At 33.8% G+C, this 280227-nt stretch overlaps 18 protein-coding genes, 5 long non-coding RNA genes and 1 other non-coding gene across 33 annotated transcripts; 11 read left to right on the plus strand and 13 right to left on the minus strand.

Annotated features, from left to right (window-relative positions):
* Nucleotides 1–8729: 8729 nt before the first annotated feature.
* On the minus strand, nucleotides 8730–19467 carry LOC111418120 (uncharacterized). Of its 2 annotated transcripts, XR_011641798.1 has the most exons (4): nucleotides 19237–19467; nucleotides 12423–19173; nucleotides 12011–12371; nucleotides 8730–8867 (listed from the first exon to the last, which is right to left on the minus strand). It is a non-coding gene; the product is annotated as an uncharacterized lncRNA (long non-coding RNA). The 2 variants fall into 2 exon arrangements; XR_011641799.1 differs by lacking the exons at nucleotides 12011–12371; nucleotides 12423–19173; nucleotides 19237–19467 and adding an exon at nucleotides 8957–9883.
* LOC139431723 (uncharacterized) lies at nucleotides 13696–18942 on the plus strand. Its single transcript, XR_011641800.1, has 5 exons — nucleotides 13696–14172; nucleotides 14229–14781; nucleotides 14998–16608; nucleotides 16749–16983; nucleotides 17115–18942. It is a non-coding gene; the product is annotated as an uncharacterized lncRNA (long non-coding RNA).
* A 4189-nt stretch (nucleotides 19468–23656) lies between the features above and the next one.
* LOC111418125 (uncharacterized) lies at nucleotides 23657–24744 on the minus strand. Its single transcript, XR_002706773.2, has 3 exons — nucleotides 24493–24744; nucleotides 23888–24433; nucleotides 23657–23829 (listed from the first exon to the last, which is right to left on the minus strand). It is a non-coding gene; the product is annotated as an uncharacterized lncRNA (long non-coding RNA).
* A 3231-nt stretch (nucleotides 24745–27975) lies between these two features.
* On the minus strand, nucleotides 27976–29762 carry LOC111418111 (probable serine/threonine-protein kinase DDB_G0283337). Its single transcript, XM_023050565.2, has 2 exons — nucleotides 29554–29762; nucleotides 27976–29504 (listed from the first exon to the last, which is right to left on the minus strand). The coding sequence occupies exon 2, from the start codon at nucleotides 29168–29170 to the stop codon at nucleotides 28394–28396; it is 777 nt and encodes a 258-aa protein (XP_022906333.1). The 5' UTR covers nucleotides 29171–29504; nucleotides 29554–29762; the 3' UTR covers nucleotides 27976–28393.
* A 7-nt stretch (nucleotides 29763–29769) lies between these two features.
* On the plus strand, nucleotides 29770–30585 carry LOC111418112 (uncharacterized). 2 transcript variants are annotated; one of them, XR_002706768.2, is made up of 4 exons: nucleotides 29770–29996; nucleotides 30099–30199; nucleotides 30261–30378; nucleotides 30435–30585. It is a non-coding gene; the product is annotated as an uncharacterized lncRNA (long non-coding RNA). The 2 variants fall into 2 exon arrangements; XR_002706769.2 differs by having other exon boundaries at nucleotides 29828–29996; nucleotides 30099–30203.
* Nucleotides 30586–33796: 3211 nt separating this feature from the next.
* On the minus strand, nucleotides 33797–36945 carry LOC111418059 (target of brain insulin). The gene is made up of 10 exons (XM_023050490.2): nucleotides 36773–36945; nucleotides 36605–36718; nucleotides 36001–36549; nucleotides 35642–35950; nucleotides 35287–35590; nucleotides 35116–35235; nucleotides 34921–35059; nucleotides 34709–34871; nucleotides 34054–34647; nucleotides 33797–34004 (listed from the first exon to the last, which is right to left on the minus strand). The coding sequence occupies exons 1-9, from the start codon at nucleotides 36786–36788 to the stop codon at nucleotides 34415–34417; spliced, it is 1947 nt and encodes a 648-aa protein (XP_022906258.2). The 5' UTR covers nucleotides 36789–36945; the 3' UTR covers nucleotides 33797–34004; nucleotides 34054–34414.
* Nucleotides 36946–39826: 2881 nt separating this feature from the next.
* LOC111418099 (uncharacterized) lies at nucleotides 39827–40405 on the minus strand. Its single transcript, XR_011641960.1, has 2 exons — nucleotides 40056–40405; nucleotides 39827–39997 (listed from the first exon to the last, which is right to left on the minus strand). It is a non-coding gene; the product is annotated as an uncharacterized lncRNA (long non-coding RNA).
* A 3004-nt stretch (nucleotides 40406–43409) lies between these two features.
* On the minus strand, nucleotides 43410–46556 carry LOC111418110 (carboxypeptidase N subunit 2-like). The gene is made up of 2 exons (XM_023050564.2): nucleotides 46326–46556; nucleotides 43410–44594 (listed from the first exon to the last, which is right to left on the minus strand). Exon 2 carries the CDS (start codon nucleotides 44586–44588, stop codon nucleotides 43491–43493), a length of 1098 nt encoding a protein of 365 aa, XP_022906332.2. The 5' UTR covers nucleotides 44589–44594; nucleotides 46326–46556; the 3' UTR covers nucleotides 43410–43490.
* Nucleotides 46557–47774: 1218 nt separating this feature from the next.
* LOC111418094 (Ribose-5-phosphate isomerase) lies at nucleotides 47775–48825 on the plus strand. Its single transcript, XM_023050542.2, has 2 exons — nucleotides 47775–47860; nucleotides 47916–48825. The coding sequence occupies exon 2, from the start codon at nucleotides 47962–47964 to the stop codon at nucleotides 48763–48765; it is 804 nt and encodes a 267-aa protein (XP_022906310.1). The 5' UTR covers nucleotides 47775–47860; nucleotides 47916–47961; the 3' UTR covers nucleotides 48766–48825.
* LOC111418093 (N-acetylglucosamine-6-phosphate deacetylase) lies at nucleotides 48762–54765 on the minus strand. Of its 3 annotated transcripts, none has more exons than XM_023050539.2 (8): nucleotides 54521–54765; nucleotides 54193–54427; nucleotides 53869–54140; nucleotides 53687–53816; nucleotides 53501–53589; nucleotides 49354–49498; nucleotides 49119–49295; nucleotides 48762–49066 (listed from the first exon to the last, which is right to left on the minus strand). In XM_023050539.2, exons 2-8 carry the CDS (start codon nucleotides 54389–54391, stop codon nucleotides 48894–48896), a joined length of 1185 nt encoding a protein of 394 aa, XP_022906307.2. In that variant the 5' UTR covers nucleotides 54392–54427; nucleotides 54521–54765; the 3' UTR covers nucleotides 48762–48893. The 3 variants fall into 3 exon arrangements, with proteins under 3 accessions (XP_022906307.2, XP_022906309.2, XP_022906308.2); XM_023050541.2 differs by having other exon boundaries at nucleotides 54482–54719; XM_023050540.2 differs by having other exon boundaries at nucleotides 54193–54421; nucleotides 54521–54693.
* Nucleotides 54766–55198: 433 nt separating this feature from the next.
* Nucleotides 55199–56081, plus strand: LOC111418085 (uncharacterized). The gene is made up of 2 exons (XM_023050531.2): nucleotides 55199–55426; nucleotides 55483–56081. Exons 1-2 carry the CDS (start codon nucleotides 55424–55426, stop codon nucleotides 55993–55995), a joined length of 516 nt encoding a protein of 171 aa, XP_022906299.2. The 5' UTR covers nucleotides 55199–55423; the 3' UTR covers nucleotides 55996–56081.
* A 3992-nt stretch (nucleotides 56082–60073) lies between these two features.
* LOC139432140 (uncharacterized) lies at nucleotides 60074–63895 on the plus strand. The gene is made up of 3 exons (XM_071200497.1): nucleotides 60074–60131; nucleotides 62949–63074; nucleotides 63126–63895. Exons 1-3 carry the CDS (start codon nucleotides 60074–60076, stop codon nucleotides 63893–63895), a joined length of 954 nt encoding a protein of 317 aa, XP_071056598.1.
* A 5528-nt stretch (nucleotides 63896–69423) lies between these two features.
* On the plus strand, nucleotides 69424–152780 carry LOC111418118 (chondroadherin). 2 transcript variants are annotated; one of them, XM_023050576.2, is made up of 5 exons: nucleotides 69424–69567; nucleotides 99226–99356; nucleotides 107202–107273; nucleotides 140113–140226; nucleotides 150979–152780. In XM_023050576.2, exons 4-5 carry the CDS (start codon nucleotides 140113–140115, stop codon nucleotides 152056–152058), a joined length of 1194 nt encoding a protein of 397 aa, XP_022906344.1. In that variant the 5' UTR covers nucleotides 69424–69567; nucleotides 99226–99356; nucleotides 107202–107273; the 3' UTR covers nucleotides 152059–152780. The 2 variants fall into 2 exon arrangements, with proteins under 2 accessions (XP_022906344.1, XP_022906343.1); XM_023050575.2 differs by lacking the exon at nucleotides 99226–99356.
* Nucleotides 152781–176428: 23648 nt separating this feature from the next.
* LOC139432141 (uncharacterized) lies at nucleotides 176429–178523 on the plus strand. Its single transcript, XM_071200498.1, has 3 exons — nucleotides 176429–176947; nucleotides 177117–177675; nucleotides 177991–178523. The coding sequence occupies exons 1-3, from the start codon at nucleotides 176429–176431 to the stop codon at nucleotides 178521–178523; spliced, it is 1611 nt and encodes a 536-aa protein (XP_071056599.1).
* Nucleotides 178524–196966: 18443 nt separating this feature from the next.
* On the plus strand, nucleotides 196967–207526 carry LOC111418117 (UDP-glycosyltransferase family 50 member B3). The gene is made up of 4 exons (XM_023050574.2): nucleotides 196967–197238; nucleotides 201696–202032; nucleotides 202318–202815; nucleotides 206713–207526. Exons 2-4 carry the CDS (start codon nucleotides 201706–201708, stop codon nucleotides 207442–207444), a joined length of 1557 nt encoding a protein of 518 aa, XP_022906342.2. The 5' UTR covers nucleotides 196967–197238; nucleotides 201696–201705; the 3' UTR covers nucleotides 207445–207526.
* Nucleotides 207527–207566: 40 nt separating this feature from the next.
* On the minus strand, nucleotides 207567–207648 carry TRNAS-AGA (transfer RNA serine (anticodon AGA)). The gene has a single exon. It is a non-coding gene; the product is annotated as a tRNA-Ser (tRNA).
* Nucleotides 207649–211636: 3988 nt separating this feature from the next.
* Nucleotides 211637–220527, minus strand: LOC111418116 (sensory neuron membrane protein 1-like). Of its 2 annotated transcripts, none has more exons than XM_071200277.1 (8): nucleotides 220423–220527; nucleotides 213398–213555; nucleotides 213188–213335; nucleotides 212853–213107; nucleotides 212583–212794; nucleotides 212238–212520; nucleotides 212060–212185; nucleotides 211637–212006 (listed from the first exon to the last, which is right to left on the minus strand). In XM_071200277.1, the coding sequence occupies exons 1-8, from the start codon at nucleotides 220474–220476 to the stop codon at nucleotides 211731–211733; spliced, it is 1512 nt and encodes a 503-aa protein (XP_071056378.1). In that variant the 5' UTR covers nucleotides 220477–220527; the 3' UTR covers nucleotides 211637–211730. The 2 variants fall into 2 exon arrangements, with proteins under 2 accessions (XP_071056378.1, XP_022906339.2); XM_023050571.2 differs by lacking the exon at nucleotides 220423–220527 and adding an exon at nucleotides 219366–219677.
* Nucleotides 220528–221095: 568 nt separating this feature from the next.
* Nucleotides 221096–229229, plus strand: LOC111418106 (uncharacterized). Its single transcript, XM_023050559.2, has 5 exons — nucleotides 221096–221432; nucleotides 228012–228196; nucleotides 228250–228338; nucleotides 228394–228547; nucleotides 229000–229229. The coding sequence occupies exons 2-5, from the start codon at nucleotides 228022–228024 to the stop codon at nucleotides 229065–229067; spliced, it is 486 nt and encodes a 161-aa protein (XP_022906327.1). The 5' UTR covers nucleotides 221096–221432; nucleotides 228012–228021; the 3' UTR covers nucleotides 229068–229229.
* A 101-nt stretch (nucleotides 229230–229330) lies between these two features.
* On the minus strand, nucleotides 229331–230275 carry LOC111418115 (uncharacterized). The gene is made up of 5 exons (XM_023050569.2): nucleotides 230132–230275; nucleotides 229988–230072; nucleotides 229847–229932; nucleotides 229643–229796; nucleotides 229331–229541 (listed from the first exon to the last, which is right to left on the minus strand). Exons 1-5 carry the CDS (start codon nucleotides 230198–230200, stop codon nucleotides 229423–229425), a joined length of 513 nt encoding a protein of 170 aa, XP_022906337.1. The 5' UTR covers nucleotides 230201–230275; the 3' UTR covers nucleotides 229331–229422.
* Nucleotides 230276–234358: 4083 nt separating this feature from the next.
* Nucleotides 234359–240562, minus strand: LOC111418128 (ectonucleoside triphosphate diphosphohydrolase NTPase). 2 transcript variants are annotated; one of them, XM_023050588.2, is made up of 5 exons: nucleotides 240441–240562; nucleotides 240069–240189; nucleotides 239760–239998; nucleotides 234851–235783; nucleotides 234359–234790 (listed from the first exon to the last, which is right to left on the minus strand). In XM_023050588.2, exons 1-5 carry the CDS (start codon nucleotides 240471–240473, stop codon nucleotides 234722–234724), a joined length of 1395 nt encoding a protein of 464 aa, XP_022906356.2. In that variant the 5' UTR covers nucleotides 240474–240562; the 3' UTR covers nucleotides 234359–234721. The 2 variants fall into 2 exon arrangements, with proteins under 2 accessions (XP_022906356.2, XP_022906357.2); XM_023050589.2 differs by lacking the exon at nucleotides 240441–240562 and adding an exon at nucleotides 240292–240389.
* A 353-nt stretch (nucleotides 240563–240915) lies between these two features.
* On the plus strand, nucleotides 240916–248192 carry LOC111418127 (sorting nexin snazarus). Of its 2 annotated transcripts, none has more exons than XM_071200275.1 (8): nucleotides 240916–241007; nucleotides 241076–241329; nucleotides 241378–241550; nucleotides 241608–241742; nucleotides 241795–243361; nucleotides 247248–247381; nucleotides 247437–247989; nucleotides 248053–248192. In XM_071200275.1, exons 2-8 carry the CDS (start codon nucleotides 241099–241101, stop codon nucleotides 248110–248112), a joined length of 2853 nt encoding a protein of 950 aa, XP_071056376.1. In that variant the 5' UTR covers nucleotides 240916–241007; nucleotides 241076–241098; the 3' UTR covers nucleotides 248113–248192. The 2 variants fall into 2 exon arrangements, with proteins under 2 accessions (XP_071056376.1, XP_071056377.1); XM_071200276.1 differs by having other exon boundaries at nucleotides 241804–243361.
* Nucleotides 248193–248619: 427 nt separating this feature from the next.
* On the minus strand, nucleotides 248620–250026 carry LOC111418095 (zinc finger protein 136-like). Its single transcript, XM_023050544.2, has one exon. The coding sequence runs from the start codon at nucleotides 249951–249953 to the stop codon at nucleotides 248757–248759; it is 1197 nt and encodes a 398-aa protein (XP_022906312.2). The 5' UTR covers nucleotides 249954–250026; the 3' UTR covers nucleotides 248620–248756.
* A 2217-nt stretch (nucleotides 250027–252243) lies between these two features.
* Nucleotides 252244–252962, plus strand: LOC111418083 (mitochondrial single stranded DNA-binding protein). Its single transcript, XM_023050529.2, has 3 exons — nucleotides 252244–252332; nucleotides 252391–252502; nucleotides 252556–252962. Exons 1-3 carry the CDS (start codon nucleotides 252318–252320, stop codon nucleotides 252885–252887), a joined length of 459 nt encoding a protein of 152 aa, XP_022906297.1. The 5' UTR covers nucleotides 252244–252317; the 3' UTR covers nucleotides 252888–252962.
* A 332-nt stretch (nucleotides 252963–253294) lies between these two features.
* Nucleotides 253295–258318, minus strand: LOC111418082 (anterior open). 2 transcript variants are annotated; one of them, XM_023050527.2, is made up of 4 exons: nucleotides 257967–258318; nucleotides 255791–256704; nucleotides 255482–255731; nucleotides 253295–254307 (listed from the first exon to the last, which is right to left on the minus strand). In XM_023050527.2, exons 2-4 carry the CDS (start codon nucleotides 256680–256682, stop codon nucleotides 253995–253997), a joined length of 1455 nt encoding a protein of 484 aa, XP_022906295.1. In that variant the 5' UTR covers nucleotides 256683–256704; nucleotides 257967–258318; the 3' UTR covers nucleotides 253295–253994. The 2 variants fall into 2 exon arrangements, with proteins under 2 accessions (XP_022906295.1, XP_022906296.1); XM_023050528.2 differs by lacking the exon at nucleotides 257967–258318 and adding an exon at nucleotides 256801–257552.
* Nucleotides 258319–280227: the final 21909 nt, after the last annotated feature.

Raw genomic sequence — 280227 nt, forward strand, 5'->3', positions numbered from 1 at the left:
AAAATTTTCTTAAAATGAAATATTTGTAGTTGTTTAAATAAACTTTCATCCGTTAGATATATAGGATTAGGAATCGTTTCTGCCAACACTAATAAATCCCACTTACAATTCTGCCGATTTTGTTAAGTGCTTTGCAAACTGTTCTGCCTTCGCGGTGAGCACACAACATTAACTTAATATTTGTAGAACGGTTCTCGATTCAAGTGGTGCCGAAGGTCCTTCCGATCTTGCTGAGCTGTTATTATGGCCGTAACGGCAATAATCGGTTCGCGGAAGGAAACCGCCTCGGGCAATAGGGGACCAATACACTAGTAACTAATGCATTCGCCCCCGGATTTATCGAATATTGATATGACTCGGTAGTACGGTGGTACGCAGTTCCGCATCCTACCGGAAACTAATTCCGACCTCAGACCAACGTTTAATTAATTTTCGTTTCCGTTCTAACCGAATTGGCTAAGCTACTTCAGCACAAACAGAACTTCATTATTACATTATAACATTTTAGTATAACCATAAAGAAAATTATTCTTGAGAGGAAATAATTTTTCTTCAAAAAACTCTTTTGTACCCGCACCGGATGAGGAAGTCCCATAAATCGTTGGATATGCAAAAAAGAAGTCCTAGGTCGGAGGTCGACGACGACGACGACGACAAACACGGCCGACAATGGTGGACGCAATTCCGGAAATATCCAAGGTAAGGTGCCTACGGGACGCTCCTACCGGATGTAAGTCGACGTTAAGCGTGAATTATGTCCCCGGGAATCGCCGAGACAGCGCAGCTTTGTCAGGATGTATAACAACTCCGTCTTTCCTGCCGACGACGCCGGTAATGAGAATTAGCGCTGCAAATGCGAATACGTCTTGATGTCGTTAAAGTTAGTTGTTCTCACCTTCGTTCGTCTCCAAATTTCTGTTTGACAACGGGAAATCCCGCGGGAAACGTAAAGGGTAGATTTTGTAATGGAGAGGAAGGGTTAAGCTTTAATTGCGACCGTCAAGTCGAAAAGCCGTTTCCCTCAAGTATCCCGTTTTCAAACCCACCGGAAGTGTTTATTACAATGCTTTAGCAAAGAACTTTCTTTAATTGCAAATAATCTTATCCTTTATTTCTTGTATCTAAAAACAAATACATATAGTAAGGCCTCAACATTCGCGAGGGTTAGGTTCTGAAAATACGTGGCGAATGTTGAATCCGCGAATATTGAAGCACTCTATGTTATGAGGGATAAACTACTTCTGTGTTATTAAAAAATGTGAATATAGCAACAACATTAAAAATTTCAATTAGGCCATTTTTAAATTTTGTACTTCGTTCCGTTAATGGATCATGTTCTACTATCTTTTCAGCAAGATTATTTGTTTCTTGTATAAATAAATTAAGTTCCTTCAACGTTAATTTGTTACATGTGGAATTAATATCTTCTTCATCTGTTCCTGATTCATTTTCTATAGTAGCGCTTCTAAGTCCGCACTGGAGAACTCTTCCTCTTGGTCATTGACGAGAGATTCGATATCAGCTGCTACAATGGTTTGATAATCATCTCCCGGTAGCAACCGTGCAGAGAGGACAGCTCTGTCTATTGCCTAATCAACTTCACTTGCACTTTGGACAGTGTCTTTTTTAACAGTTTTTTCCATGCATTACTCACGGTTGATACTTTAATGTCATTTAAAGCAAGTTTTATACATGTAATCTCATGGTCAATATTGTATAACTTCCACACATCTTTTATTGAGAGAGAAATATCATTTTGTAATTTCTCATGTACAAAACTGAACGTGTGCCGAATATAATGACTTTTAGAAGCTTTTATAACACTTTGATCTAAAGGTTGTAACAAGGATGTTGTGTTGGGAGGAAGAAATACCACTTCCACACATGGGTGACCTAATTTGAGAACATCTACTGGATGAGATGGGGCGTTATCCAATATCAATAAAATGTGAAAAGCTAAATTTTTAGATTTTAGATAACGTTCTTTAACGAAATACTTTTTATACCACTCTATAAATACCTGAGAAGTCATCCAAGCTTTTGACTTAGCTCGCCAATAGATAGGAAGAGCTTCTTTGTCCTTGTTCTTTAAAGCTCGTGGATTAGTTGCTCGATGTATTAATATTGGTTTTGTAATAAAGTCTCCACTTGCATTTACACATAATAAAAATGTAACTCTATCCTTAGCTGATTTAAAACCAGGAGCTGTCTTTTCATTTTTTGAAATGTATGTTCGTGTTGGCATTTGTTTCCAATCAAGCCCGATTGCATCCGGATTAAATACTTGTTCAGGACGGTAACATTTTTCTTCCATTAATTTTATTATTTCACCAGGAAACTTTGCAGTTTGCTGATGATCAGCTGAAGCTGATACACCACACAACTTAATGTTATGCAGATTAAAACGATGATTTTGAATCTTTCGAACCATCCCCTGCTTGCTTTAAATTTACAGCCATCTTCAGAACAATCCATATCACCCGAAAAATGTTGATAAAGTTCCTGAGCTTTATCCATTAATGTAGCCCTAGTTAATGGTATATTTACCATGCGACCTTGGTCTACAATCCAAAGATAAAGAGACTTCTCCATTTTTTTAATATTTACGTCGCGAACTTGTGATGTTACCTTTAATGATGAAGGTATGGTGTTTTTTATACTATTTCTGATTACATCTTCTTGTTTCTTTATAGATCTTATCTTAGATTCATTGACACCAAAGACCCAACCTACTTCGGTAGCTCTTTTCCCTTCCCGGAGCATATCAAGAACTTGAATCTTTTTTTTTTTTGAGAATTATAACTGACTTTGCACGTTTTTCAATTAAATTTATTTCCGTCGCAGGTCTTTTTGTAGCCGTTGAGTACTGTTGTAAGATTAATTGCTTATAAATTATTATTATATAACACAAAAATAAGCACCTAACCTAACATAAACATTAACACGTTTGCTGCCGACTACGAATTAACTCGTATGTAAACCATGGTTAACGGTGTCGCTCGGCAGCGAATGTGTTAAAATCGATCGTAAATGAGGGATTCACAGAGAAACGCATGTGTGAAGCTGGTTGCTTGTAACATGCTACATAAAATTGTATGTTTAAGCTGAGTATATAGGTTATTTTATAAATTTTTAATAAAAATAAGATTCTTTCGGATAGACTTAGGGTATCCAATATGAGGCTATTTGGAAGGGTCGTAAACCCTACGAGATGCTAATAGCCAAAGTGGCAATACAGATAATGGAACGCAAACTGTCTGGCCGTTGTGTACCTATCGCCTGAACGTGGTGTCGCATTACGAAACGATGATATCCAGCAAACTAATTAGGGTACACACATACATGACAACACCCTGCTTCGTCCAACCTTTGCAAGCGTAAACAATTTCGTACTCGAAAAAAGAATTCCCTCTACAGATATTTAATTACAACAAACATCGTACCACCAAATTTCTCCTCGAAGATCGGATTATATTGTTCGTTTTAGTGTTTGCAAGCTGGTGTTGATTTCATTAAGTGCTCGGTAAACTAATTCCTCGCACATGGTACATAGAATTAACTTATATTTACTAACTCAATTGATTTTTGTAGACAAAGAACTTAGTTTATCAATAAAAAGTTACGTTTTTCTTATGTGATAAAAAAAGATAAATTTAGTTACAGCAATTCGTGTCTTCTTCACGTCGGTGGATATCGTTCGGTTAGTTTTTACACCTCCGCCTCCATAATAATTCAAGCATCCGATAGCTTATCACGTCCGCTCATATCGATTGCGTCCGAGATTAATGGGACTCGTAGATGGGGCGAATCGCACCAGGTCCCATTTCGGAAGATATAGCGCCCCGGTCGCCTATGAATAATAAATAAATCGTTAACTGCATACAGTGTTTCGGTCGTCGGTGGCGCGTCGCGATGACTCCCACGAATCTGTATTTTAATTTCCTGTATGTGTTGTGGGCGACCCGGGAACATCACAGGACGATTAATTCCATTCTATAGTCATTTCCAGCAAATTCGTAACAAAAATTATTTCTCCAAAAATTTTCCGTAATATTTACAGTAATTTTATCGAAATCAACTTTAGCTTAACTTTAACATATTTTTTTGATGATACAATATGAATGGCTCTGTACAATAGAGTTAAATTTTATTGAATTATCCTAAATGCATTGAATCGTTGTTCCTATATCTACATCGCAAACGAGAATCGAATGGATTTTGCTACGAGGTGCAGCCGGAGGGGTACATCAGTTCCGTTGGTACGAAAATTAATTGAAGAACTATTGAGTACTCGTGCTTTTGAAATAGGTTTCCGGAACAATCCGGCCGAAGCAAATTTAATCAGTGCGCAAAATTTAGTGTCCGTTTGCGATGGAATTCGAAATACTCTCTCGAATGCGGGAATCCTTTATTCTCCGATGTTGTTTGGTTGTGTATTTGCGACATCTTGTCACTGGGAAGACAAACAGCGTCGTGCACAAATCAAAAAACGAATATTACTCATCTCACGTATCTTGGTAGTATAATCGGCTCCGCGTTGTGCGGTTCCGGTCCGTTTTAAAATTCAAATCGGGTTGTATGTCATTGTAAAAACGTCCCCGCGGAAGTAAGACGTGATAAATACACGCGACCCGGATTTTTCTTGTAAGCACTCTTTTGTTTCGGGTTTTAAAATGAGGTGGAAAACTCGGCGCAAGAAAACCATATCTCCTTTTTCTTATTACAAAGTTGTTGGTTTTGCTTTATTAGTCCGTACAAAGTTCGTCATTTTTCGCGCTTTCCCTTTACGTTTTGTCCCCTCGCATTGCACACAGAATGATAAATTCTCAGAATATGCAAAGACGTTTCTAACCGGCCCCGTATTTCCGGAACCACATTTGGCATAAATTCGCCGTCGTTGCCGCCGAGGAAAGCGCACCACATCGCACTTGTCCATCATAATTCAGGATTACGGGGTTGGCAGGGCGAAAAATCTCTATTTATAGTGGGAGCATTCTAATGTCGCCCAGATGGTGCCGTAGACGTTATCGTACCCCCCTCGCCTATCAAGAACAATGTTGAAATATCTTCGTACTTTTTGTAAACCACCCGACAAGTATTTATTACAAGCATAAATCTTTTCTTGGGCACAAACCCGCCTTGTCCTTCGTGTTTCTTCACTTTCGAAGCGTGTTTATACCACCGTTACTCATTTTTAGTGATTTACAAAGACGGCCCGGATTTACATTTTACCTAAAGTACATCAACTTTACTTATTTGTTTTATCTAATTCTTTTGTTGTTACTCATAGAAATAAAAATAAATCATAATACGTCATTAATTTAAAAACGTTTTTCTTGGTATTGAAACGCATCAAACGTTAATCATAACAGGAAATTTACAATCAACTCGAAATCTTAATTGGTCTTTTAGGTAATCGCGGTTTACTATGGAAATTGTTTGCGGTATTTCAGACGCAACTTCATCAAATGTAAACTTAATTAAAACTAATCTAAAATCAATGTTTTAATGTAAAGAAATATCAATATATGTATATCAATATAGTTCACATCGTCAGTATGATTCACGAAAATATATTGCTTTTAAAGCTGGAAGAAGATTAAAAGTATTTTATAGTTTGATTGATTAGGGTAAGATGGGTTTAAAATTTTTTACAAAGAAATAAATAATACCCGAAATTTTATTTTTGTAATAAAGATAATTTTTGCTTTATTATCTTTAAACATGACATATCTTAATTTATTTCTTAATACTTTCTTTGAAAAGAATATTTAAAGATTATCGGGTTATTCCATGTTGATCATTATTGACCGAATAAATATACTTTGTTACACATACATTGCTATTACTCCAGCATTTATATACATATTAACAATAACATTAATTCTTTATAATACCAACTTAATTAAAGTTATTCTAACTCTAGTCAAGTTGAAACATAACTATAATTATGTAAACAATTAAATTATACTTGTTCTTCCTCAAGTTAAAATCGATGAACGAAGGATGTTCAAAGAGAGTGTCAAAAAACTTTCTGAAACTATGGTTCTGTGAAATCTTCCTACGAAGAGAAAGCTTAAGAATATTTTGTAATTGATACATGAACGAAGGCGAAGAAAGAAAATACGACATATCACAATTTCATTCTCCAAATCGTACTACAAGTTAATTGATTCATCATTAACTGCAAACTTAAATTCCAAGTCTTCTACGATTTCATTCAAACTATACTTAAATATCTACTTCCACTTTTAAGACGTACTTCATACAGTCGCGCCAGTTATTAGGTGTTGTCTTTGCAAGGCAGTCGTTAAAAAGTCTTTTAACATAACCAGATTTAAATGTTTTATTATTTGCTTCAACGTCTTCTAAACGCAGAATTTTGGAACTGGTTCCTTCCATACAACGGTCGATTCCGTGCCGAATATGTTGACTTCACATGGAGTCTTTTTGCTTTGGCAATTAATCAAGTCAGAAATGGTATTGGTCATACATTTCAAAATGCATTCGCAGGTTAGATCCTACTCTACCCATGGGACTCCTGCTTTATGTGTTCGTAACCTAACGCAGCATGTAGTACAAAGGCTATAGGCTTTAATAAGGGAGTTGTAAAGAAGTATACCAGAAAAACCATTGTAAATTATATCTCCCATGAAGAAATGGTAACACTAGATAGATGACTACTCAGTTATTTGTTGTATGGTTTCCAAGATTTGTAAAATTTTCTGAAACATCAAAAAACCTCCCAGATTACAGATTACGCGAGAGAGAGTAGTCTTCATAACAGCAACGATCTTCAAATCTGGCTATGAAGTAACCCAGGAAAAATCGTAACTCTTTCAAATTTCAACGTTTTTCAAAATGCAACAATTAACTGATATGTATTAATCATTTCCAAGGTACAGGAAAGTAGTCAATTAAACTATCTATATTCACCGATAACATTTTTCTCTCAGCACATATAACTGACATAGCTGAACAATTGGAATTGTTTCCGACTAACATATCACCTAAAAAGATAGGTTTTTGCAAACTCTAATAATGATATACCGACTAAGAAGATTCAATTTAATGATGCTAAATGTAGCCTAAAATTATAATGATCATTTCAAAAGTTAAAAAAGGAACGGAAAAGATTATTCGAAAAAGTAGAGAGATCGCTAGTTTAACACATTTCCATAAAATATGAGTAAAAAGTGGAATATAATAAAAATTTTATCGAGTTTTGCTCATTAATCTTATACATCTCCTTTCTGTTCAATGATATCCTTAGTCTTATTCGTCAAGTAAATTGTTAATTTGCGTCCATAATCTAAAACCGTCTTTACCGTATAGGTCGTCTTTCGTCTCTTTTGGTTTTATAATGCTTTGATAATTTTAGGCCATCACCCAAAATTATTTCCTGGTATTTAACCGATGGAGATGGTTAACGTCATGGTCAGATTCACTGTTGCAGATTTTTCACAAACACAGTAGTTTAGTACTTTAGTTTTAGTACTTGACATTTTCCTAGATAAGTCCCAAATCTTCATTTATGCAACCATTTTAATATTTGGTTGTATAGAGTTTGTAATTTTGCTGTGGCTTTATCCAGTATGTTGCTATGTGAGATGAGCATTGTGTCGTCTGCATATTACAAGATATACAGCTCAGGGTTGAAATTGTTTGGATCTTTTGCATAGATGGTCGTATGAGTACCTATAGGTTATGTAAGGTGGAAGAAAGGGGGAGTCTTGTTTGGATGAGAAAGATAATGAAAATGTGTCGTCAATCCTTACTTGAAACGTTCTGTTTTCTAAAAGTTTGCCGATTTAAAGTAATCATTTTGAATAATAATATATTGTGAAAAGATCTACATATTATATTTTTATTTTTAACCTTTAGAGGACCGGGACCACTACTTAAGTGGTGGTCTATGTTATCAGTCTTTGTATATGATAAATATATCATATGAAGTACATTTTGTATCGATTTTCTTCAGACAATATGTTACCTAAAATCCCGGCCCCCTAAAGGTTAACTAGAAAGAACGTTTTGAATCATTCACAAATTTAAAAGACAGATTTTAAAAGTTTGTAAAAAGAATGTTTGAAAAGCTCACAAGTTTTGCACAAAGCCCTTGTCAATAAGTAGAGGGATTATGCTAATCACGAGTATTTATGTAATCATTCAATTTGAAAATTGGAGGTGTATTTAAGGAGGACTTTGAGTTTTTGATTCATTTTGGGAAGCCCTGTATCCTGCCTGAAATGTGTAGGAATGTGTAGGAATGTGTGGGAGGGCTTCTTTGTAAGTGACCAAGCACAGCTGTTATTATTATTATGTCCTTAGAACTTTAACATGGTACTAAAATTGTTCAGAAAAAATTTAAAAATTATGCGATTTTTGATTACAATTTTAATGATGAAAATAAAGAAGTGTGAAAAGAAAAGCTATTAATAGGCCAATTAATTAACTTTATTAATCAATTAATAACTCCATAAATTTTCAGTTTTCTATCAAAAAATTTCTTGAGTAAATTTATCGAATTCATGAAATTTCTCAAATAATATGAGTATAATATTTCAAAGATATTTTTAAATAATTAATGTTTAGAGAACATGATACTTAATTCAGCCTTTATCATCTCAATAAAACTAGTTTAAGTCTATTTATTTCTAGAAAAGCAAACATCTATAAATAAAAGTTATTTGTTAAAATTCTTTTGTACTCAATTAAAAAACACAGAATTAACTTATAAATTCAATTTTATCCAATTTATTGACAACTTTAACAATTTAAATACATTTTAATAATTATATCATCTTCTTATTCTTAATCAATTAACATCATCTTCAAAACTTAAAACGAACCTTTCCCATTTTTACCTGAAAACATAGTAAAAAATATAAATTCAATGTTACAAATATATTTAAATACATAAAAAAAATTTATGTGGGTATGTTGTTATTATTACCAAACTCGTCTGCATTGCGCACCAGGATAAGGTCTTATATATCCTATTGGACATCGGCGTTTATTTTGGGGAACATAAACTGGGGCAGATTCAACAAATTCCGTATAATAAACCATCAGTATGATCAAAATAACCGTAACAACGAAAGCACACCGAATAATACTCATGGTGAAAATTATACGTTGTTGTTTTTCGACAACTGCGGAACGTTTACGTTTGATAGATTACGCATCTGAGCTTTTTATATGCATTATTAAGGCAGGAAGCACGATTAGATAAGCATTGAACTTACGCAGAAAATAAAATATCAACAGTAGCAATCAATCAATCAAATAAATAAAATTTCCCAATGCTATACTTACACGGAAATACATAATTTCAATTCCCAATTTTATGTTATTGTTTTGCGAAAAGCCGGAATTTTTGTTGTTGAACTCTATTTATTTAATTTTTTTCTAATTCATCATTAAAAATGACATCATATTGCGGTGTTCGAATTTTTAACATTAAATGTTATTTAAATTTATTCTAACCAATATGACGCATTGAGTAATCTCAAATTAATAACAACCGATAAGAATGATATGATATCGTGAAAGTGAGTAATCTGTTTATAAAACGTGGTCTTGTAAGGAAATTTTTATATCGAGTATAATTACCATTGTGTCTTGTTAAATTCAGGTTTACAAACTCCGTTTACCAATATGTAACCGTTAGCACAAGGAGCACCAACGATGTTTGCTATTTGATGATGTACACTATAATTAGCACTTCTAGTAAAAACAATCTCATAAAAGCTTACACATAAAGTCAATAAAAAAATTAACTTGAACGGAATCATGGTTCTTATGAAACTAACCGATTTTAACGCGAACTTCAAGTGACTAATAATAACCAAGAATTTCGATAAGTTTTTATCGAAAAAAATATATTACCTATTACACTTTATTAAATTCTGGTCTGCAAACTCCATTTACAAGAATCCATCCATCTTGGCAAGGAACAGTGACAATGTTTAAAATGTCAGCATCCGTACTTGCTCTACTAGCAAAAATTTAATCAATTTTTTTTAATTTACGTAAATACTACCTATTTACACTTTATAAAATTCTGGTCTGCAAACTCCGTTCACAAGAATATAACCATCTTGGCAAGGAACAACCACTACATTTGAAGTATCAACATCCACTGATCGCTTATTAATATCCCTAGCCATAACAACGGCTAAGAAAACCATGTAAAAATATAAGAAAACGGTTAAAATCTTAACGGGAGTCATCTTGATAACTGAATAATTCCGTTGTATTCCCGCTATTTATATACAGAAACAAGCGGTTTAAATTATGTCGGGACTTTTCTAAATATTTGCTTTTTTATTGGTTATAGGTAGATAAATTAATGGATTGTTTAAAGCCAACATAATTATCCTTTCATAAAATAATGAGATATCGTTTTTTATCGGCTTAATGGAAATATACACTTGAGAAATTGCGAAATTAATAAATTTCAAATATTTCAATAATAAATAAATGTAACTATTTTAATATGCATACAAATATTACTTTTTTTATTAAATTATTTATTGTAACTATGTATATTATAAATAACTTATAATTTATAAACAACAACTATGTAATCCTAATATTTAAGTCATCTTATCTTTTTATGTCTATAGTTCAATTGATACTTATCGTTCATCTGCTTTACCTACTTACTGATAAAGAGTTGGTTTCCACAAACAATATAAAGTAAATGGTTATTTCTGCTTAAATATGATAACAAACAACTTTGCTTGTTAAACAACACTACTTTATTTCCTTTCATACAGTGAAAAAATAAAGTTAATAATCTTAACTGAATCATTTAGCATGTACGACACTTACCCATCCTTGTAGGTAAATGTTTATTTTATACGTATCAAAAATAGATTTGTAAACTCCAAGGAGCTGGCCATAAAACACTCTATCTAAATCATATACTCTATGATCAACAGTTTCGTGTGAATATGAATTAAATATAATTCCTCAGCCGCAGGCGACCTTGGCTTAATCAGGCTGAATCAGTTATTTTCCGTTCTAAGTTCAGTCGAGATGGCTTGTGTCCGAGGCGCTACAACATGTCTTGATCGCTTTCGAGTTGACAACATCAGGGTGTTGTCATTCAGTACAACCCGACACCTCTAATGGTGTCGGATTGCAAGATTTCCTCCAACAACAATTCAACAAGAATTTTGCCAATTCCAGGCGTTCGATATTTTGTCTATAATTAGCAATGTTGTAATTTCTCAAACATTATGGGAAAGTTAGCTTTATTGTTCAAATTATCTACCAACTTCTTAAAAGTTGTAGATGAGAAGGAACTTCATACATAACAAAGTAATAGATTCATTGACTTAAAGAAAAAATTACGCTATTTGTAACCTACCTAGATGAAATGATAAGAATATGCAGAATTAGAACAAAGAAATTCCAGGTTGGATATAGGAATATACAACCTCTGGAAATTACAGAGGGAGCTTTTGCGGATGATGTTGTGATTATAGCAGATGGGCAGAATGAATTACAAGACGGATTAGATAAATGGATTTTGGCATTGAACAACTTTGAAATGAAGATGAATAAAAACAAAAAAAGTTATGGTGATAGGAGAGAAGATTGTAGGGGTGATAAGACAGTAGGATAGAGAGGAAGTATTATAAATTTCTAGGAGTTTAACTCAAGGATAGAAAAGATGGTAAGATTTTATTATGATATGAATAATCTGTTTATTTGATTATAGAAATATATCGAAGGAAACGAAGCTGAATATCAAAGTAATATATAGACCATGCGTATGCTTATATTTAAAAAGTTGTTAAAAATAATTAAAGAAATTATTTAAGACCATAAAGAAAACTAGAAATTTCTTTTATTTAAACTTTGAAAATTAATAATAAAACATACAATTTGTAACAAAATATAGCTTTAAATAGGCAACCCAATTAACCGATGAACAACTTAAGCTGTATAAATTTTTACAAAAATAATTTTTGAAATTTAAATAAAAAGCTTTTACCATTGCATTCTACATGCACCATCGACGCTAACGTATCCTTGATTACATGGAACTTCGATTATTCTTCGCGATTGATGTGGTTGAAGACATGGAACATACCAATAAAAGCGATCGTTTTCGTTGGTATAAAGAATATCGCAAGGCGTGGTAGGTGTTAATTCAACATTTTCATCATCAGATTCTGTTAGTTCTACGTCTGCGAACACTACACCACCATACACGATCAATACAATTAAAATTCTTCTTAAAAACATTTTTAGATGTGATGAAATAATAACATTAAAGACCAAACTGTGACAAGTAAGTTCAATCCCGATTTCTTATCTTTATGTTTACTCTTCGCAATAACGCAATAAATGCTCTAAAAGATAATCAACTAAGAATAAAAATCTTTATTACTTTTTTTTATTACTATGATTATTATTTTTGTTAATTTATTAATCAATAAATGATATAGTTTTAATATTCTCGTTCACATTTTCCAGTAATACCCATAACATATCCTTGTGAGCAACCAACATTGATTATATTCAATTTTGAAACGTTGGTAAATTGTGACTCGCCATTTCCGCTTGGTAATATAACCGTTTGATTCTTTGATTGATTATTATTGGAGTTTATGTGGCAACAAGAGCAACAAGCACAACAAAATCCACCGTTATAAGGACAAAATCGCTTTCCGAAACGTTGGTAATATCTTGAATATCCTAAAACTATTATCACCGATAAGATTAAAAATACGTTTGCCAATCGCATGTTGTCTTCGTCGTGTTAAATACCGAACTGGGTAATTCCCAATTATCATTTAAAATGTTATTTATCATTATTCAAGGATAAAGGTTCAAATTATGTTATTAATTAAAAAATTTTTTTAAGTTAAAGTGCGATTTACAACGCAATATAAATCTGTTGATAAGTTCTTATCAACAATTTCTTGTTTTTATTAAACGAGAAACCACATAAAGTTGATAAGTTGTCGCTGAAAACAGTTATGATTTGAAATATATAAAAGGATGAAGTTCATAAATTATAATATTATTTTCGTTTTATTTTTCATTACAATTTTCGTTAATTCGGAAGAAGTAGATCCTGAAGTCGTCGATGTAACAACGATACCAAAACCTAGTCCAAGAAGACTGTCTAAAATTGTGATGGTACCATGTCAAGATGGTTTTATACCAACAAATGGGCGATGCGTAAGGGAATTTAAACGTTAAAATCCAAACAATGCATTGATTAAAATCTGTATTTTGTTAAGTTGAAATAAATCTTATTTAGTTTTCTTATAATTTATTGTTTTAATTAAAAATGAAACAATACAACTTTAAAATTCTAACCTACACGAACCATCTGGAGCTTTTACATATCCTTCTTTACAAGGGGCAGTTATAATAGAAGCTGGTACAGCTAAATGAATATTTGACGGCGTGTGATCAGAGTTATTTGTTGATGAAGATATTCTATCAGTTCTCTTGTGGTGAATAACACTTGTAGATACCATTAAAAAAATCGTAACAAAAACCGTTACAGTAATAATTCGAGGTTGCATTGTGTCCGTTTGACTGAAAAGGTAAATGTAAACTAAAATAACTTTTAATGCATTGCTAAAATAGATAATTATCAAACAGATAAGGTTTTTATTTATCATTTTAAACGATTGTGATATCAAAATCGTCGTACAACAATATTAGGATCCTCTAAACTGATTTTAGAAACCACTTAAATTAATCAAGTTGTTTATCAGATTTTTAAAAAACATCAGGGGAAATCCACAAATATCGAAAAATAGAACGACACCGATGTCCCAACAAATCATTTGAATCATATCTTGATGCACCACACGCCAAACGTTTCGTAAACACCATTATTTCTTACTCGATTTTCGTCACATCAGATCGACGTTGCCAAGTCAAAACTACATAAACGCCAAAAGTACTATTTTGTTGCAATAGCATTTTTATGGTTCTCTGGCTGTGGTAGGCCTTGCGTAATATAATAAGATAACTTTAGCAGGGTTTGCCAAGATTTTGTACTCCTAAAGTCCAGTTCTCGCAGTATCTAGTCTATTAAGTGTGAGCAAGTCTGTGAAGCATTACAAAAACTAGGAGACGCAGAAGATTGCAAATTCTTTGGTTTTCATGTTTCTAAAGTATACAGAAATAGTAAGTATCAGGTCACAAAATCTATACCTACTAATGTAATCCCATATTTTTATTAGAGAACAAATACTGAACGTGGAATCTATCGAATGATAACAGAAGTAATAAAAGAATTAAACGAAGAATCAAAAGCATTTGACTCTCGAAACAATTATTCTCATGGTAGAATTATGAAATGCCTAATTGAGTCTTATTTGACTGATAGAGAAAAATACGTGCCAATATATATGAATGGTTTGACCTGTGTTTCTGATTATAAGCATATCAAATAAGAAGTATCACAGGGATCAATGTTGGGGCTCCTATTATTTATTATATATATGAATTCCTTGTCTGATGCGGAGGATATACTAGTTATATTATATGCAGATGATACCTCTAGAATCTGTTTTGGAAATAATATACTTGAAATGAATGTCTAAATAAATTATCCTAAATTAAATATCAATAAAACCAAAGCAAATCGAATATGACATAAGTAGTGCCACAGATAGAATGACGATACGGTTTGGAGGTGAGGAGCTTCCAACTACCCATAGTGTCAAATTTCTTGATATAGTGATGGATAAAAATCTTCAATGGAAGTAATATATTGAATACTTAGCATCTAAGGTAGGCAAAACTTCTTCTTCTATGATGGGACAGCCTTTGTCTCTTTTATCAGTCACTCCATTCCAGCTTAACCCTAGCAATCCCTTTTCAACACAGCATCCACCCATCCACTAAGAAGTAGATGCCTTCAGTCTTTTCGCTGTAGCAGATAGTGCGAGTCTTCATGTCTGTAATTCTGCAATTTTCAGCTTATATTTTTCTAATTTTGTCTTCCAGTTTTATCCATACAGTTCCGTGGCCAGATATCCGGTTTCCAAACAGCCTTCTAAGGTAGCTAAATACGTATATCTTATAGAGCAAATTAGAGATAGAATATCTACTGAGACTGTCTACGCACTACTTAGATATGGCGTGATCTTTTGGGGCTTCTCTTCAGCGGTAAATAGAATTTTTTTATTATAAAAGAAATGTGTTAGAAATATTTATGAATTAAAGAGAGTAGACTCATGTAAAGAATGTTGTAAGCAAAGTCAGATACTTATCTTAATAAGAATCCACATTTTGGAGAGTGCTATATGTAAGACCATATCTACTACTGTATAAAGAAATGCAAGGAACACATGAGTACCATACTAGAAATAAAAGTTACCTTAACTTACCGATGACAAGATTTATCCGAATTAATAAAATAATATTATGTACCAATCTTCCAGAATATACATAGTCATCTTCCTGATGAAATAAAATCAATGCCAACTCGTTTACTAAAGGTGAAGAGGTATTTGCATCAAAACATATCGCGGTTTATATCGGTATGGTATAAATTTCAGCACCTCGGCTGCAAAAGGTTTCGGAAAAAGTCAAGCACTTACAATAAAGAAATAAAAGGTTAAAAGTAGAATTTATTTAATAATTAACAAAGATAATGTTTTAACTAAAATTAGTAATATATAAAGCGTGAAAAATAATCTAACTTATTTAAAAAAAAAAACAGTACAAAACGAAATTTTTTTTATCTAAACGTATAAAATCATTTGAAATATTAATTTTTCAAAATCATTTTCGCATTAACTTAAATTAAATAATTAAAATCTAAGTCACTAAATTAAAATTCTAATTTACAACCATCGCGAGTAAGTACATATCCATCAGTACAAGGAGCCGATACAATATAAACTGATGCAACTAAAGAATCATTCGAAGATACTTTCTGAGAATTTTGATTTTTAGATGAAGAAATTCTTTCGTTTTGTTTAACTCGCACCTCACTGGTTGACTCGGTTATTAAAATGACAATAATAAATATTAATGTTGCAGAAATTCGAGACTCCATCTTGTGTTTTCGAAGTAAACGTTTAATGTAAACTAACTTGTTATTCAACTTCGATTAATTTTAATGTATTGACAAAAATCATTCTTCACGAGATAAGGAAATTATAAACACAAAATATGTTATTTTCCTTTATAACCTAATATTTTTTTACACTTTTTCCCGACTTTTACATATCCAGCCATACATATAGGAGAAATAACTTCGGTTTTTTTCAGATTGCTCATTACTTTCGTTATAGACCATGCGTCTCCGTTTACTTGAGAAATTACTAGCGTTAAAACTAATAATAAAACAACCGATAATATCAACTTAGCCATTTTTGTTATCCGGATCCAATCAAATAAAAAATTTTTCTGCACTTTTTATTCACCAAAGCGTGGCCTGTTTTACATGGAGGTACTCTCACTATATATCCCGTTTTTATTGCGTTTTTGCTTATTTCAGATGAAACTCCGGACTCATTTCCGGAGCAAGTAAGAAGAAAACATGATATAACTGCTATAAACAAGATAAATCGCGCAGTCATACTGAACTGTGTTTTTAAATTGTAAAATGTAAGATGGTTGACTTTTATTTATTCTTCTCTGATAATGTTATCTTAAAACAAAAACACTGCGCAAATCAAGCATGCGGTTTTTCTGATAACTGCTTTAAGAAATTGTGAAATAGAATATTAATTAGATTTTCGTTTCAGGTTCTAAGAAAATTGATAACTTATTTTTCCTATTATGTGCTAAGCATGAAATGATTGAGAGCACATCGTCTAAAATTGGAATCGGGAAAGGGATTTTCTCATAAAATGAAGTATCGCATTAACATGAAAGAAGCTTTACCAACATATGTAGGGAATTATCATCAACTTCTTGAAATTAAGAAAGAGGTTAAGAAATAAACCTGGGACCTTGTAGAAATTGAAAATTACGATAGAGGTAAAAATTATTTTCCAATATCGCTGATATCGTTAATAAACTTGAACGAATCATCTATTTTACCTCACTTAACTTGACACAACTTTCGGTATCGCACGGTGTCATTTTGAATTTAAAAGAATGCCTTTCAGGTTGAAAAATGTTCCAGCAACTTTCCAACATCTAATGAATGAACTTTTACGGTCTTCTAGACGACACTTATTTTATTTATCTAGACGATAAAGTCATTAATTAATTAAATTCGACAAAAAATATATTTGAAAAATTAAAGCTTCTGAAGAAAATCAGTTCAGATTTAAATATTATAACCCAAATCGATTTCAACAGCATTATATTAAATTTGAATGACGAAGAGTCATCAGAAATAGCCAAAAATACGTCTATTGCTCTATCATAACGTTCACCAGTTCTTAGAAGAGAACGAGGCATTGGCCGTAAAGTAATAAAAATAGCTGACACATCAGGAAGATAATTACGGTCAACAATACGGCATGATTATGAAAACACTACATACTCTTTGCTTTAGTTGATGCTAAAGCTTTTTATACAATGAATATGCAGCAACACGGATAACAAAACGGAGTTTAGTTCTATTTCTTCACTGGTTTTTATGTGGAAATGTTATACCGCTCAAATCGCGAATTATCAAGATTTGGTTTGGAAAAAATTAGAAATTATTAAATTTGGAAGCGACTCACCGAGTGGATGTTGTTTTCCTTGGTTTTTCCTTTGTAGCTCAGCTGGAAAGACAACATAAATTAATTAAAAAAAATAAATTAATAAAAAGTATTTAATACGATACCTTTTAACATCCACAAAATAGCAATCCGACGATCTCAACATCACTAATGTCACTAACATCACTAATATTACTAACACCACTAATGCCACTAACATCACTGACATCACCCAACACTTAGCACAAATATAACATGTATTTATCACTTAATTCGCGTAATAAGTTTTAATTTTCGCAACTACTTTATCACCCCGCAATGTCCGGAAATCAACTAAAATGCGTTATTAACCAACCAACATCCCAACATCCCCGCCTTAAATTGCAATGCAGAGTAGAAATAGTGGAGGTGAATAAACAAAAAACATAAGGATGCCGGAGCAAAACGGGTTTTAATCATTTTTTGGTTTTAAAAATCAACCTTTCAAAAAAAAATTACTCGTTTTCTCGAAACATTTCAACTAAAACGTACGTAATTTTATTAAAATAAATCGCACTAATTTTAATGTGCAACACATCCTGGAAAAGAATCATGTGTCCAACAAAGTCTTATGCATCATCCATCATTCTTTCTATCATGAAATATAAATGTTAAAAAATCGTATCTCAAGAACTACTTAAGATAGCGCCATAAAATAAACAAGATAATAAAGCAAATTTGATAGAGATTTAATGCACCATAAATAATTTCTTATTTTCCATAATCACATGACGATATCATCATGAAAAAAAGAACATTTTAAAGCACATTATTATATTAATACAGATTTCATGCAACAAAAATAATTTCTGTCATCCATCATTCTTTCTATCATGAAATATAAATGTTAAAAAATCGTAAAAATGTTCCAGCAACTTTCCAACATCTAATGAATGAACTTTTACGGTCTTCTTAGACGACACTTATTTTATTTATCTAGACGATAAAGTCATTAATTAATTAAATTCGGCAAAAATTATATTTGAAAAATTAAAGCTTCTGAAGAAAATCAGTTCAGATTTAAATATTTTAACCCAAATCGATTTAAACAGCATTATATTAAATTTGAATGACGAAGAGTCATCAGAAATAGCCAAAAATACGTCTATTGCTCTAATTGATTCATCATAACTTTAACCAGTTCTTAGAAGAGAACGAGGCATTGGCCGTAAAGTAATAAAAATAGCTGACACATCAGGAAGATAATTACGGTCAACAACACGTCATGATTATGAAAACACTACATAATATTTGCTTTAGTTGATGCTAAAGCTTTTTATACAATGAATATGCAGCAACACGAATAACAAAACGGAGTTTAGTTCTATTTCTTCACTGGTTTTTATGTGGAAATGTTATACCGCTCAAATCGCGAATTATCAAGATTTGGTTTGGAAAAAATTAGAAATTATTAAATTTGGAAGCGACTCACCGAGTGGATGTTGTTTTCCTTGGGTTTTCCTTTGTAGCTCAGCTGGAAAGACAACTTAAATTAATTAAAAAAAAATAAATTAATAAAAGGTATTTAATACGTTACCTTTTAACATCCACAAAATAGCAATCCGACGATTTCAACATCACTAATGTCACTAACATCACTAATATTACTAACACCACTAATGCCACTAACATCACTGACATCACCCAACACTTAGCACAAATATAACATATATTTATCACTTAATTCGCGTAATAAGTTTTAATTTTCGCAACTACTTTATCACCCCGCAATGTCCGGAAATCAACTAAAATGCGTTATTAGCCAACCAACATCCCAACATCCCCGCCTTAAATTGCAATGCAGAGTAGAAATAGTGGAGGTGAATAAACAAAAAATATAAGGATGCCGGAGCAAAACGGGTTTTAATCATTTTTTGGTTTGAAAACTCAACCTTTCAATAAAAAAATTACTCGCTTTCTCGAAACATTTCAACTAAAACGTACGTAATTTTATTAAAATAAATCGCACTAATTTTAATGTGCAACACATCCTGGAAAAGAATCATGTGTCCAACAAAGTCTTATGCATCATCCATCATTCTTTCTATCATGAAATATAAATGTTAAAAAATCGTATCTTAAGAACTACTTAAGATAGCACCATGAAATAAACAAGATAATAAAGCAAATTTGATAGAGATTTAATGCACCATAAATAATTTCTTATTTTCCATAATCACATGACGATATCATCATGAAAAAAAGAACATTTTAAAGCACATTATTATATTAATACAGATTTCATGCAACAAAAATAATTTCTGTCATCCATCATTCTTTCTATCATGAAATATAAATGTTAAAAAATCATATCTTAAGAACTACTTAAGATAGCGCCATGAAATAAACAAGATAATAAAGCAAATTTGATAGAGATTTAATGCACGGTGTTATGATTTTTAAAATCCAAGTCTGTACGTTTGATTGTTGTAGATATGAAACATAAATTTTAACAAATCGTGTCTCAAGAACGAATACTGATATCATCATGAAATAAAGACATACCTTTTACATTATACATTTTAAAACAAATTTAACACAGATTTAATGCAACAAAAATAATTTCTTATTTTCCATAAACTTAAATGTTATGGTTTTTTAAACTCAACTCTTCCCGCTGCATTTTAACTAACAATTTCTAATATCTCTATCTACAGTGTGTCCCCGGATAGGTGAAACGACTCTTATAAAAGGTAAAATTTTTTCGATATTAATTGTCATCTTTTGGGGTTTAGCCCTGCTTGATTAACGACTAATTTTGAACATATTATCAATTATTAAAAAACAAGTGAGCCTTGACAGTGAAAGAAAAACTCTTTTTGTGGCAGGTAAAGTACCTTTTCTGTTTACAGTACGTGAAAGTGTTACTAAGAAGTTTTGTTCAGAATGAAAAACTATGGGCATATGCAAATTTTCGGATTGATCGGCCTACTTTGAAAAAATCCATATCAAACAATTTTATTTCTAACAAAGACTGCCATGGAAAAACAAAATTGCTTTCCTGTCACTGTTAATCTCTCAAACTGTAATTTAGTAAACTTAAAGTGTTTTTTAAACAGAATGTTAACATTACAGGAAAAAGTTTACGTGATTCAGTGTTATGGAACCGGGAAAAAACCGATTATTGCTTTATTTTGTGAAAAATTTCCAAATACTGCAATTAAAAGAAGTACTTGTTGGCGTTTAATCAAAAGATTTCTTACAGCAGGATGTATTCACTCTAAGAAAAAAAAATTATGATGAAACTGATTAACTATGATCAACTGTTTTCCTTTGTGGGCGAACACACACTTAATTTCTTGTGAACATTTTCAGAACGGTTTGTTTATTTCTCCCTAATAATCTGAATCTCAAAACAAAAAGTCGTAATAAGGTACTATTGACGAAAATAATAAACAATAGGTTTTATCAAAGTAGGCTGATGAAAATTTACATATGGCTATAACTTTTCATTCTGAATAAAATTTCTTAGTAACATTTTACCATACTGTAAACAGAAAAGGTACTTTACCTGACACACAAGAAGTTTTAGCTTCAGTATCAACACTCACTTGTTTTTTAAAATTTGAAAATATGTTCAAAATTAGTCTTTAATCAAGCAGGCCTGAACCCCAAAAGGTGACAGTTAATATCGAAAAAAATTTACATTTTATAAGAGTCGTTTCACCTATCCGGGGACACACTGTATATTCTTCTATATTTCTCTATCTATCATATATTCTAATTAACAACATTGTTGTAACAAATTTACTAACAAAATACACGTTATCTTTAGCAATCAAAATATTATTATTAAGAACATATTAATAAAACAATTCTTATGTGGTATACGATTCGATTTTTTCTTTCGACCAATTAATAATTTCTTTGGAATTTCTAAGAGTATTTGCCAAATCATAAGAAGGTCCAAGATCTGCAACATGTTAAATACTAAATAAATTTGCTTTAAATTGCTTTTCATTTCATAGTGATATCCCAATTAGTTGTTGAGATAAATGCTATGTGCTAAATGTGCTGAAACTCCTCATTTCAAGAAACATACACTCGGAAATCGTAGAAACGATCTACTAAATACATGTGGAACAGCCGGAATTCGACAAGGTGACAGCTTCAGTTCACAGCTGTTTAATATAACCGTTACGCACAATATTCGAATATACTCTAATGGATCGGAAGAGAAACACAGAAATCATAGAAAAATGCAACACTCTGGACATCGTCAGATTAGTCCGGTAGAGACGACGAGATTGAAATGAACATGTATCAAGATTGGATCTGGCAAAATGTACAAGAGATGGCTAAACATATACAAAAAGACCGATAGGAAGATCTTCAAAGTGATGGAAAAACAGCTGGACCTCAGTATCACAGGAGAAGTAGAACCAGAAATAACGAAGCATCATAACATAAAGCTTTCAATAGGAAGAAGAAGAAGAAGATACCAAAGAATTAAAGGAAATGGGAGATTATAACACAACAATTCGAGGATAAATGGAATGTTTCACGTGGTGCTGGTGGAATGGACGACTCCTCTGAGTAGTGGCTTCGATTCTTTCAACTACAAGTCATTCTTTAGCGTTGTACTCTTTAAAGCGGTTTTACATTGACAAATATTAGATGGTGATGTTGAAAGAAGCACATTGAATCTGCCTTCAGCTACGAACGTGGAAGTTCTATTTATCTATCTTGGGGATGATGCTTTTTCATAATCATGTAATGTTATGAATGAAAGTAAAACAAGTATTTTTATCTATCGGTTAAAACGGAAAATGCATTTGGAATATTTTGGAAATCAGGTAACAGTAACAAAAATAACTTTGACTGAGATCAAACAATCTTTATAGCACTAAAGAATGCTTTTATGTAGAATCTGAGACTACTGGAAATGTTATTCAAGGACGAAATGTTAAAGTGTTCCAAAGTATTCCAAACTTATTGCTTTGTTGGCATTGCCAATCGCCATAGTGGCGATGCTATTTTCGGGATAAGATTCTTTTCAATGTAATTATTACACTGCTCTGCTTGAATATGACGAAAGTTTGCAACGTCGACAATTTTCGATGATCCGAACTATTGTGTCACCCACAAAACTTGATAGATTGTCTAGAATTTGAGAAAGTACTGAGGGAGATGTATGTTAAAGGATGTTCTATTAATTATGTCTATGAATTATTGTAGCATCTTCATGTCCACCCACATCAAATCATCATCAACCGACAACAAAGGTACTCATTACTAGTACTATTAATTCAGATTACAGCGTCCATTTGGGAAAAGATCTTCAACATAATTATTTTCATATACATATTCCAATTTTTTTTTTATTGATATGTCTACAAATGTCTTAATAATCATGTTTTTTTTTGGTTATAATTGATTGTAAATAAGTTAACTTTGTAATATTAAAATAAAACTGAAAGATTAATCTAGAAATGGATAACTTCATTGAAAAGAAATTAATTTGATGAAAATTTCATAAGAATTTACAATAAAATTAATTATTGACTATTTTAAATAATTTTGTATGTTTAATTGTAAGTTATATTGAATTGTTTCATTTATATATTTTATACATTACCCCCAATAAAATTTTTAATAAAAAAAAAATTCAAATATTCTATTTAGTAATGGTACTTTAAAATTTTACACCTTCCATAAACATTAATGAATACTGACGATGCATTTTAGCAATTTTGCACATTGCGAAAAGCCGGTACCAATAAAAACAACTATCAATTAAACACCTCTGCTGCTACAACCTCCATTTACAAACGTTCCCGGTCTGAAAAAAATAAATAAAAGGCCCTTCGTTTTCATTCGCTGATAACACAATCGGGTAAATCCCTTAAAATCGCATTCCGATGAGTCAACTGAAATAACAATACATTGAGAAATGTGGGTACTTAACCGGAAACGATAACATTATTTGACAAGAGTGACAAAAATAAATAATAAAATACTTTTAAAAATTTATTGAACATTAACTTAATTAACTTAAATTATGAAAAAAATCTAATAAATTAATCAATAAATATAGTCTTAAAAATACATGTCCTCTTTTTGAGGTTAGAGATGATTCTGATCTGTATCAGATTCGATTTGAAATCGTTTAAAGATATCGAAACACGGCCTGGAAAAATAAAACTAGGTTAATTAAGTTAATTGGATTAAAACATCATGAAATATACCTTCTCCTTAATTATAATTAATACCTTCTAATAAATTGGTCTACATTTCCCAGTGGGATCTCGAATAGTTCCGGACAAACACGTGGCCTGAATAATATTCGCCGTGTTTATTGGAGGATTATGTTTAAAAAAGGTATCAAAGGTTATCCATTCACTATTAGTTTTATTTACGGCGATCGATAAAAATACTATTAATAAACAAACTAAAACTTTTGCTTTACAGAACGACATTTTTTTAACACTCGATATTATATTATACCTTGTCGGATACTAACTAAATGTGACAATCGTCTGATAAAGGTAGACACCTGATAAAGATTGGAATGTAATATTGTTTAAACATATTAGTACACTAAATTACATTTTTTCCAAGAAAATAATCATAAAGTAATCAAAACTAAAATAAACAAATATGATTTTGTAAAGAAAAATTTATTTCAATTCAAATGATTAATGGGTAGAAATAATCGTTTTCGACATAGTCCTCTGATAAAAACACCACCATTACAATTCACGAATATAATATGTCTTGGCTGAGGCACAATTCTTAAAAATATTATTTTAATTAAATCGATATAAATAAATGTACAAGACATCATTTTTACCTGTTTTCTAAGATTTTTTCTTGTTGTATAACGTAACCTTCACTCGTGACAACACCGATTACAAAAACGATAAGTAACAAACAAGCAATACCTGGATTTGGCTTCATGTTTGCGTTTTCGTAAAAAGATTGAATGAAATGGAGAGTTTCGAGACGAATTTTTATATCAAACTGATCACGCTGCACCTGTTTCAGATTATAAACTGTTTACTTTTTGAGTTACGCATTTGAAAGATAAAGTATTTCGATAAACATTAGGTAGGTATATACTTTATTAACAATTTATAAAAAAATCTAGAATCGTCGGCAAATTTCTTAAGATTGTTTATAAATTTATTGCGGTAAATATTGGTGGTTCTTATCTTCTTGTATTAATATTTAAAGAACTATATTGATAATAATGAATCTATTTTTTTCAATTTTACAATGTGGGTTGGTCACAATGTTCAAAAGAAGTTCTATTTAGATTAAAAAGGTCTTGACCTATGCGATAATAAGGACAAAGATGAATGAAAGGAAATCTCAAACAGCCAATTTTAGAAGCAGTCTTAAAAGAGATCTTCCAGTTCAAAGTCATTTTCCGTTTATTCTCGAAAATGTTATTATTTTGTTTTTTTAATTTTTTTAGTTTCGTTTCAATCATTTTTGGTCAATATTATCCAAATTACCCAAATTATGGACAACAACCTTATCAAAACATCCCAACGGAAATCATCGACGTACCCACTGGTGTTAATCTTCAACAAAGATATCCGATAAACAACTCACCAAATTTACAACATTATAAACCAAATGCTTACGGATATCCTTATCCATACAATTATGGAATGTATTATCCACAAAGACAACAAACGTTTCCTGCATTTCCTCGACAACTACAACAACAGAATTTTCAAGGATTTAAACAAATTCCAAAGAACATGTTTAAAAACCCCACCCCGGAATTTCCAAACGGGTACTACGTAATACCCGGGAGTCAACATGAAGTTGTTGTACCACCTGAAAGTGGTAAAATATCGCCATCCAATGCAACATCCAACGAAACAATTCAAGAACATCCAGAGTATGTAATAAAACAAACCAGTCAAAGATATCAATCGGGAAATCAAAATCCGACGAAAATAACATCGAGTACCGTGGAATATAAACCCTTCCGCACCGTTTTAACGAGATACATCGATAAAAATGGAACGCCTATTATTAAATTGGAGAACGAAAATGGTACTTTGACTTTGGCTGATAAAGGATCAACCAGTCTTAGCATTAATAACGGTAAACTTGAAATTAACGGAGTTGATCCATCATCGAAAACAACCACAATAGAATCTGATTATGTTACTTCTGAACCAGAGAATGCTACACCAAAAGATGTATCTACATGGATTTAAATGATGGGGCGTTTAAATAATAATAATAGTATTTTTTATTAATCGTTTTTTTCCGTATGAATTGTATTTTGTAACAAATAAAGAATTTAAATAATTTTAATAATTTTCATTTTTCTCACTACAATTATCTTTTCAACCCTAGAAAATAACTACTACACAAGCGTATCCACTATTTAAAACGTCTATACAACATAGGTTCACCATGGTTTGAAACATTTATTTCTTTACACAGCGTATTGACAACAACTTTATTAATACCTATAAATTCTTGCTGTAACAATGAAAGAAATATTTTGTCTTCGCCGGCAGATTATAACGATTCTACACCAACCACACTTAAATCTAAAGTAACTCGTTCGTTCATAATTTGGTCAACACGGTACTTCAAAGTAACTTAGAAATATTCGATTTTCGCTTGGAATCCAATGACTCTGAGCTACTTCGTCATAATTTGTTGACTAATTTACAAATTAACCAAGTAGTCCAGCGTAACATCTTTACCAAACCATCCATTACAGAACCAAGTTTACTACATTCCAAAGATGTGTTTGGACTATAGAGGAAATTAAGCACAGCGCAACCGTTATTGTTTGAAACATTAGTACTGCAATGTTTGCAGTGGTACCTTGACGAAAATGTGACGAATACAACCATGCTATATCTGCCAGATTAAAATTCTATTAAGAAACACTTCCCCGTGTAGGATGACGCCGCCGTATCTGATTGCCGGTACGGCTGAAGAAGGGAAAATGGGAAATGGAAAGTGAAATGTTATTGCGAGATGGATGGTGACAAGGTGAGATTGGAATGGGATGAAGTAGAAAGGAAAAAATGGTGTCAACACTGCGATGTTGGCTATATTCGGTGGGAGGGCGATAGGAGAGCGCAAGATACTAGACACAGTCACAACTACACATGCGGAGCTTCAAGCCATCATCAAGGTATATATTATTGATTAACAAAACAATGACTGTGGACTGTCTGAGAAGGCATAAAAAACATACGTGGTAGTAATAATAGGTCGTGTACTGGGATGGATGGACTGAAGTAAGGATGGTATAAAGCGAGTGGATAATGTGACAGAGAATTAGTGGAAAGAGAGGCTAGGAACCTATTTAAGCAAAGTATGTGTTCAGGAAGAAAGTGTGTAAGAAATAAGGGAAGCATGGAGGATGACATTAAGGGACCCGAACTAAGACTGGGAAATGTAAGGAATTGGCTAAATCGATGACCATTTATAGATTATCCTAGCCACTTTTCGATGTACGATCTTCAAGTGTAGCCCATATCTGGATCTCGTTCTGGAGAATATTATACGATAAACGTACCAGATACGGAAACAATAAATCCAAGGACACTTATTTGCTCACAGAAACCATCAAAAATCCAAATTACTCGGGTAAACGAAAAATAGAAAAGCCACTGGAAGCAAGTCCATAGTATTAATGGGCACGATAATTGATTATCATCACCCTAACTCATTTAAGCCGTTCTCTAACATTAATTAAAGAAGATTTCTCCACTGACAATGTATATCTCAGAAAGTCTGCATAACACTGTTGTTTAGCTACAACTATAACTACTGTTAACTACTAAAACTCCCGACGTAATTTAATTATAGGTGACGACAAGATAAAAATGAATAGTAAGAAAAACGTTCAGAAGAGAGTAGAAAGTATCACAATCGGATAATATTTCTTCAAAAAAATAACCTCTATTACCTCGGCCGCAAGCGACCTCGGCTACCATTTCCTTACCAGTGTCAATTGTATTAGCTCTGATGGTATGTCTTCAACAAAGTAGCCTTTCTTGCCTCGGCCACAAGCGACCTCGGTTATTATTTCTTTAATAGCGTCGATTGTAGTTGCTCGGATAATATTAAAGTAGTTTCTAGTGCCACCAGTAAGTTAACCCTTACTGCTGGGATTAAGACCAGCAAGTGTAATCAACCCCCGCAGCAACCTTATTCTAAGTTTGAATAAATAACAAATCATTTTTTTTTATTTACTAATAATGATCAAATGTTTTGTGTATCTCTATTAGTGTCAATAAGTTGATAACTTCTCAAGTACGTGATGCCTAAATAATGAAGCAAGAAGAAGAAAACAATATTTATTTGGACTTATAATAAAAATAATAACAAATACGAAAAGAAATACATATATAAAACAAATATAAAAAAGAGTTCAAAAGGGCTATAGACCTTCCTGCCCATTAATGAAGCAATTTAGTGTCATCTTGCTAAATTGATCAATGTGCGATCATTAAATTTAAAGTCGAAAATGGCGCCTAAATAATTTACTGTTGAGTCATAATCACACTGTTAATTAAATAATTGCAGCGAATTGTGTTTATAATAAAACAGATAAGATTATATTTAGAAAGGTAACCTGCATTCGCATAGATTAAACTGGAAATTAATCTGAAAGTTGTGCGTTTAAAATAATAAACTAAGACTATTTATTTTTGAATAATAAAAAGATTACAAAAAAATAATATTTGGTATAATTGTAATTAATTAAAAAAAGAAAAAAGTTTCCTTGGTTTCTCCGTTGGTTTTTCTGTTTGATCTTCATCTAAATTATCGTAGTCTTCATCATCTTCATCTACAGTTGCTAAATCTTCATCATTGTCATCCAAATCAACATTTTCATTTTCATACTGAGGTTTATAATCGACATAATCATTTACGTTGATTACAATTTGATTTTCATCATGACCACCATTATTTTCTTCGGTACTATTATTTGTATCGTTTGGAACTGATTGTGAATTTATTCCATCACGGATATTTAAGAGATCAGTTAAGTCAACTTTTTCTTCACTATCCTTATTTTCCACTTTTTTAGTATCTTTATCGACGTTAATATCAAACACAGTACTAATTCCTGGGTTAATATTTGGAGAAGAAGGAGGAGTGTATTGATTTATTGGAACGAAATTAGGATTTTCGTTTAAATTATTGATTTGATGAAATCCTTGCTGAGGATAACTATAAAGGTGGTTAACATCATTTTGGATTTTTTTGTTTAAATATTTGTAATAATCAGTGAAATCTTGGAGTTTTTCGAATTTGAATTGGGAGGAAAGTGGTTGATGAGTAATTTGAAATCGAGGTTGAACCGCAATTTGGGGATATGATCGATAATAGTTGTTGTATGGTGCATAGATTTGGTAATTCGGATAATTAGGGACGTGATAATAATTTGGATAATTAAATGGATAATACAGACCTTGGGCGGTGGTGAAAATTATTGAAAAAATAAAAACTATTTTAAATCGAAACAACATTTTTCTTCTTATGTAATTTACCAAGTGTTTTTTGAGACTGATGTGATTTTTGCGATTCAAAGGTTGTTATAAACAACAAAACGCTGACCTTAATGATAATAAATATCTTATTCTTTATTCATTAATGTAATCTTTTTAACACAATAATTTATTAATTTTTAACTTGGTATATGTGGTTGCCTATAAATAAATATCATCACAAAAATAAGTTAAATTATTTTTTAAACTCCTTAAAATTGTTTCCTACATATTTGTCTTTGATCCAAAATTTGACCCTGTGGACAATTTTTTCTAACGTTTACTAAAAATCGATTATCCAAAATATCTTCAGTAGCTAAAAAATGGCAAGAATAATTTTTTACCTTATTATATTCCTTACTTACTTGTCAATATTGGATCATCAGGATGAATAATCCTATCAGGATCCATCTTCGTTTGTGAAACTGCATTTGTTAATAGGATGAGTAATAGAAAAAATAAAAACCACGTTCTCATCGTGTCTAAATTTATACGTCCTCCTTTTTCTGTTGGAAACAGCACATCCACACGAGCATTACCAAATGAATAAGAAGGTAATTAGCCTTCGAGGAACTTCCGAAAGGTCGTGGAACCGGTTTGATCACGATCGGATTCTCTTTATAAGCATTGAAAAAACTCGCACAATGTGATGTATTGTTACGGCAGAATAACAAGCTTTAAAAAATGGAAACGAAGATTTTAAACGTTGTCATCGTAACACTAATTATAGTTATTGCGCCGTTAATCACCCCAACAGTTCAAACGAGCATATACATAAATGATAAGATAGAACCGGCAACGACAGACGGTACGATTTAATTCTTATTTTTTAGTTGCGTTAAATATAAATTAATCAATTATCATGTTTATACCATTTTGCGAAATTTATGTTCGTTTAAACGTTTTGTAGTGTACTCGTTTCGTTATTTACTTAAAGTTCGACCAAATTGTCCTGAGGGGATGAAAATTACTGGTAGAGGAATTTGTAGGAGAGTTTTAAGAAGAAATTAAGTAAGTAAGAAATTTACTACAAAAAATGTTCTAATTTCCGTTAACATTTTATTCTTTACAGGAAAACATGTATTCAAAATTGTTGATTTTTATTTGTATATTAACGGCGTCGTTTTGTGACGACAGAATATACTTTATAGATAACGATAATAATATCAAAATAGTTACCACTACAGCGGGTAAGTTTTAGTTTTATAAATTACGTTTTGTTGCTACATTTTTGTTTTCACATTAGAATCACCAATCACTATTGAAACTCGATTTATGGTAACCGCTCCAAAACTTCAAACCAGGAAATGCACATATAGTAATGAAAAATTTATTATGGGAAGATGTCGACCAGTATTTGGAAATTAATTAGAATAATAAAAATTTTATTAAAATTATCTAATTTAGTTTAATTCATAATGTATTTAGTTTAATCAATACTAACTCACTAAGTATTAGCAGATCATTATTTTACAATAATTATAATGATGATGATGATTACATATTTATTAATTAGAAAAAACAAAAATGACGACGTAGTGACATTTTGATTAAAATTGCGCTTAAGTTTTAAGATTGGAAATGAAGGTGACTACAAACAAGAAGAAATTGAAATTAATCTGTTTTTAAACTGATTCTCGCATTTTTATTAACAAAATTAACATGTTTCAATCCATCTGTTGCGCTTAACGAGGAAGCTTGATAATTAAGTTGTTGAATGCTGTTAGATCAATTTGGATATCAACCTCAAATTCATATTATTCTACGTAAACTAGAGACAATTAAAGACATTGGATCGTGAAATTAATATTGTTTATCGCCTCAAATACAATTGTGTGTTATTGAGAGTTGTCATTTTATTCCAGATAGCATTACAGTAACAACAACTTATTACGGGAACTTCCTGCTTAAGTAGTTAGCAGACACATAAAGTTAAAACACTGAATTCAATTAACCAGAATAAAAAAAAACTTATATTTTACAAAAACATAAAGCAATATTCGGATTTCAGCCACAAAAATGAAATTATCAATGTATAGGTACAATATTTTCACAAGCTCTTTGATGAAACCGATGAGGTCGAAGCAAATGCCAATGAGAGTAATAGCCTCAAAACATGGAAGCGAATTGAGGTAGTGCTGCGGAAGCGATTAAAAAACTAAAATGCAACAAAGCTCTAAAAATCGACGAACTTTCAACAGAACTAATACAAGCCGGAGAAATATGGAAGACGGAAAAGTTCCTTAGAGAATATAAAATCGGCATAATTTATGCTGTATTCAAAAAAGGGGATAAACTGATTTCCTCGAATTATAGACTAACCATATAGAATAACCTTGCTTGTAATAGCTTGCAAAGTGTTCATGCAGATAATCCATAGACAGCTAACTCCAGTTGCAGAAACGATCATAGGAGATTACCAAGCTGGTTTTAAAGGTAATCGATCCATTATACCGATTATATCGATTACACAATGGCTTATGATACAGTAAAACGACAAGAAATATGGAAAATGCTGGAAGAGTTCCAAATTCTACTAAAGATACGAAACCTGATAAGATATGAAGTGAAAGACACCAAGGGTCAATGTAAAATAAGCAACCTTCTGTCAGAGGAGTTTGAAATTGAACGCGATCTGAAGCAGGGGGACGTCCTATCGCCGCTAGTGTTTAATCTCGTCCTGGAAAGGTACGATATACAATCGTCAACTTCAAGTACTGACGTCTGCGGATGATGTATCAGTTATAGAAAGAAGAAGAGCAGCGTTAGAGGAAGGCCTTATACATTTAAATGATGGTCGAAAATACCTGGGTCTGCAAATAAGTGAAAAGAAAAGCAAATATATAGTAACTGGGTGTAGATTACCTCAACAGGGAGCAGTCCAGATTAAAGGTAATCTTCAATAAACTTCATCAGAAGTTGTTAAACAGGTTTGAAAGAAAAATATGAGACAATTAAGAGAACTATCAATGAGAAAGAACTATTCATAAGAGAACTATAGGAAGGCCCAGAACTATCAAAGTGGATTGAAGCCCAGAGACTGAGGTGGCTGAGACACGTATAGAGATTACTGAGAGAGATGGTGCGAAGAGTACTCACTCAAACACCAGAGAGCCATGGAACAAGAGGAAGCCCAAGGGGGCGATCGATGGACAATATTAGGGAGGATTTGTGCGCTGCAGATGTATAACTGAGGCAATTTACTCAAAATCGAGACTAATGGAGCCGTATTGTGAAAGAGACCAAAGCTCATAATGAGGTGTGCTGCAATAGTGTGTATGTATAAAGGCAGTGTGGTGAGATTGTAACTAAAATATCATATATAAAAACTACCGTTATCGTCAGACTCAATGTTCTTCTTCCACTTCTTTTAGACGTGTCTATACAATTCTGAATTGATAGGCGAAGTGTGATGTACACTGGAAGCTGTCCTTCCACCTTTTGGCTATTCTTCCTGATGTTTGAGTACCTGTTGATTTTCATTCTAATATTATACGCCGGAATTTGCTCTAATGTATATATTCTTCTTTCTGATGCATATATTTCTTATCCGGTCTCTTCTAGTCTTTCCTAGGATAGTTCGAATCGTTTGAATTCGGCAACATTTAGCATGCTCCTAATTTTGCTCGTGTCTTCCCGTTTTTGTTTTCCCACAAGTTTTACAAGTTCTTACCTTGTATCATATCTATTAATATTAAACAATTTCTCTTAAACATCCTGAAAAATCTGCTCTCAAAATAATTTTTCCTCAGTTAATGCGAGTCGTGCTAGTAAATGTAGAATTGTTTGAAACAAGGTTCTATCAGAGTTCAATTCTCGGTTTCAAATTGACTTAATTAATATGAAGGTCAGTTTTTGAAATGAAACACTTTATATGAGAATATTTTTTGGAAATGTTCTTTTTAAATAAATCCATTCTTAAATGTTATTTAAGTAAATATTTAATAGTTGATAAGAAATGTCTCAAAACGCAATTAAACACATTGTTATTAAACATTTAAACCTTTTATTAATATAATATATAAACATTGTGTAATATTCTCATTTACAGTAATAAAACGAGGAAAAACTCTCTATTTCAAATATCAAATTTATATTTTCGTGCATAAAGAACATTTTTTATCTGAATCCAAGCAGTACCTTTTTGGACACACTTTTCCTTGAGGTAAGGATGAAATCTTGTTGCACTTAACGCAAGTCTTATCCCAGTTCCGACAGTATCCAGCTAAACAAGGAGAATCTATAAAATGTCTCGGACGCCTAAAAATAAATTAAAAGTATACAATCAATTACTAAATTACTAACTTACATCTTGAAAGAATTATAATCACTCGAACTTTTTAACGCAACCAAGTTATTTTTTGTTATATAAAATTCTGATGAATATTGAGTCAAGCAGATAATCATCAAGAGAATTCCCACGAATTTTGGAAACATTCTTAGAACGTTCTTCCCGGCTTGTAAATGAAATGATAAAAGTAAAGTGACTCAATTTCGCAATGCAGAGATGTTAAGTATTTGTTACCATATCTGTTTTTACATTTAATGAGATCTTATCTTAATACACAAAAAAATGAAGTAGGTAGCACGTAATAAATGAAAAGTAAATGCATGATAATAGTTTATTTTTAAAATTAATAAATTTGTCTACAAACTCCGCTTCGGTCTCTTCTATATCCGTCAGCACACGTATTAACGTTTATTATACGTTTTGCTTCAGCATCGTATATATCTTCTTCATTTGTTGTAAGTGGAATTAAATTTATGTCTTGATCATTACCAGCTCTAATATCGATCATATCCACAGGATCAATTGCTATAATTAAAAAAAAAGAATTAAATTCATAAATTATTGTTTCACTTACTTGTCGGTATCGACTCCGTCGTTATTGTTTTAGTTTCGCATCCTCTATGATCTTTAATTTTACAGGTAAATTGATGAAAAACATGATGAGCTTTATCAAAACCTTGTTTTATATGATCAAAAATCGGCGTTGATTCACATTGAATGGCGATTAAGGTTAAAAATAGCGATAGAAATAAAATTTTCTGCATCTTGTAATGTTTCTTGTTGATTTAATTCAACTAACTTACCAAATAGGAGTTTATGATAAACGAGGATGTTATCTGATAAACTTTTAACCTTTACGTTATTTAGAACGAAAAAATAAAGGAAAAAACGAATTGTTTGAATCATAATTTATTGACAAATTTAATAAGTAATGTTTAGGCCCGTTTTAACACTTTCGTTTTATAAATTTTTTCTGCATTACTTCCCGATCGAATGAAATAAGGTAAAACTTCAATAGGAGCTGGGTAATCGATTAAAGTTTGACCACCTTCGTAAATTTCATCTGTGTTTGCATCTATCCATGAACCAGTTGGTAAGTAAACATCGCGAGTTACAGCGTTTTCAACAACAACAGGAGCTACCAAAATATCTTCACCCAATAAATAAGCTGAAATGTCGAGAAAACGGTTAAGAAAGAAGTTATATTGGTGATTAAAAAAATCACAAACCGGTGTCTTCTTTTAAAGCATCAGAACTTAAAGGATCAACCCACCAAATTGGGGGGTTAACGGGATAACCATCCGTTACAGATTTTTCCATTACTCTTATGATTTCATCGGCGAAAATGGAATGGATTTCAACGAATTTTTTTGAAATTTGAATAATTGGATACTAAAATCAAAGATTTATTATTAAATCAATGTGACAAATTTGCGAATACCTGATCGGTTTCAAATTCCCAAGGAACATAACTAAATTGGATCGTTGGCATAAAAGTGTTGGCTTGAAGCCATCTTATATATAATTCTGGAGATGGTTTAAAAATGTAACCATTTCCTCCAACCATATCAGGTAAAACCCTACAAAAAATTGATAATAAATAAAAATTTAGTTTAAAATCCCTTTTTGTACTCACATTGTATAACCATTAATATTCATTTGCAATAAAGTCGTTATTAAAGTCCTGAAACCGTTATTTGTTCCCCACCTCGAATCTTTATCGATCATTCTCACCAAAACAGGTAAATCTTGAGTTCTACAATTCAAATAACTTTTTAAAGCGATTCTTGTTGTTTGTGATATTTACCCCCATCCTGTTCTGACTTCAATTAATTCACCAAATTCGGCGCACATTCTCACGTAAGTTTCCGTTAATAAACTGGGGGATAATTCAACATCTCCCGTTAAATCGGGTATTTGTGGCGCCCAAGAAGTTTCCCCAGCATCAAATTTGAAAGCATCAATATTATAAATCCATCTAAGAATCTTTAATCCATCGACAAACCATTGGCGGGCTTCCGGATTTGTAAAATCAACATGTTGAGCTTCACTGGTATTGCTATTCCACCAACTGGTTAAAACAGAACCCTCAAAATTTTTAATGAAGTAATCTGAAAGGATTTATTTATCGATCAAATAATTAAGATTATTCTAAAATGTACTATTTGCTAATCCCACATCGGTTTGATAACAGTCTATATTTACAAAGGGGTGAACCCAAAGTGAAACCGTGAACCCTAATCCTTTAATTTGTGCAACGGTATCGAGAATATTAGTAAATTCGGGTTCTCTAAACGTTAGGGATCCATAACAAGTCTCCCAGTAATCATCAATTTCGAATTGTCCGGTTGGAAATTCATAATACACGATTTCATTTGCGTATTGTAATAAAATTGAATCATTTATCGGCCTTTTGTATCTTGCCCAAGTTGACCAAATCGGTTTCTCAATTATTCTCCTATCAGGATGACCTAATCAATAAAAAAAAAATAATAAAATTAATCTAATATTTCAAAATTACCAGTTGGTTTTCCCAAAAAATTTTCAACTGCATGAAGATGACCATCCCTAGCGTTATCTCTAGCAGAAATTGAATATCTTAAAAGATTTCTAGTTCTCGTCGGTGCAAAAGGTGCTTCAACCTTAGCGCTAAAACAAACCGCATCATCTCGTTTACTATTTTGATCGATAAATAATGGAGTTCGACGATCAACAAAAATATAAGCCCCGTTCGAATTTAGCCAATAAGGCTCAACAATCGCGGCGAATCCATTTTCTTTGGGTACATTCGCAAAGTTGGTTAATGTTAATTTTTCAATGGGCCAATATTGATTCCATTGTTCGGGTCCTCCGAACCAATTCGTCGTCTCCGCGTTTAAATTAAAGCAATCCGTGAATGTTTCTTCGGTATTAAACGTCGACCAAGTTAACATAAAGGAATTTTCGATTGTTTCGTCGATAGTCAAAATAGTTTCGCCGAAATTGATACAGTTATCGGTATTTTCGCAAAATGTGGGATTTTCAAGGTTTGTTGATAAACCTATGTTGCCAGATAACTTTTCGATACCATCTAAAATAAATTCATAAAAAAGAAATTATAATAAAAACGGGATTTTTTATTTGACCTTTTAACAAAGTTAACGTCAATCCATCGTCGGAGTCCTGTATAATCAATGTCACATCGTTGTTTACTAAGGAAATTAACTCCGAGTTAACAGTTGTAAATGCCCAAAAAAGTGCTAAAAGTAATACGATAAAAAAATGTTGAGATTGTTTTGAAAGAAATTACTCACCTATGTAGAGCATCATTTTCGGAATTGTGATTAAATTAACTTTGATAAATCAATAGTAAATATAGGTTCTTCTTATCTTTTCTCTTAAGGCGAAACTCTTAAGATAACGTTACAAGTAGATTGTTTGTTTAAAAATATTTTCTAATCTAGTACAACAATCGTGAAAAAAAATGATTATGCTTGATTTGAATCCATTTAGAAATTGAGATTTTTTTTGAGACATTGAAACATTTTGAAGTTGCTCGATAGTTAAAGAATTTAAGAGGTTTAAATTATTGTCCGGGTGTCCTTGCAATCCGGACAAAATCAAAATATATAAATTCATTTTATTTTCATTTTATGTAAATTTTATTGCGTGTATTCACTTCTTCCCCGAAGCAGTTTTAATAAATATACTACCAAATGAAAAAATAACACCACAGAAATATGATTTTGCTATATTCATAAATTTAGATATTAAAACTGTTACGAACAGTACGTTTAGGTACATAGATAGAGAAAAATACGCAAAAATAATAAAGGAGGTGGAAACTCTTGTTTGATCGAATATTAATGTAACCCAAATTGTTGTTTGACCAAACATTAATGGTAGCTCTTATCTTTGGGATAAAACGATATTTGATAGTTCCTTAATAATTCATTTATCGCTTTTGATGTCACAGAAAGATATGAAGACTTAAAAATATATTGATGTGATATATTGATATATTGATGATGCCCTGCACTACAAATAACCTATTGTATTATAAGATGTACCTGTCATCACTGCAACCACCTTGATATGATGATAAATGTTTTAACTATTCAACAACCTTAGATTTCTGAATCCGAAGTGCATGGAGAATCAGAATAGTAACCATAATATACTAGACTGGAGGTGATGTAGCGGCTATTAAAATACGTTGTAATTGTAACCATCATGTGCAACCCCACAAGTACTGATGATGAATAAGGTTAATTCTGTCCAAAATGAACTGTGATGTTGAGGAATATTTAATAACCTTCGTCTGTTCACTCCCACTAGATGATGAGTCAGAACTTGCCACTTGCCACTTGCCATTGGTGATGCACTGAGCTTAGAACCGTTAAAAGGGATGTCAAAACTCTATATTATACTCCGACTGAAACTGCAATAAAAGCAAAGTAAAAAGAATTGCCGGATAAGATAGAGGTTTGGAGGAGAATTTGTAAAAAGTTTACAACTTTTAATGAAGGTGCTTGTTTAAAAGTTAATAATTTCTTTTATTTTTGTTAATTTCTATTTTCGTTTCCTATTAATTTTTATTCATTTCAAGTTACTTTCCAGTATTCATGTTCTTTATGTAAGAAAAACGTGTTTTGTATTGTGAGTTACAAAATTCGTCGTCTCGTTTCGTTTTTATGTCACTTTTGGTCAAATAATCTTCGAGTCAAGTCGATTTTCATTAAAGTTGTTCTATTTCATTAAGTTGGGGTTTTTATATTTCATTTACGTTTTAGTTAATAAATTCTTTAGTTAAGATTAATTTCGTGTATGTTTGAGTTCGTTGGTAAGTACATTTTTTTAATTTCTATGAAACAATTTCTACAACTAAACTAATCATTTTAATCGAAACAGTGCTCTTTTCTGGTTTTGTATGCTCCGTAGTTATACAGTAATAACATACCGATATGAATCAGTTGTTAGTAAAGGACATCTGCGTTCCCACAGAACGTGAAAACGAAAGTGTATCAAGTCTTCGTACTTGCTTTTGTGCATGTGCTGAAAAAACCCTACCAGTCGTGAATCGTAGATCAACAAAAACGTGATTCAGTTGATCTGAAGGAGCTGCTCATCAAGAGTTTTGTTGTTTTGAAGAATGAATTTGTTGCCAAATCCGAAAGAAACTGTGGTAGGTTAGAAATTGGATGCGTTCTAAGAAGTAATTAAAGTCAGGATATTAAAAGGAAACCGCCATTCTCAAATCTCGGTTTCTGTCTGGTCAAATCTGGTTCATTAGCATAGTCTTGTAACTTAATGTTACGACTTTTCATTGTATTACTGGTTGCCATCTTGGACTGGTATACGCGAGCGAACTTACGACAAAAATCAAACCAGCTCGATCTAAAGCTTGAGCACCACCCTTGCCTGTGATGTCAGCAGCTTTCTCACAGATTGCAAAAAGTTTGTGCATTATTTCCGACAATTTTCCTGTTCGCCTAGAGCTCGCGTAAAGTCTCGTCATCTGTCGGTAACTTCTAAAATTTATTCACCTAACAAGAGTTTGAATTTGTTTATGTGTAGACTCCATTTACTGCATTGCATTCTATTTTGACACAGACTTCTTTGCCAGTAACGACGAGGTTGTTGCCCTGTACATAGAGTACTAATAACAATATAGGAAACACAGCCAAGAATTTGATCCGTTTCCTTTTCACAATCTCTCAACCCAACGGGACATTTTGGCAAACATCCAACTGTTGCTCGCAAGATGTTTCTTAGTGGGTACACAGAAAATACTAAAAGCTATGAATATTGTTTAATATTTGTTTTCATTATTTATGTTTTACGGTTATTATTAATAATATTTCGTGATATTAGGAAGTTGAATATTGGATCAATAAACCAGCCGAACTTTTGGCAGGCCAAGAATGTCTAGTGTGCTACAACAACACAAAATCAAATTGAATTTGCTCTAACCATTGTGTCATTCTCAATATTGTTTTAATCTGTAAAAATGTTTCATAGATCTGAAAAATCTCTGAAAAACAAAAGATTCATTTAAACTCAGATTTAAATAAAAATTTAAGTCTTACTAGATCGTATTGTTCTGTTTATTTACATGCAATTAATTCATTACCGAGCAATAGTTGAGCAGAGTTGGTTCTATTTATTTTAGATATAGTACAAACACAAATAAACAAGTTGTAGTGATGAGTTCAATTTTGAGTATTTACAACTCGTTCCATACTCCACCAAAAACAAACCCAACCTAACATCATTATTATTATTCTTAAGAAATCAATTATGAAAAAATGTTAAACCGTTAAATTGTGCTTATAGAAGAAGGTTGAGTTACAAAAATTAGTTGAAAATGTTTTAAAATAAATTTTTATTTCAAATCATAAAAAAATACAAAAGAATACAAAGCGACAAAAATTAATGCGATTTAAGGAACTGAAGAATACTTAAAAAAATACAAATTCTGCATTATCATTCTCCAATTCTTATGTCTATATCCGGCGTATACGGTAGATGTATATCATCTAAAAACACCAAAATAAACTTAGTTAGGAATCACCAAAAAATTATTTATAAATTTACCTTCATGAATTTTATAATCTTCTTTAATTGTAACAACAGGTGGAGTTTTAACAGTTGTTGGTGTTGTTATTAATTGTGGTGAACTAGAAGTAGAACTAACACTTCCTGGGTGGTTCGGATGACCAACACACCCTTTATGTTTGCGAATTTTGCACCCCAATTTATGCAGCTTAAATAACCCGTCTTCAATGCGATCGTTTATCTTATCTTTGAGCCGATCCAATTTTCTGTTAGCCTCGACATTTTCATTGAAGATTAATGCAAACACGACGACAACAATTAAAACTCTTAACAACATTGTGAAAAGAACAATTTACACGATGTGCGTATGAAAACGACAGATTATGAACTGATCAAAAACCGGAATAACCTCAGCGAAACGATAAAATGTGGTTGATTGGTTAATAAGAAATTTTTCTTTTCGTCCTCGAGGCATTATGAAATGGGATATTTTGCTTTTTCAATAATTGTAATTATTGCAGTAACGTTTTAAGTAGTTTGGATAAGTTGTGTTATATAATATTTTGTTTGACCTTCACGTTTTTTGTTAAAAAATGTTTTCGTGGAATAGCAATAATTGGTTTTAATTATGGATAAAGATGTAAATAACCTATTAGAATATGTTAATCATTCTGGTATGTATTGGGACTTTTTAAATTTATTTCTTTAAAATTTCTTAGAATTCACTAGAAAAGTTCTCAAATGATTCACACAGGAATATTTTTTCTTCCCAATTTTACAACTTAACCTTTAAACTTTTTATTACAAACCGAATCCATGTTAAAAATTTCAGTACGTCAAAACAGTTTTTCAGTTCTCGACACACCAAAAACCTTGTTGTTTATTGTTATGTTCGTACGTGTCGTAGACGATTTACGACTGTTGGCCCTCCTGAAATCGTTTAAAATCGTTCACCAACAACCGACTGGAGGCAGTTTAAATTGGTCTCCGACGTGCTCCGGGGGTGGCTTGAAACCCCCTGAGGACAGGACGCCGCCTCTTGATGGATAAGGCCTGTTCTTAAGTCCCGATTTAAATGCATTCCTTAACTCCGTCGCTTTTAGACGATGGAGAGAGGAAAGGTTTGGTAACGAAGCCGGGGGTTTCAAACCTTCGTGCCGTCTGTTTTCCAACACCCCTCTTACTCCCCTTCCTCCTCTTACAGCTGTCGATGAAGACAGCACTCGCGCTAAATTAAGTTTTCGAATAATCAAACCGGATGGGTTTGGCGTTTTTTTATGTCTCAAATTTAATTATTTTATTTACAGTGGAATTAATGGGGATGATTGAAAAAAATGGTTGTGAATTTTTTTCTTTGTAATATAAGGAAAAAGATTTTATTGCGAAACTCGTAAAAGTTTATCTAAGCCCGGATTGGACCTTAACGGAAACTAACGGGGGTGTTTTTCCGGTTTTCCTTGGGTTTTCTTATACCGGACTATTTTAAACGATAAATATCACCAGGGGTTCAACGGGGTCGTTCCTTTTATTTTATAGGAAGTCAGTAAGCCAGAAAAACCATACATCCCTAGAGTACAACAGGTACAATAACTTTCTAGCGGATCATATTGCTGTTTTCGAACACCAAATATACTATATTGATTTTTATAAAGTTTCCTTTAAAAAAAAGTTTCTTAAGTTTTATTCAATATTATAATTACGGTCTTATTCATAAAGAAAGATTTTCATCTGCCTCATTAATTATCAAGATTTAGATTCAGATAACACAATTTTTATAAAGAAATAAATTGTGTTGCAAACGTTTAAATCACAACCTTGGTATACAATATAACTTTACGTAATTTCATCTTGAATGGTCTAGAGATTACTGCACACTTATACATCTAAATAGTGATGGAACGAATAGTGTTTTTGCGAAAAGCTGGATGCCGGATAATCGAATATCAGGCCGAAGGGGATGCCGAATATCTATCTGGCCATTATGGTTATAATTTCACATTATTGCGATATTTGAATAAAAATGAAATTAATAAGAAAGCTGACAAGATATGTCAACTTATTTGGATCCAAGATACAAAATGAACTTTTTTGATGGTGATTTAACTCACGAAGAAACTCTAAAAAGAGGATACTTTAATTAATAATTGGCGAAAATTTTATCAATACTTCAAATATTGTTTTCTCAAAAACTAAAAGTTATATTTTAAAACGAGTTGGTTCATTGGAAAGAGGACACTTTTATTAACAACGATATTATTGGTTACAAATACAACGATACTAACATGTTATTCAAAAAAAAAATTTTAGGGCTGTGAGATCACACATCCAAAATCGACTACGTTCGTAAGTATATAAAAGAAATCGTTAAATTACTCAAAATAAATCGAAAAATTTACGTAGAATAAACCTCGAATAGCCAAATTTGAATATTGAAAGCTACACTGATGATGCGAACGAAAAACAAAATGACAAAATGACCTTTGGAGTTGAGGTGATAAGATTGAACCAGAACTACTGCAAGTGGGACAAAGAATCATATTATAGCGATAAGCCACCGCGACGTCACAAGATGCGACGTAAACGACACAACGATAAAGATGAAAAATTACATCGACCTTATTTTCATACATAAAAATAAAAAAAAATCGACTACCTTAATTTTCTTGCATAATTCATATCGATCAATAAAACATTTTAATAAATAGTTTGTGCCATACAAGAATAATAAGCATTTTGATGCAGGAACACGAAGATAACCAGACGATGAATACTAAGTAGATTTCCCCGCTAGATTCAACTTAGTTTCATTCTGATTCCAACTTGGTGGTAAATTGGTTTGGTTTGGTTCTCTTTGGTTTACTTCAGTACACTTTGGTTCACTTTGGTTCACTTTAATTTAGTTTAGTTTCACTTTGGTTTTAAGTTAACCCCAATTTCCTCGAGAAACCTCCCAACGTCGGGGGCACTTTGAAATTCGTCACGTATGAGGCGTTTGGAAATGACAATGTCTTAAGAGGTGGAGCGTTTTGCTCCCGATATGGTAAATTACATGTCCTCGGGCGCGAACTCCGACCATTTGCCCATATACGTGAAACGCCCCGCCGTAAAGTTTCTTTTTTTACTTCGCGCTATTTTGTTTTTTACTTTTTGTCGTTCTTTGGCCGCCCACTACACGTACTCCCTCGCGATTCCCGCTTAAGATATGCAGATTTTACGGCCGTTACGGACGTTACTTTTAACGTAACCAACCCCGTTATTAAAGCAAATTTAAATATCAAAACAAATATGACGCGGAAACGCAATAAAGAGATCGTATCTTTTATAAGGGTAAACAGGGATTTTGGAATTTTTGAGAAGATTTTATAGAAAGTGTTGTAAAGAAAATTGTAGGTATTAGGTTTTCATTTTTTATGAGATGTTAAATTTTATTAACACAAAATGATAAACACAATCTTTTAAGCCTTTACAATAAAATTAGCAGTAATATTGGGATGAATATTTAGTAACAAATTTTAAATATTCTTCAACAGGAAAAACTTCGCTAAATTCCATATCGGTACAAGCAACTCCATTAATATTCATAATATCAAATCTTTCGTAGCTAAAATCTGATACATCAACATTAACTTTGCGTAATTCTTGGATAACATTTCCCAGTTGATAACACCTCCATAAGTTATCATTTATTACTAAATGTCGTAAAGTGGGGACGTTTTGATGTAATTTAATCGTGTCTAAATATTGAATTCCATTACCAGAAATATCCAACCGAGATAAAATTCTTAATGGTAAAATAAGTGACGAATCAAATTCCGAAAAATAATTGTGTGATAAATTTAGAAAAACCAAATTCTTTAACGGTGAAAAAACTCCAATAGGAAACGTTTTAAATTTATTATTCGACAAATTTAAATCTCTTAAAGTTTGTATGTTGCTAAAAACACCTAATGGTAATGAACACAATTTGTTGTTTGATAAATTTAAAATTTCTATTCCATTAACATTCCAAAATGATCCTTTTTCGAGATTAATAATTAAATTGTGTGAAAAATCCATCGACATAACTCCATGTAGACCCTTAAAAACGCCCGGTGGAATCGTAACCAATTTATTATAACTAATATAAACAGAATTCGCTTCGAAATTATTCAGAAATCCTTCCGTTAAATTTTCAATATTATTAAATTCCAAATGTAACTCGTAAACGTGTCTTAAACCCGCAAAGGCATTTTCAGATACATTAATAATCTTATTATGCTCCAAATGAATATGTTGCAAGTTTCTTAGATTTTCAAACGCGTGATTTGTAATATTTTCCATGTTACTTCCAGTTACGTTGAACATCAGCAAAGCGTTTCTATGTGAAAATGTATCTTTATTAAACACTCTCAAATCGCAAAGTTCACAGTTGAGGCGATAATCGCCATAATACATTTTTGGGAAGAATTTTCTTATTTTTGTACATTGGTAACTGTTGGTTTCATCGTCAAATGTACATCCTTCTTTCACTAAAGCATGAAATAGTCCAGCTTCAATACAAAGAGGTAAAAGAAAAATGGGTAGATATTTCATTTTTATCTAAAACAAAAAAGAATGTATTGGTTTTAAATAATCTGAAATTGATTACTAATTAATATAAAGATTATGTTGTTTTGAAGATATCTTAAACACTGCTCATTAGACTTTGTCAACGTGACTCATTTCATGTTAGATATAAAATTTTGCAACTTTGGAGATGACAGGAAAAAATAATTTGAATAATTTCAGATTACTGGAAGTCCAGAACATGCAGAATAACAAGAATGTCCACCTCTACTGTATTAAAAAAAAACGCAGGTAAATTTTGAAAACTGCGAAAGAATCCACGGGAGCAAAGAATTAATGGTTTATTGAATATCAACTTCGCCAGACAAGTGTTATATAAAGTGGCAGAACTCCAAATGAACCAAAACAACATACTATAGTAAAACCTGTACTCAAATACATAGTACAAAGTCGGCAACCTCGACATGCCATAATTGTTCGTAATCAGTAATATTGATATACTGCTGATACTAGTAGTTGTGAAACAGCAAATCGCAAGAATTTGGTAGACACTTGGGTTGTTCTCTAAAAAGATGAACATTGCAGAAAAGATGTACGAAGCTTACAATACAAAAACGCAGGTAAAGTTTCTAAAAATTTTGAAGACTACGACGATTTGAATCCTTCATGCGAAAGAATCCACGGCAATAAAGAATTAACGGTTTATTGAAACATCAGCTTCGCCAAACAAATATTACCTAAAGTGCAGAACTAAACATGAACCAGAACAACACGTGACTCATTATTAGCAATGAACCATTATTTGCATGCTCATGACAAATGTTTCAATCCGAGTCTAATGTAATGCTTTTCAAAGCCTTCGTATACAGTGTTTGGTATCTACTTCTCTAAAAAGTTGAGCATTGCAGGGAAGATGTATAACACAGCCAATACACAAAGCAATAATTTACTTGTCGAAAGGTCCAGCTTTTATAATGTTTATTGTCGTTCACCTCAATAGTTCTAGTATTTAGATTTAATTGGACACTTAGCAAGGTATATATGCCAAATAACAACAAAGGAAAATGTCCTGGCCGATGCACTACAACCGCTGTCAAACAGAGAGCTTTCAATTCCCTTTATCAACTATTACACCGTCTAGACGTTAATAAAAGCGAACTACAGGAAGTAATTACAAAGTTGCCTCAGTGACCTGGTAGTTCTAGTGGAAAACATAGAAACATCCACAATTAGAAAAGCTTACATCGCCGAATGGATTTTCCGATTGGAAGCGAAGCACAATGGTCGGAAATGTAATTCTAACACTCATAATTCTTAAATAGGAATTACAACAAAGGAGTCGTTGTAGCGTCAATATATTGGTGTAAAGTGTCACAAAAGCTATCTTAAATATTGCTTCGAAGTATGATAAATTGTATGTTAGATAACATAGATAGAAGAAGACATTTCAAGCATCAACGTGATACGGAAATCTGTTCATATTATCTATAAATTAAGAAAATACGACTTTTTTAAAAATTAATAACTAATTGAAAACATTTCATTTATGGTAATTTAATGGATATACCATATTAATTCCATTTAAGCTTACATTAATTAATAATTTCACCAAATTGTACCGTTAAAATCAATGAGCTATTAGTTGAAGTCGGGCCCAAAATAACATTTAATTCTATTATAATGAAATAAATTAAATTAGAGCTTCCTTTGATGTAAGTGATAATACAACATAATATAGAAAAATAGATTAATGTAAAGACTTACCTTTATTAAAACGAACTTCTTTAAGTCGCTCAAATAAATGGTTGAGTGGATAAAATTGTAACGAGTAATGTCTAAAATGGTAATCAGACTATTGTTTGTTGATTTCCGACCCGTTTAATCGGGTCAAAAAATTAATAATTTAAACCTACAAACTCGTCCTCGCAATGGCCATTTTTAAAATACTTATGATATATCTACAATGTGCTCCCAAAATTGCAGTTCGTCGAAATCGATCGAATAAATCAAATTAGCACCGAGGTTTTACGTTATTATGTTGTAACCCCTCTTGTAGCACAGGACCGTAATGAAGATGATTTGAGTCAAAAATTTTATCATGCTTCAAAACTACGCGAAATTATTACTATTTTTTAAACGATTAATTAAAATGTATAATGTGAGTTTTGAAATTATTTGGGTTAATTAAAAGGGTGGTTTTTAAAACACAATTTATGATGACTAAATTCGGTTCTGCCCGTTGTATGAATTACACCACTAAATAATAACACTGATGCGGGATATACGAATATATTTAAACGTTTAAATCAATTTAAAGCTAGATTAATGTGGCCGCTATACAGAACGAACAACTCCACCCTAAAAACACCCAACACCCCTTCAATATACACTGTATTCCAATACAATGTACAGTACGAATATTATTGGGTGGTAGTTATTAATTATCGTTCGAAACTGCGTGTTCCATCCACGCGTCATGTTCTCTCGTTATGTTTTATAAAACGGGTTCGAGGGGAGTTTATGAAATCCCCCGTGCCATATTTTACAGAAATCGGCCGGTCCCGAACGTAGCCCCACAGCATTTGACACTTTGCCCCAATAAAAAAATAAAAATACGTAAAGCTTTAACTCAAAATCGGTGCGCCGCTTTATTTCGATTCTGACGCGAACAATAAACTTTCATGCAGCTTTCCAAATAAACGCATAAATAACGACATTTACAAAACCCATTTTATAGATATTTATATATATTAGCTTTATATGTTTATTTTTTATTATTTATTTTAAAACTTTATTTTCCAACCGAGATTTTATTGTTGAATTCGACTCATTTTAAATTTAAATTAATTTTAGCTATAACAGAATCTATTTCCAATTATTAATTTAAACCAATAAATAAAATTGAATTGACTTTAAACATTATATTTCAAAATATTCAAAAGGTTCAAAAGTTCTTTTATTTTATAGAGCCACCTATACACGTTATAACAAATCATATTATTAAAAATTTTATCAATAGATGTCACCTCCAATTTTCTAATTTCTTTCTAAAACATTATAAATTAATGCATTATTTATTATTAAACATATAGAACGTAGATATAGAAATCAATTTTAATTAATGAATTCGTTTATTAAAAAAAGCTTCTAAAGTATAAATAGAATTTAACATTTCACCGAAAGAGGTCACTTCAATTTGTAAGAACATTCAAACGTCAAATTAACATAACCTAAAATTATTAAAAAAATTAAATTATCACCTTATTTTGAAATTTGGCTCATAATGATACACAAAATTGGTAAGATTTTATTTTTTACAACAAACGATAACAAATTTAAAACCATCTTTTAAAGATAATTTCTTGGGGCATGCGCTTTTCGGTTGTTGTTGTAAATCCACATGTTTTTTAACAACTTCTTTTTAAAGCCGGCATTAAGAAGTCTTATTAAGGAGTGTAATTGTTTAAACTTCAATTCGATAATATCATTAAGGAAGATGAGTGATTTATCTGCGGCAAAGAAGAAAGCGGCCGAAACGGCTGTAAATGAGTACGTTTTTAATCGTTGCAAAATTGGAGTTGGAAGTGGTTCAACGATAGTCCACGCGATTGATAGATTAGCGGAAAGGGTTCAAAAAGAAAATTTAAATATTACCTGCGTTCCTACATCATTCCAAACGAGGCAATTATTAATTAAATATGAACTTCCAGTAAGCGATTTAGAACAAACTCCAGTTTTGGATGTTTGTATCGATGGTGCGGATGAAGTTGACGCTGATTTAAATTTAATAAAAGGAGGTGGAGGTTGTTTATTAGAAGAAAAAATAGTTGCTAGTTGTGCTAAACAACTTGTTATTGTTGCGGATTATACTAAAAATTCAAGAGCTTTAGGAGATCAATACAAGAAAGGAATTCCAATTGAGGTTGTTCCCATGTCTTATGCTCCTGTTAAAAATAAACTTAAATCGAAATTTTGTGGGGAATTTGTGTTGAGAATGGCTGTCATGAAAGCAGGGCCGATTATTACTGATAATGGTAATTTTATTTTGGATTGGAAAAATTTTGATCAAACCTTAGATTGGAAAGCGGTTAATAAAGAAATTATTCAAATCCCGGGAGTTGTCGAAACTGGTTTGTTTATTGGTATGGCTAAAAAAGCTTATTTTGGTATGGTTGATGGAAGTGTTAAAACTCAAGAGGGTTAATAAATCAAATTGTTTTGATATATATTAGATTTTGTGTTAAATATAAAATGTTACAACTTCTTTTTATAAACACACCTTATTTAGCACCTAAATAATAATTATTTTTTTACATATTAAAATTAAGAACATTATTTATACACACATTCTCCAGCAATCCAAGTTTCGAGTACATCTAAATCGTCATTTAAAATTATAAAATCAGCATCTGCATTAAAATTTAAAGTCCCTTTTTTGTCAGTAATCCCAAGTACTTGAGCTGGGTGTAAAGTTGCAGTTTCCAAAGCGTATTCTTTAGAACATCCTAAAATTAACGATTTATTTGATTGTTTTTTTAATAATTATTTTTAATTTACCAGTTGATTGCATAAAAATTTGTACGCATTTATTCATAGTAGCAATACTGCCACATAAAGTATCAGTTCCTGCAATGTACGCTTTATTATCGCGAATTTCAATTTCTAATTGACCAATATTATGTTTTCCTTGTGCTAAACCCATAGCAGAAATTGCATCTGTCACCAAAACTAAACCTGATATGAATAAATATCAATAAGTAATATAATAAAACAATTTATTAATTTTTTTTACCATTTGGATGCGCTCTATGAGCAATTCTTAAAGCAGCAGGGTGAGTATGAACTCCATCAGAAATGATTCCAAAATAAACGGTTTTTCCTTCCGGTAGTTGATCTGATGTTAATAATCCTACTAAACCAGGATCTCGGTGATGGAACTAAAAAAATAATAATTAGAATTAACTTAACAAATTTTAATTAACTAGGGTAGCCTAAACTCAACCTTAATGAATTTTCGTATAACAAAGTGGCTAGTAATTGAGAGTAATTTCATTATAGCTGAAGATTAATGTTTAATCTTTTATATATAACATCATGTTAAGTTACATAATATATATGAACCACTGCGATTTGTGTTGTCAAGTTTAGTATCGATTGCTTACAACTTAATCCTAATCACACAAAATCACACATTCTCTACACTGAGTTTAGCTGAGGTGACTTGTAGCCAAGGCATTATGGTATGTGATAACTAGTTTTTTATGGATATAGTATTAACTAAAGTTTTTTTTTCACAAATTTTATGCCTTAAGTTAAACTGAGGTCGTTTGCTCTTGAAGCATTGCAATGTTTTGACAAGTTTTGTATGGATGTGGCATTAATTGTAATACTTAATCAGTTGATGTCACAGTCTTAAGTAGTTTTGCATAAATGCAATATCTACTATTGCATCTATGCGATTGTTTGTCTCTGTTAAAGCAAACTTAATAAATCTACATTAACTGATTAAGCTAAGATCGCTTGCGACCAAGGCACAATAAAATACCACATCCACTCAAAACTGATCAACGCATAGCTATACTTCCGTCGCAAGTGACTTCGATTAAACCTCAGCTAGATAATCAATGTGTTCGCTCAATTATATCGAAGTGCTTACAGCCGAGACAATACAAATAATGCCATTACTGCCATAATGTATTACCTAGCTTTAGTTGCATATGGTATTAAGGGGGTGTGCCACCTTTGAAATTCTTTTTGTTTAAAGTGTATTTTAGACTGTCTACAATGAGAATCCATTGACAGATGGATTCTCATTGTAGACAGTCTATTCTCATGTTTTTCTGTCTAATTGGAAATTCCAAGCTACCTATAACTTTTTTGTCTTTCCTTTTTACTCGATTATATATATGTAGGTATTTTGACATTAGTTAGACATTGAGATTGCTTTTCGCACATTTCAACGGCGAAAGTTAACAACGAGTAGTGTTTACGAAGTGCATATAATACATTTGCAAGTATGGGTGGTAACAAAGGAATGCAAGCTTCTTCAAGTCGTGCAGTGAGACGTACACTACGTGGCAAAAAACCTTTCAATCGTCATATTCTGAAGCATCAAAGTGAGAGTGTGTGATCAGTGCAGCCAAGAAGTTAAAAATAATCGAAGATGACTACAACGTCAACGTTGATGCAGCATTTGGATACCATTTCATTGATTTTGATTCTGTTTTTAATGCACTTTCCAACGTTGTTGTTTGCAAAGAATGTGGATCAAAAATTAAATTTTTAGAAACATCTCAACGTGGTTTAGGTTTCAACGTGTATATGTGATACGTGCTCGCCGCGTTATACATTATTTTGCCCTTTAATAGACAATCATACCTATGACATCAATCGAAGATTAATATTTGTTATGATAATCTTATGATTAAGTTTTCCCCTTTTATGTGTTCAAAGCAAGTTCTTCATTCTTTTTACAATAAAGTAATTGCGAAAATTGCACTTGCAACAAGAGCCGTGTGTGACAAATGTTTTTTGAACGCAACCAGAAAAGAACCAGAATCATCCATTCAGGACAACCAAGTTGGAGGAATAACAGTTTCTGGTGACAGAATATGGAAGAAGAGGGGATTTTCATCTCTACTGGTGTAACCACATTGATTGGATGGTACGGGTAAAATCTGGAAATAAAGTCAAAAATTTGCAAAAAGTGCAGTTACTGGAAAGGTAAAGAAGACACTGCAGAATACGAAGATTGGGTCATAAAGTAAAATGTGATATAAACCATACCGGATCTTCAGGAAAAATGAAAGTGGATTTCGTGATAGAGATGTTTTAACGATCCGAAGAAAAGGATAATTTGAAGTACTGTTTTTAAATAGGACACGGACACAGCAAAAGTTTCAAAGGTATTATGGACTCCAAACCTTACGAAAATATTAGAGTGACAAAAAAAGAATACATCGATTATGTGCAAAAGCGAAATACGTACCCATATTTACAAAATTGAAAGAAAAGGAACAGGTCTAGGAGGCGAAAGAATTAACGGGGAAATTAATTGATGAACTTTCTATATACAGTAGAACCCCGATTATCCGTGCGCGGATTATCCAGGCTGCGGATTATCCATGCCATAAAATTTTCATAAATTTTTTTTTATTTCTAATCGATCGCCGGAAACTGGTCAAAAACTAGAGATTTTAAACAAAAATAAAAAGTTTATTCATTTGAAGTTTATTCCCGAAGTAAAGTCGTATTTGAAGAAGGAAACGTTGCCTCAAAAGGCCCTTCTTCTGGACAATGCTCGTTCTCATCCCAATTAAGCAATTCTAAGGTCTGCCGATGTAAATTTTTTTGTTCTTTTCTTTCCACCTAATGTTACATCAATTGAACAACCAATGGATCAGGTGTCATTCAGACAATGATAGGCATTTACCGAAAAGAATTAATGATGAATTTGTTGTATGAAGTTGACCTGATGAAGCTTTGGAAATCGTTGACGATCAAAGATGCAATTTTCAGTGGCAAATGCATGGAGTGGAGTGACAGATACGACTATTAAAAAAGCTTTTAACAATATAATGACAATTGAGGAAGATGAAAGCATTGTCTTAGCATCTAGTGAGGAAGAAACAACTAAATCTGAACTAATTGCATTAGTACAGAACGCCAATGAGTTCAAGGGAACTGATGATAATGAGATCGAAAAATGGATCCAATGTGACGAAAATGAGCCAGAGTATCAGCTTCTTAACAACGACGATATAGTTGAAGAAGTTTTGGGAACCTAGTACAACGCAGCCTTATTCATCCGAAAATGAGAGTGGAGACAAAAAAATTGATAACATGGTATTAGTCAACCGGGTAACGAACCGGGAGACTGAAGAAGCTGCGAATGTTGTACTAGACTATTTTGAGCAGCAAGAATCTTCGGACTTTGTTGACTTTTAAACCTGCGCAAAATACGTCAGATAATTAAACAAAAATAGAAAATGTGCAACTCCAACCAAAATGATAGACTTTTTTTTTACGTAGAATATATAAATATGTTGTAAGTTATCTTAGTTAAGTTTTGTTGTTATTCTATGGGGTCTTACCCTTGAAAGACTGTACTGGCTCTATGTGACTGTGGTTAGACCTATGATCACATACGAAGCAGCAACCTGGTATAGGAAAGTCCGACAGACTTCAGTTATTAAGAAGCACAAATGTACGGTGTAGGAATCGCTGATTAGAGGCTTTGAAAGAAAATATTTAATTTTTCGTATTGATCAACCTTCTATTGATCTTACTCTAGGGAAGTACATAGCCGTTTTTCGATGTATCTAAAGTTGTCTCTTTTACAATTACGTATGTTTTTTATCAATAAATATGACATTTCTGGAAAAATTGGCACCATTTTGGTAAAAATGATTATTTTTTTAAAATCCTACAGAGTTCCCTAGTTTTTGAGTTTAGAAAAAATTTAATCGTTCTCGAAATTTAATTATTCGACTTCCGGTTTAGGAGAAATCCTGCATGATTTGCAAGCCTAACATTGCAGACATCTAGCGGGCGCAATTTTAATTACTGTTAATAAATAAAATGCGTTTTTAAAACTAGAAATTCTGCTTATAAAAACCCGTTTTTAGAAAGCATTTTTCCCCATGCAGCAAAAAAATCTTTATTTTCAGGTCTCCAAGGTGGCATACCTCCTTAATCACTTGATGTCATGAATTCATCATGTTAGCTTTCGTCAAAGTCGCTTGTGGCTTAGGCGTTGCAATGCATTGCTTAGTTTTGAGTTGATACATTATCAATTGCAATGCCTCAGCCACAAACAATATTAAATCCATTTATAGATACAAAGAACATTGATGATGATGCATTACAATGCCTAATTTATACATAACTACAATACTTTCTTTGTATACTTTGTCTATATGAGAGAATAAAAAACTTACAGGTAACATTGCATTGAATAAATGTGTTATAAAAGTTGCCCCATTCTTAACAGCTTCTTCTCCAGAGCTTAAATCAGCCATAGAATGACCTGAAAATAAAAATTAATATTAAAGAAAAAATACAAATTAAACACAGTGAAGATTATTTTTATTGGTTGATGATGAAGTCAAAAAATCTTAACTCACCAACAGAAACAATAATATTTCTTTGAATACATCCCTCAATGACTATTTTAGAATTTTCTAATTCTGGCGCAATTGTGATGATTTGAACATGATCTAAGGTTCCATACATATCTAAAACACTTTCAAACCCCTAAAATTAAAAAGAAATAATTTTCACTTCTCAAATTAAATAAAACAAGTACATTTTCGAAAGTTTTGATATGCTGCTCTGGATGAGCTCCTTTTTTCTGAATGTTAATAAATGGTCCTTCTATATGAACACCCAAAATAGTAGCGCCATCTTTATTTCCTTTTCGTTTTTGTATTTTGGGCAAAACGGTATGGTAAATTTCTTTTGGTGATGTAACAACAGTTGGACAGAATGATGTTACTCCATGGGCTAATAAACCTTTAGCCACACAATTAATTCCTTCTTGAGTATCATTTAAATTTGAGAAATCATAACCAAATCCACCTTAAAGGATATTTAACAAATAATTCTGATTATATTGATAATTTTAATGTACCATTTATCTGTAATTCTATAAAACCAGGTGCAATTATGGCTCCTTTACAATCGATCTGTTGGTTAGCTTGGATTTTTTCATCAAAAAATACTTTTTCTGGGTCAATTATTTTACCATCTCTAATCCAAAAGTCTTCTCTAATAATTTTATGATCCCTGAGTATCCGGCAGTTTATAAATTGCTTTAGTTGCGAAGACATTTTTTCAACACTGTTGTATTAAAAATTTTTCTACAACTGATTCATGAAGGTCACAAATACAACAATTTCTTTGATAAGCAAGTTCATTACCCTCAAATTAAAAATGGGCAGGGTATATTTAATACTTACTCTTTTGTGGAATGTCGCGAAACGGTGAAGCAAAACTATTTACATATCTAATCAGCCTTATTAGCTTAAGTAACCATTATAATGTGTTTTAAAACACATTGAAATTTAGAATTTAGGTCGAAATCGATAAACACAGCTGATATCTAACCAACACGAAATACACTTGACAGATTCGTGTTTTTCTTTGTATTTTTACTGTAACATCATCTATAAAAGCATAAACATGTTGTCGGTTTATTTGGTTTAGGGAAAATTCGATAAATTTGTGTTTATAACCCGATTATTTCCTATTGAGATTAGATAAAATGTGGTTTTACTAAAGTGATAACTTAATATTTTTTACAAGTTCCTAATGATTAAATTTATGTTTATTGCGGTAATAAAAGATGTTTGAACATCATTTAAGTGCAAATTACAAATTATTATAAGAAATGTTTCGAAATTTTGAAAAGAAATTTTGATTTATTAATTTTTGAATTAATGTCATGTAAGTGAGGAACGTCATTAATAGATGGCGACTCCATCGAGGGGATTAAAATGCAATTATTTAGTTAAGTTTTATTTTAAATTACATTTCTTTTGTATCGATAACTTTAAAAATAACCTACGATTACATTTTTATTAATAAATATTAATTATTAGAATTTATTATTTACATGTCAAAGATAACCTAACCTCAAAAATTCGTAAACGTCAAATTTCAATCCATCAATAATTTCCAAATTTTTTTAATAACTACGTTTTAGCAATATTAAATAATCTTAAAACAACTTCTCTAAATGTAATTATTAATTAAAATCTAAACAAAATATTTGTATAGGTTGAAATAACCTGACAACTGACAAACTTCAAAATAATCAGTTCAATTTATTGACCAAACACCCCAGACATAATTCAATCATAATGGTAAGGTTTTTGTGTATTATAAAATAAGCTTTATCTACTTTAATTTATATTTTAAGACTTCGCAAGCTGGATTAAAAAAATCAATTGCTGGGAGAAAAAAAGGTTCCCTACCGAAATTCGAACTCACCGAAGAACAAAAAAACGATATCCAAGAAGCTTTCGATCTGTTCGACCATGAAAGAAGCGGCCACATCGATACTAAAGAACTAAAAGTCGCGATTCGCGCCTTGGGTTTCGAACCAAGAAAAGAAGAAATTAAAAAAATGATTGCTGAAATCGATAAAGACGGCACTGGAAAGATATCGTTCAACGACTTTTTAGACCTTATGACGATTAAAATGGCTGAAAAGGATTCGAAAGAAGAAATATTAAAAGCGTTTCGATTATTTGACGATGACGAAACCGGTAAAATAAGTTTTAAAAATCTTAAGAGAGTTGCTAAAGAACTCGGAGAGAATCTCACTGATGAGGAACTTCAGGAGATGATTGAAGAAGCCGATCGGGATGGAGATGGAGAGATTAATCAAGAAGAGTTTTTGAGAATTATGAAAAAAACTAGTTTGTATTGAAGGTTTGTAATGAAAGAAACTAAAAATGTTCAAGGATTGTGTTTAATTGTATGGACAATCTGTGTCTGAATCTTTATAATCTTAATATTGCAGTATTTTTTTATAAAACGTTTTTCTATTCCTAGTCAACTTTAATATGTATTTGAGATAATCTGTAATAATTCATTAAAATAATTGTGGATGTTGTGATTTAAGTCAATAAATATGGATCTTTAAAAGTTGGTTATTTTTGTAGTATTGTATTATAATCTGTACTATCTGGAGATATAGAAAATCTAGAAAGTAGTAGCGTACACTCAACTTTTTAGGGTCCACTATACATTAATTGAGTGTTGATGTTATGCAACAGTTAGTAAAATATTGATTCCAATCCTATAAGAGATGATATCAATTTCAATCTAGTTGGAATCTCAAAAGAGGGATGTGATTGAATAATTAGTATCTATTGAGAACTTTAAGAATAAGTTTACCAAAGATATTTATGATATTTTGACATCAGAAAATGATCAGTTTTATGTTTTATCACAAACATAATTGGTGTACAAACTAAAACCCTGCTATGCACAGTTAGTAGATAGTAAAAACTACTTGTAACATTACTTTATCACATACAATTCTTTCAACAACAGTAACAAACAATTAATTGAGTTATCTAATATTATAAAATAATGTTAGATACTATACACTAGTGAACTTCGATACATTTCATTGTTCTTTAATGTTCTTATCCTAAGATATCACTTGTAAAGTTGATACGAAGTAATTTTAAAAATTCTTGATATCAGATAACCTCAATTTAAATTATTCAAAATTATTTATTTAAATCTTTATCTACCCGGTTCAAAACTTATTGAAAACGATAACCTTAACTTAGTTAACAAAGAAAATAATCAATATTTGTATGGAATAATGAAATTTTGATGAAAATTTACAAAATTAATTTGAACATATTAGAAAATTTATCGTTGAAATCAGAAGAAAATTAATCGATATTTGAAAATTGATTCAAAAGAGCATCAAAATTAGGAAATATCACCCATAATTATAAATAAATAAAAAATTTTTAAATAATAATTTGACAAATTAAATTAGAGATATTTCAAATGTCAAAGTTGGTAACATTGAAAAAACTAAAGTACAAATTTCAAACCGATGAATTTAACCAATCAGGAGACGTTATTTGAAAATTTAACATTCGAACAACGGAATTTATCAACAATAATGGTGGTTTCTGTTGTCCGAAGAGACGCACGCATTTTTTTTGCTCTTCAAAATTATAAATTAAATCAACGTTTAACGAGTGAAAGAAAACAATTGGTTCCTTTCCTGGTAGAAATCATTCTTCTGGAGAAGAGAAAGATTGGTTCCCAATCCTGAATTCAACTGTTCCTGTCACGAAGATAATATCCTCATTTTGACCTCCAAAGTTTTCATAAAAACAAATTGGCTAAGTTAAGTTATTTTTTTTATGACTTATTGTTTTGTTGATTGAAACTTTAAAAATCTCTTCTTACCTTCAATACGAAAAGTTTTCTTGATAAGTTCACTATAAAATTTTGAGGCTAGGATTACAATTTCCCTAATTAATTTAATTTTTCACGAGTTTTAAAACTATAACAATATCCGAGTTGATAAATATTACTTCGCATTAACTAATCTAGAGAATTTGTTCATATAATTAGTAAATTCTGTTAATTTTGTCGACAACATTTCACCATAATAGGGCCGTTAGTATTTTTTTTATTGGCTTATTCGAAAGTTTTTTAAAATTGATTGACTCTATTTTTTTAAATTTTTGATTCTGAGGCTTATTGTTAGTTTAAAAAAATAATAATAAAGTTTGAAACTACAGGGCGCGAATTCCAAAATACGTCACTCAGATTTGAGCGTACGATTGGAGCGTATAAAAATCAATAAAATTACTGGAGAGAGACAATGCTACGAATCTTATGCGCTACAAGAAAACAGAAGTAAACGGATGCGAATGTAACGTCTGTGATTTCTTTCTTCTTACTTAAAACGTCATCTGGAGTTGGGGATGGGGAATTTTAAACTTTTACATTAATTATTGCAAAAATTAAACAATTTACGAACAATTTAATTTAGATTATCGATTTTTTGAAGGACGGTCTTTCTAATCGATTGACCTTAACAGCCCTATTGCACCTTAAGCTGTGCACGTGTTTGTCTGGACAGTGAACCTTTTGACTGTTGAAAACTTTCATAGGATTTGCTATTTTTTATTTTATCGATCACATCTCTCACCTCAACCGTGGAAAAGACACTGAATTGGAAGTATCCTGTGACGCGGGGTGGTTATCGCTCTTCCAGAGGGTCAATGGATCAATGTTAGTTTGTATTGAATGACAGGATTAGCTAAAGTAATTATTAAATTGCTTAGCACTTATTCACGATGCTGCAGATGGCAGATTCTGAATTTTTGTGATTTTCAACATAACGTCTAATCCGTCGATTAGAGCTTGTCTGTTTTTTTTTGCGGTAGTCGTCTCTTAATACTTTCATATGGAGATTCATATTGGCCAGATAAGCCTCATTAATGAGTTGTAAATTCTGTTACAGTAGTTGTCTATCCATGCATGACGTCACGAACGGTCCGTGGAGTATACCTGTTCTCAGGATGTAGCAGTCCTCTTATATTCTTGCTATTAACTAATTATGCAGCAAGGGCTCTATTTACAAATCGCAAAATATTTTTGAATTTTCTGTTTAGTTCAATATACAGTAAACTATATAACAGTGAGGTTTATTTTCACTAGTAATTTGTAGGTGGCGGATTCGTACATAAATAAGTTAATGCCTTATTAATACCTTAACAGGCTTTTTGAATTAATTACGTTGAAAAAAAAGTGATCTGGATTTGAACTGGTCATGTCCACGTTTCCATTTGTTACTTAAATGGGGGACGAACAGAATAAAAAGGTAACATAAAACAAGAAGGAAAACGAATGGTTTTGTTCTGGGAAGAGACTACGAGAATCGAATAAATTTCCCAAGCTAGACAAATTAAATTTAATTCAGGTGAAAAACTGCGCATATGCCATCTAATGAAAAAGACCCCGATACTGTTTCACCTCTAGACTTGCATTCTAGTGGGGAATAAAATATATAGCGTTCCGGGTAGCTTGAACTTTACTCGGCCTTTTCAGGAAGGATCCGGATTAGCGACGAATAAACGACAATAAATCGTTTTTGCGTGCAGCAGTAAAACGTAATCGGAGCAGGAGGAGGGCAGCCCGATCGGTTTATGACAGTCGTTTTGTTTCGAAATCAATATCGCGTGTGTATACCGGCAATTTAGGCAGGTGTCGATCATTATTTTACCGCCGCCACCGCGTCTGTAGCCACTCGCATGGGGGTGCAGCAAATTTATTGTCCAAATCTGAGTCCCTCCGACCAATGCAACTCACTTGTAACTAATCACGTTTGCATTGCACTGTCAGTGTTCCGATCCGATGGTTCATTGATTGCAGGATAGCATCAAATTTTAACGTACACAATTGTTGATAACTGAAAACAAATTTTGTTCCAAAAAAAAATCATGTTCATTTTTGTTTTTTTTTGTTTTGTTCCAGTCCTGAATAAACAAGCTTTTTTTTTGGTGATATAAATACAAATAATACTGTGTTTGAAAATAGACACTATTGTTGGGGTTTGAGTCAGAGAAAATATTTGAAACATTTTGTATTTATGAGAAAGTACCGAAGAAAGCATGAAATCAGATGATCACATAAATAGTTGAGAGTTGTCTATAATTGTATTTTCTCTTTATTCTTGAAGTAAGAATCTTATCGCTTATCAAAGTAGCACGTCAACAAAGCTATGCTAAATGCAATTAAGCTAGCTAGAAATAGTATTCGAAACGATCGCTTGGCTTTATTGCACCCGAAAATTGGATATTAGAAACAGTCTAGGAGTATTATACCGAGACGATAAGCGTACGAAACTTTTTCAATTCGACAAAGTGTGCCCATTACGACTTTTTTTTTGGTTTTTATGTGGGCGGAAACTCGCTACACAAAATAATAATGAAAAACCAAAAAAAAAGCAGCGTGGATAAATGAACGCTAAATTTAAAATTCAAATCGTCTTACACACCGTTATTAAGTGTGTTCCCGGTGAGATTCCGAGCTCCTTCCACGTTCCTTCTTTAAGAGATATATTCATGCAAATTCGGTAAATTGTGAATATCGTGCTTGTGCACCTGCAATTTTAGATATTCTTCGTCTACGGAGGATCCTAAAAGATAGACTGCGATGACAACGTGGTACATCTAAAACGTAAACCCTTGGAAATGATGTAACATCGTTTTAAAAGTTGTTATCACGTTAAAATCGTAATAGTTTTATGATGGGAATATTCAATTTGCGAGCAAGTTTTGAGTAATTTATTACCTTTGTTAGAATGTTATGCGATGGTCTGTTAACGCTTTCAGTTCTCCACTAGAGTTGGATAAACTCCTCAACAATATCCAATTACTAATTAGGTACAATCCAACGTACGTTCAATTTAACTTTCTCGAGTTCCAAAACCAGAACACTACATACGTTTTAATATTTAATTTGAAAATCACATCATAAATCTTTTATTAATTTCTCTTGTGTATAAATGACAAAACTTGATGAGTTGGAAATTTTAATTACATTTATTCTACGTTTTCTTATTCCACTCAAGAAGAAAGCGTTTGTAATTGTTTTATCTATACATTTTTTCATTTTACTTTCAATTAAACCACACAAAAATAAAGAAGTAATCATTCCAGGTTGTATTGAAATATGTCGTTTTAGAACTGGTACAAACTAGTGTAACGTTGGTCGCCCGGTTTCAAGATGATTTTATTACCGGGGGCCGTGTACGAGTCCGGGTGGGGGACTCCTTAATTAAACCATACTGTTTTATGTGCCCGGAGTAAACCTAGGGACTGAGCCGCGAAGGTTCTGGTGTATGCAATTGAAACGGCCGCGGTGTTTCACGGATTCCCTGTCCTTTTCCCTTGAAATACTACCGCAGTTAAAGGGAGAACCCGCCATGGACGCTTTTAAACGCGTAAACTGCATCGATTTCGAAACTTCCATTCCACCAGCAAGAACTTTTCTTTTAATTTATTTTCAACTGAAAATAGTTAGTTGTAATGAATGCGCTTTAGTCTTTTAAGTTTAAAATGCTCTAAATTGGTTAAAACGTTTTGTTCTCTAATAATAAAATTTGATAAGATATCTTTGCGTTTGGACTGTAATTTACGAGGGCGTAGTATTCGAGTTGAGGAATTCTTTTTGAAAATCGGAAAGCTGGCCTAGCCAGTCAGGCAATAATTTCTGGTGCTAGATAAAGCGAAATTCGAACTGGACCAGCGGCAGAGGCGGCGTATGCAGAGGCCTGTTTACGTCACAACGTGTTTCAATTATTTCGATAATCCCTTACATATTCATAAACGGTAAATGTCCGAAATGCCGGGCGCGCACGCCGCAGTCTGCATTATCGTTGCTCAATAATTCGCAAAATATCGATTCGACAGATAGGTGCGACCGCATGCATCAACATCTATGCGGATGGGCGGTAGTTACCACCCACAATTATTTGGCATAGTTCTATTTTAATTGCAAGTATCTATTACTAATTACAGATAATTAAAATCTGAAAAAAATATTATATAGAAAGAATTGACGACATTTTAGAACATTTTTCAAATAAGATAATTCTTACAAAGATCTATGTGGAATAGATTACATTGTAATTTTTAGAAATTATTGCCAAATGATTTTATTCTTTTGGAAGAGATAATGATTTTGAAATCAGAGCTAAAATGTTCAGCTTGGGAATTTCTGCAGAATTTGTTGGATTTAATACTTGCAAAATCATATGTGAGATACAAGCAGTTATGAAAGCAGTTATCGCACACTTCTATCGCAATACTGGTGTATTCCGCTACTATCATTCCTCTCCGAGGTCTTACCCGTTTTGTTGTCCGAGAGAGGAAACCGAAACAAATTCAAAACGTTTTACTTGCTGTTTATTTTACCAGCACGCGTGAAAATGAACCATATCTGTCTTTTCGGGGTTGACAGAAATAGATTGTTTACCACACCAACTCCCAATGTATCTTGTAAGGACTGCATTACCATACTAGTTTCTTATAACTATTGTTGAGACAAATTGTATGAGAAAAAAATGGGCGAGAAGGAGATTTAATCAAAAAATCCGCGTTAACCCCAAAAAAAATTCTCACACTTCCAAACCCTTTGTGGTCAAGTGCACCGCCAACGAAACTGATCACTCAGTAAACATTTGTCAAAGTGGACTTGCCTTGGCTGTAAGCATGTTGATTAGGTTCTAATGGTATGCTTCATACATATAACGATTTATTTTATCACATAGCATTTCTAACAAACAAAAAGAGGCTATTTTAAAATACTTCGGGAAAAGTCTTAGGTATAAAGTTGGCTGTTTACAGGCATAAGGCTAGTTCATCATAATCCCTGTCTGCTTGCAGTTATCAGATAAGCGAGTAAGTGAATGCAGACCAGGGAATTCCAAAAAGCTCATCTGTGGTGAATCATTCCTCCCCGACAGTCTGAGGTTGAATTAAGGTGGTCAGGCACACAAGATGTGTTTTATTATTGGACTGAACTACCCGTAATTCTACCTTCTCAGCGTTCTGTAGTGTTTTTGACATATCCTTCGGAGACTGGAGTATTGGGGTCTGCCCTGATCCTTTCTAGTTTCTTATCTGCTGCGTCTGATTGCTTTTTTCAACTTCTTTGACCCTCTTAAATCTATTAATAGGAGCTATTAATATATGAAAGAAATAACAGATTTTACCTCCATTTGAGTTTAACTATCCCTTCCTCGTTGTCCTCCTTGTGAAGTTGTGTCTTTTGCCGATGATACAACTCTTTTGGTAAAAAGTAAACAATATAAAAATATTTCAAAATTAGCGAATATCGCGTTAGAAAATTTAAAAATTTGGAGTATTAATTGTAAATTAAAATTTAATGCTTCTAAATCGGAAGCTATTTTCTTTGGTAAACCAAATCAAAGATATCCAAATATTTTATTAGATGGTAATAAAATTATTTGTAAAAATGTAGTTAGATATTTATGAGTTTTTTTAGATACTAAATTAAATTTTAAATACCATTTAGATTTTGTAACAAAAAAAGGTAGAGAAATTTCTAATAAGATTGGTGCAACAGCTAACATTTCTTGGGGGTTAAATGGCAAAGCAGCATCAGTTATTTATAAAGGTGCTGTTGAGCCATGTATGTTTTATGCTGCGTCAATTTGGGAAAACAAAATTAAAGATGTTAAAAGTAGGAACAAATTAATTAGTGTTCAGAGAGTGTTAGGCTTGAAAGCAGCTAGGGCATTTAGCACAGTATCGAACGATGCTTTTGGTGTATTATCAGGGCTTTTACCAGCAGATGTGAGATTCAAAGAAATTGCACTTTGGCAAAATTTATATAATTTAAATGATCAGGATCTACGGTTATTTACTGGAGTAGATATTAACCATGATAAAATAGAGAAGGAAGCTAAATTCTTAACGGATATTCATCCTGCGAAGAGGGATATTATGGATTTTAAGTCAAGGAAAATTGTTTTGAATAAAGGAATCCAATTATTTACAGATGGTGTTAAGTGTAAGGATTGTGTTGGTGCTGCGTTTGTTGTTTTTTGTGATGGTGTTGAAGTTTATTTTGAAAAAATTAAATTAGGTGCGTTATGTGATAATTATCATGCGGAATTATTGGCAGTGAATAGTGCAATTAAATATATTATTAAAGAAAAGATAGTTAAGTGTGAATTGTATAGTGATAGTATTTCAGTTTTGGAAGGCCTTAAGAACATGACGAAACCATCTATTTTGCAAAAGGATACTTGAAATTTAATTAATGATTCAAGTAGTAATATTGATTTCTTTTGGATTAAGGGTCACTCTGGAATCAGGGGTAATGAAAGAGCGGATCAGTTAGCTAAAAAAGCTTCGGTCTGCGAAAATTTACAATTTGATTTTAACGTGATTTCTAAGAGATCAGTAAAAAATAGGATAAGGAAATTTATGTTGAAAAAAATGGTAAGATAGATGGGATAACTCAGTGACTGGCAGGTTGACTTACCAGTTTATACCTAGAGTTGGTAGGGTAGATAGATTTTTAAAACCCGAAACTGTTGAGTTAATTACTGGTCATGGCAATTTTGAGGAGTATTTAAATAGAATTGGAAAATTTGAATCTCCTCTGTGTTTGTGCGGTGATGAAAGTGGAAGCTCGATGCATGTTTTATTTAGATACAAGAACAAATTTGAAGAGAGATGTAGATTACAGAATAGAATGCTGATTAAAGGTATGGTATGGCCGAATTTGGAAGAAGATGTTAAAAACATTGATAAGTGTGATGAGTGGTGGAAAATTTTAAATGAATGTGCCGTGTGTTTTATTGATAAAAAATAAATTGAATTAGTGTAATAATTATTAATAATTAAACAAATAATAAAAAAAAAATAAAGAATATAAAAATATTAATCTATTAGTTTGCCAATTGATTTTTAGAGTATTTAAAGCGTTGCTTAGTTAAATAATTTATTTTGCGTATTTTAATTGCTTTAAAATCAACGCTTATGGAAGGGAAAGGGGAGGTAGAGAAAGTCGTTGGTAAATTGTATTTATCTATTAATCATTTAGATTAAATTTTAATTGAATGAAGTTTATTCTTGGTAAATGTATAGGTGTAGTACCTTTTGGTGGAGCACCTTAAGATTTAAATTTTTATTAATTTATCTTTAAACGATATATAGTGTCCTCCTTGTGTAATTGGCGTCCTTCGTAACGGAAGAGTCACTAGTTGTGACACCTAGATGTGTATTCTCTCGGCATACAGATACCAAGCAGCGTAACAACCGCCTTTAACTAGTCTAACGACGGGTTGTTAGATTATCTTTAAGATCCGCCAGGCATAAACCATCGAAGAGAAGGTAGATGTCGGCGTGTAGAGTTTTAACCTGATTTTATACTTCTTTATCGTTGTCGAAGAGAGCTCAGAAGAGGTGATGGATAGTTGCTTCTTGGGTTGCCTATTTCCTAACTCTTGATGCAATAGTCCCTTTCTAGGTACTGATATGAATGTTGTACTCTATCTCTCGACGGGTTAAGTATTTGTCCTCTTAAGCGAAAGTGGAGCCATGTTTCGTCTTCTATTTGTCTCGGTTTATATTCGTCACAAACTCCTTATGGAGGTGTCTATGACGAAAACGGGCAATCAATGTTGCCGATGTTGAGATGGTCTGGGATCCATCAAGCAATTATAATACGAATAACTTCGAAGTAGTGATAGTGCAAAATGTCAATCAGTCTAATGAGCTGGATTATTTGTATACGTAATTCTAGCACAAAAAGGGGGAAATCAGAAGAGATACACAGTAAGCACATAAACACGTAGTTTTAACAATAATAATAATAATAATAATAATAATAATAAACTTTATTGCCCAACAGCGCACCATATTAAGGGCAAAATACAAAAAATATACAAATTATTACAAATTGTACATCAATATAATTACAAGTGAAATTAAAATGCATATAATACATACCTAAATAATAATACAATCAAATAAAAGAGGCAAGAAAAGAGACAGAAAATGCAATGTTCATTCTAGCTTACAACTATCGTTCATGTTCGTGATCATATGTGTTATCGGCGCCCTTTTTTTGACATTTGTTCTGCATAAAGGTGGATAAAAATACAAATGGGACCGAGAATTTATGCGCGGCACCACTATATTCACTCGCGACAACAACCACGCACAGTCGATCTCACCACACATCAACTTTTGCAAGAACGAGGCACTTTGGACCATTCTTCTATCCTGCAGAGAAGGAAGCTTGTGGCGATGCAGTAGATCTAAGTAGTTCACTCCTTTAGGCGGATATTGACCATCCATACGATATGACAAAAATTTGAGAAATCGACGCTGGACTTTCTCAACCATTAGTTGTTGTGACGTGTAAATAGGGTACCATATTACAGAGGCATACTGGAGGTGAGAGATCACCAGAGCCATAAATAGCGTTTTCAGGGTACCAAAATCAGCAAATCGACCCAAGATCCTCAGTATGAAACCCAAAGTTCTCCAAGCCTGAGAGCACATCTCCTCAATATTGGGCAAGAAAGAAAGTTCTGAGTCAAACAGCACTCCCAGATCCTTCACCGTAGAGACCCTTGTTAGTGGTATGGAAGCCGCAATATAAACTGTGTCGATTTTATTTAACTTCTTTGTAAATGATATGTAAGTACATTTACTGACACTTAAAGAAAGGGCATTGAAATTGCACCACTTCTGAATAATGTCCAGGTTGTTCTGCAGCATCCTAGAGTCATCCAATGATCTGACCTCCACAAAAATTTTCAAATCATTAGCATAAGCAAGCACTGGACAGGTAAGCGAGTCTAATAAATCGTTTATATATAGAACAAATAGCAGCGGTCCCAGATTGGATCCTTGAGGAACTCCAGATGTAGGCGAGTAGCCGTCGGAATAAAATCCATTGTAAAAAACACGACATACTCTATCAGCAAGGTACGATTTTATCAAATTTAATGAATTAGAAGACATACCAAAATAGCTCAATTTCTGTAGCAACATACTGTGATCAATGCGATCAAAGGCCTTCTCAAAATCGGTATAAACTACGTCGACTTGTCCACCAACATCCATTACCTCTGCGACGTACTGGGTAAGACAACATAAATTAGTTATTGTCGAGCGTTTAGGCACAAAACCATGTTGGTGAGGCGATACATATGATTGTGTGTGACGATAAATTGTATTAAAAATTATCTGCTCATATACCTTTGCAAAATTCGATAGAATAGCAATTGGTCTATAGTTGGTTACCAAGGACTTATCACCTTTCTTAAATACGGGCGTGATTCTAGCTGACTTCCATCTCTGAGGGAAAATCGAAGCAGTTATAGAGCGATTAATAATCAACGGTTTAGCCAACGCAAATCGTACATCACGTACCAGAAAACTAGGTATTTGGTCTTCACCCGCTGTGAGTTTGGAGCTAAAACCCCTCATTACAGCAATTATCTCCTCCTCGGTTACCTGATGGATATTAAACATTGGCAACGTGGGAATTGCGTCAGTAAACCTTGCTTTAGTCGAACGAAATTCCAGAAATCACTAGGATCGTGCTTTAAATTATCAGAGGCATGTTGCCAAAAGGAATTGTAAGCAGCGTCGATTTGTTCTTTTACTAGTGATCTCATTCTAATGAAGTGATCGAGATAGAACGTTTGTTTGGTAGTTCTGTACTTGTGTCTATAGTACTCTTTAGTTTTAAGGTTTTTAATTATTTCCTTAGAGAACCACTGAGGATAATTGTTTTGCTTCTGTTGAGTGCAAGGCACCGATTTAGTCGTTTACATCTTCTAAAAATGACCAATCCATGAGAGCAATGTCATCATATAAAGTCGGAAAATTCGCTCTTCGAAAGTTAAATCGAGAGACAACAGCGTTTGGAAAAACAGTCGGAAATTTTGTAATTTCAATTGATAGAGCAGTCGACAACGCCGTTTGCAACAATTGCAAATGACCTAAACTGATCGACAAATGATTTACCAGGCGTATATAAAACTTGAGTATTAAAAGTTGTACGTATTGGTGTAATGTACATATTTGTTTATTTATTCTCAATCGGTTTTGAATCGTCATTTGGATGAACTAAAACTATACACAAATACATATTAGATAAATACATATTTGTATGATTGATTTTATAATACATACAATTTTATTTCTCCAGATGATGATTATATAAATGCATTACACCAGTAATTGCAAATTTTAATTCTCAATTACATATCACGGTGTCAATAAACTAGTCAAAAATGGTGTATTAGGGACTTACAAAACAGATCAATAGATCTAAACATAATACATTGCAAAATATAGGTTTATCTGGGTCGGTATGCTTTTTGTAATAGGTGCTCTGTTAGAGGACAATTTTGAAGTTTTCTGATTAGAACAATTTTTATTATATGTAGGTATACATAGTAAAGTAATTTCAAGGTTTTTGAAAATATTGAGAAAGGCTGTGGTTCTGATTACTACCATATATGTACATAGTCCAATGGAGAACGTATAGATGAACGTGTGTGCAGTAGAAATGTAACTGGGTGAGTAAAGCTACCAATATCCACAATTAAAATATTGCAAAATGTAATTTAATATTTCATTTAACATACGTAAAAATTGTCTAAATTGGTTGATTTAACTCAAATTTAATCGATGGTTTTAAAAAAGGCATAAGTACACAAACCTAATTTTAGGAACTCTTGTCTGAAGATAGAATTTTCGTCTTATAAAATTTCTTTCACCAGTTATGGAAATCAATTGAAAAATTTTCCTCGTGAAGTATACTTGTAAAATTGCAGCTTGAACTAGCTTCACCAACATTTTTGCTTACTTTGTAGGTCTCTTCACGATCAATTCCTTTTAAGCGTCTCTTTATAACGCTAAAATTACGATCGCAATGTAACCTTACTGGGTAGTATTGGATAACTTTGTCAAATCGTCCTGAGGAAATCAGCATCGGATAACAGTATTATTCCGGTTTTGTCCTGAGCTAGCATCGGAAAATAAATAACCTTTTTGGATGTTTTTGGTACATTATTTGTAACACAACCACTGAGAAAAGTGTAAATTTCAATCCACAGAATTCACCTACAGCTACCAAAGGTAAAAAGCTTTCTGTACAGGAATGTGGAGTAGAGATTTTTAATAAAGTTACTTTAATTTCCTGGTATTTTGTACAAAAATAGATTGATATGTTCTTTTTAAAACTATTGATTCAATTACTTTCTTTCTTTTTTTATAGTGATGGCACTTTGACGTTTAATTGCACTTAACCCCCTTTGTTGACATATAACTTTGATAAGCGATAAGATTTCACCTCTGAAACAGGGCACGTTTCATGTACACGAAATGCCCATTTGAGTTTATTAAATATTTATAAGGGACGGAAGATACCTTTAATTCCCTAATATCAAAACGGACAAACTGATTAATTAATCAAATTAGATACTTGACTCTCTAAATCTACTTTTAAGAATTTAAGTACCCTCTAAGAATTGGGTCATAATAATTTTAGTAAGTTTTCGTTTCAAGTCTTATTTTCATTTATTACTAATTAATTAAATTCATAACTGTCTACCTGAGTAATAAGGAGTAATTACTTCTAATTTAATTTAATTAGTATTTAGTGACTTTCCATCTTTAGGAGATAAATCGAAGATACTTTGGTGGTTCCAGATCTATCTTTTGCGGTCCCTTCGCGCACCCTGCATCTACCAAACTTGGCGCAAAGTTTGGGTTTTCGGTCAGTGTTCGTCGGTCGTTCGCGCAGTGCGTTCCACCAGCGAACGCGAAGAGAACGAACAGTCGTACCAACTGTAATACGCGAACGCGATGCCTCCGGTTTCCAACATCGGACACAACTGACGCTGATTTACGCTCCCCGAAACCCCAAACATACGGTGAAACCGGATAATGTAAGTTTCGCGACTTCCTAATTAGTCGATGATGAAGATTTAAATGTGTGATTGTGAAAAGTGTGGATAGATGGAAAGGTTGATGATTATGTATTAATTTTTTTTGTTTTTTTTTTGGATATCAGTGAAAAGAAAAAAAAGGGATTGTTTTTCATTTATGTAGCAAAAAAGCCTTTTAAAGCTAGCTTTAATCTAATTTTTTTGATACAGCTTTTAAAATGCTTTAATCTGGTTTTGTTTAAAGGCGGTGTTTTTTTTTAATCTAAATTATTATACCGGTTAATAAATTTTATCAGCATATTTACATTTTAAACCTCTACCTAAATTTATTTTAATAATAAGCCAAATCTACAAATAACAAAGCAAAACCAAACCAAATTAAATAACAATAATTTCGGAATCAATCAATTTCGGTTATGCATAATACAATTTCAATACGGCAAAAGCTAGATCGTGTACGGGGTAACGATTAAAAGCGTTGGAAAATATTCGTTCGCAACATTTTGACCGGGTTGAGGTTTTAACCATTTTCCATAAAAACAATGTTTTGAAATTGTTCAATATTTTCTTTATACGTATATATATTCTATATAAATTAAACTAAAATATTATGAATTAGAAAATGGTGGAGGAGCCGGAAAATTATAAAAAATGTTCCATAAATTTCAATTAAAATAAAATCACGTGAAAGAGCTGGTAAATTTATAATCCCTTAAAAGGTAAATCTGTACGTATAATTGCAACAATATTTTGAAATTGTTCAATATTCTTTTTGTGCGTACATCACCATGAAAAATTGAATTAAAAAATATCCACCCTGACGGTTCGGGCATTAGCATATTTCCTGGACGGCCTCTAATTGCTTGCGTTTTAATAAATTTTAGGAATTAGCGGCGCGACAGTCCGGTTTTTGTTTATTTTCGTTTCAACGTCGACTCGGTTTCCGCAAACGGGTACGGCACCCCCCGTTGGTGTTGGTTTTATGAACCAATTTTGCTTGCTTTGTTCGAACTCACCGGGGCACGCTGCGAAACCCATTTTGTACTAAGAATGTTAACGCCCTTGCCCTTTGTAGCCCCTAACTGATGTCGCTATTTAGTATTTTGCGTGTTTTGTATCCCCCGGACTCCCTGAATATTTTATGACGGATTATTCTCTTTATTCCCCTTGCGTTTTCTTTTTAGTAAGGCGATAAAACGAGGTTAATTCAATTCGCTTTTTATCATAGAAATATAAGTAAACGTAAAGTTCGTAAGACTTCATTTCACGTTTAAGTTAACGCGCCAAAATGAATTTTGATTGAAAAAAAAATTTTAAAACTTTTTATTCTGTCACCGTTAAGGGAGGTTTGGAAAGTGCGGTTAATTAAGGGACGCTCAAATACGCGTAATTGAATGTTTGCCGCTGAACTTGCGGGGCACTATTTAGCGGGGGAGCTGTAACGTATTTTAAAAGTTCACGAACAAAGTTTCCGCGGACTCTGCCTTTTTCATTAATATTTATTATGGTCTGGGCCAACTTACGCTTACTCGGGCCTCGAATGAATTTTAAATTTTACGAGCGCGATAATTCCTCGCCTAATACGGTCCCTGTGATTAAGTTGGTAACGCGCGCTTATTAATATTTAGGGAATTATGTGGCCGTTGGGAAAAATTTATCTTGACCTTTTCTCTTAATGCTTCCCCATCAAACATAAGTACATCATTATTTAATTTCAAAATGTTTTTAGGTCACACGTTTCATTTATTAACCGGTTCAAGTTATTCAACAGAATAAAATTTTAAAATTTGCTTTTACTCTATGATGTATGTACTTACCCTACATGTCAGTGTTAACCCAACCAACAGAATCCCAACACCTTATTATATACTTGTTTACAAACTAGTATTCCCTCGAGAAACACTAAAGCCTGTTAGATTCGTTATTTTCAATCACGGTAGAAAACCACAACGTGGTTACTCTCCCGCCTCCCTAATCGGATTTCCTTTGCCTAATTAAGTGAGGTGGACGTATAACAAGCGAAAACTTGTGTAACGAAGTAAAAACTTTGTAGCACCTAGTGAACAAAAACGTCATTATGGCGTTTCTAGTGGTAGCGTCGCGACACCGCGCCGCCACCATCACCGCGTTCTCGCAGCTTTCGTGACTTTAATTGGTGGCAAAAAGCTCGCATTATACGTTCGCATTAGGGGCGAGCAGTTTTAATGTCGCCGGCGCGAACTCCTGCGACTCGGACAGAGAGTTACGGTCGCTATCAGTGTGGGGCTTTTTGTAACCTGCCCTTTACGCCCCATTCACCCGTGCCCCTGGTACGTTGGGTTTGTGAAAACTGAAATGTCTGGTTAATTAAAGTGTCCGTAAATGAGAGAAATTGTACAATGGTATTTTAGAGGAATTTTTATGAAATGAAGAAAATTGGTGGATGAGGAAAAATTTATATTTTTCTTCCTTATTGTATTCTATAAAACATCCCTGTACATGTTTTATTATTACATATCTTTATTTCATAAGAGCTCACAATAAACCTAAATTTCTAAAATTAGATTCCAACTAGAAACTAATTATGGCAATTTAGAAAAGTTAAGTAAAGTGAAGAACAAAATCATTTTTTTGGTAAGCGAACTCAACAAAGAAACTTTAACAAACCTCATAAATGTTATTAATATACTTACATAAAGTAATGAATAGTTAGAACCGCAACAATGGAAGTTCTGCTTGACTTGCTACTTTAAATTTGCGCAAGATTGTGCTCAAAACTTGCCTCTCTCTGTATGATATTGTAATCACGGATGCTTTAACAAAAAGAGTGAATAATTCGAATCAATCTTTTTGAATATTTAAGCATTTCTCTAGTCAATATAAATTGTATTGACCCGATAATAGCTATAAGATAACATTAAATATAATTGGGGAGATAAAACGAGCTTTTCTAATCTGGGTCCCGCGTTATTCCAGCGCTTAACCATCTTAACAATTACCATATCTGAGTTCGAATGGAACACTTTACACGACATTACCCTTTAAAGTACATCTTAACATAATGAATTTATGCGGCGCTTGGTTTATGCTATTGACAATCATTTTCAATATGAAATACCAATTGGGTTTATGGGATTAACCCTGATTTTGAGCTTAAAATTGAAAAATCACAATTATCTTATTCGGGACGAATCTCAAGATACATAACAATCAAGAATCAAAGAAGCAATCTTTTTAAATGCTGTGTCTTTACTGACTTGGTGAATTTGAACCATGATTTAATGTGGTGAATATATGGTACCAGCAATTTTATCTCTATTTAAGAACATACATTAAATACAATTAAAGTAAAAGTCAGGAACAAGTTCAGCAATGTTGGTTATGCGTAGGGTGAAGATTATACTATCTGGGTTTTAGCCATATAAGAAGGTCCTTCTAATACACTGTGGGAGTTTTTGAAATAGTGTTTTGAGCTAATAAAAGTACATTCATTACATAGTGTAGTAATCATAATACTAGGCACATATTTTACCATTGCTTCATTTAAACCAAAGCAGTTATACGATTTATTTTCATGTTATCGACTTTCATATTTGGGTTCGAACCTTTTACCAGGGAGGTTGTAAAAACTGTGGCATATATCAGAAGTATGACCAATCAATAATACAGGAATAAGCGCACTTAAACAATTATGTGAACAGTCATAGTACATAGAAAAATTGGGCAAGGTTGTCGCACCAACCTTTCTAGTGACTAAAGGCCTTAGACAGGACTGCTTCTTGTCTCCAACACTTTTTAAGAATTTTCTGAATGAGGCACTGAAAAGAGCTATTACAGTAGTCAACACCCATTTTGCATTTGGGATGTGATATATCATTTTATATGTATTTTGGTATGTAGAATCCGAGTATACCTTTCAAAATCTTCTTATGGTGTTGTATGAGCCTAAAGACCATTTCTCAGACTGTTACTTCTGCCTCACAAATATTACAGGGCATTCTAGCAAAACTCGACATAAAATCCTGGCTGCAACGTGCAAACCACGGGAACTGACCCAACGTCAAGTGAATCAGAAGGTGCTCAACATGTAGAAGAGTACTGCCCACAATATGCTAACATTTCGCTCCAGCTCTTTAATCAAAAGGAATTGAACGATTTGGTTGGCAATCTAAAACTGTGACAATGGAACTTTGTAGCTCCTTGGGCAAAAATTTCCTGTTTTAGATCAAGAGCAGAATTCAATGTGCGTTTATCGAGATGTTAATGGTCTGATGATGCAACATAACCCAAAGGAGTGGCTCCAGTAAAACGAGCTTGAAAGCAGTACTACTGCATAATGGCAATACATTCCCATCGATGCCTTTTTAAAAATACCTGCTTATTGTGCCTATGGGACATCCGTGAGACTAAGAACCACAATCTACTCTAATCATAGTTTATAAGACAACCATATATTTCTGGGTAAGAAAATGTGACAAGCACTCTATTGGTTAACCTCGACAAAATCATTTTGTCACTTCATATCAAGATGAGCCCTATGAAGAACTTTGTAAAAGCTTGGATATAGGACGACTGATTAATTTCATTAACAAAAAAGCTGTAAAGGTTTCATCTTTTGCTTTGGTCAGATGAAAATTGATTTCTGTTATGGTTGACTGAGAGGTTGAACATTTCGCCTACGAATAAAATCGCAAAATAGAAGAAGAAAACGAAGTTGACCTAGTACCAACTTAACACTCCTTAATCTGCCTCCACCAACATTCTAGTTTATGTTTGCCTGGAATACTAAAAAAAGTTAAAAAAGAAGTATTTAGAAGCCGCTCGCAATCAGGATATCACAATAAACTTAAAAACGAATGCTTTGTAAATGAAAATTGCATTATTCATTTACGAAAATTGAAATTTCCAGGAATTCAGAAATTTATGATAGTAAATTTATTAGTTATTGTCTTATTTTCATGAAATATATTCTTCCTTTTGTTCCTCTAAAGAATAAATTTTCAATAATCCCAAGATAAGAAACACGGGTTTGACAAAACCAACCCCGAAAAGGTTTGTCTGTTTGTATCTTTTCCGTCCCTTTTTAACCCGCGTCTTCTTTGATTTATGTAATCTATCTACAACGGGGGAGGTAAAACGACGAAGTATACAAATTTATTCACTCACAATTGACATGACCCTAAAACCGTAACACAAGCGTACAAACTCCAAACGTAGAGGCACTCCCTTGATCACATAATTGCGGACAAACTTCTGTCTTATTCAAGCACCCTTCATCGTTGTTAAAGGAACATCCGCGAGGGCTTGCTGCGTGGCCCACAATTCCCGCGGTAATAAAACATTTAAAATCTAAGGAGTATAGTTGGGTGGGCGCGGGATATTCTTGTTTAAAATGTCAACAACAACCGAGGCCTTTTATCCTGTTTATTATTTAAAGTCGTCGGAATAATTTACGGAAGCTGAGCGCGGCTTGGTAGAGAGAAATGAATTAATCAAGCGAAGGATGACGACCGCGCCACGTAAGAGAACACGGTATCTCGCAGTTTAATAAACGTAAGCCCTTCTTTAGAAACGGCCTCGGGCCGCTACTTCTACTGTTTCTTGAGTTATTGTACTATTGGGGTTAATAAGCAAAGAGGACGTAAAATAACTTAGGATAAAAGGTCCTTAAGGAAAATCTCGTTGCAAAGAAAAATCATAATCAGATATTTTGTCTGGATTCTTTATAATCAGATTTTAGTTATCGAATCTAGGTCGTTTCAAATAGTCTAATCGATCATCTATACATTTTAATTTTAAAAGGGTTCTATTGTTAGAAAATCGATCCATCTCTTTAAAAATGTCGTAGTGCATTTTCTGATATACATCAATCAGAGGATTTATTTCATCGATATTTACATTCCATTGTATTTTCATATGTATTTTCTGTTCAAAATTGTTTAATATGTTTCGCGATTCTTTCATATAATTTTTTAACAACAATATTATTCAAAATTTGATGCTTTAAGTTATGAGTCATGTTACGTCACGTAAAAATAACTCAAATCAAGATAAATCAATATTATTAATAATAAAGTCAGTCGATACTAATAAAGTTAGCCAATTATATTTACACTGCTTGCTTTACATGTTTTTGTAGTTTGTGTATCTTTAGGAAGAATTCTATCTCCGATGCCTGGTCATAAAATGTAGCAAAGTTTGATACGGCTCTTTTAAACAAACGTGTTTACCGATAGCAAAGTAGTTGTTTGCAGAACTTCGAATGGTGCTGCATCCTGAACGAATTTGATGCGGTAAAAATATTCTAACATGTTCTTTATATTTTCAGGTGTTTATGAACTATCATTTCTTTGTTCTAAACGAATTTTATTATCTTTCGATAAGCGAAAACGTAATTTCATAGAAAAGTGGTAGGTAGCATTTTGGTAAATTAATATCATTGAAGCTTCGAGTTGCATAATTATGGTAATTTCTTTGCATACATATTCAACAAATTATAAATAAACGGACAAGTGACAACTTGAAAATCAATAAATTTGTATTTGCAGTTGTTTGCGAATGTAGTTTACCGAGTGAACTAGATTTGGTTAATTTCACACACATTTATTTTCCCTAAGTCCCTAACATAAAAGGGAATGGGTTATGTGAGAGTAGAGACAACCAGGATAAGCAGTCAAAATTATTCAGGCTAAATTATTTTCAGTGATGAAAATTATTTTAGACTGTAAACAGTAAATCAGGTGTAATAAAGAGTAAACAGTATAATTTCAATATTTTGATGATTTTTGGTTATAGCTTACATTACATTACATAGATTACACCGCGACCCTAAAGGTCTATTGTACCCCGATAGATAACATTATCAATACTGCTACGATCAAGACTCAAAATATTTCCTGGTTTGACAGTGGCAATGTTACTAAACAACTTAGCGTGTCTCATTCAAGGAAAATTGGTCCACAATAGGAGAAGTCTCTCTTCAGCCTACAGTCCAATCCTATGTTTAGCCATCACAAAAATGATATACCAGCTGCTGGCTCTGGCCCCACAAACGCTTTAGGGCTGCCCTCTCGTGCTAACTCATCTGCCGCTTCATTACCAGCAAATCCAGAGTGACCTGCGATTCAGATCCGAGAATTTCTGTTATCACAACTCAGTATGTTCTTTTACAGTAATTAATTAGAGCCGATACCGACGATACCGTTTTCACGGTATTTAGTCTAAGAAAAATCGTACTGCCATGTTCTTCACCCCTCTCTCAAGAAGGATTTTAGCACCCATTTCAATAGCAAATACTTCCGCTTCTAATACAGTACAGTACATACCCAAGCTATAAGCTTGCTTAATCCGAAGTGTCTCATAGTATACTCCTGCCCCGACCACTTCCGGCGTTTTTGATCCATCTGTGAACAAGCAAATATCTGCCTATAATGTCTTCAGCAGCCCATTTTGCAGTTTTGAGCATATTGCATAAATCTGTAAATGGTAGTTCTAGCCACTTTTTCTATATGGTTATAGCTTCCTTTAGCTGAGTTACTTTCTAATCAGAGAAGTGTAAGAAAATATTTTTTTTTCTAAAGTAACAACAAACTTGAATTAATTTTCAATGTAGTATAAAGATACTTGAAGTTAAGAAAAGCTTTCAACGAAAAGGGTACTATCGCGTATAGTACAAATTGGACTAATTCGTGATCGTAAGTTCGGCAGTTACAAGAAAGTTGCGGTCGAGCGGACCGAGGTCTGCGTAATTAAAGTTTAATTTTATGCCGAAATAGTTCGGTGTGGGCGCGAACTGGAAAGAAAATTATGCAGATTTAATATGGGACGAAGGGTCCGGGAAAATTTTCGAGCACCTAAACTTACCTGAGCGGATTACCGATATTGCCCAACTTATTATTACTACTCGGGTCAAAGTTCGGTTAGGGTTCTTTTTTTTTTGATGCGAACGGTTCCGTCCCTAGGGTGAACTAAGTACTAACCGGAAATTTGCGGGCGTTAAGTAATCGATACCCTGTTGCATATACTCTGAAGGTGCATGTAAACTTGTCGGTAATTTGCAACCGCGATAAATATTTTATGACGTCTTAAAAAGTTAACGTAGCAAAGTTTTGAGTAATTGCGGTGAGAAGCGGGATGACGCCTGAAGGAATAGAATTACAACCCACACCCTTGACTTACATACTCACCTTATTATAAATTTAAATCAAAATTCTATTCCTATCATGTAAACCTCACATCAAGTTATGTTTTAATATCGTTACAACCTCAAAAATTACCCAAGAAAAACACTTAAGTTATTCATGACGACCTCGAAAGTTTCGAGTATACGTTATATGGATCGTATTTTTTTTGTCTAACACGTAGCGGGTACCGTAATAGATATGTAAATTCCTGATCGATCCGTGGAAAACTTGTTAGCGCAGGTGGTGAAGAAATGACACGTAGCAAAGCAGAAACTCGGTCAGATCCAGGAAAAATGGCCCACATTGTTTGATTTTAATTGAAATTGGAATTCGATATCAGAACGATTTGAAAGGTCCGTTGGTTACCTGAAATATAATTTCCATTCTCTCATCACCGCCGTGGTGAGTTGTCGACAGCACATCCAACCCCTTATTGTTCCGGGCGGATGCCTGAATTTTGCAGGTAATTATACCGCATCCATTTGGACGCCGAGAGGAAAGATTAATAGAACCGTCTTTTGTTTCCGGCTCCTTGGAGCAAGGGCCGCGTACAATTCTCATAAATTACCAAAATTAATCAAGTGCTATAGAAGGTACACCTTAAAAACAGTTTGTTACTTATATCAACACACACAAGTATACGCTGCCAAAGAAAAAATAAAAAGATGAAAAATATGACATTTCCCTCATCCGGGATAAGAATAAATAAAGATAGAGAAACGTTTTGAAGGGATGTCTACGCACGACAAATATGCTGAAGAGAGGATTTTAGTATAAAGGGTCGAATCCGCAAAAAATCTGTCAAAATTGAAAGGGGGTCTCAAGTTTCTTTGAAAATTGACAGAACGAGGTCGTATGAAATGTATTCATCGAATGATTTATTATTATAAACGCGAATTCATCCATAAATAAATAATAACAAAAAATTATAAAAAGGCATATTTTTAAGTAATTTTGCAATGTTTCAAATATTTTCGCAGTTTTAGTCAATATTCGACACCAACTGTGATAATCAATACATCTGCTAGGGTTAAATCAATAAAAACATTTGTGAAACCTAACAATTTTTTCGTAATTTTTTCAGATCGTGATTAGTCATCAACGTAGTAGTATTAAATGTAGCTAAAAGATCGTTTAATCTAATCAGTGCTATGCATCTGTACGGACAGTAGGTAATTAAACAAATATCCCTGAAACTCAAAGACAAACATCCATTACACAAATCCCGTAGTGTGTATACTCCGATGTCTTTCAATATTCAGCCAACCATTATCCGTCAGTGTGGCTAACACTATGTAAACCATATGGATACATGAGTTTTGTATTCGTTATGGTTTGTTCTTGATAGAAAGCTAAATGCTGATTGATAATCAAATCTTTTATATCCCACATAGTATATGTTTAAGTATAGGGAGTAAAATCAATGAAATCGTTTAAGTCAAGCGATCAATTCAAGTCGAGCATGTTGAGCTGTGTTTATGCGTGCAAAACCTGTTAATACTCTAGGAGTCTCGCCGTAAATAACAGCCTTAGAAGCTATTAAAGAAGATTTTGGAATTGTCCAATTAATGATAACTTCTATTAAATAAAATATTAAATCAATGGGCTAAATTAAATTAAATTCTGTTACTTCTCACTGTATTACTCAAAAAAAGGTGATAAAAATGTAATGTGATAAAGGTTAAAAAATTACGTTAATTCAGCGAGAGGTAAAGCATTGGTCTGTATTCCCAAATTTATCATTTATTTTGTACCACTGTTACACATGAGGATTTTTATGCCATTACATTACATTACATAAATTATATATAGGGTAGGCGGAGCAGCCAACCTTGCACCACGACCTCAAAGATCTATTGTACACTGATAGATACCATAAAGTGCGACCCCCTCTTTAGCCCACAGTCAAATTCTATGTTTGGCCCCCAAACGCTTTAGCACTACCCTCTCGTGCCAGCTCATCTGCCGCGTCATTGCCAGCAACCCCAGAATGATCTGTGAATGACAAGTGGAGGTGTGCCTTTAATCGGCAGTGCCTATGGTAAAGACACCCATTAGAACCTTAATGCTGCTACGAACAAGTTCCAAAATATTCCCGGGTTTGATAGAGGTAATGTTAATAAACAACTTAGCGCGTCTCATTCAAGGAAAACTGGTCCACAGTAGACTTAGTCTCTCTTCATCTCACAGTCCAATTCTATGTTTGGCCATCGCAAATGATATACCAACTGCTGGTTCTGGCCCCACCAACGCTTTAGCGTTGCCCTTTCGTGCTAGCTTATCTGCCGCTTCATTGCAAGCAACCCCAGAGTGACTGTTTGAGAAAAATCGTACTGTCATGTTCTTCACCCCTCTTTCAAGAAACATTTTCATGTCATGTTCCGCAGCCCATTGGTAGGATATGTCGGAGCAGTTTTGAGCTCCTCTATATGTTTTCTCTATATGCAAATGCAAAGGAGATAGGCTAACTTACTTGCTATACTTACTTGACTTATTATGAATATGCATTTTAAACGGACACTACTCTCGAAAGCCAAATAGTTCATCTATGTGTGAGGCCCTGGTGTATATAATTATTTATGCAAAGATCCCATATTATTCGAACAGGAGTAAAGACATCTCTTTCTCGAACTGTATATCGTATATCTGTGGACATATGTTTATCTTTTCTCACTAATACTGATGCTTACGTTTCGGACATTTTCGAGAACTAACAGTATTAGTCGGTTACGGCTCGTTGACTTAGAAGTCGACCAGCAATAAATTCTACGTACAATACAGAGTGATTCTCAACCAATACGCATAAACTTGAGGATTTATTGCTCATGACAAATAATGACTAATAGATAAAAAAAATTGTAGTAAAAGTTTTTTAGTTTCCTAGATATCCGATATAATTGGCGACATCTAGATAATGTGTTTCCTGAAAGATGAATAGGTCGAGATGGTCCAATGGCCTGGCCACTGTGATCGCTAGGCCTCAATCATCTTGATTTTTAGTTTTCGGGTCACTTAAAAAGCATAGTGTACGTCACGGAAGTTAATAGTGAGCTAATATTGCAAAATCAGATACATGCTGCTGTCCAGACAATTCGAAAACATCCTGGTTTAGGCCACGCTAGTGGGAGATCATGAGTTCTGGGAGCCCAATTGATAGAAAATATGGGAAATAACTTCGAACACTTGCTGTGAGGTTATTTTAAAATTCTTGATTTGAAACTAAATATCACGGATATCTATGAAACAGAAAATCTTTTACTACAAATTTCTTCGCCTATTAGCCATTATTCGTTGTGAAGAGTAAATCCCCAAGTTTATGCGTATAGGTTCAGACTATCTACTGGATTGGTTAAAAAGTTGAATTTATCTATGAGATAAATTTATCAAGAGGTGGTAAAAGTGGGCCCATTTTTATGATTATCATATTTATGTTGAAATCTGGATGAAGACCGTATTCTGGCCGCTTTTTTAGAAAGTGATGACGAGCTTACCTGCGAGGAGCGATAATGAAATAGAAGATCACGAAAGTGAAGATAACACAGAAGAAGCTTCTATAGATGAGGAGACAGTAAAAGAGCGGATGTCAAACGAAAATATAATCATAGGCGATCAAAGTATTGTTGAATAACCAGCTTTTTATCGGCTTCTTTCTTCATCTTCTTCCTCATTCAGCCGATACAACATGACGATACGCTTGGATACGTCATGTCTAAAACATTTGATCTCTTTCCATAAATGCGAGTTCCTTTGAAAAGAGTTTTGACGCCATGCAGTCTTCAAAATACTTATTCCCAATCTAGTTTTCATATTTGTGTCACCTAGGTATACGTAACAAGTTCTCCATGCTAATTCTCTTAATGATTTCGGGCAGTAAACGACCGACGGCTTCTTTATATCTTTAAGTTTTAGTTCTGCCTACCCATGGCAACTCTTTTGATCTAGCGAGGTACTAACAACATTGTACTTGGTCACATTACGTCTTAATTACTGTTAGTAATCAACGCAGAACCGTTGAATGATGATCAAGAAAAATAATGTAAAAGTAATCAACAACAAAATATTAATTTAGCTAATGTAACCTACATCAAATTTAATATCTTTGTCAACACACATGATTTACGATTGTGTGTAGCAAAACGTTTTATCGATCTCTTACTTCCAATCCCTGTTATATTCCTGGTAGAATGACCCCTTTGCTTTATTTAAACGGCTTATCGTCGAGTTTATCGGCAATTTGAAAGTTCCCCTTAGTGTTTATTAAACAACGTAAATCGCTGCTAATTGGTCGAGAGTCGTTTTGACAGTGCGCTTCGTCACTATCCGTTCCAGTTGTAATTAGTCGCGTCATCTGTCGTCGCTCCTTTCGCTACAATTACTTAACTACCATAATAGATCTCAGTCAGAGTCAGTCAGAGTCGGGACGATATTTTAAATTGCACCTTTCCGGAAAATTGAATTTCGCGTAATTGCCTCGCGTTCAATAATTAGAGAACGAGCGACGAAAAGACCTCATATTTTATTAAGTCGCCGTTCGTGACGGAAAAGGGGGTGCCAGGTACTGGGGCGCGGGTAGTCTCCAAAGAATCGAATTAAAAATGCAAATTTAGAACTGGGCTCGCTTCGATATACCGCGAGAACTATGAAAAAGACGAAACTGGCGGTGGCAGTGGCGTCGCGACGCGACTCGACTCGGTCGGCATCGGTGTACGGGAATGAGTAATTTTCAATTGAATTGCAAATTAGCTAAACATGTTACAGGGACGAGGCGAATCTGTTCGCGATGTTCTTTTATAAAGTAAATAAGTCTACCGAGAAGATTTTTCTGTGCGGCGACCGTTCCTTGTTGTTCCCTTTTATCCGATCCCATCTTTTTCCTTCGCGTTCAACGAAAAGAGGAGGTAAACAAAATGGGAAAATAAAGGATTAACCATCCGACGATGGCTGTCTTTATTACTGGGTGGAAATTACAATACAAATTACTTTCCTGGTTTTACTTCTCTTTTTGAATTAAAAGTAAATAACTTTTCGAAAAGTCGTTTTGAAAATTTTTGATGTGCTACTATTTTTAATTTATTTATGGTAAATATTGAAATGTTTCAATTTGTTCTTAAGGACATTATGCAAAGTGCATAAAACTTTGAACATGCAACAACGTAAAAATAAAGTACTCTAACGTATTCCGTTAGTATGCCCATCCACAAAGTTATATAGCCGCATCCACTGCCGCAATAAGTTACTAAACTCCGGTAGTTTTAGACTCCGACGTTGTCTCTTGTCCTTCGTGGTGAAACTTCCTTTGGGGAGTAAATTGAAAAATATTCACCCCATCCTCATATAATGATTCGTTTTACAAATTAAACAGAGCAAAAGGTTCAAAAAAGTCAAACGTTTTGTTTTTAAAGGTTTAATAACAGTCTGATGTTATCTACTACTAGCAATTACAAGGGCATGTATCGACTATGTATAGGAAAGTTTCCCCGTTCGAGACGGCAAACGGGTTAAGGTTAATGTGCATGCCCCGAATGCGGTGCATTCTACGCTTGACACATAATTATAGAACCATTAAAACTAGACTACCGTGTGTACGAAGGATCCCACATACTGTCTAACAAGCAGTCAGTTGCACTAATAATAAAACGGCATCAGTGGGAAATCCACATCGGTACTACGAAGCCAATTTCCCGCACGAATTTGCGCGTGTGTGTTGATATGCTAATATATGTGATGGCAGATTAGCACCGCGTGCACATATTTACGTGGAATAAAACGAGACTTTCATCTTATACAATTATACGATTACGATTCTTACGTTTTTTCCCTCCCTAATTATCGAACATTATTCCATGGTGTTAACGTTTTGTTATTACTGTTCCATGAATATTTTATTATAAAAACGTTTAAATATTCAACAGCAATATGAAGTTGTAAACGGAAATATTTTCCTATTATGTGAATTAAATATGTATAGGGATTGCAATTTGTTACGGTTATAAAATCAAAAGTTTGGTTTGATTTAATTTATATTTAATATTTAATTTAAAATGGTACAGGTGTCGAAATCAAATTTGTTTTATTTTTTAATAATAGAAAAACTTTCTAAAATCACGTATTCATGAGTTTTGAGTTTATAACAATATGGGTTTTAATGATGAATCTTATCAGTTGACATATGCATAAATGGAAACATACCCGTCGAAATTTTACACAAACCGGCATATAATGGCCGTAGCCGTAAACGCGGCGAGTGCAAATTTAGGAGCGCCGGAGGGTGAAAGCTGCCATAAATAACATAACCCGTCGCCTTATACTTACCCTAGTTTTGAACAGCAGCGTTTTCCTCAGGCAGCCATACAAAAGCCGGGTAACAACGGGTCTGCTGTCCCGCTATGGAATCGATTTTCCGCTAGTTTTATTTAAACGGAGTACACGGGATAAAAGTTCAAAGCTCGCTACTATATTATTGTTACCCTTACTTGCAAACGGAGACAGCCGAACTTTGTTTATTTAAAATTTTAATTTGTATTTTGAAACAAGCAATAAGTTTGGATTTTCCTAAGAAAATTTGCTTCGATTACATAAAACAGAAGGAAAATATGTATGTAAATATGAAAATATGCCATTCCATGTACTAGATTATTTATATAGAACAAAATAAATTTTAGCTCAAAAGGTACAAAATTACAGAAGGACCATATACCAGGAATTTCATACAGGCTGCCCATTATGTATGGAATATAGCATATATCTCGGTAAATATTGACTATAAAAAAACTTTTTACACAAAAGTTGTTTAATATTTTATTTTCCATAATAAAACAGCATTCAATTGTTTTTAATTCAGAAAACAAATGAGTAACGAATAACACTTGAATTTTTTTAAATGGCAATGTATTCTTTCGTTAATCTCATTTGATAGAGATTTCTCTTCTCTTTACGATGACGTGAAATTTTTGTACCATTACATCAGAAAATTTTTTAAAAAAATGTAGAAATTGTTTATTAAAAAAATTGAACGAACAACATTAATCTAGACATCCGAGATCGCCAACTACCTGTCTTAGGCCCACTTTTACCACCTCTTGATAAATTTAACCGATATATAAATTGGTGCTCTTAGAAAATGAGAGCACTTAAAACCGCTGTAACCATGGTAATTATCTATCGGTTAAATTTATCTAGAGGTGGTAAAAGTGGGCCTTATTATGGCAAATAAAATATTAAACAACTTTTGTATAAAATATTTTTTTATAAAGTGGATACATACCAAGATATATACTATATTCCATACATAATGGGCACCCCTGTATAACTCGCAATATATGAATGCAGTAACCATAGTTAGGAATCTACTGTGCCATTGCACTGTCCCACGGTAGTTTTGCAAAAGAAAAGTTTTGCTTGGAAAAAGGTGACGTCCTTATGACAATCCTGAGTTTCCGGTCGTCTTAAGAACCGCACGGCTAAATCCGAACATTTCTAGGTCTAGTGGTAGTTCTACTTTTCGTTCAATAAAAATACACCACAATCTAACCCTGAATAAGAATTAAAACTAGAACTAACACTAGACCTAGATCTAGCAACATTCGGATTTAGACGCACGCCTAAGACGGTTAAACCCGAATAATTCTAGTTTTAGGCCTTGTGTTAGTTCTAGGGATAGTGCTAGTGCAAAACTAGAACTAACACTAGACCTAGATCTAGAAACATTCGGATTTAGCCGCACATCTTTCAAGACGGCTAAACCCGAATGATTCTAGTTCTAGGTCTTATGTTAGTTTTAGTGACAGTGCTAGTGCAAAATTAGAACTAACACTAGACCTAGACTAGAAACATTCGGATTTAGTCGTGCATCTGAAGACTAAAACCCGAAACATTCTAGTTCTAGATCTAGTGTGAGTTCTAGTTTTAATTCAATAAAAATATGCAACAGAGTGATATCTTATGCTAATTAGCGCTACCTACCACTGTCACTAGAACTAACATTAGACCTAGAACTAGAAACATTCAAGTTTAGCCGTCTTAAGAGACGCACGGCTAAACGGAATGTTTCTAGGTCTAGTGTTAGTTTTAGTGCTAGTGTTAGTCTAGTTTTATTTGCTGTTTAGCACTCGAATATTGTATATTTTTATTGAGCTATAACGGACACTGCCTTTGCCGCATTAATCCGTTATATCGAGGTTTTACTGTACTACTATCAAATTATATATTGACATGTTGCATATTATGTGGGACAAAGTAAGTAGGTACGTCCTGGTTTCTATGGAAATATATTTTTGTATCTTGCAGCTTAAGTAAAATTCACTGTATATGATATTTGCACTAAAATTCTATTAGGATTTTACGATTTGACTAAAACCAGGAGCTACGTTTAAAAAATTTGCCTGATCCGCCGTGCTTTAAATCTATCATCGGTTAATGTAAAAGAAAGCTCGAATAATACATCGGAATCGATATGTGGTTAGTTCTTCCGAACAAACAGAACGAGCTACGTCGATAAAATAACTCCCAACAAAGGGCTGCGAAAACAGTAGCTTTGACCTGGTATAAAGGGACAAAGTAGAACAAATATGGTAAAAAAATAAAGACACAGGAAATGGAGGCAGCCTTGAAGAGATAATATTCCACAGAGAAGAATTAAAATGAACAGCAAAATGATAAGAATACTACAGTAGTAATGCTGCATAGATGTTGTGTTGGAAAAAAAAGCGCATCTACAAAAAATTAATAATATCTTGAGTTCCTAAGTATTGTTCAGTTTAAACAAACAGAAGCATCTTCTTTTAACTAGTTTCTGGAAGTAAGGAATATTGTTCGTATTGCTGTGAATACCATAAAAGATAGACATAAAAATGGTACTGATGTTACATAACATTTATGTTATTTATTATATTCCAAATATTTATGAGAATAATGATTTTTCGTGTATTGATGTTTATGATGTTAACCGAATTGGAATCTTCTCTGTGGTTAGATCCCATAATAATCAATTTTAATTGCGGTAGGTATATGCCAATTCGTCTAATTGGGTGTCATGGTTAGCTTGTCCTCATCACAATGGGGATCTCACCCGACTTCGGCAATGGAGGTTTTAGTGACGTTTGAATCTTCTCTCTCGATGCATCCTATAGTTATCAATTTTACACTTATGACACCGGATGCCAATTCGGCTAATTGGGAGTTTATGGTTTGGCTGTTTTCACCGCAAGCGGATTTCAACTTACTACGTCGCTCAAGGGAGCTTCTAGCAACTAGTATTGAGACTATATTTGCCAATGACTATCCCGGGTACATAAAAAGATTCGAAGGAATTTTATAAATAGTAGTACAAATTTTTTAACACAATTTTAAACATAATAAGCTCCATGTCAAAGACAGAGATAATTTTTTAAATATACAAGATTTTTACTTATTTTCTCAAGAATCCAATACTGCAGTATTCCTTGGAGTAATTTAGATAGGCAGTGTGAAAGAAAGTCGTCCTTCCCCTACAGGAAATTTGGACATTTTCATTTGGACAATTTGGACAATCTAAGACACAGCGTATTGGAAGACACTTGAATTATCTAGGATATTTCCGGTAACAAGGAGCTATTTGAGGACCTGCCCGAATTATTTAGAGAAGTGCCAGGTTGCTCCACTTAGTAGAGATGTTGTGTATTAATAAAATATGAACCTAACTTCAACTAAATCGGAAAGAACACAGTTCTCTAATTAATGCCCTAACCTATCTTAACTATCTTACCTAACTTCTCTTCATAAAAACCACAATTCTGTGACTTAAAGAGTTGGCGAAATTAATTTATGCAATGCGTTTAAGTCTAACGTTTTGAGACTTGTCCGCTGGGCAGCTTATAATTAATATTAAGAATTCGGGAGAAACAAATTGTGTTAAAGGAAGATTACACTAGAACTTGAAATAAAATCCATAAATAAGAGATATCTTAGGAATACCACTAACGCTAAAATAATTCTTAAAGAATCAGGATATTTTTTAACACAAAAAAGCTGTAAAAAGAAAGAATCGTTTGAAAAGAATTACGCCTGATATTTGAAAATTAAATATGTTGATTAGTTGTGGAGACTAAGATTACAACAGAGGATCTATGATTTTGCCTCGTGAATCCGAAGTCACTTGCGAACAGAGAGCTAATATGATAATAATTGAAGCAAAGGAAATCATAGACTCTTTATCATAATTCTAACTTTGTTAGAAAAAAAATATATATCATACCTTATTACATAATTACAAATTAGTCATAGATACACTAAATTGGTATATTAAAACGAAAAGAATGTGTGGTTACATGTAGAGAAAGTACCTTTCAGGAATATTTATGTTGCTCATACAACAGATTTTTGATAGTGGAGAATAGCTTCCCCCCACTAACGAACATAATTTACGTTTTTGATTGTACATTGTCTTATATAATAACCAACGTAATACCCTCTCGATTGTCTATCAATTCTAAAACTCCACCCATTCACATTTGACAGGTTATCATCAATCCTCACATTCAACCACAAATCGATCTACATCGTGAAATATAATTTTAATCGAAAATCTCTAAAAACGACTAAAGCGTTTATCTCGAAAACGTAATAGACCTAAAAATCGGAGTTGAAAATCCTTTTTGTTATCGCAAAATCTGACCGTAATAATACCTGGCGACGCCGTTACGATAATTAACATATATCATTCATGGATTACTACCAATATCGATTTTGAGACGCCTTCGGGCGCAATTCGAATTCAGCTAAACTGTTTATATTGGCATTTGGTAATTGGTACAATTGATTAATGGGCACAGTGCCTAACCGATTCGGTTAGACAAATTTATGCCACCACCCGAAAGTTTCCGCTACTTCGAGAGCCACGATTTGATTGATAATAGTAGTATCAATAACTCCCATGAGATAGATAGAGAGAATGGGTGAGAGAACCCGGAGTACAATTACTCGACGAGCCTTCAATCTTAACTAATTAGAATGCCAACTTCGCCTAACTAGGGAAACGCTGAACGTTCCCAATTAAATCGAGATCAGCGATTTGGGGAACGCGCCGAGTACGGTATCTGTCATCTGGGAGGCATTTGAATTTTAAATGCCACTCGATACAGACCACTTTCTGTTACAATTTCTCTCTCTTTTCATGCGAACGTTTATGTGACTGTTGTAGATTTAGAAACTTGGCACACACATAAAGCCTGAATAATACATCGAATTGTCTGTGGTAATGATACACCGAAGAGCGAGTTTATCTTTTAGAGTATCGAAAGAACATAATGTTGGGTTGTAACTTTATACTTAGATGAGAAAAGAAATGCGCTACAATGTAACTCTGATTCATTTTCACATTTAGTGTTGATAAAATCTTTTACCAACAATGTTCAAAGCGATAAAATCGTCGCGAGAATTTCTAAGAATAACCAGCCTCAGGTCTGGCTGTAATCGATCCAAAAGTTTCCCGTACAGTTGCTGGATAAGACCCAGCCCCTCCACGTATATTATTGTTAACGTGCGAACAGACGAATGTGCGCCTCGAAATTTAAATTAATCGACCGACCGACCTCCGGACGACAAATTAATACCAACCGACTCGAAACTCAGCCGGAAAAGAAAGCATAGCTGTAAATTCAGCTTAACGCCATTGTAAATTTTTACGCCTAACCTGGGACTTGGGACTGGGAGTGCAAGGACGCGTTACGGAGGACGTCCGAAAGTTTAACATTTATTTTACTATTGTCCACCGGGGCAGTTTATATGCCCCTTTCGTGCTCGGTGAACATTGTGCCACACGGAATTTATGATTTGCACGGCCCCCGCACGATTTTATTGATCCCGTGCATATTTCCTTGTTTATTTGATGGGTTTGCAGACGTATATAAACTTCCTCCCTGTTCGTTTCGTGTTACGACCGTCCGAATGCTCATGTTATACGTCAACGGACACTCGTACAACTATAATGGTCAATTTCAAATGGTCTACCATTTAACTACACGATAAGATTAACTATTTCGAACAATTTATAGGCTTTATAATAAATGGTCACGATCTGGCTCTAAAAATTTAATAAATTAATGAATGTTTGAAATTTTAAAAGACTGATCTTAACATAACCCAATTAAGGTACGACGACACGACGTCTTAAGACGTCCCAAGCGTCTGGTACTTAATCGCATCCAAATTCCGAACAATTTGATAAACTGCGACGCCGGTGTTGAACGTCAAGAACAACAACGCGGCTTGGTACGGCTTAATCGACAATGTATTTAATTAGGCGCGAGAAGGGGTTGAAGGCGACCGTTTTGCATCTTAATACGGCGTTTCATTAACCGTCTGTTCCGACTTACCGCAGTGTTCCGTTGAATTTTGGTCCCAAAGACAACGACTTCACCAGGAACGTGACAAATGCACGCAAAGACGTCGTCTCATACGAGGACCCTTTATCAAAACGTGCGTGACATTGCGACTTGTGAGTTGAGATGACTTCGTTTAATGAATGAATTGTAACGGGAGCTGTAATTATAATTATGGAGTCAAGCGAAAGAGAAATCGTAATCGATTGTTGTGTAGTAGGTATACAATTGCTTCAATAGTTTTTGTTCGGAGTTTCCGTTTATTGCAGTTTGCGCATGTAATATTCATGCCCTCGATTGTCCTGCAAATCGATTGCTCCGACAAAAAGCGACACATATTAGTTATTAATATGATGTACGTATGTTCATAATCTTTTTTTTTCTGCAATCAAAATCATATTAGCGGAATGAAACTTTTTTCTGTCAAAATTATAAAGTGATTTATTATTAGAATAATGACTTGAATCAACTAACGATTTGACGAGTATTAAATCTTTTCAAAGTATTTCCCCTTATGTTAAAGTACCTTAATTGGAGGAGGAAATTGCCATAGAGAAAAAGAAGAGACACTTCGAGTTCCAAGTTCAACGTGCGTGTTTGCCACAGGATGCCACGCCACCAAGCGACAGAACTAGGATGTCCTTTTGCTCGGTCGACGTTTTCTATCTCGATTGGAGCCCTTCCGGTGAAAAGGAAGAGACCGAAACATGCCAGCTTTCAAAGGACGTTCGATGACTTTGAAATTCGTTTTATACATATAAAGAAAAATGTACTTAAAGGCTTAACTTCCTACACGAACACGGAAGAAACGACTGAAAGGGCCGTCGCCGGAATTACTAAAAGCGAGATTGGCGGGCGATTCCTGCGGGAGTCCCAGTTTGGGGTTGTTGAATATTTCCTGTGCTTCGAATGTGGCAAGGACTCCACCACTCTCTCTCTACCTTTGAGAATTCTCAAACGGTAACGGTAGCACTCCAACACTCGTCGCTGGTTCGCTACAAGGAGTTCACAACATATCTCCCTGGCATGCACATTTTCATCCATTATTCAGCCTCGTCCTCACACACACCTCTACGGCTCTAATACTTCCGCTCAAATATTTAAGGACAACTTTCAGCGTTTATACGCTGAACTCTTCATGATGGACTCGAGTCTTTCTAGTTACATATTTAGATCAGTGACAAGGTTCATATATTTACCTTCCTTTTGAATTTACTACAACATAAATAACTTCACTTCGTCGATATTCTCATTTTAAAGTTTAAAAAAAGACGAGAAACTTAATGTTGGTTTTACTACCTTCCTTTCGCATTAGGTATGCATACGACGAAGCTATTGTGTTTCCAGGATATTGCGACGGTTTTCCTTCCACGACCCTCTTTTTATCAAATATATTTTACTTAGATAACGGTGCCGGCAACCCCCCATCACAAATGGTGAGTGTTAGTTATGACGATATAAAAAAACGTCGACCAATAATTTTAGCGACCATGAAAAAAAAGAAAGATAAAACCGTTTATTTTTGATCAGGCTTTATTGAAGTTTTTTTTATGTCACAAAAGGATGGACGGCTACGTAATTGATCGCTGTGACGAATGGCAAAAAGAGGTAGAGGTATGTGAGAATCTAATTTTTGTCGAGAATTGTACGAGATGAATTTACAATGGAGGTGCTGAATAATAAATTTCCCAATTACCGGTTGCGGTTCGGCGAACTTTTCATCAATTCTTATTGGATCTACGTCGTCCTTTTAACTCCTTTTTGCTTTTTTTCTGTTCTTCTTGGTTACGGATTTGATTCGTCGTTTCTACTAAACATGGTGAAAATCCAGAGAAACGCCGAGTTCTTTAGATTTATTATTCAATTTGAGTAAGAGCATATTGCTGGGATATAATTTCTTGTTGGAAGACAGACGTAGAAAAGGGGGGGATGTCTTAGGGTGGTTAGGTGGCTTAACGAGCCGACGTTGCCCGCGTTGAAGAAGTAACAAAATTCCATTACCGTTTCCTTATCTTGTCTCACCCCTTTCCAAAACTAAGTAGTTAATTAGTAGAATGAAAATCGCCTTCTCCCCCTTTCCGTAAAAGAACAAATCCTCTGTTAGCGGCTACCCCCCATAACGGGAACGCTTTTGTGTTTTCTTCTCTGGCAAACGAACGAGAATTATATAGAATTAAATACTCAAGATTTAATAACGGAAATGAAACCGAAGTTTCCACGACAATTTAAAATTTTCCGATACTTCATCATCCACTTATCTGCAAAGAAGTTCGCCTCTTGGCTACCCATTATGACTCTCTCCGTGACCTTTTAAGTATTTCAAAAAGTCGTCTCTATTCAGTCTATTGTTTGCTCACACAATACTAACGCAAAAGTTCATTCTGTATGTTCATTATTATTATTTGAAAATGGTTAACTCAGATTGGACGTTGTGTTATTTATAAGAAAAATTCGTGGTCTGGTTTAAGCAGTATTGTGAATTCCCGGAGCTTGGAACACAATAGGGTTTTCATATACATGCTAATTAGACCAGATTTAGATGCCTTGGCATTCAAAATTTGAAATGAAATGAAATTCCTTTTACCCCCCAAAATAATAATGTAAACAAAACAACCTTAATATTTTTCCTCAACTCCTATTTTTATTTATTGTAAAATCGATCTAACAATCATTTGTAATTTACCCCATCTCACAACACGACAGGTACAGATAATGCTTTCGTACTAAGTGATGTGAGTCAATAGCCCCGTAATCACTCTAAATCACACCATTAGTCAAGCTAATCAGTTGCATCCACTCGTAACGTCGTCAATTCAACATCATTCGACTCGTATCAAGCGCAAAATGACTTCAAAATAGATAATTTTTTGAACTGATCCTTCACAAATTGTGGTCACAAATTGTAGTGGTTCATTAAATATTAGCTCCGCCTAGGGTCGAATATGGAATTAGCCCCACGTCAATAACCGCCGATCGTTTATTAATTAATTTGCCTTGTGGTTAGCCGGCTTTTCAATTTTCGAAATGCACGCGGCCGACGTTCGAAACGTAATGAATGGCTGTTTACGCCCTATAGATTAATTGTCTATCAATCACCGGTGGTAGTTTGTCCACTCAGTCTTTAACCACAGTCCACAGCTGTTTTCCCTAAAGCATTATCACTAGTATTAACAAGTAACTGAACGTTTGTTGCATAAACGGTAACTATACTAAAACTTCATCACATCGAAACTATTGTATACAGTTGATATCGTTCTTAATTACCGACTGTAGTTTTGAACTGTCTGTATAAATGTCACCGTTGGGTCCATTAGATCACATTGAATTAATTCCTTTCTTGGATATAAACCACGTGCCAAAAAAATTACAACACCTCGAAAAATCAGAGTCACAGAGCCGAAATTTTTACAAGAAATTTGTATTTCTTTGAGTAGTAAATCATAAACTAACTAACTCTGCTATGAATGAGATGATAATAATATCTTGTGGAATCTCATCCCAGGCTTGCTGTAGATGACGACGAATTTCCTGCAAGGTGTTTGCCGCTTGTGGTAAACGTCTTATATAGCGATCCATCATATCTCACACATGCTCGATCGGGTTTAAATCCGGAGAGCGAGCAGGCCAGAGGAGAATTTCTACTCCTTCTTCGTGTAGGAAGTTCTGACATATGTGGGCGATATGAGGTCAGGCGTTATCTTGCTGGAACAAGATGTCAGTTCGTTCGTTTAGCCTGTGTATTACAACGGGTTGTAAAACGCCGTGAATGTATCGGTGTGCATTTAAACTGCCAGGGATAGAAACTAGAGGTGATTTATACCCCAACGATATGGCACCCCATATCATAATACTAGATGTTTGGTCAACGTGACCTCGAAGGGCAAAATCTAAACCGCGCCACCCGTCGATCATTTTGCCACAAACAGAACCGGGATTCCTCGCTAAACATTATGTGATGCCATTTATCGACCCAACCTTGTTTTTCTTAGTACCATAAAAGTCTGGCTCTTTTGTAAAGTTGCGTCAAAGGAAGACGTATGCGTAGAGATTAAAAGATGAAATTCGTTGGTAGACAGTTCTCCACGACACTGTCTGCCTCAGACCTCTCATCTAGTCAACACCAATTGTAGCCGAAGGATGAAATCTATCTCTAAGACTCACAAACGGAATACCTGCCTCGTGCAGGCCAACAATTCGCCTTCTTTCAAAGTCAGACAATTGGTTAAACCACGGTCTTCTACCAAGTCTAGGCATTGTTAACAATCGAAGAAACAACGTTCACTCACCAAATGCCATTTACACTTCTTTGTCATTCTATTAGCAATTCTTTGTGTATCGATATGATGTTTTTTTCGCCGACTTTTTACGTGTTGCAATTTTTTTGGCACGTGGTATATAAAGTATATGGTCACTTTGTGCCATTAGTTCTTGGGCTCACCACATCCAAATATCTAAAACTTTTTTTGCCATTTATTATATGTGCCTTTTTTTGCTTTTACGAAAATTACAAATGCAATTAATAGCAAATCAAAGTAGTACATTTGTTGAGAGAAGTTTGACAATCTCTCGTTTCAAGGTGATTTAGCTATAAAAGTAACTAATAAAAGTAAAAGGAACTGCTGACTGCACATTTATGATAGTTTCACCACTTTGAACTATATTCGTGAAACGATAACTAAACTATTACTATTATTTGATGAGTCTGCTTACTATAAACTAGTCTTGTAACTTATGTGTGCTGCATTCAATAAATAATTTAATATTAATTTCGTGACATCGCAAGATCTCTGCATTGCTACCCATTAATGAGCGTGAGATATTTTGTAAATTTTGTTAGTTTCGCAGTACCATCATAAAAATAACGACTCCAGTTAATTTCCTTTAACAACTATGTTGAAGATATGTTAAACGATTCGAAAACCCCTTTGGTATGGTAAAACTAAAACTCTTGAAATTAATTTACACACTCCGTTACAAGTTGCCCTTTTCCTTCCGAAACGGTAAGGTCCGGGTTCGTTGTTCGCTTCCTTCCTTCACCCCTGAGGAAGAATATCCAAACAAAGTGGAAGTCGGTAGTCTGCTCGTAGCGAAAAAGGGAAATGCAGCCGATAATCAAGTTACCCCATCGTAGATACGTGTTTCGGAGAGTTGAGGGACCGTTTCGGTCCTGGCAAGGCCAGTAACAAGCCGCCCTCGAAAGAAGGGGCTATAAATTCGTTTTAAATTCACCGGGAATACGAATCAGTCATTCTCGAGGAGTTTCGTCTCTTGCCCTATATACACACAGTTTGGTTTTTCTGTCGCCAGAGGCGCGTCTGCGCCCGGATTTCAATTACGCTTTGAAATTGTTCGGTTCTTCCCGCAATAGTGAGACGGCTCGTAAATTCTTACCTTAAATGCGGCGGTAATTGGATTTGGCCTTTTGAACGCCTTCCAACCGAGGTTTCTTCTAAACGCGGCAGCGGTTGTTGTCAAGGGTTTTTATTGAGACGAGACATTTCGGTCGTGTATTTTGACAACGCTCTTGAATTGTGTTACGTGTTTGATTTGGAACAATAACAACTGAAACGATAAATCGAAACTATGGGCTGTATAATAAAAAGAACGTAATAAAGATGGCTTCGCTATCGGTTGACAAACGCGCGACGACCTTATCAGAATTTGCCTCTGACGGGTGGGGTTAACTCGATTCGGCGACTTTTGCCGTTTGATTTATGGCGATTGCGCAGCCACGGGGGCATAGCGCCGGCTAAAATGTAAACACAAAACGCGACATCTCGCGCCGACTGACATTTTGAACAGAACACGTCTGAGCGGCTTTCCATCGAATTTATATTTCATCCATTTCGAAAATAAAGACGCACTAGACATCTTACCCATTTTTCTACTCATAACGTTTTTATTACCGACAAACAGTAAAATGGCGTTCATAAACATGCATATACTTTTATGGAAAGTGCATATTTGAACAACAAAAGTATTCAAGTAATTATTGTAATGTTTTTAAAGATTACCTCTTTTATATCGTGTGCTGCGAGTGAAATGTGGGAGTTATTTTTACATCCCTCACTTTAATTCTGTAATTATAGTGAGAAATCCAGATTTCAACTTTTCTTTCGTTTTGTATGCAGATAATTATACATTTCACAGAAAGGGCCGTTGGCCCATTCATAGGAGGCTTGAGTTTTTCCCGAAAAAAAGTCTGCGGACCACGCGACCAATTCTAATTACGCGGTGAGAATCTCAAGTGGTGCTTGTCCCAGTTCGCGTGCAGTTGCAAAAAGTCAAAGTAATTAGCCGTCGGGGCCAAATTACCACCTCGTCCAATATTTATCAAAGGCCGTTGGCTGTCATAGGGGGATTTTTCCGAGGGAAAATATAGTACGGTGGTGATTATTGCGCCCCTGTGTGCATGCGGTGCAAACAGATAAGGGGTGCATTGATTAAGTATTAAACAAAGCACGGAGCGGCGCTAATAAGATACTCGATGCTCGGTGCGGCCGCAATTTTCGTCGCCGTATTCCGTGACACTTTCAAAGCTCGCCCTCGAAACTTTGCAAACTCTCACAATACGGTAGAAATCGTAATTATTACGTGCCTAATGTTCCCGTTTGCGGTATAATTGTGAGATTATACTGAAAAGGGTTGTTGTTGTCTTGATATCCCGAGTTAATCAACATACGCTATTCTCTTTCTTACTATTGAGAAGAAACAAAGACCTTAGTGAAACGCCATGTCCATACTTATAAGTAGGCAATTGCCAGGAAAAGAGTTGAGCACGCCAGTCACGATTTCCATCAGGCAACATCAAGGGTTCAGCCGTTTCCGCCCACCCACACAATACAGCTAGTTATATCAAATTCTATTAGGTTCGTGGCACACCCAGAACCACATTTCTGCACGCATCCCGATCGGCTATCCCTAGAATACTTTTATCAATCCAGTATTTCCAGTTCATTCTCCTTCTCACCCCCACTAACCAATTTCGGTGTTTTCGCCGCTCTTTAAATGCCCGCGAATATTTTAACCGTTGGAAACAAATTAGGGTTTGGAAAAAGAGAACCGCGCCCGGACGTTGCTACATATAAAACTGGCTTTAGCCCAGACGCGTTTACGGCCCTTAAATACACCTTTTAAACCCGATAGCGGCTATAAAAGTTAACCGATGAGCTGCATTTACACGCCGTTCGGTTTCGGCAGCTACGCCCAGTTTGAAATTGAAGAGCGTTTGAATCGGTTGAATTTGTTTACTTTTACATCACTTCTTTTTTTTTCATGATGAAGAATTCAAAAGGAATAAAAAGGGGTAATTAAAAAAGGAAAAACTGCTTAATGGAGAATTAAACGTGATTTTAGTGTAACAAATGGCAAGTTTCGAACAATAACACTCTAATTACCCTTTTGGAAACCCTACAAAGTTTAATAGCGGAACAAACCTCACCGCAAAAACACTCCGGGACCGAAAAGCGTATTTATTAGCCGAAAACAACCGCCAACAATAACTGTTAACTTGCTAATGAGCTTATTTTTCACGCCAAGGGTCCTCGAGCCAGACATTAATTTTCAGACTAATTATTAATAATCCCGTAAGCACCGCCCTCCGATACAAAAACTTCCCTCGCTATGGTCGTAGCCCGCAAAGCTCGTGACGACACAATTAACCACCACGTAATTAATAACGCCAGGGACAAATGAGGTGTGAAGTAGATGACGCAACGCAAAGCGCAGCATTCTGCGGCCAATTCTATAGTTATTATCATTTTCCGCTTGAAAGCACCAAGAGGCATTCAGTGGTGGTGCTACGCCCCTGCCACAGGATCACACTACATTAGATTTGATCTGATTAGCACGGTGTTTTATATTTTGTGTTTTATAAAATTACGCTATACAACCAGCTAACACAATGACGTAAAACTTTAATCTCGAAATTTTGGTTATACCATCGTAATATTTTACAACATTGGAAAAGTATTTCGCGTTGAATTTTTTGATTATCATTACACAAATGGTTTCGAATATTTACGATACGCAAGATGTTCCAAACCGTTTCCATGCCAACATATCTTCAGACCGTTGTATATCCCCGCTACTCACCATCTAAGTTCAAGCGAGACTATGAAACAAGCTTAATCATATCTCCGTTACGGTAAATCATCTACAGTGCCTTCATTCATTTCGTCTACTACACCAACTTTAAGGATTAAACAACGAGTTATATCTTAAGCAAAGTTACATATATACGTATTAGTCAACGAGTTACTTAGTTAGTTTCTATTATTTTCAGAGTTATTAAGACGATTTCGTTCAATTTGATGTTGATTAAAAAAAATCATTTCTATTCTAGAACGATACGATTTCAGTTTCTCATTGAAACGTCACGGAAATTAGATACTCAGCGACTCTTCTCGTGAAAAGTAACGGAACTAAAAACGACCGATACCGTTTCACGAATTGCCTTTACGAGACTGCCGTTAACGCCGCCTGTAGCTGTACATATTTCTTATCCAACCTGGGATAGAGTGCAAAATAAGACCACGTAATTGTGCCGAAAACGGCATTGAGTACTTTTTATGGACCATAAAGTGGAGATTGCGCTAGTCAAGCTTCAGAAACGTTACCGCGGAGGCCTTTTTCGCGGAAGAGCCTGGTTCCGACGATTAAATCTGCGGGTATAAATTCAATTAAAGCCCATCCCCCTCGCGATAAATCAGCTTGGCGGGAGAGCCAACCGTTTTTTGCCGTCCGAAATATAATAAACGTTAAACATGACATAGGTTGGTCATAGATTTCTGGTATTTTTGTCGTTTTTCGCACCGATCCTCGAAATAAACAAATAAACACGACACTTTATATTGTCGTTAATGTCCGTAACAATTAATAAACGTACACTGAAATGTACACGAACCGTTTCAATGCCTGAAAATCAATATATTTTATGACATAAAACACCCGAATCGAACTATTTAAATTTACATTAACTTTTCATTTGAATTTTAAATAAATTCTATCTACCCCATTTAAAAATAAATTCATTAATAGGTAATCTTTTTAGCCAAACAAAACCCTTTCCAAATCCTGCTTAACAAGACTTTCCGTTCTGTTAATAACCAAAACACAATCCGATATCTTTGTAATTTCAGGCGGAAAGTGTAACGAAACGCGCCCTGCGAAGTATACCAGGAGGGGGATTAACGACCCATTCAGATATTGTGAAACTTGCTCCCTTCGGCGTGTTAATTCGAGCGTTGCGTGTCGAATTCGACGGTCCGAGGTGAGTTCGTTAGTCGAAAAGGGGGTTTCTGGTCTCTTTCTCGCTACGTTGTGGTAATAATATGCACAAAAACGAACGCGTTCGCTCAACGCCGATGTACTTTTCAACGTTTGAATGTGTCTGTTGAATGATGCCAGACATCTCGAATCCTTCGAGTTTCCAGGAAGGGAGACTTTTACCAATTTCACTATGAAACGAAATGAGATGTTTTCTTACCACAAAATTCAAAGTCATGTGATCAGATAAATCAAATCGATTTTTTTTAATAAAATGAAGGAAATAGGGTTTTACATATTTCTGGGAGTATTTTTTTAATTTCATTTGTTGCCATGCATATATCATTGTCATATTATAATAGAACTGATTTAACGATAATAGAAACTAAATTATTATGAAAGGTGAAGCTGAAGTGCACTGACCTAGAAGGTGAAGGGCCCAAAGATGGATTACATTTCAGGTCAGAGTTCAGAATTCAAGGTTTGGGTTGGTTTATTTGAATATCTACGAATTCTGCATATAATTCAACATTACATTAATTTGAACTTGATTATGAAATTCACTCTGACAATATGTATACAGATACCGGAAAATGTTTCAATTTCATGGACAAGCTACATTCTGAAAACGGATATTGCTTATCTCTCAAAGACATAGTGTGCCGTGGACATCGAATTACTGGAATTCTGTAATTTAATTAATGATTTGAGACATTTCAGTAACATGAACTGTAGACGATACGAAGTATACTCAATATAATTGGAATGTAGATCGAGCAACAGGCTGAATTGCAGAATACAAGATGTAATCTATTGCACAATTAAGGAACAAATTGTAATTTGAACATATTTTGACTGCGTTAAAATAATATTTATAAATATTATTATGAGATGTTACAAATCGCTGTGTGAAAACAAAAGGTGTGAAAAGGTGGACAATTTTTAACAATTAGCTTCCCCAACTTTCCATTTGTTTACAAAACCATAGATATAAAGATAGCCCGAGAAAAAGAAAAGAATCACTTAATCCTGAAGCTGCAGAAATCGACGATGCAAGCAGAGATAATATCATTTAAACATGATTATGCTCCATTGCCAACAATCACGTTTCAAACAGCGTGCGCATGTTCCCTTCCTCAAACGCTCTCAAACCTTGCCACACAAACAAGTTATTCATTATTTTATTATTATTAAGCGAGCTTAATCACAATTCAAAACGGTTTCTCGCACGCTAGCTTCTATATTATCCGCTTATGCCAATCCCCTGGATTTAATGCCTCTGCCACATCCTTTCTCTATGTTTTCTTGGCCTTCCGCGCTTCGTCATATTGTGTGACACCCATTCCATGACCCTTTTTTTCTCTTCGTCTGTCAATTCAAACTTCTTGCCTGATATCAACGTTCTTCACTTTATGTTTCCTTGTTTTTATGCAGCACCTTCGCATAAGTATTAGTTATTATTTCTATATAAAATAACTGTCAGAAGACGTTAACTATCATGCAGAGTTCTCTTCTTATCTCATTTTGAAACTCTTTTGAAACTTTTGTTTGATTTTTTCTTTACGCTTTTCTTTTCGGTGTATAAATCGCCAGGAATATGCCTTAATAAATGTGCAGAATCTTTCATATTTAGTTAATATTTTTTAATATCTAATCACACCGCATAGATATATTATTTGTTCCTGGCTATGTGTCCTCGACCAGTGTTGGCAAATTCATTAAAATCAAGAGATGAATCGTTTTGTAACAGTTCATAACATGATGTTGATGTCAAAGAAGATTTTATTAATTCACTTTTATCATTCAATGTTAAGCAAATTATGTAAGATATTGACAAAGATTAGACGTATTTTTGTCCATTTTTTTGCAAGTTACTCAAACATCCAGCCTTTTCTCAATAAATAATCCTCTTCAGAATGAGGAGAATAGCGCTTTCATTAACCGGTATATTCGCTTCAAAAATACATTGTTTTTGAGAAGAAAACTGTCAGAACTTAGGAAGTTTTGAATCCGGCATTCGATGGTTCACGTGACTTATTAAATATATTTTTTTTAACTGCGTAATTCCACTGACACGTAGACGAATTGAAAACGATAAGCGCTCGCCGTGTGAATTCGCTTTGATCAGCAAGTCCTGACATGTTCCGGTGCAAGTCGGCACCCACTGCCGTTTTACGTAGGCGAAATTTTATTTCTTTTTGACATTGTTTTTGACATCAATCAAACAAAATAAAAAGATAAGCATAGTTATGTAGACAACAAATTACAAACTGGAGCGTAATGATAAAGATGAAGATTAGCTTAGACCTGTTTACAGACATAATCAACATATGCTTTGTATTTGAAATAATTTGACAAACAACTTTGTATTTTGAAGCTGAAAATTATTGATTCAATGATTTGATTCATTTTTCGTCTTCCTTGCTATTTTAATGTATTCGATACTCATTGATTTATCTTTTGGCTTTGTTCGCGATACGACTTCTATCAAGAAACTTCAATGTTTTAGTTTTATAGTTTCTGACTGCTTTCGTTTTCTGCGTTTTTGTTAAATTCTTACTTGATTCTGATATCTTCCTTCTGGCTTCGTTTAGGCTTATTCATTTTCATCTTGTTATCTTGTAACCTTCTAGTTCCTAGTATATTTAAGCAGATTTAATTTGTTTCTGGCTTAATTCGAGGAATTTTCTTTCTGTCTACTTAAATGTTAATGATTCACTATTTCTAGTTTCTTTCTTTTGGGACTTCTTTGGGGGCTTCTTACTTTCTCTAATTTCCAGATTCTATCTGATTTCTTCAGTATTTTAGGTTCATTATTTCTAACTCCTTTTTTTCCCCTAAATTCTTATTTTTTTGGCTTCTTTTTCTTGCTTCATTGGGTTCTTGTGATTCCCACATCTTTTTGGCTCCTTTCAAATTACTTACTTTTTCGCTATCTCTAGATTCCTTGTTTGCTTGTAGCCACTTCAGTAACAACTTATAATCAACGGGACGTCTGATTGAATCTGCTACTTTAGAAGAAAGTACTACTACAGTGTATAATATAGATATCGCTTTGGTTTCTGTTGTTGTAAAGCTGTTTATTCGTTGAAACAACGTAGGAAAGAAAAAAATTATTGAGCTTCACACCGTTTGTAGAGTATAAAATTGAGCTTTATCGGTTATGAAACGATATGAACGAAGCATCAAGTAGTGATGATAATGGACAACTAAGTAAGTGTTAATAACATTGAAGATGTGATATTTTGTTAGGTTCAAAGATTTTATATAATTATATTAATATTGATTTTAGAAAAATGATTTTAAAATGCTTTCCATTGTGTGAGAAATTCAATTTGGATTGATACACATTTCAATTAATATGGAAATATAGTCACACTAATATTCGTGATGTAATCGAATCTAAATGTTGTCGAATTGCGGTTTGGTGCTGAATAACACGTCAATAGAATAATTAAAATTTACCTTTGTAATACAAAAATTGTTAAAATATAGGAAAAATGAACTTTGTTGATGCTTTATTCTTTTATGTTCAGTGAAACAGATAAAAAAAACCGCAAAATTTTTAATAAAATCTACTACCCCAATTTATTAATTAACCGGGTTCGTCTATTAGTTCATTTTATTGTTATTCAATTTTATGTAAAAAACGTGATGTGCGATAAAAATATTCAGAGACAAATTTTATTTTAACACTCATAGAAATGAAACGTACAAAAAATTGCTGTCAACATTTCGACTATATTCGATATTAATAAATAGTCGATAAACGAAGAGGATTTTTTTTGTTGAAGTATTAAAAAAAATTGGGAGCATTGCATTATAATCGAGCGAGATTAAACATGTAGCGCCGTTGACAATTTTACTATAAAACATTCGCCGTTACTAATTGACGCTAATAGAAATTGATGATTTTTATGTGTCGTTCGGATTTTTGCGTGCCATGTTCTGACTGATTTTTTACGCGATATGTTGATTTTTTGTTCGAATTTAATTCGTGCCGCCGCTAGCGCTTCCCGTAAAACTTTAATTCCGGGCCGAATTGTCAAAAAGTCGCGAAACATTTTAATTCTAGAGGCTGTCGGGTTGAAACAGAAAATCGATAACCCGCGTCGCGCCGATGTGGCGTTGCAAAAATTGCGATTTACGAAAGTCCTATAGAACAAAAGAGGAATTTTACCAGTATGAGTAAAAAGTATAAAGAGAAAACCGCGTGCGCAATATAACGCCGGAGATTTGAAACAATAGGGTCGTGAAAGCGCAAAGCGTAATCTCGTATGTAACAGCAAAGGAATAAATAATCTACTGGGAAATAAACACAAAAAGGTTTTCCGCTTGACGCCCAACGGCCTTTTAAATTTAAATTCGGATTGGGTCTCATCAACGCGAACAAGCTAACTTATCTATTAACGAGTCCGCAATGGTCCGCGCCCGCATTTAGAACCCTTTCCAAAAGGGAATTCGTAGCGTTACCAGCTTCGGTAATTGGTGCAAACAAGATCGTGGGTATTTCAACAAAACGCAGACCACCGAGGCGCATGTTCGTGTTGCATTCATACCAGTTGCTACTTCTGTTCTACCAACTTGTAGCAACCCAATACGTTTCGAACCTCCTAATCAAACAACATCTCATCCCATGTATCTCGAAAAGTTAAAAACAGCTACAAGGCAACAACTATTATTGAATTATGAATGGGGCAACTTTGGCCGCCGTTACAGGAGTCGATGTTTACGTGAACGTAATTGCGACATTCGATATCTGGCGGAATTTAATAAATAGCCTTTGAACATGCGAGGCGATAATGGTGAAGTTCAACAAAGTACAATGCCGGAAAGAAAAATGTTCGATAAATCGTGCTTATAAACCATTTATTTATTCCGATTTTATCTATTTAAAAAAAATTGATTATTTTACATTTAATAGCTATTGTAACGTTTATAATCTACACGATACTTAGCAATTTAGTTCAATTATTAAAGTAAAGATTTTTAATAATAGTGGTATAGTATTAAAAAATTTGTTTATTCTTTTACGGAGAAATTATTACATTTTTGTTTATATTTAGTTGCTTATTTGATTACCATGATGAATTTAATAATAAAATGCATTGACATTTAGTTTTTACTTTCTTGATTCTTAATATTTTTATCTCGCTTATGTTGTAATTTAATTCGTTCTATTTATCGTGCTCTTGGTGGTGTATTAAGTTTCTACTCCTCTTTTCTCTGTATAACATTCTTGAACTCGTCATTAACTCACCCTGTTTATTTTCTCTAGCTACGATGTTGCAAAATGATACTGGTTAGGACGTACTATTTTAGTAATGCTGCCGCATCAAATTTTAAAATATTAATTTATTCTTGCTCTTAATTTCATATCGCTATCTATTTTCGTTTGATGCACAACCTAGATTGTGAAGATATTATATCGTACCTTACTGATACTGCATTGAAGAGGGTTGTAACCAATAAATGTATGTAATTAACATCAATCTTTTCGTTGCGTTTGATTTCCATCCATGGTTTGCCTGCTAGTCTGCAATTCCACGACCGCCAGCTTCATCGCCAGCTGTTCTTTCCGGGTACAGTATTCGAGTTTAGCCGTACATCTCTTAAGACGACCAAAACCCGAATGTTTCTAGTTCCAGTTCTAGTGTTAGAACTAGAATCATTCGGGTTTAGCCGTGTTGAGAGCCGCAAGGCTAAACTTTATTGTTTCTAGTTCTAGGGCTAGTATTAGAACTAGAATGATTTGGGTTTAGCCTTGCGTCTCTTAAGACGGTAAACCCGAATGTTTCTAGTTTTATGGGTAGTGCTAGAATTAGAAACATTCGGATTTAGCCGTACTTCTCTTCTGACGGCTAAACCCGAATGTTTCTAGTCATTCAAGAAAGGTAACTGTTTAGCAGCTTCCGTTTCCATGGTAAATTTGATCATGGGGTTTTGCGAGATTAGGTGGTTTAGGAACTTATATGCTGTTTTCTATGGAACGAAACCAGGAATAGCCAGAACATAATATGTGCTCATTAATACTTTTTAATGTTTCCTCCAGATTTCTTCAGGGTTGAATTAGATTGGGTGACCACTTCAAATTTGTCGCCATCGAGATTCTGAATAACCTTTTTGATTTTTCGGATTAATTTGTATCTCCACTATAACCCTGGTTTTTAGTTGTTCTTTAACCTGATTAACGAGTGACCAAAAGTGTGTGGTCGTTTAGGTTGGGTTGGGTTGGATTGGTGTCGAGAAAATAAAGGACGAGAGTTGTTAATAGTGTATCTCTAAGCGAAGATATGTCTTAGACCAACATCAGCTGGCTTTAGTTGTACTAACTGTAATGTGTATTGATAGAGAGCAAATTTACCGCGGTACTTGGTTGTCACGCCCGAGGTTTGTTCATTGTCAAGTATTGCCAAGAAGTTAAAGCGTGTTAATTATAAAAGACTACAGTAAATCTTTAACAAGTTGACTGCTACAACTAATTAATGAGAATCATTATAGATACTCAAGCAATAAATGCAAATATATCTCATAGCCTCAAGAACAACACTTAAAACAAAGTACAGTGGCTTTCATAAACCAACTTATGTGTATCAGGAACGGTACACATGACAGTCAACCTGTTAATAATAGAGTCACCAAAGAAACATAAAGTTATCTGCTCATATTCAACCATCTAATTCGCTTGATTTTTCGTGTAATTTGCGGCTTTGTAAATCAGTTGTTGTAGGTGCTCCGTCAAAACAAGTGTCGACTTTATAAAAAAAATTTTCGATAATTATTCGCTGAACTTATTCAAAAATATGTCAATAATGGATCACTGAGCTTATTGTATCTAACAAATCAGTGCTCGTGTTCAAAGCGATTAACGTTACCAACTATTTTTTTATTTAATTTATTATTGTTCAATGACGTTATATCACACATGCGTGTACAGTTTCCAGGAATTATGGTCCCGGTACATCAAAATGTACAGCATTAAATTTAAATTGCGAAAACCATTATTACCATGTATTAAAAAAGTATTGAGTAGGTAATAATACAATGTTGTGGTAATTATTTCACCGACTAATTGCACTGTACCTATAGAATCCTGCGATAGATTTTGGCTTATTGTTTGTTAGTCGTCATAAACATTTCCATCACAAAGGTACGATATCGTGCTGGCCGCTGAGGGTAAATGTAAATTATATATAAACCCCACTCGATATAATAGAGCCGGATCATTTGTCCCGTAGAGCATAATCAGCGCAACAAACAGAATTACCGTCCGTAACTACTCCAATTGGTCGAAATTTTGCAAAAGGCCATCCCGCCAGAGTTAACGCCGTCATCCCAAAATCTATTTATTTTGTGCGAATTTAACCGAGCCAATCGGTTATCATTTAAATAATCCGTTTTAACTCTAAATCCGGGTTTATTTTCATTTACGAGCGATTAAGTAGTTTATGATATCTTCATAGCCGCGACGGTAAATGTACCTACATCGATTGAATAGTACCTATAAACGATCAACAAACATTTTCAGGATGTTCTCGTTAGGTTGGTACATCATGCGAAACTCGAGAAGAGTTGATAACGCCCTGGTTTTCTGCATAATTCACACGGGCGACCGTGACTCGATTACAAATTCACGTGGCGCTAAACAAAAATGAAAAAAGTTTTCGAGTTTTAACCGGAAGGGCGTTTGAGATTCATGGGGTTCGCGTTTCCGCAGCCGAGACCCTTGCCGAGAAGTTCCTGGATGTTGAAAGATTAATCTCGAGAACCGTTGGAGTTTTCGTTCTATAAATTTGATAAATTTTATTGTATGATTAAGTTAATTTCCCAAAATGTTATTTTGTTTCAGGTTTCTGTGTTTTTGGATTAAGATCAAATTGGAGAAATTCATGCTTCAATGACTTCTATATAATGTTATGAGGTGCGTATAAATTTTATATCTAAAAAAGTGATTTTGAAAGAAAACGATTTCAATACGTCAACATTCCCTTCGTAAATCGCCCTCTCAAGAAAAACTTTTTCATGATATATAAACGCGTTTCAACTTTTTCCGTACATCCTTCCCTAAAACCTTATCGCCATACTTCCCATGCCAGCTAGCGCTGCAAAGAGATTTATCTACGGTTTCTTTGAAAGGCCCCCAAACGGGCGTTTACCGTCGTCGTTCGAATTTAAATCGCAACAACGAAGGTTCCGGTCAGGGCTGTTATTAATAATGGAAATTTACGACATTTCCGCCATGACCTTATACCTACCATGCGGCGCTACCGATAACAATAAAACGCTCGCGGAAGATAACTTGAAGAACAATCGGCCGTTACCGTCCGGCCATAAACAAACTCCGGGCGTAAACACGAATATCCGATATTACCGCTTAAGGATAGGGGGGAGGGTTGCCGTGTGAGGATGTCGTAAACTCGACGATATCCCTTGGATATATGACATTTCAGATGGCTTAATAATGTTCGCTTAGAATCCTGATGGGATTAATAAAAACGACAGATAGAATTGGACTGAAATGATTATTTTTGCTTTTCATAAAAACTGTTTACGATCGAAAATAAGTTTTAAAGCTTTACGTCAATTCACTTAAAAGTGATAATGTTTAGAAGCAATTTTGACACCAATAATATTAGAGACTTTTAATTGTCGTTAATGCAGCATCATCATGAATAAAGTTATTCACTCAAACAATGCAGGAATCCTGGTCAAAGGAAAGGGATTAATTTTAATTTTTTTTTAATAATCAACAAAAAAGCGTTCTGCCTTCGAACTATTTTTATATCAATATATTGTGTCAATGGCATAAGAACAAAACTCAACAAGTTCGCGTCATTGCAGGTTAGAGTCATGGAAAGGTCTATAAAGCTTTTCAAACTGACATTGTGAGATGGGAAGACAGCGTAAGAGATTTTGACACAACCACATCCGTAGAATGTCATATAACAGACTGACGATACAAATAACCCGCCTAGAATTAGGTCGCCAAAGAAATGGCGAGGCAATCAACTTCTCAGGAGATACTTCAGAGCTTATCAAGAACAACAAAACAGTCTAGAGAGAGTGGAAAAAGAAGAAAAGATTAGGTTGTTAACCCATAAGCTTCCTCAGCGGAAGAGTAGTACAGAAACTAAAACACCAGAACTATATTAACCCAGATTCAAGGGAAATTTGAACATCCTGATCAATGAAGATGACAACGAAAACGATAACTCTTGAGAAGACTACGCAACCTTGGAACCTGAAATAGAAGTGAAGGCAACAATAATGATGTCGAAGAATAGAGATCGAATTAGGGGTGACGTACTTATCTCTAAACTACATAACATAACATGTATATATGGCATATGGAAAAATGAAGAGTGATAAATTATGTTGTGGAAAGTGTAGGCCGATTATGCTGCTAAGCATTGTCTACTTGTCGAAGAAATAATTAAGAAATACCAATGCGGATTCTGGAATGGAAGATCTACGACTGACCACCAACTGTTTATCCTGAAACAGAATATGGAGAAATGTTATGGATATAATAAAGATCTGCATTTAATGTTCATCACCTTCAGATAAGCCTTCGATATCGTAAACCGAAGCAAATTACAATCAATATTAATAAAGCTAGATATTTCAAAGAAACTCGTCAGCTTCGCAATGATGACAATGTACTAATCTAAAGCAAAAGTAATAGTACAAGGTAGAAGGTCGGAACCATTTGCCATTAATAATAGTGTTATATAAGGGGATGCAGTATCAACGTTACTGTTCAATCTAGCACTGCAATATGCAATTGGTGGCAATATGCTGAGTACAACTTTGAAGGTGTGGAAAGCATACAACATTGCATAAAAGACAAAATAATAGCTGGAAACGCATGTTACTTCGTTTACAAAAAGTAATTCCAGTCAAAACTGCTGTTTAGAAGATGAAAATTATTAGTATATAAAATGATAATAAGATCGGTTGTAATATATGGAAGCGAAGTCTGATTATTTATAACAAAAGATGAGAATAGCCTAAAGATATTTGAAAGAAAAATATTACGAAGAATTTTCGGGGCAAAACGAGAATGGAACGTACTTACGTCGTTTTAATGAAAAATTAAACAACCTTGATGAATGAGTAAACATTGTTGGTTTGCCAAAGCTCAAAGAACCTTCTTATTGTTTGGGACACATCTTAAGAATGAGTGAAACCAGAAAAGCAAAGAAAGTATTTGTGAGCAAACCAAAAAATAGCCAAAAAATAGGGGAAGACCTAAAATGAGATGGTGTGAGTAACGACATAAAGAAGCTGCAGGTTCAAAATTGGAGAGTGACAGCACTTCATAGAGTGGAGTGAAGGCAGATTATTCAGATGGCCAAATCTCACCAAGGGATGTAGCGCCACAGGATGATGAAATCCTCAGAAATTAATTTTTCACCAGTTCTCATCCGGTGGGTATGTGTAGGTACGAGGTATGTTTCCAAACATTAATCTAACGAGATTTATTTCTGAGTTTCAATCGGATATTTTCGGCATAGGTGCGGGTTTAGGTAACTCTGTCCAGATTTCCTTGTACTGCTTGCTCTTCCCAACCTTTAGAGTGGACTCAGAAGCGGTGGCAGATAGCTCCCTCTTAGCACCCTTTTTTGGTCCGTGATATCGCAATTGAGCTTCCGAAACCCAAGGTTTATGGAGGAATCAGCTGCTCCCATAAGCGGAGATGGAGGGTTGTTGTTTTTTTTTAAATCAGGTATCTTTCTGCCACCTCCTATGTTGTGTGTGTGTGGCGTTCTTAGAGCTCACCCTTCTTAAAACTAATCGTTAATATCGTGTTCGCGTCGACTATGTTGGAACTAATAATGAAAGTCAGGTAAGCTTCCTAACAGAGAATAATAAATACCGTATCCATAGAAAATCTATGTACCTGAGTACTAAAACTTATGTACCAAATAGAATTCAAGTTCAAACTTTCTTTTACAGTTCAAGTTCTTTCTAGTTCTAAGTTCTACAGACGATGATGTTCTGATAAAAAGATAATACCATGAATTTATAAAGAAACTCAAGACAACAAATCAATATTATCGCTAAAAATGATTTTGTAGAGGGGTTAATTTGTTCTAGTTGTCCCTAAACTGTATGGCTTCAGTTTCGTATAAATTCCATATGTCGCTCGATATTGTCTCCGAAATAATTAAAGTCGGCAAAAACACGCAATTTTTGTATTTTTTTTCTACCAAGCATTCTTTTGTGCGACGTACGATTGGCTTTTATTGTATATCGTTGCAATTCACTTAATTGAATTCCTACTATGTCTATATGTTCGTATAGTTTCGAATCCTTATCATCTATATATTCGGCTCGTAAACAATTGTAGACGATTACACAAAAAGAAGAACTTTATGATACAGTAATCAATAAAAATAAAAAATATAATCGCTGGATGTTTTTGAATATAAAAAAAGAGCAAGGGATGTAAATTACAAAGGGTACAAGTAGATTTAATGTAATCCATGAATATATATAATAATACCGATGGTTGTATCGGTTTATCATCTGTAAAGGGTCGATCGATATGTGAACGGTTTGGGCTGACGCTAAAGCAATTAAAAATCTGTAATTGGTTTGATGCATGAATAGATAAAAACGCTCTCGTCGGCTGGATGCAAACAAGCTTGTGGATGAGCTGTGGCCGACCATCCTATGTATTGCATTAAAACTACATGCGGTTCTCAAACCACATTGAAACACCCCAACATCTCCAAAAATAAACCAGTAGGACAACTCCTAAAAAATTATGTTTACACAAACGATAAGCAATTTCCTTTTTAATTAATAAAAAAATCTATGATTACTTTGAAGTTTGTTAAATAATCACGATAATATTAGTAAGTATTGGATCCATGTTTCGATTACAAAAAGTTTGGAGAACCCTGAGTAACGGTCATCGAGGAGCAATACGGAAACGCAAACATTTGCTGTTACAGATCCGACCGAAATAATTATTGCTTTTCCGAAAGATTGATGCCTCAAGCGGAGTCGTTCGATCGAAATTGAAACGCTCTTTACTTTTTATCAAAACGATGCCGATCCGCAACGCGACTGTTCACTCTCTCCTTCCCCCCATCATCGTTTCCATCCGACGCAAAAGCTACCAGAAGAGCAGAAATGGACGAGCGTCCATTCCAATGCACCGGATGCAAGCTGGAAAGTTGAAATTGATTTCGCTTTAATTAGACGCTTGCAAGTTATTAACGCAGCGGTAGTTATTACGTAATAAAAGTGGGGGACGAGGCCGTTTCTCGTGCTTCAACTACGAGAGTGTCGATATTGATTTTACCAAGTGACTGTTTAATTAACGTGGAAACTCGGTATGATAACTGAATATGTTACGAGTTATTCGAAAAAAAAGTTTTTTTACAGCTTTTTCTAGTTAGAAGGATTAAAGTTAAACAAATGTTATGATTTGAAACACGTAAAAATAAAATAGATGATTAAAAATTTTATTTGTCTTTTCAAATTTAATTTAGTTCGTTGTTAATCTTGTAAATACGATACCGACTATCGGTATTAAATTCGGACTTGGTCTTCCATAAAAGTTTATAATTCGGATGAAGGTAATAAAAGGAACTCTACGATATCCTTTGTCCGGCAATTAAACCCTTATCTGCGAACGTTCGCGAATTGTACAATTACAACCGGGTACGTGAGTAGTTTAATTAATAAATACCATGTGGACTTGAGTTTAGGCCCACTCGGATATGGACCGCTTTCCAACATGAAAAGCAAGGCTACATTAAATATTTACGATTAATTTTGTTGGAACCCATTAAATAATGCGAAGCCGGCTTATGTATAATGCTTACTACCTCCGAGTTCATAAATGTGATACTATTAATAAGTATTAATTAGTGTTATGAAAATGAAAAACTTTAATTATTTTAATGAAATAGTATATTGTGATATTAAATTGATCTACATCTAATTACCAAGTCACGTTTCTGACACATTCCTTCATGTTCTATATCACACCTGTTGACAGTAAAGCTCTGATATACAAGGGTGTCATAAACAAGCAACCTCGTAATACAACATTCTGGCTGACATTGTGTTTTACCACTTGAAACATCCCCCTATTGTATAAATTTATCATCTCAATTTCGAACACGCGATTCTTTTTGAGGTTAACGCTATGAATTATGATAAGTGTGGTCAAGCAGTCCAATAAAAACCTAAGTGCTGTGCTGGTCAAAAAAAAAATAAAAGAAATGGGATCGTTTGGAGGACGAAATATGAAACTTATACCCGGTTAACAAATGTGGAACATTTCGACCATTAGACCGGCGGAACCGCGTGATATTGGCAGCGAGAATGCGGCATGAATCACTTAGGTTCTTGGTACCATCTCGGCGATAGATATGACCCTCCGCCTAAATCAATAGGGATGCTTGGAACTCGCCGCCGCCACCGCGCTTCCTCAACTCCTAATTCACTAAACTTGTCCTCCGGAAAGATGTATTTTCAATAAAACTGAAAGCTCTTAAATCAACCGTGTAATGGGATTCGCAAACGCTTCCCTCTACTTTGTTTGATACAGTTCAGTAATATCCGTCAAAAGTTTTCATCGAGACGGGTTTAGGAAGTAGGTACTTTTTGAGATTATAATGTTAGAATAAATTTTAATCTTATTTAAGAAAAAACATTACAAATAAAAATGAAATTGGAAATTTAAATAAAAAGGATACACAAAGAAAGAATTTCTAAAACAAAGAAAAATCCATAAGATAATTAGTTAAATACTAGTTAAGGTTACTATAACAGTTTCCACAAAATCCATAAATATTTAAAGTTTCCAAACCACTTTGTTAATTGGAAAGCTGTGCGTCGAAGTGGGCTCGTTCTTGCCGACGACGTGAACGAAAGTGGATTTTCGAGGAGTTTACTTAAAAACAGATTAACTTTTATTAGTATAAAGAGAGGAAGTTGCCCGAAATTCACCACTTTGGTAAATTTATCTTTCTTCCCGTAGTCTCCAACTTAGTTTTTGTTGTTAAACGTTTTACCTCAAAGTGTTGATATTTAGGAGATTTTTACGAGAAAATAAATAAGAAGCAACCTATCAGAATGAACACAAAAGGATCCCACATTGTCCTGCAGCCTACACCCGATGTTGATTTATTTATTATTCAAGGGAGAGAAGCCCTTAGACGCCATAAAAATATTTTCCAGCTGCAGACAAAATAAATTTATTGCGGTAGTACTCGCTTCGTGCACACACCGATTCCGGACCTCCTGCGGCCTTCCGGAACCCAGTTCGAACCGGCTCTCGGTTCCGGCGTCACGACCAGATACGTGTGCGGTTGAATTATTTGATTATGGCAACAATTCACCACCTTCGAACAGTTGCGTTATGTTATTTTCGAAACCGCCGCCGATGTCAGCGTCTGGGACAGACTTCGAACCTTTTGCTCCCAGATAAAAAATAAAAGTCGAAAACGAGTAAAAACTCACTGTGGGATTTTTGCGGTTGGGATACAATTTCCCTACTACGATTCAAATATTTCGAATGTTCTCTTTGTGTGCTGGCGAAAAGGTCCGGGGTGGCAAATAAAATTTAAATTTCAATGCGACCCTATCGAGATTTCTAAATTGTAACCTGTACAAATCCAAAGGAATACAAATTTTTTTATATCTTTTTCAATAAATCTAATAACTTAAGTAAATTCAATATATTAAATTATCTAACTATCTTATTATCTAACTTCAACATAGATATTTAGAGGTACACATGGAAATGTTTGAAGAAGAAGCGTTATGAAAGAATCCGTAGAAAGAAAGCAAAGCTATGATTTCGTTACGTGTATGACACATTTATGATCTGGCAGCATGGAAAAAGCGGTTTGAGAAGTTTCTAAACCACCAGGACTGGCAACACCCCATAGTCAAATTTAGCGTCGATACAGAAGCTGCTAAACAGTTACTTTTCTTGGATGTTTTAGCCAAAAGGAACACAGAACTAGAAATATTTGGGTTTAGCCGTCTTGAGAGACGGAAGGCTAAACCGGAATGATTCTAGTTCTAACACTATACCTAGAAGTAGAAACATTCAGGGTTTAGCCGCCAGAAGAAACGCAATGCTAAACCCGAATGATTCTAGTTCTAACACTAGACCTAGAACTAGAAACATTCGCGTTTAGCCGTTCTAAGAGACGCATGGCGCAAGCGGGCTAAAACTCGATGGTATCATTCTTTAAATAACATTTTTTTAATTACAATAGGTTGTATGTCAAAATCTGACGGAGACCTGAGCATGCCGCTATGTTGAGGGGCTTTAACCTCACTCCTCTTGGTCAAGAAGATAATACAATTGCTGGATATGGGATGACTTCAAGAAAAATGTTACGGAATCTAGATCTCGAAGTTAACCCTCATACCAAGTAAATTATCTTTTGTTTAACGATTCAGCAATTCCATCACTACTTGTGTTCCAGAGAAAGACTGCCCTCGATTTTATCGCCCTATTTCATTGTTCTCCATAGGAATGCTATTCGAGGCGCACTTTAAGAACAAGTTGTTGACTGCAGTTTTAGAGAAGTGGCAATTTGGATTAAAACCCGGTAACTGTATCAACGATAAAATAATTATAAACGTTTTAACTTTGAATTAGCTCAAATCAGATCGTTCCTCAACGTCATTTTCATTAATTTCCACTTTCCACCTCTGCATACAATATTTTCAGTCGCAATGTACTTACAATTCTGAGATTGCATCTCTCATTCCTGGTAATTGCGGTTTTACTGCGATGTTTACGATTTAATACAAACTCACCCATACAATAACATTTTTAAGATAAATATAAGATGATTTAAAGTAGTACATAAAATCGCTTAAATGCTTAAAATTCTTTAACTTACCTTTGTAACCATTCTTTCAAACATTTTAAAAGAATTAACTAATATTAATTAAAACTTAATTAAAATTCATTAATCTGCTGTGAATGTAGTAAGTACACTACTTGAATGTGGAGTAAATTTCTAGTGTCCACTTGACAATACGTATTCCAGTTGTTAACACAGCAATGGCCTCAGCTTAAGTAATGCAATTTAGCAACCCACCAAAGCATAACACCGTACAGCCAGAATGTTACTCATTAGCAACCGATGTCAGAGAGTTAAACCGTGCTAATTAATGCATACCACGTAGCAACCAAAACAAACAATAAGATTGTTTGCAAATTAATAATACAAATTAAACGGAAATCGACACAAATTCTATACCTTTAATTTTTTTTATTTTCGTTGAAAAGAAACATTGTAATTTATGGTGGACGTTATTGTTTTTGAAAAGTGACGTTCTTTATCGGATCGTAACCGCAATCTGGGCAACTTTTAATTGCCGACATTCGACTGTCAAACGCCGGTGTCAGTCGATTCGATTTACGGCTACACTCGAGTCGAACGGTCTGATAATGACACTTCGACGACAAAAGAAGTCCGGCTGGTGGTCGTAAAGCTTTTCGAAGCTTCCCAAAGCTCACGCCCAAGATTTATTGGTCACGTCTTCATAAAGTCTACTAGACGCCCGTTTAGTGGTTCACCCCAAATTTGTCAATTTCGAGACTTTTTGTGTTACTAAACTGGATATTTCGATTTTGTGATGGAAGAAGTTAGTTCTCGAATAAAGTATCAGTCAGGTTCAATTCGCAATTGATCGGCGCAGGTACTCCGCCTTTCCAAATGTATTTCCATTTATTCCATCAAAACTCGTAGCCCCTCGGGGGGACTGAGATCAAAGGCAAAGTTTCCTGACCGTCTAACCTCCGTCCTTCGTGCACTAACAGAAATTTCCGAGAGTAACGTAGGTCATGAAATGCGTACGTAAGCCAACAGGACGAGAGAAGGACCGGCATCATCCGATCCTGCAGATGCAGAATCGCTACTTCCGCTGCAGAGGAAAGTCGAATAGATTGGAATAAATATTTCGAGGAGCGGTTCGAAAACCCTTATCGTTGTCGGCTTATTCTTGTTTCGTTTTCCCCGGCTCCGCCACCATTACACGATCATATTTATATTAGGACGAGGGACACACACGGGCGACTCCTACATTCAAGATTAGGTACCCAGTAGAAATTGAAAAATTATTTTATGGCCACTGCGCCACCCACGGGAATTTCGTTCGATACGCCCTTTTAATCCATAGAGCATTATCGTGTGTCTCCATGGAATATCCGACCGTTGTTTTAACTTAATCGATATTTATGTGAATCGAAATCCCATTTTTATTCTGTTAGATCCATTTTTTTTAATTGAGATAAAAGGTAAAATAAAAGCGCCTTTTAGAGATTCGATGTAAAAAAAAATTCTTTATATACATACATGTGAGCAATAATATGAGAATTATAGCAAATAAATTAATAATGCCTTAAATGATACTAGTAAGTTGATAACGAGAGAGAGGATAACATGCGAAAAAGGAAATCTTAATATTATTTCTATTAAAATGCTTTTATTAAATTTGCACGGAACGTTAATAAAAGCGTAATTTGAATCTTGGAGCATTACGAAATTGCGCTTAATAAGAATTATTGCGTTTGTCGGCGAGTTTTAAATGAAAAAGTACTTATAGACAAAAAATAAATAAAAAGGAGAAGAACAAAGATTGTCTCTAAGAAAATTCGAGAGAAAGCATGACAAAAATTTGGTCAAATATTACTCCAAAGACATTGTGAAACACTACACTCAAGATTATGTCACCTAAACAATAATCATTTTTCCTTCTTAAAGAAATAATTAGAGTTGAGTGTTATCTAATTAATACTACTTTACAGCGATAATGTCCCGCTGAAATCCTAAACGATCTAGAAAAGAAGACAGAAATGTGTCTATATTGTTTGATCACCAGCATACTGCTTAACACTGGATTCTGCTTGTAGAAGACTAGCTATTGCTGGTAGAAAATTAAGTACTCCTAGAAGACTGTCTTTGCTACTGCAGGTATCTGGTCTTCTGCATGCAAAAAGCTAGATACTACTTACAGAAGACTAGACACTGGTAATATAAGAGGAGATATTGCTTGTAAAATACATGATACTGCTAATATAATAGCAAATACTGCTTATAGAGTATTAGGAACTTATTACTGCCAATAAAAGACACTGATTGAAGGTATTGTTGTAGAAGTGTAGCTGCTACTTGCAGAAAAGTAAATACTACTGGCAGAAAGCTACATATTGCTAATGGAAGACCATACACTGCTTGAAGCAGACTAAATGTTGCTAATAGCAAACAAGATACTGAGGACAAAAGATTAGATCCTACTACCATATTCTAGACACCGCTAGCTGAAAATGAGAGATTAAAAACTGTGGTTATACAACCATTTAAATGTAATTTTATTTAATGTTAGTAATTTGTGTAAAATGTATGTAATTTATCTTTATTTAACGTCCCAGAGTAAATGAAATATCATGTGATTCTAAATTTCGAGCTAGTTGCTCGAGGTCCACGTCGGTACACGTCCTGAAAGGTTTTTGGGCTCTCAATTTTCTGTTTTTTCAAGTTAATGAGTTGGGTTATCTAATTTTCTGGATTGGAATTGAGTTGTTTCCAATACATTGTTTCCAGTACAGCATTCCCAGTATCTCCAAGACACCCCAACAACAGTAAACGTTGTGAAAAGAGAGGCATTCTTTGTCAATATCAACGCATTTCACACAACACCAAGATCTCACTGCATACTGCAATCGTATGTTGTTGCTTAGCGAATGATTCTAAATGGGGCTTTATTGAAGTTCTGATCTAACCCAAAATCTTTCCTAAACATGTAAGCAATATTTGGTTGAGAGATCTAAGCAGAAATATTGTTAGGCGTCATATCAAAACAGAACAATTCAATATCTATAGGTGATTCTCGTGTTTTTCCACGATCTTAGTATGCGGATGCAAAAATTATTTACACGTTTTGGCTAAAATAAATATAATTGAGTACTTTCATTTTAATGATCTTCCAGAAAATCCTAATAATTCGCTGTTTTGAAGTCAATATTCATTGGACCATGAATTAATTCCTTTGATGTTTTAATTTAAAGAGAAATTATGATATGAAATTGTTGGAAATATCACGTAATACTCGCATATTAATGAACTTGTATTAATACAATATTAATCGTAAATTGTGGAAATAAATTTTAGCTTTCTCAAAATACATTTTAAATATCGGTGATTGTTTCATATTATTATTAAAGTTATCCCAATCATCATTTTTAATTTAAAACTTATTTAATAATTTATTTCAATATTGGTATATTTTATTTATAATTTAAAAATAACATTACTTTGTATTTGATTACGGATTTAATTATTTTTTATAACCAATTTTAGAATTCCCTTTATAACCATTACTCTTTATATTTCGCTTTATTATAAATATGTATTTATTACTCGATTGTTGACGAATAATAATTTATGAGGAAACTTCAAATGTCATTGTAAATTCAATAATCCTGATGATGTCAGCGATTGACGTAGAAACGTCGGCAATTAAAACTTATGGCCCTCGTTCGATGGGTTGGCCGACGCGAGCTCTCCTGTGAGGTACTTGGAAGCCTCTTCAGGATAATTATCACTGTTGATCTATCGCCGGTCTGATTTACTGCATGAAGTTGGCGGCAGCGCTCGTGTTTGCCTAATTAATCACGTGTTTGCGCTCCTCTCCAGTGCAAAACATAATAGATAACCCTACACGCGTATAAAAACCAAAGGGGTCCTCAACTTTAAAGTGAGCGCATATATCAACGGGTCGGATTGCGGAGGGCGACCACCGAGGTTTCTGAGGTGTTGAAACTAGGTATTCGCCAGATGATGCCTTTCGGAACAAGAAGAGTAGGGTAATAGTTGATGGCGTGACTGGACCGTAAAGTTTGTTAGAGTTTTGTGGTCGCTTTGTCTTCATGTTGTATAAAGACTTTTTCTATTAATCGATGTGAACCATGTTCACAAGCAAATAGAGAGATAAAAGGGAAATGCTAATTAGTTTGCCGTGATAAACGAGTTGAAGGATGAGAAGTGAAGCGGAATTGATGGGTACTTGAGGAAACTCCGATAGGCGTAGCGAACGAGTACTCGTCGCTCTTTTAGAGTGGCAAAAACCTGACGGGGGAAACCAAAGGAGTGAAGAAACGAGAGAGAGAATAAGAACGGGGTGTAGTAATGGGAAAAAACCTCCCCGTTTCGTCGCCCTAAAATAAAATCGATAATGAATTAAATGTTGTAACCGATTTAGAAGGCCGACGAACGGTTTGAAATTTGAATTTAATCTCTTACGAAATTAATCCAATATTTCACGGTGAATCCAGATTTAAATTGTCAATATTTTCTCCATCCCTTTAACAAAAAATATTTTCTACTATTTTGAAGTATTTTTAACTAAAAGTAAACTGGAACTAAAATAAACCCTTTAGTATTGTTCACGTACAAACAAACGCCACTTAAGAATTGTGTCCAATAAGAGGCTGATGTCACGACTATTATCCACATCTACAACATTATATATAAGAGTGGCAAGAACAGTACTGCTTCTAGATTACTAGGAACTATTGTCAAAAGAATGGGGACTGCTAGTAGAGGACAAATTACTGCGAATAGAAAGCATTGATTGAAGATACTGCTTGTAGAAGTTTACCTGCTACTTGCAAAAAAGTAAATATTTCTGATAGTAAGCTGGTTACTGCATGCAGAAATGTACAAACTGCTAATGGAAGACTAGACACTGTTTACAGAAGACTACATACTGGTGATAAAAAGCTAGACAGTCCTTACCGAAGACTAAATGCTAGTAATATAAGAGTAGATACTACTTATAGAAATCAAAACACTGGTAATATATTATTGCTTAAAGAAATTTGGAGACTGTTGGTAGATGACTAGTTACTGGCAATAGATGATTATATACTGCTTGTGCAGTACTGTTGGCAGAAGACCACTACATAAAGAACTCTGCATACTGATTTCAATAATCTAAATGTTGCTGATGACAAAAGATGACAGAAAGACTAGAATGGAAGATTAAAAACTGTGGTTACATAATTATTTATTAATTAATCTTAATTTAGTTTAACTTTTGACTTTCTCATAAAAGATTTTGATGAGAGATTTTACAATTTTCTACTATTTTGAAGTTTTTTTAACTAAAAATAAACTGGAATAATACATCAAGGATGAAATAAACCCGTCAGAATTGTTCCCGGCCAAATAAACGCCCCGTTTATCGCGCTGTCTCGAGGCGAAAAATGAGCGGCGCGTTTTAAGCAAACCCGGACAAATTTAAAGATGAAAAATAATGTCAGTCAGCAGTAACAGCTTTTTCTTGTTCCGAGCGGAAATACGGCCGGTCCAACTTTACACGAAACCAGTGTTACCAACACCGAACGCGTTCTACTCTTCGCCCTCGTGAATGATTCCACCAGGGAGCTGGTTCTTGTAAAATTTGACTCTCCGCCGCTTCAATTATTTAGAACCCTCGGCCACCAGTTCTGCCTCCGAATGTGGGTTAATTAATGCATTCCGCACGAGCGAGAATAAATTACGAGTAGGGTGAATTATAACGAAGAGAGCACATAATCACTAATCACGGAATTAGAATGAACTAAAAAACAATTTTAAGTAAAGTTAGATCAAAAATGAAAAAAAAAATAAAATTAATAATAAATTTAAATGTAGACAACAAATCCACTTAACCTTATTACTCACACGCAATAAACTATAATAACTCGAGTGTGACGTTATGCAGTAAAATATTTAGAGAATGGCCCGGTTTATGTGGCTTTAAAACGGACAGTTATAACGTTAAATTACCATGAAAAATTGAGAGTACCCTAAATTCTGACCCGCAATTGTCCCTATAAACATAAATTTATGTTCTTTATAATGTTAAATGATCTAATTAAGAATCTAATAGTTTTATCGCCAATTAACAAGCTTGTTGAAACGTAATTGCGTTACAAAACAAATCGTAAATAAATTAATTTTATATTGATATTCCGAAATGAAAGTAAAATATAGGGAATAATTAGTTTATGTTGAAATCAAAATGCAATTTAATCAGTTTGTACATCATCGTGTTTATACGAATACTTGTGTATAATTGAAACAATATATAAACTCTATATTGATGGATTTATTATTATTTATTGGTTGATCAACAAAATGTTATAATTGGAAACGTTCATCGTTTACCATAACATTTAATTGTTTGATAAGGGAATTATTTTGATAGGTTTTTGGATGTAGAGAACATTTTTGTCACAAGTAAAGAGAGGGTTTTAAATCAATCCGAAGGAGCCGTCTTGTTTTGCTCTATTATCCGTCCAAAGTCGGCGCGAAAGGATTGAAAGCCTTGAGTTCGTTCCGGGCCAAAGGGAAAATCAAACCCGATAACGCCGACTAACAAGGGCGAACTAATGCTTGCATTTCTGCAGGGAACGGAAGTCAAGGAAGCCATTTATCTCTGCCCCCGGGGTTCTCACTGGACGAGTACAGGGAAACGGTGTACTTGCAAGGCGTCGATAAATAATTACTGCTTCCGCCGCCCAGATTTATCAAATGGTTCCATAGCCTTTGTTTGATTCGGCAATGATAAATAGTGTAAATTGTTTTCCACTTTGTGGGCGTGATACGCGACCAGAAACTCTTCTCGTGTAGTAAATACGTGCTGGAAAACTCCACGAACGAACATTAACAACTGACACAAGTTAGTTGTGTGTAAACTTTAAAACTATTTACTATAGAAGGTGGAGTACTGATTGTATCCTATTCAAGTATCTTGTGATTTTATACAAAGAGGATACAACTTTGTTTCAATTCAAGTTTAAATTGAAACAAAGATTTCGTTAAGTTTGAAAATTTAAGTTTCCAAGACGCTAAAACCTCTCCATCAGACGCAACCATAAATAATTTATATTGCGCGAATGATAATTTTTACGATCGCGATTCTAAAAGACTGAGGCGCACTTTTAAATTTTTTATTACCTGGGCGTTATCTGAAAGCGTGGTCCAGATGTCGAGGGGTTGTGTACCTCGTAAAATTTGCATACTTCCATATTTCCAGCGAGGTTGAGTTTTTTAATCAATTCCCTTTAAACCACGGCTAACTATTTCGACAAATTAAAATTGTCATGTATAAAATCTCCGGTAGGATGTAATTAGTGTAAAAGTGGATCTCCGACCCGCTTTTGTATTATTTAATATCCCATTTAATCAAGAGATACGGCCGACGGGATATGTGTGTTTGCCCCACAGTTAATTTCGCGATGTCGCGAAAGAGGCGTCGTCCACCAAAATCCGGTCTAATTCCCGGATGGACCCTCAGTTTTATTCCCCCGATACTAAAACTATACCCTCGACCTAACTAGATTTTACTTCCTATAAAATTCCCTTGAGGTATCAAACATTAAACGTTTTATATTAATTTAGAAAGTTACGTGACTTGTTTTATAATAGATTTGAATAGACTTTGATACACAGAGAATATCGTTTTATTTTCATTCTTCGAGACAACCCATCATAACTGTTTCATAATTATATCATTAAATAACATACTAATTTTCTATGTAAATTTTCTGTCTTTAGCAAATGTTGAAAACGTACTTTAAATTTTAAATTAAGTTTGTCCGGTTAAAATAAATAAGCTTCAGCGATGCGTATGCTCTCTGTAAATTATATGTTCAACCAGTTTGTCCATCACAACGTGAGTGAGATATTCTCACACAGCTATATTTCCAGATACCGTATACAAAGCTTAACAAGCATTTTCAACTCTTTGAATTCATGCTTTGTAGGCATCATCAATACACAAACCATAAAAAAAACTGTCTCATAATTAAACACCGAGAATGCGAGTAATATAAAAGCGTATTCAGAGTTATGATCGAACAAGTGTCAACTGTTACAAAAGAATTTTAAAGTTGATATACTAGATGAAAAATAGAATCGATAGTTTGTGAAACTGAAATTTATATTAAAGCTAATACTAAGATTCCTCGTAGTTTTACTAGTCTGTTAAATGTCAAAGTTAATTGGTACTTTCAACGAAATTCATTCTAACAATAAGTATAATTTAGGTTAATATTGAAGTCTTGTCATGAAGTTTAGTGTTCTGCTTTAATATATCGATCATATACATATACTAAATACTGATTGTATTTCTTTTTAATTTGATTTAGTACATAATATCACGTTTAGATTTTGAGATATGATTCTTTAAGAGTTTCATTCAATAAATTATAACAATGGCAATTGAAGATTTGAAAAATTCATCTTAATCATACCAAATAACACAGAAATCTCCTTTAAACAACTTGTTATTGCGTATAAATATCTCAAGTAGAATTTACTACTTCTATTTCGACATCCATTAATATTTAGCTAATGTTGACTCTATATTCATCGTATCTGTATAACTATAGATGTGAATTTTTCCAAAAAAACCACTGTTTAAAAACGATGAAAGATATTTTATTCAATTATTAAATCGGTGCTACGTTACGTTTCAACCAATAATTTGGTCTTCTTCAGGCACGTCTAAAAGGTTTTATAAATTAAATACATATAATTAAAACAAAATTACATATTAAATATTTACCGTCTTAGGATGTAGAAAATGGAGGATATGATCTGTATAAACTTAACATCGTAAAAGCAATGAAGACAATTCGTTATTTACGTCTATTTTCGTCGTTATTTACGTCTAAATAACGAAATGTCTTCATTACTTTTACGATGTTAAGTTTATATAGATCATATCCTCCATTTTCTACATCCTAAGACGGTAAATATTTAATATGTAATTTTGTTTTAATTATATGTATTTCATTTATAAAACCTTTTAGACGTGCCTGAAGAAGACCAACTTATTGGTTGAAACGTAACGTAGCACCGATTTAATAATTGAATAAAATATCTTTCATCGTTTTTAAACAGTGGTTTTTTTGGAAAAATTCACATCTATAGTTATCCATTAATATGATTGTGCACAGGTTAATTCAAATAATCATTACTCTGAAATTTGAAAATATCAAAAAACTATTTTAATCATGTTAAATACCTATTAAATATCCTTTAATCATCCATGACTATGTTTATGCAGAGTTGCATTCAAAAAGTTATAAATCCGAAATTTTAAAATATCACGAAATGATCTTAACGATAATAAATAATAAAGAAATTCCCTTTAAACTGCTTTTTAGTGCATAATGATATCTCAATTACATTTTGAGATACGTTTTTTTAAAGTTCATCTATTTGTATTGTAATATCTGTTATTATGATTGTGCAAAGTTTAATGCAAAAAATCATTCGTTTGAAATTTGAAGATTTCTAAACATTATCTTAAGCATGTCAAATACCTATTAAATATCCTTTACATTAGTTTTTTTTTCATCATAATATCTCAATTAGTTTTAGAGATATGTGTTTTTGCGTTTACTACATCATCTACGACTATGTTTATGCAGAGTTGCATTCAAAAAGTCATAAACCCAAAATTTTTAGATATAAAGAAATTTTCTTTAATATGTTTTTTAGTGCATATTGATATCTCAACTAGATTTTGAGATACGATTTTTTAAAGTTCATCTATTTCTATTCTAAATATCTGTTATAATGATTGTGCAAAGTTTAATTTAAAAAAACATTAGTCTGAAATTTGAAGATTTCAAAAAATTATCTTAAGCATGTCAAATACCTATTAAATATCCATAAATTCCTTATGCCTTTCTTCAAGTCGCACAATTTGTTTCCACTCTTCTTTTCGATCGGTTTTAATACACAGTTCTCACTTATCTTAACGACACACGATAATTTAAATCTCATTCGTGGGTATGGCATGGACCGAAAATTGAATCACAATGTCTCCAAAAATTGAGACCAACTTCCCAAAAAAAAACAAGAACTGGTTCGCCCCCACCCTCAAGCAATGGAACGAACCGAAACCAAATAGTAACGAATAACGAAAATAAACAATAATGAGAAACTAATAATGTGATGCGTGAACAATCATGATATCTCAATACGTACTTGAGAATATGATGTTTTAACGATTGATTGCTTTTACTCCAATATCTGGTATTATGTTGTCGCAGGGATGTGTTCAAAAAATCATACGTCCCTTATCAGAAGATTTGAAGAAATGATCTTAAGTACAACAAATACTATTTAAATTTTCCTTCAATTGCTATTTACTTCATACTGATATCTCTTTTAGATTTTGACATACGATTTTTTAATCTTTATCTACTTTTAATCTAACGCGAATGTTAGATCATTTTCTTGACATCGAACACGTCGGCCGCCATAAGTATTGTTCGTGATACTTGGGTTAGGTTGGGCCAATAGCTGGATATAAGTCATAATCTTGGAGGTGTTCGAAGATGTCGGCAGCCATAAGTATTGTTTGTGATACTTGGGGCGATCAACATCTTCGAACTCAGCAGCCAAAAGTAGTATTTGTGATACTTGGAGTTGTTGACATCTTCGAAGTCAACGACAAATATAATAAAATCATTGATTGCTTGCAACTAAGTAAGTCCACGTAATAAGAAATTAATTACTCTCAAAACTATTAAAAATACAAAAACAAAGATACCTCTGTCAAGTTGGCACTACATCTTGCGATTTGAATAAAAAAATTATTGCATTAATTGTCGCTTAATTTGTCGTAAAGTTTACAAATTTGTTGCGTCCTTTTCTATAAACAATATTTAAACTATTGGATTTTTGAGGTAGTGCTAACTGGACAGTGGGAATCTATGGTAAAGAGTGGAGATAACAAAAAACTAATGACTTCATAAATTGTCGCTTAATTTGTTGTAATTTGTCGTAAAGTCTACAAATTTGTCGCGTCAATCGCGTGATGCAGTAAGTAGACCTAAGGCTGTGCAGCTTGGTAAAATGAATGAAAAACTTGCTATACATCAGTTTGGCCCACTTTTACCACCTCTTGATATATTTATCCGATAGATAATTACCATGGTTACAGCGGTTTTAAGCGCTCTCATTGGCTAAGGTCCATTACTACCATCTTTTAGTTAAATTTATCTTATAGATAAACCCATCTACTAGCCAATCAGAGCGCGTGAAATAGCCGTATCCATAGTAATAATCCCATAGATAGCTTAACCAGAAGATGGTAGTAACGAGCCTAAGAGCGCCAATTTATCTATCGGTTAAATTTATTAAGAGGTGGTAAAAGTGGACCTTAGAAGAACATGATAATATAAAGGTAGAAACGTGCGGATTGTTCATAGATGCTGAGTACAGTTTCCTAGGGGCAAGTCCAGACGGTTTAGTCGGACAAGGAGTTGTTGTGGAAATAAAGTGCCCTTTCTTCGCATACCATATGCATCCCAAGGATGCCATAAAACAAAAAAAAAACCTTTCTGGAAATGGAATCAAGAAAGAGACTGTTTTAAAATAAATAAAAAAGATAAATGGTACTATCAAGTACAAGGACAGTTGAAAATTACCAACAGAAAAGGATGCATATTTGTGGTATGGACCGATATAAACTATCCATTATCAGTGTCACGCAGAGTTTAACAATAAATACCAATAAAAGCAAAAATACTTGTTATAAATTGTTATAAATGTGTATATTGGTAACAAGAATCCACACCATGTATCCATTACAAGTTTTATATACAGGATGTATCTGAATGACTGCAACAAACTTCAAGGGATGATTCTTTAGTGAATTTTAAGGGTACTTTGATATACGCACCATGGGCGACTTCGACTCCCCGAAGGATCTACACCCCTCCAAAAATGGCGGAAAATTTTGGAATATATTTAACTCATAATAGGGCACGTTTCGACCCTATTTGTACTTTCAACCTACCCTTCTAAACTACTAAACGTAACCACTCAATCTATGGTATAGATAGATTTTCACTGTCAAGTTAGCACTACCTTAAAAATGTATTATTTCAAATATTGTTTATAAAAAGAAGCGACAAATTTGTAAACTTTACGACAAATTACAACAAATTAAGCGACAATTAATGCAATAGTTTTTTTATTTAAATCGCAAGATGTAGTGCCAACTAAACTAAACTAAAGATTCTTTCATTAACTCGAAAACATATTTTTATAATTAACTAAGATATATTTATTAATTCACAACGTAATGACGACGAAATTACCATGGTAGGTATATATAAATGTAGTTGTTTGCTCGGAACTGCTTTTAGCTCGTCCAATTTACAAAGTAAAACTCGATAAGTTTACACTATGGTATAATCTTCAATACACTAAGTGGCGGATCCATTATCATCTCGCTTCGACTGGCGCTTTATTCGGTTCTGCCCTTTGCTCTTACTAAAATCCCTATATGGTCGTCGATGGTTTCCCTTCGGTGTGCGAGAAGCTTATATAACGATTATAGTTGGTCACCAATATCAGCAGCATAGAGTAACAAGTGGCATCAAGATAATTTAAAAGTACGATAACAATAACGTAAATATATTGGTATTATTTGAAGTATCAAATTCTGAAATTGAAATTAATTACAACCAACGTCTTTAAAACACCGATTCATATCAATATAATGCAATTGGATTGAAAATATTGATTATCTTTATAATCTGGTTTAAAAAATATTGAACTCACTACGGATGTTTCGCTTTATTACTTTAATAATCCCCAATTTATTTAGATTATCAAACGAGTACGTAATTATCCCGAAAAGTTCATTTTGACTTTCAAAATGATGCGTTACTAAAGTTGTAATAATTTTTATTTATTTTCTCTTTAATTGGAGATGATTGATTATTCTACATAGAATACTAATTTTGTTAATTACCCTTTGTGATATATGCTTTATAATACAACATAAAACTCAACTATTTTAAGGGATGATTTTATACCAGTTTTTTTTCGCGTAGGATTGTTCGGTTATTATGGTAGAACCGCGTGTTTTAGAAAGCTTAATAGATCAAATCGCGTCGGAAATTCACTTTTGATAACGCCAACTCGCTCCGGAATGTTCAACAATAGGACAAATTCAAAATACCGGGACTCGTATTATTCCATTCCCAGCGACAATTCGGATTACGGCGTAGCAACGTTGGTTGGTTGGCAAGAGTAGCACGTAAAAAAAAACAGCGGCAAAAAGTGGCCGCTTAAAAATATACCCGGAGGGTGTGTGGAGAGATGAGACTTTTGTTCCGCAGATGCCCGAGTTAATTAACGACGCTACGTGAAGTGAGAACTGCTAGTTTCCGACGCTTTTTTCCCTGTAACTCTTTTCGACCCACTTCCCTCCCAACCGGCAGCTTGAATTTTCCTATAGGGCTCAATCCATTATCCAATTTAATGTTAGGAGAGTTTAAAATTAATAAAAGAGGTAAAAATCTTTGATATTATGGAAATTTGTCAAAGCATATCCTCTTGTAAAGAAAACGATGTTAACTTAATATATAGTGCCATATTTTAGGGATGGTGGCGAACCCGAAGGAAATAAAGTCGACCATTATTTTCATGCCGTCAAGAAAAAAAAAGTGCACCCAGAACGTAATCAGCGTCACCCCTTGCGCCTCGTCCTTCCGTTAAGGCACTCTGTCAAAAGTGCCACTTTAATAAGGCTTTATTAATTTCTCCATGACGTCGGTCCCGGTCTCGAACTTTAAGTCGCCGCTTAGCTCCGAGTTTGTCAACTGTTGCCAGTCGTTTAGGGGCCTATATTGTAACGTGGCACCCGCTTCTTCACTCATAAACGCAATTATAAGCCCGTTAAGTTTCTACTTTAACAATGCGAACAATACCTTCACTTATTGCAGTTAGTCAAATGACTTCTTTTCGTCACCTCTCAAGAACTTTAAAACTAGAATTAATCAAAATCCTTCTATAATATTTCTATTTATTTTTTAATAAAAATAATTCAATTAAAAGTTACATTCAAATAAGATACTCATTTAGAGTTCATCCTATATGACAAGTTTTAATTAAAACTCTCATACTTTTCTTTTTCGTTTTGAAATTCAAATTCATCGCGGATACCCATCATTTACTACATGGTGAAACTTTATCTACTTTTAATCTAACACGGATGTTAGATCATTTTTTTGACTTCACAGTCGTCGGCCGTCATAAGTATTGTTTATGATACTTGAGACAGCCGACGTCTTCAAAGTTGGCTGACATTATTTCTGTTAATATAAGAAATAATCTTGGCCGAATTCGAAGATTTCACCCACCATAAGTATTGCTCGTGATACTTGAGGCGCTCATTGTCTTAGAAGTCGGCAGCCATAAGTATTGTTCGTGATACTTGGGGCGGTCAATGTCTTAGAAGTCGGCAGCCATAAGTATTGTTCGTGATACTTAGAGCTGTCGTGATCTTCAAAGTCGGCCAAGAGTATTTTTATTGATTTAGGTTGGGTTGGCCCAACTCAACGCCATAGGTATTGTTCGTGATACTTGGAGTTGTCGACATCTTCGAAGTCGGCTGAGATTACTTCTGTTGATTTGGTTTGGGTTGAAATGAGTTAGATTGGGTTGGCCTAATCCAACGCCATAAGTATTGTTCGTGATACTTGAGGCGGTCAACGTTTTTGAAGTCGACAGCCATAAGTATTGTTCGTGATGCTTGGAGCGCAATTATAAGCCCGTTAAGTTTCTACTTTAACAATGTGAACAATGGCTTCACTTATTGCAGTTAGTCAAATGACTTCTTTTCGTCACCTCTTAAGAACATTATAGAATTAACCAAAAGTCTTTTTCCAAAAGGAATTTTGTAACATGCATAGTAATGTTAGGTCTGCTGCACTTATAACCAATAATTTTAATTTTTAACGTTACTTGTTGAGGTTGTCCCATCATTTGCTGGTATTGGGGGCTTATATTTCTCCAAAGACTCTTATAAGCTTCGAGGTAAATTTTTCATAATAGCATACTCGCAAGTTGAGTTGTTGCCAAAGTCAAGGGGCTTCATCTGTTGTACTTCTTTGAGATATGGCTGCTTTTCCATAAAAACAAATACATCTGAGGAGAAATCTAAACCTTGTTTTAGACATCGCCATATGGAATATTTTTATTCCGAAACTATTGGTTGATCATAAATCATCAAAGCTTTGAAGATCGCCTCAAAATACTCGTACTAAGTATAATAGACTGAGAAAAGCTTCAATATCTACACGATCCGTTTCTTTACAATCTATATCACAGACAAACGTCTTGATACTATTTGATTTTTCTTGATTGTCATAAAATTTGTTTTTTGTTTGGCCCGATGCAATTAACCAGTAACTCCCCTGATTCATGAGAAAGTAGTGTGATTAACTCGTTTTTGTAATTCATACGATGTGAGTTTAAAATAATTCAATTAAAAATTGCATTCAAATAAGATGCTCATTCAGAGTTCATCCTATGTGACGCGTTTTAATTAAAAATCCCATACTTTTTTTTCGTTTTGTAATTCAAATTCAATATTGCGCATACCCAGTTTTACGAGAAATATAAAAGTTTGATGCTCATCGCGTGCCAATCAGTATGCATTGGGGCGGCTTTTATGCGGTTTGCAGTAATTTTTTACGATTGGCATTTATTGCGTGGACCGTTTTCATGAAAAAAAAAGCGGAATACAAAGGTACTGAGAATTCAGTTCTATAACGCTTATAAAATCAACAGGTGTTTTGTCAGCTCCAACTTTTATTGCCACGCAAACCCAAATCAATGCAGCTACCCTCAAGCGTGAAAGCTGTCCGTCAAAAAAATGTTAAAACATAAAAGCTGCATATGATCCATTTTATATGAAATCTCCCCTTTATAAATTTCACATTAAATTCGAATTAATTATATTGAGGTAATCGATAACATCGAAATAATTGGACGTTAATTTACTATTATTAGTGGTGCCGCTTAATTAACTTATTTTGAAATATTTGAAGTGAAATAGATATTGAATAGAAGTGGTACTCATAGTTTTGGGAGTTTCCACACACTCACACGATTGATTGTCATATGTGGAACACTCAATAATGGAAATTGGATGGGCTAAATGCATAATCGAGCTTCAAGTTGTGCACGTCCTGCATTCAATGCAAATTCCGGAGTCTTGATAGAAAGGATTTCTATTTGGAGATGATTAATAGGACATGCGAGTTAATTTCTGGTCGAGTTTATTTAGTTTTAGGAATGGAATGCTATAAATTTGTACTAATAATCGATCGGGAAATAAAGCCCGACACTCCAATCGACCCTAATTTCAGGCTTAGCGGCGCGAAAAAGAGATATTAAACACCGCAATAAACCTCTCCGGTCCAGGGAACGGTTTCTAGCCACATCCGCTACGGCTCCCGCTTTATTTATAATCGATTATCAGTAGAAATTTCCGGCCAAAATATCACTGGGCAATTTCGCCCTTAACGTTTCGGGTTTTTCCGGGTATACGCGAGGGTGGTGTGAGATTCGGGCGGAATAAATTGGCCGGATTCCGATCATATCGGACCGGAACCCGACGGTAATCCGTGGGATTGCGGCGAAGTCCCATTGTTTCGTGACAATCAAAAGCGGGACAACGGCATCGTCGTCGCTTGGCATCGCGACACCCTCGCCGCGCTTATAATATTATCACCAGGCACGTTCTGATTGGAGCCCCCCAAATCCACGCTAATTGTCCCGGCCTATCTTGCTCGAAATTAATGGCAATTATGACGTCCCCAAATGTATAGGACTCGACCCGTCATCAAGAATTTCACTATCGATGACAATGAACTTGTCTTCTATGAATACCTCATAAATGTTGGTATCTATTCATTAAAATTTTTTTTTGTTTGATCCATTTCGTGAAATTTTTGTTCGTATCTTTACTGGATTAATGCGGTGTGCGATTTGGAAGTGACTTGGAAAAGGGGATGGGTTTAAGGATAAGAAAGATTGGCTTGGGTGAACCGTAAAATATTGTGATAATCGGAGGGGAAGTGATAAGGGCGAAACGATAAGGACGACGGTCGACAAGAATATGGTCCGGAAAAGTCGGCCAATGTACCGGAAACGCGATGTTTAAGGAAGTGTTGAGAGCGTCACAGCAGGCGCGCCTGCGTCCGTGTCGTCAGATCCTACAGAAGTGTCCCATTACCTTGCAACCAGCCACCCGGAATCATGTTTAAATACTTGTAATTCCAAAGGGAAATTTATGGTGCGACCAAGTACAAGGTTTTGAGGTTCCTTTTCTTTCGCTTTTTATTCCCTTCTAAAGAGAAATTCTTTGTGATATTCGTTTTAAATTTAAATTTACTGAATTAATGAACTTCAAAGTTGATTTGACAAACCAATGATTATACAGGTAAAATTAACGAGGTGTTTGTGTTTGCGGCAGGAAATCGCTAAGCAATCCAGTGAACACTCCCTCCAAGCGGCGTATTAAACGCACATGCTGGGGGTTGCTATGCATGTCCCCGGGGTTTGCTAACATCAATTTGATATGATCGATTCTAGTGGATTGCAATACCGAATAATGATCAACCGAAGCCCTTCTCGTTGCTTGTTCCCCAAACATTGGATTCTATTGATCAACAAATCTAAGTATATCAAACAAATAAAAACACAAGTGAATGTTGGAAATCACGATTTTACGAACTTGGGCAAAAACGCAATTGACACGTGACCCGGCACTACCAACACTATACGTGTTTTTGTAGCCGCATTGTTCGACAAAATCAACGTCGCCATTAGCATTTCATATTTCCACCGGTGTGTACCAGGCGAGCATACGTCAAACCCTTCAAAATCGTAATTTAAAATGAAAATTTTGAACGAACCGTCCTAACGGGTTTTATATTTTTTTTTATCCGTACTTTCCATGCATGATAACGAACACAAACTGCATGACTAATATTGTTTTTAACCTAATTTCATCTTTCTGAGTGGACACAATAAAAGTACTGCGAATTTCACATAACTTGCAATATATGAATGTAGTAACCATAGTTACGAAATTATTATGCACTTGCACTGCCCCACATAAAATGCAACATAGCTTAATAGTACAGGCATTGAGTAGTTTTGCAAAAGAAAAGTTTTGCTTGGAAAAAGGTAACGTCCTTGTGATAACCCTAAGTTTTCGACCGTCTTAAGATATGCAGGGTAAAACCCGAATGTTTCTGGTTCTTGGTATATAACGCTGAATAACAATTAAAACTAGAACTAACACTAGACTTAGAACTAGAAACATTCGGGTTTAGCCGCATGTCTCTCAAGACGGCTAAACCCGAATGATTCCAGTTCTTGTGTTAGTTCTAGTGATAGTGCTAGTGCAATACCAGAACTAACACTAGACCGAGAACTAGAAACATACGTGTTTAGCCGCACGTCTCTCAAGACGGCTAAACCCGAATGGTTCTAGTTCTAGGTTTTATGTTAGTTCTAATAATAGTGCTAGTGTAAAACTAGACCTAACACTAAACTTAAAACTAGAAACATTAGGGTTTAGCCGCACGTCTCTCAAGACGGCTAAACCCGAATGATTCTAGTTCTTGTGTTAGTTCTAGTGATACTGCTAGTGTAAAACTAGAAGTAACACTAGAATTAGAACTAGAAACATTCGGATTTAACCGCACATCTCTCAAGACGGCTAAACCCGAATGATTCTAGTTCTAAGTTTAGTATTAGTTCTAGAATTGCACTAGCACCTGTGTTAGTTCTAGTTTTAGTGCAATAAAAGTATGCAACATAATGATATCTTACGTTAACTAGCACTACCTACCACTGTCACTAGAACTAACATTAGACCTAGAACTAAAAACATTCAAACATGTTTCATTTAATATGGGACAAAGTAAGTAGGTACGTCCTGATTTCTATGGAAATATATTTTTGTATATTACATTTTAAATGAAATTCACTGTATAGGCCACTTGAAAGTTTTTTTTATGTACACATTATTTTCTATTTTGAGTTTTGAGCGAATTTTGTTGTATAATATGAAGTGCTAACGATAACCTCTGTTCCATTACCGAACATCAATATTGTAGCCTTTATAGCGGGCATAAGCCCATAATTGATAATTGAAGCCTGATACATAATTAAAGCTTTTGACATTTATACGAAATGGCGCGGCGGGAAATTTAAAATTTAAATCAACGGATATGGACGTGTAATTAGAATTTATTGTTAAACCATTATGATTTACGGGCGCACTTAAAATAAATTTGGCTCGACCAGTATTGGTGCTAGGTATTTCCCAATATTTTGTTTTTCCGCGGCGTACGCGCGGCGTCGCACGCACGGCTGCCAACGTTACGTAGGCGATTTATGACAGAATTTATGGTGCGAGGTTTATTAAAATGGAAATAGGAAAGGCCAGTTTATTCCACGATTCTGATTTCACTTCGTAGAATACTAAATTTTGAACAGTTTTAGCAAACAACTCACGAGCGATATTAAATTTCTAATTAAATTAATACCCGATTTTCCGTGTGCTTTGGATGCGATCGTTTCTTGGCAGTCTTTTGTTTCTTAGGGTAGGGAAAAGATTGCATTTTCACGGTGAGTGGCGTTTCAAGCTTGGCCAAGCTTGGTGGTTGCACCACGAACCGCTTAAGATGCACATCGTTTCCCGCTACAGATGAATGCTACATTTGCCCTCGATGAATGCGCTAGTTGGAGAAGCTTGCTTCGTTTGAGAAAAGCTTTTGTGGCCCTCGGTAGGGTTGTAATTCGCCCCCGGTGTGTATATAACCGAGAATGTATCGCCTCAAATGAGGGTACACTTAGAGCGTGGTGAAGACGACGTATCGACTGGATTGCCGCATGTAAATGAGAAGAGAATCAATTTCCAATTTATATCATCCCAACATTCGTCATGTCTATCTTTACAGATAGAGTCTCGTAAGAAACTACGATTCGATATACGCGAAATCTGAAATAGGAACGTGTATCGATGCATCCTGATAGATACGTGCATCGAGTTTTCTCGAAACTCATAATATATTTCTTTCAATTTGAAACAACTCGTAAAGAATTCTCATAAATTATCCATTTCCATCAGGAGTAGTAAATATTATTTGGTGTAAAGAGATCCATGGGCGCCGGTGGTTTAGTTCAGAGAACTACCCTGCACAACTGAGTCCTTTGCAAACAGGGACGACCGTGCAATTGGCCGAGCCCCAGGAGACCGGAAGCGCTGACCCGAAATCGAGTGATGGACCTCTTCGTCTGGGAACGATCGCTCATGCTGTCCCGGGTTGGCCACGGTATGTGTAAACCTCCAGGATCTATTATAATGGCTGCCGTTGCAACCCGTATCGAATTCCTACAAGTTGTATTCCAGAAGGCCCATGCTTAAAGCACTGTGAAATTAATTCGGTTCAAAGTTCTCTTTGCTTCCAGAAGGGATACTATTTGCAAAAAAGAAAATCGCGAAACTAATCTGGTTCCCACTATCCCACTGTTTCATTTCTATTCAATATAGGTACACAGACTATCGCTTGAAACTAAATTAAAAAAGGTAAAAGCTTTTGTTCAAAATGCATGAACGAACACCAGTAATTTTTTAAAAAAAAACCAAATCGATTCGTATTTAAAAGAATGTATAAATAAAGCACTTTAAAAAGTCTAAAAGTCTCGTGAGCGTATAAAAGGAACTAAAACATAGCTACCGCAAAGCAAAAAAAGACCGCCGAGCTAGGTGCAAGGAGAATTTGGTTACATCAGATATTTGCTTAGGATACGGGACGTTATCGCGGCTACAACGTTAAAATGCAAATTGAGGGCTCGGACGAAAAAAAGCACGATGCGGTTTGAGGCTGTTTCGTCGGTATTTGCGGAGAGATATCAGATAGCGCTAATATTAGCTGACAACGCAGTCATGGAAGCACCGAGCTCGGCCTACATTTAAAAGTCAAAAGCAATGCGCGATTTGCATATTAACTGAATTATGGAAATGTAATTAGTTTACGGTTGTATCCTCTGTTCAAACATTATCAATAAGCGCCACCGGCTGCCGTCGACGCGACACCCTTTCCCGTTGAAATTGTCACACAAACGAATGGGCACCGGGAAGCGGCGCGTTTGTTTCAATTAAGCCCGGACCACCATTAAATCGAAGGTAAACACAGTGACGTTTTCGACGATTAAACTTTAATATTTGATCACGCTGCTAATTTTCAGCTAACACAACCCCAAATAAAGCAAGTTTATTTTTCGAAATTCAATTTAACAATAATGGTTTCACGAATTGAGTTACCAATTAAGATATCAATTAAGGAATAAAAGCCGAAATTGTATCCGGAACCGATTAAACTTAAATATTTAATCATCTTGGGTTTTATATCGAGGGGTTGGCATTTCGAAAGGGGTAGATAGATAAATGGCGAAAGAAGTAGAACCGACTCGAACACCGAGATGACTAAAGGGCCTATTCCTGGCCATGTCTTTGTGTTCTAGCACGGGGGACTGACAGATGTATATTTGAAACCCCCGGACGAAGAAATTGCTTTCTAAATGATAAATGGGATACGAATTCTTATTCTCTTAAGAGGGCGCCATTTTATTAAGCCAACTGAACCGGATTAAATTCGGAAAGGTTGTCGGAAAATCCGTTTAGCGCGCTCGCTACTCTTTCACTTCGTTGAGAGACAGCGATACTCGAAACTTAGGCTGAAGTACTCTCTTGACATATTTTTATCCGTTAATGTTTAGGGATTAGTTAATTACTTTCAACAAAAAAATGTTCATTTCAAGTTTTGCTAAAAAAACAAAGCTATCTACCTTTTTGGTATTAATTTAAACGATTCTAAGATTTCTTAAAAAAATTTTTAATCAGTTTGTTAAATAATTAAAATTTCATTAAGAATACTTTTATCAAAATCTAATCCAAGAGTTGATCTAAAATCGGGACGAACTTAATGTAAAAGTTGGGAAATCTCCATGAAATATTAACTTTTGCGAGATTCAATCAGATTTATCTGGAAATGTGATTAAGGTTATATATTATCTAACCCGATAATCTGATACTATGTATATCACTTTTACTCAATCAAGAAAATAAATTAAACAAAAGCTAAGTAATTTAGGTTTGCTTGTTAATGTAACAAATAAAATTATCGAAAACATTTTAATACTAGATTGAATATGCAAGTTAAATTAAACATATAACGATGAATGCTGTTTTGTCAATAATCACATATTCCCTACAATATCATTAAAGGATGGCTGGTGTTCTGCCATCTTCTGTACAACATGTCTACAACATGTAGGTCTCGGGTCATTTTTGATGACTTAGATTATTTCGTGAAAAAGTTTTCAAGTATTCTAAATCATTAACGACTAGTTAATGATGCTGGTGTTCCTGATTCGTGATTTAAGTATCGATGTCGATGAATATTTATGCGAGATCCAGTCACGTATTATCTCGTACATCATCATTTTTTGGCCATACAGGAATTGTGCTTGTAAGGGTATTTGTATGGAACAGTTCCAGTAATCAGTGAATGATGATCCATAAAAGTCTCATTTCTTAGCCTTTCGTTGAGACCATCACCCCTGATAACCAATGATTTTGTTCTTCTTCCCTGTGCTGCTCTTAAAAATGCTTGTAAATTTGGCCAATCCAATCCGTTACGTTCTTTAGCCATGAACACTGTCTCCTACCCAACTTATTGCTCCAAAAGCTTTGTCAGAGTCTTTGAAGCAGCACATTTGGCTCAAATGATGCCTTTTTTGATTACCCAGACGGAAACCAAATTTTTCGCTGTGTATGATTATTAAAACTGTCTTCAGAGCATGGCTCATCATGCTAATCAGTCGATATTGTGAACACTTGTTTGTTCCACTTTTTTAAGGACTCAAATTGGGTGGCAAAATTCCTGAGCAATATATCTCATCATCATTTTCCATCATCTAGTAATTTAAGCATCTCGATGTATGTATAATCCTCACACGGGGCTTTATTCTTTTGTGTATGTTCAATAACCATGTTTTTGCTGTAATTCTTTATGTTCTTGATAGAGTTTTTCCATCCAATTTTCCTCAACCTCCCTTTTGAGTTTTGCAAAGTTTTTATGGATTTCTTTGAATTTTTTGATGTCTCACAAATTTATAACTTAGGTTAGATGTGAATCCAAGTTAATGAAAATAGTTAATAGATACATCATGGAAAATCTGACACAATCGAGATAATTATAATAATATTTGCATTTAATATACGCCTTGCTAAGGATATTCACTCGCGTAGTTTCATGATTTTAGAACATATACATCAATGACGTCACATAAACGCCATAAACCACAAAGCATCACTCAATGTCACCACCACTTAGCTCGACTATCCAATCAACCATCACAAGCCACCCCCCAACGCACAAATTCGATAATTATTACCTATATCACACCTATTATTTGTTGTAGTTCTTGAAAAACCGTTGAGAGATCGATTCTGAAATTGCAGACGTTCTAGTAACATTTGACACAAACTAATAACTAAATTCTTCCTTTAATCTCTTGCACATGTAACATTAATATTTATTAAAGTACGGTACATCGCAAAGAGCCGGTGCTAAACCATGTTTTGAATCTTGTCTTTGCTGAATGTTAACATATTTTTGTGCTGTTTTATTGCATTCAAGTAGTATCCATGATTTCGACGTTTAAATTCACTTGCTCAAGGTTGCATCTTTGTTTACTGCAATTCTTATCTCTACGACTTTATCTTACAGATTGTCCTTAACATATTCAAACTGACAACTTTATGTATCATAAATTATTTAAAACTTATCTAATTATCATTCAGGCTGAGCTCTTCTCAAACATCATCATGCTACTTATTTATCTTTGATTGTTAATAACACAAAGTGATCAACTAGAAATCAGCAACGTCACACGTCAAATCAGCGTAGCTGAGTATTCCTACTCCAAAATACATAAAAAATTCAAATTGAAATGAGAAAAGTTCTATTTCAGCATTAGTTTTATTGATTAAGTTGAATTCGATTTGATTTCTTTAATAAAACTGTTCTTAAATAAAATAGTTTGAAGTTATTAATTGAATTTTTTTGTTAGTAATCATAGTTTCCGTAAGATTAAAGACATTTTCTCTAAAACAAACCTACAAAGAGATTAATACCGTTTAATCTGAGCAAGTTTTTTCTACGTCCTTTTACTTATAATCATCCCTTGGGCCTCTTCTTGTCACGATGATAAAGAGACTCAATTTAAATTTTCGCTCAATTAATAACGGCGCTCGAGTAGTGATAGAGGACGACCACGGTGATCGCGAAGCTAATTAAAAATGTCAAACGAACAAGAACCGACCCGGGGTAAACCAGACTTCCAGTATCGTACCTCTCCCGGTGTTAATTTTCCTCGGATAAAAGTTCGAAATCTGTATAATTTTTCCGACCGAGAAACTTTTTGGTCTTTTGAATTAATTAGAATTTGCTTACTTACAGGGAGATTTAATTTTTTAAGGAATTAGATTAGTATTGACACCGGTGAATTAATAAACCAACACGCCCTTCCTGTGATCCTCAATTGTGTTTTCCACGGAACTGAGGCCATTTACCAAAACGATGATGACCCACCGAAGCGGTAATAATTCAACGAGAGGCCGTACTGTTTTATTCACCTGCCGCGCCCCTGAGGCCACTACATTTGATCCGGGACAATTTCTCTTTCGGTTGGCAGCAGCAGCAATGCTGTGCCACACGGAAAATTTACCGCATTCGCCTCATACATGCTTAACACAAAGATCTTGAAATTTAGCCGATTAAAAAAATCATTTTTTTCTTTGGTTTTCAGATGGTGAGCGTGTTGAGATCCACTACGGCACTCTTTTTGTTTCACGTCGCAGCCTTCAACATGTTACCACCGCCATCATGTCCGCCGGAATGTATCTGTCTCTCTCAGACACAGGTATTGAATGTGCATACTGTAACTCGTTTTGTGTCATGTACGACGTCCGATCCATCAATCATCAAATCGGATCTTCGTAACGAGATTTTAGATTCATTCTAATTAAAAGTTCAAATTTCAAATATGAGTCCGTAATACAAATTAGAATTACATGTTTATTATTAACAATGCGTGATTTTCCGATTTTGTATGCTTTTACGAGTAATTTTCCTTCATGAAAATTCATTGGCAAAACGCGGGGACAAAAATAAAATGTGCGGGCTTCCTATCTTTTGTATTTCGCAATAAATTGGTCGCAATAAAATAATGAAAAATAACATATTTCCGTTGGAAAATAAATTTATCTGCACTAGTGCTCATTTACATAATTGAATCTAAAGGAGGAAAATTTAAATTGTTTAATTCCACCTGGATAAATATACAAAACGGGCGTATTTAAACGTAACAATTTTGGAAATCGAATAATTAAATAATATGTCAAGACATAAAATAACGTTTTTTATTGTTAACCAATAATTATAAATATCAACATATTGAAAATTATAATTTAAATTAAAACTTTTTTATGAGATATACTTGTATAAACGATTTTTGAACGGTTCAAAACATTTCAATTTTCTCCACACTACAACAATATCGCCGAGTTGTACAATAAACAATACGGTCTCATTCAATTTTAAAGGGCAAACGGGCTTCAAAGTTTCGAATCCCACCATTGGTCATAAAAATTTCCAGCGGGTAGAGCTTTCCCCTGCGAAACTAATCGTTATTAAATTTTTGAAACGGTTACGATATATGTATTGGCACTGCCGGCGCTTGCGGAGCTTTCAGTTATTGATGGCGTCGTTTCGAAAGGTGCTAAAACCATAAAACTGAAATCGGATAATTCCACTTTAACTTTTTTCTACTTTGTACCGTTAATAATCGTAACAAGCTGAAAATTTTAAAATTAAAACTTGCCCCACTCAAATTAGTTCTCTCCTTTAAAGTATTATCTTCGTTCGCGTTATTCAACAACTATTTTAGGACGTTGAAAAGGTCCTTTTAAAACCCCCAAGGTGCCGTCCAAACACCATTCGAGCTCTCCGCGACTTCAAAAACTTGCTCGGAGATAAAATCCCGGGTGACAGTTTTACAACAAACAAATTTGCCAGAAACGAAAATTACATTAGGAGTTGCTAGAAACGGTTGTGACAGGTGAAAGCGAACTCTTCCGACGTCGACGTGCCAACAAAGTCTCTAGCACCTCGAGGGTGTAATTAAGGTATCGGCATCTTGGCCCTTTCGACTGAAAACAAGATCTCGCCGACCGCGGAGCGAAGTTTTTGCCCGCGGGGAGATCCACCTTAATTAGATCCCGTGGCGTCCGGGTTCGTATAAGAACCGATTGGAAATCAATAATCTGTATTTACAGCTGTTACGGCGTCCTAATTAAATTAGGGGTGCCCAGGTATTTCACACCTGGTCCAACGGACCCGCTTTGCCCTTTCCGATTGAGACTACGATCGATTATAGCCAAGGGAGTTAGTAAAAAATCTGATATATTACCCTTAATAAAAGAATTCAATAAAACTCATATTCTATTTAAAATTTAAATTTAAATGAATGTAAAGGTAGTAACAAAATTTAATCCGATTACACTTTTGTTTTAATATTTTAGGTCATAAACTGAAAATCTACGTTGGTATAAAATAACAAAACAGGTTAAAAAAATATTAATTATTGCGTAAACGGGTCTTTTGCCTGCAAAACCTTTTTATTTTATTTGTTTCGGTTGAAAATCCGCAACAAGCAGCCGTTGCATTTTTCGCTAAATTCTGTTTGCGATTCGGGAACCGTAATTATGAAAATGTGTACGTTATGCGCTGAAATTAATGCACGTGGGTCGCATTATGAATTATTACGATTGAATACGTCGCGCCTCATATACGACCCCTAATGTAAAATGTGTCATTTGCATTAAATGTCAGGCGAACGAACGAGCTCCATACATGCCAATCAAGTTTCGACCAATCACCGAAACATGTGTGGTTTACACGTTTATCGATTGTAACAACCGTCGATTACAATTTCTCTCGATATTGCATCTAATTTAATGGGTAAAAGTAAATCATCTTGTGCCAATCAACGCCAAATCACCCAAAATAAAATTATTTCAGTGCAACCATTTCTTTCCCCCGACAAGATAAAACGTATGTAAATATATTCGACCTGTACACTGAAGGGGCTATGTATTGAATAATGTATGGCTTTAGACGAAACGTCTTGATTTTCGGTTTGATTTTACTCCGCCGTCAATGTTTACACGTTTACTTTTGGTTATCAATCAATTTTACGTCACGAAACGACAGCATTCTATCTGTTTCGTAACTTTCCGAAACAGAATTCTTTTCAGTTGCTCCCCAACCACCAGAAACGTCACGTCTTCAACTAACTTAACACACAACTCAAACAATACCCAATAACGTCTATTTTCTTAGTTATTATTGGTTTTTAAAAACTGTTTGACCCCTATTACAAACCAACTTCTTTTCTTTATTATCGATCCATATCATTTCTTGGGTATTATAAAAGGTGATAAATTTGTTAATAATAACCACCTGCGAAGAAATACATCTTGAGAATCCAAGAAATGACGATCATAAAAATTATAAGCACGTTCGAAATGGTACGGCGCGGAATAAAAAGCTCGCAGCCGCGTCGGATTTCCGGATTCGAACCGAAAGTTCAAAACTCCAACGTGGAATTTTAACGTGGATCCGACAATGCAAGTTAGCATACGCGTTCACAAACTTGCGTACTACCCACCTATACTTCGTTTCCAACCAAAAAAGACATCCACCTCTTTAAGCTCGACCAACTACGTGTTCGTCGGAATATTCCTAGAATTGTTACACGGACGCTGTTGTTTCCGGTGGTTGTACAAACTGTAGAGAATTACTAACTCGATTAAACTGCGGCCAGAACTGGCGAACTATGCACCTTTCGGGATTTAATGGACTGAAGTTACCGGTTAATCGGTTATAGGTTACTGGAATTACCAAATTGGAAACGATTGATTTATATCTTTTATTTAAAAAATAATTATGTGGGAGGTGTAAAATTTAGTCGTAAATGTAGTAGTCATTTCGTTATAGGTAGATCGTAAATTTAATATACAACCGATCATTACATAAAAGGGTTCTTGGATTTAATCGGCTTATTACGATCTTGTTAATAGGTATTAGACCACTATCATTTAATTGTCTCTTTACAACCAAAAATAGTTTTTAGTTATAATAAATTTTAATTGCACTTCAAATGTTCTTCCGCTAGGTCACCTATATTCTAGTCTTTATTACTCTTTGCAAAGTTGAATTAACCCGAATTTCTGAATCATATGGAACATATGCAGGGTAACGTCGCGCAGATTTGGAAACATTCATTTCTTTACAATTCTAAAATATTTGTAGAAATGTGCTAGAAATCTAATTCACCTCAGTTATATGTACTCCGTCTTAAGAGACATACGGCTAAACCGAAATGTTTCTAGTTTCTAGTAACAATCTAACGCTAAATGGCAATTAAAACTAGAAGTATCCTCCTTGATTCATACATCGTATGGACAATGAATTGCATATTGGTTAAGTCACTATGTTATTATTAGAGCTCGGATTTTTATGCAATCAAATTATAGGAAATATGCAAAAAATATGCAAAAATATGTGGAAATATGCAAACATTTACCTTTCTTATAGTTGTTATCAATCTATTTTTGTCACATTTTTGTATATGTTTTGCACTTTTCACATGTTGTTCTATTTCGGACTTCCTCTCACACGTTATCTTAAAAAAGAATAATTAAAAAAGTTCGAACGAAAGTTCTATATAATTCTGAGACTATAAAACAGATTCGTATTTTTCATTGAAAACTCTAATTTTTAACTTAAATCTTTGGCTAAAACGCTACGACATAATTTTTAAAAAAATACTTACAACTTTGGCACAAGTTTTACAAAATAATTCCTCATTATTTAAATTTAGTTCGGGATAACTTTTTATCCACTGGGACACAATACACGATATTATTTTAGGCATTGTTGTTATAGATTGGTAGATTAATGTTCACTCACACTGAACACAGCCACAGTAACTATGGTTGGGGATTTCCTTAAACTTAAACTCAACAGCGCTAGGGATTCCCCGCATGTTTCTGTGAATCATTGTAAACAAGAAACCAACTCGCAATCAAAAATATCCTATATTGTGCTTTAAACTAAAAGGTATGTTCGCATTTTAAAAATCACCCAGTCATTATGTTTATTTTATTAAGCAACAAGAAACAAATCTAGTAAAATGACAAAATATGCGAAAATATGCAGTAACAGGCCAATTTATGCAACAATCAAAAAAATTGTAAAAATATGCAAAATATGCAATTTTTTTATTGTACCATCTGCCTTATTTTTATGTAATTCGCCCACAAACCAATTTTGAAAAAAATATTCCAGAAAATAAAGAAGATGCATTTTGCATAAAATCCGAGCCCTAGTTATTATCCATTGCTAATCTCATACCGGACTATGTTTATGACGTCTTTGCTGACTTAGGAAGAAACTCACTATCTTCAAGTCCACAAAAACTGTATTCGTAATGTCTGAGTAAATCAACATCCATTTCCATGTTGATCCACTTCCATTCTTCTGAATTAAAAAACTTAATACCTAAAATATCGGTAAACACGTCATGGAAATAAATGAAGATAAATCATCTTGAAGTTATTATGTTAGCTGCAGAAAGACCAAAATCAGCAAAGTCTGTAAATTCTAATAGACTAAATTCTAGTGTTTGAGAGACTGATGAATGCATGACATTAGATGATGACACCTTAGATGTTGGAATATATTTCAAAACTTCCATATCAAAATCTCAGTGTTGTTCCAGTTTATTAGTACTTCCTGCTTTTTTACATCTGGTATGAATGAAAACAAATCCAATTGCAAAGGTATAATGTCTACTTTAAGACTCTTGAAGTTTTCGGTATGATTTGTAGAAATAGTAGTGTTGAAATCAAGTTTTGACATGTTCCAGTATTTCTTTTATAATTCTGAAAATGTGTAGCGCTATCATTGCATTAGTTGTTAAAATCTTTGAAGTCAGATGTTCAAAGACAGGTTTTCTTTGTTACAGAACCTACCTATTGCAACCAGTCCTTAAGAATCATTATTTAGAAAACAGGACATTCTGCTAAATCAAAATGGCGTAAACGACATTTACTTAATTTCCCAGGAAACACAAAGATCTTTCATCAAGTGACCATTTTGGGGTTTATGCCGTTTTAGCTTGGCAGTGACAAAATTTGTGATTAAGGGTGTGTTTACGTTGGAGCTGCGATAAACGATAATAGCGACGATACTACCAAAACAACGAAATTGTTGTCATAGTTTTATATGCAGGTGGTTATATTGGAACGAGACCTGTGATAAACAATAAGAGCAACAATGAGAGCAGCGATAAGAGCTGCGCAAAATGAATTGAAAATGATTTTTCAGAACAAATCTGTTGTGGTGATTTTTATCTTTTTGGTCCCACAAGGGAGATCTAACAAAAATTTCACTAATTAAACAGTCGACATCCATGCCGACCATACCTGATAATAGGAAAGGCTCTTCTCGTTAGTCGGCTGTCAAGCGTGTGAGAATTCGTCGCCCCAATATATACACCTGTATATAAAACTATGACAACAATTGCGTTGTTTTGCTAGTATCGTTTATCGCAGCTCCAACGTAAACGCACCCTTATTTGCTTACATCCTGGAAATATTTCAATGACAATCTAAATATTCCTTGGAAATCATTGTCATGAGTTGACGAATTTTAATTTTGATTTTATTGATGGTTTATTCCTTTCTTCTTTGGTCATGTATAACTACTTAACTAGACTGACACTACTTTAGAGTGAATTAATCAAATTTAACGTGTTTGAAATTGCTAGTATTTGTAAAAGGTTGATTTGGAATATTTATATTTTTACAGTAGTTTCAGTATTTGAGTGCGAGTAAATCGTTGAAGTGAGATAGGCGAATTCATGACATCAACGACTCTGGATACCAGATCGCCAAAGAGAAAGTACAGGGTGTCCCAATTTCGATGTCCGCATAGGCTATCTCCGAAACTAAAAGAGATAGAAAAAAAGTAGCTTACATGTCATGATCTCGTTTTTCGAGAAAATGCTAATGCCGAAAACTCCGAACAGCTATCGTCTTTTGTTTTCGCCCTATCGGCAAAAACTGAAAATTTTGCAAAAACGACAATCGCGAATATCTCACTTATTATCAAAGATGGAGTATTATAAATAAAACATTATATGGGCAACTTTTTACGAAGAATTCAGTGGCGTAGGTAGAATTTTTTTCCCATCTTTTATTTTCGAGATTTGAGACATAACTTTATTTTTTTAAATGGAAACCATAGTTGGCTATGACCTAAAATAATTTGTTATTTTCTTCTGATAACAAATATATATACTTTGTGGGGTATATTTCTTATAGTTATTGAATAATTAATAAAAATTCATTTTGTTTTATCTAAAACTAATGTATGTATTTAAAAGTTAATTTTGCTATGGTGATAACCATACATACTATGATGGAACATAATGTATCAAATAATTGCCAAAGTTTGTATTTAAAAATTCGATAACAACTCTGGCATTATGAGCTGGTATGATGCACCAGCATGTTAGGTGTCAAAGTGTAACAAAACTAAATAAAACTTTACAATGAACTTCGAAAATTATGAAAATGTAACATAATGGAATGCTATATGTTATCAGATAAGAATGCGACGTTAGCCGCGGAATTATATTTCACAAGGTATCCGGAAAGAAGACAACCGCACGTAAGAACCTTCAGCCGGTTAGCAGAAAATTTAATAGATTTTTGGTCCATCCCCAAACCACGTGCAAAAACATACCAAAATGGCCTGCAAGAGGATGAAGTCAATGTGTTGGCTTCACTTGCGATAAATCCATCAACATCTTGCAGAGAAACAAGACGTCTGACCCAAAAACCGCTGCTTCCGAATATGAAAGAAAAATATATATAAACCATACAAAGCGGGCCTAACTCATTATTTACGTGCAGGAGATGTCAATCTAAGATTAGAATTTTGTAGATGATATTTAGAAAAATTAAATAATCTGCTGTTTGTTCAAAATGTCATCTGGACCAATGAAGTCTCTGAGTGTTCAAAGAAGGTTGAGGTTCAATGTATGGTGTGCCCTTTTAGATAATAGAATGTTGGCATATAGTATCTACCATAAAAACTTAAACTCAGGTAATACCTCAATATATCAAGGCAGCACATTGTGCCTTTGGTCGACAATTTGCCATTAAATAAGTCTCAAATGATATATTTTCAATATGACGGAGCACTAGCACATAATGCCAGAGTTGTCAGTGAATTTTTAAATACTACTACAAACTTTGGCAATAATTGGAAACAATGGGCACGTTCAGCCGGTGTCAACTGTTAAGTTGCTATATTAGCAGTCGCGGCTGAACGATATGCTAAGTCAGCGCTGTTACGCAGCAGTTTAGTAAATATCTCAGCGTAAGTAATCTGCGCTTAGTTTGTCAGCGGTTGTGAAATTCTAGGTTAGGATTAATATTTTTTGTTTCTTCCCTTTAATTTTGAAAACTGGCAGAACTGTATAAAATGAGCCTTAAAATCAACATCATCATCCATTATCTCTTGTAATAACACAAAATTTTCAAAAATATTATTGTTGGCCATAGTTTTAGGTTATGCTGAACTGCTAATTCTCAATTGCTTGTTCAGCCGATTTCGTTCCGCTGTATTAAAGCTCATACAACTAGCTGACTGATTTAATTCAACTGTTGACACCTGCTGAACGCACCCAATGTTTTCCATCGTGGCATTGTTATCACCATAACACCATTAAGTTTTAAATACATACAATAGTTTTAGAAAGAACAAAAAAAATTGATACATTATGTTCCATCATAGTATGTATGGTTATCACCATAGCAACATTAACTTTTAAATACATACATTAGTTTTAGATAGAACAAAATGAATTTCTGTTAATTATTCAATAACTATAAGAAATATACCCCACAAACTATATATATTTGTTATCAGAAGAAAATAACAAATTATTTTAGGTCATAGCCAACTATGGTTTCCATTTAAAAAAATAAAGTTATGTCTCAAATCTCGAAAATAAAAGATGGGAAAAAAATTCTACCTACGCCACTGAATTCTTCGTAAAAAGTTGCCCATATAATGTTTTATTTATAATACTCCATCTTTGATAATAAGTGAGATATTCGCTATTGTCGTTTTCGCATAATTTTCAGTTTTTGCCGATAGGACGAAAACAAAAGACGATAGCTGTTCGGAGTTTTCGGCATTAGCATTTTCTCGAAAAACGAGATCATGACATGTAAGCTACTTTTTTTCTATCTCTTTTAGTTTCGGAGATAGCCTATGTGGACATCGAAATTGGGACACCCTGTACACAAACATTAATGTTTATGGCTATACAAGGTCTTCTTTCACCTTATTTGTAAAGTACTTTTTGCAAATAACATATCAGATTTTTACATTCTATGTGGTCACAGAAATCTACAACCTCACTCTGATAATGTAGATTGATTTTGATCTCTTCTAATATGTTGCCCTCACAACGTTCAGAAGTGTACATACATAGTATAAAGTCTGCAAAGTTCCAGCAATCAAAATGCTTTTTTTTAGTTTGTTCTTAATAATTACTATTCTGCGAAGTATACTTTATCAAAATTTAGAATGGTTAAAATTAATAAATAAATGAGCACCTAACCTGTATCAGCCAAGATAGATTTACCAAGCTGTACAGTCTCTTCTATATTCTTAAATGTACCGTTACTACCATAACATTCTTCAGAAATAACGTAGGAACTAAAAGAATCTTGCATTGAGTCTTTTATGTCAGAATAATCATTAACATATTTGTATACTACAATTCAGTGTTGTACTTCAAAATATTTTAGTAATTTTTTTTGGCAATATTATTGTTGTGTAAAAGTAGGTTCAATTAATCTCAAAGAGATTTCAATTGAACATTAAAGACACACAAAGTAGGAAACACAAATCGTTGTAAAGAAAAACTTCTAATAGTGTCTTTAAGTCCCAGATCAACAGTTAAAGAAAATTTACTGAGTTCATCAGACATTGATATAAATAACTTTAAAGGAAACGTCTATAATACCTTAATATTAACTAATTAATTAGTACAAACACAAATCTTTAACAGTTAAATCTATATACTGTATATATCAATCAATATGTATATGTGTATAGATATTTGAGCTAATATTATACTATATGGAGTATGTAATATTGTGTTGGGTAATATTGTCTGGATATGTAATGAATACGATCGTAAAAGACTCGGCGGATAAAAAACTTTTAATCAAGTCTAAATTATGTAGACGAACGTCAAAGTTTCCAAGTAGCGATGAAGTATACTTTTAATTAAGCCCTTTGGCTGCTCCAAAACAGGACGGCAATTATTGCATCGCCTGCATATTATGCCATCGTAGCGTTTCTACAGCCCTACGGGTCTATGGTAAACATAACCCAGCAATCCACTTACCCACAATTCCGGTATGTACCGACGATAGAGGTTACATAAACAACGGCACATTAATATAGGTCGGTGATAAAGATTAATTCCTGGATTCCCTAAGTCGTGTAGGAATAGCGGTTTAATTAATAGAAGCTTAGTTATAAGTAATAACAAAACGAAAAGTGCTATTAGGAGAGACATTAATTTAGAGTGAAATAAATGTTTTGTCGTATTAAAAAAAAGCGTTAAACAATTCGTGTAGTGAGTGGAGTTGATTTCCGAGTCCGCGACTGAATTTTGCATAAATCCGAAAACCAGAACTCAATTACAAAACAATTCACGGACAACGAACGCGAGATAGCATTAACAGGCCAAACGTCGGCCTTTAATTACTAAAAATAAATAATTTACCCGGTACATAAACGGCGCGTGTAACACAAACGGCCGCATGTGTGGCGCAATTCTTTCACCATTCTCCCAACAATACAATATTGATATTTTATATCCTGCGAGCTTGTTTCGTCAATACACACTAATGTAAATTGCGGAAATAGACTTGATTATTGTGGTAGTAATATCAACAGTGTTTATCATATTTTGTGGACTGCAAAATACCACAAACTCACATTGTGAAATGTTAATTCAAAAACCAAATACATATAGACAGGAGTTTTCAGGAATAAGGATTTAAAAACATTTGTAGAGAATTCTTAGGTAAGTTTTGAAGTGTATCTTTGAGTAAAATAAAGAATAAGTACCAAAATGTAAAGAAATACATTATATGCATTTGAACAAACCCTTCTCTGCGGTAAAACCTGCATAGAATAATGCGAAACCGTAGTAAATCCGGCAGCACTTACGCGCACGTCGCTTTTTTTTGCTGTCGGAAATCTCACCAAAGCCCTGTAAGGGTTGGTTCCCACGTAACGTTTTTACTGTTGTACCGCACACGTCTCTGCAAAGCCGGAAACGGGTGCGGCGTTTCCTTTTTCCTCTCGTCGACCCCGGCTCTAAACTAGGTCGACATCTTCTGTACACAGCCGCGTTTCCTCGTTTCGGGGTTAACATTGACACCGTTCGCCCCGAAACGTGTATATCTACGCCTCTATACCAGCTAATCCTAACTTAACTTGTTGGCAGGTGCTGTGTAACTCAGGAGGATTGACGGAGATACCAGTAAAGCTGCTACCAGCGTCTGTGGAGCACTTGTCGCTCACGAGGAACCACTTCCCTTTGATACGAAGCGACGCTTTCTCCGGATTACGACAGTTGAAAAAACTCAGCCTGGACGGGAACAACATATCAATTATAAAGCCGTTTGCGTTTCGTGGATTGCCCAGATTAAGGGAGATTTCGATTCAGCAAACTCCACTTGCGACAGTCGCCCAATTTTCCTTCGCCGGGCTCCAGAATATAACCTCAATTTATCTCAGCCATAATAAAATTAAAAGGGTCGAAGGGTACGCTTTTGCCGGCACAACTAATTTAAAATTACTAGTCCTAACCAACAATCCTATTTTTAAACTCGAATCGAACGCATTCTCGGGTTTAACAAACGTCGAAAAGATAACATTTCCCTCGGGAATACGTTCGATAGAACCGGACGCTTTTAACGGTTTAGAGTCAGTGGGTTTCCTTAAATTAGCTTATATGGATCTTCAATCATTGAAAGAAGGTACTTTCCGCGGACTTACAAGCGTCGGAGTACTTTCTATTCAAGAATCCGATTTAGGAATTATCCAAGTAGGAGCTTTTGAAAGTTTAACTTACATTAACAATCTTAATTTTCTCAACAATAAAATAGATTGTATACAAGAACTTAATTTATTACCGGAGGATCACATCAAAAACTTAAAGTTTCAGGGAAATCATATTTTAGAGATTCCTAAAACGGAATCTCTCATGTTTGCCGTTGAAAAGCTTTCAGTCACTGCCAATCACTTTCCATGCGATTGCCATATCCATTCTTTAGCGATGGGACCTTTCGCAAACGGGTCCGGATTTGATTTTTTAACAAAGAATTTTTGTATTTCACCTTTGGAATATAATGGAAGACCCATGAGCGATTTGGATTTAGAAACTATCGGAAGGTGTCAAGAAGAAGTTACACGAGGAAACTTAGAAGCTGCTAAAGACTCTAACACTGCCTCAATTTCCAGTGTTGATGAGGTAATTATCTTGTGTTACATACTGATTATTGTAGTGTTTATGTTTAGGTGAGAATAAATTTAAAGTGATTGAACTGTTATATAACGATTACTATTTCCACATAAATTAATTTATTCATCCTCTGTTATTCATTGTAGAATCGAAGCTTTGTATGTATAAACCTGAATGTTAAATGTAGAAAAAAACTTGAAGCAAGAAAAATGTACAAAGGTCTAAATTCTATCGTGGTCAAAATTACGCAAAAACATAATAGAAATTATATCAAAATGTACTTAATTTAACATGTAGATAAATCGTGTATATTTAATCGTCATATTAACAGTACTTTGGCGAGAAATGAATAAGGGTGCTAAATATTAACGATTCTCGATTTATATTTTAAGCATTTATGTGTCGTGCAATAAAACTGCCAATTAAATTATATCCAATTGTAAGATAAGTAAACGTACGAGTGAATGTAAATATAATTGTAGATTAGGAAACATCTCTAAAAATAATATATCCATATAATACGTCCATGAAATGTGTGAATGATCTTTGTTTTCACACTAATTACTTTGTGATTCAAATTTATTTCCCTACTTAATGATTCCTTCATAATTTACTCTTGCACTGAATGAAATAGTATGCGAGTGCCTAATAAAACAATTATGAATAAATGGCCATATCTTGTAAATAATTATGTAAATATAATCAACTATAGCGGTGTATATCGACTTATAGTAAAAATGTGTTCTGTTGTATACTGTCTAATAAACGAATTTTTAACTATACGTTTAAGCGATTTTATTCCGTCCTATTTTCTCGTCAACTAATGCCAAAGTAAAAGGGGGTAGTTCTTCCGCTAAGGGCGTATTATCGAGGGTCGGTTGCATTTCGTTTAAAAAGTTGCTCGACGCAGCCCCTCTTTTGTAGTGGAAAATATGGAAATTTTAACACAAATTTAGAAAGTTTGTCCAATTTAAGAAGAGCTCGCATTTTATCTCCAACGCTAGGAGAATATTGTGCCCCGGGGGCCTGTGAAGTCAGAAATCGCCGTAATGGTATGCGGCAGTTATCCCACTAGGGTCTATATAGACCATTTAAGAGCAATAGGAACGTGTCTTAGAGAAATTCTATTTCCTTCATTCCAATTAATAGTTATTCTCTTGCTGATTGCATACATCCATTGCAACTTAATTAAACGATATTTTCTCACATTTAAATTTATATTCACTTTTATATGGTGATATCATGAACAAATTGTTTAAAATTTACAATTTAAATGTTACAAACTTAAATGTTTTCTTAATTGTAAAAACTCTTACTTGAATGACGAAGTTTCAAGGTTTCCAGTATCAGTTGTAAGTCTATTTAATTTGTAAATGGAAAGATTTTCAGTAATCATTAAATCATGCATTTTGTAAATTTCAAGAAAAAGACCACTTTATCTTCTACAAATTTGGACGTTATCTAAGAAGAAATCATTTTTGCCAAAACAACGTAAGTACTTTTTTAATTATTATCCCATTCCTAAATAGATTTTAGATACAATCAAAATTAAATAAAAAAAGATTATATCATGTTGCTGTCTTATCACTATTAATCATATATTAAACCTGCACCGCTAAAATTGTTTACTAGCTACAGTTCCTGGAGGAGACGATAAAAATTTACGAACTATCGTAATGAGTTCCTTGTACCTTAATCTATTGTTGTGCCACCACAACAACGGATTTTCTGAAAGCTGTACTTTTTTATAGTTATTATAATCCACTGAAAGAAGTTTTAACTTTGCAGTATTGGGACATGTGGTATATTGATCGTATTTCTTACTACTTATACTAGAAACATTTTTAAAAGCAGCGGCTTATTTTATAAGATAATTGACTCTCCCTAGTTGTCTATGTTATCTCTGCGCAAAAGCACTTAAACTCTTGCCAAAAACTGGCTCCAACGTACTTCTACTATCCAACCATAACCCAAGGCTCCTCATTTTAGACATCCATACCTTCGCAACCTCTCGATAAAAAAAATTGGGGTAAAGTTTGTTCTAGACTGACATCGCGTCTTTAATCCTTTACACAGGTAAAATAAAGACGCGACAACCAGTCTAGAACACACACTATCTTTTCCGATTGGATGAAATCCTCCTCTCCCCGCATGACTTATTTCTGTTTTTTTAAATTTATAATTCGTTTAAATCGCTCTAAAAAGTAGAGAGTAAAATAGAGAGAAATAACTTCAAAGAACTAATAACAGGATCCAACAAACGCAATTATTTGACATATTTTGTTTAAAACCGCATTGAAATTCACCCAGCTGTTTTCGACATACCGCATCCTACTAAACCGTGCTTTTCCGCGAAGCTATATGGAATATCGGAAAAATAAAATATGCTTCTTTTTCATCGAGCGGTTGCGAAGATATCGATTTCTAAAGTGAGGGACCTTGACTTTTGGCACTGATAGTAGGCGTATACAACGCTTGTCTAATGGACCAATAAAGGTCTTTATTCCTTTATGTAGGTAAAATAAAGGCGCGACGTTTAATCTAGAACACATACCAGTACTATCTTTTCCGATTGGATGAAACCATCCTCTCCCCGAATGACTTATTTCTGTTTTTTTTTAATTTATAGTTCGTTTAAAACGCTCTAAAAAAATTAGAGAGAAATAACTTTAAAAAACTGATAATGGAACCCGACAAACACAATTGTTTGACCTATTTTATTATGTCCTTGACTTTTGGCACGGATTATTTCTCATGTGTCAAAGGTATAGGTTTTCACAAAATAAGAAAAAAACCTGCATATCTCATTACATACCACCAATTGTCATGCTGCCGGTCATCTTGTTGAAAGCGATATCAGTATGGCCAAACACTTTTCAAAAAGCGCAACAAGGGGTAAGATCAAGCGGGGTGATTGTGACACGTTTTAGCAAAGTTTACGTTTCGGTGCTAGTAACATCCGGATTTTTCAATATTTTCAATTCAAATTTTTACCACATATTCTTCATACATTATATTACTAAGTAGCATAAGCATCTTTACTATTTTCTAATTATGTCAATTTGTTTTATGTTCTACTAAACTAAATGTAAAGTGTCACATTTCCCCAATACGTAGGGGTGAATGTGACATCATTCTAGAGTGATTGTGACATTAACTAAAAAGTCTACCTGTGTCAAGTACTTTATTATTCAGGGTGTTTGTGACAATTTTGTACATAAAAGAACAATTTTTGCATTAGTAGGCACTATTATTCATAGAACAATAGAAAAATAAAAACTTAAAGAATAAAATATTGTATCTCTAATTTATCTGTCAAAAATCTATCTCATCCCTTGTTGGATAACATTGGGGTCTGGTAAAACACCCAGTATTTGGTCTAACGTTCACGTTTACTTGAATCAGTACTTTGCAAGCCCATTATTTTTACTTCCTTATCGGTATCTATTCCAAATTGCACGCAACAAACATATCTATCATTTATTGACTTTCTTTTGCCACCTTTAAATTTTACAAGCAAATATGTCCCAGTTTGTATGTTTTCATCATTTGGTTTCTCCATTTCAATAAAGTCTTCCTTTAGTTCTTCAATTTCTCTATCTCCAGACTCTACCATTATTTCTTTTTCTTCTAATTCTATATCACTTTCATCATCTTGGTAATTTTCTATTATTTTCTTAGTCTCAGAATTTTTATTTTTCAATTTTTTTTTCGTTTCTCAAGTTTAGCAAGTGCATCAACATTTTTTTTTCTTTTTCGTATCTTGAATTATTAATGTATTCCTCTTTAGTAATAATTTACGATGTATTTATTCGTCGTTTGACTCGATTAATAGCAGTTTCAGAAGGACATGCTACTTTCAAAAGAATACTTCAACACTTTTTCCGGGTTAATGATGATTGTTCATCATCATTACAATTTGTTGAGGAATTTGCTAAACTCGGGGATGTGGAAAATTCTATGGGTGCTTTCTGGTTTGATTCATTTAGACGTATCTGGTTCATTCCACGTATTTTTTATACCTTTCCAATTTTTCAGGATGATAGGTTGATTCATCAATAGCTTCGCTATTAACTCCAGAGATTGTAGGATCTTAAATTACACGTTTTTTGAAGCCCTTCATAATTGTATCCCTTTTAATAGTTCTCCAGGCATTCCCTATAAGATCAGAAAATGTGCTGTTCGAAAGTTTTTGGCCGATATGATTTCTGGCCCATTCTTTCAGAATGAAGTCCCACTTGGGTTTCAGCCTCCTAAAAACTGTTACGTCAAGTGGTTGTAAGATATGACTCGTATGGGGAGAAAGCTTAAGTATGACCACATTATTATCCATAGCTAATTCGATTAAATTCAACCCAACATGAGAAAGGGCCTATGATATATCAGCAGACATGGATACTCCTTAACATTTTTTAAAAAACAGTTTTGAACCCACGAAAAGAATGCGGCTTCAGTCATCCATCCATTTTCTGTAGCAAAGTATGCTGTGTTTGAAAAAGCTTCTTCACCTGGAAGCATGCTGTCCCATATTCTTTTACCTTGATGTATTATTGCAGGAGGCAAATATTCACCAGCAGCGTTTACACATGCCAAAACTATGGTTGTGGTACGACTTCCTGTAATTCTCTTTGCTGGGATTCCTTTCTGACAAACCACCTTTGTAAAGCCAGGATCAGTACAAAATCCGGACTCGTCACAATTCCATATGTTATGAGGTTTGTCAATTCAATTTTTTCTAAATTTTTCATAAAAGTCTTGAATGATAAACGGATCATCTGCTTGGCATGCTCTAGCTCGCTCAACTCTTTCAAGCTTTTTCAAGGATAACCGATGACGATTCTTGAAACCTTGCCACTAATCATTTCCTGGGCATCTTTGAAAGGAGTTTTGATTAATTTTTTAATTACATATTTTGCAACAACATTTTTCACTTCTTCTTTGGATAGACCGATTCTCCATTCATTCATGATTTTTAACATTTTAACTAGATGCGTTTCTTGCTGTTGGCTTAAAGCAATTTTTTCCATAAGTTGCAGTATTAGTATAAGTTACTCTTATTAAAATCCCTATATAATTGGATTGTTTCCATGCGGTATAACTAACTCGAAAGCAGAACCGGTAACTGATTTTTTGTATCACATTCACCCCACAACTTTAAATAGTACTGGGGTAAATGTGATATACAAGTTTTTAAATATTTTTAACAATTTTTTACAGATTTATATTATCGGAGTCTTACAGTAAAATATGTAACAATGGTGGTAATAATTTACCTGCTACAGAAACGCGGTAACAAACTTTGAAATTTGTATCCAAGGAAACGCTTAACCCTACTTTTAGAGGTTATGAACTCTATCATGAATGTTGTTGCAATTAATAAATTTTAACATGTTATCAATTAAAGTCCATTAAAGTAAAAATACATACTATTTATAATTTTTCAGCTGGTCTCACATATACCCCGCTGTCACATTCACCCTGATCGACCCTAACATATTCTATGACGTAAGATTACCAATGGCAGTGAGAACATACATCGTGGGATACGCCAACGTTCTTGCCACCATTGTTCTAGTTACAACTACCTATCAGAAATGGAAATTAATAGGATAATGAGATACATTTTTCCTTGATCATGGTTTGCCACTTGCAACTAAGGAAATCCTGAAATCTTCGATATCAACGATATTGATGCTGCAAAAATTACCATCCACTTTGGTGTGATCATTAATCGCAATGTTTCGTTCACAAAATAGATACAGAATAAATGCATACCAATAGGATCAATAGTAAAGCAGGATCAAGTATAATCATACAACCCAACCCAACCCAACGTAGAGACAATGCGATTTTTTGATTTTTTTTTCTGTCATGTTCATTTATCCTATAGATTACTATCAACCATCCGGAAATAGATTTGAAGTTCCTCGCAACCTTGTGGTACACGTAGCTTCCAAACTTCACTAATAACTTAATTAACCTAATTACATTTCAATCAACCGTGCTGGAAGGACATGGTATGATATTGTTTATTCCTGTGAGGGGGATATTAGAGAGGTTCCATTATAGGCGGCTCACATCTGTTTGGTCATCACGATGCCCTTTGTTCGAAAGCTACCTTAACGTTACGTTGTTATCCTTTGATGTCATTTGTGATATTTGAACCGTATATGAAAATTGATACTACGTCAAGGGAAGATGTTTACGAATTCTAGTTTTGTCTATTTATATATAGGAAACTATTAGATAAACCGTTCGATATTGCATTCTATTCTACAAGCTAAAACTAGTAAAGATAAGATCCATTTGCCAATCAACGCCACACGAGGAGGAAAATACGATGGTAGGTTATCCGAGGTTCGACAGAAATCCCACGGGAACGTCTCGTTTCCCTTGTTCCCGAACACCGAAACGCGCTCGCCGTTCGTAATATTCGGGCGGCGGACGAGGGTCAACAACATCTGGGTCACGTCTGAGCTATATTCACACGGGTATTCGTGTAGTTATTCATTGTTATGCCCTGCGATGATATGCGGCTACCGGTTCCCCGTTTGCAAGAGCGGCTGAACCGATAACTTTGCTTGCTTGCACAGCAGGACGTCGGTCGAGTGAACCAAAATCGACCATCGGGCCAAATCGCCATGTACTAAAATCGGCTCTCGCACGGCCAAACACATATTTTTGTGTATCGGTGACGTCGCCGCGGACCTTCCTGTTACGTGTTTGTTTTGGCGACGGATCCAAATCCGTTTTTAGAAAAGGGGATGAAGCCGGGAAGATTAACTCAACCCAGATTTTTTATTAACCCTCCTACGTTCGGTCAAACTTTTATGATAACCTTATATAAAGTGTATCGGAGATTGAGTGAGTTGTAAAAAAAATGGATATGGGGGCGTTTTATTTTTACTGAAAAATGTATAAAATGTGAACGTTACAAGAATATTTTTAGCGTATTAAATTAAGGTTGGGCAGATTACATAAACGTATCAAGTATTTAGATGAATTGAAGCCGTTTAAGTTTTTGACGTAAACGAGACCCGCGTATAAATCCCCATCAAACAGGTCATAAATTACTAACTATCGGTGGACTTAACCGACTCGGACACTAGACAGGACAAACCCATAAAGCTTTAATGCCTGTCGTATAGGGATTCCGCTTCCAAGCTTCCGCTCACGATTTGATCTCCTTAATTCCCGACCTCTTAGCTGCGTGTTAACTGACAGAGGTCACTGGCTAACGCCGAACTTCTTATCCGTTCAGCTGTAGCGAGAAATTCAGGATAAATTAGGTTATTGGAGAGCTGTTGTTTCGGCAGGCCATTCGTAGAAAGTGGCGCAAATCGAATTTGTGGGATGGAGGCGCTGAGAAACAGTGTTGCCAACCACGCGCCAGGAAATAAACTTCGGAATTCTCTCCTTCGAGCTGTGGCCAACGCACGTACACAAAAGAAAAACAAAATTTACCAGTGTTGTCTTTGCTATGTTGTCGGGGAAACTCTTCGATTACCTCCCGGACTTTTATGATTCCATTGAATCTATATGGGAGGGGTAATGTTTATGTGGTACAAATTGCTCGGGTGTAAAAAGAAACTCGCTCGAGGAACACCTCGTCAATACTAAGTAGCCAATTTCATGAAGGTTATTTCGTTTAAGATAGGTGATGTGGAAAAGCTAAGAAATTTTCCAATTTATTATTTTATATAAGAAAATAGATATATTCTTAAAGTGAATTCTGGTTATCTAAGAGTTTTAACCTCAAGAAGTAGAGTTGGTCATAAAATCACTCACAACGAGTATCTTCTTCAAGAATTGGGCCAACCTCACGGACCACGACTTCATACATCACCAGTAATCCCCAGCAGGATATTAGTATAACAGTAAGCCGGAACGCAAATGGCCTCGTCGGAACGTAAGCCGCAAATGTGGATTCATGCAGATTCGAGATCGCTAGGCTTGTACACACACGCGCGCGGCGTGTCGGTACAAGCACCCTCCTCACTTCCATGAATAAATTCAACCCATCTCTGCCGTTGTCGTGTAGTAACACAAGTCACTGACACCGATCTCTTCTCCATTTAGACGTGCATTTCGTCACTTCAACTATGACCTAATACACAGTGTGTGTTGTGAAGTTCGAATTTCGAGTATGTAGTTTCAGTAAATCATTTAATTTCCAGGAAGTTTAATTCGTTTTGAAGCGAGTTCTATTTTTTTGTGCCCTTGTGGACATTCGGCGCTGGCATAGAGGCCGAAATGCAATTAATTTCGGCGCTTTGTTTCGGTTAGCGGCCAACACGCAGAAAACCCTAACTGGTGGCATCGCCAATTCGGCTACGGTGGGTACGTTGGGCGCTAAAAGGGTGCCAAGGGACGAATATTTCGACTGGATGAGGGGAAATTACGGTAATGTACTTTTTAACCCATTTCTAAGGGGGCTCAAGTTGGAAATCTCGTTTCTCGCCCTTTGTCTGTAGGTCACAAGACGGCTCTCTTGGGTGAAGAGAACGGAGCAAGGCGGTTTTTTAATTTTGCACTACACGGCTATCATTAGCTAAGTGATGCGTGTTGCTCGAGCGGCTTGCCCTTTTTCCTACACTTTTTGTATCAAAGAAGGGAAAGATCTATGCTGGAGATTTTCGTGGGGCATTGTTTTATCTGCAAACTGCATGCAATGTACTGGTTTTTTAATAAGCGTTTTGTAACCAAAGGCTAATTACAATTCTAAAGTATCATTAACGAGGATAAATTTATCGTTTTTCTTCGAAAAAACTCCATTTTATACACTAGTTTTATAATCTCTGTCTATTCAGCAAAGTACCAACGTTGAACACAAACTCCAATTAGCGGAGATAATGGATATTTTTAGAACGAATTCAAATATGGCAAGCAAATTCGCTATTCAGCATCTCAACTAAAAAGTTCCATCCGCACCGCAGGAAACGTTTGAATTTTTAACTGCGAATTAAAACTTCACTTAGAACTATTTACAATGAGAGTCCGGCGTGAAAGCTAATTCGAAGTTAATCCTCCCAAACCAACCAAGCGCTAAACACACACTTGTAGAATGTAGAATGCGTACCAATGTGAAATTTATTAAAACTAAATCCCATTGCGTCACCTAACATGACGAGCATGTAGTAAATTCACAGCGAAATGAATTATTCAAAGTGCTAGTGAATCCCGCCCGTAAGCGGACGCCATCTGGCTCTTCGATTGTATACCGGCAACCACACTCCTCTTCGGAGTGAGTAAGAAAACCGAGATTTGTACGACCATTTTGCTCCGAAATCGGGTGTAATATCGTATAGAAACCGTAGAACGCTATCGGCAAGCAAATTTCGAGAGTGAAATCGACTGTGAAATTTCTAGTGACATCAAATCGTCTCCCATTTAAGTCGATATTATACGCATAAATGTTTCAATCAAATTCGTAAAGGTCGAGATTGATCCACCACGAGTTCGGTATACGGTTCCAGGAGCTTATCCTGTTTACGGTAACGTTTACCCACAGATCCTGTTTGCAGGACCACCGGACGTCTAGACGGGCAAAGGCTATCCCCTTAGATGTAAACTAATATCGGTAATACTATGGGCAACGCTCGATTATCTATTACCCAGACCGAGGGCATGTTTACCCTCTTCGTATCCGTAAATTGCATCCTCGCGGACTTGTATTCAATAGGAAAGGGGATAGAACCCAGAACTATTTTAATCAAATTTTGAGAGATCGTTCTTGCACAAGAAGAAAATTAATTAAAATCCCATAGATGTGTTGGGTAACATGTAGAAAACGGTTTTGCTTTGTTAATACTACCTTAAAAAAATAACTTTGAATTGAACTTTTTTTGATTTACAGATTTTAATCCCAAAGTATAAAATGCTGCAATGCTACCAAACTATACTTACACCACTTTTATTACCCAGACTCGTAAAAATATGCTCGAAACAACTGTAGGTTAAAATATGTGTCACATTTATGAACCGATTCTACAATAACCTTATGGTGCTTTAAAAACTGAATCGTTAAAATTGAAAATATGCATAACTAAAAATTTTATTTTACTCTAAATACAAAAGTAACGATTCTTTAATAAATGAATACAAAACGTGTTTCACAACTAAATCTTAATCGCATTAAAATGGATTATCCACCACTTCCTGTAATTTATTCTTGCCCTTTACAAAGTGTGGCAATGCTGGAAATAAAACCAATAAAAGCTTATTTTTATACTTTTGATGTTTAACTACAAAACTATTCGTTTGGAACTAATTATAATTAAATGGATCATTACATCCAAATCGAGTTCTAACATCCACAACTTTGGTGCGACTATCTATGGTGAGAAAGCGATAGTCATGTAAATTTTATACTTTATTGACGCACGTCGAAGCACTTCTAAACTTGTGACCTCTTATTCCTAAAATAAATTGGCTAGTTAAAATAAATATGATATTCTAGAAAATGAAAGAAATGTTGGTCAATAAATATTGAAACGAAATCAACTTTAAAATAGTTACATGTACAAAGTTTGTTCAATTTTATATAGGTAGTCATTAAATTATTTTTGAACGAAGAATTCCATTTGGGTGCTTGTTACGCCTTCGTGTACAAAAATTCAACAACACTTTACGAAGTGATCTCCTAGTTAGTAATGCACCGCGTCCTCTCTGGCTCGGTTCAACCAACGTATATGCAAAATTTCTGTTATTTTCCAGTTAATAAAGTCCCCCAAACTAGGTACGGTAATATTATTTTAATAGCGTTATAATAACTCAGCTTATAACTACTCAATCTAGAATTACCACCTCTACATTTGTTTTGCCTCATTTATACAATGCGTTATTCACATTAATGTAAAAGTTTCGATCCTGTATCTCATATAAATGTATTAAATAACTCGCCCAGCCGTGCATCCGTTAATAGGAGTACAACTGCAGTTTAATATAACCCTGTTTTAGGAGGTATAAAAAGCGTTTCTCGTAAAATATCCTTCGCTAGTTTAACTATCACTGTAAACTAAAATCAGTAGTTTTGGTGGAGGCGGATATTAAGAGAGTTTATTACGGTTACGATATTGCTTTCTTAGACGCGTATAAACATTACATTTTTTCATCAAATACGTGACAGCCCGAAAAATGTTTTAAATTACCTAGGTTAATTTAAGCGAAACTGTGAGCTAAAATTTGCGTAGGACATTGCGATCAATATTTTAATTAGTTTCATGTAAATTAACCTTATTCATTATTCTCTGTGCAAACGTGCTATACAGAAACTAATCCCGTTGGGTAATTTGTCCGTATACATATAATCAAAGTGGATTTATGTTTGACCGTTTTATTCGATTCATACTTGATTACTGAATAAATTTTTAAACTGTTTCAAAGTGCCTCTTTACAAACCATTTTATTCCTTTTCAACTGTTGTTGATATTTCAACTCATTCAGAATTCATTCACAAATCTTTCTGAAAGGAAAATAAATACAAACAAAGACACTGTAATTGCATTTAAAGATAAAGTGTCATATCTTAATGATTAGACGTCATACTATAAGAAGTTCCAAATTATTCTGGCCAAATTCCACATTTTTAAAGCCAATCTAAAATTGTAATAACCAGACACTATAAGTTTTAAGGATAAGATATCAGACTACACTACGATTGGAAGGTTGTATATTAAACATCTCCACTATTAGTTAGTCAACGTCAAATATCTAAATCAACAAATTTCCTAAAATACCATCTTCCTGGACCACCAAGCAAACACCAAAGTTGTTTTTTAATGCAAGTTATTGTGGTGTAATGCAATATAGCAAGTTACTTACTGCAGCACTAGATTTGATGACAAAGCAACAAGTTCAAAAGTTTATGCAAATCAATGGAATGCTTATGGTTATTATAAACAAATCTACAAAGCAAAGAACTGCAACTCAAATAACTTTGAACAACTATTTTTTACTCAAAATACACAACGTTTAGGGAACCACCTACGCTGTTAGCCTTAAGATCACCAAGAAAGCGTTGAATGATGAAGTAGATTTGATTATGAAGACTGATTAAGATTTAGATTATTACAAATACACACTTTAACTCTGATTTTAAGTTAGTACCCACAAATATCTGGAGTAACAGATCAAAACATTTTTCATTTTACACTGTTTGTTGTTACGTTATACATTCGTTGGTCCCCATTAAGTACATAAATCAAGGATCAACCCTTCACTTCGATACTTAATCATCGTTGAACAGTCAACATGGCAAAATATACATTGTTGCGTAAGTTATGACCATTAATATGTATACTTCGTTTGAGAAGCACTGATTGTTGTAAACAAATAGTTTTAGAGAGTCCTATCTTGTTATTCAAGGTTTTTTCCAAGACTGTTTCTTCAATATCATTCAAGCAACAGCTGTGATGATCTTTGTGAACTACACCAGCTGAACAACATCCATCGCGGAGTAAGCTGGTGTCCTGCTGACTCTTGCAATAATAACCATAATGGTTATATTAATAATAACAATAATCTTTTTGCTGATTTCTATTGATACATACATTTCTGAGATCATCAAATGACCATATCCCTAATTCCGATGTGTCTTAAAAAGAGCAGCCACTTTAACGACTTGTGTTCAAGTGCAACAATGAATTGATTTTCGTTGAGTGTTCTCTCAATCAATCAAAATGTTAATCTAACACACAAATATTAGGCAATTAAACTGTTCATCAAATTGTGGTAACGTTTCACCACTTTTATCTTGTTGTGAACTGAATCTTTCCCAATTACACGTTGTGTGCACGTTATTGATAGTAATTTTGATGTAACACTTCCTTAGTGTACATTTATCAACGCTGCATTCCGATTTTGCGCTGAATTCACTATTTCAATTAATTATTTCTAATAGTATCGTCTTTGATTTTTAATTTTTTGTTATTTTAGATTTGTCGTTAGCGTATTCAGTATTGTTTGAAAGCGGCATGTGGAAAAAAATAAATAATTCAGAGAGAATGACCGAAAAAACGGTTTTAGTGAGCTGCCCTCCATTTTACGAAAAAGCGATTTTTGTTTATTGTCCTGGGTTCTAGTTATTGTTCCGTAACATAAATATTATCGGGTACACCGGCACAAAATTATACCTAAAAACAATAATCTGCGTATTTCAAATCCACGCAGTATTAAACAATCTATCGAGTGCAATTTTAAACTTATATTTCTCGTCAATTTGACCAATATTTTTTCAAACATCTTTTCTCAGTATGAAGTATGAATTCTGTATTATGTGATTGCAGTTTTCTTCTTGTAGTTCGAATTCTGCTTTGTATACTTTGTGATTCCAGACTTACAAGAGTTAAGAACAATCACTTTAGAGATCGATAGCTTCAGAGAGAGGAGAGTCCAATCCAGCTTGTATGTGTTCCTGACAAGACGTCGCGCCTTTATTATATCTACACTAGTCTGGAATACACGCTAACACCATATTTTCCGATAGGACGAAACCCCCTCATTTAATTCACGATAAGAAGATTATTAGACTATTGTACTATCCAGCATTTCTTCTCAAATCTGAAATCTACATATATAATACATATATAATTTCGATAATACCACTTATTTTGAAATATTTTAATGATTTATAAAACCCTTTGTGGTAAATTGTGTTTCTTTTTGATAACCGAATAAATACAATTTATTGACAAATACAACGAATAATTCCTTTATATAAAAATATGTTGTGATCTGTCTTATTTGAATTCTCCGTCGATTTGAATTCGAGAGTGTTCTCGTTATAATTTTGTATTCCATAAATTGAGTTAGGTGGTTACAAGAAGTTTGTTGGATACCCTACAAAAAGTCTTTAGGCTATTAAACGTGAACATGTTTATTAAAGTAATGGTTTCATGTCATTATCGGTCATTTAACTAACATTACATTATTACTAGCATCGTTAATAAAGGGTTGGTGTTCGGTTGTTGCAAGCGCCGGGGGCGATCGTGCGCACTGCCCCAAAACACTCTAATAATTTATATTATTGGGGGAGCACGTTGTTACGCCGCTGTAATGGATATTAATGAAGTAGCGAGACCTAATTTAATTATGTAATAAATCGGAGTAAAGGCCCGTGCCGCAAAACCGATGTTGCCCCTCTCCCCAAGGGACGGATTCTATCGAAGACTTGGTAGTAGCAGTACTTCTTTGCTCGAAGTATATAAACGAAAGGAACGGGATAAAAGATCTAAGGGACACACCCAGAGCGGTCGAAGTGCATTTATCGCTGAGCAAAAATCCCTAGGAAGGCCTGGGGGGCGATATCGCTCCCAAGGCAACCTTTTTGTAGAAAGATCCAATTAAAAATAACGCTCAAAACCGAACCGATCGAAAGGGGTAATCATTTTCCGATAGCTTTGTCGCTTTTTGCTGTACTCCAGAGACGGTGTTATCTTTAGATCCTTGGTTACGATGACAATATCTTCGGAACTGCATTGTCTATTTTATATTATGGGTGTAATCGATACACTTGTTTTGGATCGCTTACCTTTATCAACAGAAAGAACAATGGAATATTTTACAGCTTTGTGTCGGTTTTCTTTAAAAATAAAACCGATTGTGTGTTTCCTATAAAATATACATGTCAAATTAAAATCCACTGACAACAAATGTTAAAAAACATAACGAGATCCAATTATATTTCACCGAACAATTACATTTTCACCATAATTGGCATTTAATTACCGGTAACATACCGTCCAGTTACAGATTAATAATGAATGAGTACTAGTTGTAAAACCGCCAGTATACGAATGCAGCCAATGAAGCGAATGCAAATTAAATGAAATTTCAGCTATGTGTTTCACATTGTCAGAATTAAATAAAACACTCGAATTTACTTTTATTAAAATGTTCATTACATTCAACTATGTTTAATGATGATCTATTTAATTGTGATATATACATTCTATACAAAATATGAAATTAAATTTTATTGTCAAAAACTTAATCGTTTAAAATAATTTACCCTAATCATTTTTTTTTGATTTCTCATTTAAATTACAACTATCCACACCATTGTAAAGGTTGGAGATCAATAGAGAGGGTTGTTACCGAGTACTATCTGTTTCTATACGACTCGGACCGTGCGATACGAATTGCGCCCAGGTTTATCGTTCTCATTGAATTATGACTGTTCAGAGCGTAATTTGTATGAATTGTTTGTCGTTGTCAAAAATAAACTTATTATTTATTTCCCTTGATACGTTATTGTCCCGCTATACTTCGATTCACCTCAGATAAATTTCTCCCTAAGGAAACAATCTTTTTTCGCGATTTCGTTTTTGCCCAATAGTATTTCAGCGAAAATTTCGAACATTGAAACGTACGACTCGGTTTCGGAGTGGATTGCTGGAGTGAATTTTGGATATTCCGTTTAATTAATAAAAGACAATACAGGAACGATATTTCAATTTAAATCGCTTTTGTTGGATTTATTTATGTAATACGTTTTAGAGGTAACCGAAATGGAAAACATAATTATACCCAAAGTAATAATCGAAAAATAATTTATTATTTATAAAGTTTTATAACAAATTTATTTTTAATTCAATATGAATCGAAATAAAAAAGAATATATAAATATTGACTTTTTCATTAAAACTACAAATATACAGGGTGGTCCATTTAACGTGAGACAAGCGATTATCTCGAAAACGGTTCATTTTACATAAAAATGAACTAAATGAAAGTTGTTCTGCGTGAAGGTCATATGAAGGTCACGACCAATTTTTTAAACGGCACCTTATGTGCAATATGTGAAAAATGTGCTGGAGACCCATTATTTTGCAGCCGCATATTTTGTCTTGCTTCTCTGCTCAAATTTACAAGTAACGTTGGTAAGACGTGATCTAAAAAATTTCAGTACTTCTCCCCATTCAGCACACCATCAATAAAGTATAGACCAATCAATTTAGCACCAATTATGCCACACCAAACATTAACCGACCAAGGTCGTTGATGTTCTACTTCACGCAACCATCTCGGATTTTCAACGCTCCAATAATGCATGTTATGTTTATTGACTTGTCCTTTGTTTGTAAAAGTAGACTCATCCGAGAATAGCACTTTACCAAAGAAATTGACGTCCAACCGCATTCGTTCTTGTGTCCATTGACAAAATATTAATCGATTTTCAATATCACCTCCATAAAGCTGTTAACGCAATGAAATGTGGTATGGGTGATACTTGTTGCGCTTTAATATTCTTAAAATGCTGGTCTTCGATATTCCGTCGTCAATTGCAAGTCGTTGCGTGCTAATTTCAGGATTTCAACGCTAGCTAATACCGCAATTTCCTTTTCTTTCGTACAGTTGCTCGCCAAGTTATTTTAGTTGATTCCACATTTCCAGAGTTAGTAAAATCATTCAGAACTCTGTAAAAGGTATTTCTCGAAGGCGTATTTCGATCAGGAAAACGTTCTCGATACAAAGCTATACTATCAGCAACTTTTCTGCCACTTTCTCCATAAATAAAAATCATTTCGATTTTTTCTACCACACTTAGAGTATCCATGATTTAATGACTTAGTTTAAACACTTTACCTTAATGTAAAACGATGAAATCAATTCAGAATTTGTTGCCAAGCAGATTTGATGCAAATTTAGTTTTACCTGTTACATTTTAAAAGAATTCAACCAATTAAGTCTCTGAAAGCGATATTCTGAAAATGCCGACATAACCAGTTCCACGAACCCTGGTTTTTTATGCGTTATTCTATTATCAAATTGACAAAGGCGGAAAAAGGTCGGAACCTTTTAGACCTCTTTCCAAAGGTATTTCCGACGAGCCAGGGCACCCTTCTTCTGGATTTTTTTTGTTGAGGATTCTTAAATAGTGTTCTAAGAATTAAGAACTAAAGACAATGAATCGAAGCGGGTAGGAAAATGTTTAAAAATTCATAAATCTTTTTACAACAAAATATATAGGGCCATTTAAAAAATTGTTCGTAACCTTCATATAACCTTGAAAATAAGGTCAAGGTCAAAAAATATTATCGTCATATGGTTTCCCTCTTCGCACAGAACAACTTTCATTTGATTCATTTTTATGTAAAATGTATATTAAGTATTTTAATATAATAGAATCAGGCAAAGTAGTGTTGTTGCATTACGAACAATATCAAGTCTTGGATTGGGGAAGAGTTTACTTCTAAATGAATGGGACTAACTCTGGCCAGACGTGAATTTTTATTCACAACCTCAACTTATATATAGACATTACATTAAAAAAAAGTGTAATCCACTACACTTTTGTGTGCAGTGGATGATATTTTGAGGGCTGCAGATGACAACAATATAACTATGCTATGTCTTATAGACTACAGTAAAGCCTTTGATATGATCGATCATCAGCTGCTTTTTGCTATATTGTATCACAATGGGGTTGGACCTAAGGCATTGAATTTGCTTAGTGAATATGTTGCTTGGCGAGAGCAAGCCTTGAGCCTAGGTGGCAGTAGGTCAGATTTTCTGATTGTCACCACTGTTATTTCCTATTTATGTTAGAAGCAAGTCAAACTGCTTAAAATACTCCAAATATCACATTATGCTGATGACACCCAGATTTATCTATCGGGTAAGGAAACGGAGTTGGATGAGTTATGTGGTCGACTTGAGAATGATTTGTCATCCATCGTGGACTATTCCCAGCGACATGGACTACAAATTAACAGTAGCAAAACCGAGCTTATTTGGTCTGCGAAAGCTTAGAAATAGAGTAAAGGATTAAGGTAACATTAAATGGAGATCGTTTAGAGGTAAAGGAAAAAGTAAAAAATTTAGGAGTTGTGTTAGACGAGGCTTTGAGCTTTCGCGACCATATAAATTTATGTCTAAAAAAGACTTTTATTCACATGAAAAAATTATATAACATGAGACATTTTCTTTCCCGAAAGTTGAAAATCATGCTCTGTAATTCCTTGGTCCTGTCCCATTTTAATTATGCTGATGCACTGTACTCTCCGTTCTTGATTTCTCAGCTGCGAGCGAGAGTGCAACGAATACAGAATTCATGTATACGCTTGATTTTTGGTTTGAGACGGAGAGATCATGTGAGTCATAAACTGAAGGAGCTTAATTGGCTTAACACGCACAATCGAAGAACAATGCATACTACTGTTCTCTTTTATAAAATAATTGTTACGGGTGTGCCTCCTTACCTAACTTTTAAAATCAACTGGCGGTCCGACGTACATACACTTAATATTAGATTTAAGGGAGCATTATCACCTCCGTTTCATAAGACAGAACGTTTCAAAAATAGCTACACTTACCAAATTTTTAAGTTATATAACATGTACATTTTCGGTGCGGGTTTTCATCCATCAGCAATTTCGGTGGACTCACTTAAGTTAGCCATGTTTAAAATACTATTTCGGGCTCAATTAACAAATTCTTGATTTAGCTAAGAAAATGAAAGAGACTTTGTAGCTTTACTAGGATATATAAGAAACGACTTCAGATTTGCAGAACGGACGATTTCGGTTGACATTTGATATATCAAATCTACCGCCTCGCCCGCATGCGACCTCGGCGATTTGAAGTAAAATGCGCTCTCATAAGACACTTTGCATCTTTACCGAGATATATAGGAAACCATTTGGTCTCAAATCGCCGAAGTCGCTTGCGAGCGAGGTGCTGGGTTTGATATATCAACACGTATCCTTCAGCTGTACAAGATTCTAGCGCCTCGCCCGCAAACGACCTCGGCAGAGTGAAGGTAGGTCTTCTTAAAAGAGACTTTGTATCTTTACTAAGATATATAAGAAACGAATTCGTTACCGAGGTCGCTTGCGGACGAGGCGCTAGAATCTTGCAGAACGGACGATTTCGGTTGATATATCAAATCTACTGATAATTTGAAGCAAAATCGTTCTTCATATCTTAAAAATTAATTTCTTGGGACACGTCGATATAACTATTATCAGATTAAACTAGTACCGTTTAATTAACGCCAAATAACTCGTTTTACTGCAATTAATTGTCCCCATCAGATTTGCAAGAAAGTGAACACGCAGAGACTCTGCAAAACATTTCAGTTCGCGCTGTTACTACGATCCCCGGATGCCGACGGCACACCGTGGGTTTCGCCGCAGCGCGTTCATTGAATCCATCGTAATTTAGTGATCGTCGCGTTCCGAATAACGCTCACCCTCTGACTATTTGCCTGCAATTATTCAATTACGGACAAGGTGCCGCCGCTCGATTTCCTCCGATTTATTGGACCGATAAATTTTGCGGCTCTATCCCGGTTTCAATAAGTAATTTATTGCACCTTTCCGTCCAGCACCGTGCAGTGCATACTTTTATAGTAAAACGACGGAGTTTGTTTGCTAATGTCACCACTGATTTCAGAACGCTCCATGGAATTTAAAACATTCACATAAAGTTTATTGTATCCATATTTTTCCAAAACTAATACAAAATGTAAGAAAAAAGTTAATTATATTGATGTGGATATGAGAGATCTTTGAAAAATCTCTTTAATCTTAATAAGTAATAAGGAAGTTATTAATAAAATTATTCGGTCTTCAAGTCGTCGTTGCAAGGCGAACATTTAATCCTGTAATTTGTAAACAATGAAAGAGGACGTTTCTCGTAAGAAAAAGCTCTTCTTAAGAACTGTATAATAGAATACACTAAATAACAAAGCTAAGATTAAAACTACCATTTACAGAGCTATTCTTAACCGAAAAGAAAATCCAGTTAAAATCCGTGGAAACGAACTAGGTGGATTTTAAAACTTTAATGTCAATTTCAATGTCCGTTATAGCAGCTGTCATATGGTGACAACCACTCCATGATACCAAATAATCCAGGCGAAACAATAGGTCTATTTTGGTTCAAGAGTTTATTTATTTATTTATTGAAATACTCAGGTTTCACGATTCTGCAAGCGCTAAAAGACATTTCTCGCCGAAGAGTTTGTAGGGCAGTGAAAATATCGGTAATACAAAGTTAACCGCTAAACTATTGTATAACATAAGTATCTTAACAATGTGGAATTTCTTCTCAGTTCGATAGAGAAACGATTCACAAAAAACAAAAGCTTTGGACGACCTGAATACGCAGGGACATAGAAACCAATAGATTGTAATATTGATGGAGCTTCTATTTTATTGTTTCATATTTTATATAAAAATCTAAGACCCAGCAACCTCCGTCTAACGGACAACCGCATTATATCAAAGTGCTTCCGAGCAAACTCGTATGATTGAAATCCAACAAATCTGTTATATTTTTTATAGTGAATATATCTAATGAACTTGTTTTGTGCTGTCTCCAACCTATGCGAAGTTAGCCCCCAATTTTTCTAGCCCCCAATTAGATAGGATTTTGCATGTATAGTATTTTGATTATAACAAGAGAACCAGTCAACCGATTTTGATAAACAATGTCTCATTCGAAAGCTTAATCTTTGACCAATCCGAAAGTGGAAATGCCCGATTCGAAATCTCTTTCGAATTTCGCTAAAACGCCAACATAATGCAAAGGTACACGAAAATAACACAAAAATGACCTTTTTTAAGTGGTGATAACTCGTAAACGAGGTTCCCGATGATCACGATCTATACGTCATTCGATTCGTCATAGTGTCTTATATCGAAATCACAAAATGCCCGATTTCAATTCGCTCCCGTTAAGCTTGTACAGCCCTCGGAATGACACCGTGTTCGGATCGTTGGTTATGCACGTGTGAACGCCCGAAAGTCTAGCCCCCAATATAAAAAAAATAATTTAAACTAAATAGACTATAATTAGAGAACGGTTTGACGGATTTTAATGTTTTATATTTCAATTAAAAGTTTGTGTCTGGCTGAATGCGGTTGTCGAAATGCCCGGTTCTAAATATTTAGGGATTTTAATTAAAACACAAGAAACGAATTAATCAAACACATCAATTATCTTCTTAACTAATTGACCAATTTTAGTCATCAACATCTCGATCGAAAGTATGATCTACAATGAATGCGAAGGTGGAAATGCCCGATTTCAAAATTTACTAATTACCTGCCTACGGCTATAGAAATGATCCCGTGAATCTGCCGACTGGAAGTCTAGCCCCCAAACTTTTGATTGAGATATAAAACATTAAAATCAGTCAAACCGTTCTCTAATTATAGTCGATTATAGTCATCATTGGGGGATAGACTTTCTTTTGCAGGACATTGAAATTCGATTAGTGCGTTTTATTTTAGTAAAATGACGTAAGTTTTATTTCAAATGTTTCGAGAAAACGAGTAATTTTTTTATTGAAAGGTTGAGTTTTAAAACCAAAAAACGATTCAAAACCGCTTTGGCCCGTCGTCTTTACATTTTTTGTTTATTCACCTCCACTATTCCTTCTTCCCACAATAAATTAAGGAGGGGATGTTTGGAAGTTGATTCGCTAATAACGCATTTTAGTTGATATGCGGGCATTTAAGGGTGATAAAGTAGTTTAGAAAAATAAAACTTATTATTTGAATTAAGTGATAAATGCGTGCTATATTTATGCTAAGTGTTAGGTGATATTAGTGATGTGATATAGGACATCATGGGATTGCTATTTTATGGATGTTAAAAGGTATCGTATTAATTCATTTTGTTTGTCACAATAAATTAATTTATCTATTCTTTCTAGCTGAGCTTCGACGTAAAATCCAAGGGAAACAACATCCATTCGGTGAGTTGTTTTCAATCTTATTAATTTACCAAAACATGTCGGGATAATTCGCGATTTGAACGGTGTAATGTTGTCAGATAATACCCGTTTGATGACTACTCATTGGATTTGTGCTTGAAAAACGGCACCAGTAAATACATTTTTGCGTTTTGTGATTGAAAAATTATAAAGCTTTAATTGTTAACATGATCAAAAGTTTTTTTAAGGTTGGGTAGTCATTTAAGGCTTGTAAATTGCTTCTTTTGTCTTCCAAATACCTTAAAAGTTCCAACTGTAATAATTAAAAGGTATCCGAACACCGTAAAAAGTATCGGATATCGGATACCGGATACAAAATTTGAAAAGTATTTGGATACAAAGTGTCGGATACACAAAAAGTATCAGGATACTACCCAACTCTGGTCAAAACATGAAATAATTTGAAATTGAGTGTAAACCACTCCAAATAATACTAGTATAATCTAATTTAAGCTTTTTAAGGGGTGAGTACCTTTTTTTGTAACAAATAAAATGATTTCTTTGGGAATTTTTGGCTGCCAAATTATGTGGTATTTCAATTTAATCTTTTGCATATGTTTTCATGATATATTTGCTTATTTAAAAAGAATTGTTTATGGAAAAGAATCTTTACATTGTCCCTTTACAACCAAGTTGGTTCGTGGATTGTCTAAGTTGTTGCTTGACACAATATCTATTCTTGAAATGATCTGAAACTCAAAAATCAAATGGTGTTCTTTTTTATATACTTGTGATTATCGTTTGAACTAGAACTAAGCAAAAAAACATTATTGGCAAAATGTCGCCTAGTCAAATTAAGATAATGGATTTTGTTCTTGAAATCGATAAGTTTATTGCAAAAAAAAACATATGTATATATCGTATCAGTTTTTCTGTACGTCATACGATAGAAAGATGCTATTTGAAAGTGCAGTTCAAATTTCAAGTCAATCAAATGAGTAGTTTTTTAGGAATCGTGTTAACCAGATGTAAAAAGGATGTTTCGAGAAAAATGCACTTACCGTTTCCTGTACTACAATGTTATGCGTGTATACGCCTTGTTAATTTAATGTTCTTTATTTCATGATGATATCTCAACTCGTTCTTGAGACGCGATTTTTTTAAAATTTATATTTGACATCAAAAATAAGGGATCATGCATAATCCAATGTCTTGGCTGCTTCGTTTTAATTATTTGTTGGGCTCCAGATTCTTTTGCAGAAAGTGTTAAACATTGAAATTCGATTAGTGTGTTTTATTTTAGTAAAATGACGTAAGTTTTATTTGAAATGTTTCGAGAAAACGAGTAAGTTTTTTATTGAAAGGTTGAGTTTTAAAACCAAAAAACGATTTAAAACCGCTTCGCCCCGTCGTCTTTACATTTTTTGTTTATTCGCCTCCAGTATTCCTTCTTCACACAATAAATTAAGGAGGGGATGTTTGAAAGTTGATTCGCTAATAACGCATTTTAGTTGATGTGCGGGCATTTGAAGGTGATGAACTAGTTTCGAAAAATAAAACTTATTACTTGAATTAAGTGATAAATACGTGCTATATTTATGCTAAGTGTTAGGTGATATTAGTGATGTGATATAGTTGAGATCATCGGATTGTTATTTTATGGATGTTAAAAGGTATCGTATTAATTCATTTTGTTTGTCACAATAAATTAGTTTATCGTTTCTTTCCAGCTGAGCTTCGAAGTAAAATCGAAGGGAAACAACATCCATTCGGTGAGTCGTTTTCAATTTTATTAATTGATCAAAACATATCTGGAAGATTCGCGATTTGAATTTTGTAATTTTTCCAGATAAAAACCGTTTGAACGCTACTCCTTGGATTTGTGCTTGAAAAACGGTACCATTCAATAAATTTTTTCATTTTGTGCTTGAAAAATTATAAAGTTTTAATCAACATTGTCAAAACATGAAATAATTTGAAATTGAGTGTAAACCACTCCAAATAATACTAGTATAATTCAAACTTTTTAATGGGGGAGTCACTTTTTTTTGTATCAAATAAAATGATTTCTTCGGGAATGTTTTGCTACCAAATTATGTCGTATTTCAATTTAATCTTTTGCATATGTTTTCATGATATATTTACTTATTTAAAAAGAATTGTTTATAGAAAATAATCTTTACAACCAAGTTGGTACGTGGATTGTCTATGTTACTGGTTGACACAATATCTATCCTTGAAATGATCTGAAAGTCAAAAATTAAATTATGTTTTTTTCTATATATGTACTTGCAGGGGCGGCGCGATGCGGTAAGCAAGCTAAGCACCGCATGGGGGTGCATTATGACGGGGGCGCCAACGCCGCCAACGTAGACCTCAATAATAAAAATTATTTTAAAAATTATTAAAAAAGAAGTAATAATAAAATGTTGACATTTTTCATATGCATGTATGTACGGTATATTAAGATAATTATTATTTTGTATACATTATTTCTAAAAAAAAAGTCTATACGACGACTAGGCGCTCTTTTGGAGCCCTGCGTCTGGCGTCGCGTCGCGTTTAGGGATTTCTAAAGAACAACTCGACTTGTTATTTAGATTTGCACATTAGTTTATGTACTCTGGGTGTAAAGTGTATCTCCTCTCGAAATCCATTGTTTATTTGTGAATTGTTCATCCGTAAATAGGTAAGTTTATGTTAGGTGTTATATTTACATTAAATTTATGAAATTAAAAAATAACCTGTAGTTGTCACCTAAAAATGTCGAAAAAACTTTCCGGATATCAAAATCGAAAACGCAAAGCGACCAAAGAATTGGAGTTGGAAAAACAAAGAGACGATATAAAGAAATATTTGATGACAAAAAATGAAGTTTTACCAGTTCCTTCGAATGAAAATCTACGTGAAGATCAACTACCGGCATCTCAAAGCCATTCTGCAGGCAAAAGCGCACAACATACTAAATCTCCTGAACCTGAAATCGAACCGCAGGGAGCATCTTCTGAAGAAACCTTATCCACATCAACAAAATTTCTGATTACTGATGATACACCAACATTAGATGTTTTGAACAATCTTCAAGATCCAGCTACATGGCCTCTAATAAATGAAAAAGTAAGAAAACTTTTAATTCAACTCGGACCGACAAAGAAACAAAACGTATTGTACCCACCTGACGATAACGGAAGAAAATTCAGCGATACATATTATTATCGTAAAATGCCAAATTCGGAATCTGTTCTTAGAGACTGGTTAATGTACTCGGAAAAAAGCAATAGCGTATTTTGTTTTTGCTGTAAATTGTTTACCTGTCACTCATTGGAGAATATTAATACAAGCCGCCTAATTACAACTGGATATTCTAAATGGCAAAATTTGTCATAAACTTTACATAGTCATGAAACATCTTTAGCTCATTTAAACAACTTTAAACAATGGGTTCATTTAGAATTTAGAACGTGCGTTGAAATCAAAACGAACAATTGATCAACAACAAGAAAAATTATTTGAGTTGGAAAAACAGCACTGGCGTGCGATTTTAGAAAGATTTATTGAAATTATAAAATATTTATGTAAACAATGTCTTCCCTTGAGAAGAAAATCAGATCAATTATTTGTTAGAAATAATGGAAATTTTTTACAACTTGTACAATTACTGGCAAAATTTGATGTGACTATGTCTAGTCATCTTCAAAAAACGTTACAAAAGAATGAATTAATTGCTTTATTAGCTAAAAAAATTAAAGAAAAGATTTTATTGTTAATTCAAAAGGCAAAATATTTTTCAATTGTATTGGATTGTACTCCGGATATCAGTAATACTGAGCAAATGACCATTATTATAAGATTTGTGTCAACTGATGACCAAGTTCAGATTCAAGAACATTTTCTTGGTTTCATTGACATCAAAGATTCAACTGGTGAAGGTTTAACCAATTATATAATAGAAAAAATTAAAGAACTTAATTTAGACATCAGCAACTTGCGTGGCCAAGGTTATGACAATGGTGCGAACATGAAAGGGAAAAACAATGGATTACAGAGACACATCTTAAATATTAATTCCAGAGCTTACTTTACCCCTTGTTCTGCTCACTCCCTAAATACTCCTTGCTAACTGCAACCACCAAACTATTACGTTTCTCGGAATTGTTCAAGAAATATATAATTAGCTACCATACTCGAAATACCTACTGATTTTCAAATCTTAGGTAACGTACGAAAAAGAAAACAAAAACGACAATTCGATTATGAACATAAGGATGAAACCCCACAAACACCAAGCGAGCCCTTTAAAATAAATTTCTTCAATGTAATTTTAGATACAACTATAAATTCCCTAGAAGAAAGATGCGAACAGTTAACAGTTCATAATAATTATTTTAATTCTTTACATAATTTAGGAAATTTACCTAATTTAAATACAACCGATCTTAAAAAACATTGCGACGACTTAGAGCTATATCTTACAGATGGAAAAGATAAGGATATAATTTCTACCGAATTATTTAATGAATTACTTTGTTTTAAAGACATATTCCTAACAGAATTAAATTCAATTAATACCCCTTTCAGTGCACTACGTTATAGTTATAAAAATAATTTAGAAAAATTGTATGTTAACTTAAGTATCGCTTTACGGGTTTTATTAACGCAACCGGTAACAGTTTCAAGTGGGGAACGATCGTTTTCACGGTTAAAAATTATAAAAACCTATCTTAGATCAACTTTATCACAAGAACGTCTTGTCGGACTTGCGTTGATCGCAATAGAAAGTGATGTATGTGATCAAATTGATAACAACGAGATAATTGAAAATTTTGCAAGTGCTAAAGCACGAAGAGTAAACGTTTAATGATTGTTAATATCTATTTTTTTAGATGTAAAATAGCATTTGTATTTTGTATACTGTATAAAAAATGTAATAATAAATGTAGTATCTGCTATTGCTTTTTATTTTAGTATTTAATATAAGTAACACTGGAAATATGTAAATTTAAACGGTACTGAAAATTTTTTAAACATTTTTAGAAGGGCGCATTTTCTAAGATCTGCATAGGGGCGCCAAGGGGGCTAGCGCCGCCTCTGTGTACTTGTGATTATCGTTTGAACTAGAACTAAGCAAAAAAAATGTTATTGGCAAAATGGCGCCTAGTCAAATTAAGATAATCGATTTTGTTCTTCAAATCGATAAGTTTATCTCAAAAATAAATCATGTATATATCGTATCAGCTTCTCTGTAGATCATACGATAGAAAGATGCTATTTGAAACTGCAGTTCAAATTTCAAGTCAATCGAATGAGTAGTTTTTTAGGAATCGTGTTAACCAGATGTAAAAAGGATGTTTCGAGAAAAATGCACTTTGAGTTTCATGTAATACAATGTTATGCGTGTATACACCTTGTTAATTTAATGTTTATAACTTCTACATTCAGCCAGACGCAACCTTTTCATTTGCGATATATAACATTAAAATCGGTCAAACCGTTCTTTAGTTATAGCGAATTTAATCAAAATTAATTTTTTCGTATTGGGGGCTAGAGTTCCAGTCGGTAGATACGTGGACTTATTTAAATAACCGTACGTAGGTAATTAGTAAATTTTGAAATCGGGCATTTCCGCCTTCGCATTCATTGTATATCATACTTTCGATCAAGATGTTGATGACTAAAATTGGTCAATTAATTAAGAAGATAATTGATGTGTTTGATTAATTCGTTTTTGATGTTTTAATCAAAATCCTTAAATATTTAGAATCGGGCATTTCGACAACCGCGTTCGGCCAGACACACACTTTTAATTGAGATATAAATCATTGATGAAGAAACGAAGAAACTATGACGAATCGAATGACGTATAGATCTTGATCATCGGGTACATCGTTTACGAGTTATCACCACTTAAAAAAGGTCATTTTTGTGTTGTTTTCGTGTACCTTCGCATTATTTTGGCGTTTTAACGGAATTCGAAAGAGATTTCGAATCGGGCATTTCCACTTTCGTATTGGTCAAAGATTAAGCTTTCGAATGAGACATTGTTTATCGAAATCGGTTGACTAGTTCTCTTGTTATAATCAAAATACTATACATGTAAAATCCTATCTAATTGGGGGCTAGAAAAATTGGGGGCTAACTTCGCATAGGTCTGTCTCCAGAGCATCCGAGTGTAAAGCCGTACCGGCATCCCACAACTGCATATTCCAACTTCGACCTAATTAACGAATTGTAAAGTAATTTTAAAGTGTCAATATTAACAAAAGAGTGAGCATTTCTAATAATAAAACCCAAAAATCTTAAAGCTGATGCAGTTGTGGCTTTAACGTGCTCATTCAAATTGAAATCTTGTGTATATATTACACCTAAATCCTTCTTTCTTACAATGTTCTTTAATATAACATCATCAATATGATAAATGAAAGTTATTTGTTTTTTCTTTAATGTAAATGTAATTTTTTCACACTTTGTTACATTGAGGCAGAGCCTATTTTCATTACACCAAGTCAAGAGTCGATTAAGGTCAGATTGCAAACATATGCTGTCATTTTTATTACGTACAGTTCGAAAAACTTTTAAATCATTACCAAAAAGCAAGCATTCGGACCTTTTTATGATTGTTGGCAAGTCATTAATGAATATCAAGAACAGTAAAGGTCCTAGGTTATTTCCCTGCAAAACACCAGATTCAATTTTAAATTTCTGCAACTCATTATGCTTAAAAGTAACATAGAAGTGCCTCTTCCTTAAATAAGACACAAAAAAGTGCAAAGTTGATTTAGCAAATCCGTGGGAAGCCTACCTATTCAATAACACATCATGGTTCACTTTGTCGAATGCCTTTGCAAAGTCTGTATATACTACATCTACCTGACCTCTTCTATCTAATTCAGAACTTACATACTCATTTAAAATGGTTAAGTTAGTTTCTACAGATCGGTGAGGAATAAAACCATGTTGGTTAATGTGTAAGGATTTTTTGACATAGTTGAATATTCTATTGTAAATAATGTGCCCAAAAACTTTTGCAAAGCAAGATATAACTGATATTGGTCTAAAATTGGTTATTTCACTTATAGAACCTGATTTATGAATGGGCGTCACCCTTACCAACTTCCAATGTGAAGGGAAGGTACTTGTTCTGATAGCCAAATTGAAAATTATGAAGAGAGGTAGAACAAAATATTCTTTACACCCTTTTAACAAATATGGTGGGACTTCATCAACAATTCAAGCGAGCTTTTCTCATGAATTTTATCATAATCACTAAGCATGTAGCTGGAAACATTATCAAAAACTGAGTTAAAATATTCAGCAAATGCCAGACTTACGCTTTTACTCTAAGAAAGTCTTACACCATTCCGTTCAAAATATGTTGATTCATTTAATTTCCTTTTTTTTGTTTAAAATAAAGTTCCAGGAAGCATTTGGTTCGTATTTAATATTTTCCTCCACTTTAGAATGTAGTTGTTGTATGCTGTATCGATGTCAAGCTTTAGTTTCGCTCTTAATTCTTTAAACTTATTTAAATGATACACAGATGTGCTTTTCTATTTGCTGTGAAAGTGTTTAAGCTTAATATTGTTAATAATATCGTGACTAAACCAAATGAGTTGTGTAGTTACGAGCAGTTCTGAACATTTTTGCGCATACATATTGCATATTATACGTATGCGCCGAAAGGTTCAGAACTGTTTGGAACTACAGAACTCTTCAACCAAAACAGGCCTAATAACTTTAGCTTTGCCTTCTCGAATATGCTTACCCCCACCCTCCTTGGAGCAACTAACGTTTCATCGCGCCAAATTTAAATAAGAAAGTTGCTCAACCCCACACTTTATATCTTATATTATCATGAACAAAATTATCACAAAGAAAGAATAACTTTTAGAAACACTGATACGAAGTGAGGTAAAGAAGAAGTTAACTCTGGTTTCAGTACTGCAAAACAATACACAATATAAGATTGGATAAGAATAGAAAACTTCGCAGTATTTAACATGATGGATAAAATTAGTAAAGAATTTATGTTATGGTTAAAGTGCAGAAATAAGCTATTCTACAGATTATCTGGACATTCAGGATGAGCCATTAACACTGGATTCAAAATGACATTAAAGTATCAAAACTTCAGACACATCATCTCAAGACATTGTGTCTTAAACATCTAAAGACGGTGAAAATTCATCATTAGCCTTAATAATGATGTTATTAAGGCTCATTTTGCTTAAGGCGATACAATTATACTCACTATCTTTGTTACTAGTAACAAACTAATCAATCTTTTCCCGAAGACCTTTTTGATAGTATATCAAATATTCAACAGAGTGATCAATCAACGGAAGCGACATTCTTTAGTTTCATTTTCTTTATCGATTTTACGGACCTGGGGTAACTTCGTTTCTATCAATTATCATCGGAATACCGCGCTTGAATTTAATAGTCTTACCGTGAGAGAACGCAGATGTCGTTCGAAACAAAGAGTAAACGATTTCGATTTTTAACACAATTAGAGCCTCCTTTATTTAGCACAAGTACCCAGGCGAATTACCTTTCTCGGTGATATATTTTTATTAATAAAGATGTGTGACAAATGTTTATAATAGTGGCAATGTTAAAATCACCATACTATCAGTTTCTGGAATGAATTAAATTCATATACAGGGTGTTCATTTCAAAACTTTCCACCTCAATTTCTGTAAATCCGGAATTTTAAAAAGAAAATCGCTGAAATAGGTAAAGAATAAAACCAAGGGGTGCAACTTTTTATGCAAAAATTGACTCACTCACTTCAACCCCCCGCCGCCAGAAACCAACCCCTTAAAAATCTTAAATGGAAAGGGGTGTCAAGTGATACCTCATTTTAAAGGTCTTTAAGATATTTAGATTATTTTGACAATGATATACCTACGTTGGCTAGCTTGCCTGGCGTCTGTCAGAGATATTTAGAAAAAACGATTTGTTTCATTTTTCTTTTCTTTTAGGTTTATTTGGTTATTACTTAAACAACTTTTAACTGCTTGAAATGTTCTATTTTATTTTCAGTTATTTAATTATGTACAAAAAGCATAATTTTTGCAGAGAAAATCAACTTAATAATTGTTCAAAGTGTTGTCCGTTATTAGCTAAACAATGGTACAACCGTTGTTCAAAACTACGGCGCACATCTTCAAAAACTTCCCTTTGAATTCCACGGCAAGCTGCAGTAATTCTCTGACGAAGTTCTTCTAAATTTTGAGGTTGAGGGGTAAATACAACAGACTTTAAATGACCCCATAAAAAACTTCTAATCTATAGGACCTCTTCGTCCTATCCATCTGTTTGGAAACGTATTATCTAACCACTGTCGTACTGGGAGAACATAGTGAGGAGGAGCTCCGTCTTGTTGAAAATGTAATTCATTCTCATCAAGTAAGGCATTTTCTTCTCTATCCAACTGATTCTCGAGAGCTTCCGTAATTAGTGGATTGATAGTATTTTCTAACATATCCAAGTACACTTCGCCGTTTAAATTTCCATCGATAAACACTGGACCAATCACTTGGTCTCCCAAAATGCCGGCCCATACATTAACTTTTTCAGGATATTGTGTATGCCCTTCTGCAGTCAGATGAGGGTTTTCATTACTCCAATATCTGCAGTTATGTTTATTTACAAATCCATTTAAAGAAAAAGTGCATTCATCACTAAAGCAGATATTTTTCACAAAAACGTTGTTATTATTAATAATAGTGGTCACTTCTTCACAAAACTGTATTCTCCTGTCAAAATCGTCTTCAGTTAGCCCTTGATGTATTTTCAATTTATAAGGATGGAATTTGTGAAGTTTTACAACTTTATGAACAGAACCCAAGGATATACCAGTTGCACGAGATACCTGACGCAATGAAGTATTGGGGTTGATACCGAAATGACCCAACACTTCCAGTTGAGCGGTTTCATTCAAAACTCTCGACTCATTATGTTTTATGTTGGCAATGGACCCAGTCTGAGTGAATTTCTTCATGAAATTCAGGACGTATGTATGAGATACGTTCTTATCTGGATGCCTTTCATTAAAAACTGCGGCAGTTCGTCGTGCACATTCATTTTGGGATCCATACATTAATACAATTTCAATCCTTTCCTGCAAACTGGAAACCATTATTGCTGTTTTATTTAAATAACTTTGTTAAGTGGATAACACAAAGTTGTTTAAGTAATAACCAAATAAACTTATGTTTAGAATTGCACTTTTATTTTATTCTCTTCTCGCACTGTGAGCCTGCCTATAACTCGTTTATAGAAAGAGAAAAATTTCGTCTGTTTTTTCCTTTTTTTGGCCATTCGAGTCAAGAGTAATTTTCATACAGGTTTAATGTAAAATACTTTCAATAAAATTTAGTTTAATTCATAATTATACGTGTTTAGTTTTCTTAAATATTTCCGATTGCTCCGAAATAATAAAGGTTTAATGGTCATTGTAAAAACGAACATGGTAATTTAATTTTATAAAAAAAAAATAAATACTAACATGTAGTACCTTAAAAGACCTTTAAATTGAGGTATCACTTGACACCCCTTTCCATTTAAGATTTTTAAGGGGTTGGTTTCTGGCGGCGGGAGATTGAAGTGAGTGAGTCAATTTTTGCATAAAAAGTTGTCCCCCTTGGTTTTATTCTTTACCTATTTCAGCGATTTTCTTTTTAAACTTCCGGATTTACAGAAATTGAGGTGGAAAGTTTTGAAATGAACACCCTGTATAAGCGATTGCAACAACTTTGAAGTAAAACATTCACTGAAGTACATGCTGCGCCAAGCCGACTGAGATTTTTATAATCCTAAATAGCTCGTATGAAGTGGGAGTTCACATATATCCCATATCAGCTCTTTGTCTCCTATTGGGTTCTACTTTTTCTATTTTATGTCCAAGATAACAATCAATAAAGAGGAAATAGGAAGAAAAAGACAAAAATGTATGTAGATAACCCAGACCAAGTTGTATTACTGGCTCGAAGAAAAAGATATCCTTGGAATACACTCGATTTTTCAATGACCTTTGACCTTTCTAATCTATTTTAAGTGTACTTAAAGTCAGGGAATACCGCTAGGTTAACAGTAGAATGGCAAGAAAATGTTATATATCTCAAGATTTATATAAATATCAAAAATTATAATATATCTTAAAATTCAAACAAATTAATATCAATTTAAATACCTAAGTTAACGCAAAGGAAGCACATTTTAAATAATTGGTTTATATTGGTTAAATTTAATTTCTTAGTATTTTAAAAGTGGGGTTTGCTGTACAAAGTGAAAGGGGTGGAAACGAAATCACGAATTGTTGCCGCAACGAAGAGAAGAGGAACCGTAGTTTCCCGGTCCTCACAATTTACTTAAACAATTTGCCATAATAAACTGCTGCATTCGGCGAAACAGGCCGTCAAGAAAGGGGAAGATGGAACGAGAAAGTTAACAAACTCGCGCGCTAGAGGACGTCGTCAGCCGTTTCGGCCACTTGCCAGGCCCGGAATAAGTTAACAGTGGCACATTCATTATCTCATTTACGCCGGTATTCGTAGACGCGTAGCCCAGGGGGCGGGTTGCGTATCGTCGAAAGTTAGCGCGTGCTTTTAAGTCCATCCCGCAAAGACCTCCCGGGGATATTAAGAAATAAACTCTCGTTAAACGCAGTAAATAACCTCTGGGTTTCTACGACTTCCGAGTAACTTTTCGGATTTATGACGACGTGCTTTGATTTATCGTTGCGCCCCGTAAATTTTTTTTTCTTTGTTTTTGTGTAAATATGACGTATATTGGAAAAGTTAAAGGTCATAAAATTAATCTGCTTGATTAAATGTAATGTATTCATTTTGATCATATTAAGCCTGTGCTATACTTAGTAAACCTTTATATTAGTTCTAAAACTTTAATCAACAAGTGAAATAAACTCCAGGATTACAAAATTTTCTTCGTTGGAGTTCGCGCGGACATGCGAAATCCCCCAAAGGGCCCAGCGTAGTCCGGGATCAGTCGTAGCGCGGCCCTTAGGTAAATCTATTAAGCCATATTTTACGAAGAACAGTTAGCAAAGGGGCGGTTCTGCAGTAATCCTGGTGCCGAGGCGAAGTCCCGCTTCGTACGGAACTGGGCAGCGTGCTCAGCAGTTGCGGTCAAAGGTCAAACTGCACAATAAAGAAGGCGGCCGTGTCGGCCGACCGTCCCAGCTTAGCTCGCTCTAAGCTTAAATTATGGTGGCGGAGCTTCGCTTGCTCTCCCCTAATTTCGGTAGTTTATCCGGCGAATATCAATTAGCCATCGGGAGCGTGTCCGATAAATTTTGCACCGTCAGGTTCGCGCACTTTTCTCTTCGACCTTTTGCCCATGGGACCCAATTAACCCAAACCTTAAATTTGATCCATTGCTCTTCTATTCATGATAAGTATCCCTTCATATTAATAAAAAATTTAAAAAAAAATCTTTAATATTAGTCTATTTTTTAATTCGGAGAAATGTTTTCAAATTGAAGCGCCAAAAAGAAGGGTTGCTATTGGTCAGTTTTAAGCAAAAATTACACTAGGAATATTCAAGATGTTGCCGGTCGACTAGAAACATTCGGGTTTAGTCACACGTCTCTCAGTATGGGTAAACTCTGGACCATTCAACCGATTTGGTATATTTTTGGTCTTGTTTGAAAGAGCATTTTATGCTCTTTTAAAAAGATATCTTCAGTAAGACAGTTTGATTTAAAACAATTAAGCTATTTAATGCAATTACATGTTTTTGTGTTAAATGGACCGGTACTATTTACTTCACAGACCCTTAGTCACCATAAAATTTGCTAATTATTAGTGAAAACCGCATCTCGATATCTCCATCCATTCTCGAATTATACAAGAAAATTAAAAATTCGTATACAGTGAAATTCCCCTAACTCGAATCACTAAGGAAGCGGAAGAAAACTTCGAGTTTTGGAGAATTCGAGTTAAAGAAAAATTAGTAGAATTTCAGCTCTAAAAAGAAAATTAGAAATGCACTTTTCTAACACGTATATTTAAAACAGAAACCTTAATACTATTGTAAGTAGAAAATTAATCAAGTTTTTTAAAGTAATCCGTAATTTTCTTTTGGCTTAAAGTGGATAACCGCTCTTTGTCGAAAACATCTTCTATTACATGTAAAGAATTATGAATATTATCTGGAACATTCTCTCTTGATAATACAAAGGTTTCAAGTTTTCTAAGAGAGGAATAAGCTTCATCAAATGTACGCACAGCGATAAGTATTTCATTTTCAAGATTATCATCACCGTTATTTGATTCTTAAACAATAAGAACATTAGGTTTGTTTTGGTTCAAGAGTAGTTTCTGAGCCAGAGTCTATGTGGTTTGATTCTGTAGTTAAAACGACTTACAGAGCAGATTCGAATATTTTATTCTTTGGTATTAATAAGCATTTTATTGTTTTTAATATTTACAATTTTTATCCCCTTAATACATTCTAATATATATTATTAGTATATTATTTTCACCCCCTACCCTCTTCCTCCATTTTCATACCCTCGGCTCCTCGGCCCAATCATCCCCTCATCCTTCCCTTTGTCTCCTTACCCCCACAACCATTCTCATCCATCGTTTCCCCTCTCCCCCCTCTCCAAAGATCTGCCCTCGTTCCAACTCCTCCTCCCTCAACTCACTGCACCCATTCAACATATGTTCCAATGTTTCCCATTCCTCCCTGCCTAGCTTACACCACCTCTCCTCATCGGCCATCCAGTATCTGTTAGCTCTCTCCTCGTTTCCACAACGGAACCTAGCCACCAACTTCTTCCCTTCCTCATCTCCTTCCAATAACAAGTATCTAGGAAGCCCCTCCGTTATTATGTCCCTGTACCTTTCGTTATACCTCCCCTCTTTTATTTGTGTCCTTCTTTCCTGTCTCTGCACATCTCGGTCCCTATCTCTCAACTCCCTCCACATCTCCCTACCCACCCTTCGTCTACTGTTTATCTCAGTTACCGAGTAGCCCGCTCGTCTATAATAGTTGTCTCTGTCTCCTTTCCCATATCTGATCTTTCGCTCTCTAATTTCCCTCCAACACTCCCCCAAGACCCCGCAGTTTGGCCTCCCTTCTATTCTTTCTTCATATTTCACTGCTCTCCTGCCCGCCTCCACTCTGACCTTATCCACCTTTGCCTCTTCCCTCACTATATACCCCGGTGTTTCTCTCGCCACCCATCTCTAGTGTCTAGCTTGCACGTCCTCCAGCATTGCCTGCTCTCTCCATCCCCATACCTCTGCTCCATACATCATCACACTGCTAACCAGGCCTTCAAACATAATCTTCCTCGCTGCCACATTCCTTCCAAAAACTCTCCTTCCCCAACCCCATACTTGTCCCATCACCTTATTCGCCTTTTTTGCCATAGCTATCACATGCGACCCCTCCCTGTTGTCCTCGCTGAACACATACCCCAAGTAAGTATACTCCCTAACCTCCTCGATCTCTTTTCCCTCCCATCTCCAGTTTTCTGTTCTTTTTCTCCCACCCTTACAAAACTTCATCATCCTTGTCTTCCCCACATTCACTTCCAGCCCCTTCCCCCTAAAATATCTTTCCAATGTCTTTATCATATCTTTCATCTCCGCCGCTTCTCTCGCCATGACCACGATGTCATCCGCGTATGCTAACATATGCACCTTTTTTTTGTAAATTCGACGTATAGAAGTAAAAGTTGAAGAAATTCCATAGTAGTTCAGTTCGAGTTACAGAGAAATTCGAGTTATTGAAATTCGACTTAGGGAGATAAAAACATATTTGAAACCTAGTCAAGCGCTTGAGCTTACGAAAATTATTCGACTTAGAGGATAATTCGAGATATAGAAGTTCAAGTTAGGGGAATTTAACTGTATCTTAATCGGATCAAATTACCTTAGCAAACAAATAAGAGAGTACAAAAATGTTATTACCTAGAACCTTCACACTTTATCCAAGCTTAGAACTGGTTCGCAACTACTTTTGAGGCGTGTTTAAAATCCAACGGATCAATGAATCAACAATGATAATAAAACAAAATATACCAAAACACTTAGAATTACTTAAATGTTTGGCAAAAATAGCTCACAAATGTTCGAAATGCCTTCCATAAACTTCAATGCATTTATTTAATCTAGCTTCGATGAAAAAGAAAACGCTGTTTAAGTCTCAGCCCTGGACACGATTCTAATGGCATGTAGTGTTTTGTCATATTTTCCCTGGTGATTGGTTTTTCTGGAAAAGTCAGGTCGTTTAGTTTACCCCACAGATAAAGGAGTGAAAGTAATGTGGGTTTTGCTCGAACCAAGAATGCATATTGTGCAAATTTACATCAGCGTGTTGAAAGATGCTTCATTGCATCCATAGCATTTGTGATAAAAGCTTTGGATATGCCCGAATCATATTTAAAAGTCAATGATAATAGTTCAGTCTGTTATCATAATCGGTATCTGTTAAGGCCTGATGTAAAACAGTGTGGTGGAGATACATATTATTCTCTTGAGAAATCTTGTGGACAATTGTTTTCGGGGTTTCTAGATTATGTGGGATAGCATTGCGCACCAATGTGATTTACGAATTCATAGAGATGTCTCAATCTTAACCGTTAATTAGGCGCGTGGGGTCATTTTAACGTTGTTAATTTTTGGTTATGCTGTATCTTCGAACATAGTCGTGCGAACGCGTTGACCATTCGTGTACCATTCAGTTTTAGTAGTTTCAGAACTAACACTAGACCGAGAACAAGAAACATTTGGATTTAGAGGCACGTCTCTCAAGACGGCTAAACCCGAATGATTCTAGTTCTAGGTCTTGTATTAGTTCTAGTGATAGTGCTAGTGTAAAACTAGAACAAATACTAGACCGAGAACTAGAATCATTCGGGTTTAGCCACACGTCTCTCAAGACGGCTAAACCCGAATGATGCTAGTTCTAGGTCTTATGTTGGTTCTAGTGATAGTGGTAGTGTAAAACTAGTACTAACACTAGACCGAGAACTAGAAACATTCGCCAAAAAATAGTTTTGAAAAATTACACAAATTACAGTGTAATTTTTCAAAACTATTTTGAGTGACTTAATTTTACTCCTCCGAATTAAAAAAATAGACTATAGATTAAATTTATCTTATAATTTACATATAGAGGATATCTATATATGTACTGCTTAATTGCTATCCCTTTTGGGATTTAAATTAGGTTTAGCGGTAGGGGTCTCTAACAGGGTCCATTAGTGTACCGAGAACGCGAACGAAGCTTTCACGTTAAATGCTTTGATTTCGCGAAACATTTTCAATTTAAAAACTCATTAAACATTCATGGCGTCGCGCGATTTTTACACCCGGACGCGGCATGGAGAGCGTGACGTGGTGTCGCTGCGCCCACGACGACGACCGACGTCGGCATAGGCAGGCGGTCGAAATTGGGACCTCGAGGTTTTGACTAAGAAGTTTAATTAAAGTTTCCCGGGGAGCCCAACCCTGCGCACTCCTTATAGAACTTGTTTAGACTTCGGGATAATGGTAAAATTCATTTCTGCGCGGCTACTTTCCAAATCCATCGTATTGAGAGGGTTTCCACGTACGAGGAAACGGTTTAGTACAAAATACTTTAGTCTCAATGCAAATCGTTTTTGGGTTTTACGTCGGAGTTTACTGCTCATTTAAATGTCAAAAAACGGGATGCAATTAAGCGGTATAGCGGTCGGCGTCAACCACGCCTTCTCCAAGACGCCCCGAGTTCATTAGGGCCGGTTCGTAGGAGACCAGAATAAGCAATAGGTTCCTTTACACTCTCTAATCCTCGGCGACAAAGGCTTGTTTGTAGGTCGCCCCGACGCTAATCAACATCAATATGCGCTAAGGACTTCGGTAGAACCCTTGGCGAAACCACAGTCGACCCCACTGTCGCGGCTTCGGGTTCAAACCCGATGGACCTGACGCCTCAAGACACTTTACTCCACCTCCACATCTCCATACCATGTCTAAACCACATGACATTACTCCGAGCTTTAATATCAAATCTATTTTCATAATAAATTTAATGCGTTAAAATGTTAGAATTATAAGTATATAACGGAAGTAGTAAAATAAAAATTTTAATCCTAAAAATAAATTTGTTCATAACTCATATTGAACAACCAATGAAAAATATAAATGGTTATAGCGACACGAAAGCTAAAATTATTCAAACAATTCAAGTACTATTTTTGATAAATCCCAAAACGTAAACAATGCCCCTGTTGTGCATTATATATATTTTAAATTATCTTTCACATTTTTGGAAACCCCAACACCTGTTGAATTGCTGAGTGTTGGAAAAATTGCGATAAAATACGTAACCAAAAATATGTGACTAAAAATGTGGGTCCAATAATGAATTGCCGACATAAAATTTTTACCACAACTAACTGAACCGGTTAATTTATGGATGCATAGCTTTTGTAATATATTTAAAAGGATTATTGGAAATGATGGGAGAGTAGAGAAGACTATCCGTCATGATAAATGGTAGTTACGGCTACCTACACTAACAAAGATCCATTCCGGGACGAGAGAGTTTACTTCCCATACGTTATGATAGCGATCCTTTGAAAACATGGCACCAAATGGTAGCCATAAAATACACTAAACATAAACAATGAGCATAGCAACACAATATACAGCCATATTGGAGTAATTAAATTTCTGGATTTCCGAGAAGATAGGCGAGAGAGAGCAAATTTTAACGGTCCGATGCAAATGTGGCAACGTACCCCTGTAGCGATCTAAATAGCATTCTCGTTAGACTGAGAAGTAACGTAGAACGCCTCCTGTTCACCGTCTGCGTCGCTAATCCTAACGCTCTCATAATTTAGGTAGACCTCCGCTTAATCTTCGTATTTGAGACAAAGGAGCGGTTGTCCTGCGTTAAGATCCTGACCAAGATCCTATGCCGTGTCGGACGAAGGGGGGTGCCGTTCGTGGCAGCAAATAAATTAATGTTTACCCCCGGGAATTGTAGGAAAACGGAACGGCAACAATCGCGGGTACAATGTACTCTAAGTTGAAGTGATATATTTGTGATTTTCTGAAAACCAACTTTAATTCAAAAAATCTTATTTCCAGGTATATCTGAGTCTATTTAAAAGGTGTACGATCAGATTTCTCGTATACGGCCCCGATCGCCTCACCCCCCATTCGAAACTTTAACAATTTTCAGGCGGGCCAAGTAACGGCCAACAAATCCAACACAAAACAGACTTTAACGTATCATTGCTTCCGGCGTTGTGCGCCACATTTCTTCGCCGGTTAATAGAGTTAGCCCGGAACCTCCTATTTACCAGGGACCCATTGCAACTCCTAATTTATAAAGCGACAAGTTAATTAAAGTTTAATTTCTTCCCACTCCGTCGGGGTCTTGACCTCTTTCTCCCGATTGCTCCCCGTTTAATGCCGAGAAATTATAACGAGCGCACGCCCATGACTAAAAATTACTAAGGAAAATTAATTATGTACTACACCCCTTTACCATCGCTAACTAAAAGATATTTCTTTATAAATAAATTTGTACTTGTATATCAAAGAGAAAATGTAATTGATAATAAATTACATTTTTAATTACTATTCATCTGAATTAAATTAATAATACCCAAACTTTCACATAAATCGCTAAATATCAATCAATATGTATACCCAACCCAACAGAGGTTTCTCAGAAAAGTTAGACTCTAAAAAATCCACCTTAACAGTTTCAATTCATGAGGGATTGATAAAAACACTGTTCCCCTTACCTCCTATAGGTAATAGAATAGCGACTACTTCTTCACTGTTATCTACGTTAACGATCTATCTATTCTTGTCAGAGGTAAATAAGTGAAGATCTTATAGGTGCAGTTACAGATAACACTCACTATAATTAAGAACAGTAAATCCCAAAAGTACAGACATTCCAGAATGCCATTGCTCGCTTTAAATTGATTGAGCTGGTTATAATAAATGTCAGAGTATTATTCTTAACCCCAAATTATTGTGGAAACTTGAAGTAGATATTAGAATTAAGAAAGCTAGTATCGGAGATACACTGGTAAATATGGGGAAAATAAGAGGGGTAGAACTCAGCACTGACCACCGATTATTGATAACTGACAGCAATTTGAAAACAAGTCAAAAATGAAACAAATCTTCATTATCTTAACTCCAATTTGCACGCGATTCGTAGTATAAGCAGACAATATTGTAGTAATGTTAGGCAAAGTAGAACGTCCCGATAGCTTGGTACGCTTCTGTCTGTTTTGCATAATGTAATCCATCATGAACCAATTCCAGTTGTTTGTTTTCTTCCTCCAGATGGTCCGAAGAGTTTCACAATAAGTAGAGTGATATAAATAAGTAAATGTTTATTTTGTCTTGTTGATCTTGAATGATCTTGTCCTCTTTCTATTTTTGCATGTTCCATGTATTCAATGAGGAAAAAATAATCTCTGGAAACGCGACAAATTTTTCAAGGATTCTATAAAACAGACTCCTTTTTTCTACACCAAGCTTTCGGAATCTTTTGTATTCCTTCATCAGGGTTACTGAACAAAAGAGAACAAAGCAATGAACAACAAAATCTAATTCATCTAAAAATAAATTAATCTACTTACAAATGGAAAGCGATTTAATCAGCTCAAGCAGCACAAGCATTAATCACCTCTAAAAGCGTCAAAAACGGATTTTTTGTTAACAATGAACCAACTTTAACTTATTCTCTAACGCCAAAGTAAAACCGAACACGTTAAATTCTTTATAAACCAAAATGGTAAAATTTTCAAATTTTCAAAAATGAAATACAAAACACAAAAATTACAAAAATTATATAAAACTGTTAAAAAGTATAAAATTTCAAAACCTACGTTAAATCGATAAACAATAATATGTCTTTAGAAAAAAAGAGATGTTTCATTAACATTGGATTTATCTTGAGACTGCCAATTATTGGATAAAAGGTAACTATAAATTAAGCTTAAATTATCGATATCAGTTCTAAAGTTGACGGATTTTATTTCTTTGTTAATATAGACCATCTCCAAAAATAACCTTTTTTGGTATACCTATTCCCTATCTGTGATAGTTGTATTGTTAAAATCGAAATGATGGCCCTCATTAACATGGTGGGCCACTAACGCACTTTTTCTCTCATTTCCAGCTACGCAGTCTCTTTTATGTTGATTAATTCTATTCGAAAGATACTGTGTAGTGGTACCGATATATGCACCATTGCAATTATTACAAGGTATTCTGTAAATTACGTAAGACTGGCCTAGAAGGGGAACAGGATACTTAGTTTTAGAGAACAAACAAGAAAGAGGTCTAGTATCGAATTTTGCAAATTTTATAGAGTCAGTCTTCAGAACAGACATCAACTGAGGTGTTAAGTTAGGAACGAAGGAGATCTTTACATATCTAAAATTGGGAACACTTGAGAGGTTCTCTTGAGAACCGTTAGGTTTGTCTGCATTATTGACTGCATTTTTCTCGAGAAGTGTCGAAAACATGGTGTTTCACCATCACACATTCTGAATGGTTTCAAGAACGTTGAACTACTTATGAATGAATCAAGAGGCCCCCTCACTAGGAGGATGGATAATTTCCAGTTAAGGTTGGGAGCGAGAATTTTGAATTTTGAAATTAAAATACTCATTTCGATATTAAAAAGATTGAAAATACCATAAAAGAGTTGAGTCGTGAGCTAACTGATATTCCTGTACACATTTTGACAGAATTTAAACTTAGACTTACAGTTTCTTATAATAAAGTTTTTCGTAGTGTTAAGTTGGCTAATATCAATAAATTTAATAAACTTCAGAATCAATGTAAATTTGAAAAAATAGTGAGGAATAATGATGGTTGGTTTGTTAATAAGAGTGATGTGGAGGTTTCTGTTGTAGTTAAAGATTTTTTATCTTTGGATCCGAAGTTAGGGATTATTCCAGATTCGACTTCAGTCTCAGTTCCTAAATTAATAGCTGATATTAAGAATGTAATTAGAATTGCACCATGTAATGAACAGAATGTATAAAGAGCTAGATGCACGAATAATCAACTAATTTTTTAAGAAAGACAGATCAAAATAATGTAGTTAAAGCTGATTGTGTTACAAAATTCTTTCCGAAAACTGAAAGAGAAGACCCTTTGTTAATTTTAAAAGCTGATCCGTCAGAATATATGCGGAAGTCGTTAAGTTTGTTCAATGATCAATCAACTTATGTGGTTCTCCCACGAGATCCTACTAGTACCATTCAAAACAAAAATAATAAATTTTCAAAGTTGTTACTTGAAAGGGATTACATTGAGAAACCTATTTACAACAGGTTAATTTGCCACAATGGTATTATTCCTAAATACTACGGCCTTCCAAAGATCCATAAACGAGATTATCCCTTGAGACCTATTATTTCCTTCGTTGGCTCACTCACGTATGAGTTGTCTAATTTTGTGGCTCGTATTCTGACTGAAGCGTTCAGAGAGAGAACTTCGTGTAACATTAAAGACACTTTCACCTTTGTTGAAGAAATGAAAAGGAGAACCTTACCTCCTAACTTTGTGTTGATCTCTTTGGAAGTTGTCTCTTTGTTTACTAATATTCCCTTATCATTAGTAAAACAAATCATAACTGATAATTGGGACATCATACAACCAGTAACCCAAATCGACAGAGACCTTTTCATTGAGATAATAACCTTCCTCTTTGAATCTTCTATTTTTTCATTTGATGGAAAGATTTATAGTCAGAAATTTCGGCACCCCTATGTGTAGTCATTTGAGCCCCATCCTTGCCACTATTGTGATGGATTGTTTGTTGGGTCAATGTATCCCTTCATTTGATTTTACTTTTCCTTTCATTTTTAAGTATGTTGACGATATCATTTGCTGAGTTCCTTCCAATTCCGTTGACACTGTCCTCAGAGTTTTCAATAGCTGCAATAGACCACGTGGAGCAATGCATCTTTTTAGAGCAGCCCTATAAGAAAACTGAATGCTAATAGAAAACTTATATCTCGGAATCATGATTAGTATATTGGAAGAGAAATAAGCAAAAGCAAGTGGAGTATATACCAGATATGTTACAGCATGATATGTAAAAAGGTTTAAGTACTTGGACACAAACTAGGACAATGATAGACAAACATAAATCAAAAATAGGGGCAAAAGAGATGAAGTATCTGTGAAAAATTTTAGGAAATCCCACAAGATAGGTATGTAACAAATGCGTTAGAAAAGAACTGACCTTGATCCCCTCTACTAAGAGCTAAGTAAAGGAGATAGAAGAGAAAAGTTGTAATGAGGAAAGAATATCAAAGAGAATGTTCAATATAAAACCAAAAGGAAGAAGAAGATGGGAAAGAAACCAATGGGAACAAGTGATAGGCGAGATTGCGTTGACAAGAGAGGCTTAACACCATAAAGTAGAATGGAGGCAAAAAAAGGAAGGACTAACATATTTAATTACCAATAATTAAGACCTTCATGAATGGCAATTTATTCCCTTTGACTTCCCACATAAATAAAGCCTGACAAGAAGATCCGTCTCGCGACGGCGAGGAACATCTTTATATTTGAATCATCTGCTAAAAGTAAAGAGAAATAATTAATTATAATAATTAATATTTATTTTAAGTTTTATTATTTGCTGTTATCTATTCAAATATCTTCGATACTTTTAGCTTAACCATCATTATTAAAGTTTAGTTTGAATCAATAAAATCGCCATCTATATAGGAATAGCGCTAACATCCGCGAGACCATTAAAAACACCTGTAAGTTCTTTTTCAACATTTTTTCAAACCCCAAAAAATCATATTAGAAAGTTAGGAAACGCAATTTTGTTTCAGTTCTTTCCAACTTCCTCTATTAGATAAAATCATCTCGTCGTTACGATCTATGTAAACTATGGAAAGATAAGATCTAACCGGAAACATCTAAAATAACCGTTGTTAAAACAGAAAAACAAGAAATTATACGCATCAAAAATTTTTATATTTCAACAATAAATAAAAACCAAGGTTTATGTCAAAAAATATTTTAATTTAAATTTGTATTGTGTATTGTGTACTATTAAAAGTAAATAGAAATTAAAATATACATACATAAAGGTGAGAATATGAAGAAATTATTTTTTTTATTACATTCTTGGTAATAATATAGTTAAACAAAGAAAATTGTTTTAAAATTTAAATAATATGGTTTAGCTATATCCACCTCCACAAAATTTCTCGTAAAGCCCCTTTCATTTTGCACTACTTGAAAAACGTTATGGTTTGGAGCTCCGGCTGCTGCTGACCAACAGTGTACCATTCGGCCTCTTTCACTTCGGTGCTTTCTCAAGATATCAACACGCAATTTTCAATCAACTTACATTAACACGTGATGTAGTTCTCATAAGCGCAAAAAAATTTAACTTAAATAAACATTTTTTCAAAATACATATTTTTTAATTCACTTTTAGTGCTTATATGTTAAATAAAAAAATAAGAAATTGTGGTGAATTATTAAAATTTTTTTGTGGTGTGATTTGAACCGCTTGGATTTTAGTTCAATTAAAAAGTAAGTGGTAAGAAAGAATTCTTGTTGTTAATTAATTCTTATACAACAGTAAGTGTGTTATGAGAATTGAGGGCGATTATAAAAAAAAATCAAAACAATTATATTGCCTGTGGCGAATCGAGCGAAAACTGTGTAAACAGATCAGAAAGGAACAATTTCGTAACTTAGATAATTTGTAAATGAAACCACGTCGCTTTCAAATTCTTGTAAATCGTTTTATCTCGTTTCCTTCGCGCACTACGTAGTTCGAGTACATAATTTCGTCAAGAATGCAAAAATCCAAATTAAAAAAAATTTATCCAAGATCATTAGTTTGTTTCAAGAAGGATCTAGATTTCTTTCTTGGAAATAGCCTCTCTGTTAATTAGTACTTTATTCCAACTTTACCTATTCATTGTGAATTCAATATGAAGTAAACTTTACTGTAATTATTTAAGGAATTGCTTTCATTTAATTAGATTATAATCAACACCCGCGAACCTTGGATTAAATAAAAATCTACTTCATGTTACCAAATCTGGGTTTCGGCAATAAATTATCCCATTTTTTAAAGTCATTTTGAATTTTATCTCGCTTTCAACGCAATTTTTTGGTCATAATAGTTATTTGTTTGCTGTTTACAGAATACCTAATAAATCATATACAAAAGTTTGACCATCTTGTATTTAGGTAATCATGTAGGTGAAGAGCTAGCAATATAAAGTGAGATGCGTCGCTTTCTCCACAACCTCTTAATTTCAATTATGAAGCATGATGAGCTCATCAATTTCCATAGAGTTACGTAAATATTCAGCGTTTCTTCTTTAACTCATTTAAATTCATTCGAAAAAATATTTTTTCTTCTTTCCGACTTATTCACAAACATGGCAGAGGGATGCTAACAACTCTCTCTTTGTAGAGGCGCTTTGTTATAGTGTCAAGTGTCAAATCTCAGAAATTCTTAATCTTTGAGTGATTTGCTTGATAGGATCACTCTTTTGAAAGAAACTGTATTGGCTTCAGCAAAACAGGTTTACCATAAGCGATCTGCACTAAGCACATGAAGGTTCTTTCATTTATTGAAGTATAACACAAAAATGTATTGCTTTATTATTGGCATTCAAGTTAAGGTTTCATAATAACGCAGATAGCACTTCACTTAATATTTACTAATTTTATTAATCCAACTAAATTCATACAGTGTAGTGTTTTACATAATGTCTAATGATAGAGGATATATCTGTTGTTGTGGTGTACAGGTTTCTCTTTCCAAATCTGAAGATGTTACGACGATTCGTAGTTTTGGCCATTTAGTTATGGACATCGAATAAAATGGAAACTGGTTTGTCGATGTAATATTTTTGTTGTCTGTAAAGTATTGAAATTATTTTGTCAAACTCTAATCCTTAACTTCTCCTGCTTCGTTGAATTTACCAATTATTAACAAATTAAACAAGAATTGAATTTTGATGAAAAGGAAAAAGCTGGTAATCAGCCAACCAGATTATCAATGGTGAAAGAAAACTTATTGAGTTTGATTAAAAGAAATCAAAAGTCCAGAAGAAAATAAAAAAATGATACTCCAATCAAGTGATAATTACGGCATTCCGATTTTTATGGCGAATAATTGGTATTATTGTTGAATTATTTTCTCATTATTTTGAGGTTTTGCACTTTCTGAATCTTTCTCTTCGCAAAAAGTGAAATAAAACGAATTATAATACACTGCAGAAAATTAAAATGTTTTTACTAAATAAAATTTTTAATTTATATCATTATACAGTATTTTGTTAGATACTGCTAGCAGAAGACTGGATACTGCTTATAGACTGCTATTTACTGCTATTTAAAAATTATTTACTGCTTGCAGAAGACTAAATACTGTGAATAGAAGAAAATAATTGTCGGAAAGATACAAGATTTTGCATGAAGAAGACTACAGTGTGTTTGATATTTGCCCAGTTTGGAACTACGGATCCTTGAATACGGTGATCTAGATCTTATCCTTCTCTAAGAATAAGTTGCTGTTTGTTCAGCATTCTTCTTGAAGTTGGTTTGGATATAATATAAGATCTCCGTTACGAGATATGTAATATAACAGTCTTTTTGGATCAAATCAACGTTTGTATACTGATCTCTAACTTCGTGATACTTTTAAATGGGACATCACGTTTGCAATTTGAATCAGAAAATAGTCTAATAGGCTCAAATCATAGCTCCGTGGTGGCCATTTGACATCAGAATCTCGGTTAATTATTCGTTTTTCGATTACGGTGCCCAAAAGTTTAATTGTTACATCGTCAAACATCGTCCACGACATCCACTGTAACGCCACAGTTCCAAAATCTGCATCAAACCAGTTTTGAGTGCATCGGTTGCTCAACGATGACGTTTGGATTTTCCGAACCTCAAATGTGTTTGCTTATTGACAGAGCCCTCGATGTGGAAATGGAGTTAATCTTCGGCCAAGCGATCTCCAGTCCATTGGGCGAACCGAAAACGCATCAGATTCTGCGTAAATTTCTTCCTGTTTGGATTGAGTTGAGTTGGGATGGGTTGAGTTAGGTTGGTTGGGTTAGGAAGGCTCACCTGGCGCTACAAGTCGATACATAAACAGGTTGTTTTTCCATTAACGACCAAATTTTACAAACTAACTACACGAATTAAACTCGATTTTCTTGCTAGATGCACATCTTTCAATATAACGATGTAATTAAAAATCCTATAATTTTAAATCCAGTCTTAATTTAATAATTTAAAATAATTTTAAAAGTACATTTGATGAGTTAGTTGGAAACCAATACGATGTAAGATCTATTATACAAAATAGTTTAATTCATTACCTTGAATTATAAACCAGGAAATGATTGCACAATAATATTATGAGTGTCCATAGTGCACAACAAAACCTTAAATGGAATAATTATCAATTTGTATGGGTCGATCTCTTCATCAACAACTCATAAATGCATACGTACGAAAAAAAATCAAACAAAACATAGCTTGTTTATTAATTTGAATTAAGTGGAACATTTTCGTTAAAATGCTTTTAGGGAAATCCCTTTCACCTTGTTCTACATCGTTTCTGCCTTTTGGTAAGTAGAGAAATAAGGAGTAAGGAAGTAAGAAAGAAATGGCTTTTACAGTACCAACATCAGTTTCACTTTTCTGTTCTCGCTCTTAGAAAGTGACCTTGATCGAGAGCCTCCATCAAGTACGAAAAAGGAAAAAGAATTACGCGGAACCGTTAAATTCTTCGCCCCCTTCCTGTCAACGCAAGAAGATTTCATGGTCGAAATTTCATTTCACATTTTCACAATTACCTGACCTAAATTGATTATTTTTTTTTAATTTAATTAATTTAAGGAAACTAAATCTTACTAGAAATTAGAAAAGTAAAAAGTGAAGTTGTTAGTGTTAAAGGAACCATCTGTTCGTTATTATTTTTTTGTTTTAATAATGGAGTGAACGAAAAAATTACAGACCACAAAGTACAACTTCCCACAAAATGCAATAAATTTCGCTTTCAAGTACCACGTAGGATTACAATCTTAACAGTTTTGCCTTAGCCACTTTTAATAAATCGTCTTTTCATATCTTGATATCTCCATTATTTTTCTGCTTTATGCTTTGAACAAAACTTTCTAATTGGAATTAAACGTATTTAATCATTTTCGTCGAGTTGTATCACGTAACTTTAACGTTTGTTGACAATTGATATCTTTTTGCACGTTCCACATTTCGATGTTATATAATTTAATGTAGCATATTTTGTTTTGCTTATAAATATTGTAAAAGGGAAATTTCACTTTATAGATTATAATTTTTTTTTCTTCATTTTTATTTCTTAAGTTAGCATTGTTGTTTTCCTTGAGTTAATATTACAAGGATTAGAAAGTCATTCATTTAAGTTCACTTAAGAGTGTTACAGTTACGGATCATTTAAAGTTATTTCCTTCCTAGCTAAATTAGTTTTGTTTATTATTTTTGAAGGATTGTTTTGAGTTAAATTTAATTAAATTGCATAATATAAAATAATACATCATTACTAAGCATCGTTAAAAAAGAAGATAAATTTTATAAACAATAACAGAAAACATTCCAAGCATACGAGTTTCTCTTCGTAATTTATTAACATTTTAAATGTCGAAAGAGATCTTCGCTATAGAGAAAAGAAAATTGAATGGCCCCGTTTTCTTTTTAAAATCTTTTGACAACTTTTACCGTTACATCATAAACAAGTTGAAAAATCCCCCATGAAAATCGTGTTTGTGCCCGCAATGTTTCGGTTTTGCAAATATACACGTTCGACTTTCCCTTTTTGGTCCAATACACGCGCTTGTAAATGCCATAAATCAACATTGACTCAACACAACTCAAACAGATTCACCTGTGAATCTCAATATTGACCATATTGTTTCCAATATAAGAAACTTAAATAAATAAAATTAACATTAATTAATTATTTATTTTTTCAGTTTCGTTACGATGTATAAAACTAAAAAGATTATCTTTTGGATTTTATCGATTACAAGTATTTGTAGTTGTTCGAATATTTTAATGATCACTATGGGTGGAACAAAATCGCATAAAATACCCTTTTGGGAATTAGCAAGAGGATTAATTCCGAGGGGACATAACATCACGTTTATAAACGCTTTTCCACCTGATTTTCATTTACAAGGTTTAGAAGAAATCACTCCGGCTAGTTTTGTTTTTTACGTAAAAAACTTTACTAATTGGGATTTGGTTGGGGCGAGAATTAAAGGAGAAGAACCCGTACATCCTTTTGATATCGTTAGGTACTCATATGAGGTAAGTTTAGAAAGTTTAAAACCAAATTTTTTACCCCACTAAAAAAAAATGATGATCATTTAGTAAAAAAAAAGTGAAACTTTTTTTATTAAATTTCTACTTACATAATAATTTTTTGTAGTTTTCCCGAAAAAGAAAGTTATTAGATACGATTTTAAACTTTAGTTATGATTTATGAGTTCACTGAACTTTAATATTATATTTAAATGCAACAATTATTTTAAATCATTTCATTCATATTCTCATAATTATCATAATTATATAATTTTCTTGTTTATTTTCTAGACATGCGAATTGCTTTTAACGGACCATGAAACGAGAGGTTTTCTTTCGACGGCAAAAAATTTTGAATTAGTCATAATGGATGGGGCTTTTCCAGAATGCACCCTTGGGTTATCGTATTTCCTGAAAATTCCTTTTATGTACATAAATACAGTGGGATTTTACACCGGATCTTTATCGTTATCCGGCAATCCAACGATGCCTTCATTTACACCGTTTTACGGAAAAGCTTTCACCGATAACATGGGATTAATCGATAGAACTTTGAATACTTTATGGTTTGGAGCTGCTAATTTAATGCATATTTTTGCGATGAGATACGTCCATCAAGTATTAAAAAAAGAATTTGGACATGAAATTCCTCATCCTTATGAATTATCGAAAAACGTCAGTTTTATTTTACAAAATGGACATTCAACTTTAACATATCCCAGAGCTTATTTCCCTAACGTTGATGAAGTTGCTTGTATTCACTGTAAAACTGCTAAAAAGTTACCAACGGTAAGATAACATAGCGAAATAACCTATGCGAAGTTAACACCAATTTTTCTTTATTACTCAACCGATTTTCAGTCATCAAGCTCTTACTTGCAGTGAACGCGAAGGCGGAAATGACCAATCTCAAAAGTCGCTAATTAAAACTTTCGATATTTATGCATCTGAGAGGAAAAATATAAAAGCGCAATATTATTAAGAGTAAAATTTGCGACAACTTTTATTCTAAAAGTTTCTTTCTAAATCGTTCCAAATCCAGAGCTCTACCAACAACAAAATGTAAAATCATGATTTCATCTAATTTTCACCTATTCGAACTTTTCTCGATATTTATACAACTGAGAGCAAAAGTGTAGAAGAGCAATATTGTTAAGGATAAAATTTGCTACAACTTCTATATTAAAACTTGTTTTCTAAATCGTTCCGAATCTCGTACTCTACCAACAAGTTGTAAAATCACGATTTTACCTAATTTTCAGCCATTCGAATATATATGCATCTGACAGCAAAAGTGTAAACCAGCAATATTGATGAGAATATAATTTGTTACAACTTTTATGCTAAAACTTTTTTTCTAAAACGTTCCAGAGGACATCTTTGGAATCGTTCCAAGACATGTCCAAGGTAAACTGTCTTCCTCGTTTTCACTAGAACTAGAATTCTTCGGTACGTCCACATTTCAAATGCTTCTATACGCTTCATACTGACAGTCTTCAGAGTCCAAGTTTCCACTCCGTACAGCAGGATTGACCATGCCTAACACTTTTGCGTCTCAGCAATATAGCGATATCCAATCGTTGATCGCACAAAACTTTCCTAAGTACAATGAAATATTGCCTCGCTTGCTTTACTCTAGATCTTACTCCAATGTCATTGTCAAGTCTCAAGTCGATCCAACACCCCAAGTATCTGAAACGATCAACCCTGTTCAATCTCACTTCGTCCACCCTCCCAGGCATGGGGACGTTTGAGTTATCCCGCAACTCAATCAGCATTACTTTCGCTTTATCGATATTTATGGCCATATTGAACTGCTTGCATGTCCTATTTATTCTGTTTATTATATTTTGTAATCCCACATCCATATCGGCAACCAATACGGTATTATCTGGTATTAACGCCATTTATCTTTATTCCATCGTGGCAATCCTTAAGTGCCTCAACAAACAAACATTCTGAGTAAATATTAAATAGTGTGAGAGACAGCACCCATCCCTGCCCTACTCCCTTACAGATATCAATATTCTTTGAAGACAATTTATTCTCGCGTTGGACTTTCGCAGATTGCTGCCAGTATAGGTTTTGCAAAAGTACTCTATCCATATCATCCAACCCGATCTACTCCAAGAATCACTTGGATCTTTTTGTTGGTCATAACATTTTTGTGAGAGGACTTACACTTACGGAAGACAAACTGTTCAGAGGCAATGATAGACTCGCACTTGTTATATATTCTTTTGTGTATAATTTTCAACTGGATTTTAAGGGCATGCCTCATTAGACTTATAAGTCTGTAGTCGTTACATGTCTTTGCCCTGTAGTTCTTGGGTATCGGTATAAACTTGACTCAAACCAGTCCTGTGGAATTTTACTTGACATATATATCTCATTAAACAATATCAAGAACATATTTTCCTCGCTTATCAGTTTAATCATTTCTGAGTTTATCCAATCAGGACCGGGACTTTTATTATTTTTCAGCTGGTTTCAGCTCTGTAGGTTCATCAATGTTGTTTGGCCCCTCCTCGCCACAAAACACTCTGCCATCCGAGTCCTCCAACACACTTGGCATTTTCTTGTGCATGTTATTCATGCATTGAAGTTTCTCGATTTCCTCACATTTGTCCATCATCTTTCCTCATTCAATCTCTTACACTTCCTCCTGATGTTCTTGACTTCTCGTCTCTTGCCCATCAGATTCAGAATCTCCGAGTCATCCATTCTTTCGTCTTCCTCACTCTTGATTCTAGATTGTTGTTTGTTACTCCCACAACTATATCTTTAATACTGCTCCGGATGTTCTCTATATCAATTTTATCATTTTTATGCTTGATTTCAGTATTCCAAGCTCTCTGTTCAGTTGTATGGATGGAGCTGTTCTTGCTCTCCTTCCTCAGGATTCTTAGATTAACAAAATTCTTTCTTGTTGTTAACTTTCGGGCGTCCATACTTGTACGAGCCGAACACGATGTCATTTTAAGATCTGTATAAGATTAAGGGGTTGATTTCGATAGAAGAATATTGCGAATAGAATGACGTATAGATCTTGATAATCGAGTACAGCGTTTACGAGTTATGGTCACCTAAATAAAGAAAGAGATTGCGCTTCAGGCATTTCCGCTGTCGTATTGACTAAGGATTAAGTTTTCAAATGATTCTGGATTCGTAGGAAGGCAGGCTGAACCGCTCGCAGCACTTTTACCACAGCAGGTCCCTTGTACTTACTTTTGGTCAGCATTAGGGTGCTTCCAGCCATATTGTCTTGGAGGCAAAGGTTAGAATTTGTCCTGGTTGTGCTGCCCTGATTCCACTCATACGAATTTGAAGGGTCACGCAGTCGCATAGAATGTGTTCCGCCGATTCCTCGTGCTCACCGCATCCTCTGCAGATGTCGGTGTCACTTATTCCCATGTTCAGTAAATGCTTCTGTAGATGCCAGTGTTCAGTGATTAGACCTATGACTAAACGTAGGTTCTTCCTGGACAGTCTCATAAATAAATCTGTTCGTTTAGGGTACATCAGAGCCTACTTGGCTTGGCGATATCCTAGTGTCCTGACCCAGTAAGTTAGAAACTTCTTACGTGTTTCCCTTTTTTGAAGTTCTATTAAACACCTTATTGTTGGGGTGATGAATGGTTCTGGCGATCCCGGAGGTTCGCCTGCAGCTTTTCTTGTCAGTTTGTCCATCATGTCATGAAGCTTATTTCCCTAATGACCCTTTCTCCAGCAGATCGTAATGTCATTACTAGCAGCTGCCTCACAAAGCTTGTTATGGCAGTCCTCAAGCAACGAGGATGAACAGCGATACCGCCCGAACGAGATGAGGGCTTGTCTGCAATCAGAATATATTATAATTTTTTTGTTGAATAAACCGAAGCACCAGAGCTACTTTCCCTACGAGATCCGTCCACCCATAATTGAAGAACAGTTTCGTCGGGCATGGATTGTTCTCCTACCTTTATTTCATACGGTCGTTCGAAGATAAAACGCGTAGGAATCGTATCTACCCTGCCACTTAGGAGTGGCTGTTTGCTACATGCCTCCTCCCATAGCTGGCTAGTCGATTTTCCACATTTATAAAGCCATTTATCGTTAGCCGCTCGTAGCTGGATCATTGTTGCTATCACCTCAACGTGATAATTGAGAAAAGGAAGGCACAGTACATTCTCCATTGCTGCTGTTGGTGTGGTTATCATCAAGCCTGTAACGTAGAGACAAGCCACACGTTGTAATTTTTGTAGTTGCAACACAATGGTTTTATTTCTAACTCTTGGCCACCAGTTTACGGCGCCGTAAGTTAATATTGGACGTATCACTGCTTTGTATATCCACATGGATATTTTGGGTGTTAAACCCCAGGAGGTCCCAACGACTCTTCTGCACTGAGCAAAAGCAATGCGTGCCTTATTTATCTTACCTTCGATGTGCGGTCTCCTTTTATCCAGGGTTAACCCCAAATTATTCACATTATTGGCAAAGCTCAAGGGAACTTTGCAAAGCCAGAGCGCTTTAAGGGTACCCAGTCTTCTTTTCCTTGTGAAGAGGATCATCTCTGTTTTATTCGGGTTCTTTCGAATGAGATATTATTTCTCGAAATCGGTTGAGAGTGTCTCGTACTAAAAAATTTGTTGGCTAATTTCGCATAGGTCGCAAAAAAAAAATATTATTCGAATTATTTTTTAGGATCTTGAAGAATTTATCAATGAAAGTGGAGAAGCTGGATTTATATATTTCAGTATGGGTTCATCTGTAAAAGCAGCAAACATGCCTGAATATTTAAGAAGAATGCTTCTTTACGTTTTTAAACAACTCCCACAAAGAGTTCTTTGGAAATTTGAAGATGACATGATGGATATTCCACCGAATGTAAAATTAAGTAGATGGCTTCCTCAACAAGACATTTTAGGTCACCCTAAATTAAGAGCTTTCGTAACCCATGGTGGATTATTAAGTATGTTCGAAACAGTTTATCATGGAGTTCCCATTGTTTCTTTACCGGTTTTTTGTGACCACGACGCAAACGCGGCCAAAGCTGAATTAGATGGTTACGCTTTAAAATTAGATTTGGCCACGTTAACTCCTGATAAGCTTTTAAAATCCATTAAAAAAGTTATTCACGATCCAAAATATAAACGGCAAGTAAAGAAGATGCAGAAATTGTTTAGGGATCAAAAAGAAACTCCGCTACAAAGGGCTGTTTATTGGACTGAGTACGTTTTGAGACACAAAGGAGCCGAACATCTTCAATCGCCTGCAAGGAATTTAAACTTTTTCCAGTACTATTTAATAGACGTAATCATGTTAATAGTTGCCTCTATAATAATTATACACCGGTTGATTAAGGTTTTTGTAAAATTGATTTACAGTTACTTAACGGGAAATTTCTCGTTTCGAAAGAACGTCAAAATCGAATAAGTTCAAAAAAGTTAATTGTGATCCTGTTTTTGTGTTTTTTAAATTTCTATTTATAAGTACTTAAATAAAAAATAATATTTTATCTATGAAATTTGTTTTATAAGCAAAAAAATTTTTAATCCCGCAGTCAGTAGGATTCGAACCTACGCTCCCAGAGGGAATCTGATTTCTAGTCAGACGCCTTAACCGCTCGGCCATGACTGCTCCTACGTACTAGATCATAAAAAACGTGGTTCATTTCATGGTGAATTAATTTTATTGGATAAATGGGTTGCCTAAATTTCTTTTATTATGTTCTGTTTCAATAAAATAATTCAACATTTTTTACTACTTAGCCTTCTCTTTTTAGGCTCTTTCTAGTTTCCTTCCTCTCTTCCCAATCTATCACTTTTTTGCGAATCTCTTTTTGTCTTTTCAGTCATTATTCACCTTCTTTCTTTTGTTACCAGTCTCTTTTTAAACTTCTTCTTCTCTGCCCAGACTCCCTTTTGTCCTTCCTGTCTCTGTTCAACCACCTTCTTCTACTATCAATCCCCAGCCAGCCTTCCTTATCTCCGTCTAGTTCCTTTCTGACCTTTACATTCGCTTCTTAGCCTTATTGATTTTCTGATCTCCTTCTACACTTCACAAGTTTCTTTCTAAACTTTCTGTTCGTTAGTATTATTCTTGCCTTTAAAATGCCTCTTCTCATTCCCTTTCCAATCTCCCTCTTTTTTTGCCTATTTCTTTTTCTATTTCCAGTCCTTATTTAGACTCTCTCTTTAATTACCAGTCTCTTCACAGACAAATTTACAACAAGGTTCATCAAAACAAAGATGTATATATCTGACTGGTCTCTATTTAAATTAGTTCTTCTAAATTTTTGAATCAACCTGAATTTTAACTTAATAAAGTTAGCAATTTCATTTCATAGTTTTTAAAGCATCGTGATAAATCGAATTCTTAAGATATGTTGACGAATTACTTCTCATTTATAGAGGAAAGATTGTAGTTTTTCGTGAACAAAACCGCACTTAAAAATCTCTATTTGTTGTTGAGATAAAAACTTTTGCATTGAAGCCTGTGATAAGATCAATAAACTATAAGGCCGAAGATCTCCTGAAATCCACGAACTTATCCCCTTAGCTCCTCAGATGGCACATCACACACCGATCCTGAAGAAATTGTTAACATCCGCGGGGATTACCTTCAGCGTGAAATTGTAAAATACTCTCAATTTAAATAGAACATTCTTGGTCTAATCTTGTACTTTAAAAAATATCTATGGTTTTAACTAGTGGTGGAACGGATATCCGGCAACTATCCGACATGCGGCCTATTTTTTTAAATCAGAACAATTTTTTCAAATTTAGCAATTTTCGAAAAATTAATTCAGTTTTAAAAATTCGTATAAAATCCACTTCTTGGAATATGAGTATGAAAATTTCCCTATATCTTCCCAATCATCAATTATTAATTAAAGTATCCTCTTTTTAATGCAACAAGCCGTTTTGAAAAATCGCTTTTAGTTTTTGAGAAATAAATTTTTCAAATGATCGACAATTTTTTCGAATTTTGCAATTTTCGCCGATTAAGTTTTAAAAATTTGTATAAAATCCACTTCTTGGAATATGAGTATGAAAATTTCCCAAAGTGTTAATAAGAGTGTCCTTTTTCCAATGAACCAACATGTTTTGAAAAATAACTTTTAGTTTTTGAGAAAACAATGTTTGAAGTTTTGATAAAATTTTCGATGTTGCAATTTTCATCGATAATTTTCAAAATTCGCTATAAAATTAATTTCTTGAAAGATCCTTGTAGAAATATCACCAATTATTAATTAAAGTATCCTCTTTTTAATGCAACAAGCCGTTTTGAAAAATCGCTTTTAGTTTTTCAGAAATAAATTTTTGAAATGATCGACAATTTTTTCGAATTTTGCAATTTTCGCCGATTAAGTTTTAAAAATTGGTATAAAATCCACTTCTTGGAATATGAGTATGAAAATTTCCCAAAGTGTTAATAAGAGTGTCCTCTTTCCAATGAACCAACACGTTTTGAAAAATAACTTTTAGTTTTTGAGAAAACAATACTTGAAGTTTTGATAAAATTAATGCAATTTTCATCGATAACTTTCAAAATTCGCTGTACAATTAATTTCTTGAAGGATCCATGTGGAAATATCACCAATTATTAATTAAAGTATCCTCTTTTTAATGTAACAAGCTGTTTTGAAATAATCGACAATTCTTTCGAATTTTGCAATTTTCGCCGATTAAGTTTTAAAAATTCGTATAAAATCTACTTCTTTGAATATGAGTATGAAAATTTTACAAAGTGTAAATAAAAGTGTCCTCTTTCCTATGAACCAACCCGTTTTGAAAAATAACATGTAATTTTTGAGAAAACAATATTTGAAGTATTGACAAATTTTCGATGTTGCAATTTTCATTGATAATTTTCAAAATTCGCTATAAAATTAATTTCTTGAAGGATCCTTGTAGAAGTATCACCAATTATTAATTAAAGTATCCTCTTTTTCATGCAAAAAGCCGTTTTGAAAAATCACTTTTAGTTCTTTTAAAAGAAATTTTTGAAATAATCGACAATTTTTTCGAATTTTGCAATTTTCGCCGATTAAGTTTTAAAAATTCGTATAAAATCCACTTCTTGGAATATGAGTATGAAAATTTTCCAAAGTGTTAATAAGAGTGTCCTTTTTCCAACGAACCAACACGTTTTGAAAAATCACTTTTAGTTTTTGAGAAAACAATAGTTAAAGTTTTGATAAAATTTTCAATGTTGCAATTTTCATCGATAATTTTCAAAATTCGCTATAAAATTAATTTCTTGAACGATCCTTGTAGAAATATCACCAATTATTAATTAAAGTATCCTCTTTTTCATGCAAAATGCCGTTTTGAAAAATCACTTTTAGTTCTTTTAAAAAGAATTTTTGAAATAATCGAAAATTTTTAGAATTTTGCTATTCTCGCCGATTAAGTTTTAAAAATTCGTATAAAATCCACTTCTTGGAATATGAGTATGTAAATTTCCCAAAATGTTAATAAGAGTGTCCTCTTTCCAATGAATCAACACGTTTTGAAAAGTAACTTTTAGTTTTTGAGAAAAGAATATTTGAAGTTTTGATAAAATTTTCGATGTTGGAATTTTCATCGATAATTTTCAAAATTCGCTATAAAATTAATTTCTTGAAAGATCCTTGTAGAAATATCACCAATTATTAATGAAAGTATCCTCTTTTTAATGCAAAAAGGCGTTCTGAAAAATCACTTTTAGTTCTTGACAAATAAATTTTTGAAATAATCGATAATTTTGTCGAATTTTGCAATTTTCGCCGATTAAGTTTTAAAAATTCGTATAAAATACACTTCTTGGAATATAAGTATGAAAATTTCCCAAAGTGTTAATAAGAGTGTCCTCTTTCCAATGAACCAACACGTTTTGAAAAATAACTTTTAGTTTTTGAGAAAACAATTGCAATTTTCATCGATAATTTTCAAAATTCGCTATAAAATTAATTTCTTCAAAGATCCTTGTGGAAATATCGCCAATTATTAATTTTAGTATCCTCTTTTTAAAGTTGCTTCGTTAGTTAAATCAGCATAAAAAAGTTCATTTTGTATCTTTGATCCAAATAAGTTGACATATCTTATCAGCTTTCTTATTAATTTAATTTTTATTCAAATATCGCTATCTGTTCCATCACTAGTTTTAACACTAGGAACTGTGTATGTAACAAATTGTATCCTCTTCAAATCGTTTACTATAAATATACTGAACCATCAATTTTCTTAAAACACGTCATTCTTAAAGAACTGGAGACGTGAAAAAGGAGAAAGTTTCGTTCTAAATGATCGTTTATGTCTATACTAATGGACTGTCTTTCAAGGAAACGACAATTTAAAATTTAAAATTTTTATTGTTTGAGAATATTAAAAACGGTGTTCTTCTAAAAACTACTAAAACATTCCAAATAACTTATTTATAACGGAAAAATTTAATGTTGCTCTCGATCGGGATATGTTTAGTAAACAATGTACTTCGCAAGGTTTTTTTAAATTTTTAATAGAATTAATAAATCAATAGTCTCATCACGTGTTATATTCTCATAAGAATCGACCTTACTTACGTTCCTAATTATCAAATGACTATTTTCATTTTTTCTTAACTATTTGTTTCCTTGATTTTCATATCACGCGATGTCATAATTTTAAAACTACATCTACATAGGATTGAGATTTTTTTAAATAACTTTAAACCTTATTAAAAGAAATAAATTTTCCCTAAAACCTATTGTTGATTTCGTTGTCAGACATTGCATGATTCACGTGTCCTTTATCATTATTTGAAAGAACCATGCTGATGTTGTCGTTTTTTGTAGATCCGGCTTTTACTGGGGTAATTTCAACTTCATGTCCCTTTTTTATGGTGATATAACCGGCGTAACTCAATCCTCCAATAGAAGCAACAATCGAGAGCCAGGTCAGAATTTTTACCACTGTTTTTGCGGTGTACAACATTTTTATTGGACCAGTTAGGTCACGTTGAAGATCAATACTCTAAACAAAAATTAAATTAATAATAGTCAAACAAGAAAAGTTATTTCACTTACTTCTTCAACCCAAAATAAAGGAACTAGAACTTCCGGAACATCCTTCAGAAATTTCAATTTATCAATTTTCATTAGAGGGAAATTAAATTGGATTCGATTTCTCGCCGAAAGAGGTGACCCAGAATTCTAAAAAAAAATAATTAATGGAAAATTGATTTATTTAAATTTTTTATCTTACAGCTTCAAAGAGGATGTGTAATTGATGTATGTCTTTATCCGGATTCATTCCAGTTACTCCATTTTGATATTCAGGATCAGCGTCCAAAAAGTGTGGTAAAGTTACAACAATCGGCCCAGCGCATTTTCTTAAATCCAAAGCCCCTTTTTTCATACATTCATCTTGAGAAGGGCAATAACATTTGTCGTCGGGATTTGAAGATTGATCACCAAAATCCGCAACGTATTTATTAACAGGGATTCCGTCGTATTTAGTTTTGCTATCGTATTTTGCATCAACAACTCTTAATTTATAACAAAAAATTGAATTAAAAAGCTTAATTTAAGTGATAATGTGTGAAATTACCTGCAAAGTGGGTAAGCAAATGAAGGTATATCTGCTTTAGGAATTGGTAAAGCTGGAAAAATCGTTCCTTCCGTACCTCGAAATTGATTACATTCTTTTGATCCCCAAATAGTTAACTCAGCTTGATCGTTATACTCAAGTAATCTTCCGGTTTCTTTATAATTTTGAATTCCTCTTTTAACTTTGAATTTTTCTGTCGCTGATCCATTTTTCTAGGGAATAATATCAAAAATTAATTTAATAATATTAAAAGCTTTAAGATTTACTTACAGCTCCCATTAATGAAAATTTATAAATTTTATCAGCAACAACTTGTAATTGTTTAGCTTCCGTTTTTAATTCTGTGCAAAGAGCTTTTCCAGGAAAATCAGTAACTGTACAATTTATTATTATCCCATCAAAAAAGATTTGGTTAACCGTAGCTGTTAAAAAAGGCGTTTGAGGTTGTGAAAATATACTATTGAGAGCTTTTGTAACTAAACTTATCATTGCTGGTTTTTCGCGAATAACTGTTAAAGCAATTGCCTAAAATTTTCAAACAAGAAAATAATTAAAAACAGATTGACAATTCAGAGTTATTAAAGAACTTTTTGATTAAAATTTACCATTATTAAAGGATGAGGAATCGTTATTATTTCATTTCCTGTTAACCCCCCAGAAAGATCTTGTCTGTAAATAAAAGTTTCTTTTGCATAAAACGTCATGGTATCATCAATTTCGTTTTCAGCAATTAATACTTTTTCCCTCCATTCCCTGAAAGAATCGAAACCTTTAATTATTTCTCATTTTTAACACAAATGCAAAAATTTTCTTACTCAAAAACATACGGTCCAACTTCTTTTAAAATCGGTTTAGCACCTTTCACGACTTCGTCAGGATTTGTTAAATTAAACGGATAAATCTTGAACATCAACGGAAAAGGTAGCTTTAAATATATATCCCTTACGTCAGTTCCTTCTTTTAAATTAACCATCTAAAAAAAAATAATAAATAAATTCTTTATAATCAATTGGGTTTATTTTTTTTTTTTGAAATCGATTTTCACAAAATCACAAAGTGAAAGCTAAGAATCATAGAAAAAAAATTCATCCCACTAATTCATCCATAATTCCTTTTGGCACGCCTCTTGTGAATCGACGCAATCTGAAAATAATTACAAGACTCGGATGGCGACTTCAATGACAAGTTAGGCGTGTATGACCGCTTATTTGCATAACTAAACCCGGTCGATAACACTAAATTCATGCTTATCCAGAAAAAGGGATTTATATAATCTTTAAAAAAGGAAACTAGACATTTTCTAGATTCGACGTAAATTGATTGGCCATTAAAAAAATCTATGTTGAAGCTTTTAAGAAATTAATGAGATTCTTGGAAACGTTAAATACTTATAGATTCATATGTGTGTGAATATGTAAGGATGGGAACAACTTGCAAATTCGCATAAAGCAGTATATGTATTAAGCTTTTAATTAAAACCATTCAATTGTGGATAGTAATTTATTATTTATTATAAGTGATGAGAATATTTACATCTGCAACTATAAATAGATATGATGTCTTCATACTGATTATTTCTCCTATTTCACATATTGTTCTTTCAAAACTACACTTTGTTATCTATTTTTTCGTCACTACTACACACATCAAAGTTATCTATGAAGAATATTGTAAACAGAAAAAATGTTATTGATTCAAAATCGAATAATAATAATAGAAAATAGTAAAAATAATGAAACTTCAAAAATCTTTTAGAGATGGAAATCTAAATTAAAACTCAGGCAGAAATCTCTACAACTCCTTACAAATTCCTAGATATCGTTAGAAATCCTTGGAAACTCAAATGATTCGAACGAAGCTAGTCTTGAAAATCCGTGCAAATTCCTTGATATCATTAAAAATCCCTTAAAATGTATTAGGTATACTCAGATTTTTTTTTGAAATTTCTTGGAAATCGTTCAAACTACCTGCATGTCTATACAAACTCCTGAAAATTATCTGGAAAGCCTTTAAGTAGTTAATAAATACTGGTAAGCATTAAAAAACTTTATATATTCTTGGAAACTGCATAAATGATTAAGAATTTCTTGGGTGTCGCTGGGACTTGGCATAAATCTCTACAAAATTATCAAAATTCTCCAGATATCGTTTGAAATAAAAGGATTTCCTTGAAAATTCATTGGATATCCTAGAAAGTTTTCTGAACTGCTCAGGAATCACTCGTTAAAATTTGGAATATTTGCATTCGTTACAAATTCCCGTTATAAACCACTGAGTATAATTATAATGCCAGTTATACCATAAAGAAATTTGATGGTTTTGAAAATACCCACGAAAATGCTTTCTATTCCACAGTTTACTTTTAATTACTCTATTAATCCCCTATTTGGACGAAGACATCTATCAAGTCACTCAGATCGTAGTTTGAGGGAAATAACAGAATTCCATTACAAACTATATCCTCCTATCATAGAGCACATCATAGAGCTTATCATTAAATACATTCTAAGATGTCTACATAGCTTTCCGTCAAGACCTCACCCAATCCAACTATGGCTCCAAATTGATAATGAAATAAGAATCTTTTTTTAAATTCGCCAAAAATCGAATTTTTCAGATATCGATGTAAAACTTTCAAGTTTTGTTAAGAAACCCGTATTCTTTTTAATAGTGAAAACCGTTTTTAAAAATATCTAACAGTTATTAAGCAAACAATTTTTTAGACTAACAAAAATTATTGGAGTATTATAAATTTGGTATTTTCCTAAAAAAATCGAGTTTATAAGATATTGTTATAAAATGTTCATGATTTAATAAGAAAATTGCGCACTTTTTAGTGGTGAAACCCGTTTTTAAAAATATACAACAGTTTTTGAGATAATAATGTATTAGGCCGACAAACATTTTTGGAGTATTTTAAGAATAAATTATTTTCCATAATTTTTTAAAAATTCGCTATAACCCGAGCTTCTCAAATATCGTTATGAAATTTTTAACATTTATTAAGAAAAGTGTGTTCTTTTTAATGGTGAAAACCGTTTTTAAAAATATCTAAGAGTTATTGAGTAAACAATTTTTTAGACTAACAAAAATTATTGGAGTATTATAAATTTGGGATTTCCCTAAAAAAATCGAGTTTATGAGATATCGTTATAAAATACTCATGATGTAATAAGAAAAGTGCGTACTTTTTAGTAGTGAAACCCGTTTTTAAAAATATATAACAGTTTTTGAGATAACAATGTTTTAGGCCGACAAACATTTTTGGAGTATTTTAAGTTATTTTTCTAAATTGTTTAAAAATTCGCCATAACCCGAGTTTCTCAGATATCGTTATGAAATTTTCAACATTTATTAAGAAAAGTGTGTTCTTTTTAATGGTGAAAACCGTGTTAAAAAATATCTAATAGTCTTTGAAACAATCATTTTTTGGATTCACAAAAATTGTTGGAGTATTATAAATTTGGGATTTCCCTAAAAAATTCGCTATAAATCGAGATTATAAGATATCATTATAAAATGTTCATGATTTAATAAGAAAAGTGTGTACTTTTTAGTGGTGAAACCCGTTTTTAAAAATATATAACAGTTTTTGAGATAAAAATGTTTTAGGCCGACAAACATTTTTGGAGTATTTTAAGAATAAATTATTTTCCATAATTTTTTAAAAATTCGCCATAACCCGAGTTTCTCAGATATCGTTATGAAATTTTCAACATTTAATAAGAAAAGTGTGTTCTTTTTAATGGTGAAAACCGTTTAAAAAAATATGTAATAGTCGTTGAAACAATCATTTTTTGGATTAACAAAAATTGTTAGAGTATTATAAATTTGGGATTTCCCTAAAAAATTCGCTATAAATCGAGTTTATGAGATATCACTATAAAATGTTCATGATTTAATAAGAAAATTGCGCACTTTTTAGTGGTGAAACCCGTTTTTAAAAATATACAACAGTTTTTGAGATAATAATGTATTAGGCCGACAAACATTTTTGGAGTATTTTAAGTTATTCTCCATAATTTTTTAAAAATTCGCCAAAACCCGAGTTTCTCAGACATCGTTATGAAATTTTCAACATTTATTAATAAAAGTGTGTTCTTTTTAATGGTGAAAACCGTTTTACAAAATATCTAATAGTGTTTGGGGTAACCATATTTTAGATTAACAAAAATTGTTGGAGTATTATAAATTTGGGATTTCCCTAAAAAATTCGCTATAAATCGAGTTTATGAGATATCGTTATAAAATGCTCATGATTAATACTTCCTAATATTAAAAAACTTCCTCTTTAAAGCCTTTGAAATACCTTAAAATGTTTAAAACATTCTAAATGTTCTTAGGAACGTGTGGAAATTCCTTGATATTATTGGAAATCCCTTGAAATTGTTAAGACATTCTTTGAAAATGTGAAATTCGTTGAAAATTCTTGGATATCTCTGGAATTTAAAAAAAAAATTAAATTCTTAAAAATGTCTGTATATTCTTAGAAAATTGTGACAATCATTAAAAAAGCTAGAATAGCGTCGGAAACTCTTTGAATTAGTAAGAAATTCTTGGATGTCCCTGCTATATGAAAAATTCTCTGTAAATCATCAAAATTTTTCAAGAATTGTTAAAAATACTTTTATCTATTAAAATGCAGTAAAATAATTAGCAAAATCCTAGATTTTCTTAGAAATCCTTGGAATTTCCTGAAATCTCTACACATCTTTTGCAGACGTTGGGAATTTATTACAAGATAGTTAGAAAACACAATTTGAATGGGTTTGAATATGCCCGAATAACCATGAGAATCAGTATGTACATAGAAATATTTAAAATGCTTAAAAAACCCTATGGAAGTCCTGATAAAACTGTCAATATTGGAAAAATTCAGAGAAAGATAAGTAGACGAAGAAGCTTGTGTTTCAACTGTAAACAAGAGGAGAAGGAAGAGATCATCCAAAAACCAACTTGATGATTTTGACAAGCATTTTTATTTACATAATGTAACTCGCCAATTTTATATTATCATTCTCCAATTCGAGAATTTAAATCATTTTTAAACACTAAGAGGAGAATCTAGTATTACGTGATCGTCAGCAATTATTATTTTTTAATCTTAACCTTCACCTTTTGTTGATTACACCTTTCTGGTCTTCTCTAATTTAGCTCTGTACTTAAAAAAAATTTTTTATTACTGATTTTTAGAGATACTGAGACGTAAGACGTCTTCGACGCGTCGAGGCTGAAAACTAAACGACGGAAAATATTGTAGCAATAAATTGATCGTTGTTCTAATTTAAAGTTATTACTTTTATTTTTAATGTAAGCTTAAACGATGTATCTCGAGTTTTACATCGCCAAATTTCTTAATACTCAAAAACTTATAATATCATCGCTAGCTCCTCTCAACAGCCCTAATGTCCCGTTTCCTAATCGTTTTCCTCACAATCGTCCCTGTCACAGCTCAGCAACGTTCTACACAATTCTTAATATGCCAATTTAAAGATAAGACTTTTATGTTTCTCAAGACCTATTCTTTCTATCTTTACCTCCAATAAGCTTCAATTCATGATATTTTATATTGAGAAACGATAATTGTAATCAAAGAAACATATTATACATAAATGAACTGACTGAATACAATTGCTATCAAGAGGAGTATCTGCAGTAGATAAGAAAATCATTGCTGGAGTGTAAAATACATAAATAACAAGGAGTGAGTTATAACCAAGGCATAAAGTATTACATAATTATTATTTTATACAAAAAATATTCCAAAAGCATAAATACATATTTTTGAATGAATATGATTAAAAATATATTTAAGTTAAAAAATAAATATTGTGTTCTGCTAAATCATGAGAGATGGCGAAAAATAAAGCATAAATTTAGAGTAACTAAACATAAACTGTAGAATTAGAAATACATAGAAAGAAGATGAAAAAGATTTTGAATCGTATCACTAGTTAGTAAGAAAATCGTAGGAATTACAGAAGTGTGAAAAACTGAAACTATGCATAGCAACATCTTAAGAAATCGGAAAAGCGAGCATGCATCGAAAAACCAAGATACAATTATATATTCGTTTGCACCCTTTTTTAGCCATACTTGCCTTTTAGACAGTACATGTTGAAGATGCTTGCCATATTATCAAGGCTTAGAATTGTTATAGTCAAAATTAATTTGTGGCTTCCACTTATCATCTTTTAAAATTTCCCCTTTATTCTGTATTGTCACGATTTTCTTGTTTCTGACAGCAAGACAAAAATATGGTCAACGATACGATTGAAAGCAAAGATGTTTTGCCATCTCATCTTTAAAGGAAGACGTTTTGCCATAGTTGAAGAGTTTGATAAAAGAAGAAGTTCTGGTTCTTAGCGTGGGCAATATCAATGGCTAAGGATGGATTTGAATGTGGTTATAAATACACAAAAATTGAGAAAATATAGTGAACCATTCCATAAGTTTCCAATTTTTTTGATTATGCAGTTTGAGAACTCCTAGCAATATCAACGATCCAATCTTCATCTCCTCATCTTTTATTGTACTATCTTTTTAACAGATCTTCTCTCAGCGATAATTCTGAACGATTGCAGAAAAGTGTTACCATTAATTCAGAAGTAATAATAAATCTCTACACTAAATCATGGACACACACAAACTCAAAAAGCATTTTTACAACTATTACCAGTTAATAAAGAATTAATTTTAAAGTGTGTGCATCAATAATTATGAGGTGAAGTCTGATTTTTATTATGAATTTATTTGACATAAATTTATTAAAGAAGTACTTACAGCTTTAATTTTTGCTTTAATCAAATTAGGAAACGCAACAAACCCAAAAATCGTCATACAAGTTAACATAATCCCACATCCCACACCAATTTTCAGCGGACGATGCATCTTGATGTTTTCTTTCCGTGCTTGGTACCGTTGATAGAGTTTCAAAATAAACGAAAGTTTCGGACAACATACACAAAAAATTAAATTTCGAATTTTACTCTCCTTCACCATAAACCGTTTCGCGATGCCCGGAAAATTCTTCGAGCTTTCCGCCCACCGTCAAAGCTCCGGCTGTATCGCCTCGCGATCGACGACTGCTCGCGGAAATTTCATATCCACCTTGATATTGTCTCTTCTCTCTGCATCAATCGAAATGATATGGATTTTAAGTAATCGTCGTTTCCAGTGTGTGGATGCGATGATGATGCGTCCGTCGTCCGATGGTTCTCGTTGGTTGATTCGATTGGTGGGAGAAATGTACACGTTTTCCGTATAAAAAAAATCGATTTTAAAATATAGAAAAATGTGGAAGAAACAATAATTTATGAAAAGTTTTCCAAGTAAAACAACTTGTGTTGATTTAAATTTTTATGCCATCTGCGTATTCACAGGCGGTTGAAAAAAATACTTTTATAAAAAGAAAGCAACAAAGACAATTTCTCTACTAAAGCATTAAAACGATTAAAAAATCTCATAATTTTCTTTTTCACTTTCCATTCAATGGAAAAAAATTTCTTTTTAAAACCCGTTCATTAAACGTAATCTCAAGAAAATGTAATTTCAAGAAAATTTTAACCCTCAATAATTGAGTAATGTTCTTTCTGGGTTTTCCATTCCAGTTAATGATGGTAAGTTCAGGGATGATGTGGTCATCCATTCCACATTATGTATACAAAATAGGCGGAAAAGGTAAAACTTGTATGTGTGACTACACTGGGGCTTTCGTTTATTAATATTTAAAAAGCAACCGGTTTCATGTAATTAAGGTTCAAATATGCTCACGACGGACGCAGTTCTCATGTACAATATTCAAAGCTCGACCTATTTGAATTATTTAGTTTTTACTAACCTTCGTTGCAAATAACGTTGTCTCTATCCATATTCTAATTGATTCCAATATCATGTTATTAATTATAACAAATCAATTATTTACGATAAAGATGTAGCATCGATATTTCTTCTCTTAATTAAAACGTCCTTCGAAATTTCCACATGCTACAAATTACCAGTTATTAATGAATTTTAATGAAAGATTGAGTTATAATTAAATGGTTATTAAAAAAATTAAGGGTTATCATTTTTTAGTTGATTCATAAGATTTTCGTTGATTACAATATAATTTTTGGGTTTCCTGTTTTCATTGCAAGCTACTTAATTAATAAAAATTTAGGAAAATTTGCGACCTTCAAAAATGATGGAACTTTTTTTAGTTAGAATCAATTAACACAGAATAGAATTTTAATAACTTATAATCATAGATGTATTAAATTCTCGACGTGCATCAATAGCAACGAGGTGATTACCATAATTACACCATTTAAGTCAACTCAAAACATAATAATTCTTTATTAACAAAACTTTTTAGCGCCTTTTTAACATTTTCTAATAATGAAGATGAAAAAAATCTTTAAAAGTGCATAACAACGTAACAGCTCGTAACAAAGTTAATAATCTCTAAAACAATCTCTTCCGAATTGAATTGTTTCTGCACCAAGGAACACAACTGAGGAGTGGAGATCTTTGAGGTGGGAGAGATGGCCTCTTCTCTTCTTCTGTTGGTGAACAAAAAACAACGAAGAAAAGACTTTCAAGCGTGAAACTCGAACTAAGTAAAGAAATACTCCTGTGGGGCCACTTTCCAATGGTGATCGTTAACTCCTACCTGTATGGCACGTCGAATTCACACGCCGTTGAACGTTTTTGTATGACTCACTAACAGTTCGCAGAGTCTTCAATATCGACGACCTCCATCGCTGGTGCTTTGTTACCGTCGCTCTGTGATTTTCTTTCTAATTTGTGGAATTGTGGTGAAGTTTCTTGGAATAAAAACGATTTTTCGAAGAATTTTAACTAAAAGAGGTAAGTAAAAAAAGAAATCGATAAAAAATTAAAATGTTGAAGATTTATTGTATTCATTAACATTCAAAATTTGTTCAAATTAGTTAAGTAATTAGTTTTGATAAAAATTTGTAACAGCTAAAAAGTAGTAAAATTAAACTAATTAAGCGTTGATTGTGCAACGCAAACTTTGAAAGTTGCTAAAGTTGCCTATTTTCCCGGACTAATCACAATGTACGTAATCGTTTCAAGGTTAAAACGTGCGGCTTTGTTTTTTATTACGGACATCCACACGTAACAATAAAGCAAAAACAAAACCTTTTCCGTAAAAATTGTCCTATTATGTTGTGGCAAAATTCCGAAATCAAAACATACAATAAAACGAACTCAAATAGTGCTTCGAAAAGCAATTCCGGAGTTCTTATTAAAAAGTTTCCTGACGAAACACATTTTGTTACACAATCGTTGCAATATTCACTTTCATTTATTGTTCGTTTTCTAATCGTGTAATTTTAGAACGGTTCGTTGCAGAATATAAATCATGAGGATGGTTTAATTAAATGTTAAATTGGATTATTATTTTTTATTTGTTTTGGAAAAGAAAAATAAACGGTAAAAAGTGGTACTTTTTGCTTTCTAGAAAAAGTTTTAGCATAAAGAGAAAATATTATTGGTTTCATTTGATAGTTTTTAAAAATAAGATTAAACCCTAAACTTCCAAGATGAACGGTTAAACAGGAAATCTTAGATACTTTCCAATTCTGTTAAATGATAAATTAACTTCAATTCAGATCAATCGTCTTAATCACTAATCTCAAGCATCAGCTGTGCTGCTATGACAATCAGCAGTAATACTAATTAATGGCCGTCCCACAACAATATCAACGTAACTAAGTATACAAATAAGTATCAACAATATTGGTGATTTTTATTGACTTTTTATCATTAATGATATACTGCTTGTAAAGATTGTGAGTACTTTGCGTTTCTGGTAAAGCTTTGTTCACTCAATTAAGTTGTAACATTGCACGCAAAAAGCTTTAAAACATAAAAGACTCCCTCAATTGTCGGATACGCATTCAACAAATTACGGACAAGGTCATTTTGATTTCAAATTTAAAATACTTCTCCTGGTTTTAAAACAAGATGGTTTGATAAGATTTAATATTCTGTATAATATCTGAAAGATGAGATTAAGTTGCAAGTTAGATTAGCCAATTTTTCTTTTGAGCCAATCAGATTAAAATAATGTACTATTCCCATTTCAATCTTTTCAATACTTTGTTTAACATTTGTTTGGCATCAAGATATTCTGACATTTAAGTATTTTCCTTTGTAACAAGACTCGATGCTATGATCTGTTGTTTCTGCTTTCCAAGCTTCTTTTTTGCATTGATACTCTTTGATCACCAGATATTCTGGAAGACACACGCGCCCAGCTTCAATTTCATAATGAAGGTTTATCCTTCTTGAGAATAAGCTAAATCCGCAATTAACATACTTCAAAATATACATCAAATTAATATGTGTACAGGATGTAATAATAATAATAATAATAATTAATATACATCAAAAATATTTCTTCATCTACAAAAAATCTTTCGTAAACTAGGTTTTTGAGATTTTATTCAGATCAAATATTCAAATACAACATTATAAAACACATTTTATTGGAACAATGGGGTTAATGTATGTCTTATATATAGTGTGTCCCCGGATAGGTGAAACGACTCTTATAAAAGGTAAAATTTTTTCGATATTAATTGTCATCTTTTGAGGTTTAGCCCTGCTTGATTAACGACTAATTTTGAACATATTATCAATTATTAAAAAATAAGTGAGCCTTGACAGTGAAAGAAAAACTCTTTTTGTGGCAGGTAAAGTACCTTTTCTGTTTACAGTACGTGAAAGTGTTACTAAGATGTTTTGTTCAGAATGAAAAACTATGGGCATATGCAAATTTTCGGATTGATCGGCCTACTTTGAAAAAGTCCATATCAAACAATTTTATTTCTAACAAAGACTGCCATGGAAAAACAAAATTGCTTTCCTGTCACTGTTAATCTCTCAAACTGTAATTTAGTAAACTTAAAGTGTTTTTTAAACAGAATGTTAACATTACAGGAAAAAGTTTACGTGATTCAGTATTATGGAACCGGGAAAAAACCGATTATTGCTTTATTTTGTGAAAAATTTCCAAATACTGCAATTAAAAGAAGTACTTGTTGGCGTTTAATCAAAAGATTTCTTACAGCAGGAAGTATTCACTCTAAGAAAAAAAAATTATGATGAAACTGATTAACTATGATCAACTGTTTTCCTTTGTGGGCGAACACACACTTAATTTCTTGTGAACATTTTCAGAACGGTTTGTTTATTTCTCCCTAATAATCTGAATCTCAAAACAAAAAGTCGTAATAAGGTACTATTGACGAAAATAATAAACAATAGGTTTTATCAAAGTAGGCTGATGAAAATTTGCATTTGGCCATAACTTTTCATTCTGAATAAAATTTCTTAGTAACATTTTACCATACTGTAAACAGAAAAGGTACTTTACCTGACACACAAGAAGTTTTAGCTTCAGTATCAACACTCACTTGTTTTTTAAAATTTGAAAATATGTTCAAAATTAGTCTTTAATCAAGCAGGCCTGAACCCCAAAAGGTGACAGTTAATATCGAAAAAAATTTACATTTTATAAGAGTCGTTTCACCTATCCGGGGACACACTGTATATTATTGATTCAAGAAATAGCAAAAATGAATAATCGGCAAGTCTATGTGTGTTCAAACACAAGGTCACAAGTTGAAGCAGTGCTCTGCTCGCGTGCTAATATTATTCTATTTAAAGAACTATACGTATGTTTAAACAAGTTCACATAGCGTTCTTTACAAATTCTTTCTTAATTTTTCTATATTAGTATAAATATTGTTTAGGTGTAATATTATTCATTTCTATACTGATGATGCTCAATAATAGCTGCGATTCGCATCTGAATATTTGCTGAATCTAAATTATCACTGGTATCAAACATGTGATGATCTGTTTATGATATTTGATTATAACTTCAGAATGTGGTATAGAGAGAGTGCAGAATGTTGTAACTTATTCAGAAACACTAAGTATTTTTTGTCAATTCAGGGTGAAGAAGGCTTTATTGAGTCCCAGCCGTCTTCAATATTCACATTGTTCCTATCTCGATGGACCACTATTACCTCTCTTGTCATCCTTTGGAAGTAATTTCCAGCCCTGATTATCACCTTGGTCTTAATGAAATCTATGGTGTGCCCCTTTTGGTGGTAATGCTCTGCGAATGCAGACTGCCGGATCTTAATCAGTCAGACTTCCCACAACTGCATGATAGCCGATAGAGTCCCGCACCCTTTAATGAGGTTAGTTTGTTTTTAGTTATCAGAAGAGCATTAAGAATTTTGCTAACTGTACCGTATCGTACCACGATATCCTTCATCTTCAAACACTTTGCAATCAATTTGTTATGAAATTTGTATGTTGTTAAATCTAACGGAAAGTGTTGAATCTTGCTGATGATGTTAAGTTGTTGAAAATTAGCGAATATTTTGTGTCGTGCCACTTAAGATTTGTGATAATGTTTATTTGACTTGATTAAGATTTCCGAATGTCCTAGGCAAGTAATGTAGAATCTTTTACTCATAATAAAATCTTACCATGGCTTGTGTTATAAATAGCTCGAAGCTCGAATTGTTGTATTTTTCGCTATGATGCAACCCATGCAACCTAAAGTGTTGATTTTTTCATAATTTTCTTTCTATTAATGTATTCTATACCTACCAACAGTGTTAACACAAAACCAGTCATAACTAAAAAAATCGGATAAAAATAGTTACTATTATATGCTTCAGGAAGTGGGTTGGGTTGGGTTCAGGAGCTTCAAGTCACTTTTTGATTTTCCCAGAAACTCAGTTAATCTCTTTCGGTCAGGATAGAGCAGAGTTTTCTTTGCAAAGATACCTACTACTTCGCTATCTATCTAAGCTCGATGGGAGATGGAGTTGATCAGCTTTGATGCTGTATTGATGGTGTCCCTTATTTCCAGTATGTCCTTTCCACCACTTTATCATGACGTTGTTATAAACATTAGCCTCCTCAAGTGATTGCCGACAGGATTGCAGTGTAGATCACATTACCTGCTATATTTATAGCAGTTATTTCCTAGACCTGAGCTACAGTTGCTCTAGGGTATCGTCTCAATGCCAGAGTGTGGCCTGTTTAACGAACTAGGTTTGATGTAATCTGTGCGAATTTCAAGGAGGAGTTGTTTATGAGCAGCCTCACTCCAGAGTTAGTTCCGGACTATTCCCGTTCGGATTATGAAGTTTTAAATTTAGTTATAACAATTCGTTATGATTTTATCATTAATCAATTTTTTTATTCAAATTCTAGTTAAATTTACTATTACACATCGAATTTACGTCAATGTTGGGTTTATTTTAGTAGGTAATCGACAGTTTCAACGTATCTTTGAAAAGATTTAATATTCTGTACAAAATCTGAAAGATTTCGGTTAAGTTGCAACTTAGATTAGCCAATTTCTTTTATGAGCCAATCAGATTAAAATAATGTACTATTCCTATTTCAATCTTTTCAATACTTTGTTTAACATTTGTTTGGCATCAAGATATTCTGACATTTAAGTATTTTCCTTTGTAACAAGACTTGATGCTATGATCTGTTGTTTGTGCTTTTCAAGCTTCTTTTTTGCATTGATACTCTTTGATCACCAGATATTCTGGAAGACACACGCGCCTAACTTCAATTTCATAATGAAGGTTTATCCTTCTTGAGAATAAGCTAAATCCGCAATTAACATAACGTCAAAATATACATAAAATTAATATATGTACATAAATAGTCAATATACATCAAAAATATTTCTTCAGCTACAAAAAATCTTTCGTAAACTAGGTTTTTGAGATTTTATTCAGATCAAATATTCAAATACAACATTATAAAACACGTTTTATTGGAACAATGGAGTTAATGTATGTCTTATATGTATTTTTGATTCAAAAAATAGCAAAAATGAATAGTCGGCAAGTCTATACGTGCTAATATTATTCTATTTAAAGAATATACGTATGTTTAAACAAGTTCACACAGCGTTCTTTACAAATTCTTCCTTAATTTTTCTATATTAGTATAAATATTGTTTAGGTGTAATATTATTCATTTCTATACTGATGATGCTCAATAATAGCTGCGATTCGTATCTGAATATTTGCTGAATTTAATTAAGATTTCGGAATGTCCTAGGCAAGGAATGTAGAATCTTTTACTCATAATAAAATCTTGCCCTGGCTTGTGTTATAAATAGCTCGAAGCTCGAATTGTTGTATTTTTCGCTATGATACAACCCATGCAACCTAAAGTGTTGATTTTTTCATAATTTTCTTTCTATTAATGTATTCTATACCTACCAACAGTGTTAACACGAAACCAGTCATAACTAAAAAAATCGGGTAAAAATAGTTATTATTATATGCTTCAGGAAGTGGGTTGGGTTGGGTTGGGTTCAGGAGCTTCAAGTCACCTTTTGATTTTCCCAGAAACCTAGTTAATCGCTTTCGGTCAGGATAGAGCAGAGTTTTCTTTGCAAAGATACCTACTACTTCGCTATCTATCTAAGCTCGATGGGAGATGGAGTTGATCAGCTTTGATGCTGTATTGATGGTGTCCCTTATTTCCAGTATGTCCTTTCCACCACTTTATCATGACGTTGTTATAAACATTAGCCTCCTCAAGTGATTGCCGACAGGATTGCATTACAACGTTTCTGCCAACTTTTTGGAGTCGATGATCACATTACCTGCTATATTTATTGCAGTTATTTCGGCCTGAGCTACAGTTGCTCTAGGGTATCGTCTCACTGCCAGAGTGTGGCCTGTTTAACGAACTAGGTTTGATGTAATCTGTGCGAATTTCAAGGAGGAGTTGTTTACGAGCAGCCTCACTCCAGAGTTAGTTCCGGACTATTCCCATTCGGATTATGAAGTTTTAAATTTAGATATAACAATTCGTTATGATTTCATCATTAATCAATTTTTTTATTCAAATTCTAGTTAAATTTACTATTACACATCGAATTTACGTCAATGTTGGGTTTATTTTAGTAGGTAATCGACAGTTTCAACGTATCTCCTACGTCAAATATAACACACCTACGTAAACGAAGTGAATCAAATATTATGTGAAAGTCGCTCGATTTAAATCACGACGATTGTAATCTAGATTCTATCTAATTCGTGTATTTAACGTAATAAAGATCTTTGTCTTATTATACCTCAAAAAAAGAGGAAAACATGCGTTTATTGGAAATAGCGTGATTCACGCAAACAGTTTTTCTTTATTTATCAAATAATTTTTATTGAGCAATAAAAACATGTTTTCAACAAGATTTGAAGGAATATTTTTTTAATGAAGTGTATTTATACAAATTGTATCTTATTTCGATCACATCAATCGTTTGTAACAAGATTCCGGTGAAATTTTATACTTTCTAATTTGGAAATGACTTTTGGAATGAAATTTAATTAACTTTTGATTTCTCTTTTCTTTCAGTTATTCAAAAATGATTGAAATAAAGAAATTTATCTGCGGTTTAAGCTTAAAACACGGAACGATTATAATCGGAGTTGTTCAAAGTATAGCTTCGTTTATGTTTTTGGCTTTAAGTGCTGCTTATGCTGAAAATCCTCATGAACTCGTCGATATGTCCGATCCATCTCTTATTCCAGCACAAAAAGGTGATATAAAATGTTTATTTGATTTTTTGTTTTAATTTATTTTAATTTTTAAGTCGTTTTGCGTGCAATTTTAATATGTATTGCGACTGGGAGCGCTCTTCATTGTGCTTTTTCGATTTTACTCATTTTTGGAGCTGAAACGGTAAGAAACTTTATGTTAAGGTTTATTTATTACATTTTTAATTTTTTTGTTTAAGAATCGACCATATTTGTTGCTTCCTTGGTTAATCATCAACCCAATAACCGTACTTGCCTATGTAATTTGTGCTTTTGTAGCTGTTATTTATTACACAGGACCCAGTCAAATTATCTTCTTCATTACCCAAGTGGTGATCACATTGTTGTTGGCATGTGAGTTTAATTTTTTTTATTATAGATAATTTGGTTTCAAGAATTTATGGAAAGTTCTCATTCAAAGCAATTTTGCGATAACTGATAAGAAATTCTGTGATTATTAATCAGTATTGTATGCCTAAAACGTAGTTTCCTACAGATTTGGAAAAAAAACATCAATCAGTTATTATCAAATTTATTTACTGTATCGATCTAAAAATATTGTAATAATACATTGTTGAATTTTCGAGCTAAAATTTATTTAGATATTAAAAATTATTGTTAATTGAAACCAATTTTTAATTTGTAACAAAATAATTAGTCAATTAAAATTTATAAGTTGTTTTGTTGGCCATGTTTATTTACATTCGATTTACGTCACAAATTATTTTACCAACATAATCATTAATTTTTTAGATTATCATTTTAAGATTACGATTGTTTTTATTAACACATTTTTTTTCTTATAGTTACTCTGGGATACAAAATACTCGTCGTGCAGAACTTTTACAAGTTCCTGAAAAGTTTAAACTTTTAAAACTATTAAGGTTTTCTTTCAAACTTTTAACCAGTTTATGATTTTATTTTATTATCTTATTACACACTCATTTAGATGTTTTTTTAGCTATTATGTACTTAAGAATTTTAATTATAATGGTAGTATTTAATTTAAATAAAATAATTATAAAATCGCATTAAATTTTTTATTTAAGATAATATAATACAAATCAGATCTCTTAAAGATAATAATTACAAAAAAATCCCTCTCATAATACAAAATCTAAAACCACTTTCTAAAACAATAAATAAATAACACCAAAAATTAAAAAATCACAATAAGTTTTTGAGATAATCCACAAAACTTCACAAAAACTCGTTTATTTTTCGCTGTTTTAAGCTTCTTCATTAATGGGCGGTAAATTTTCGGGAATTTCTTTTTGGTTATCTTCTTGCGGTTTTGTTCTACTCGTGTAATAAACATTCACGAGGACGACACATTCCAACATCCATACTGCAGAAAAAAAAATAACAAATCAAAAAAAGATTTACGATTATTTCGGTATGTCGAAAGATTAGATTTTCAAGTGGATGTTTAAACTTTGATTTACTTACTTCCGATAACAATAGGAATTGCGCAAAGAATCAATGCGATGTACAACTCCATTTTTAAAGCGAAATAAATCGAAAAACCCAAAAGGATTAAAGTGTTTATGATGGTTTCGAAGATTTTTATTAAAATATATGCTCGAACGTACTCGTAATTTTTCTACAAAAAAAAATATTTAAAAAATACTTAAAAGAAAAAAAATTATTTACCTTCACAATAGCAAAGTGGAGAAGAATAGCTAACAGTAAAGGAAACACATTTAAAACGGCTCCTATTATCAACACACGATCAGCAACTAAAACATAATAATCATTTTAATTTACCAAAACAAAATCAAAGAACTAACTTACTAATTGGGTTATCATCTTCATCGTTTAAATTATCTGTGTAAAACGAAGCAACAATATACAGTATTATAAAAACTGTGTAAAGTACCTACAAGAAATAAAAAATATATTTATTAATAAATAAATTAAAATTAAAACTATCTTTACCATTTGGGATATGGCAATCCGAAATATAGTGGCAGCCTTGCTGTCACCACAACATAAAACCCTGAACATTTTGCTTATTCAAAACTTGAAACGACAATCACCTGAGAAATCGACATTTCTAACGTTAAAAGGACAAGCATTCTCTAATCTCATTGACGCAAATGTTAATTAGCGCATTGATCTCGAGCGATCGATAAAATGTCTTATCTTATAGATATAAGAGCCATTGTGCATGAGATTCTTCCAATTTGTACAAAACCCTATTCTCGTATTTAGGTAGTTATTATTTTCTATGTTTTTTTCTATAATGTAAAATTTATGTACTACTCTTAAGTTGTTTTTATGGAATGTACTTATTGATAATTATAAAACAATCGCCAAATTTTTTTTTTATTTTTGATTCTTTGTGATAAGTTAGTCTTTTTTACAGAGTATATTAAAAAAATGAAATATTTCATAAACATTATTTATTTTATGCCTGATAGTAACTGAAATAATATTGTATGCGCAATTACTTATTTGTTGTCATTGTACCCTCAGTGACGATATGTTGTTGTATAAAATATGTGTATCCAGATAGAGGTAATACTAAAAATGGTTAAAATAAATTAAGAGACTCTCAAACCGAAATTAACCATAACAACAAGATTTCAAAAAAGGTCGATCTATGACCGATGCAGTATTCATAATCAAAAAGATAAAAGAAAAGTCCATCGAGTTTGACAAACCTGCATTTATCTGCTTCGTAGATCTTACCAAAGTTTTCGATAAAGTCCATTTCACGGACATCATAAACATCTTAAAAGAAAAGAATGCGCCAGCCAACATAATAAAGATAATATATGAGTTGAATCCGAATAACACAACTAAAGTTAGAGCAGGGATTCAGGTAACGGATGCTATTGACACCCCTGGAGGAATTAGACAGGAGGTCAGTCATAGAGGAAGTAACATCCTTAAATGTGAGGTATGTGATGAGCACCAAGAAAGTTCGATTGGTGTGCTACGCGGATGATGCAGCAATAGTCGCAGGAACAGAAGACGACCTACAACGACAACTCTACCACTTCTTTGAAGTAAGCCGCAAGCTTAATATGGCTATATCCGTTGATAAAATCAAGTTCATGACTACTGCAAAAGATCCAATCAGATGTAAACTCGCAATCGATGATAAATCAATAGAATAAGTCATGCAATTTAACTATTTACGCGTATACATATCTAATGGTCATGATCCTTTGAAAGATTTGAGGAACCAAATTAATAAAGCACCCGTAATATCAGGGTGCTTAAGAGACACAATCTGGTCGAACCCGTATATGCGAATAGACAGCAAAATTCGGATATACAAGACGTGTATAAGATCGATAATGACATATGGAATAGAAGTGAGGGTAGAAAGAAACAAAACCACCAAAGATCAATTGCAGGGAAAACTAGAATGGACAGAGTGAGAAATTCGGATATTATTTAACATTCTAGACATAGTGAGGCAGCGGAAAAAAACAATGGTATAATCACATGAGGCGTATGAGCAATGATAGACTTCCGAAAAGAAGAATAAACAACTTAAATAAGGTATTGTAATAATAACAACCCAACCCAATTAATGGTATACAATGAGTTTGTAGAGTTCTATACAGTTGACAATGACTTAAAGAGCCATAAGGCAATGAAAATGAAAAGTATTCTTCCGCATACATTGTCTGATATAGTAAGAAGATTATGATCATAATTCTTTCTTGTCTAACAACGTGTTGTTCTCACTGCATATATTTTAACTAATCAATTAATTACTTTCTCCACAGAATCTTTTCCGACTTCTTAAACCACACCATATCCCCTTCTCTATATTCTTTCAAGACATCTATGTCTACGATCGCGTTCTTAACATCATGATGCTGAAGTAATTTCAAATCAATATTGAATTCTCGCACTTTTTTTCATCATATTCGTTACTACACCAACTCTCTTTTCAGCCAATCCGTTCCTCCTAGAATAATGAAGACTACTTATTTGGATAGTATTGCACGTTTTACAAAAAAACCTTTTAAATTCGATATATCTAAATGAAACATTATCAGCTATTATAGGTACTGCAAATTAAATCGGGCAAATATGGACTTTATTTCCTATATTATTGTATTTGCATTCTTCATTATCATCATCAACAATAGCGGTACAATTTGTGTCCTGATCTCTAGAAATTTCTAGAGGTTTCGTAACGAGAGCAGAAATGTTCGACTGGTTCCGGGACTGACGGCTCAAATATTAGGAAACTGAAGAACGAGATAATGATGAACTAGACAGGTGGGAGTAGTACACGCAATAGCATTCGTGTATTTGGTGCACCAGAAAAGGAGCATGAAAAGGTGTCGTTATTTAATAAAAAATTGTTTTTCTTGCTTAATCATTGTTAATTTCGTTAACTACCGAAATAGAGTTGCTGTCTATAAAGCTGACCATAATAAATGACACAACATTATTGTTTGATACACTAACTCAATATTTAGTTGACGTTTAGCACTTATGCAGTCAACATATTAAGTGATGATTGATTCGTGAAGAACGAAGAAAGAGCGCAGGTGGATAAAATATTGTCTTAAAAAGTGGAATAAATACACTCATAAAATTTTTTTGAGCGATTTATGACTTGTTACGTCATTCTTTTTTCACAGTGCACATGATATTAGGTACTAGTCTGTTGACTAGACTTTCTACTGTCCTGATTCTTTGCGTACTTACAATGCCATTCTACACTAAGAACTGTTTTATGCCCACTTAAACTTTCAGTCTGTGTCCTATCTGGCTATTGTCCAAGAGTTGGATTGCTCCCTCATTAATATGATGAAAAATTCTTGGTCGTACCGTTAAGCATACTTCTGAATTTCTTTTTCCATCGTAGCTACTCCAAGATTTCTGTCTGATTTCTTCATTTGCACCATCCCTTAATACCTCGTTTTGGAACCTTTGCCTAATATTGATAATAATTTTTTTAGTGCAACCTCATAATTCTTGGCCCAAACTGGTTTAATGGCTTGTTCATAAATCATCTATAAGCCAATACACTGTTCTATATTTCAGTTCTGGTTCTGTCTTCAATGTTTCTACGCACAGCAAGTAGTGCAGTATCATCTGCAAAGGTAGCAGTCACCGTTTAAGATATTTGGAGTAGATCTCTAGTGAACAACAGGTATAAAAATGGACCTATGACACTGCTTTGGGGAACACCGGCATTAATTTGGAATATTAATTTCAATATTCACTTTCAGAGTACTGTTTTGATGTTATATCTTTTAGCTTGGTTTCTAGCATTTGGTGCTAGACCTTATCAAATGCTTTTTCAATTCCTTCCAGAAGTTAGTACGTACAGAATTAAACTTTTTAATTATTTGCTACAGCAGCAATTACTCTAAGATAAAACTGAGATAATATTGCACAACACTACCTACAGACGATAACATTTTTCCCAATATTGCACAATAAAAATCAAAACTGTTTTGATTTACTCAACATATTGCACAATCTTTCAATATGATCAATAAAAGGTTAATATAAGTGTGCAATATCAAAGAATGTGCAGTAATGTTCCTGCGTTTTGCAGTTTTTGTGTCACTTTCAAGATAATAGCATAGCAGCTAAATGAATTGGACTTAAATGAACTGCCTTAGATTATGACGATTGTGGTAATAAAACAGAAAGGCTTTTTTCTAAATAACTAGATCTTGTTGGAACAGACGAAGAAGAGCACCATTGCATGAATTACTTCGTTCACTTCGATTTTGATATGCAGCTAAATACATATATAGAATCATTTGGTTATGATTCACATGAAGTCGATAACTTAATAACTTGTGTGGCATCTTTTTCAACTATTATTAGCCATCAGTATTTGACTACATCTAGTTGTAGTTAGTGTAGTGAAGGCCATTCTTAGTTTTAATGGTATACAACCAACAACACCAATAAATAATTTTTGATTTGGAACATACTTTGGTAATTATTCTTGTCTGGTACTCCAATACATTAAATTTTACTAACTTAGTATTTTATTTTAGTTTAAAAATTTAAAAGAGATTGATAATACATAAAAACAGTTTACTTAATGAAAAATTTAAATTATTTGCAGATACCTTGAAAAAAAAACATTTTGTTACTGTTTTATAATAATAAATTACCTTGAAATAGCAAATATTTTAATAAATTACTTTAAAAAAACACCAACAATAAAGTTAGAAAATAATTGTATTGCGTTTTAGTGAATATTACAGAAAGACATTCTTTTTATACACAATTTCAATGAAAAATGTACAAATTCGATGTTAGTTACACATTTGATAACGAAAAAATATATGTCTAAAGTCATTTTATTGTAATCAATAATCATAGTACAAAAGGAATCAAATCGCACAGCCTAAAGACATAAACCTAGTATACAAAAAAAGTTGTGTTAAAAATAAGGCACATCTTGAATAAACTTCAATAAAAAAAATTGGAAATGTTATTTTATAATTTAAACGAATGTAGTTGTGTTATATTTAAAGTTGTGGAAATTGTTTGTCATCAGTGAAAAAGTTGTACTTGATTCAGTTAATTTAATATGTGGTGTGCAGCACCCAAAGCCCAACTAATTTCATGTCCGTTAATTTTCTTGTAGAGCTATATTAGAATGAAAATTAATTAATAATAAATTAATAAAACAAAAAAAATCATTCTTACGTAAATAGTTGTATCTGGTCCCAATCCAAATCCTTTATGCAATAAAGCCCAAATAAACGTCAAATCTAAACACATGAAAGGTTGTTCAACATTCGCTGTATTACAAGCATTTTGAGCTGCCTTTTCAAATTCGTTCAATTTAATTCTTCCGCCAACGGCTTCATCAATTAAACCAACTTCCGAAGCACGATCAAAATAATAACTAAATGCAAATATATTTAAAGCTGGTAACTCAGCCAAAGGTTTGGCAATCGAAGAAACATATTTAATAATATCTCCGGAACATTCTTTATAATTAATAACAGGAACATCAAGATCAACAAAGGTTTCGTCACCCTTCATATGGACTTTTTGATATTTTTCATCTGGTCCACTTACAAAATAATCTTTTCCAGCGAAATGGAATTTTTTATTTTTAACCACATGATTAATACAAGAACTGGTAACTTCAGTCTTTTCCGGCTGGTTCAAAGTAATGATATGTTTACGAGCTGCCATTAAACCCAACCCTAAATAACTGTGCGTGTAAACCGGTAATGTTCCAGCAGGAGTTAAAGCATCATGAATGTACTCTTTAGCAGCCAAACTTGAAGGTGTCGCAGGATAAAAAGTGACTTGAGTTGAACCCCCACCTAAATCTAAAGCCGCAACCGTCGTTTTTGGATCATAAAATTTATCCAACAAAAAATTCACTGTAAACCATGAAAAGATTCCCTCATCAACTCCGTCCATTATCGCTACAGATTCGTCGTTTGTAATAAATGGGGTTTCTTTGAAAAGTTTTCGAACAGCATTTAATAAACCATCCGCTTTATCTTCAGGTAGAAGTCGCAAACCAGCCGTTGCTTTAAGTATTAAAGGAGTTGATGACCAGTATTGTTGAGGAATTTCTTTTTTTGCTTTTTCTATTAACGATGCGATACTAGCAGCACCCTTTAAAGATTAAAAAAATATTTTTCAGTAATCTAGCACTGAATAACAATTAAAACTAGAACTAACACTAGACCTAGAATTAGAAACATTCGGGTTTAGCCGTGTGTCTTCAGCCGAAATCATAAAGTAGATATCATGAAAAAATCAAAGATTTGCCATTATCTGCTAAAACAGTACAAGATAGTACTGCAAAAATGTTTTCAAATGTAACATATATGCAAGTGGAGGACATTCAACTGGCTTCTGCCTTATCACTCGCTATTAATGAGTCTTGCGAGATAAAAGACACGGCATAGCACAAGTTACCCTTTTCGTCAGGTATCGTCCAAGGACCAAAAGAAGAACTGCTAGGATTACCACCGCTCTTCGGAGAAGATATAGCAAGACAATGGAATCGATATAAACAAAATGGTTTCTATAGCAACTGCATAGAGGGTAACATCAATTCTTCAGAAAAAAATAAACCACGAAATTTTATATGCATAATTCAGCAAGAAACGTTCAGTACGCACATTTCTTCGACGTGTTGATGTTATTGCATCATTTAGAGAATATGTGGTATGAAATCTATCCACAGTTGGACGGATGGCTTGCTCAGATGAATATATCTATAAGTTATGCGAATTGATGTTTGATTTTCAAAGTAAATCTGGATAATTTGGTAGCGTTGTTCAAGCGTCAATCTGTTCATGATGATTTGCCAGAGTATACTGATCATAAATATTAAAAAGTGAGCGCAGTATGACAGTTCGTTTGACAGTTAATCCTTTCGTAAAAACACCGTCTAGATACCACAATGAAACTAAATGAACTAAATCTAAAACTGCAAGGAAAGGACAGTATATACATAGTTCATCAAGAAGCGCTTTGTGCCCAAAACATTTCCGGCCGAAATAGTTGACGTCATGAACATGGTAATTATGATTATTAACAGCATCTTGGCAAAAGCACTCTACCATCGTCAGTATAAAGATTTCCTTGAAGAAATAGATACAGCCAGTTTTCTGACCTACTTCTGTACAATAAAGTATGATGGCTTTCCAGAGTTAACGTATTACAACGTTTTGCTTTGTGCTTGAGTGAAATAAAAACATTCCTCAATAAAAAAAAGCGTTGACCATCCCAAATTGGATGAAGACAAATGGCTGCAAAAATTCAACTTCATGGTAGATACCACAATGAAACTAAATGAACTAAATGTGTCGAGCTGAAGATTTAACTTCATTAACTCAATTTCGCAACCACACACCAATGATCTATATGGCGCGAAAGACTTCTTGAATCCTTTCCTGAATTCGAATACCTCTTTTAAATTTAACATAATTACGGAATCCGTGATCCACTTTAAATGAATTAAAATCTAGTGCAGTGGGCTTCGATGGAATACCGTTACAAATTCTGAAAATTTCATATCCATTTCTGTCAAAATTTATTGCACATTTGATTAATACCTCAATTGAGCAATCAACCTTTCCATCTTACTATAAAATTGCGGCGGTTCACCCTATTTCTAAAGTTAAAGATCCCAAATCCTTTAATGATCTTCAACCAATTAGCATCTTATCGTATCTTACAGTGATGATCCTCTTAGATTTCAGTAAGGCTTTCAACACTGTTTGTCATTCATTACTACTATCTATACTGCAACGATTCGGTTCGGCGGAATCTGCAATTAACTTGCTTCGAAGCTACTTATTGGATCGCAAACAATATGTACGATTGCATAATGAATCGTCCTCATTGATGATACTAGGATCAAGAGTTGCCCAGCGATCAATATTATTACCACTCCTGTTTTCTATTTATACAGCTCATCTCATTAATGTTTTTCACATTTGTAACATTCATTTATATGCAGACGACACGCAAGTGTATCTTTCAGTTCCTCCAGATAATTTTGATGATAGCTTAGTTCTGATCAACAGGGAAATTGACTGCTTTTTCTCAGCTTGCAGAAAGGTTTAACCTGACGTTCAAATATACTCCGACTGCGTTAATATAAATATAAATGGACAACTTCTCCCGGTGGTTTCTAAGGCTCGTAACCTTGAACTCCACCTTGAAACTGATTTAAGATTTCGCAAACATATTTCTTATATTCTCCAAGCGGCTTATGCTAAATTAAAGGCTTTTTACCTCTGTCGACACAAAAGCAACGTTATGCCAATCGCTGGTTTTATCTCAATTTAATTTTGCCGATATGGTGTATGGGCCTTGTTTGTTGAAGGTGGATCAGCTTCGTGTTCAGCGACTACAAAATGCTTGCCTGCGATTCATTTTTGGTATTAGGAAGTATAATCATATATCACACAAATTGGCCACATTGGGGTGGTTGAACATGGATGTAGGCAGCTTCACTGTGCCGTTTTTTATCATAGAGTTTTAACCTCAAAAACACCTGAGTATTTGTTGGACAGAGTATGCTATCGAACTGATGTACATCATCTGAACTTAAGATTTAAAGGTCTTCTTACCCCTCCGGCGCATAAAACGGAAATTTTCAAGAGTTGTTTCAGTTATCAGAAGCGTGTACAATGGTATCCCTGACGATATCAAGTTGCTTCCGCTGTCCCGGTTTCGGAGGTCGATGTTCTTATCTCTACGCTCGCAACAGAACCAACAGTGATTTAAGTAATTCTCTCCAGCATGTTTCAATTCAGTTTTTATAAAAAAATAAAAAATTCATATTGTTCTATTGAACTGTATTCTATATTTCTATATGATATTGGTCTTCGCGGGCGACATTGGATGCTTTCACTTGGGTCATGATGATGGAGTGTTCAGTTTTTATTTTTATTTTTTTAATTATTATGCAATAGAGTAGTTTTTTTGTTTTACCGCTTCCTTGCGTTGGCCTCTCATGTGGTATTATTGTTAATTAAAGTTTGAGCAGAACTTCGCCTTTTCACCTAGATGTTTTTAATTTCTCTAATGTTGGATTAATATTTTTTTATACATTACCGTTTCATTAATTCTTTATTTGGAAATGTAAATTTTTGGGTGAAATAAAGTCATTATTATTATTAAATCTAAAACTGCAAGGAAAGGGTAACCCAAACTACGCCTTGCTTGAAATAGTTTGTTTCAGAAAAAAATGACTTCTTTTTGTTGAATCTGAAGCAATATCGCGATGAGACCAATGCAACTATTGACACGAATTACTACAGTATAGGTTTAAAAAACATGAAGGATGGATTTGCTGAGAGATTTGAGCAATTCAAAACAAACAAAAGCACTCTCGCGTTTATAGCAAATCCTCTCAACACAAATACAAATGAGATCAACATTGAGCCATTTGGAATTGATGCTGGTTCGCTTCAAATGCAATTGCTAGATTTGACCAAAGACTTGTGGAGTGGAAAGTTCACAGAACTCAAGAGCAAGTTGGAAGAGTTGGAAGTCACAAGTGGACCTCATATTCGGCCATTAAATAGTCTTCCAAAATGCTACAGTGGGGTGAAGAAGTTGGCATATGGAGTACTGACAATTTTCAGTTCGACATATTCGAACAAGCAAGCGTTCTCTTGCATGAATATAATAAAAAGTAAAGTTAGAAGTCACTAACAAATCTAGAATCATGGTTGAAACCTTAAACAACAAATTTTAAGCAAGATTGATATATGTAACTATCTATATTTGTGTTTTCATATGAATAAATATTATTTCATATTTAAAGTAAAATGTAGTGGCTCTTTAAAAACTGGGAAATGTGCTAGTGTTAGTTCTAGTTTTAGTTAGTAGACCTAAAACTAAATTCCCACATATCTGAATGAACTTATAGTACAAATGGGTTAAACTTATCACCAATTTACCTATCAATTCATAACAATCACATTTTAATTTTAATTGTTATTAAATGAACACATTTTGATTAGTTATCATTCTTATCAATAATGAAATTACACAATGTTATCTAATACTCATTTTATAATCAAGGAAAATTACCAACAACATTTGTTGCATTCTTTGTACTTACCTCTTCTGGTTTATCTGCAAAAAATGACAACCCAGGTTTGGTAAATTCAAAAAGTTCTTTATCTAAAATTAAATGATCATCCAAATATGCTTTGTGGAATGTAAAAGCTAAAACGCGTGATCCCGTGCTTCCAGCGTCTATAACAACAGCATGAACTGGCTTGTGGTACCCCAAAGCTTTAGCCACTTTATCGATGGCTATGTGCTTTAAATGACTTGGAATGTAATCAATATACATAACTAAAAATAAAAGAAATTAACAACATAAGTATTAAAATTAAGATATCACAAATTTCTAATTAAACTTTACTTGTAAAAATTGTTAATATCATCGCACTGAGTATAAGGCAAAATAAAGACTTTTGTAATCCAGACGTTTCGGGTTTTTTTGATTTTCTATGTCGTACTTGCTTCCCATTTTGTTCTTTTCCCTATAAAAGAAAAATAAAAATGTTTAATAAAACTTGAAGGAAAGTGAGGTTATGTTATAGGACAACTCATCAAAAAAACTCATTTCCAAGGTCTTTACTTACATATAAAAGCGGTTGCATGAGTATTTTTTAATGAATTAAAATGATATTTAACAAAGAAACTTAATTAATTACACACAAAAGAATATTTGTCGTTTTATCGAAAAAATAATAAACAAAAAGTCAAATAAAATCACGTAAAGATAACTCACCTCTTTCCTGCGCCTTAATCCCGAATTATTCATATTTTATTAAAAAGAATTTATTAACGAGAACTTTTTAAACGAACAAGAAATTCCACTTTGAATCCTCTGCAATTGATTCACACGAGTGTGACAAACAGCAATTATGAAATTACTTTGCAATTTTTCTATTATCAACTTGTGATAACTCGAATTACAATTCACGAAACCTTTTTATCATTCCTCTGCTAGTATTTCCCAACAAAACCTTAATATTTCAGACACTTTTTTCGTTATAGAAAGTTAGTTTTTTATAAAATGAATTTACAATTTTGCTTATCGTTTTATATTACACGCGAGGAAATAATTTAAAGAATTTAAAATAAATAAGGTCGTTTAAATCGTTAGAGAAATATCGTTTATATAAACGTTAGAAATTTTAACTGTCAGTTTGACAGTGATATGTGTCAAAAATTCTAACCTAATTTTTAAATTAAGCGCCACAAGTGTCAAAAAGAAAATGTTTGTTGTCAAACAACTCGTAGATCAAAATGTTTAAATTTACCATTTTACAGCAAATAATAATAATTAATATTGGTAATTATTGTTATCGCATATTTTTATTTTACTTTGATAATTCTGAATGAGATTGAATTGATTTTTAGGTTAGGGATTTAAAAGCCAAAGAATGTATTTAAAGGCGTGTGCAAGCTCTTTATTTGTAGTTTATTTAGGAATGTTATTTTATAGTCCATTATGTCTTTCTTTTACATGGTTCAATATGCTTTTATGTTGCATTGTTATTTTTGCTGTAATTGCATCCGTTTGGGCACACATCCTTTTATCGTCTCATCATAAAACTGGGGCTGGTTTAGAGTACATACAACAGGAATTTGAAGTGTTTAGAAACAAGCTATTGGTAAGTCTTAATGTGTTTTAGTTAAGTTTTTAAAAATAATTTTTTTAGATTAATTATGATACCATAAAAGGCAACTCTCCTCAAACTCATCTTGCAGTGGTTTTTGGAAGAACCTTGGACAGTTTATTACAGCAATTATTGGATTATATGACCAGGGACTACATTTTTTATTATTATGATAAGTATTCTTATAAAGATTTTTGTATTCGTGACAATATAAAGTAAGTTTGTCTGGTGTTATTGTTCCAAAAATGAAACATTGATATTTGGGCTTTTAGAGAAGACTTGTGGGGGGCAGTACAAGTTTTACATGATAGATTTTCTAGGATTGACCATGCTAAATTACTCGCCTGTGATTTAATTACAAAAATTACTAGTCATTTTGAAAAAATTAGGGAAGCTAAAAGTTTAGTGTATGTTACATCAATCTTTATTTTATAAAGCAATAAACAGATGATGTTTTAGTATTGACAGTGATCATTATCCACTTTTTAAACTTTCCCCACATCTCTTATCAAGAGAAAGAGAACTGGGATATTTAAGACTGGTCAGTGAAGTTCTTATGATGTTTTTATTGCCAAGGGGTTATTTGTTATCTCCAGCTAAATATTTTTTGAGGGAAGTTATTGCATGCAAAGTTTTATATCCAATGATTGATAATATAACAGATCCAGATTATTTTAATCAAAACGTAATAATTTACATAGAAGCACAAAAAGTAACAGCAGCTATGCATAGAAAAACCTTCGAATATGCAAACAGTTTCGAGGATTTTTTAAAAATGATACAAAAATCAGACGATATTGAATTATTAAAACGTTTCCGTTATGATATTGTTACAAAAATAATGCAAGCAACAACTTTACAAAACCTAAAACGTGCAAAAGGGGTTGACGCAGATATGGAAAAATCATCAAGCTCAACCGGAATAAACAAATCAGAAATAAACGCAGCCAAAAAATTAAAAAGATACATCAACCAATTAATGTTCGCTAAAAAGCAATGCGAGAAACGTTTGGCCCAATTAGGTTGGGATATTGGGTTCCAATATATCGAAGATAAAGTGCTACCTTTATCTTCGATATTATCCAGCGTTATAGGAAGGCGATATTTAACTCATTTCCTTGAAAATGTTGCAAGCCAAGGATTAGTAGGTTATTACATTTCCGTTGAGGAGCTAAAAACAGCGCAACGAAAAAGTTGGCATCAAATCGGTGCCGAAATTTTTTACACCTTTATTCGACACCCAACGGCAGAAATAAAAGTTGAAAAAAATACCAAAAAACGAATGGAAGCCTTTTTATTAGGCGATAAAGGGCCTGAAGTTTTTTACGAAGTCCAACAACAAGTCGTGCAAATACTCGAAGAAAAATATTACCAACCATTTATTAACAGCGAATTTTATAAAAAAATGTTGAGCGAAATGGAACACGAAGTAACCGAAGTAGATAGGGCGAGTTTTAGCGAAGAAAAACCGGGTTCTGGTGACTCAATAACGAATCACGATAACACTTTGCACGTTGGTGATCATTCAAATTACGCTCGGAAAAAATTGGATCAATTACAAGAAAAGTTAAACACAAAATCACAAGCTTTACAAGCATTAAAAACATCGCTTAAACCCGAATCTAGGGTTTTAACCATTTTAGATAAGGAAGTCCAATGGTTACAAGGTGAAAAACGACAATTGGAAGCTCATTTGGCTCGAACGGAAATTTGGGGGGAAAATTTAGGAAAATGGAGAGCAGTCGTTCAAAACGCCGAAATTCTCCCGGAAAAAGAATCATTACTTTTCGTGATCGTCGTTGATATGATTGAACAAGGAACGAATGAAGATGAAGAAGAAATTAGTTCTGGTTGGGTTGTGTCGAGAACGTTGACGCAATTTCAAGAGTTACACAAAAAATTGCGACCTTTGTGTTCAAATTTAAAAAATTTAGAGTTACCTTCGCAAAGCTTTAAATTTTTATTTGGTAAGAGTGATAAAAATAGTTTGGATAAAGCTAAAGGACAAATTCAAAAATATTTACAAGTAAGGAATTATTTTTAAAAGTTTTTTTTGTAAAATAAAACCTTTAGAAGAACATTATTTTATTTTAGAACAGATTTTTCATTGATTTTTTTTTAATATTAATCATATTTAGTGTCTGAAATGACTTGTTCATGGTCTATAAGGTGAGGAGGAATTTGAATCAGACTCACAAACAAAGTTCTCAGTAGTTTTATGTCTGTAAGGATCTTGTTTTATTATAAACTAAATGAAAATTTTCATCTTAACGGAAATTCTGACATAATAATAGTATTAATTCCAATCTTTGTTACAGTTGTCTCTTCAAGTTCCAACCACACTTGAAGTAATGTGGTAACCTTTAAGGTCTAAACGATGTTTTTACCTAAATTTTTATTTAAATATCAAAATTTCTATCGTATTTCACACAATGGAATTTTACATGATCTTTAAAAAATGATTTTACTGAGGAGGAATGAGACATAATCAGTTCAGATTGTGCAAGTTCCATCAAGATCTAATCGTTTCTTTCCACACTTTTACTAGGCTTTCGATTTATTTCCTGTTTTTCATATAACACTTGTTCCTCTCATACCTATATTTGCCCATTATCATTCAGTTCCTTACTTTTCGTCAATTATCTTGTGGGGATTTATTCTTTGAACTTATAAAGCATATTTCATTTCCCATTTTCATTTCTTCATCCCCCTTGTTCCTTACTTTTTTTTAAGTAATTTTATTGCCAGACGATTTAGACGAGTTTCACCAGACAACACAGGCATAGGTGATGAGTGGTCGAATGAGGGTTTTATAAATTAAGATAGTGTTTTCGCATTTAAGCCTTGTTCTTCTGTTTATCAAAGGATACAGTTGTTTCAACTTTCCGTAACCTTGATTAATATATGGTACTTCTAAGTTAATCTTGTGTCAAGGAATAAGCCAAGTTATTTGACAGGTTCGTCCAAGTCGTTCCATCTAATAGTTTCTCCGTTAATTGTTAATTCCGATGGGCTTTTAATTCGTTGGTGTTCAGTCGCATCCTCGAGATCAGAGCTTTGCGCTATTAAGGCTGTATCGTCCGCATATGCTAGCATGTAAATGTTGAACAGGTTGGGTGAAAGGGCGCTGCCTTAAGGTACACCAGCGAATATTTTTCGGATAAGGATTCATGAATTTTAACAAAGCAGGATCGGTTTTTAAGAAAGGATATTAGTATTTGTTTGATATTGGTGTCAAGATCCAGGTGTAATATTTTATAAATTAATCCGAGAATTGAGAATTGCTGCATTTCAAATCGGTTTTCAATTATGTTCGATAATCGTTGTAATTGATGACCAAAATTGGAAGTGTGGAATCACATTCATTTCGTTTAATACTTCAGTTAGGCTGTAATTAATTACTTTTTCTAAGATTTTGGATAATGTAGATAATAGGCTAATCGGTCGGTAGCTGGTAGCTGTTGCTCTTGAACTTCGCTAGTTTTGGAAACATAAGTACATGTTCGTGTTTCCAGCAGCTTGGAAAATAACCTTGTTCCAGACAGGCACTGAATAATCTCTTCAAAAACTGCACTCCTTTTTAAAGTTGATATTTCATTAGATTTTCTCGTGATTCTTGTTGTTGCTTTCCATATTTCGTGACTATTGGGTTCTATGTTTTTTAAATATTCCTTTCTTATTTGTGGTGTAGACTTGGTTGCAGGGTTTCTCGTCATTTGCCACTGACGTTGTAGGCTATTTTTCTGATTTATAACAAATTGGACTTAAGATGGTGGGAGATAATTATCAAACTGCGGTTTACATTTAGGAAATTATGATTGTTTTATATAAATATTGATGGTTTCTGTGAGAAGTTGTAGACTTTGATCAATTGATTTTTGGGTGTAGTCGCTATTATTGAAATTATTCTCAAATTCATCTTTAGTCAACAGCCAGTTAGTTACTAGTTAGTTGTTATTTTTGGTTGGATACGATGAGGTTTTGAATCATAAAATCACAGGAAGGTGATCAGAATCCAAACAAAACCACTTGTTGATTTATTAATTTATTGAAATTTTTGGTCAATGCGATGTCTAGAATGTCGCGTTCGCAATGCAGTTATATATAGAGGATAAATTTAGTAGTAACTACTATACATTGCGCAACGGACTAAAGGATCTACTAAATTCTTGTGTAGTAATATCCGAAATCAAAAAAGTTAAGGAAAACGATTTTCCTGTCCTGACGTTATCGACTGGACTTCTTCGTCTGGATAAATTCTCCTCAATATCTTTTAGTATAAAACAGTCTTGTTTTAGTTTTTCCGGGGTACTGTAGTATCGCCTATGGAAATGCAAAATAATTTCTTTACTGACTGTTGAGTATCTGAAGGACTTTGTATTATGCCCACATGTACACATGCCCACATTAGTTTATCACGGTTTCTTTTCCACGATGCTGATCGTATGTGTACGTGTTTTATCAGTTTCTTCTTCAATGTTAATTTCCATATTACACAATGTAATAACCACATTGAACAAAAATTCTGCGTTTCTATAAGATACTTAAGGAGGTACCATCAACCAACGCTGCCGAACATATGATCATAAATGTTGTAACTCATGCGCAGTGGATTTGGCCGCTTTTGATGCACAAACAGCAGTAGATTTGGCCCATTTTGCAACTCAGATCAAAATTTAGGCAAAAATTTAGGGATATGGTCTGTTTTGACACAAATGAGAGAGGGAAAACATGCAGAGAGCCATCTAGAATTGCAAAATAAAATAAAACCGAAAATGACTAATTGTGGATTTAGCTCTACATCTCCAAGCTGTGTTCTTACTGTTTATGTCACCCAACATCAGAATTTGGCGGTTAATTTGATGTCCTCCTCAATGAAGGGTTTGTTGAATTGCTTGTAAGCACTAAAGATCTTAAGGGTAAAGTTATCAGTTAGTGTAATTTTTATACCGATAATTTCAATATTACTGCAGTTAAGTAAAGGGAGTTTTTGATTCGTGAACTTTTTCTTAATTAATATAGCCACCCTTCCGGAAGCTATGCGATTATTTCTGTCCTTACGATAGATTTTGTAACCAGGAATTGTAAAATTTCTCTGATTTGGAGCTAAGTGTGATTCAGTGATACATGCAACGTCAATGTTTTTCTCTGTAAAAAAGTTATTAGTCTATTGCTTTCGTTTTTAATTCCGTTAATGTTTAAGTTGAGTATTTGGAGATCGTGCAGAATTATATTTGCGTTATAAATCATTTTTCTGGAGATTATTGGAGAGGTTTGTTATGATGAATGTTTTTATTTGGTGCAGAAGTGGTTGTAAGTATGAAAGTATGGCGGATATTATAGTATTCTCGATGGGATCAGTTGAGGAAGTTGTAGGTTGATTTAAATTTTGTGGTGGATTTGTATTTTTAATTTCATTTGCGTAGGTTTTATTGCGATTATTAGAAAGCTCTTACTAAAATATTTCTCCAAGACTTCATTTTCTACGTGCTCTCACTACACATTAGAACTTATTTACCGTCAGTGGAGAAAATTGCTTGCTCTTTTACCATTTTCACTTGCCATTGACTCCATATATACCATTCAATCTCCTTTATCATCAACAGCCAGCACAATATATTCTTAAGATTTGTGCAAGTATCAACATAGTCTACAATGATAAAATTCATTTCTAATCAAATCTCCACGGAAAATGTACGGAGTTCTCTCAATCCAAAATACCTCTATAATTAAAGCTGATTATTATTAAAACCCCATAACTTCTTAAATCCTCAAAATTTCTCGAAAAAAGATTACTGATTTTTTAGAAATTTGAAAATTTTCACAATTAAATTCACGATTCAAATTGGAGATTTCTAAAGGTTTTATTTTATTAAATACACTATATTTTTGTTAATAAATATTCTTTGTAGTTCATTCTTGAAGATGATCGTTTAAATCAAAGTGAAGCAATTTATTCATTTTTAAGTCCAAGCTCTGAGCATTTAAAACACACGACCCCTTCACCAAAAAAATCGAAATTTTCATTTTCAACGTTATTTAAAAGGTAAACAAACCCAATTTTTAATTAAACAAAATAGTAATTTATTTTTGAAATATAGTAACAACGAGCAAAATTCTCGAGATACACCATTTACACTTCGAGAGAATGAAGAGGATGATTTATCTCAATGTTTAGAGGGGTCAAGTATTGATACGGTTGATTCTCGTTTAAATGGAGGTGCAAAAATAATTGATGATGGAAAAGATTCGATAGCAGAACCTCTTTATTCGTTATTAACTGAAATTTTTGATATGCGGGGTTTGTTCAAATATTTAAGAAAAACGTTGATTGCTTTTGTGCAAATAACTTATGGTAGAACAATTAATAAGCAAATTTATGAGACGATTTCTTGGTGTTTTTCCGAACAAATGATGCATTATTATATAACGTTGGTTACAAAATCTTGGTGGCCAGCGGGAGTTTTAGCGGAGCAAAAGCCATCGAGATCGGAAGAGACGAAAAAGCAGACAGCTAAAGAAGCACGGGAACAGTTTATTTTAAATGTACCTGAAGTTTTAGTCACTTTAGTAGGAGCCAGCGCGGCTAAAAATGGTGCCAGGAAGATATTTGATACTTTACAAAATAAAGCAATGAACAAACAACTTTTTTATGTTAGTATTATTATTTTATTAAAAGAAATCAATTTTAACTTACCACGATTTTATCATTTTTAGGATTTATTTGAAACAACTCTTTTGGAGGCATTTCCAGAGCTTCAATCACACTTTACATAACACTCCACAACGTTACATTAACAAAGTTATTTTTCTACAAGTGACTAACACAAAATTTCTATATTAAACAAAGAAAATCTTTATCTTCCTTAGTATTTAAAACTTAGAAAAGAAAAAGTTATTCGTGTCAGTATTATCTACTTATTCCACAGAATAATTACGTACAAAACATACAAAAATTGTAATCTACATAGTTAAAATGTTTCGTTACACAAATAGAGTAGCTTGAGTATGGCTTTTACTAGATATTAATAGTATTCTAGCTTTTTTCTTTGTGATAAGCCTAATTATATTGATAAGATTTTAGAAATGGTATTATTTTGGCTACTTAGAATAGAGCTGTGTAAATTGTTTTTTTTATTTATTGTGTATGTACATAATCAGTGTTTAATAAAACATATCGATAATGTTTTATTTTTAATTTCTTAATTAGATCTTGTAAAAGATGAAATCAACAAAGTGATTTTATTTGACTGAGATAAAATTTTTAAATAAAACTACATAATGTAAAATAAATAAAATTAAATTTATTTAATATAACATCTTTTAGTTATATATTTATAATAAAAAACTTAAACAAATTGTTTTAAAACTAAATCAAACAATAACGCAACATAAACATATGTATTTTTAATAAACCTAAATTAATGCATTTTTAAATGTCTATTCAAATGAGTTTTGGATGTAAACCGTTTTTCACACAGATGACAACCATAGGGTTTCTCTCCTGTGTGAATTCTTGTATGAATTTTGAGTTGTCCAAGTTGACTAAAACCTTTATTACATATTTTACAATCATATGGCTTTTCATTAGTGTGAACGCGTTCGTGCATTTTGAGTAACAACTTGGAAACAAAGCTTTTTGAACAATGTTCACAATTAAAAGGTTTTTCCCCTTTATGTATGCGTTCGTGGATTTGTAAATAAGACAAAGAATGTAATGCTTTTCCACAAAACTTGCATACATATCTTGTTGTTTCATCGTGTGATTTCAAATGACTTTTAAATGTAAATCCACATCTGTATACTTTAGGGCATAGAGTGCATTTATAAACAACGCCTAAATGTGCCGAATTTTTATGATTATTTAAAGCACCTATTGTTAAATATCTTTTATCACAATCATCACATTTAAAGGGATGATACGTTTTATGATGAAGCTGGGTCATATGTTGCTTTAGACTTTTTAATGAAAAAAATATAGAATTACAATCAGTACAAGGAATAGTTTTTTGTTCAATGTTTTGATTATTGTTAGATAAAGGGTCTGTTATTGTTACATTGTTGGCAGTGGAATTTGATTTGTTTGATTCCGATGGATCTATTTTTTCATTGCAACTTGTATCAACATTAACAAAATTAGGTATAGGATTATTTGTGGCATCTTCATCATTGTTTATATGTTCTAATTTAATTGGAATGTGATTATCCATGTTTTGATCTTCATCCTGCTTCTCATCGTTTTCATAAGATAAATTTTGTTCTAAGGAATAATCATGGTGAATCAACACTTCTTGTTTAACATTACTTTGAGAATTCTCCAATTTCACAACATTGTCTTTAGAGTCACTCTTGTTAAATTCATCGACCCACATTTGTAATTGTTTTTCTGCACTCACACAAGTTGTTCTAAATTCATATAAAAGGTCCAATTTGTTCATGCAATGATCACATATGTTTTTTGGTAATTGATCTTCTTTTAAAACTGTAATCGACAAACATGCTGAGATTTTTTGATTTATTTCGCTTATATTATTATGTTCCTCAAATATCATTATATTAGCCTCATTTTTGACCAAACATAATCGACATAAATTCATAATTTCGTTAATACTACACATTGTATTTGTTATTTTCCTTTAAATTCATTAATATCGTGAAAATACTGCTTTTTTGCCCAAATAAACGTCAACATATAAGTACGTAACCTCTCTATTATAAAACCATATAAAACTAAAATCCCTAAACATTTTTTATCAAAGAAATTGTATACAATTTCTGTTTTTTAGGCAATACTTTAATATTAATTATATGTACATATGTTGTAACAATATTTCTCAGCAAAATCTACGTCTAAGCATTTGAACTAATATGCACGCAACATAATAGAAGAATATACAATATTGAGGTGAAACTGAAAGAGAGTAGTTTGAACAATTTGAAAAACAACTTTATATCAACAAGTCAAACTATTCAATGAACACCTTTGAAAATGTTTTCTTTGGACCATGTGTTGTAGATTACATCAGGCAGTATGCACACTGAATGCCTAAGTTGTTCAGCTAAAGATTGGAATCCAACCTGAAAACTGGGTCAAGTACCTACATAATAATAAGGTACTTAATGTAACCCCAAAGAAAGAAGTTTTAGGGCATTAATTCAGTTGGCTTGAGACACCAAGACCATCATCACCAACCCATTGTCATTATTTATAGGTACCTGCACGAATTTGTTTGTTGAAATTTACTGTTTGTATCCTTATTGTTGAATACTTAAGTATTTCTAACATTCTTATGAATAGGTATCCCAATTTTAAACTTCTTCCTCTTTCAGGACGCGAATCGCCTGTTTAGTTTTGCTTCCCTTTATCAATTCATACATAATTGTGTTGAATTGTTGAATAACACAGGATTGAGACTGTCACCTTGATGAATAGTTATTGTTTTCCAGGATTGTTATAACATCTTTTAGTTACACTCTGCTGAAAGTCTTGGTTAGATCCACAAAGCAGAGGTAAGCTTTGTTCATGAACAATTGGTATTATTCCTTTGGTATGTTGTCTTGATTTGGAGTTTTCCTGTTTTTTGAGCTTTCCCATTGTCTCTCTTACTTGTTCTTGCGTTATTTGCTCGTGTTTTTCTGGGGAGTTGTTTTGTGTTTGATTTCTACTGTCGTTTGTATCAACGCTGGAATAAAAACGATTATGCAAAATGTATTTGGAAGCATTATAGAACATTTTGTAATAACAAAACTTTTTTCCTCAGTTTTTAGTTTTTGAGATATAACCTAAATTGATGATTAAAACGTCAAAACAGCGATTTTTGAGATTATAATCAATTAAGTTCGAAATAATCAACGCTGAAATAGAAACGATTAGGCAAAAAGTTTTTGGAAACATTATAGCACATTTTGTAATAACAAAACTTTTTTCCTCAGCTTCTAGTTTTTAAGATATAACCTAAATTGATGATTAAAACGTCAAAATAGAGACTTTTTAGATTATAATCAATTAGGTTCGAAATAATCAACGCTGAAATAGAAACGATTAGGCAAAAAGTTTTTGGAAACATTATAGAACATTTTCTAATAACAAAACTTTTTTCATCCGCTTTTAGTTTTTGAGATATAACCTAAATTGATGATTAAAACGTCAACATAGAGACTTTTTAGATTATAATCAAGTAGGTTCGAAATAATCAACGCTGAAATAGAAACGATTAGGCAAAAAGTTTTTGGAAACATTATAGAACATTTTGTAATAACAAAACATTTTTCCTCAACTTTTAGTTTTTGAGATATAACCTAAATTGATGATTAAAACGTCAAAATAGAGACTTTTTAGATTACAATCAATTAGTTTCGAAATAATCAACGCTGAAACAAAAACGATTACCCAAAAAGTTTTTAGAAACATGATGGAACATTTTCTAATAACAAAACTTTTTTCTTCAGCTTTTAGTTTTTAAGATATAACCTAAATTGGTGATTAAAACGTCAAAATAGAGACTTTTTAGATTATAATGAATTAGGTTCGAAATAATCAACGCTGAAATAGAAACGATTACGCAAAAAGATTTTGGAAATATTATAGAGCATTTTCTAATAACAAAACTTTTTTCCTCAGCTTTTAGATTTTGAGATATAACCTAAATTGATGATTCAAACGTCAAAACAGCGATTTTTGAGATTATAATGATATTAATGTAGTGTTATGCAACCAGTATATCACAACATTAATTTATCATATTACTCATTTATTTTTAATGTTTAAAATTGTAAAGTTTGGTGTAATACATATAATTTTACATTCTTTATCCAAAAAAGAAATTAATTTAAATAATTAAATTCGAAATTATAAATAGCATAGCGCCCTCTATGGAATAATAGCTTACAATACTTTTTTAATGTTTACTTTAGTCTTAACCTCAAAGTTTAATCTCGTTCAACGTTTCTCAAAAAAAGTTAGTGTAAATCTTTAAATTAAGATGTTGGCCAAAAAGGTAAGATTATATTTGTTTATTATTTACTTTAATACTAAATTTAGTTATTAATATACAGCTATTTTACTTAATAACATCAAAAAGCACAACATTCCAAAAATGTGCTTCTTTAAACAATGTAAGGACTAAAGCCTCAGCTACGATGCAAGAACCCACCAAAGTCGAAAAAAGTAGTCGATTTTTATGAAAAGTTAAATTTGTCTAATATGTTTTCAATTTTTAGCTTTAAATGCAGTTCAGTTGTTAGGTCGAGCGGGGGGTAATCCGCAATTAAAAGGTTCCGAACAGCACCCTATGGTGGTGTTTTCTTTAGCGACTCACACGAATTATAGGTATGAGTCGGGGGAATTTTTACAAAGAACTGAATGGCATAGAGTAATATGTTTTAAACCTGGTTTAAGAGACAATATAATGAACTTTTTAAAAAAAGGACAAAGGGTTTATGTTAATGGAAGGATTACATATGGGGAAATTAAAGGTGAGGATGGTTCAATGAAAACCACAACTGCCATCCAAGCCGATGATATTATTTTCTTTCAACAACCTCAGCAATAACTAAATTGTTAATGATCTGAATGTATTTTTTTACCATTTTTTTAATAAGTAAATAAAGTAGATTTTCAATTTAAATATATGTATTTCAAACATTATATGTTAACAATGAAACGCGTGTTTTTTTCTATAAAAAAGAACATTTTTATTTTAAACAGCGTTTTTTTTTTAAATCTGAATGGGTTTTTGTAACACATAATACAAGTTACTTATTTTAAAACGAAATTAAAAATTTAATATGTACAAAGTAGAAACTAAGACGTACTTAATTGGAACAAGAACCAATTTCACAAAAAAAAATAAAAATTCGATTCAAATTAAAGCTACGCAGAAAGGTATCGCCAAGCGGATACCTTGAGGCTATTGCTAAGTTTTTCGTTTCGAAAAAACCCTACGAATTAAAGTTTCAATATAATTAATATATTTATTTTTTTTAATATTTACAAATTCACATTATTTTATTATGTACAACATCATGAAATATATAATATACTTTATTATTTTTAAAACATCACACTGTTTTGAGTCAATTATTTCAGAGATCACAGAAACAGAGCTGGAAGACGCTCTCGTAATTATTTTTTTATGGCTTTCAAAATATATTTGATATTATTTATTATTATATATTCCAGGTTTTTGGAATGTTTTTTTTTTTAAATCTTTAATTTATTTAACTTTTTAACATTATCCATTTTTAAATTTAGACGTTTTCAAAAATACTCTTCGCTTTTTCAATTTACAATGGCCCCAAAAATATATTGTGTATAATTTTTATATCAATTTCTTTCAAAAAGTTGATAAATTTTCCAGTCTATCTCTTTACAATTATTTTAGTATAATTTTTTTTTTCGTTTATTGTCTACAAAGAGCTGCCCTCGTCGGAAAAAGAGCATAAAAAATTTCTGTGTCCAAATATTTCCTTCTTTCTTCTAAATAAATATCTTTTGGCACGATTGTACGACTCGAAGTACCACACTTCTTTAGTTTCGTTTAGCTTTAACTAAATAAACACTACAGCTTATTAAAAGTCTTTGCACAAATTATTGTAAATTTTCCTTTCTTTCAATTGGCACCTTACTTAAAAACTCACTATCATCGAGTTTTTATAAATTAAATAACTTTTGTATCTTCTTCTTTAAAATATCCCGCATCCCGCATTGTTGGTGTATCTGGTGAACAAACTATATTTACATGTCTGCTACTGTTACTACTTAAATCCGTTGGCATATCCATACTAAGATCCGTAGGTTTTTCTTCATATTCTTGTGGCCTACGCGTTTCATGTTCTATTTCTACAGGTTCTGTTTTAATTGTATGTTGAGCCACTAAATGTTGTGGTGCTGTTGTTCTTGTTGGTGACATTTGTTGACGAAGTAATGATATGTTTTTTATATTTTTCAATTCGGTTGGATTTCTTAAGAATCTATAAAAAAGAATTAATATTATAAGTAAGAAGGTTTTCACAGCCAATGTTAATTAATCTAAAAATATCACTAGAACTAGAAATATTCTGGTTTAGTCCTCTTGAAAAACGCATTTCTAAAGACGAATGTTTCTAGTTCTAGATCTAGTGTTAGTTCTAGTTTTAAACTATCACTAGAACTAACGCAAGACCTAGAACTAGAATAATTCTGGTTTAGCCGTCTTGAGAGACGTGCGACTAAACCCGTATGTTTCTAGTTCTCGGTCTAGCGTTAGTTCTAGTATTGTACTAGCACTATCACTGAAACTAACACAAGAACTAGAATCATTCGGATTTAGCCGTTTTGAGGGATGTGCGGCTAAATCCGAATATTTTTAGTGCTAAGTCTAGTGTTAGTTATAGTTTTACACTATCACTAGAACTAACACAAGACCTAGAACTAGAATCATTCGGGTTTAGCCGTCTTAAGAGACGTGCGGCTAAACCCAAATGTTTCTAGTTCTAAGTTTAGTGTTAGTTTTAGTTTTACACTATCACTAGAACTAACGCAAGACCTAGAACTAGAATCATTCGGTTTTAGCCGTCTTGAGAGACGTGCGGCTAAATCCGAACGTTTCTAGTTCTTGGTCTAGTGTTAGTTCTAGTTTTACACTAGCAGTATCACTAGAACTAACACTAAGATGAACTAGAATCATTCGGATTTAGCCGTCTAAAGAGTCGTTCGCCTAAATCCGAATGTTTCTAGTTCTAAGTCTAGTGTTAGTTTTAATTTTACACTATCACTAGAACTAACAAAAGACCTAGAACTAGAATCATTCGGATTTAGCCGTCTTAATAGACGAGCGGCTAAACCCGAATATTTCTAGTTCTAAGTCTAGTGTTAGTTCTAGTTTTAATTGTTATTCAGCGTGAGATTATGGTACATTTTTATTGAACTGAAACTAGAACATAACACTAGTCTTAGAACTAGAAACATTCGGATTTAGTAGAACGTCTCTTTAGACGGCTAAATCCGAATGATTCTAATTCATTTTAGTGTTAGTTCTAGTTATACTTCAATAGAAATATACAATAATCTAACGCAATCTAAATATTCAACTAAAACTAGCTGTCTTAACGAACGCATGGCAAAACCTGAAAGTTTCAAAACTTTTGCGGAAAAAATTAAACTTACTGGTAGCAATGTCTTTCTCCTTGTACTTTCTTCAGAATATTTACTCTATAATAATATCTTAAAGCTCGAGACATTTTGTCATAGTTCATGCTAAGATGATTCTTTTGGATTCCCCATAATTTTGCTAATCCAGCGGGATCAACGATTTTGAAAATTCCTGTTTCTCTATTTTTCCAAGCAATGTAATTTGTGTACCGTTGAGCGGGATCATTCAAAAGTTGTTGGAGGAAATCCCAAAGTAACCGTCCATCTATAACAATGTTGTTTTATTAATTTCTTGCTTCATAATTATTGTTTGTGTATACTTACTTGTGTTTGGTTCGTGCGATTCGTTAGATGGGAAAAATTCTCTTCCCATTCCTTTAAAAACTGGGCTGGAGACTGCTTCTTTAGGACTTCTTGGTGCAATGGCTGGTAAAGGAGGTGGTAAGGAATAAGCACTTGGTGTGTTTGGTGGGCTTGTTTTTGCATCGTTGTAACTGTCTTCGTCAGAATCTGATTGGTTGCTTCCGCTTCCGTTACTACCGCTGCTTCCAAAAATCGAATGGCTAAAATTGTTGATTGCACTTTCGACGTGTTGTGGTGAACCTGATTGGCTATCAACGGAAGGAGCAGGGCTTAATGTAACCGAGTTATTTTGTACCATTAAATGTGCTGCTATATGGTGTGGGTGAAAATTTTCTGAATTATTTTGTGAAGTAATAAAAGCCCAATTTGGTGTGGGTGGTTGGGAATGGGGCGAAAGTGGATACGGATGTCGCGATGTTGGTGTGATAGGACTCGATGGGAGGCAGCGTTGTAAGATGTTTACTTCTCGCATTAATAATTGGAGGACGTTGTGGAGTACGTCTCCAGATCCGGGAGCTCTATCTGCTAAATCTGTGCGCGTGAGCAAACACATCGCTTTTCCGTTCATTTGAAAACGATCCATATCGATCGGTTGAAGATCATATTCCCTTTCAGCCCATCTAAGGAAACTCGTTACATCTTCTCTGGACCAAATTCTCGGATCGGAAGGTAAAGAATTTGGCAATTGACTCTTATAATCTAAGAGTGGCGAAGAAGGTGGTTGGGATTGTGGTAAAGAAGGAAAAGGGTACCGCCAGAAAAGATCCGTGTTAAACGGAATAGGAAGCGGAAGTCGATCCATGGCGTTGGCTCCTGTTGGTATTGGAGGTAGCGGTCCTGGAACCAATTTCATCTTTCGATTCCTTGCCCCGGATCTGCAACATAAACAAAACAAGTATTAAGAAAGGTGTTAAATGGGCGGAAAAGAATTGACGTCATGATTTTTTTGCGCAAAGTACGCACGACTGTACCGAAATAGATTATTGTTTTCTTTCCAAATTCCATTGTCTATTTCCGTGGAACGCCTCACAAAAATACAACACGGTCCGCTAAAATCCCGGGTTAAAAATAGAAGACGGTCGGCACGGTGCTTTCGGAAAAAGGCAACTTCGAAAGGAGCAGGAAGAAATATGTCAATGTCACCTCGAACCTATAAGGTAACCGCGTTGTTCACTTCCGCATCGCTAAGCCACTCAACGGGAGCAACACTTACTGAACCTTACCCGGACTCAATCACAAATAAACGATTATACTTATTATTGTGATCGAAACCGGTTCGCGTTCGCTTATCTTATCGTTTTACTTCCTCCAACTAATTCCACGCTCAACAACGTTGATAAACGAGAACGGGAAGTTCGAAATAATCGTATAGGTACCTAAGTTGAAGTGTGTTCCGAGGATAGCATAGTTCGGATCCAGGTAGAAGAAGGAAGGTAGAGGAACAAAAAATACCGACAACCGAGAGGGGCATTTCCGAACTCTCGTAACCCGTTTTATCTCTTCTCTATAGGAGGCTTCGGAAAGACGTGGGTGATTGCCCGCTTCAAGGTTAATAATTAAGAGACGAGATCCTGTTTCCTTCTACGTACAATAAAGTAGGAGGAATTTTTGAAAAAAATAAGTAAATAAATACCCAATTGTGTACTTTACAATACAATTTCCAAGAAAACGAATTAGTATAGTTCCGGGCAAATTTCTAAAAACAATTAGGGAGCTCATAATACACAAATTTCATATTATTTATAAATTACTTTAAAATGAATACCCGCAATTACGTCATCGTGCTGTGGTATTTCCGGTATAAATAATAATGGAATTATAAATCGGTTTCCGCATTGTTCCGATTACGTCATGAGGTTTATGGATTTAAAATAGTAATAGTAGGAGGAGAAGGCGAAAAGTAGGAGAAGGAAGTGATAATAATTCCATGTTGGATTTTATGAAACAATCGTTCCAAGAATTTGAACACGAAAAGGAAACCCCGCAAGGTTAAACCTCGTCTCTGGCGCACAAAAGCAACAGGTTGTTTTGTTTGCAGCAAACCGGATGCGAAGCCGCTTCGGGTATTGTTTCCTCCTTCCGTCAAAAGGAACCTAAATAGGAGACTTCCGGATATGAAGATTATAATAATAATCACCTTTGAATTTTGGATGCCGTTAATGTCCTCTGGTAGCGAATATGTTCTTCACACTTAGGATTTTTAAATCCAAGTCCAAAAAGTTTTTGTGAACACTCAAAATTTTGGAGCAAAAAATGAAACTTTAAACACTTGAACAGTTTATGTTATTTTTAAAAATTTCCTTTTTTGGAAATAATCGTCACTTAATAAAATAAATTGGCACTTTATTACAACCACCAGCGACTTAACTCGCGTCTTTTTCTCTCTCTATCGAATTTTTCGGCAGCTGTCGTAGTAGTAACTGTGACTTGTCTGATAGACGGCCACCTTACCACTGGAACGTACTGTTTGGGATCTGTTTTTCGTCCCGTCGTGCTGTGCCCCGTGAGTGCGGGAGTTGGAGTTTGGTGGGGGCCCTGAGTCCACACACACATACAAAGTCGACGTTGCCAAGTTTCCACACCGGATCTACACTTGCTGGTGGGGAGGGCATCTACTTGTCGTAGACTTCCTCCTCCTGCTAAATCTGTTCGGTCCCAGAGTCTCAGTAATAAATTCACTATGTTGGATGATTGCAGGTGGCTAAACCAACAATCTTAATACAATGATATGACACAATGCACACAATTTCTATCCAATTAAACTTTATGTTCATTTTTTATATTTTCTAAATTAAAGTATAATTGGAAGAAATCAAATTGAAATTGATTGGAAATTGTAACCGACGACGACGTTCACAGTAGGCGGCATTCGTTTTTGCCAACCAGGAAATGTTCAAAAGCAGACGTAATCCTGTCGCGGAAATATAGTTTCATAATCGCCCTTTATATAAACACAGAGACATGCATGGCTATGAAAGCGTACGAAGTATGACACTAAAACGTACTATTACTTACGACTTTAACAGTAAAGAAATTGGCATTGGCGGTTTCTTAAAACATAAAATTAATCTAATCGTAGAATTCCCACATTAGAAATTCCCAACTTACTTAACTTTAATTCCTCCATGAAAACTCTCTATTAGATGATCCAGTTGGAATTTCCACGCTTGTATTTTTCGAGATACAACCTCAAAATGTCAAATACATACTGCTAGCAGAAGACGGAAGAAAAGAATAACAACTTTTAAAATATTCTACACTACTTGGAAATTTTTTAATATAGCTGATTTATATAAAACCTGTGCTATGAATATTTTATTTGTTTACTTGAATAGAATACCACTTATGTTTTTATAAAATGCATTCCTCTTTGGCATTCTTCTTCCACATTTCAAAATTGTTACAGTCATAAACCCACACCTACAGGAAAGGCATTTGCGGAGGAATTAAAACTGCTGCATTTCTTAAAATGGATTTCCCATACAAAGGACAAATTAGTCAACGGACATACTAATAATAATGCGTAGAAATACTTTAGAAGCAGTGTAAAAAAGGAAACGAATTCTAAACTACCTGATTTCTGGATTCATAGAAATTCTTTAATAACTTAGAAAAACCAGAGTACAATAAAAAATAACTTTATCGTAGCATCCTGCCTTCTCTAAGAAAGCCTAATAAAGGAGTTACGAGTTTCATGTTTGGAAATTGGCTAAAATGTGAATTAATTTCTTAATTCAGTTTTTAACGTTAAAAAGTTAGATGGCATTTCTAATCCTCACCTTTCTAGTATAACCAATAACTAAACTATCCCTAGTTTTACTGGTATGACAAAAATTAACATGGAGTTGGCAAGTTAATAAGTAATCCAATGTTACTCTAACATATCTCCTCTACCTACCAAAAATACGGGTTGCACTGGCAGATCGTCTCCAACCTAAGATTCCAATAATTTCGTTCAGGAATACGTGAAGCAAACAAATACAAATTCCGTTTCTGACAGCTTGATGCAACATAAGCTGAGAGAAATTGATGATTAATGTTCACGATTCAGCTAAATGCATGTTCTGTAAGGCTGCATAAACTCTGTATACTACTCAAAACCATCAATCAAAAGCACCACTAGTAAACAAGACCAATAACACTTCCTCCATTGATAACGACAGACAAATCATTTACGAGTATCAAAAACAATGCTGGCCTGTGAATGGAGCCGTGTATAACAATCAACTCGGAACATAGGTTAAAGGCTTATCTAGTACTAATTCGTTGAATGTACAATCAAACGGTTTTGTAAAATCATAAAATTGTTAATCATTGTGTTTTTCGTAAATATCCTATACGTAGTAACGTGTGTTTTAAAACCACACGTGGTATACTTGTTGCTTCTAAACAAACGTGTTCACCACTTAGGCGAGCGTTCGTTAGACAATCGGGAACTTCTTCGGCAATGATGCATTGATTCAACCATTTACACATAATTTATGTCAAAACAAATTTCCTTAAGAATCGTACCATTCTTTTTGATTTATATTCAATAGATATAATCTCTATTATTACTGCAACTCATACCATTTATGTTACGAAATTTGATTTAGTAATCCGGAGATATCCTTTTTCATTCCTTGTTCAAGATTTGAGAAGGAATCATTTCCATGGTTTCTTCAACAATATCATAAAAATAAGTTCAACTCATCCAAATCCATGGGCGATATACGCGGTTTATAGTTGTTAGTGAAATTTCTCATTGCTCGTTAAAGACCCTTCTCAATCAAGCTAATTCAACACTTAATCCAGCATTGATTGTCTGGATAAAGCTTATACAGAGTTAAGACTTCATAAAGTCGTGATACAGACTTTATGGATCTTTGTCGAATTTGTATCAAAACTGTATCTAGAATGTATTAAGAAGGAGTCTTAAAGTGGTATAAAATGTACATGCCTTATTAAATTTGCATCAAGTCTACACCATGCCTTGTTAAGTCAAATATGTACAGAGTCACATCAAATCTACATCATGCCTATTTAGTTTGCTTCAAAATTATCATTATGCCTCTGACTGATCCAGATATCAGTTTGTAGTAAGTCCTCTTAATTCTCAGAATTTGTACTAATATTGCCTGTTGACCATTTCTATGGCGATTAATACTTGGCTTCACGAGTTTCACATGTTAAAGACCCTCCTCAACCAAGCTAATTTAACACTTGGTCCAGCATTGAATATCTGGATAAAACTTATACAGATTTAAGCCGTCATAAAATCGTGATACAGACTTTATGGATCTTTGTCGAGTTTGTATCAAAACTGCATCTAGAATGTATTAGGAAGGAGTCTTAAGTGGTATAAAATGCACATGCCTTATTAAATTTGCATCAAGTCTACACCATGCCTTGTTAAGTCAAATATGTACAGTCACATCAAATTTGCATCATATCTATTTAGTATGTATCAAAATTATCATTATGCCTCTGACTTGATAGACTTATTATAACTCATACAACTCTGCTTTAATTCTCTATTCAAGAATGCGTCAAATATCTATCGGGTCTGCATCAAAACTATACCTAGAGTTTAAATGTCGTTATGTTTCCATCAACTTTTCTTTACATCTCGTCATATTTACATTAAGTCTCCAATGAATCTTCATCGAAGCTTCTTACAAAGTCTACGAACTTCTTTTTATCAAATCAAATCTGTAGAGACTGACTCTTCATCATGAGTGTATCGTATGTGCATCGATTCTTTCAAGCCATCATCAAATCTGCATCTGATAGAGTAAGTCTCTATCAAATCTGAATATAGATAAATACTACATCAACTCTGCATTGAGTTCTCATCACCGAAATCACTAAATTTTACTAGGAAGGAAATCACTAGGAAGAAGTTACGCTAAAGATATAAGAAAAAAGATAAATCTTTTTATTTCTTCTTCGTCAACAATTTTGAAGTTACATTAGAGGTTGCTTTCTAGAAGTAAAGACATGATGAGGAAAGATGATGTATTTGTCAATAAAATGTAAGATGCTCATGGAGCTATTTATAGGAGAAAACAGCGTGCATCGGCAGTAATTTGTCAAGTAATCGAAATGTGTCCATTTAAGTAATTAATTTTGTTGATTGATTTGCTAGAAATAACAATTCGCATAACAACGTTAAATAACAATTCACTAAATATTTTATTTGTTGTCTACTTCAAAGAATACCACTCATTTTTTATAAATCGCAGTCTCCTTCAACATTTTACTTCGAAATTTCAAAATTGCTACTGTCATAAACCCAACCCACAGAAAAGCACACGATTAGAATGGCATTTACATAAGTATTCAATACTTTTTTTTTTATAAAAAAGATAGTTGACGTCGTCAGTGGTTTTTGTTGTTCATCGGTAGCTTTGTTCCTTCCTGTTCGCTGCTGGTTATACCATCATTGGCATGAATCATCATAGGCTGACGATAGTAAAAGTTCTTTTGTAGGTGCTGAAGTGGTAATCTGATGTAGAGGAAGTGTGACTAAACGCTAAAAAAGGATTGTGCACCGACGACGAGCGACTGACGTCAAGTTGCGAATCCTATCGTGGAATTCGAGATTTGCGACGGTTACTATACAGAACCGCAATCATAAAGTTCTATAAAAAAAACTAAATAATTTTGTTATTGCTTTCCATGATGTATCCAAATAATGTACAGTTTAACAGTTTAAATTTTCGTTTAAAACTAATAAAGGTTTGTTGCAATTACTTTGGGGAGATTGAAAATTATTTTATTAGTTGAATACGGTACTGTATGTGTTGGACTGGTAGCCGGACGTGCCATTCGGGCGATGTTCCGAGTCGAGTTGGCACTGGACCGAGAATAACGTTAGCAGCCTTCTAGATGTGCCGTCGCGATACTCCCTAGGGAACATGGAATGTCGTGTTGTTGGCAAGCGACACGTTATTACTTCCTTCCTCTTACGCACGACACAGACTCGCGGTTGATCCTATTCGGCGGTCTGCCGAAACCTGGCTGCGATTCAAAGTTATTTCGGAGCGTGATCTTTTACAGACGGTATTTGTTTTGTCGTTCCTTTTTGTCGCCTTTATTTTTCCTTCCCTTCCGCTAACAACACGCCATTATTGTCTTTGCCATTTACGTCTTGATGATCTCTTCAGAAACGAAGAGATTCGATTAATTTACGTCTAACCTCAATCGGAAAATTGCCGCGACCGTTTAGGGTTCATTTTCGCTTCGGACACGTGTCTCCAATTTGCGCCGAGCGCGAAAACAGCAATTATCCAATGTAATGTGGGAAGTAAGCGGTCGGTAAATGGCGATGGCAGCCACAAGGAAACGGATACGAGAACACGACTGAAACCGACGTGTTCCCGCTGGTTCTCTCTTTCTCCTCCTTCTACATCTTGCGTAATCGAATCGGTTACTGCTAAGTTATTGCAAGAACCCAAGTTATATCTATACCTACATAACTGACGTTACATAATTATTAAATCATAGCTGCTGGTGTCAGTTAGTTGACTCTTCGCAAGATTTTCAAAGTTAACTTAACGCGTCATTAATTACGTTCGATATTTTGATGACGTCCTTTAAATTTTTATGACGCATATTCTTCGAAATCATCCTGGACATTATGTTCTGCGTGAATCACGATTGTCATGGCATTGACTGGGATCAGATTATCTCGCGGAATGTAACGTAACCGAACGTAAACAGAATCAACCGTATGACTAAACGTTGATTATTTTGCATTTTCTACTTAAACGAAAGCTTAGTTCTGATCTGAATACATCATCAACCACGTACACGAATAAGAAACTTCTTGGGATTGTTACGAACAAAGGAAATAACTACTGTTCACGGCTATTTCTGAACCTGTTGCGGATTTTTTTATGCGAAAACAAAATGATTTTAACATAGCGGTTTCCTGTTTGTTTTGATCAGGTTTTTTTTTTAATTTAGGATTTCTTTTCTTATCATTATCCAAGGAGCTTTATCTGTTAATTAAAACTAGGTCAGCAGACCAAATAAAGCACGTGAAACCGAACAGGTTACCCAATAGGCCGTGATTCAACTTGGCCACAGCGTCGATTTCCACTCGTTTCTTTTTTCGTCCGGTGGGTGTGCGTGAAATTGGTCGATAACTTTCTCTCTATCTTGCACGGTTCTGCAGTTTACCCAATAGGTGTTATACAACGATGCGATGAGCCGGGTTCATCGCCGACAAGAACTTCTTCGTTTCGTTAACGATTATGGTTCTATTTGACAAACAGGGGGAAATGCCTCACGTTGGTGGCATTTTTATCGTTTAATTATGTCAATATCAGACGTGGTTACGTAAAACAACCTGTTGGTTCGGTGTCTTAAACCCGGTTTTGATCGTGCGTGGTTGATTTTTTCCCGTTTATGTAATCGGTTGAGAATGGTATGGCCCACTTTGTGTATAAATATTTAATAAAAAATTTGCGATATCTTGGTTTGTAATCAAAAATGTTTATTTCGAAAATGCTTTAACGATGATTTAAAACAATTGGAATTAACGAGTTTTTTAACTTTAATTATGGCACTATCTACAATTTTATTGCTTATTGATAAACGGTTGTTTAGTCAGGACAATTCATATATAAACCGTATCTGGACGGATAGAAAGAGGTATTAATCCGTAATTTTGTTTTATGTTTCGTACGGTGGAAGTACCATCAATAAGTTTATTATATTAGGGTATTGTTACAGGTAGCGATAAGTACGTATTTATCGCTAAAAAACAATCGGTACCGGCTTACCACGCACGTTAAAACGAATTTATTGTCGATATCCAACCAAACGGATAGGCTGAATCCCAAGATTGATAACGGTTCATCTCGAGTCGAAGGCATTAACTGTCAACCGGAGATAATTACTAAATTATCTCATTAGATATATCTTTTGGGGACGTGCGCCTTTTTTCTCCTCAAGTAGCTGGAGATAAATCAAAAATAAATAAACTTCAAAAATTTCATGTATTTCTTTTTAATCGATCATAACGAAATTTGCAAATCACGTAGTTTATATTTTTGTTATTCACTTGAAATAACCCCAATTAGAATTTAAATTTCTAATTAACTATTACTTAATTAACATTAACTCCTGGTCAAAGTTTGATTGAAAAGTACGATATTAAATCTTTGGCGATTTCATAATTGCAGTATGATTTAATAGGCGTGTTGAGATGTCTAAATAATAAAATGCATGTTTTGCAAGATCCCGGGTGTTTAGTTTAAAAATTCAAAAAATCGTCCGAACGATAACTTTGTTTTCGATTTTGGAGGGCATGTGTTATATCTCGACTTGGGTTATCGGCAACCGGATATCCTAGCCAAGTTTGAAATCGAGAGGGTTATCGAGCTGAGGTTATCCGTTTGTAATTCTGCGTACTTAACAGTTTCAAAAAGGAAATAAAAAATGTTTAATAACCCTTAAACTCTATAGGGAAGCATCTAAAAATAATGTGTAATCGCTTTAAAAATGTTGTGTTGTAAATTTTTTTTAGAGAAAATGCATTACACGTGCGGAAAAACATTTCGTTATCTACATTTCCAGTATCTATTTTCACTTGTAGCAACCGCTTCATGTTTAAATAAAAATTATGACTTCACTATTCCCCGTACTAAACATTCAAAATGTGGTAACAAGATAATTTACTTAATATTTTGTTTTATCTAAATTATTTTATTCCCACTTCAACTTTATTCCGTATTAAACTGATCTTATAAAAAAATAACGTCCTTAAACTGATAATATTGTTATAGTTTTATTAAGATAAGAATTAGTTTACTATTTACTACTTGCAATATAAACGTAAAAATAATAGAAAAAATAAACGGAAATGAGTCATCACGTTATCAGGAAACGATTGTTTATTCGAGCGAAGGAACCAAATACGCACGACATCAGAAAATCGGTGACTAAGCTAAAATGTTAGTAATTATAAAACACGGTTCGGTTGGTATCATGTTGAGATGGGAAATTGGTATTTGTAAGACTGACATTGTTTATCTGTGTTTGATTCAAGGTTAATTTTATCCGAAATAAAAATTACTAATTGTTAAAGTTTCAATTTAACATAAAATTTTAATGTATACTTGTTTACATTGAAAAATTATATGTAAAAATGATAACATTTACAAATTCTTGTTTATTTACTTACAATCTAGTTTTTCCAACATTCTTTAAATGATTAGGTTTTTTTCTATGTACTATTTGATAAACAAAATTATTAATAGTTAAATTAATAACAATAACATAGGATCACGATAGTAATATTAATCTCAATAATTGAATTATTGTTTTTTCTCAAATCTAATCCCTGTTTATAGTTTTGAGAACGTAAATACAAATACGTTTTATTTTTCTCCTATACGTTTGTAACACGTCATTTTTGAAGCGAACATTTAACTATATTTTCTGACGTTTGTGACATCAAGTCATCATACTTAGCATTATTTTATTTTTTACGTCTTTGGTTAAGTGACCTCGAATTGCATCATTGCATTATAATAGCATTATCATGTTTGGTGGTTAACGTAGAATTCCATCCATCTAGGCTTTGTTTTTAGTTCGAACTATAACGTCATTGTTAAACTTCTTTATCACCATAACGAAAAGATGTCTTAAATATGACTGTAAATACTAATAATATTCCATTGTTGCTACTAAGAAATGCAACAATTTCATCATAGATATTTTGTTCCGGGAATACAAAGAAATCCAGAAACCTTGAAAAACCTCAAATTCCATTACAATCATCACAACATAAGTCGGGACCATCATAAACCATCAACATCGATGTCGGGACTTCGACTAATTGATGGCTAAAGGTATCTTATACTATGCAGTACACTTTTCTTGAGCCTAAAATTTTTAACTTGAGCAGCATATTCATTTTTCTTATTGCTTTAGCTTTCAATCTTTTCAATTTATTTTTGTATTCATGTCTTATTGTGTCTTACTGATTCACAGTATATAGCTGATTTTGTGGTTTTCCGCGTTTTCTTTGGTGCTTTACTCATAGCTTTCGGAAATGATTGTACTTCTTTTGGATTTTCCTTTTAAGGTTGTTTAGGTGGTGATGTCAGTGAACGAATTGGTAGTATGCTAGTAGCTTCTTGACTAATTAATATTCCAAGAATATTAGAAATGTGAGTTAACAAAAGTGTATGCAGTTCTGTTGAATTAATAGAACTGAGGTTGTAGATTTGTGCTATTGAACTCTATTAGTGTACAAATGTGCAAAGTCAAGTCGCACATAGCATTTGCATATTGCTTAGTATATCATAAATTAACATGGTTTCCCTATACTATTAACATGGTATAGTTTCGTGTCCATGCATCAAGTTGCATTAAGCATTTTCAAATGACAGACCAATCGAACAGTAATATTAATAACATTCTGTATAACGATGATGAAATTGTGTGTATAACAAAGTGATGAATAAAAGCAAGGAATGTTTTGTCTTACATGCATTCTACTGGTCTACCTAGCATAGAATAGTCGTGATATCGCACTCGTAGAAATACGAATAATTTTTTACTGAAGTGAGTACTCTTATGAGTGCATTGTAAATGTTTTGTGATTCTAACTTATAGCAATCCATAACGGTTGTCAAATTATCTTAAAAAATATCTGCATTTGTTGTATGATATTGATCGAAGCCATTCTTACCCAGCCATTAAATTCGTATCCTATGTTTAATTCAAAAAGCAAAACACTGAACTTAAAACACTATGAATCGTGTTTAGATTCGTTGCACGCTTCATTTTTCCTATTATAGTGTTCCTATTTTCCTCTGTTATAATCGGAACCAGCCATAGTACTCACTGCTGACAGAAAATTAAATACTTGTAATTAAAGACTAAATACTGCCGGCAGAAGACTATATACTGCCGGCAAAAGCCTAGATACTGGTGGTAAAGAGATAAATACTACTTAGGGAACACTAGCACTGGTTTTAATAGACTAGATATTGCTGGTAGAAGACTGGTAATTGAAGAATGGATACTTCTTATGGAAGGCTACTTAACTTACTGCTTTCAAAAGATACTGCTGCTTAAGACAAAATACTGATTGCAGAGGTCTAAATACTGCTTTTAGAAGGCTACCTATTGCATAAAGAACACCTCAGCTTTTGTGCAGAAGATACTGGTGGCAGAGGAAATATTCAGCCTCCAGCTAATAAGTTGCCTAAGAACTAGATTATAATTCAATGTGTCGGTAACTTGTCAAGTGTTAAATGAAATTCCACCACTAATCTGGAGACAATTCCTATTCCGAGCAAAAAGGAACTGTTTGCAATCCATATAGATTATGGTGCCTCTTTTTTGATAATAGTATTTTTATCTAAAAGCTGCGACACGTGGAGTTAAAGGCTATATGCAAAGACCCCAGCCTTTGAAATCATCCTGTAACTATCATTCTAAATTAATAAGCTGTTCTTTACATCTGATATAAGTGTGATCAAGTATCACACTTATATCGTATAATTTTACTAAATATATTTGAAACAGGGCAATCATAGATACATCCTGAATGTATGAATCACACGTGGTCTATAGAACGTTATGCTTCTATCAAGGCTTTATCATACTCCATCAAGGTTGTTCCAAAAAATCGAATCAATTTAATTCTTATGGAATGCTTTTTGTCCTATAAGAACTGTAAGCAGTTTTAGCATATGTCAATCTTTGTACAGTTAAGACCAGTATGCTCAAAAGTGAACTCAATTTGTTATCTGTTGTTTTGGTTTCTTGTCGACTCGTAACGAAGACCCATCCTACATACTATAATTATGTATTATGTGCTTAATCAATCCTTTGTTGAATCGTCATTTCTCTTTCATTTTTAAATATGTTGATAATATTTTTTTTTCCGCTGCTATAAATGTTGGAAATATTTTCCTTGCCATTTATATGTGATTAATTACTTTAATGTTTTTGATATCAGTTAACTTTAAAAGAGATTTACTTTGTTTCGATATTATATATAATTTTAAAATATTATTATAGATTGGAGTTTATTGATATCAGATCTTATTTAGTTTCATAAAGTGCTTCACAAAGAAATTTTGCGTAATCGGTAACAAGACACTTCCTGAGACCAGCTGTGTGTTTGTCCAGGCACGTTTCTTATAAAGAAGTTTCTTATAAGATTTCTTGCAGATCCCCGCGTATTGGAATTTGGCGGCATCGGATGACCCAACGCTTAGGGTTTCCTTGAAATTTTATATTCCTTAACAAAAAAATAAAATAAAAAGTGCCGATTAAACGTAATGTAGGTAAAAATTTCTCGCGAATAAACATTACTCTGTGTACTAAGCGAAATTCCACATAATATCCGAACCGAACCGGATATGTGTAGTTTAAAGGAATACAAAAATCCGAAACAATGGGAAGAATATATTTGCGCTCTCAAAAACGTCATGCCAACGTGAGAATGTAAACTTCATGCACACGTCCTGTTGTTGGATTTCGTAGTCGGTTTATTTTGTAAGCGAATTTCGACACGAACGAATCACCGAAATCTTCGGCTCAGCTCCAACTATCGACAACAGTTTTTCTACTGACCTCGCTTAATCTAACGTCTTGAACTGTTACGACAACTGTTACAAATTAATTAAATAATAGTCGATGTTATTTCATAAATTTATTTATAACAGAAACAAAAACAAGGAAATATTTTTATGAATATAACGACCTTTCAGAATAGTTTTTGGTGTATCAGAGGGGTTGGAAAGAAGAGTGAGGGACAAACGTGTCATGATTTCGTTGCATGGGGTGGCAGCAAGTGCTTGGCTCCACGTCATCTACAGGTTGCACATCTGTCCCTTTAAAAATCTCACCGGGGGAGCTTCGTGTACAGTTTCGTCACGAGAAACATAGTATAGAGTTACCGAAAAAGCCTTAGAACTGTTTGATGCAGCATTCGATATGCAAGAAGACCCTCAGTATCAATGCAAAAACTCTCTTATTTGGTACAGAATCGATCTTATTTTTGTTTAGACGATGTTAAATATTCGAAAATGAAACAAAATTTGACTGTGCCATCAAAACTTTTTTCCCTCTTTAAAACAGAAAGACGAGAAGTGCACATATGATGAACACGTATGTTAGGGAGTGCTGGGGAGTGATGTAGACGACTGGTTTTGTAAAAAAAATACAAGCTCAGCTATACTAATAAAAAACACTGGAAATAGATCTGTGGGGACGCATGTGTGCGCGGTTTTTTCTTTTGTTTACGTTTGTTTTATTCACTTGTCGGCTGCTCTCAGATGCTCCACTTCTTTTTCATCGCTTTTCGGATGGCGGAAGCAAAGATAACCACAAAATTTTTTAACGGAAATTTAATCTTCAAAAATTCCCCTTTTATTTCATTTCTTATCTGTTTAAAATCGTTTAAGTTGGTAAGAGTTACCAGAAAGCGTAAATAATTTCCGCTGATATGAAATGATACTAATTTTAAGATAAAATTACCTAGTTTATTTACGCGCAATTATGAGTATTACATCACATTTTATGCTAATGGAAGTTAGCAAACGTAATAAGTATTTAAAGAATTTTAAAAAATAAATGGGACAAAATATAAAAATCAGGTCACAGATTCAACGTACAAGATTTTAAAATGTGGCAACATCGCCAAACCACCCCAGTTCCTTCCTGACAAGGGTGGTTACCCTCGTAATACCCCTACGTTACCGATTATGGACCCCTTCGAACACCAGATAAAATCTCCTTTTATCTTGCTTCCGACGTAATCATTTTCCGGCGCGGTAAAAAAAGAAATGTCACCTTTTTTTTACCACCATTTAGAAAATGTGTGTTTGGACACGAATACGTCGACTGATTACACGATCATTTCGATTCTTTTCGGTTTGTGGTTAAACCAATTCTTAGTTTACGAAGTGGCAATTGTGCACGATTTAAACGCACGATTTTTAAAACCTCGTTGTGTAAGGTGTGAATTCAAACGTAACGCATTGTTTTTGGTTTAGATTTTATTTTAATTTTATAGTTTAGCAATTTATTTTGTTGTCTAGAAAAAGTATACAGCTAAAGGTTTTAGAGGACTCTGAAAAAAAAGGGTGCGTGAAACACCCCTGAGGGGGTGTTTAAGCCCACAAAGGAAGAGAGAGGATTTGAACTTGCCTTAAAAAGCGAAAACGAAACAGGGGAAGTTTCGTTGCCAAGGCACTATTTGTCAATGTGTCATTGCTGGCTCGCCCTAAAAACGCCCCTAAAGGCGCAGGTTGGATCTCGTATTACCTAATCTTCAAAATTAAATGAAAGTTTAAGAATTATGTTTTTATGGAAATTTGTTGCAAGGAACATTTTATTTATGAGTAGGGATAATTAAAATTATTTTGAAATTGGAGTGTGTGGAATTGAAAATTTAACAGGTGTGCTACTTTATAACCTTCATTGAAGCCTCCCCTCAGTTTTCTAGTGTTTTTTTAAGTTGCACGCACATGTTTCTAAACGGAGAGATTGTACATGGGACACAGCTTCCCCTAATAGGGGACTGTTAACTGAGAGATTTACCACTAGTGTAGTCTGAGTCACAAAATCCTTTAACCTTACAGTTTTTTATTCCTTCCTTTTTTCTAAAGAATCTATTAAAAGAGGGTAACAACCTTTTTTATTTTTTGTGTATGCATCTTTTTAGGTTAACCCTAGTTTTAAATCAGGATGAAACGGATTAACCAACTAATTGATGACATTTTTTCTTTTAGTAGATATATTTTCGAAATCGACTCGAGCTACTTTTCGAGATTTATCTTATCGGTTTGGAGCAGGTTGCTTGATTCTTGCGTGACGATATTTCGAAAGACGCACTCGAGGGTGCTAACGATAAAGATCCGTGGACGGGTTTTGTAATATGTGCTCTCAGGTCCCCGGCGTTGTGTACATATTTGATTTCGCCGTCTCTCGATTAACTCTGCCCCGGCGAGTGTAAACAAGTAAACGTTTCTGCTGCGATAATGTCCCGTTTGCACTGTGGGCGAGGTGCGGGACGTATTTTTTTGTGCCAACCATACACGGTTTTGATAGACAGTATCATCGTTACTGTTTGAACTTAGTTAGCACATTATCGTTTTTAGATAAACCTTTTAGAAATCCATATTTGTGTTCGCAATAAACTAATTGCCAACTCGATATTTATTGCGACACTCAAACTAAACAATCAGAGAATAAACGGAGAGATATCTTTTGTTGCTTTTTATTTTGTGCTAATGTCAAGCGATTTAAGTTTGAGTGTTTCCTCTCGCTTGGGTACAAAGGAGATGCGGTGTACCTGTGCTTAAGAAAAATTACGACCTATTCCATTTTCTGCAAGTCTAGAAGAAACCGCCGACAAGTACCGGTTGCGAGAGGCTGTGAAATCGTCGAAAAAGAAGGGCGAGCATCTGTTAAGGAAGCGATAATACCGCGCACCGTGGTGAACAAAAGCCAAGGAGTCAGGTACTCGTAGAATCCGTTCTTCTCGGAAAGCCAGTTCATTTCCTGACCATTAGTGACAAGGGAAGTGAGTGTCTCCCGCTCTTTTTTTACATTCTTCACTTTTCAATACTGGTCCAATAGGCGCACGCTTGTCTAACAAACGAAGTTCTGACCTTCTGGCTGCGATATCTCAAGAAAAACCACCGCGGAACCGTACCTGTGCGTTGTTCTTCCTCTACCTGCAAGGCTTTTAAACTCCCGTCGGTTCGGCTTTGTTCCTTAATATTTGGCCCTTTAAACTACTATTCAACAAAAGACCTAGTCTCACGTATAAATTAAAGTGACACATTTTTCTCAACGGGATTTTTAACACGCCCACTTTTTCGGACACATTTTATCCTCAAATCCAAGAAGAAAATAAAAGCAAAGATCTATTACGATAAACTTTTACACCACTTTTCAAATCCAAAAATTATAAAAGAAAGGTGTTTTACCACCACAAAGTACTCCAAATTTATAATTTTCTAAATAAACATCTTTCTTTTTTGGATGTGGGCTTTGTTGATTTTCTCGCGTGTTATACCAATATTGATTCCGTTCTGGACGAATAAATTTTATCTATTTACTCGGAACGTAAATAAAGCCCCGGAAGTCCCGTTTCGTAAACGTCGGCGCCTCCGCCGTTTTCTAAAATCGGACGCCGCGTATGGGAAATAAATTAGGAAAGCGATCCGTTATTTTGCTTTCCAACGTTCGGACACGTCTGTCTCTGTTATTCTATTCGATTGCACGATGGTAAACATACAAGTCGAGACGACCTCCGCTGTGTGCCTCTGAAAAAATGTAAACACTAAAACCCGGATAGATAGTGCCATGAAAAAATAAACAATGATTATCGGCTTCTTGTCTTCTATTCGATTATAAAAGTGAAAATTTATATCATAAATTTCTTTTTATTAATAATAAGATGATAACAAAATAGATTTAATATAATATTAATAAAAGTTTAATTTATAAAAACGTCGGAAATAGAAAAATAAGGATGAAGAATGCACGTAGAATGTTTCAACATAATAATTATGGATGCTTGATCGATGCATATCCGCATTTATCATTGTCAACGCAACGGATATTATCGCAATATAGAAAAAATTGTGAAAGAAAAATTATTGAAATACTTTTAAAAATAAACCGCATATCTGATAAAAATAAATCGCGATTGTCGTTTTTTAAAATTTATGATGTTACATTCTGTCCTCGAATAAATCAAATAAAATTGCGCATGTACTCGGAAAGATTCCTCAAAGTCATATTTTACCAATTTGTGCGTCTATACCCATCAACAATATATTTCATAATTAAACATTTTAAGTACCAATTTAGGCATTTTTCAAACAATAATGAATACAAGTTCTTATCAGCATATATTATCATTTAAGTGTAACTTCAGTAAACAAAATTAAAATATAGTTAAAAACATTTTTAAACTAAATGTTATATTTGTTAAGTTTTAGCACGCTGATTTTTAAGGTTGTTAATAATCTTGTTTTCTCGAGACAACGTGTTAATAATATTGTTTGTTAAGTTTCTTAAGCTTAACTATAACTTGTAGAACTTAACAAATTCTTTAAAAGACGTACTTCAAAAGAAGTACAAATATGATTTTTTTTATCGTAGATTAGATATTGTTATAGCAAGTTAATACAGGAAGTAAATTTGTAATCTTTAGATTACTACGCAGGGGTCATTATTTGATTTTTTACATCAAAAAAGGAACATAATATTGCGTATATATTAAAGAAATCTATTCATAAAGCCTGAGGGATCTCTAACTAGACAGGTTTTGCTCCCAACATTCTTACGTACAATATTCCATTGCATTAAGATCCGATATGTAAGTGAACCACTTTTACCTCGTTGTCGTCAACGACCTGTCGTGAATAAGAATTGTTGAATAGTGCATTTTTTTGCACTGCTTTAATAGAATCTGTTGCGACTTGTCAGTTACAATAATTGTAGCCATAGGCTGCAATGGGTAGACATCTGAGACTCTTATTAACTATCGTTCTGTGCCTATTGCTAGCAAATACGGAAAGGTAATTCTATGACAATCAATCTATATCACAATAGGGAGACGCATCATGATTCAACGTAAAAATAAAAGATAGTATTTCGTGCTCATACAACTTCGTTCTTCTTTAATTAGAGTTGTCATGCAGTTTGTTATCATTTTCAATAAAATAATCAAATTAGAGTACTAATAGCTGCTAGTACTAATAGCAGCTTGTAATCCACGAGCCTCTAAACAATATTGTAACTATCCACTAGCCACAAATTTTCAACACCCACCTTAAGCATCGATTTTTCGTTAAGAGTTAATTTTAAGATTCGAGTTAAGTCAGGTATAAAGTTTGTTGCGTTTGCTAATGAAGTTTTGAGGTTCACTCATAAACCTCAAGTAAAACTAGAAGTATAACCTACTGGTTTACAATTACAAAGATAGTTAATGGCATAATAAACTGGAAATCATTACTGTTACTTCCTAGAACGTAGAGGAGCTGTATAGCAAGTAGCGAATTACAGTAGCACGTTGGAACTTGGCCAGAAGAAAAGACATCAGACGATAGCGGTGCTATTAAATGATGAGACGGTCTACGACATCGGCTAGCAAAGATGGAATGCTGGCAAAGATGATCGAGGTCAACTTGGAAGGGAACTTAGTCAAATTGTCGACTTCTTTTCTGAAAAATAGGTACTTTCAGGTGAAAATGGGAGATAAAGTATCTAGCGTAAGAAGAATGAAAGAACGTCTTCCGCAAAAATCACCGCTCTCTCGTTTGTTATATAATTGGATTGAATACGCAGAAAACAAAAATTCTAGGCTTTAACAAAGAAAAGCTCCCTAGACATCCCAAAGAGGATAGGGATGAAGAAAGAAATCATTTACCTAGGAGTAACGTTTAGCGGGAAACTGAACCCTGGAAAGCAAGCAGAGAAGATGTGAAAAGAACGGTAAATAAGCTGTACTTCATGATAAGAGCATAGTCGTCGCTTCCAGCAATAGCAAAGATAAGCATAATTGCAGCGGTCTTTAAAGTCACAAGAATGTGAAGAAATTGAAATCGCTTAGAAATAGAATTGTGCAACAAATATTCCATATTACGTTAGGACTCCAGACATGTTGGAAACTATAGAAAAACATATATAGAATATATATTAATCCGGACATGGCAAGAATAGGGCGAAAAATAAAAAGTATGGTCCTCAGGAGAGACCGGAGATGGAGGCTTGTGGTAAATTAATTCCTATAGCTAACTCAGTGTGCCCATCGAGGTATACTGCAGATGAAGAACCAACGTCATAGTCGAGAGACTGATAAAAGTTGTAAATAAAGGCTATAACATAAATACTAGTTTATAGTTTGTGAAATCAGTATCAAATTTAATGACTATTGTAAGCACCTTGTTTTCACAACGAACACGAATACAGCTCCTCAATCCACAGTATTTATAACCTTTGCCTCCATATTCCCAATAAGGTCGTGTTGAAACGTGTAAGGTGGTTGCTTATAAACAATTTTTCTGTCAAATCGCACAACTGAACATGCATAATCCTATCCTAGAAGGTTTTCAAAATGGTCACTCCAATAGTTTATCATATTTCTTATTTATATTCTTAATATCTCTTTGTATCGATTTCAAAATCGATAATAATCGAGCAGTTTGTATCATTTGTACCATTTGTACCCTTCGGGCATTTCCAAAATACACTTTCAGTTTTGTAACAAGCTTGATCCCATTTAGGAATTCCACATAATCGGCACAAGAGAATCTATTGCATTGTATACATATACAGTTGCAGAAGTTTCAATTAAAAACATACTACTATTGTAGGGTTGTGTGCAGGAAAAATGCTGTTCTAAACACTTGTCGTTTTTTCGCATTGTATATACAACGGTATTATGCAGATCATTGATGTTTAAGTCCCTTAGACCAACAATGCCATGAATGTATTTGTGGAATGGAAACGGGATGAACTCCTCGGTGTGATTAAATTCTCCTGTTTCGTAAGTTTCGCAGCGGAATTTCAGTTAATCAGTAATGAATCTATTCACTTCTGATATATTGAGAAGATCCAAATCATGAATATATTATGAATACATAGTTTGATCGTATTTTTTTACAATCGTTGGATTTTCCAAATAAATTCATTATATGAAGTAAATATGAGTATTATTGGTTATAAAGGGAAATCTATTTTAATTTATGGGATACAGATAACCAAATTTGGCTGTATTTACAAAAGGGAAATTTATATGTAGTACTTAGGGATAATTTTTATTTATTTACTCTGGGAATCATTTAAGATTGATTTTGGAATAATTTATTGGTGCGCGTTTCGTTGTGGCTTCTAATCCGAATCAGATATGATTCTATATGAATAGTAATTCGATTATTTCAAGAGAACCCTTTAACCAATTTCGATAACAGTACGAACAATAAAGTTATCGAATGATAGCTTTATCTTTGGCCAATATGTCGCTGGAAATACACGATTCAAAACCTCTTTGATATTTTGTTAAAACCTCAAATTATATAAAAGAAAATTTCTAAGTTATTATTTATTAATTCTTGTGTTAAATATTAAAACATCCAGGAAATAAGATAACTAATTTAATAATTTTATGAAATGTTGAAATATCCAATTTTTATTTAATCAATATCTTAATCGAAACCTTAAGCCGCGGTGAACATGAAAGCCGATGAATGATCGATTTGATTTTATTAGAATTCTTCAAAAACATAACGGAAGCAATTCGTTCAAATCTACGATTTTGTTGTTTCAATTTATTGTGGTTAAACATCGTTATTGATTTTTGTAACTGTAATGTCATGGTAATTTTTACGCCGAATATTGATTCAAGGTTCCGATTAAGAAATTAATCATCAAAGTCTGTCAATTAATAATAAAGATGATTGAATGGATTTCTGAGCAAAGTTGTGATCGGTTATTTTGTGATTTTATCTAAAGAAACTACATCAAATCAAATGTTATAGATAGATATACTTGATTTTAAAAATTAATGAACGAAATACGATGCAGATATCATCTGGTATTTACACCGTTGTAATGGCTAAAAATGAAGATGTACTATCTCTTGGCTCCTTTATATAAAGAGAAATTAAGGTTCGATTAAGGTGCTGCTCGTTTTTGTATCATCCATTCAATCGTTAACATATATTGTAAGTTAAAATTATAATAAAACATCGATTGAGTTTTAAGTCACACTCTTGTGTACGAAATCACTACGTCAAACAATAATATATGTAACTGCATTAAATTACTAATAAAATTATACCTGCCATTATATAATCTCCGTAATGATTAGTAATTGTCTAAGATTAAAGTTAATTTATGGAACTAAGTAAACATATTATGATGTATCTACGATAATTTTTTTTTTAATTACAAGAAGTAATTAACTTTTTTGTCAAAAACTTGCTTTGTATCACATTGGTTACTTTAAGGAGTTAACACAAAGTATTTGGAAAAGATGACGTTGTTCATTTTAACGAGGTACAACCGAATAAAATCGCAAGTGTGGGTCAACTATTTTATTAGACCCCGCCGTCCGGGAGTCTGTAAGACGACGCTGCAGGGCGTTTCAGGACTTTTCGGACGAAAATAACCCGCAGGACAATGAACTTCGTCGGAATTCGCGTTTGTTCATAATTACGATGATTTATCAGGCAAAGTTTGAAGAGAAATTTGTCAAATTTTGCATCGTCCAAATTAAAAACATCTATAATCATAAAGGAAAAGGTTTGATTCATATCGACCAGTTTTTAAATGATGTAATAAATGATGTATTTAATGATGTTAATACGTTTTACCAGTTTCGGCTTACGCCATCATCAGAGACTTTATGATAATAATATAATTAATTTAATCAACATATAGGATTCAGTAAGGTGATTCGTATGATGTGTATAACATCTTTTGTTATACACATACACAGGACTTATTTTAGAAAATACACAAATGACCTTACTGAATCCTATATATTGATAAAATCAATTATAACTATCATAAAGTCTCTGATGATGGCGTAAGCCGAAACTGGTAAGACGTATTAAATAGATAGTGACCAGAAAAAGTATTGGATTTTTATTTCATTTACTTTCGTCAAATAACTTTTAATTGTTCTGAATCTTCCTGTATTGTTTTCCATCCGTATGAGAAAGCACGGATGTGCGATTTCGTAGACCGCAGCGTTATATACCGGACGTTACACAATGCGCTGGTTGATTGCGGAAGTCTCGAGGGGGAACTGCGCACGACATTTAGGTCAAAGGTCGTACCAGTTAAGCGCGCCATTGTTATTCGTATAGAAGACGTTGACGACAACGTTGTCTTGTATCGAAGGAAGTTTGTGAGCGCCTCAGACGTGTGTACTCGTTAGCGTTTTGGACCTCGCAACAAATTGCCCATCGGCCCGGGCTCCGGCAATTATACCGAGGCCCCTGGCGAATTCTATCCAAATGGCTCCTCCAGGTTTATGTAACGAGCTAGTCGTAAAAATTTAGATTTCATTATGAGAAAAGTCGGAGCGCCTCAAGATGGATGCTGATTGGGCATTAGTTTCTTAGAAATAAGCTTGTTAACGTTGGATTCGTTATTGTTTAGTTTTCTAATGAGGAAAACAATTTGTTCATTCCATTGAAAAAAAATCTTTGAGATACATATCTCTTAATGAAACCACCTGAATGGATTATCTTTTATTGTTTTTTCGATTTATAGAAGGTTTATCATTAAAATTGTTATTTATCAAAATCCGAATCTCAATTATGCCCTCTTGTCAAGATAAATCTAATTTCGTAAACTTTGCGTTTTGTAATTTAATCTGTCGGTTGGACATTTGGATTCCGCAAAGAGCGCCATCGCCATGGCATGGGAATTCCGGTACGGCGAGGTTGTAATGCGCCTCGCGTCGCAGAAATATGTGTTTCCTGTTGGTCCGAGGCCGCTGATTGACATGTGTAATGATGGTCTTTTATTATTTAACAGTCCCGTCGATCCAATATACCGCTACGTTGACCGCGCGCAAGAAGCGCTTCGCGGTAGCGACCTGGCCTTAGGTAGAGGTAGGTGAGCGTTCGGTAAAGTCTCCGACACCGATGAAAGACACCTCTGTAACCTTTATTTAGTTCCTGGAACCATTCGGGACCGTACAATTAACGGTCGACGGTTTTTCGTCGCCGCCTTTGCCATCGCAAATACGCTTAACGGGTTCAGTCTCTTGCCGTATGGATAACAGTGTGGCATGTGAGAAAAAAAAGCAAATTCTTTATGTAACTAATTCTATTAAAAAATTAAACATCTCTGGGATATCGAGTTTTACACAGGAGTAAAATGAAAAGTTACGTTTACACAGTGTAATTTTTCAAAGCTATTTTTTGGCGGGAGTTTTAAAACCAGAGAGGATTATAAGTAAACTCTTGAGAGACGTGCGGCTAAACCTGAATGTTTTTAGTTCTCGGTCTAGTGTTAGTTCTAGTTTTACGCTAGCACTATCATTAGAACTAACACAAAACCTAGAACTAGAATCATTCGGGTTTAGCCGTCTTGAGAGACGTGCGGCTAAATATGAATGTTTCTAGTTCTCGGTCTAGTGTTAGTTCTAGTTTTACACTAGCACTATCACTAGAACTAACACAAGACCTAGAACTAGAATCATTCGGGAATAGCAGTCTTGAAAGACGTTCATCTAAACCCGAATATTTCTAGTTCTCGGTCTAGTGTTAGTTTTGATTTTACACTAGCACTATCGCTAGAATTAACACAAGACCTAGAACTAGAATCGTTCGAGTTTACCCGTCTTAAAAGAGGTTCGGCTAAACGCGAATGTTTCTATTTCTCGGTCTAGTGTTAGTTCTAGT

Source organism: Onthophagus taurus, chromosome 11 (assembly GCF_036711975.1).
Source record: "Onthophagus taurus isolate NC chromosome 11, IU_Otau_3.0, whole genome shotgun sequence".
In the NCBI taxonomy this organism is placed as follows: Eukaryota; Metazoa; Arthropoda; class Insecta; order Coleoptera; family Scarabaeidae; genus Onthophagus; species Onthophagus taurus.

Bases quoted from the DNA above. Each gene is read 5' to 3' on its own strand.
- LOC111418111 (XM_023050565.2), bottom strand. From the start codon at position 29,170: ATGTTGTTTCGATTTAAAATAGTTTTTATTTTTTCAATAATTTTCACC.
- LOC111418059 (XM_023050490.2), bottom strand. The intron at 35,060-35,115 runs GTGAGTACAAAA...AATTTTTTGTAG, and splicing joins AATATTAATGGTTATACAAT to GGTTTTACCTGATATGGTTG. The intron at 34,872-34,920 runs GTATTCGCAAAT...CTTTGATTTTAG, and splicing joins GGGAATTTGAAACCGATCAG to TATCCAATTATTCAAATTTC.
- LOC111418110 (XM_023050564.2), bottom strand. From the start codon at position 44,588: ATGAAATATCTACCCATTTTTCTTTTACCTCTTTGTATTGAAGCTGGA.
- LOC111418094 (XM_023050542.2), top strand. From the start codon at position 47,962: ATGTTTTTTAACAACTTCTTTTTAAAGCCGGCATTAAGAAGTCTTATT.
- LOC111418093 (XM_023050539.2), bottom strand. From the start codon at position 54,391: ATGTCTTCGCAACTAAAGCAATTTATAAACTGCCGGATACTCAGGGAT. The intron at 49,499-53,500 runs GTAAGTTTTTTA...TTATTTTTTTAG, and splicing joins TATTCAATGCAATGTTACCT to TTCCATCACCGAGATCCTGG. The intron at 49,296-49,353 runs GTAAAAAAAATT...TATTCATATCAG, and splicing joins TCATAGAGCGCATCCAAATG to GTTTAGTTTTGGTGACAGAT.
- LOC139432140 (XM_071200497.1), top strand. From the start codon at position 60,074: ATGAACGCTAAATTTAAAATTCAAATCGTCTTACACACCGTTATTAAG. The intron at 60,132-62,948 runs GTGAGATTCCGA...TTTCAAAATTAG, and splicing joins CGTTATTAAGTGTGTTCCCG to CGAATATCGCGTTAGAAAAT. The intron at 63,075-63,125 runs GTAATAAAATTA...GAGTTTTTTTAG, and splicing joins TCCAAATATTTTATTAGATG to ATACTAAATTAAATTTTAAA.
- LOC111418118 (XM_023050576.2), top strand. From the start codon at position 140,113: ATGGTGAGCGTGTTGAGATCCACTACGGCACTCTTTTTGTTTCACGTC. The intron at 140,227-150,978 runs GTATTGAATGTG...ACTTGTTGGCAG, and splicing joins TCTGTCTCTCTCAGACACAG to GTGCTGTGTAACTCAGGAGG.
- LOC139432141 (XM_071200498.1), top strand. From the start codon at position 176,429: ATGTCGAAAAAACTTTCCGGATATCAAAATCGAAAACGCAAAGCGACC. The intron at 176,948-177,116 runs GTATTTTGTTTT...GGGTTCATTTAG, and splicing joins ACTCGGAAAAAAGCAATAGC to AATTTAGAACGTGCGTTGAA. The intron at 177,676-177,990 runs GTGCGAACATGA...ATGTAATTTTAG, and splicing joins TGGCCAAGGTTATGACAATG to ATACAACTATAAATTCCCTA.
- LOC111418117 (XM_023050574.2), top strand. From the start codon at position 201,706: ATGTATAAAACTAAAAAGATTATCTTTTGGATTTTATCGATTACAAGT. The intron at 202,033-202,317 runs GTAAGTTTAGAA...TTTATTTTCTAG, and splicing joins TCGTTAGGTACTCATATGAG to ACATGCGAATTGCTTTTAAC. The intron at 202,816-206,712 runs GTAAGATAACAT...ATTATTTTTTAG, and splicing joins CTGCTAAAAAGTTACCAACG to GATCTTGAAGAATTTATCAA.
- LOC111418116 (XM_023050571.2), bottom strand. From the start codon at position 219,584: ATGGTGAAGGAGAGTAAAATTCGAAATTTAATTTTTTGTGTATGTTGT. The intron at 212,795-212,852 runs GTAAGTAAATCT...ATTATTCCCTAG, and splicing joins AATTTTCATTAATGGGAGCT to AAAAATGGATCAGCGACAGA. The intron at 212,007-212,059 runs GTAAGTGAAATA...ATTTTTGTTTAG, and splicing joins CTTTATTTTGGGTTGAAGAA to AGTATTGATCTTCAACGTGA.
- LOC111418106 (XM_023050559.2), top strand. From the start codon at position 228,022: ATGATTGAAATAAAGAAATTTATCTGCGGTTTAAGCTTAAAACACGGA. The intron at 228,339-228,393 runs GTAAGAAACTTT...TTTTTGTTTAAG, and splicing joins TCATTTTTGGAGCTGAAACG to AATCGACCATATTTGTTGCT. The intron at 228,548-228,999 runs GTGAGTTTAATT...TTTTTCTTATAG, and splicing joins GATCACATTGTTGTTGGCAT to TTACTCTGGGATACAAAATA.
- LOC111418115 (XM_023050569.2), bottom strand. From the start codon at position 230,200: ATGTTCAGGGTTTTATGTTGTGGTGACAGCAAGGCTGCCACTATATTT. The intron at 230,073-230,131 runs GTAAAGATAGTT...TATTTCTTGTAG, and splicing joins GGATTGCCATATCCCAAATG to GTACTTTACACAGTTTTTAT. The intron at 229,797-229,846 runs GTAAATAATTTT...TTTTTTTTGTAG, and splicing joins TCCACTTTGCTATTGTGAAG to AAAAATTACGAGTACGTTCG.
- LOC111418128 (XM_023050588.2), bottom strand. From the start codon at position 240,473: ATGAATAATTCGGGATTAAGGCGCAGGAAAGAG. The intron at 240,190-240,440 runs GTGAGTTATCTT...TTTCTTTTATAG, and splicing joins GATTAAGGCGCAGGAAAGAG to GGAAAAGAACAAAATGGGAA. The intron at 239,999-240,068 runs GTAAAGTTTAAT...TTTTATTTTTAG, and splicing joins GATATTAACAATTTTTACAA to TTATGTATATTGATTACATT.
- LOC111418127 (XM_071200275.1), top strand. From the start codon at position 241,099: ATGTATTTAAAGGCGTGTGCAAGCTCTTTATTTGTAGTTTATTTAGGA. The intron at 241,551-241,607 runs GTAAGTTTGTCT...TTGGGCTTTTAG, and splicing joins TGTATTCGTGACAATATAAA to AGAAGACTTGTGGGGGGCAG. The intron at 243,362-247,247 runs GTAAGGAATTAT...TATTCTTTGTAG, and splicing joins AAATTCAAAAATATTTACAA to TTCATTCTTGAAGATGATCG.
- LOC111418095 (XM_023050544.2), bottom strand. From the start codon at position 249,953: ATGTGTAGTATTAACGAAATTATGAATTTATGTCGATTATGTTTGGTC.
- LOC111418083 (XM_023050529.2), top strand. The intron at 252,503-252,555 runs GTAGTCGATTTT...TTCAATTTTTAG, and splicing joins ACCCACCAAAGTCGAAAAAA to CTTTAAATGCAGTTCAGTTG.
- LOC111418082 (XM_023050527.2), bottom strand. From the start codon at position 256,682: ATGAAATTGGTTCCAGGACCGCTACCTCCAATACCAACAGGAGCCAAC. The intron at 255,732-255,790 runs GTAAGTATACAC...ACATTGTTATAG, and splicing joins ATCGCACGAACCAAACACAA to ATGGACGGTTACTTTGGGAT. The intron at 254,308-255,481 runs GTAAGTTTAATT...TCTTTTTTATAG, and splicing joins GGAGAAAGACATTGCTACCA to ATTCTTAAGAAATCCAACCG.